Source organism: Ochotona princeps, chromosome 12 (genome assembly GCF_030435755.1).
Source record: "Ochotona princeps isolate mOchPri1 chromosome 12, mOchPri1.hap1, whole genome shotgun sequence".
Lineage (NCBI taxonomy): Eukaryota > Metazoa > Chordata > Mammalia > Lagomorpha > Ochotonidae > Ochotona > Ochotona princeps.
Window position 1 is genome coordinate 59,450,224 of NC_080843.1, and position 269,454 is coordinate 59,719,677.

At 44.2% G+C, this 269,454-nt stretch overlaps 1 protein-coding gene across 1 annotated transcript; it reads right to left on the reverse strand.

Annotated features, from left to right (window-relative positions):
* Positions 1-106,570: 106,570 nt before the first annotated feature.
* B3GLCT (beta 3-glucosyltransferase) lies at positions 106,571-223,533 on the reverse strand. The gene is made up of 15 exons (XM_058670898.1): positions 223,339-223,533; positions 208,148-208,197; positions 192,854-192,893; positions 187,525-187,634; positions 168,656-168,732; positions 168,055-168,166; positions 160,092-160,228; positions 152,499-152,562; positions 149,100-149,219; positions 147,952-148,021; positions 135,867-135,980; positions 134,089-134,188; positions 124,073-124,192; positions 116,175-116,319; positions 106,571-107,275 (listed from the first exon to the last, which is right to left on the reverse strand). Exons 1-15 carry the CDS (start codon positions 223,409-223,411, stop codon positions 107,108-107,110), a joined length of 1,500 nt encoding a protein of 499 aa, XP_058526881.1. The 5' UTR covers positions 223,412-223,533; the 3' UTR covers positions 106,571-107,107.
* Positions 223,534-269,454: the final 45,921 nt, after the last annotated feature.

Consider the following 269,454-nt stretch of genomic DNA (forward strand, 5'->3'; position numbering starts at 1 on the left):
GGAGTTGCTGTAGATTGAATCAAGGGCAGCAGAGGGACCCGAGAGCTTACAGATATGGCGACCTAAGGATTCTGAGCTTCCCTGAGCGCTGGCTTACGTACCTAGAGAACAAATAAGGTAGAGAAATCATCCACTGACTCTAAAGAATGAGTCAATGTAGAAATAATATAATATGTTTGTAAACTGCCGATAAGGAATATTTTCTCAGCCGCAGTTATTGTCAGATAAATGCAAATCAAAATTCTGAAATATCTCACCTCTGTGAAGTATGTTATTATCTAAAAGTCAAAAGAAGTATTGGCAAGGATATGGGAAAAAGGATTCCTGGAGTGTAAATTAGCACAACCATTCTAGAAAACAAATAGGCTTCAAACAGTTAAAAACAGAGCTGCAATAAGATCCAGCAATTCCACTACTAGGTACCTAACCGAAGGAAATAAAAGCACCATCTCAGAGAGATGCCTGTACTCCCGTGTTCATTGCAGCATTATTCATTGTAGCCAAAATTTGGAAGCAAACTAGATGCCCGGGATATAGACTAACCCAAAAATGTTGACCAGCCTGAAACACAACAGCAATCCGTGGTAGAAAAAGAAACTGCAAACATTTCTGCCATCTTAATTTCATAATATTAGAAACAGACCTTTGATATTAAAAGTACGTTGAAATTGATGGCCATGAATTATTAGCTAACAGAAAATGCAAACGAAACTCAACCCTTTGTCTCTCAAAACAAGAAAGCAGATAGAATAGTGTTGTTTCACAAGGTGGCTTATTTTCAAAGTCTCTCCCAATTCACTTGTTAAAGGAGGAAAGCTAAAAGCTTTCTATTCATCACTCTTCCTGCACCTCTCTTGAATGTGGTCTCCACTCCCAGTTTTTCCGCAGACTCCTTTTACAACAGCTGCCCAGTGATCCATTAGGATGACAAGCAAAGAACAGGCAGGAGTCACTGACTGGAAAGATGACAAAAAGTTTTCCTCCAGTCAGTTGCAAATCTGCATCTGCACCTGGAAACACAGGGAGTCTAGGACAAGCCTAGAGCAAACTATGAAACTCCACGACTGGAAATGCAATTCTCAAGTAATGTCGTTGCCAGATGAAACAAAGTGATGTTACATTGGTTTTCAAAGAACAAGAACACAAAGTTTGTAAGAAAATGTGTGGCAAGATTCTTCCAATCCTTATCTCCTTTCAACAGACTGCTAAGCTATTAACTGTGCTTTAAACAGCACATTTTTTTTTTCTAATTTATAATATCTTTTGAAAGGCAGATACAGAAGCAAATATCCCCCATTCTCTGGTTCACTCCCCTAGGTCCCACAACAGCCAAAAGTGAACTAGGGCTAAAGCCAGGATCCAGGAATTCAACCCACATCTCTCCCGTGGTGGGAGAGCTTAGTTATCTGACACCCCTCAGAATGCACACTCATGAGAAGCTAGAATCAGAAGTGGAGCTGCTCCTTGAATCTGGCCACTCAGGGCTACAGGCCTGCCAAGCAGTATCTTAACTGTCACACCAAACACTGGCTTTATACTTGCTTGTGAAGCGTTTTTTTTAAATCATTGGGTGGAAACCATTTGGAAATCACTATTTATCCCTGTCTTTTTGATTATAATGAAACCAAAGTATTTGCACCAATTTAGACTGCAGTCAGCTTTCTTGGAACTTTTTGGTAGCCTACAACCACTGCTAGAGAGCAAAGTTTGAGAAAGACAAACTTTTCTTCCTTGACATAAGCCTTTTAAGGGGTTCTACCTGTAGTCTGTGTGAGCTGCAGTGAAACAGATCTAGAGGTAAGTGCTACATACAGCACTGGGGCGCACTGGGTTGCGCCCCTGCTTGCAACGCCGTCATCTCATATCAAAGGGCAGATCCCATCCCAGCCGCTCAGCTTCTAATCCAGCTTCTTGCTAATGCATCTGGGAAGGCAGTCTCTTTCAAATAAGTAAATCTTTTTTGCTGCTAAAGCTTTGAATATTTCACTAAAAAAAAACAACTATGAAAATAAAAGTAGGAACCAATATATCTACATTTTTAACTTTACTGTGAAATAACTTCAGGGGCAATGAGGAACCTCACATGTGGAACTCCCAACCATGTGCCATTTGCTCCTTGCTAACTGTGGAGTTTTCGGCTTTTGTGGTTTCTGCTTTGTTTGCTTGGCTGAAGGGCTGTGTGAGCTCCAGGCCTGATAGCTTATGTGACATTTGGCAGGTTGCATAGGCAGAACGTTCCTCAAGTTGGAGGCCCCTGATGTGCTTGTTAGAGAAGACTGACTTGATCAGTACCCCACAGCCCACTAGTTTGTACTATTGTAAAGTTGCTCGCTTTGAACCCACCAACAGAAGACTGCCAACTTGCGCTTTTTAAAGTTAACAGTTAAACTGACCAATCATGACTGTGGAATTATGTGGAATTGGCCTGCAGTATATAAAAACCCTGTGCTGTCCAACCTTGCGGCTGCCCAGCTCCAGTCCCACTGCCCTGGGAACAGCTGGGAGCCCAGGCAAGCCTGAATGAACTGCCCTTATGTGTTTGCATTGACTTCAGACTGCTGATGATTGCAGAGGATCTCAAAATCTAGGTAAAAAAGCACAATAAAAATAAAGCAGTGATGACACAAAAAAGAAATAACATGTCCATATGTATTTTTTAAAATATTTATTTATTTTTATTGGAAAGTCAGATATAGAGAGAGGAGGAGAGACAGAGAGGAAGATCTTCCATCCACTGATTCACTCCAAAAGTGGCTGCAATTGCTGGAGCTGAGCTGATCTGAAGTCAGGAGTCTGGAGCTCTTCCGGGTCTCCCATGTGGGTCCCAAGGCTTTGGGCAGTCCTTAACTGCTTTCCCAGGCCAAAAGCAGGGAGCTGGATAGGAAGTGGGGCAGCTGGAATTAGAACTGGTGCTCACATGGGACCCCTATGCATGCAAGGCGAGGACTTTAGCTGCTAGGCTACCAAGCCAGACCCATCCATATGTATTTTTAACTTTCAGAGTTACTTCTCCAATGTTTTTATCTTCCCTAATGTAGTCAGGAGTGTACATTACTGTTTATCTTTAAAATAGACCTGTGTCCCTCTGGAGGATAATTTTTGAAAATTAGATTCTTATAATTTAAAGTTTGAACTCTGATTGATGAAGTCCTTTTATTAAAAGAACTTCGCAAAGGCAAAATAATGTTCCTATGTGCTCCAGCTGTCCTGATGTTCCAGTTTAAATTGGTATTTATAAATCTGTATTTCTAGGGCTGTTGCAGTGGCATAGCCAGCTAATTCTCCAGCTACAATTCTAGCATCACATACAGGTGCCAGTTCAAGTCCGGGCTGATCCACTTCTAACCCAGTTTCCTGCTTATGGCCTGGGAATGTAGAGGACAATGACCCAGGACCTTGAGCCTCTACACCCAGATGGGAGACCATGAAGAAGTTCCTGGTGCCCAGTTTTGGATCAGCTCAACTCTGACCATTGTGACCATTTGGAAAATAATTCAGCCTGTGGAAGATCTAGCTTTCTGTCTCTCTCTTTGCATGACTTTCAATTAAAATAAATAAATCTTCTTTTTAAATTTGCATTTCTTCCAAATATGCCGTTTGTTCAATTCAGAAAAAAAAAACAAAAACATGAAAACTCAATTGGAAAAATTGGAGAGCCCAATAGTTTTGAAAAGTCTAGGTATCACAGCCACAGTAATGTCAAATTTACTGCTCAGATGTCAATTTTCAACCAATTGAGTACTGATATTTCATAGAATAAACTCTAATATATAGCTAGAATAATCTTCTTTTCAAATTTTTGGCGGAACTTGCCTATGAAGCCACATAAGTTACATACACAATGAGTTCAGGTAAAAACTAGTGGGAACTGAGTAAAATCTGCAATCAGGTTTCCAGCATTGTGCCACATCAATTGCCTGGTTTTGATATTGCACTAGTTAGAGAAATTGTCACTAATGGGGAACGATGAGTTCGATGGTTTCACAGAATCATATGTGCTCTAGAATTATTTGACTTGAAAAGAAGAATCTGTTTTGAACAAAATTGTCATAAAGGGGCCAATATTGCAGCACAGTGGGTTAACCCATTACTTGTGTCAGAGTGACAATTTGAATTTTAGCTGTTCTGCTCCTCATCCAGCTTTCTGTTAATATACCTGGGGCTACTAGAGGATGAATCAAATACTTGTAACCCCACTTCCATGTGGGAGAAACCAACTGAGCCAAGAGCTTGTTGTAACCATTTGGAAAAGGAGCCATCAGATCTAAAATTATACCTGTAAATTGTATCTTATTGCACTTCCTACATGCAATAAGATCTTGTGATATAACCTATCCATCAATAATTCATGAGAGATTGATTGCATATGATCACCTGAGATTGTTAATATCTCTCATCACTGTTAGTACCATTATTAATGGGTAACAATAATCTAGTCCGTACTGTACTTCCATTTGAACCACATGGGTCATATGTTAGCATTAATTTCTGCAGAAGATATTGGACACACTTTTGCACAACCCTAGCAACACAGTGATGCCCCTGCTATGAGTTCGACAATACCATGGAGATGAAGACTCACTATTTCATTTTATTTAAATTTTTTTCTTTCTTTTTTCCTTCTCAACCTGTGGTGGACTGTACCTAAGGGGTGGTATAATGGAAGAGCAGTGGAAATAAGTATGTCCTTAGGCAGAAACAGAGAGAAGTATATCCCCATACTTGCAGTACAAGGATGGTTTCATAGCACAACAACATTGTTGGGAGACACCTCAATGGCAGTGTGATGGACTTCTACAAGTACTCAAAAGACACCTAGTCAAAGACTGGAAAGGAGAACAATGGGGGGAGGGGAAACCCCAATGCCTATTAAAAACTGTCATGAAATAAAGAGTTTAAACAAATAAATAAGTCTTTAAAAAATACATGGTGATAAGAACTGAAAAGACAAGCCAGAAAAAGCAAAAAGATATTTATAGCACACATGACTGATAGTTACTATGAAGAATTTTATACAAAAATCTTAAACTCCCTTGAAAATGAATAACAAAGATAAGTAGCCCAAAGGCAGGGGAAGGATGAGCCAAAGATTTGGACAAGTATTCATTTCACTAAAGAGAAAAATACTAATGGGCATTATTACATGCTCAGCTTCATGAGTAATTCCAGAAATCCAACTGAAGATCACAATTATCATTTTCTACCTGCTAAATGCCTAAAAAAATAAGACATCTGACAATTACTGTCATAGGGTGTCTATTATTGGGAACTTGATACCCTGCTGGTAGGTGTAAGTTGGTTTAAGCCCTCTGAAACACAATTGCATAGTCTTGCAAAGCTGAACTTGTGGAAACATTGCAAGATAAGGCAATACCTGGCTGCCAACTCAGTCCCCTAGGGGGCCCTACACTTACTCTTCCTTTTGGAAACAGAACATCCTCAGTTACCTAGGTGGGCACATGGCACCCCAGCTGTGGAGATTTCCTAGTTTCTCCAGACATGTGGGGATAGATTAATAAGTTCTAGCAAGATCTGGTGAGAGCAAGTGATGTGGGCAATTTCTGGGTCATCCCTTTAAAGACACTGGCTACAGATACTGAGTCCCCCTTCCCGGAAGCTGGATTAGAGTGTGATGAAATTATGGAATGAGTTGTGTTGCTCTGAGTGATAGAAGGCCTGCGTTGATGACATCATCTTCATGCCCCAAACAGGGGATGGATGAAACCCAGGAAGAGCCTGCACAACTACAATCTAGTTATGGTTTTACCATTGTTCTTTGTTCATTTGTCTATTATTCTTCATCACAGATAGTGTTTTGTACATTTGTAACATTCTATAGTGCAGAATTAAGGAGAAAATAAAGGAGAGGCATTGTCCTTTGCGTCAACATATCTGCATTCTGCAGATGACAGGGGTCTGCACAGAGAATGCTGACCCTGACACCTGAGGCTCTAGCCTCAGCTAGACTACAGGTTACACTTGAGGAGGAAGCCATTTCTTCACATGGTTAATAAATAAAGAATAGTTGTTTGGCCTAGCAATTAAGGCGCCACTTGGAACACTTGTTTTTCATACCAGACAGGTTTGCTATACTTCTCCCTGTCTCTCAGTGTCCCTCTCTCTGCTAACTAAATAGCAATAAAATTTTTTTTATTAAACAAAAAGATACTACACAGGTACTTAAAAAGTTTGAAGGAAATATGAAGTTAAAAGTTTATTTTGATGCCAAAAAATGTTTGAAATTCATGTACACTTTTTCCATTAAGTATATTCTGTGAGGTTTTGAGGACACATCATATTTGATAATAGTACTGTTAGTTACTGCATTTATTTTGAGTATGGTTCACATTTCTATTTCTCTCTCTCTCACACACACACACGTACACACACACCTGCTTCTACCTTCACCTCAGAGATACAGCAAAAGGATTTCAGGTCTAAGTGCCCATCTTGGACTATTAAGTCCTCTCATTTTTGGGCAATTCCTACTCCTATTTTTTTTTTTCATTTGAAAGGCAGTGTAAGAGAGAGAGAGAATCTATATGATGCCTACTCTCCCAAATTCTTAGAACAACCAAAGCTGGGCCAACTCAAAAAACCCCAACTGGGTCTCACAAGTGGATGCTACGGGCCCGGGTAGTTGGGTCATCATCTTCTAATGCTTTCTCAGGTGCTTCAGCAAGACTCTGAGTAAGAAGCATTTGCAACCTGAACTGGCACTCCAATGTGGGATGCCAGCATTACAGGTGGCAGCTTAACTCACCACATCACAACATGGACTCATCGTCCCATTTTGGCAACCCTTGGCTATCAGACAATCAGCTCCATCTTTATGCCTCCTTCTCAATTTTTCCCCAACCTTCTCTGAGCTCTTTCTCTTCTAGAAACTGATTCCTCTTCCTGTTTTATTAATCTACTTCCCTACTTACTTTCTCCATGATGCCCTTCCCAAGTAACTAGAAGAAAACTTAGGGGGACAGACCAGACTAAGCAGGGCTACAACACCTGTGCGCTGCATGTGGACTAGATCAGGGAAAAGCCAGGCTGAGCGGATTATTCCTACTGGTGCAAGCATAAATTAGAGTGCGTGAGGGTTGTTTGGGCTTAGCCACAGCATCAGCTGGCAGAAGCTGGCACTGGCATCTAATTCTGTCAAGTCAAACTACAGAACCACCCAAAGAGTGCATAAACCGGGATTGAGAGAGACCTGGGAGGGAAATAGTGGACTCCTCCCTCTTGGGTTACGACTCCCGCGGGAGGGCATGAAAACTAGGACGGGGGCTGGGGTGGCTAGACACAGAGGCACATAACAACATCTGTGTGGGCTGCATAGTTCAGCTGGTTAGATGGAACTAAGCTACAATACCCATTGACATGTACGAGAGCCAAATGGGATGTGGGACAGACTGGTCTACTGCTACACATACTGGCAAACCAGGGTAGGGGGCTGGCCTGGTGGGGGTTATTGTGGGTCACTCTGACTAGGCTGCAGCTCCCACTGGTTTATGTGAGGGCCGAGCATGTGCTGGGCAGAACCAGGCTGGACTGCAATACCCATTGGTTCCAGTGGAAGTCAGGACTGAAAACAGAACCAACCCAGCAATTGCAACCACCAGCTGATCAGGGTGATGGACTATGCCAGGCCCTGTGCTTGCTAGGACATACAAGAATCTGGTCTTGGAATACCTCAAAGTTTCTTTGGGGATCTCCCCAAACTGCTGGACTCAGAACCCTAGCCAATAAAAGACAGAAGAAAGAACAAGTCAATCATTCATCTCAGCTGTATGTTGGCAGCGAAATACTGGGCAAATGGAGACTCTATGATGGACTATGTCAATCAGTGGATTCTTTAACAACCTCATTGTGCTTGGAGTGGTGAGACTGGCAGCAATTCATAACTGGTGAACTATCAAAACCACGTGAGCAAGTATCTCAGAGCATGTCCCACATCCGGGACTTGGGGTGGGTGGGAAAATGGGTTGGGTTTCTCCTTCAATAACCCCCTTTACCTCAGATACATGAAGGAAACAATATGGAAATAATAATCTTACCCACTTCCCTATAGCACTTGAACCTTTTTACCATAATTAGCTATGTAAAGATTGTCAAAAATATAATAATAAAAAATATTTTAAAAAAAAGAAAATTTAAGTTCCCATTGCCTTAGTTTCTAATCAACTCAAGAATATATTAAGGAAAAAATTGCCAGTCTTCACAATGCCAGCATTTGGCTGAGCAGTTAAGCCACCAGTTAAGATGACAAGGTCCATGTCCCTGTCAGTGTCTGGGTTTGAGTCTTGGCTGAAGCTCTGACAAATTTCCTCCTAATGCAGGCTCTCGGAGCGAGCCCATGATCGTGTATATGCCTGACAACCTGCCGCCCAGCTAAGAAACCTGGATCGAGTTCCTAGCTCCCAACCTTGGCCTGGTCCAGACCCCGCCACTGCAGGCACTCTGAGAGTGAACCAACAGATAGGACCTGTCCCACCCCTTCTCTCCTCTCAAATGAAGAAAAAAAAAATCTATAGATATAGACATATAGATATATAGATATATATGTATATAAGTGTGTGTGTGTGTATACACACATTAGTTTTCAATTTAAACAAAACTCTTGTAAGATGCAAGTCACAAAGTATTATCAGACTACTCTGAATAAAAGATAATAGATTTTAAATTAGGTTTCCACTTTAATGCCTTCAGTAGTAGGTTCTGGAATTCAACCAAGCCTCTTCATTCTCTCCACCTGCCCCTAATCCAGGAGTGATAGGGCCATGTTCCATCCCAAAGGAAAGGAATTCCACAGAAGCTCAGAGCTCCTGAAGCCACTCCAGTGAGCCCTTCCCTTAATTCATACCTCCTTCCACCTCCACTGCCACACACAAACCATCCCTCTTCCCCAACCCACTCACCTGACTCTAGCTTGTTGACTATCCTGCTTTAGTAACACATGGTATTCACTTTGCTGGCTTCAATCTGACATACCTTAACAAATGACTCATTGCCTCTCTTCTCAGGATTTCTGTTGATGGTGGCTTCTGGGAGCACCCCTCCCCCGCCAGACTCTGCTTCCCTCTCAATCTCCCCTTCAGACTGATCCATCTGACAGCTTGGGACCTGGCACAGGCACAGGGCTAACAGCTACAGGCGGTGCATTAAAAGTACCTTTTTTTTTCTGACACATTGCTCTTCTGTTGCTTTCTAGTTATCACATGAACTCACTTGTGAACTTGGAAAGATAGTCCCAAAATCTGAACCAAAATTCAACCTTGTACAGTTAGAATATTCAGTAATCCCTCATGATACACAGTATGTGTGTGTGTTTGTTTTTTTTTCCTCAGAATCTCTCTGAGAAGAGCAAAATCCATGGCCCAAGGCCATTAAATAAAATGTATTGGTATTTGTATAGAACCTAGCACATTCTCCAAGAATATATTATCTGTAGATTAACTGCAATGCCTAGCATAGTGTAAGTGCCATATAAATAATTGCTGGACTGTGTCATTCAAGGAATAATGACAAAAATGTCACAAGTGTTTACCTGTTTGGCACAGATGCAATTATTTCCAGAATACTTTCCACTCACTATCGGAGGAGTCCTGGGATGTTGACTTGACAGATGTAACAGACCAGCTACAATACCAGATGTCTGAAGAAAACATTGGGACCCATCAATTACTACAGTCCTAAGTAGCGAGCACTTCCCCAATCTAATAACAACAGCCAATGTTTCGTGGGCATAGGTTAGGTATTTGACACTGCTTTTAAGACGTTTTGCAGGTACCACCTCTTAAAAATTATACCATATAAGGGGGAAGACAGCAGCATTTTCTCTAGATGAAAACACTGAGTTTTAAGAGATTGGCTTGTCAATCACTGGTGGAACATGGACTCCTGGCTGACGGCAGGCGCCACCAAATCCTAACCTAAATATACAAAAAGTTGTGAGCTGCATGGTCTTTGGGAGGTTCCCAGCAAGGACAAATCATTCAGTGAAAACCATCTGTCCATTAACAAATGCTACCAAAGACTGGTCTCTGCCAATGAAAGATATTGATCATATTTTTTAAAAGATTTATTTGGAAGGCAGGGTAACTGACAGGGAGGGAGGGAGGGAGGGAGAGAGAGAGAGAGAGAAATCGATCTTCCATCCAATGGTTCATTGCCCAAATGGCTACAATGGCCAGGGCTGGGTCAGATCAAAGCCTAGAGCCAGAACTCCATCTGGGTTTTCCACACACACCGCAGGACCCAAGTACTTGGGCCATCTTCTGCTACCTTCCCAGCTGCATTAGCAGAGAGCTTGGACAGGAATTGGAGTGGCCAGGATTACACCTGGCTATTGCACTCCCATATGAAATGCCAACATGCAGGCTGTGGCTTAACCCACTATACCATAATGCTGGCTCCTATAGAACACATTTTATACATCTTAGAAAACAGCCAGGGGGAGCAATGTTGCAGCCTAGTGGTTAAAGTCCTCCCATTGAACGCGCCAGGATCCCATATGGGCACTAGTTCTAATCATGGCTGCCCCACTTCCCATCCAGCTCCCTGCTTGTGGCTTGGGAAAGCAACTGAGGACTGCCCAAAGCCTTGGGACACTGCACCTGTATGGGAGACCCAAAAGAGGCTCCTAGCTTCAGATTAGCTCATCTCCAGCCATTGCGGCTACTTGGGAAGTGAAACAGTGTACAGAAGGTCTTCCTGTCTCTCCTCTTCTCTGTATATCTGACTTTAAAATGAAAATAAAATATCTTTTTTTTAAAAAAAGGAAACTGCCTTTATTCTTTTGAAGACTGTCAAATAAGTTTTTTTATTTTAAAACCCACTGAATTTTGAAAAAGAACGTGCATGGTATCTTTAGATTAACGTTTTCTACATATATACGCACAAACACAAGGTCATGTCACACCAGGGCACTTCAAAAACTACATGGAACAATAGAATAAAAGATAATTTTGGCACACAAAACTTTTAATACTGGCAGATTTTTTTCATAATACATACTTCCTATGACCATTTTGAGGATTTCTTATATGTACAATTTTCTAAATATTCTTTAGAAAAATTTATTTTTACTGAAAACAAGTAGGTTTACAGAAAGAATGAGAGACAGAGAGGTCTTCCATCCACTGGTTCACTCCCCGAATGACCACAAAGGCCAGAACTGAGCTGATCCAAAGCTAGAAGCCAGGATCTTATTCCAGATCTATCATATGTGTGCAGGTGCCTGGAGACTTGGGCCATCCTCCACTGCTTTCCCAGACCATGAGCAGAGAGACAGATAGGAAAAGCAGCAGCCTGGACACGAACCAGCGCCCATATGGGAGACAATGGTGCTCGCAGAGGATTAGCCTGTTTGAGTCACTGAATCAGCCTTCCAAATACTCTTTACAAAATGAAATTATCCCCTAATATCACTTTCTACACATTTTTTGCAGGTCTCTCATGATCAGTGCCTTGCTCCACACTCCATCCCCAGAGCCAGAAGTTTTCTTTTATCATTCTCACTGCAGAAAAACAATTACACTGACTGACCTTACTTGAAATTTATCCTCCTAAAAGTCAAGGGGTCCTTACAATTGCCCAACAATTTTATTTCACTTCCTTACTCTATTCACACTCTTATTTCCCAGTCAAGTTCAGTTGATCTTTTTATACTTCTTACAGCTGTTGGGTTTCCTAATCATGGATTCTGAATCAATATTAGACTACTGGGAGCTTCATCAATTAAAAGTGTATAACCTTGTTTCATATGCATTATTGTTTAAAACATTTATTAGAGTTAATTCTTAACCGCTGAGCTCGCAGACAATAGTGCTTTAATTCACTCCTGGATGACACTTTAGTAACACATTTTATTCTCTTCATAATGGCTACCACAACCTTTTCACAGTATCCTAAAGAGCCCTTTGGGAGTATACATGTGAGGGGTGGTGACTGGGAGGATGGCATGTTTCAAATATATAATCACCAAACAAATAGAAAAATGCCTCAAGTGTAGCATTAAAGAATCTACAAAAATGATTTAATAGTATGAAACAAGACAGAACATGGCTTGCTCAGCCTTAGCTAGGAACATAACACAATGGATGACTCAAAATAGTTGGCAGCCCATGTCAGCAAATGACCTTGAAATCATCATGAGGATGGGTTTCAGGGCTGTATATTAACTGTAGCAAGGAGGTAAATTTGCAAATAAGGAATTCACAACTAATGAGATTCAGTTCTATCTTCTCCTTTCATGTCAAAATCTCCAACATCTCCACTCTCACTCTCAACTCATGACCTTGTCCTCTGCTTCACGGAGACAACTGAAGCAATCCCAAGGGACCCCCGGACTGCTACTGCCACTCTACCAGCCTTCTGGCATCTTCTCCTGGCTGTCTTCCTGCTCACTGCTGGAGATGAATTCTCCTTATTGCTATTTCATGAACCTCTTTGTGCCCTAAGACACCAATGTTCCCCCTCTCAGGGACACAGATCTCAAACCCTGGCCCTCTCTATTGGTATCAATTGTCTTCTTGCCTCTGTCAGTCATTTCCTCATTTCCATCAGTGCAAAAATACAGTTCTTTCTCCTTTCTTAACTTTTCTGGAAGCTACTCTACAGTATAAAGAAAATCATTTTTGAGATATTGGCTACATTTCTCAAAAGACTCCTGCTTTTTCTTATACTAACAAAATAATCAGAAATATGCACTTAAGTAGTATCTGCAGTATTATTAATGGCAAACTGATAAAAGTTAATAATTGAATCTAAATAAGAGTTGATTAAATACACACAATAATGCCTTGCAATCATTATAATCCACATATTGATACTTGCTAATATACAAATACATTTTTGTAAATTGAATGGGAAATGCAGAGTGCTAAACAAATTTTAAAAATTTAATCCTATTTTTAAAAGAAAACAATGGTCTTGCCTCCATGGGGTTTGCACAGAGAAGTAATCAGAAAGACATATGTTAGGATATTTCAAATAGTTCATAGAAAATGGAATGGAGGGCCCAGCGCAATAGCGTAGTGGTTAAAGTCCTTGCCTTGCACGCACCGGGATCCCATATGGTTCTAATCCTGGCAGCCCTGCTTCCCATCCAGCTCCCTGCTTGTGGCCTGGGAAGGCAGTCAAGGACGGCCCAAAGCCTTGGGACCCTGCACCCATATGGGAGACCCAGAAGAGCTCCTGGCTCTTGGATTCAGATTGGCTCAGCTCCAGCCATTGAGCTCACTTGGGGAGTGAACCATCGGATGGAAGATCTTCCTCTCTGTCACTCCTCCTCTCTGTATATCCGCCTTTCCAATAAAAATTAAATAAGTCTTTAAAAAAAAAAAGAAAATGGAATGCAAAGATTTTGCTACAAAAATAAGAAACCCATGCATAGGTTTTTTTTTCATAATATGATTCATCCATGAGCTTTTTAAGTCCCTGTGTGAATATACTATATGCCAATATTTAGCCTTGGTTTGTCTCACTCGAAAACCCAGGATTACTTAGCCATTGTGTCAAAGCAGGTGTGACTGCTAGACTGAACTGGAAAGCCATGGAAGCTGCCTTCAATCTTTAGTCCAATAAGACTCAACGATCTACAAATTGTACCCATTGGAACCTGGAGTGTAAACAAGCTGGAGTTGTAAGGTCTCTTATTCCTTTATAGATACACCCAGTTAATTGTGAAGTTGGGAGCAGAAAAAGGGCTGTGTTAGATGAAAATAAACAACTGAAATGCCTTCTATTCAGTGTCAAGCAGAGACCCCAGACACCAAGCCCCTTATTTCCTGTTGGAATAAAAAAACAACAACAACAAAAACCCTTTTAAAGCAAAAAGACACACAGCTGAGTACTGTCTCTTGTTCTGTGCTTAAGAATAATAATAATAAAAAGAACAAATAAAAAAAGAAACTCCAACACCAAAGATAAAGTGAAGGGGCTAGCTCTGTGGTGTAGTGGGTTGAGTTACTTCTTTTGATCTGGCAAATCATGTGCCAGATCCCATATGCCTCTGTTGGAGTTCCAGCCACCTTACTTCCAATTCAGTTCCTTGCTACTGCACCTGGCAAAGCAGCATCCAGCCCTTGCACTCATGAGGGAGACCTGGATGGATTTCCAGGCTCGTGGCTTTGGCCCTGTGTCAGCTCCATCTGTTGCAATCATTTGAGGAGTAAACCAGTGGATGAAAGATCTCCATCTCTCTGTCATTCTTTCAAATAAATGAGATCTTTTAAAAAGAACCAAGTGGGAAGCCAGAGGCAAGTTTGCTCAAAGCCAGACATCCCTCTGGACACCTGCTGTTTCACATGTGATTGCACAGCTACTTGCCAGCTAATCCCCACCAGATATGTTCAGATTGTCAAACTTTCACAAACCTAGCCCAGTTGCCCAAGGCAGTCAATATTTCTCATCAGATTCCCAAAGTCACCTTCCCATCTACTCAGTAATAGGACCTGTCAAAATGAGAAAATAAAACTGAACAGCAAAGTTTTTAATCGTTTAAAGAGCTGGGAGGCATTGACTTCTCACCTTCACAACTCTGTGGAATAGGAATGGGGAGCCTGATTGGGCCATTTGACAGATGAAGACAACAAGGCCCGGGGCAATGGAGTGCCTCACGCAGTCACTGCGCCAAGAGGACAAGACCAGACTTTCAGACCTGCTGTTCTGGGTGCACGGCTGTAAGCATTGCTGCTACACCATTGCTGGCAGGCACATGTCTGTTCAAGTTGTGTGTTCCTCAAAGCAATCACACTGCAGCTTCTCCCTATTCTGCTTACCCCAGCCCCATGCCACTGCGCACTTCCCCATTCTAGCAACACTTCTCCACTATCTGCCTTGTAAGCTTCATCTGGTCCAGGACTAGACTCTGCCTTTACAGAAAGCACAGTTCAGGCCCAGCGGCGTGGCCTAGCGGCTAAAGTCCTCGCCTTGAACGCACCAGGATCCCATATGGGCGCCGGTTCTGATCCCAGCAGCTCCACTTCCCATCCAGCTCCCTGCTTGTGGCCTGGGAGAGCAGTCGAGGATGGCCCAAAGCTTTGGGACCCTGCACCCATATGGGAGACCTGGAAGAGGTTCCAGGTTCCCGGCTTCGGATCAGCGCAGCACCGGCCCGTTGCGGCTCACTTGGGGAGTGAAACATCGGATGGAAGATTTTCCTCTCTGTCTCTCCTCCTCTCTGTATATCCGGCTTTCCAATAATAATAAATCTTCAAAAAAAAAAAAAGAAAAAAAAAGAAAACATAGTCACATGCATATTTGCTCACTACTCATTCCTGTACAGGTAGCATTATGCATTCTTCTGTAGTATGTCTCCAAAAATCAAGGTAAAAACAAAGCAAACATCCTATGAACAGGACAACAGCTAACTTTTAAGGTCATACATATTAGCCACATTTTATATTTGTGGCAGGTGTTGTTGGAGTATTGATTCCTCTGTGACTCCAGTTCATCGCCTGTGCTCTGGGTCCCACTCCAGTCACCTGCGCTCCTTGTTTGTGGACTCTTCCACCTGGCCCCATGCAGAAATGGGTTTCATCCATCCCAGTTTCACTCCTAAATTCTGGGAACCTTGACTTGAGCCCCTCCAAATCAAATATTCACATCAAAAAGTCTTCCAGCGAGGGCTTTATATGAAAGTAACAGAAAGGACTTATGGAAAGGGATTGGAAATGTTGCCTCATTTGTCATGTGAAATAAAGGAAGAGCCTGGGTGTTTTTTGGAAAGATTGCTTCTTTACTTCAAGAAGGCATTCCTTGTCACTACTAGGTATCCAATTAACTATACAATTGGTTCCTCTTTTCTCTAAAGGGCCCCCAAGACCCCACCAAAGGAGAGTATATTTACAGCCAAAAAGCTGCATGGTGTGCCCCTAGCAGCCCTCAGAGAAAACTCACCTAAAGGGGAAGTGTGGAGGAGGGGAAAGAGACTTGGAAAGACTGGCATCACAGCAGCCCAGACTGTGCCAAGTTGCCACAGTCAGCTGGGCTACCCTAAGGCCAGAGAAACACAGTTTCAAAATAATACAAAGGTTGCAAAAGCTTCGTGCATCAGCTATTCAAAATTTCTGCAGCACTGCTTGGTATTTTTAAAAGCAGCAGCTCCAGGTCCAGAAAAGGATGATGGGTTTCTGTGACTATATCATTGAAAAAAAAAAAAACAGAATTATATTCTTTCAAGAGAGGCAGGAAAGTAATGAAGTGGTCACCTCACTCTCAAAGAAACATGATAAAAAAAAATAGTCTCAGAAGTCTCACCAAGCTAATTTGGTCACTTTTTATGAAAAATAAAAAAACCTTTAAACTGTAGACCTAGACAACCTTGGTGCTTTGTGCATGTGGTGGCTAACTGCTCCTTAGATTCACCATTCTGCTTTGGAAAGGAGGTTGCCCATAATGGAGACTTTACCCAAGATCCTTAGGACTGCTCACCTCTGACCCAGGCGGATCTGAGTCTCAACCGTCACAGAACACAGACAAGATTCTAAACTGTCATCAACAGCAGGCCCAGCCAGAGCGCTTGATGAGCCTGATGAAGCAGGAGCTCCACAAGAGCACTTTAAAGCAATACTGATGGGGAATACCTACTCTATGGAGAGTCTCCCAAAGAAAGCTGAAGGAGCAGGGTTGGGGCGGGGAGGGAGGAGAGAAGAGAGCTTAGATGTTCCCCCTGTAAAAGCCAAAGTTGAGCCCATTGCCTACCATGAAGTAGCAATCCTACCCGCCAGACAGCAGGCCTATAAGGCCTGATGGAAACCTGCCTTGAACTTGGCTCCGGAGTTCTCCCCAGCTGTCCTCCCCAGCCCCAAAGGTGGAATGTGCCTCTGAGCAGAGGGTGTCAAGGGGCAGCCTGAGTCAGGGGCTCTTGCACACGAGCGGAGCACTGATCCAGAGATGAGCAACAGTGCAGGGAGTGAGCTCTAGACAAGGACGGCCCTGGAGAGTTGGATGGAGGACTTTGTGAAATTACATGAACCAGATCAACTGCCACCCTTCAGGTGCTTCTGGAAGCAAAGTGACTTATCAGTAATGGATATTCAGATTACAAAGGAGAAAACCCTTAGAAATGGGAGGAGGGGGGTGGTTGGAAGAGGAATCAGAGCACAAAATGGAATTTTTGCTGGGATGAGTCAGAGGGAAGAGGATTATAGCGTTGTTGTAAATGTGCAATGTATGAGCTCCTTGGCAAACGAAACTGACCCCCAACTACAAGGGACAAAAGGAAATAGCAGAGTGCTAGAATTCTTTTAACATTAAATGCTGGAAAGGGATTGCTCGGCAGCCAGTGTAGCAAAGTAAGACAACGTCTTCTGAACAGGGTACTCTGCATGTCCCAAGTGTCCATGTCCATATTCAATCTCTGTTGAGATGCTCCTCTTGCTATGGCGACCTAATTTCTGAGGTCCGGATATTGCTTGGGCAGTTGGTGGAACAGCAGTCTCTAAGTGCTAAGTCTTTCTCATTTACTTGATGGGAACCTCCACTTTCCTCTGCTATACTCGGCGAGGGCCTCTGTGGCCACAAAGACCACTCCTTTCTCATCACCCTCCCCCTGCTGTGCCTTTTCCTTGTGTTCCTTGGCAACTGTATGGTCTCTATAAGACAGACATCAGCCGGTTTCATCTCCTGATTTTAAACTCAAAGGAGCTTAGAATTTTATCAAGGAACTACATGAAATTTGCCCTGTTTCCATTAAGAAAAAAAAATATGAAATCACGAGCTCCATCTCAGCAGCTGAATATCTGCTCAACATTGGACTCCCAAAAATGTCTTATTGGATAAAAATTAGGGATGGATTTGAACTTTCGGCATACAAACCCAGTTCCTGTTTGAAATGCTGGTTTAAAAGTTTTGCCCTTTAGTCTAAAATATGGACAGAAATCCATTCCTCAGGCAACAATAGGCAATGACCTTTTTTTTTGCCCTGACTCCTATGCCTGCTGTGACAGCTAATGACAAATATGCCAGCTCTGTGCCTGTGGCTCACAGGGCAGGCCCTCAGAGCAGCTCTGAGACTTTGCTGTCTTCTGATCATTTGGCTTCTTTGTTTCTTGCCACACAGCATTATCTGTTGTTGCTAGTCCTTCAGTAGGTCGGCTTCCTGCCGCCCCTCCCCACTCACTGTTCTCTCTGGCAGGACTCCTATAACAAAAGATATTTAGGTTTCATAGAATGAAACATTTAGAAGATATAGTCAGGGCATCAGAATCCAAAGGTTGGGTAAAGATGGAAGGGAAAAGGAGATATCATGAGTCGCCAGAGTTTGGAAGTTCAAGTTTTCTGAAAAGCCTGGCAAGGTGGTCTCATACCTTTGGTGGCAAAGGTCCCATGACAGCAAGGGCAGCTCACCGCTTCCAGTTGTTAATCTGATCTGCTGGATGCACTTGGGCAGGCTCCTGTCATTCTAACTTCAATTCTTACTGTCCAGATCTTGAGCTCAGGAAACCGCGCAGACGGTGATTTCTGGGGCTTCTGGTCATTGGCAGAGCTAGAGGGAGGTGTGTGAGCCCATGATGGAGGCCCCAAGAGGGCTTCAGACAAAGGATGCGAATTTTGTTCTCTGTGCTCAATGATAGCTGCCAGGACTGGGTAGCCCATGGAAGCCCTTGACTGGACCCTTTTTCATGTCTTTTGATTTCTGCAGCTCCTTAGGCTGCTTGCTCCAACGCACTCGGGGCCCTGCAACAAAAGTGCAGTGAAGGACACTTCTCCACATGCGTTTTCTTTGCCATTCTGTCTCCTACCATGATGCAGATGCAGTGATGAGGAAATTTGCCTCTAGGGAGGTAAATGGGGGGAGGAGACTGACTCACATCTGCAGCCTCATTTGGTCACCTTTTCCTTGCTTTGAAGATTTGATTAAATGACTTGCATTCCCCTCACTTGATAGCCTTCAATGGTGGCCCTATTGCCAACACCTTGGCTAGCAATTTGGGATTCTTCATATCCAGCTCAAAGCTTCCTTTCCAATGTTGTCTCTTGTGCTTCCACTCCATTTATTACTCTAAAAGTCCAAGGGCTCGTCGAGAGAGCCTTAGTGCTAAACACTCCCATGGATGTGTTTTCTCTTGCGTTGTTCTTCCTCATCTCTCTTCTGGAGGACATCTCTGCCTCTCGAGCGGGCCTCTACCTTTGATTCATCATATGGTTGGTTCTGGGAATGGTGCCTGCTACCTGCTTCCTGCTACCTGCTATGGCTCGCTCACTTCAAGTCTCACTGCATTCTCCCACAAAGTACTTTATCCTCATTTTGCTAGGCGGCCTTTCATGAATGACTTTTCCTAGGTGTCTTGCTTTCCTAAATGTGGTAAAGCATTAGCATGGAAAGCATAGTTTGTGTTTTCCTACTCCCCATATTACCTGATACAGTATACACCCTACAGCTGTGCAACAAATGTTGAACTCAAATCTGGAACTAGACAGCACACATCCAAACCCTTTGAATGGCTACCCACCTTAAGCTCCGTTTCTATAGCTGCCTCATCTTCACACATCCTCCCTGCCACAGGGTTACATCAGCTGATCGGTGTTAATGTTACCTCACTTTCAACTCTTAGGCAAGAGGCAGATGAAGGTGAAAATCTTCCGGACATTGCTTTCAGGGCACACGAATCTGTCACCTTGAGGTGGAATGAAATGAGTGGTCTACCTAAAAATTTCTCTATAGAAATAGGGAAATCAAGACTTAGAATCTTTCTGGCTAACCTTATCTAGATACTTTTTTTTCGAACCTTAAAACAGGGTTTTTGAGAAAACTAACAAAATAGATGGCTTGAGGCAGCTTTTACATTCCTGGACCTTATTTGTGCTACCCTATGTCCTAAAAGTCTTACTTCATTCACTTTCTCGAAAAAATGCGAATGCACTTCCTCTCCAGTGATGTTTCTCAGGAATTAGTAACGGGCAAGAGTGATTATGGGTAACTGGAGAACCGAGAGCCGAATGACATTTAAAGAAAGGACGCCAGTGATGACATTTTAGAACCTCTTTATCCACTATTGCCACAACATATAGTATCAATGTTAACAGAAAATAAGTAGCAGTGAGCTGCAGAACATGAGCCTACATGTACATACTCTCAGAATGTCCTTAAGTTAACAACGATATAAAGATAGCTTTGAATTCTGCATTCTTTCTGGCTAAAGAAAGCCTTCACTTTAAATTACAAAATTCTAAAAATTGTAGCTTGGTGAATTTTCCTTACATTCCCTTCTGAAGTTTTTTCATCTTTCCTAACAAAAAAGTCGAAGGGATTTTCTAGTTAGAGATAAGTTCATCTTGAAGAGTGTTAAGCATTTTTGGAAAAAAAAAAAAAACAAAACATAAATTCAGCCACCAGTTCAGACCCAGATCCTGAAGATTCCTGGCTCTCAGGCTACTACTAGTTTGCTGGAAATAATCAAACACATCCATGTCCGTTATCCATAAGCTGACTGAAGCTTGTTTGTCTAAGGCGTTGACAATCATGTACTTGGCAAGCCCCTCTTCAGGACCTCTGACCTGCAAAGACGCTACAGAAAGGGTCTGGGACACAAGATTTTCAATCCTGAAGTCAGTATCCAGTTGAGAGGAGTTAAATCAGCAAGAGCACTTCCAGTGTATAACTTCCACCTGATTTTTCATCTCACTAGAAACTCATTTTGAGAAAAGCACGCAATGATGGATAACATATATATGTATTCTCTTTTTGCATTTTATAACCGGTAAGGTTTCCGTAACTGCTCTCCCCATACTCCCTGTCATGGGTTGCTCTCCAATGTCAAATGCACATCTTATCATAACACTTTCTATTGAATTTTCCCAAAGATCCTCCATTGCTCTTAGGATGAAGTCCAAATTCCTTATTTTGGCTTTAGAGACCCTGCGGGATGCAGTCCCAGCTGACTCACCTCTCAGTTTTTTCATTTTTCCCACTTAAACCACCACACATTTTCTTTGCTTTCCAGTTGTTTTGAAAATCACTGAATCCTAAGTGCTCCCTTGTCTGCACATCTCCCTTCCTCTTCTGCTTCCACAAATCCTTTTTAGACTTGACTTTGCACAAACAACATGCACATGTATGCACAAGCACATGGAAGAATGAGTGCCTTGGATGGGGCTATGACTCACAGTTGCACAGTTCAAACTTTGTGAAGATATTGCACGCCAATACATGAATTTTATTTCTAAATACAATTCGATTTTTGTCTCGATTACAAAGCAAATTGTGTCCAAATAAAAGCAACTATCCTACATAATACTATGGTCAATTCACTGGATTCTTTAATTATACTTGTAAGATAAGTTGTGACTGTCCCAAATATCTGCTTTCTCTCTGGGTTTAGACCTGCCAGCAGGCCCCAGGGTCACCCAGGGTGAGGCACACAAGAACCACCAGAGACAAGCTGGTGAGGAATGTCCGCTTTATTATGCAGAGGTTACAGGTTTTAAAGGGTAAGGAAGGGGAAGGCAGGAGGGAGCCTTCCGGCAGACCCCACACCCACCAAACATACTGTAATTGGCTATATAACACGTTTATCTCCCTAGATCTTCCGGTCAGGTCAAGTCAGAGGTCATGTTCAGGTATACTCCCCTTGACCTGGTAGCCATGTTAGAAGTCACACTCTATGAGTAGGCCTGAAGGCTGTGCCTCAGGCCATGGGGAAGTCACGCCCTTCAGGCAGGTGGGCAGGGCCTAAGATAATCGCCCACAGCAATCCATCTGGCTCAAGTAGGTTTCTAAACCTACATAAACTTCTAAACCCTTTTCACCCTACTAGGTGAGACAGTCCACTTGCAGGTCAATCAACACTATCTCCATCACAATGGGAAACAAATGGGTTGATGAAATTGTCCCCTGTGCAGTTCTCCAGAGGGTTGTATGTTTGGATGAGAGACAGCCATCCCTGATCCTGGTCTTCTCCTTAGCTTCCCTGGCTACAAGGGCCGAGACTCCCAGGCTATAACTCAGCCTCATGCTATTCTTGATGGCTTCAACACTCCACCACTACACACATAAACCAGGATACAATAGTGAGTCCCAGCAAGTGAGTTCTGGGTTGCTCAATGATCTTTCAAGTTTTTTCTTGATTGTACTACAATTTGCCCATAGTAAAGAAACTCCCACCTTGTCCCATAAAACTATTTATGGCCACTTTTGATACCTAGGAGTTTCTCAAGAAGCACTGAGTCAAATGGGCCCTAAATGTACAGCCTTAACAATTTATTCAATGTTTTCATGCTGGATTCTGGGGACTAACAAATAACCTTCATCCCTGCTTTTCAGGGGCATCTAGACTTGTGAGGGGGCTGGGAATGCAATCATAATGTTGTGACAAACGCAATGGTGTGATGAGAAAGGTACATGACCTAGCATCTGGAAGATGAGACATGCCTCCTGAAGGTTGCCTGGACTGTAGAATGACGAATGAGAGGCTGGAGGCAGAATAGGCAAGGATGTCCTCAACACATCATGTACTAAGCCCACCAAACACCTAGGGGAATGCCCAGAAAGAATGAAGCTGGGGTAGGGCTGATGGACTGCAGCATCAGAGCAGCAAGCCCAGGTAGGTGGCACAGGTCTTCATTGAAAGTATGTCAATGGAACTTGGGTTTCATCCAGTGAGCCAGGAGGAACTGTCGAAAGGAGTGGAGTCATAAAATTAAAGAAAAACTTTGGGAAACAGAACCCTGATTTTGGCTTGTCTATAAGGGCATGGGCCGGGAAGACGCCTGCTACTAAGGGGAACCAGCCCGTTATCTCACTGGGAATGCCACAGCTCTTGTTCCACCATTCCTAAGAAAGTAAGGTACTTGGCTCTTTTAGAACAGATTAGGCTTTTGTTGCCTAGACTTGGAGTTAAGATAACTGTCACTGGCAACCATGGGAAGAAGATGAGGGGAAGGAGGAAGTGAACTAAGTGGATGTTTTCCAAGGCTGAAGAGGGGGTGGCCAGTGGAAAGAGTAGGGAAGAAGTGGAGGCTACAGATCTCCAACTGGCAGGGATGGCGATGATGGTGGATATGTGGGATAATACAAAATAAGAACCTAACTTAGGTGACTATTCTTGATACATGTACGCTTCTGTCACAATGTCCTAAATAGCCTGTATGACTAATTGAAGCACTTGATCATCTCACATCTCATTAAAACATAAGAACACTGCTTTACACAAATAGTTAATGACTTAGAAGTAATTTTTTCTCATACGCAATTCTGAACACGTTTACATCAAAAAAGAATCCCTTTAATTATTATCACAAACTGTCAAAATTATTTTGCTTTTATAACTGCATTTAGATTGCTTACCTATACTTACGTTTGAAACACAGATTATTCCACTTATAACACAAAGAAATAGAAACAGCCAGCTTTATTTATTTAAAAATTAAAAGCAAAATCAACTTTTGAAAGTTGTTAAATCAACTAAAAAATCTTTTCAACCCCAAAATAGCTTGATGGTTTCCTCAGGAGGTGAGGTTGTGTTCCTACCTGAGCAACAGAGAAGGGCCATAGTTTTGTATGCAGCAGTCTTAAACAGAAGCAAAATTGTGCAGTCAGAAGAGGGTCTTGCAACTTCGGATATTTTTTCATCAACCACATGGGGACACATGGTTCCCAGTACTTTGCTTGGCCTAGACTTGCACCCAATGAATCTTTGATGACTCAATGAAAGGAATAAGCCAAATAAATAAAAAAGTAAACAAGCAACACTACGCTCTTATATCTACTGCTCGGTAGTAGAAACAGAATTAAATAGAAAACAGAACAAGGGAAGAGAAAAATCCACATATAGAAGGAAAGTGCTTTGTCACAAGTAAGTGGAATAGATAAGGGCCTATGAAAGTACTGCCCTGATTTTTTTTTTCTGGTGGAGACAGGCAGGCAAACAGAACTTCCATCTACTGACTCATTTCCCAAGTACCCACAGTAGTCAAGGTTGAGCAGGGCTGAAATCAGGATCTAGAAACTCCTTCCAGATCTCCCATGGGAGAGGAAAAACCCAACCACTTTAACCTAAACTTGCTGCCACACACTATGCAAAGTAGCAGGAAGCTGGCATCTGGAAAGGAGACTGAACTTGAACCCAAGCTCTCCCACTATGGGATGCATGCAGCTCAACCCAGTGTGCTAATTGCTAGAACAAATACCTGCTCTTCATTCACTGCTTTTAAAACTTCTGCATATTCTTCTCTACATACTACTTGCACTCTCATTCATTCAACAAGTATTTATTTGGTACCTCCAATACACCCACCTGCAATGAGCAAAATTCTCTAGTTTCTCCCTATAAGCTTACAGTCTAATAGCGAGAGATGAAAAACACACAGTTTTGAATGGGTTAGGATCATCTCTGAGCAAATAAGTGTTACTAGTCCCATAGCACAGAATATGACAGGGATGGGAGCTGGAAGACAACTTCAGATAGAACGGTCAAGGAAGGGTTCTCTGATGAAGTGACATTGGCATTGGGCCTACTGCCACAATGGAAATGGACCTTTCCCCAGTTAGTAACATCCAAGGGAATGAATTTCCACCTGGAAAATCTCAGCAGAAAGACATCCAGCACTGAAAGCAATAAAATGATGCCTAGCAGCTAATTACTTTAAAACTGTGCCTGGCAGCTAACTGCTTTAAAACTCCTGCTCAGAAGACTTAAACCCCTGAGACACTTTAAGAGACACAACCCTGAAAACAGTTTATGAGGAATTATGGAGAACAAGTGGGAAGCCAAAGGAAAATAGTCTGAATGTTCACCATAAGAGAGGGAAATGAATATTTTAGTCTTGGTTGTTTAATGCCTAGATTAACTCTGAAACAGCTGGGGCCTCTGTCCTCAGCTGTCCAGTGCATCCTCACATTGACCTTGAACCTGCATATCCCAAAAGCCTCTTGTCAGGGACCCCTACTGGGGATTGGGAGCACCTGATACAATGCCTTTGTTGAAATCAACATTCACATTCATTACACTCCTACTCACACATTGTTTCCTTGAATTCACTCCCACGTTGTCATCCACCACTCCTCAAGCAGTTGAGATGTTAATGTTCTACTGTTGTAGCATGCATTGCTATACCCATCAGCATCAAAGTTACAGCTGAAATTTCGATTCTTGGGTGGCTGACTGGCTGGCTATGCGTGTCGATCCTCTCCTTATCCTATCTGTAACTCGGCTTCCTAGTCTGTGAAACAGAGATAACAGCACAGGCTTGGTACTAAAGCAGGTGCAGAAAACAGAAAGGAAGGCCAATGGGAAGTGGGGTGTGAGAGGAATCAGATGAGACACTGCTAAGTATGGCTTCTGATCACCTATACATCACTTGAAATGGCTTACCCTGAGTGAGGAAATGAAGCCACCATTAAGATAATGGTTAACACTTATTGAGTGCTTATAATGTGCCAGGTACTGTCCTAAGCTTTTCACATTTAGACTCAGCTGAATTTGTTGTTCCTACCATTAATGGGACTCGATAGATGAGAGTTCTAAGGCATGGAAAGTTTTAGTAACTTTCTCCAGCTCACATAAGGAGTGGGTGGATAGCAGAAACTGGATCAGAGATACAAAGGTTGATACCAATCTCTACATTCTGCTGCCTATCCCAAGTGTGACACACACAGTGACAGTCATGGAGATACACTATTATGGGGGACTTGTTGCCCAGGAAAAAAGCCATGATGAGGAAAAGAGGCTCCAGTGTTTGGGAATGCAGGATATTCTTGAGTAAGAAAACAAAGGGTAGCAGAAGAGAGGGTGAGGCAATCCAGGAGGCACAGATCAGCCCACCAGCAGTGCTGAAGCTAGAGCAGCTGGTACTGTCATGTGGTGTCACACCATGCTGGGCTTGGACTTTATCCTGTCAGCACTGGGAAGTCACAGCGAAGCAGCCTGATCAGAACCAGCCTTTTGGAGACTTTTCTGGGGAAGACAAGGAGAGCAAAGGAGCTTGGTCAACATGCTGACCTCTGATTCCTACCTGGGTGCTCCCAGGACCTTGGCCAATCATGGGGACAGATTCGCAACATACCAGAAAGACAACTGGAAGGAAGAGGTGCTTGTTGAAATGGAAGGAGAAAGAAAGGGACAAAGAAGTGTCCCCAGATGTGTGACCTACAAGCCTAGAGAACAGTGAATCACTGGGCAGCCGATATAGAAATAAACATTGGCAGGAAGGTGGCAGGGCAAGAACTTCCTGTGTCACACAGACAGCTCCTGTCCCCTTTTAAAAATACTTGCTTCCACAATGGAAAACTTGGTTTGTTATAGCTGCCTCATACACATATAGTTATCAAAGTCATATTTTCTTTTTATTGTCAAATCATTTTGCATAAGCTACAAAGTTCATTTCATTGATGCTTAACCCTTCAGCACATATCACTGAAAAGTCATACTAAGTAAACACCCACAATACCTCAACAAAAATTAATAACCCAAGAAGTAGAATTTGCCAAACAGTCCCCAGAACTTTTTTTACAGTTCTTTTTTCAAAACAGGATTCTGGCCAGGACTGCACCTGCTTTGATCTAGAGTTGTACTCCCCACATTTTCCATTGGTATCGAACTGTTAGGCAAAGCCAACCAGGTGTCTGATAGAATACCTCTGAGCCTGAATCTGCTTGTTCAATCCCTGGGTCATTTAGCTTGTTCCTTTGTCCCTGGTATGGCCAGCACACCAGAAGTTAGCTCTGAAAGCTTGTCTGGATTCCAACATGACGTTTTCATAATAGATGAGTGGCGGGCAGTGGTGGGGGAAGGGCAGGGGTGCTGGTATGGGCGGACCATGTCACACACAACACATCCTATCAGTGCCAAGAGTTAGGTTTGAAAAAAACACCATCGGACTATTTCACTGCTGCTTAGACCTGAGTAACTCTAGATTTGGGATAGGGAATGAAGTAGATGAGTCTTACTCTGTACAGTACAGAAGTGTCTTGGTGCAAATGAGTCGTGCCAGGGGGACACAATAGCCAGCTGGGTATTGTTATATTTAGGATACTCTTTTTTGAGTATCAAAAATAATGATTAGCTTAGACTAAAACATAGTGAATAGATTAAAAATTATAGTAACAATCAAAAAAGGAAAAAATACTGTCACTTTGAGAAGTATGAGTAGCAGGTATTGTCAAAGCTGTTTGTTGTGACTAGTGCTTCGATTTAACCCGTTGTTCTCGGTCTTAAATCTAGATACTCCAGTCTTAGATCTGCTTCAGAAACACAATATCCTTCATGTGTACTTGGAACAATCAGTGAACAATAAATAAAACTAGATTTCCCTCTCCAAAACACATTGTTTTATTTAAAAAGAAAAAACACAGAAGCACTTCTAGAACTTCCTTCCCATTGCCTAATCACTGCAGCCAAAGAGCAAAAACAAAGAGAAAGTCCTGTTTCAGCTCCCAGTTGACAAAAGCACAATGCTAATGAAATTCCTCCATGTGGTTAGATCTCCCAAGATTTATCTAGGATCTGTATCTGTATCATTTCCAGAATAACTAGTTCTTTCTTCAAGTTTGTGATAAGTGTACTTACTCACTTTCTTCACATTACTAGGAACTTTTAAATGCCAAGTGAAGTTCGACACCAAAACTTGAACCACATATTAATCGTTAAGTTTCACCTGCCATTGAGAATTCTATCACTTATCTGCACAGGAAGTAAGCCAAGGTCTACCTTCAGAAGGCATACTCAGTGAAACAAGCTAGTAACACAACACAGGATGGAGAGAGCAGCCCTTGGTGCAAAGATAGATGAAAAGATACCAGAGTTCAGAAAGGGACAGGACATCTGCATTTTCTTGCAGAAAACAAGCACCATGCCAGAAAAAGATCCCTGAAAACTGTGCCTTGCAACCTGTCTCCATTGACAGCTTGGGAGCCTTGTTCTGGGGCTTCTCTTTCCTCTACATTGCATCCTCCTCATTCTGCAGACCCTGCCCAACAGCTCCTCTAGATTCCATAGGTGCAGTACCATATGGTTTCATTCAACACACAGCTTTAGCCACGTTCAGAAAGCTACCACCACACCTGCCTCTCCAACTCTGATACTAGAATAAATTCTTGAGCTCTGAAAGTCACTTCGAAAGTTGGCACCACTGCACAACGATCTTGAGCCTGGATACCTGAGAACTGTTTATTACTACAAGACACTTGTGATGTTAGAGGTGGCAGCTTAAACTTTAGTAGTTCTGTTAGCAGATTGGGTGATTGAATCAAGGCCTTGGGTTTGTCTTCAGGTCTCAAAAGCATCCTATACAAAACTGTTGGTGCCTGCTTCATAATTGCAGCGCCCTTTCTGGTTGTACTAGGAATATGGCCTGAAATGTTGCCATTTGGAGGTTGGTTATTGTCCAAACACCTTCTCGTTGATGAAGTGTATGAAACATACTACTGCTGGATTTAACAGAGTCTGGAATTATAACATTTTCTTTGGTCATCTTAGCACTTTGGAAATGATCATCGCCATTGCATGAATATGAATTCTTCTCCATAATTCTGTGTATAAAAAATGTGTTGGTTCTTCAGAATTCACTACTTCTCTTTAACTTGGGGATTCTGTTCCTGAAACGAATAATCTGTGGTGGTAGAAGATTTCAAAGTAGCCATGTTAGCTACAGAAATCCTTTCTCTTTAGTTTACTCTCTTCTGTAGATAAAATGGATCTGTGTCACCAGCCTTTCCCTAAAGATTCCACAATCTGTGTTGGTTACTGATAACTGCCAGAAAGTAGGTAAATGCTCCTAATTCAACTTTAAGTTTAATGCCCCCAAATAAAGGCACAGCTTTACATAATCCAACTTTCAACCAGTACTTCTTTTTAACTAAACACATACTATATTTCAAGGTCTTGTTCTTGAAAAAACCCTTCATAACCATCTCTGTAAGTTTATGCCCAGGACATCCTGGAATCCACAGTCAGACACTGAACTTGACTCCAACACTCCCCCAACTCATTCCCCTGAGGTGACAATAAAGTTGAACTTCAAGTCTCCTAATGCTTTGGACAGGGCTAGCACCACTTCCTGGTGCCTAGCCCTTGAAGACTATATTTTTTTTTTAAAGATTTATTCATTTTATTACAGCCAGATATACACAGAGGAGGAGAGACAGAGAGGAAGATCCTCCGTCCAATAATTCACTCCCCAAGTGAGCCGCAACGGCCGGTGCTGTGCCGATCCGAAGCCGGGAACCAGGAACCTCTTCCGGGTCTCCCACGCGGGTGCAGGGTCCCAATGCATTGGGCCGTCCTCAACTGCTTTCCCAGGCCACAAGCAGAGAGCTGGATGGGAAGTGGAGCTCCAGGATTAGAACTGGCACCCATATGGGATCCCGGGGCTTTCAAGGTGAGGACTTTAGCCGCTAGGCCATGCCACCGGGCCCAAGACTATATGTTTTTTGACACAACTGATGTAGAAATACTTTCCTGGACGGAAAGAAATACTTTCCAACAAAGAGATTTGTGATGTTTAAGATTTCAGGATCACTGCTTACAGAGGTTCCTAAGTCAAGGCTGGAAAGCTAAGGTTCCTAAGCATCCAGAATGACAGCAACCTGTTTGAAGCCCAAGGGCTCCTGGAGTCAACCGCCACCAGATTGTGTTGAAAGTGGATTACTGGAGGCAGTGCCCTGGTTGGAGGGCTGCAATGCCTAGACAGATCACTCCCTGTCCCATCTGGAAAATCTTATTCCAAATCGCAAATGTGGGCCTATTAACCAATCCCATTGTCACTCCCCATCCCACAGTACTCAGAGAGGCCCTCAGGGAATATTAGAGTGAAGTGGGAAACATCTCCAAATAGATAAGTTTAACCTGAATCAGGCCAACCCTTTGAAAAAAAAAATCTGAAGAACAAAGACTAAACATGATTAAACCAAACTGTAGAACAGGAGTGTTGTGAATGAAGTTTTTATCAACCACAACATCTAAAACCTCCAGCTGTCCAACAAGAGGCAAGTTACCAGCATCCCACTGCAAGGCTGCAGCTGGGATGGGGATGGGGGAGGGGCAGCGGAAGCCAGGGAGGTTGGTTTCTGAATGGATTAGGAAAGTAGGAAAGATCACTGGGAGTTGCAGAAAAAGGAGGTGGGTGTGGCTTAGGGCAGTTGCCTGTGTGAGGCAGAGAGGTGGGTTGGCACCTTTGTAGAGTCTCCTCTCCCCACCCCAACCCTATCCACAAGCACTCGGGACAGTGCACTGGGTGGGGAGTTGCCCACTGCGAGAGAAGATTGCTGCTTTCAAAGAGCCACACCAATGATGGTTCAGAAGTTGCACGAGGGAGGCAACCTCTGCTCTCAGAGGAGGGGCTCCAGTTGGCTGGGTGTCACCCAGCAGCAATGACACAAGGGCCAGCTTTATACGTATTTATTAAACTGCATAAAGGTATGCACTTTTCTGCATGCTGTTTTTATTTGACGACATGAGAAAAAAATAATTTTCAAAGTACAAGAACACAGAAACAAGCCCCTTCCTTGCATCTTAGTAGCTGTAAAACTTTAGACAGTAAAAAGGAAAAGAAGAGCTGCTGAATGCTAACCGGGTCTCAGGCCAAAACTTGTGCTGTGTCACACACACTCCAGCAAACAAGATAACTGCTTTGCTTATTCCACAGGTCACACACATACACACACACCAAAGCCCTAGAAAATGATGGGTCCCATACTACAGCACAGGCAGCCTTCAGTGGCAGGGCCACAGCTGGTCCGGAGTCCTCAAAGGTCTCCCCAAGGGCCTGTCTGCCTGTAGCCACATGGAACATGATCTCTAAGGTCAGCTCACTGGCAGCAGAGCCCGCTGCTCAGGCACACAACCACGCTTCCCCACCATCCTTGGCGATCCATAGAAAGTCTATTTCATGACATGTAATTGCAAGAATGGTCTTAAAGGTATGCCTTGGCAAAATCTGGCCAATTAAATGTGACATCTGTAATTGCTTGTAAGGGTTTATTTTGATGTGCGGCTCTAGGACAAGCACTATTCATGTGTCAAAGATGGCACCCAGCAGAAGAGCTCTGGGCGTGGATCGGGCAGAACACTAACTTGTTTTGAAAAGAGACTAACTGTCTGAGGTCATTTCCGTGCTGGTGAACACCTCATGTTCACCTCCTCTCTCCCTATGAGAATTGCTTCCGCTGGTTATGTACATGCATGCTTGGCCCCTTGCTCTTCCCTCTCAGAAATCTCCCAGCTAGGATTTCCTTACTACCCCCTATGAAAGAGCATGCTATTTCTCAATAAAGTGGAACTGTGTGGACGGAACCCCTGCCACGTCTGATCATCTTTTGCTCTCTGGGGGACTGGGTTGGCGGGCAGTTGGCTCACAGCTCCCAGGGTCTCTGCTACCAATAGGAGCGGGAACTAGGACTGCACTTACTTTCCGCAGAGACCCCTGCAATTTTGAGTTGCAAAAATAAATAACACATATTTCTGTCTTATTAAAGGAAAATGTCTGTTCGGGTTGCTGCCTGAAAAATGAGTGGAAGAGCTGAAAGTGCTTTCATAGATTTTTATTTTTGCATCAAAAATGAGGTGACAAGACTGACTGACTCTGCAACCATTGATAATGGCCTCTGGCTCTAAGTGTCATGCATCCATCAATGCCTGAAGTCCCTGAGGAGCGGTAACTTGGACAGTCCCGGGAACCTGGTGACACTGAAAAGCCACAGCAGATGGAACTCGGTTTCTTCCATCTGGTAACACAACCCAACACATTGGAATGGAAGGCTATCTGAAATGTTACTCTAGTAGCTGTCTCCTGCCTCACAGGCAAGACAATCCAGCCACACTTGGGGTCAAGGTTTAGGAGGTTGGGGTTGTGGGTGACTGCACATGGCTCTGTGTTCTGAAGCCAAGCCACGGGTCCTGTTCTCCACACTGCCCCCAGCTCATTCCCCAAACCCCTATGTTCATAGCCCAGATGCTATACTGCCATTCCCACACTTCCCCAAACAGAGAGGTGTTTAGGCCTGGCCTAAGTGGCAGAAGGAGGGTCAGACTTCCTTATGCCACTGGATAAAATGTGGATATTGTTCTCAAAGCATTCAGTTAAATACTTACATAAAACCATGAGACGGTTCCAAGGATGCAACTCCAAGGGAGCCAGCTCTGGATGTCAGTTCTGGATGGGTCAATTGTTAGGTTATATTGACCTAAGGGAAATTGACCTACGGTAATATGGACCTCGGGGAGATGAGAAGAATGTTCACACTCTCATGTTTCATGTGTGTTGTGGTGGCCCCTGGTTGTTGACTGCCACACTGCGTATTGCCAAAAGAAGCCCCCCTCCCCAAGCACATCCCCACAGTTTCTAAGGCCCAGGCTGAGCCTGTGTTACTCTGGCCCTTTGATAGAGCCTGGAAGCTCAGATCTCCACCTGTCAGTAGATTATGTAGCTATCTCTCTGGACTACCCTACCTACGTTGCCCAAATATTTTTATTCTGTATAGAATCTGATAATGTCTATGTCCAGTCACTTAAACAGGCCCTACTATTGGTGTTTGTCAACATGACAGGAATAAAACAACAGACATGAGTGTACTACATAGTCACTTAAACTTGGCTGTATTTTTAAGGCAAGATTTCTAAAACAGAATCAATGGTTTGGGGAAGCTTTGGCTGGGGCAGTGCTGGGATGCAATGACTGCTAGCAGGGATGTGGGCATCAAGTACGTTCATTCTTCTCTGCCCTTAGTAATACTTGAGTGACAAAGCTCTAAGCCCAGATTCCCCATATCAACTTCAGAAATGACAGTTACCTATCAAGAGCTGACCAACTCAGGGGGCAATCTCTCTGGCTTAAATACCCTGGGAAGGTATGACCATAGAGTTCAGATTGGGAATTACTGCGTTGATGTCCTCAACTCTGCCTCCTACTGCATCATCTCAGGAAAATCACATCGTGGTCTATCATTGGACTCATCTGAAAAAAAAATAGAAGCAGTAACGGTGTCTGCCTCACAGAGCTGTTGTGAAGACTAAATGGCTTCACCTGTGTGAGGCCATCAGAAAGTACCTGGCAACCTGGCATGTCCTCAGTAAATGTTAGCCAAACTCAGCAGCAGCGGCAGCAGCAACAGGGATGGAGCTGAGAACAGGAGCAGACTCAGAGGGAGGCAGTAGAGGCTCACCGAGCTCACAGACACTTCCTGATTCCTCAAGGACAGCCTGCTCTTCCCTTGTCAGTTCTCCTCTCTAATCTGCGCCCTCTTGGCTCTCCATGTTTTCACATCCACTGACAACTGCAGGGACCAGCTTTCCTGGGGATGCTACAACCACTATTTTTTCCTCTTCCTTTTTGAGGGCACCAGAGTTCTGCAATGCCCTTTCCCGGATGAACAAAGGCTGCATGGTTCTGGCTTCTGGCTTGCTGTCAAGGTCATGTTTCCTTCCATCTATGTCTGCATCTTAGATGCTTGGTAATACAAAGCAGGCCAAACAGCAAATCCAGCTGTCATCCCTAGATCATGAAATGGCTGCCTTGAATGCAAGGTGGGCCCCCACAGTTGTGGTTCTATGATGTGACTGGCCATTCAAAGTCAAGAGTGGGAATGTGCATTCCCACCTACCCCAAGATACCAGGGTCATATATGCCAAGCAAAGCATGCAAACGTAGAGCCAAACATAACACACTGCTGCCTCAATGGAACATATGCACTGGTGTTGATGTCTAAAAGGGAGAAGGGGCACTGGTGTTGTGCAGCATGGGCTCTGGCTTCCCAGAAGTGGCCTTTGAAGTTTCCCACAACTGCGTCAGTCAGGCAAGCCTCTTGGGCAGTATGACTCAGGGTGACTCTAAGCACAGGGCAAAGAGAAGTGCCATCAAAATAGGAGAGAGCATCTTTCCTGCCTTTTGAGTTTCAAAAGCCTAGACCTTTATGGGAGTAGGAAAGCCTCTGGCTAAAAGGTTGGGGAGGTCAACCTAGCGAATAGTAGTTAAGATGCCCACATGGCCACCACTCTCTATAGAAGATTCCTCCTGCCAGTGGGGAAAAAGGGAGGGATCTAAGGGCTGTCCCCTCTGAAAGAGGACACACAGGGACAAGCCCTGGGAGGGCTCTGAGGGCCAAGAAGAGGGCAGCCAGACCCCAATCAACAAGGAAAACTGTAACAATGGGGGACTCCAAATGACATATGGCTAAATGCAATACCCACAAACACGGAACCCTAAATGACCTCAAAAAAAAAAAAAAGCCTTCTTCAAGGTAGCTCAGATTCGCTATAAAGCAGAAGTGGATAGCAGGAAGTGGATTCCTGTGGGTCATGGTGCATCAATGAAAGTGAAAGAGTCCGGAAACCCCCAGGCAGTACACAAACTGTGGGCCCAGTGCAACAATGGACATCAAGTAGACACTGGACAGACAGGTGACACAGAGGCCCATGGTCCCTCGCAGCCCTTCTGCAAAACCAAAACCTGGTTTGTTCATTTGTTTGTCTTAAATGGAGGTCCCTCATCAGATGGATAGCTCAAACAGTAGGCAAAACCTTGCATTGGAAGTTGTCTATCTGAAATCCCACAAGTTCCTCGACCTTGGTAAATCCCTGAGCTCAGGTTACCCCTGCTGAAGACATCACTCTCAACAGCAAACTGGTCAGCCTAAAGTTTTATCATTTCTGCTGAGGGCTAACTGCTCACATGTCTGCCACGGCACTGCCCATGCCTCAACAGAATAGGGGTGCAGCCCAACCAAGAACACGATGAAGGTTGTGGGGAAAATCAGTGCTACATGAGGCATGGCTGTTAAATAGTTAAGAACTTCCTCTCCAGGTTCAGCTCCAGGTTAGACTGACCCTGGGAAAAACCGGGACAAGGAAGGTTGTTTTAATTTGAGATGTGGACATCTGCTGTACACACTCCATTTAGGCTTCTGGGCAGGGTCAAAGAGGCTGTGGGTTTGCAAGGTTGTTTGATGAAAAACACACAGTTTTGAATGGGTTAGGATCATCTCTGAGCAAATAAATGTTACTAGTCTCATAGCACAGAATATGACAGGGATGGGAGCTGGAAGACAACTTCAGATAGAACGGTCAAGGAAGGGTTCTCTGATGAAGTGACATTGGCATTGGGCCTACTGCCACAATGGAAATGGACCTTTCCCCAGTTAGTAACATCCAAGGGAATGAATTTCCACCTGGAAAATCTCAGCAGAAAGACATCCAGCACTGAAAGCCATAAAATGGTGCCTAGCAGCTAATTACTTTAAAACTGTGCCTGGCAGCTAACTGCTTTAAAGCTACTCAGAAGACCTAAACCCATGGGCCCTGGTAGTGTGTGTTTGGAGTGACAGGCCATTGCTCTGTGCATAGGACCTCATATTTATTTTCTTTTCTGTTCTTTTTCTTCATGCATGAGAACTGTTTATTACTACAAAATACTTGTGATGTTAGAGGTGGCAGCTTAAACTTTAGTTAGCAGATGGTTTGACTGAATCAAAGCCTTGGGTTTGTCTTTAGGTCTCAAAAGCATCCTATGCAAAACTGTTGGTGCCTGCTTCATAATTGCAGCGCCCTTTCTGGTTGTACTAGGAATACGGTCTGAAATGTTGTCATTTGGAGGTTGGTTATTGTCCAAACACCTTCTCGTTGATGAAGTGTATGAAACATACTACTGCTGGATTTAACAGAGTCTGGAATTGTAACATTTTCTTTGGTCATTTTAGCACCTGTCCTTTGTAGGGGAGTCTTCAGTAATACTCATCGTGACTTTGTTTCTTCTTTTGCTCTTAAGTTATTGGAATTCTGGTTAGCAGGTTTTTCTCCTTAGGGCTGGTTTCTAAGCTCTGTTACCCACTGGTCTACAGGTCAATTTTATTTATGGGGTTTGGTACCCCATTCATTTATAGTTATTTGTGCCACTCTATCAAGTTTCAGGCCTGGGCTCTTGTTTTAGGCCTCCACCACAGACTCCCATCGTAGCCCAACCTCTGGCTAACCACCCTCCACCTCTGTGGCCACTCTGTTATCTAAACAGCCTTTCTTCCACTTCCGTTTCAAGTAATGCCCTGGATTAGGGAAACAGCAGCTGTCCTAACTGGGCTGTCGGTGGTGCTGATCTTGCTGACAGCTGCTGGCTGTTAGGTCTGGGGGGGACCACCCAGACCTGTTTGGGTGAAACCTGTAGAATGCTGAGTCAGAATTATGTTCTCTGGAGAAGCAGTGCAATGCACTGGAAGTTATTTTCCTCCTAGTTTAGCACTTGCACAGCTCGCTGTTGTCCCTCCAGTCCCACAGCCTTTGGTCTCGTAAAAATGGCACCTGACCTCTCCTGTTTAATGCATGCACAGATTACTGCTGCTCCTCCCGTAACCCAGCCAATACCCCACTGCCCAAAATGCACCTGACATGGCACATCCGGAGATCTGGGGATGCTGGCAGTTAAGTCTGAGGGCACAGAGTCCCATGGTGTGTGGAACTGCAGGATGCGAAGTTGGCACTGCTTTCCCTGTGGGTTCAGTGCAGTGTTTTGAGTCAGAAACGATCCTGCTCCCAGAGATCCACAATCTTTACCCCAACACACAGAATGGCACCTGATGCAGTACTAGTTGGGTCTGGGCTGTGAGATCAGCCCTGTTCCTGCAGCAGCCCTGAGGGTATGCTGCTCTGTCTCTGCTCATGGCCTGGTCAAACAAAGTAGTAGGGTGGGCAGTGCTTTGCTTCTGTTCACCTCCTGAGCTTCCAGTGAATTCACTTTGTCACCCAGCTGCCACTGAAGTTCAGATCAGAGCAGCAATTACTAAATGCTGCTACGTTATCTGGTCCCCGCAACAGCACTCTGCTGTCGCCACTGCTTCCCTGTGTCCAGTGGGCTCCAGGTTCCCCTCTGCCTTTGGCCAGACCTCCATCTCTTCCTGGAATCTGCCCTTTGTGCTTCACTCTGACTAATGATTCTCCCTCAGTTTCAGACCTTATATTTCTTAACAGCAGGACAAAGCCCCCAAGTTCTTCCTGTCTTCTTGGTAACCATCATAGATAGTGGCTATGCCAGAAGCCATGGCCAGCAGCCAGCATACCAGTGGAGTAAGGACAGTTTCCCTCCTCCAGGCGTTTCCTTCCTCCTGAAGAGAACCTTCCCCATGGGCTGTGAGGGTTCAGATGTCATGAATGCAAGGTCATCGTCAAGCAGAACTGCTGCACTTGCTGTGGCAGATGCTAATATTTGGCATTATTGTTTTTAGAAAGTCTGTCTGAAGACTGCATCTCTTCGAAGACAGTTTCTCAGCAAGAAACTGAACTCAAGAAACTGACTACCAAGAAGATTCCCACCCTAGATCCCAGGCAACCACTAAATCACTCCCATTTTCATAAAATAACCAAGTCCCCACAATCCCACTGGTAGGCTCATGGTTCTTCCAAGCCTCAGAATCATGATTCCTATTAGCTTGGAAACTAGTTTCCTGAGTTCTATCTTCTCTGTGTAAACAGCTCTCTTTAAATTGCTAATACGGCTTTCTGCATTGTTAAGGTGGTAGCAGCAGCCTGTTGGGCCACCTGGCATCTGTGGAGCCCTTGGCCCTAGGTGATGGCTCCAGCTTATCCAAAAGAAGCTGAAAGGAGAGGCCCTCAAGCTTCACAAAGAGCAGCTCTCAGACTCAATCATTTTCCTCGGAAAGACTTCGTGAAATTCTCTCTCCAAGTCTTCTGACAAAAATAGGAATATTAAGATTCCTATCAGCTTCAACTTCTTCATCAGTCACTCTATCTCCAACTCCCTGTGCCTTCTGTAGGGCCTGATCCATTGCTTCACAGAGAAGCTTTACCCTACAAGCTGCAGAGACTCCACCAGGATGTGGGTTTGTCTTATGATCCCTCCATTCCAGGATCTATTAAATATATTGCCATTAAAATACAGCAATAATAATTTTAAAAAAAGAACCCAGGAATGAGCTCTACTTCACTCAGGCTTTGCTTTCCTATTGGACCATCTTCATCATTCACATCTTTCTCTATTGCTCTTTCCTCATTAAACTCCTCCAGCCTCCAAATCCAACTGGGGGAAGCTCGGGCACTCAACCACAAGGGCATCTTGGCTGATCTGCTTTGAGAGGACACTCAGGCAAATGTGGAAGACCCAAGTGGAGACTCCACCCATCATTGGCCATTCCTTGAGTTACTGTCACAGCAACTGTGCAGCCTTCCCCCGAAACACATACAATTCTTTGTTTAATCTCTACTGCCTATGCTACCCCAGCATGTAGAGTTTTTTCTTCATTGGAAAAGAAGAGCAGACATGCAGAACTGAACCTGTACAACAGAATGTCAATCTTAACCCTGCATCTTCCAAAACACACAGGTGTCTGGGGTAGCTAACATATCAAATTCTTGCTGCATTGTCAGCAACTATGGTGACATGGTAGCTGGCTACTACCATCAATGCGCCAGAACTTTGAGATTCGATGAGAAGATGGTGTAAGGCAACTCTTCTTCATTTACCTTTATTTATTTTTTATTATTTTTATTTTTTTATTTAGCTTCATTTAGCTTAAGAACCACAGGGGGAAAAAGGCTTCATTAAACATATATTTCTTGAACCCTATGCTAGAAACTTTTGGTTTGGGACATACAGATTTTTGACAACAAATTATCTGGCTTTTGGGACCACTAATTAAGGAGAATACCTCTTCTGTCAATAGCCTCAGTTCTATGCCTACTGTGGTAGGCTTGTTACTGAAGGGTTTGGGTTCATTTCCATTTCTTTTCTTCCACTCTGAAAACATTGGCCTGCCTCATGGTAAATTTCTGCAAGGGCTGAAAAATGTAGATTGAAATCAACCCTTCCCCTCTTCCTTTTCTTGCTTTGTGGTTGTCTCTACTTGCCATGGAAGTGGCATTAGACATCCCAGAGGAAAGACAGAGCACAGGGAAGCAGCAGGGTTTCTCTCAGACTGTAAAAGAGACAGAAGTCACAGGTGTGGCCATCAGCAGCTCTGGGGTTAATCAAAGGTAGACAATGCCGCGAGGATTGCAGCCTTCTCAATGGCTCATGGACCCAGAGGGCAGAGTATAAAAGCATGCAAGTCAGGATTCGCTCAGAGAAGGAGAAACAGAGACAGGCACATAAGGGTTTATGAAAAGAGAACTGACTTGAGCTGTCTGGCATCAGATATAGAGAAAGCTTTGCACAGAGTCAAAAAGGCATAGTCTGTGCCGGGGACCAGAGAACTGCCAAACAACAGGAGTGACTCCATTTTGTTATTTCCTCATTTTGTAATGGCTTTGGAATGCAAGATCCAGTTATCCTTCACCTAGTTTCCTGGTAACCTTTCACCTGTAATTGTTCACCCAAGATAAGGGTTGTCATGGTGACCTCTGCCCTACCTGGCCCCACATCCTGCTATAAAACTTCCTCCCAACCCCCTAACCCTTGCCTGCTGCTTAAATACTGCCTGAGAAACTAAAGTTTTTGGAGCTTGATCAGACCTCCTGTCTTGCTCCCATTCATCGTGTCTCCTGTCCCGCCCCCAGGTCTCCGTTGAAGACCCTGCAGGCTGGGGCAAGTCTGGAACCCAGGAATGTAGTACACAAACAGGCCAGAATGCCACAAGGTGAGCCTGATCCATGTCAGTTCTCATATCTTCAGACAAGGATACACTGCAAATAAGCAACAGTGTGTGCTCGCTCACATGCACACACACACACACACACACACACACACACACACACACAAACCCTCTGACCCCCAAAGCCAGAAAAAACAGAAAAAGATGGACACAAAACGGAAAGTAATTGCAGGCCAAGTTGAGGCTTCAAGTCAAAAGTCAACAAGGTAAATCAATAGACCTGCAAATGAGCACACCACAAAGTGATCACTGTCTCCTTTTCTCTCTTTGTGCACTTGAGAGAGACTGTCCACCCCATATACTAGCAGAAAAAAAAAAGGGAGAAGAGAGAGAGTCTGGAGAATGCAATTCTAGAGACTAGTGGGCACATGGGAAATCCATCATTGGCAGCAAAGAGGCTCTGGGAGAACCCTGGCAAGATCCTGAGGGGAATCACAATAATGATGGACTCCAGCCAGGGATGCTGCACAGATTCCTAGGCAGGCAGCCAATTATGCAAAACTTTTTTGCAAAACAAGCTGTTTTACAGCTACTCAATCTGGGCAGGTGCTTTGGTTTCTAGGACACTTGCTCCTCCATCCTTGGTCTATTTCGCCTCAATTTCTGCACAGCAATTAGGACTGTTGTCTTCCTGCCCCAGATGAGCCATGGCATGGCAACCAAGGGACTCTATAAATGGGGTTCAACCCAAAGGTCAATGTTCAGAGGGTTCTGGGGCCAAATAAGCTTTGTGAGATGCTAGGAACTTTGTTCCCAGTGCAGTTTCCCAAAGCCCTTAGTAGACTGCCATGCTCTGAGAATGTCCACCAGAGTGACTCAGAATCATTTAACGCTGGACATCTCCTTTTGAGAAGTATCTCAAAGGCTAGACTCTGTGGGTCGTACCTTGGAAAATCCATTCTAAAGGAAAAGAGAGGAAGGGAAGTATCACTATATTTGGATTAAATCTTTGCACTACCTGGAATCTACTCTCTTTGTATTAATAAAAAACACATCAACATGAGGATTGATCAGAATCATGCTGTAGCCATTATCACGCATCTGCTATGATACTGAGAATATATTCCTTTCTTAAAAAAAATGTTTTAATGAGTAAGAAGCCAACTGGAATACTTCTGTTTGGGGCTGTACTGGGGAGAGATGGCCTCAAGGATAATGAGTGAGAATCCATAAATTTCACATATACAAAGGTCTTGGAAGTTAGAGACCAGTTCCCACCCCTCCAACAAATCTCGCCAGGTCATGAAAATGCAGGGTGGATTAGTCACCTTGTTCTAGTGAACAGAACACAACACAATTATGGCCTCCAAGGGCTCCCCTGTGTGGTCCAGTTTCTAACAAATGTGAGGACGAAGGTTCGGTCAATCTATTATGTGCGATCGGTTACTTGGATAACCTGCAAGGGAAAAGGGATGGAAGAGGCCAGTGGGACATAAAGCTTGGTAGGACATAACGACCTGATCTAAGTTTGCCAGGCAATAAAGGAGACATGCAATGTGGAAACAAAATGCCAAGACAATAACATTTGAAAGAAAGAACAAGCAGTTAAGCAGAGAGGAAAGAGCCCAACATTTTACCTAGGAGAAGTCAGTGAAGCAAAACGTGAAGACACTGCTCTTTTCACAACAGCACTAATTAGCACTGAGTGAGTTCCAGCACTACTACATACTCCACATGTCTTTCCTCCATGTTCCCAAAAGGCCCCAAGTGAGCTCAGAGCGAGGCTCAGGCATTGCTCACAGGCCCACAGCCGGTACGGTGAAGATATGAACCAGTTGATCTCCAGAGCTGTGTGTAGAGAAAATGCAAGTAGGCAGGGAACAGCTTCAGGAGGAAAAGTATGATCAAGGCCACCAATCAAACACTGCAGGAACACAAGTACAACAAGGACTAGAAAGTCATTTGGAGTTGGCAGTTAAAACATTTAGAACATGCCTCAGAAACCAAATCCAAAACAGAAAATAGGTCACTCTTAGTGAGGCAGTGATTGAATATAAATTAGATGGGTGGGTAGCATTTAATTGAGAACCGTGACCTTAAAGGAAGCTGAACTTTCTGGATCAAACTGCATGCCTTAATCTGTGTACTCATGGAAGCCTGCATACTAGATTGGAAACACTAACTGTACTAACAGCCCCCAATTCTCAATAATTAGAAACCATAAATGTATGTTTCTTGCAGTCTTTAGAATCCAGAGGGTTATGGAGGAGGGCCAGTTGTACCATGCAGTCACTCAAGAAGCTAGGTTGCCCCTAACATGTGGCCCACCCATCTTCCAAGATGCCAGAAGTCTCTACTGAATCAAGGACTCTAGGCAAGACGGTGACCTGAAAACAGAGACAAATGAAAGAACCAAGGGCCACTGACTACAACATACTAAGATGAGCCTGCTCCAACCCGAGGGCTTGTCTAGTTTTAGTGCGCGCCCAGGAAGAAAAGTAACCCAAGTTTATTGCCTTACTCTCTCTTGAGCTCCTCTGCCACAATGCTTTGCTCTGCCTCTGCTCATGGGGTTGATGGCAAAAGGCAGGGGTTCAGATACTTAGGGGTCAGAGCTTCTGTTTCACTTTCATCCCAAAGAAGATGTGCTGTTTTGGCATAGCCTGTAATACTCTGGGGTTTCATGGCCCTTAACTGGCTCAGTTTTGGTCTCTGTGTACCTGCAGTATCAAACTCATCCTTTATAAAAACATGTGTCCCTTTATGAAAAACCTGTTATGGCATCATTAATCCATTCATGAAGGCTCATTTCTCATGACTCAATTGCCCCTAACAGCTACCACCTCTTAATACTGTTGCCTTGAGGAGTAAGTTTCTGGCACATCAACTTGTGGGAACACAATCCACTCAAAATACTCTTGGAAGACTTTGTAGTAATAAGGAATGTGGGTGAAAGGGACAAGGGAGTGTTGATCTGTTCTTGCCACTTTTCAGTAGGTATAACTTCCTGTAATCTGTGTAACACTTCAACTAAGTCCCTGTGAGTTCAGAAAATATTCACACTTTAAAGAGTACATGCAGCTGTAGATGTTTTTCCATAAATACATCACATCTATGATACCGAAGATGCATCATTCTGAGTTTTTAAAGAAGATCTATTTCATTTATTTGAGATCTAGAGAAGCAGAGAGTGAGGGGAGACACAGAAAGATATCTTTCATCTGCTGGCTCACTCCCCAGATGGCCCCAAGAGTCAGGGCTGGGCCAGTTCAAAGTCAGGAGCCTGGAACTCCATCCAAGTCTCTCCCCCAGGTGCTTTGGCTGCCTTTTACTGCTTTTCCACATTCAATAGCAGGAAGCTGGGTTGGCCACTGAGTAGCTGGGACTAAAACTGGCACTCTGACAGGGGATACTGGCATCTCAGGCAGAAGCTTAACGCACTGCACCACAAAGCCAGCCCTACCACTTTGACTCTTCTCCCTCTTCAAATCTAAGTTGATGAACTTCCTCAGGTATGAGACAGAATCTCCCAAAATGAATATGAAAATAAATAAATAAATACCTAGAAACAACTTTATTATTAATGTGAATGTGTATATACATATGTGGGTTTTCAGCCACCTCCACTGAAGGCCCTGGGAGCAGCAGGCACACCAAAAGCCCAAGATTACTTTTCAAATATCTTACTGAAAGGTGGGTTTACTTAGTTGTTAGGAGCCAGAGATTTATGGGCCTTAGACTTGGCCTACCTGACAGCCTGTTGCATTGCAAAGCCTGCTTGGGCAAGCAGGGCCACAGCAGGCAGGATATTAGGCCAAAATATCCTCTGTAGAGCAAGCAGAATAGAACCTCCACCCTTGTTCCTGTTCAAATAATTAGTTCCTCCCCTGTTTCAATATAGATGATTAGTTCCTTCCCTGCTTCAATGAAGATAATTACTCCCAGGAAACCCCTCCCCTTCTCCTCCTCCCCTAGAGAAGAAGGTATATATATGTGGGGTAAAATAAAGAGAGGAGGCACTCTTTTCCACCAAGTACATGAGTACGTGTGTCCGTGTGTTTCTTGGGCCAGCAGCCCGGGGGCCAGCAGCCCAGCATTCCCAGTCCACCCTCAGGGTTTGAGCACGTCCTGCAGGTCAGGACACTTAGTCTTGACTTTCATAATGCCCTTAAGCTGTCAGACAGACCGGTTACTGGTCCCATTTCCCAGATGTAGTCCTGAAGCCATGAGGCACTACAAGGAAGGTGCTCTTATGTAGGGGAAAATTATAGATAGCTTATTCAATCACACATGTTTGTCTCTGAGAGTTGCTTTCTTAAAATACTGAACCCAGAGAGAAACTTTTGAAAGTGAATGGAACAGCCTCATAGCTCTTTTTTTCTAGGATGTACCCTAAGTTTAATGGTGACCTTCAAGGCAATTGCTTTGACATGGGTTATTTCTGGAGTCAGTTTTTCACTGCTCATGTTGATCAACAGAAGCATTTCACCGCTTATAACAGTTGAAATGGATAGACTCTGTAATTAGTTCCCCATGTTGAAATAGACACACAACCTGAGATTACCATCCATTAAAACTAAACTGTGTCCGCATGAAAATTCCTTTATCCAGTGAGACAAGAATTGAGATTGCTGCCATATTCTGGGTCGAAAATCCTACAGCATTAATGGCATTAATTAGGGACAACCACACTGGCAGATGCTTCTGATTCCCCCCATCCCACCACGACTTGGTCATGCCTCAAGGGTCATACCTTTCAACATTGTTGCATTGGGGATTAAGTTTGCAACACATCAACTTTGGGAGACACTTTCCAATCAAAGTACTCTCGGGAATATTATAGGATAATGGAATATTTGAGTAAAAGAAAGAGAGAGCTCTTTTTTCTTGTAATGTTTCAGTAGGTTTGGAGTTATTAAAAGGAAAAAGGCTGGAAGAAAATGAACCCACATGCAGAGCATAGTTGCCCTCTGAGGGCTGGAGATGTGCATGGACTTTTCGACACTATGTCTGTACTGTACTGTACTTTACTGAGAGCCTTTGTTAGCAAGTGTTTTCTACCGGAGGTATAAGGAGTTATTCGAATATTCCACCCTGGACCCCGCGCCATTCCTTCTTCCTCACAGCTCACGAAATTCGCGCCGGCCTAGCCATCCACCAATCAGATGTAACCTGGCATTCCACCTGAGAATTCCAGCCCTTTCCCCAACCGCGCCCACTCACCAATCATCCCTAGGCATTCACCTGCAGTTGCCAATCCCCCGGGGCCTGCCCTCAAACCCTCCCAATCCCCACCCCCCACACCTGGCAAACAAAAAGACCCCCAGGTGCGGCTCTCTCTCTCTTCCTCTCTTTGCTCTCCCCTCTTCCTCCGGCCTCCCTTCCCCACTCCCCTTCCTCTCCACCCTGTTCCTGCCCGGCTGCAATAAACCTCCTAAGACACCTCATTGCATCTGGTATTTTCAGCTCACAGTAAAGAACCAGGTTGCAGGAATTAGCTGCGCGTAATAATATCGTAGTATATATGAACTAGAACTCTAAACTATTAAATAACTAACAGGCGGGACATTGTAATATAGAGCACATAAAGCATACAAGTTGATTTCTAATTTGTGGGTAGACACTGATCAGGAGGACACTGAGCAATGCTGGCACCTGAGAAGGGTCTCTTTAAGTGGTTTCTCACTCTATATTGCATCACTGGAAATTTCCATTATTCCAACTTCTAATCAATTCGTTCTACATATTCTTGAATTTCATGTAAATGGCATTCAGACTGAGTAGCAGGCAGTTAGGGTATTCTGGGTCCCCAAGTCATCGATTTTTTCTCAAACATAAAAGAGTATTTTCTCCAAGAACACACTTCCCCAAGAGGCAAGGGTGCATTAACATAAGTTCCCCACCTAAAGTGCCAGCTCAATTCTGGCTCTGGCCAAGTGCCGTTCCTCACAGTGTGGCGGCTGTGGGGAGTGCCCCTGTCGGGTCGGACCCAATGCTGGGGGCTCACGCCCAAGACACTGCTGCAAGGCAGTGAACGATTCCTCGGCCTCACAGTGCACCATGTGGTGCCAGGCTTTGCCTGCTGGCCACCCGGCGGCCTGCTCTGGGGTTTTTTAAGATATGTTTGCTGCCTGGGGACACCCATGACTAAGTCCAATTTTAGTGTAGGTGGTAGTGAATCTTGGGTGATTCCCAGTGACAGGGTCATGGAAGTTTTAGGCATGCGTGGAGACTGAGACCTGGTGGTTTGTTGGGAAGTACCCAGGAGACAATTACGGTTAGTCAGATACACCAACCCAATTCGGAATAGAAAAATGGCCTGCTTGCGTAGAACATCACTGATCGTCACACACCAGCCCACACCAATACTATGGATGGGGGCCTCTTTGGCAGTGATGGGCACCATTACCCAACTGTTTGCTGGAGTGGTGGAGTGGCCATATTTGGCAGGGTCAAGACTGTATCCAGCACGTGAGAGAACTTGGTCTGGGGGTAGATTCTATGGGGTTGTGTGGGCCCAACCCTGTGGAAATACAAGTTCCCCTAGTTGGACACCCTAATAGGGTTGAGGTTCCCACCAAGGGGCACTTGTGCTGGAATGGGGTTGCGTTCTATCTAGGAAACAGTTGCAGTCACCCAAGGCACTAGTGTGGGCTGGGATTGGATGCACCAGGCCAGTTCAGACCCCAACACCATCTGGTGTCATGGAGAACCAGGGTAGATGTGGGACTGACTAGGCTGGGTCTCAACCCCCTACTGAGCCATGTGTGAGCTGTATGTAGGTATGGACGAGCCATGGCTGGGCTGAAACATCCAACAACAAGAACCAGAATGAGGTGAAAGCCAGTCAGGAAAAGCCACTGTTCCTGCTAGGACAGGAGGTGAACTGAGTAGGGTTGGCTCAAGGACCCCCTGGTATGCGCAAAATCTGGCATTGGGAGGGGTTCTGATGGAGGAGCCTGGGCAACTCCTCTGGCAGGACACAGTCCCTGCAGGTTAGCGCAAGAGGCATGATAGGAAACAGCCCAGAATAGGCTATGGAAAGTTTCCCACTGGCACACATTCAGCATGGGTCAGGGGCAGAACAGGCTGAATCAGTTCATGTCATCCACTGGCAAATCCAATCACCAGAACAGAGTGTGGGTTGAGCTGGGTTTGGTTGCGACAAAACCAGTATACATTATGGAATGCCACGGTGAGGTTGCCTGTACTGGATTTGACTGCAGCACCCAATCAGCACACGTGAGATCCAGGAAGGGAAGGACAGAGCTGGCAGGGGGATTAAGGGGCTGGTCCCCTCGCCGGACAGCTACTCCCACTGGAGAGCGTGGGCTGGGATGAGGACAGACCAGACTAAGCAAGGCTGCAACACCTGTGCGCTGCATGTGGACTAGATCAGGGAAAAGCCAGGCTGGGCTGATTATTCCTGTGGGTGCAAGCATAAATTAGAGTGGGTGAGGGATGTTTGGGCTTGGCCGCAGCATCAGCTGGCAGAAGCTGGCACTGGGGACTAATTCTGTCAAGTCAAATCACAGAACCACCTAAAGAGTGCATAAACCGGGACTGAGAAAGACCTGGGAGGGAAAATGTAGGTTCCCCCTTCCTGGGTTACTAGTCCCATGGGAGGGCATGAAAACTAGGATGGGGGCTGGGGTGGTTAGACAGAGAGGCACTCAACAACATCCGTGAGGGCTGGATGGTTGAGTTGGTTAGATGGAACTAAGACTTAATACCCAGTGACACGTACAAGAGCCAAATGGGATGTGGGACAGACTGGTCTATTGCTACACATACTGGCAAACCAGGGTAGGGGTGGGCCTGATGGGGGTTATCGTGGGTCGCCCCGACTAGGCTGCAGCTCCCACTGGTTTCTGTGAGGGCCAAGTATGTGCTGGGCAGAACCAGACTGGACTGCAACACCCATTGGTTCCAGTGCAACTTGGGACTGAAAACAGAACCAACCCAGCAATTGTAACCACCAGCTGATCGTGGTGATGGACTGTGCCGGGCCCTGTGCTTGCTAGGACATACAAGAATCTGGTCTGGGAATACCTCAAGGTTTCCTTGGAGATCTCCCCAATCGAACTGCTGGACTCAGAACCCTAACCAAGAAAAGACAGAAGACAGAACAGGTCAATCATTCATCTCAGCTATATGTTGGCAGCGAAATATGGGGCAAACGGAGACTTTATGATGGACCATATCATTCAGTGGATGACCTCATCGAGCGAAACTGGCAGCGATTCATAACTGGAGAACTATTAATACCACTTGAGCACATATCTCAGAGCATGCCCCACATCCGGGACTTGGGGTGGGCGCGAAACCGGGTGGGGCTTCTCCCTCAATATCCCCCTTTACCTCAGATACATGATGGAAACAATATGGACATAATAGTATTAGCCACTTCCCTATACCCCCTGAACCTTTTTTTTTTTAACCGCAATTAACTATGTAAAGATTGTCAACAACAATACAATAAAATTAAAAACAAAAAGACACTATCTCCACCATTAATTTGGGATTTTTCTCTTTCCCCTGCCACTATGGCAGAGGTCTACAGCCTTTTCTCTCTTCCTCCTGCCACAATGGCAGGAGGTACAGGTTCTTTTCTCTCTTGAAGCCCCTTCCCGTCACTAGGACAGGAGTCTCTCTTCTCAGGTTTTCTAATAAATCTTGCTTTAAAACTAAACTGTGTCAAGAAAAAAAAAAAAAAAAAAAGGAAAGAAAGAAAAACATAACAAAAAAATAAATAAAACTAAACTGTGTTCACATGAAAATTCTTTCCCTCAAGACAAGAATTGAGGTTGCTGTCATATTCTGGATCAATAACCCTACAACAGGATCACATAATTCATTCACTTTTGTGTCTGCCATCTTTCGCTCAACACACCTTGATCTCATTGCATCTATCAACAGTTAGTCCCTTCTCATTACTGTGAAGTATACCATCCTTAGGTTTGGGATGCATCAAAATTTATCCATTAGATTTTGTATTCGGTTTGGGCTGTTACAATAAAACTTCCAAGAGCACCCATGAACATTGTATTTTGTGGAACTATGGACAGAAGGGAGGAATTACTGAGATGCAGGGCAGACCAGGGATCAGCAAACTCTTTCTGTAAAAGGCCAGATAGTAAAGACTTCAGGCTTTGCAAGCCATCCACTCTGTCAAAAAGAGTCAACTCTACCATAGGCAATATGCAAACAAATGGGCATGGATGTGTGATATTCTGTTTACAAAAGCAAGCAGTGGACTGATTTATGCCCATGGGATATCATTTTCTGACATTTGATGTATGTTCCATTACATTTTGGTGGTCACCCAAAATGACTAACCTAATGCTGTGAGCAATTCTTTACAGGAATTCAACTATTGCTTCCTATCTTGCTTAGAATTGTTCATTTTTCTACCTAATGATACAGATGTATAGTACATCTCATTGAGTTCTAAATCTACTCTAGCTGTTAAATCTTTCTTCTTCACCTATTTCTATATCATGGAAATTTTTTCTGCTATTAAAACAGGCAATGGACCTGCATTAACTAGTAAAAATTTCAAAACATTCGCTCTGGAGTGGTCCATCCTACATATTACAAGTGTTCTTTATAACCCTCAAGGACAACCCATCACACTCTAAAAAAAGTCTATTGTTTAATAAATAAATAAAATTAAAAGGGGGGATATCCTCAAGAGACACTTTACATTTTTCTACATCTACATTCCATAATATGGTCTTAGAAATCCCTGTTTGGGTGAGACAACTGAACAACTACTATCTTGGTATACTATTAGTACTTGACAGAGGTTATGCTCTTATCTCCACAGAATTTCCTGTGGAGATCCTCTGAAAAACGATAGGTTTCTCTACATCAGGTTTCAGAAGTGCAGCAGTGTTATGGGGTGCAGCCAGTGATAGCCAGCACCCAGTGGGCAAATGAAATGTGGCTGTGTCCCCCACCCTCTGTCCTGAAGGTGGGTCCTAACAGCAATGAAATGCTAATTCCATCCTCAGCCACTCCCTCACCCCTCCCCCACCTAGGTATTTGCTGCTGCCCACCTGTGACTCACCTATCAACTGAGAGGGGACAGTATTGCATTGCTGTGTAACCACTCCCCTCACAAGCCCCTTTAAAAGGCCCAGGAAGCAAGGGTTTGTTCTCTTTCCAGTCAGGTGCTTCCTTTGCTCTGGCACCCCGATTCTTGGTTGACCCAGGACAGGTAATCCCTGAGCATGGTCCCTGTGTTCTGCTTAGATGGGACAATGGATATAGTAACGTTGTTTCTGCTTTGTGTACTATCAGGAGTTCCAGGAGAGGTGAGGCCTAGCAGTGATGGAATGTGGGCAGAGAAGCCAGGGAAAGGTGAATGTCTGCAGCTTTGTAAGTGTGCCCAGGTTATTTGTTGCATGTCTCTTAGGATAACTTATATTGTTGGGGAAGCTGGGACATAGGTCTTCAGCTTAATGGATGGACTTAAGGGTAATGACCATTTGTTCCCCTTTGGATTATGTTTGGTTAGATTATGACTGGCTGGATTGCCATATGGACTTGTGATTTGCTATTTCTAGTATGCTCTATCATCACCAAGCTTGGTTAATAAAGACTCCTTAATAAACCTTAAACATGTCTGGTGTGATCTTGCTTGCACCCCGTAACAAAGGAAAGGGGACCTTCGGGACCCTGCTGGAGGACATAGCTCCATAAGTACAGGCCATGTGGAGATATTACCTACAGAGGAGCCAGGTGGGAAGGCTGCCTGCCTACAGAAGGGTTATTTAAGCCCTGACACAGACCTAATGAGACACTTAGCAAATACTGGCTATCAAAACCCAGAATCTGAGCCCTCAGGAATTGAGATGATTTTCTGCAATGAGAGAGCTTTTAGGGGTGTCTGGCAGAGAAAGAGAGGACTTGTCAGGGTCTGGGGCAGAGGGATTCACTAAGGCACACAGCACAGGGCTCATGGCTCACTGCAAACTTCGCCCAATCTTACTGACAAATTGATCTTTGTCAAAGGAAGGGTAGATTGCAGATTTCAGCCCAACACCCTGATGGGCTATCGAAATCTGGGGTCCAGTCAAGGAACCTTCTGAAATATATCAAGGCATAGCCCTGACCGGAATTCCTGAAGTACTCCAAGACCTTCCCTCAGTCTTTAAGACAGGCCCAGTCCACAAAAGGAAACAGAGTTTGAACAGGAACAATGTTCCTGGAGCTGGGATGAGCTCAGCTCCAGGGGACTGATCCAGCCTACTCGGCAAGCCTGGCTCCTGAGTGTTAAGAATGGCAGCTGCACTAATCACATTTAACTGGCTGACAGAAATCCAGTGTTTCTAAGAGTTACTAATGGTGGAGAACAAAGGTCTGCAAAAAAACAAGTCAAAGAGAACAGTCCGCTTGTTCACTCTCCACGGAGATGATAGGATGATGGCTGAAGTCGAACTTGAGTGGTGGGGTTCCAGTGGTGTTGGAGTTGGTCCAAGTCACACAGGAGCTTAACCAAGTCATGTTGAGATTTATCCGAGTCAAGGCACCAAAACTATTGTGGGGAATTTGACCAGAGAAAAGAAAGCAATCTCACTTCTTGTCACACATGAAAGAATTTTCATGTGGACAATTTCAGAATACAAAGCAGGATTTTTTTAAGGAAGTGAGAGAGAAAGGTCTCCTGCCATAGCAATGGAAGGGGGCTCCATCTGAGGGGAGGAGAGGGGGACAAAGGGTAGAGATGAAAAAAGGGGGAACTCATTCCCTTTATCAATAATGTCTGGCACTTTGCTCAGGACTGGTGTCTTCCTCCTCCCATTCTGGTGATAAGCTGAATTCTCAGGCACCATCTCCCTGACAATAACTCCCAAATGGGGGTTATTTTAGGCTATGTCTCATTGCTTCTGTCAGGACAACAAACCTAAGTGGTGGGATTGATATGCTGATTCTATCCCTTTGTTCTCCTTTCAAGGGACCTTGGGGATGAAGCTAAGGAGAAAGTGCTCTCAAAGCTAAGAATTGGGAGAAGCAAGATTTTATATTTTATAAAGGTAACTTCACCAGGGACCAGAGACCCTAACTGCCTATTATCCTGTCCAACTCCTCACATTAGCAAACCTTCCCTCTTGCTGTTGACATGTGAATCATTAACTGCTTCAAACCCTCCTCCTTTTTGCCTGTGTAGTCCTCAGTCTTTAAAAGTCTTTTGCTGTTAATAAACTGGTTTTGACCACCAGCCAGTAGTCCAATTGTACAATTACTGGATCCACACACCAAATCCCTCATTGTCAGACAGTGAACAAGATCACACGACTTTTGTGAATGTGGTGAATTACTTGAATTTTTATAGTTACACCAACTTTACATCCCTAGGATACATCTGCTTAGCCATGACTTACTTTTTAAGTGCATCCTTTCTACATATTGTTGAATTTGTGACCGAGTAAAAAATTATAGACTGAGTGTATCCAACGGTCATCAGTCAGGTTAGATTGACCCTCCTTCCCTAAGGAGAAGCCAGGTCCTGGTAGCTTATTCCCGTGAAAAATGGAACCAATTTCCAAGAAGTTAAACTGTAACTATAACTACAGCATTGCTCATCTTGGCTCTAACCTGCTTGTATCTTCTGTGTCTTTGCTTGCTTGTTGGTTTGGGAAGAACCTAGATGTTTTCTGCTTTTGTGAATTCTGCCTTACTTGCTTGGCTGGGGACTGTGTGAACCTCATGCCTGACAGACTATGTGATGGCCTGGCAGGACACCTGGCAGGTCACGTAGGCAGAACACTCCTTAGGAAGGAAGTACCTGGTGCTAGAGAGACCCACTAACCTATAGCTCATCAATTTGTACTTTTTGAAAGTTGCTTGCTTCAAACCCACCAATAGAAGCCTGTTAAATCATGACTATATAATTAATAGCCTGAAATGTATAATAACCCTGTGCTGTTCAACCTCGGGGCTCTCTCCTCTTTTTCCCGCCCTGCTGATCCTGCTTCAGCCTCATCCTGCTGAGCTGGGGGAGGTGGCTGGGAGACCTAGGCTAACCAGAATAAACCACCTTTATGCCTTAGCACCGACTTCAGACTTGATGATTTTCTGGGGATCTAAAAATCTGGCACAACACTTGCCTGCCCGCATAAAGGTCACCAGGATGTGGGTATTTTTTCCTTTAAAAGCTCTCTGCCCTCGGACCAACATAGTAGCCTAGTGGCTAAAGTCCTCACGTTGCATGTGCTGGGATTCCATATAAGTCCCAGTTCATATCCTGGCTGCTCCACTTCCTTTCCAACTCCCTCTTTGTGGCCTGGAAAAGCAGTGGAAGAAGGCCCAAAGCCTTGGCACCCTACACCCACATGGAAGACCTGGAAGAAACTCCTGGCTCCTGGCTCCTGGCTTCAGATTAACTCAGCACTAGCCATCGCAGCCAGTTTGGGAGTGAGCCATCAAATGGAAGATATTTTTCTCTGTCGTTCCTTCTCTCTGTAAATCTAACTTTCCAATAAAAATCAATAAGTCTTAAAAAAAAAATGAAGATTTAAAAGCTCACTTCCCCAACAGCTTGGGGCTGTCTCCCTCAGACCTGTTGTGAGTGGGAGTAGTTGCCAGCTGACTAATAAAGACTCCCTAAATTCTAATTTGACTTTAGTGGTCTTTTACATAGTGTGCCTCCATAACAATTTCATCTTGTTTCAGATTATTGTCATTACATTCACGAAAGACATTACTCTGTAATTTCATTTATCAGGTTTTGGTACTAGGGAAATTCTGACCTCATATATCAAATTGGGAAATATCTCCTTTTCCAGTATGCTCTGAGTTTATGTAACATCAGCTTCTATATAAGATTGTATTATTAAATGCCTGAAGAGAAATCACTGTGACCTGCAGTTGTATTACTATTTGTGGAATATTATGATTAGTGGTAAATTAAGCTTGTGAATATAGACTGGATTTAAATTTTGTCTTTACAAAAACTAATGTAAAGAGGGTAAGGAGGAATATTAAAGGGGACAAGAGATTGAAAGAGAAAGATGTGGTCATCTTCTTGGAACTGTACCTGTAAAATCAATGCACAAAAATCTGTTCTCTTTATATTACTACTTTTTTAAGAAGAGAGAAGTCTTTTGATTATGTAGTCAACTTATTTAGCCTCTGGGTCTGTTTCGGTCTATATTGGCTAACATTTCACATGCACTTGACAAGCATGTGTATTGTGATGTTGCTGGGAATGGTGTCCTAAGATCTAAGTTTTGTAAAAGTTTTATTAACTTACATCTTTTATTTTCTAGTGAAATTGGTGTTAAAACCGCCAGCCATGACCATGTATTTGTTTTTCCTTTAACTCTGCTATCCTCACTTTTAGAAGTTATCATTATTAGTTACTTTGAAGTTATTAGTATTAGATGCATTAGAATTATGTCTTCCTGTAACATTGCCCAAAATCACAAAATATTCCCCTTTAGTGATATTTGTGCCTTAAAATTTGTTTTTCTGTTATCATATAGCAAACAAGTTTTTTATGGCATATTTTCCCCATTCTTTTCATCTCAACTTATTCTGGGTTCCTACATCTAAAATATATTTCTTTTTTTATTAAATTTATTCATTAATTACATTGTGTTGTAATTTCATAGGAACTGGGATTCTCCCCCCACTTCCCCACACCCTTCCCCCAATATATTTCTTTCAAACAATATAACACTGGGGGCTTCTTTATCTTAAATAATACTATTTTTTTTTTTTGAAAAGCAGAGTTATACAGAATTTCATCTGCTTTTTCACTTCACAATAGTCGCCATGGTCAAAGCAGTGCTGATTCAAAGCTGGGAATCCAAGGTTCTTCCAGGTCTCTCATATGGATTCAGCAGCCCAAGGACTTTAGCTATCTTCTACTGCTTTCCCAGACACATTAACAGGGAAGTGGCGCAGCCAGGACTGGAACTGATACCCCTATTGAATGCCTGGCAACCGTGGCATCAGCCTTAACATGTCTTTTAATGGATGTGGTTTAGTAACTTGGCATTTAAACTAATTACTGATGCAGCTGGGTTTAGGCTTTCTTATTTAGTTTCTATTTGTCACATCTGATCTTTGTTCACATGCTTTCTGATCTCTTTTGAGTTAATAACATATCTCAATATTCTACTTTATTTTCTCTATTAACTTTTTATTTTTAGTTTTTCTTTTGACGGATTAGCAATTATAATATGTATTCTAATTTATTTACAACTACCATAAATTAGTACCTTACTGCTTCATGAATAATGCAAAAATCTTACTTTATAGCTCCATTTACTGCCTCTGCTCTGTGGTTGTCATATATCTTATTTCTATGTAGGTTGTAACCCACCAGAGTCACTGTTATGTTTATTGATACATTTTTAAATAAAGATTTATCTACCTGAAAGATGGCATTACTGAGAAACAGAGATGTACACATAGTAAGAAAAAATATATTCCACCTGTGGTTCCCTTCACAAATAGGTGCACCAGGCAGGGTTGGCCAGACCAAAGTCAGGAGCCTGGATCTCATTCTGAGTCTTCCACGTGGGTGGCAAGGACCAAGCCCTGGGGCTGTCTCCTGCTTCTTTCCTCGGTCCATCAGCAAGGAGCTGGATAGCAGGTGGCGCTGCCAGACTTGAGTAAGTGCCCATGTGGGATGCTGCTATCACAGACAATAGCTTACCCTCTTGATCATAACTATGGCCAACAGCACGTTCTATTCACTCACATGTTTACCCTTTTACTGTCTACTTTGCCTTCATTTAAAATGAATATTTTCTTCACTGTGTTGGGAATTTCAGATTGGTAGAGGTTGTGTGTTTCCTCTCTTCTTTTTTCCCCCATAGCACTTTTAAGATATTCCATTTTTAGCTGGATTACAGAATTTCCCTGAGAAGTCCACTCTCAGTCTCTCCACTGTTTCTTGATGATAACGTATCCCTGTACTTCTCTGGCACTTGTAAAGATTTTTTTCCCTTATGTAATCTTTAGTGTTTTGGACTGTGATGTACTTAGCTTTGACATCTTACATGTATCCTTATTAGAGTGAATTGACATTCTTAAATCTATAGATTGCCATCTTTTGCACAATTTTATTTTCCTCTAGGACTTGAAATACATACAAGAGCCCATTTTACATTGTTTTTTGCATTTCTTTTTTAATTTGAGAAGCAAGGAGACAGATAGAGTTCCCATCTCCTCACTGACTCCTCAGATAACTGCAATGGCTCAGGCCAAGCTGGAGTTCCGTGAAGAACAGCACTGAGAACTTGGAACCTAATCCAAATCTCCTCCCATGAGAGTGGCAGGAATCCACCGAAGTCATCGCTGCTGCCTCTCAGGGCTCATCCTGGCAAGGAGCTGGAGTCAGAGGTCACAGCCAGGGATTAAACACAGATATTCCAACATCAGCTGCAGGCACGTTAGCCACTAAACTAAATGCCTGCTCACATGATTTTCACATTTCTTACACATGATTTTTCCTTTCATTTAGTCCAATTATGGGATATCCATTTAAGGTAAAGAGTAAAGACACCATATCTAACCCAGCTGTAGGCAACAGCCTAGGTTGAACTGTACCTAGGCAAGTGTTACACTGCTGGAAGAAAAGCAGCTAATAGCTGGCAGGCATCCTGGGCCTGGTTAACGACAAATTTGCATTAACTGTACCAGTGTGCCAGCACAGTCACCTATTCTGTTCTTTTCTAAAGCTATGTGGGGGGGAAGATGTTACAATGGCAGGGTACAAAATAAATGAATGCAAATCAATGGCCCTTATGCATACAGACAACCCCAGGACTGAAAAAGAACTAGTCAGTATGGTCCCTTCCAAAATAACACAGAAGACACTTAAATATATCGGAATAAACTTAGCTAAAGATGTGGAAATCTCTATGAGGAAAATTACAAAACATTGAAAAAAGAAATAGAAGACCTAAAAAAAAATTGAGAAATATGCCATGTTCCTGGATAGGAAGAGTCAACATGATCAAAAGGTCCATATTACCAAAAGTAATACAAAGATTCATCACAATTTCAATCAAAACCCCAACAGCATTATTCTATGGAGCTGGGAAAAAATGATACAAAATCTCATTTGAGAATGCAAAAGACCACAAATAGCCAAAACGATTTTGAGGAATAAGAATCTAGCTGGATGGATCATAATTCCAGACCTTAGGACATATTATAAAGTAGTAGTAATCAAAACAACCTGGTAGAGAAACAGAGAGTAAGATCAATGTAGCAGAATAGAAACACCAGAAGAAAGCCTGCACATATATAACCACATAATCTTTGACAAGAGAACAGAAACAACCCAGGGGAAAAATATGGTCTTATCAAAAAATGCTGTTGAGACAGGTAGATAGCAGCCTGCAGGAGAGACAAGACCCTCACCTTTCACCATACACAAAGATCTAATCTAAATGGATAAAGGATCTAAACCTACACCCAGAAACCACCAAAACCACCAAACATTAAAAGGAAAATGTAGAAAATAGTCCACAAGATATAAATGTAGAAAAAGAAGAATTAAAAGCACACTCAGTCAAAACCAAAATAAACAAATGGGACTACATCAAATAAAGAAGCCTCTGCATAGCAAAGGAAACAATCAACAAAGTAAAAAAAGCAACCCACAGAGTGCGAAAAAAATCTTTGCACACTACACAACACATAGAGGGCTAATGTCTAGGACAAAGAACTCCAGAAGCACAGTAACAACAAAGCAAACCAGTTAAGAAATGGGCAAAGGAAATGGGCAGACATTTTTCAAAGGAGACAGACATAAGAGAAAATGCTCAAGCTCCCTAGCACTAAGGGAAATTCAAATAAAAACCACACTGAGCTTCCATTTAACCCCAGTGAGCATCACAAACATATGGAAAACTACCAATAACACCTACTGGCAAAGATGTGGGGGAAAAAGGTACCCCACTCCACTGCTGGTGGGACAGTAGACTGGTGCAGCCACTTTAGATATCAGTATGGAGAATACTCAGGCAACAGAAAAGTCACCTGTCATATGATCCAGCAAACTCACTCCTGAAATATCCAAAGAACTGATACATACACACAAGAAAGCAACCTGACACCTCTACATTCATTGCAGCACAATTAACAACTGCAAAAACACGGAGACAACCCAGATGCCCATTGAAGGAGAACTGGGTAAAGAAACTGGTATATCTACTCCATGGAATACTACTCAGTTATTAAAAAGAATGAAATTTTACCGTTTGCAACAAAATGGTCCCAATTGGAGACCATTATGCTCAGTGAAATGAGCCAATCCCAAAAGGACAAATATCATATGTTTGCTCTAATATAAGGCAACCTCCATCAAAAATGCAAAACAAAAACTAAGGTGAACAAACATATACTTGTAATATCACAAACAAAGGATGTAATAGAGACCAGAGTACCAGGAAAAAAAGAACATTGACCGAATACATCTCTACAACTGAATAAAAGTAGACCCCCATGAAACTTCTAAATATATCTAGACAACAGAATGTTAAACTTTCTACCAAAGCCTATAATGGCCCATGTTAAGATCAGAAAGTTGGAGTCAAGACTACACCTGATAGACTATTCTACTATAAAAAACATGGGACAATGGAGGGGAGATACTACAAATGTTCTTTTTAATCCTGTTTTTTTGCTATAGAATCTGGGATATGGTATTTTTTATTCTATTTCTTCAAAAAAGTGTTTCCTTACTAATTTCTTCAGTGACACATAGGTCATACAGTAGCATTGCTTTCCTCAGGAAAGTTTTTAATTTTCATTTCTTCAACAACATATTGGTCATTCAGTAGCCTGTTATTTAACTTCATGTTGTAAACTTTGTTACTGTTTCTGTTGTTGATTTTCGTTCATGGCTTTTCATTTAAGGGGAAGTATAGTAACTGTATTAGAAACTATAACAACCAGTTGTGAAGATGCAATGCAGTATGCATCTCTACTTCCAGACCAAAGATAAACTCTCAAAGAAGCTGTTAAATATGTCTTGACCATAAGATGCTGGTCTCTGTGCCATTGTCCATACCTACAATGTAAGGTTACACTTACATAGCAGAATGATGGACATGTGACTGTCTAAGAGGGACTATATTACTATAATAATAGGGAAGAAATCAGGGGAAGCTCCATACCCTACGTCACCACATTATAAAATAATAATAATAATTTAAAAATTTTTAAATGTATGTGTTGGACAGACACACCAGCACACCAACAGACTAGATCTGGGGACCTGATTGTGAATGTGTGTGGACCCTGGGTAGGAAGGCAGGGCCCAGGTTGGCATGGCACACCACCAGAGGAGCAGGCACAAGGCACTGTGGATTGCTCAGGGAAATGGGTCTAGAGATGTGTGGGAGGGAGGACTGCTGAGGGAGATCATGACAGGTGAGGAATGGCTTCTGGGAAACTTCCACGAACTTGGCTACTGCATTTGCAGGTAAACAAGGGGGCTGAGACTGTGTAGTTTAGAGGAAAGAACCAGAAGACCTTTTAGGGCCAAACCAACATACCCACCCACATGTGGAGACCTGAGCTGGGGTTGTTGGAATCAACCGCTGCCTACTAGCACACACAAATACCATGGCTGGTGGGTCTGCCTGGCAGGACTCATGCCGGGGACCAGAGAACTGCCAAACAACAGGAGTGACTCCATTTTGTTATTTCCTCATTTTGTAAAGGCTTTGGAATGCAAGATCCAGTTATCCTTCACCTAGTGTCCTGGTAACCTTTCACCTGTAATTGTTCACCCAAGATAAGGGTTGTCAAGGTGACCTCCACCCTACCTGGCCCCACATCCTGTTGTAAAACTCCCCCCCCACCCCCAACCCTTGCCTGCTGCTTAAATACTGCCTGAGAAACTAAAGTTTTAGGAGTTTGATCAGACCTCCTGTCTTGCTCCCATTCTTCGTGTCTCCTGTCCCCTCCAATTGTCGGTTCTCTCCCCAGGTCTCCGTTGAAGACCCCACAGGCCGGGGCAGACTCAACCACAATACCACCCAGTGAACTTGGGGGCAGGCAGTGGACCGTATTAGGCTGGGCCATGTCATTAACCAGCATGTAAGAAAACCAGGTCTGGGAGCAGATTCTGTGTGGAAATCCTTGTGGGACTGCCATGTCAGCTGGCTTGCTTGAAAACTGGGGATGGTGACAGACTGAGCTAGGTATAACCATGGAATTCAACAGCACTCATGGGTACTGGGGTTGGAAACAAGACGGACTGATAAAGATTGTAGCACCCACAGGCACAGCCAAGAATTGGGTGTGAGGCAGGCCAGGCTGCAACATCAAGCAGTACACACAGAGGCTGAAATTGGGGGGCAGACTGGTAAAGCCCTACCAGCTGCTGGCATGCATGAGATCCAGGTCTGGGAGTGGGTCTGGTGAGGGAACTTGAGGAACTCCCCTGGTAAGCCATTGCTCCCACTGGTGGGAAGGGTTGCTTCACTTGTTGAAAGATGTGTGGGTTGGCTCTATAGAGGCAGACCAGGCAGGGCCAGACCAAACCATTGGACACTGGCATGTGCAGGAGCCAGGATGGGGTGTGGGCCATGCCAGGTTAGGTTAGACTAGGTTATCACCCCTACCAGGTTACATGAAAGCCAGGAATAGAGGCAAACTGGTCAGGGCTAGGCTGCAGCATCGGCCAGCAATAGTTGGGGCTTGGGGAGGGCCAGGCCAGGCCAAGATGCAGCATTAGATAGCAAAGGCCAAGCTGGGTGACAGGTTATGCCGGACTGGGTCAGAGCAACCACTGGCATGCACAAGATCTGTGGCTAGGATCAAGCTTGCTTAGGGAGCTAATGAGGATGCCCCTGCTGGGCTGCAGTTCCCACTAGTGAGTGTGACAGGTGAAATAGGAGTGGCAAACTGGGCTGGACATGGCTGCAGCATCCTTTGGCATGGGTGTGGACTGCATCTGGGGTTTGCCAGCCTGGGCTAGGCTTCCGCATCTGCTAGTGTTCACAAGAGCCAGGTGTAAGGTGCGCTGAGCTAGGTCTGCACCCATAGAACCATTCAAGAGCTGAACTATGGGTGGGCCAGGTGTGGCTGGGCTAAGATTCCACTGACATGCACAAGATCTACTACTGAGAGGTCACCTGACAGAGGAGCTTGGGGAACTCCTCTGTCAGGACGCAGTACCTGTAGGTGAGTGCAAGAACTAAGACTGGGATCAGCCCAGACCAAGCCAGGTTACAGTACCAGCTGGGACACTTGTGGGTCAGGTCTGGGGGCAGGCCAGGGTGGGCCAGTTCATAGAACCCACTGGCAGATGTGAGAACCAGGATGGGGTACAGGATAGGTCAGGATAGGCCACAATACTTGCCAGTTCACATTAGGGCTGGGACTGGGGCTGGCTGGGCTTGGCTAGACTGTAGTGCCCACCAGCATGAGCCAGAACTTGAGGCAGGCTGGGCTGAGCCAGGCTACAGCACTCACTGGGGAGACAAGGGGAGGCATGCCAGTCTGGACTGCAGCTCCCACAAGCACACATACGACCCGGGATGGGGGACAAGTCCACACAGCTCCCCTGCTGTTCCTGCTGGTGAACTTAAGAGCTGGCTGGGTAGGGCTACAACAACATCAGTCTGCATGTGAACTGGGTTTGGGGAGAGTCAGGCTGGACTAAGTGACCATATCCACAGGTGCATGCATGAGCCAGAGTAAGTACAGACTGGTTGGGCTTTGCCACATTATCAGCTAGCAAGTACTGGAACTGGGGGGCAAGTTCTGCCAGACTAGACTGTAGAAACACTTGGAAAGTACAAGATCCAGGGCTGGGAGTGGGCCCAGTAGGGAAACTATGAGCACCTCTCTGGCAGGCTGCAACTCCCAGCAGTGAGCATGAGAACCAGGGCAGGGGGCGGGCCTGGCTAGACAGGTGATGGCACCCGCCAGCCTGAGTGTGGGCTGGATAGTGGGGTTGGCTGGGTTGAGCTAGGCCCCAATGCCCATTGATGTGTGCAAGAACTGAATGGGATGTGCAACAGACTGAACCATTCTGCGGCACATAGAGTACGCATAGGAACCAGGACTGGGAGGTTGCTTCAACTAGGCTGCAGTTTCTCCTAGTGTATATAATGGCATAATGTATGGTGGTCAGGGTTAGGCTGGGCCGCAGCATCCATTGGTTTGCATATGAAATGGGACTGAGGACAGAACTGAGCAGGTGACTGCATAACCAGTATGTGTGTAGGTGATAGACTGAGCCAGATCCCACACTGTCAGGTCAGGGCCACCTCTGGCGATGTTACTTTTAGGACCTCCCCTCAACTAGATCACTGGACTTAGAACTCCAACCATGGTGAAAATCACAGGATATGATATCTAACCATGGAGTACATATGTCAGAACTGGGCCTCTCAGTTGCTGAGGCCTGTGTGGTGGACGGCATGCCCAGATGCTCCTGGGGGACATGACAACCAGTTCATTGAGGCTTGCAGGGAGTATCTAGTGCCATGGAGAGCAGAACAAATTGGATAGCTCTCCCAGACAAGTACTGGACAAATTAAGACTCTAAGGTGGACTGTGTCAATGGACTTTGGAAGGATTTCCTAAACCTTGGAGCAAAGAAATCAAAAGCATCTCAGAACTATGAAAACCACTTAAACAGTACGTTTGCAACATATTCCACATCAAGGACCCTGGGGTGACATTGGGAGGCTATCCCCGCATCCCTGGCTACTGATGCAGCTGGTTGCTGGGAGTGGTCCTCTTCCCTTCTCTCTCTACTTTCCCCAGATATCAGAAGAAAAAAAGAGATTGGAGGCAGTTGTCTCATCCACTTTCTCCCATTCCTCGTCCCTCCCCACCCTGATTGGTGGTCCACATGGGCATGTATCCCTCTTAACTACGTAAACATCATCAAAAATAAAATTAATTTATCATTTAAAATATATCATTACTATTTCTCTGCTGAAATTCTCCATTTTGTCACTGCTTTTTCACCTTTTCTCAATATTAACACTTGTGTCATATTTTAGAGCGTAGTTTGCTAAATAAAATACTCTGGGTTATCTGTTTATCTGCCTCTCTACATCATTTTTATCTTTTATCATCATTTATTTTATAGTCACATTTAGCTGCCTTATTTTCTTGTATTATTGTGAAGTAGATGACATTTCCTCCAGAGAGAGTTTATACCTGCCTTCACACATAAGCAAGGCAAGTATAGATGCTTAATCATCAAGATCCAAGCAACAAGTGAGCTGAATCGAGGCTTCAGATATCACTAGATTCACCCCTGGTTTCTAATGTCTCAAAGATGAGATGGGTAGGCTCCTGTCTGTAGAATAAATTCGCATGAGACTGCAATAAGCTTTATTCTGCCTTCCAAGCCTATTTCACATTCCCTCACCACCCAAACATTCCTGAATATTCCCATAAGGAGAAAATCACAGAGAAAATCTTATTTGTGTTTGGGAATTCCTCAGATCTAGATTTTTCACATTACTACTCATAAGTTTTACTGTTTCTTTAAAAATATATGTATGTATTTGAAAGGCAGAGTCAGGGATCCAGACAGAGCAAAAGACCTGCAGATTCATTCCCCAAATGGTCAAGTGGTCAAAACAGGGCTGGATGCAAGAACTCTCTCCAGGTTTTGTGTGTGGGTAGCAGGGGCCCACATACTTGGACCATTTTCTGCCGCTTTCCCAGGATCATCAGCAGGGAGTTGGATCAGGAGTGGAACACTCATGCTTTGAATCAGTGCCAATGTGAGCTACAGGTGGCACATTAACCTGATGCACCACAAAGCTGATCTTCGACTGTTTCTCTTGCTCTAACACAGCCCTTCAGCAAATAGCAAATCCAGCTCTCAGCTCATGCCTCATGGAGGAAAAAAAAAGCTTTCACACCAATGCGCACCTAAACATTTTTACTGGATTCTTCTACATTCGTCTTTATCCACCATATCCAATATCGACACAAACACTTTGCAATTCGTGCCACCCTTTAATGCAGTGGTAGGAACAACCTGCTCTTCTGTAACTTTCTGTATCTATACCAAATGTGTTGCCGACAAAATTAAGTCATCCTCAATCAAAATTACCTCACAGAAAACTTGTGAAACATATCATTACAAAAAATCATTATAAACGTTAGAGCATTAAATGTTAAATTTGAGAACATCATTATGTCTAAACATTAACTTAATCCCTCAGTGGTGGCTGTTCATTCAACACCTGTGTATAATTGCCTCCTCACTTCTATTAGGTCAAAGCTTCTCTGTGTTTCCTGTAGAAACAAGTATCTACCGCCTGCACATTACAAGCCAAAGGACTACACAGACTGAAAAATTGGTGACATCCTCCAGGCACAGGGGGCCTGGAGGACCACTGAAGGGACCCAGGTGAGCCTTTCGAGTGCATTCAAAACTTGTGGCTAGAATCACTCTGTAGAATTAAGGAGTTGTCCCAACGTGACCTTGGCTAAAGACAATCATTGTAGAATGTGTAACATTAAAACCATCCCTGTAGGCCTTTGTAGTGGGTCCTACCCAGAAGCAAGGCTCTGAAGTCCAACAGGACAAAGAGAACTTGGAGGAGACTTGCAACGAGATGTTAAGAATGCAATTTGCAGGAGAGAAGCTCATTCCCAGGTGTATGAATTAGCTCCAGCTGCCGTAAGAAAATACAACAGATTGCACAGCTCTAACAACAGAAATGTATTTACTTACAGTTGTGGAGGCAAGAAGTTCATGATGAAGGTATCAACGAATTCTAATTCTTGTGAGGGCTCGCTTCGTGGCTCTTTGTTGGCTGCCCTCTTACAGCAACCACACATGGCAGAGAGAGATCTCTGTTGTCTCCTCTTACAAGGAAACCACACCTATCAGGTCAGGGTCTTGCCCACATGCTCTCATTTAACCTGATTGCTTCCCTGCAGGCCTTCTCTTAAGCCTCCACCAAAGGAAATTGGGGCAGGGGTGCAAGTAGGGAGAGGCAGGAACTGCATAACAGCAGAAAATGGAATGTACTACATGTCAAGAAGGGGTAACAATCACAATGAACCTGCTGAAAAGTAGAAGAAAAAGAGCATTCCTCACAATGAAAAAAGAACATTTAGAAAGTAAATGAAAAATAAAGCATCAAGAGGAAAACCTACTTAGAAGCAAGAAGACATGAAAGAACAGGCACTGACTCAAGGACTAGGGTTCTGAGCCAGGCGGTACTACCAACTTTCTGTGCGATGGCCTGGCTTCACTGCACTGCACATCTTCAATGAAATTTTTAAAAACTCAGCAGATAGTTGCTTTGGATCAAGATTTAAGGAAGCAGATGGAGAAAAAGGTTATAGCCGCTCTGAAATCAGGGAGGCAGTCTGGAATGAACGCCTTCCACTCAGAGTAATCCTGCCCGGAGCTCTGGATCTGCTGTGGCCAATCACACTTGGCTTGGGTGTCTGGCACTCAGACATGCCTCTTTGGGCCTGGGCTTCACTGAATCTCTTGGGAGCACTTGCCCAGCCTTTTACTTCATATGTGCAGGGGACCAAAACCCAAATCATGGTTGGAAGCCACATGGATGGAGTCATCTTAGGACCCCATAAAGGGAATCAGTTCCAGGAGAATGGGCTGATTACTGGGAGCTCAGGTTGTATTGCAAGATTAATAAATGTGTGCAGGGGTGGGGAGAGAATCACGATGGTGGAATAGGGTGAAGACACATTTGAACAGATGGAGAAACATTAGCCAGCATAAAGCAGAGAGGGCACATTCCAGGAAATAGGAGAGGACAGACAGATGGCAGAGGGGCACCTGGAGACTGATGGACACAGGAAAGTAACAAAGACAACGTTTTGGAGTTGCAGTGACCAGATAATTCAGTAGCATTCAGCAAGTGGCGATATGAACTCCACTGCTGGCCAAACCTCCACCCACAACCAAGTGGGAACAGGAGTTTATCGGGAACTCTGTAGGTAAACCCAGGCAAAGAACTACCCATCCTGCTTGTTTGTTCGATTTGACCAGGAGCAGAGACAGAGTAGCAGATCTCAAACTGGTGGTCTGGGAACAAGGTGGATTTCACAACCCAAAACCCCAGCAGAGCCAATCAGGCTCCATCTTGTGTAGGAAGGCAAAGACTATGGGACAGGACTGCACATGCACTAAGCTGGGAGTGAACTCATTTCTGGCTCAGTGACCTGCAACAGCATGGCATCCTTCAGGTTCCACCCAAGATAGGTCCGAGCAGGTTCCACCCAAGATAGCCAGCAGATCAAGATCTCTATGAGTGGCATATCAGGCACCATTTTGTACAAGGTGGCAAAAGCTTTGAGACTACAGTGACAACAGTGAGCTGCACATTCGCTGAGCTGGAAGCAAACTCACTGAGCTCGATGCATTGCACCGATCCCACATTAAAAATAAAACCAACTTTGGCATCTTACAACTCAAAATAGGTCCCTGTGGCCCTCAGACCTAACAGTCAGCAGGTTCCAGCAAAATCAACACCAGCAACAACCTAGCTATTTAGATACTTTGTGTCTCCCTAATCCTGGGAACTGCATGAACCGGGAGTAGCAGAAACATTGCAACAACAACATGGGATAACAGGAGGTAGAGTGCTGATCCAGGAGCTGGGGCTATGGAGAACACGGTGGAAGTCTAACAGAAGAGTCCAGATCTGAAATTCGCTGGAAGGAGTGGCACAAGTGACTGTAAACAAAGAGCTTATTGCAGTGTTACAAACTGCAATAAGCAAAATTGAACTGTACTCCTGTGGGTGACACAGCTTAGAAACCTGCCCCAAGGAGAAGAATCTGATAACCAGAAGTACAATGACCAAGAGCAAAAGAAGAGACAAAGGCACAATGAATATTATTAAAGACTCCACTGCCTTTGCCAACCTCAGACTTAACTGAGGAAGACATCGAGAAAATGGGGGATATAGAATTCGAAACACTTGTTACAAAGCTTCTTTCTGCACAAGCAGAAATTTAAGCAGTATGTCACACAGGAAAGCACAACACTGAAACAAAATCAAGCCAAATTATTGGGAAGAAAGCACACAATTGAGAAAATTAAAAATTCAGTGGAAAGTCTCAAAAATAGAATGAAGGAGGCAGAAGAAAAAATCTCAGTATTGAAAGATATTTCTTGTCACAATGGGGAAACAATCAGAAAATTGGAAGCAGATTTGGATCAAGCTAAAAAATTATTTAAGAATTAAGAGACACTATTAGAAGGCCAAATATAAGACTTATGTGAGTTTTAGAAAGTGCAGAAAGAGAAGCTGGGTTTTAAAATGTATTTAATGAAATAATAAAAGAAAACCTCCCTAATCTGAGGAAAAAAATGGAAAACAACATCCAAGAGGGGCACAGAACTCCCAACAGGGTTGACCAAAAGTGATCTTTATCACTACACATAATTAAGTTCTTGTCAATGAAACATAAGGAAAAGATCGTTAAATGCGCACATGAAAAAAATCAATTGACATATAAAGGAATGGCAATCGTATTCACAGTTGAGACTTCTCACAGGAAACTCTACAGGCAAGAAGAGAATGCAGCAGCATATTCCAGATTCTGAAAGAAAAAAATTGTCAGCCCAAAACAACGTACCCAGCAAAGCTTTCCTTTATCTTTGAAAATGAAATAAAATTCTTTCACAGTAAAGAAAAGTTAAAAGAATATGCCTCTTCCAAACCTGCCCTACAAATGATACTTAAATATGTTCTCTTGACAGAGAAAAGGAATAGCACCCACCAATCCAAAGGCAAATATGAACAACATCACAATAAAGTAACAACTGAAGTAAAATGAACAACAAATTGTAAAAATGACAGGAACAAATTGCCACCCAATCAATATTAACCTTGAATGTAAGTGGCTTAAGTTCATCAATCAAACATCATAGATAGTAGACTGGATTGAAAATAGAAAACCCATTTATCTGCTGCCTAGAGGAGATACATTTCACCAACAAATATCAGAGGAAACTATATTTCATTGATTTATATTTTTGTTTTTAGTTTTATTTCTTCAAAGCACTTTTCTCATTAAGCTCTTCAATGACTCATAGATCATGCAGTAGCACAATTGTCTTCAAGAAGGTTCTTGATTTCCTTTTTCATTTCTCCAGCGACACGTTAGTCATTCAGTAGCATGTTATTTAACTTCATAGTGCTGTAAGTTTCTATTTTTCCTTGCTTTTGTTGATTTTGGTTTTGTGGCTTTTCATTTAAGGGGATGTATAGCAACTGTGTAATGGAGACTATCATATCCAGTGGCATGTTGTTTAACTTCATGGAATTGTTAATTTCTATTTTTCTTCCTGTTGGTGATTTTGTTTTATGGCTTTTCACTTGGGGGGATTTATAGTGACTGTGTAGTGGAGATTGTTATGTCCAGATGTGAGGATCCAGTACAGTGGACATCTCTACTTTTGGATCGAGGATGGAATCCTAGTGAAACTGTTGGATGTGTCTTGATAATGGGATTTGGACTCTGCCATTGTCTATGCCCACAATGATGGACTTATGACTGTTTCTGAGGAAATATGCTGCTGTAATTATATGGGAGAACTCAGAGGGAGCAGATTAGAGGAGGGAGTAGGAGAAATCCCAGGGCCTATGGAACTGTATCATAAAATGAAAATAATAATAAAAATGAAAAAAGATGAACAAATGTGTAAGTGCCTCTTCTCTGCCAGTCTATATCTTTATCAATAGATCACAACTCAACATTAGCCCATAATTTTTATAATGCTTTTAAAATTTTTAATTTGAAAAGTAGAATTACACGGGGAGTGAAAGAGAGAAAAAGATCTTCCATCCTCTTATTCATTCCCCAAATGGTTACAACAGTCAGGGCTGGACCAAGCCAAATTTAGGAGCCTGAAACTCCTCCCAGGTTTCCCACACACACGTTAAGAGCCTCAGGACTTGGGGTATTTTCTATACTTTAGCAGGATGACAGAGAAAAAAATGGAGCAGCCAGAACTCAAAATAACATCCATATGGGAATACAGAGTCTCAGGCAGCAGCTTAACTCATTGTGCCACTGGCCACGCCCAGGTAATGCATGTTTTTTTTTTTTTTTTAATCAAAATGTGTATTTGGACTGGGCCCCTGCTAAATGATTTTTTTCAGAGCTCCAAGCATCCTAGGAGCAACCACAGAAAGAGATAAACCTATTTTGTATTTTGTCTGCAGCCAAACCTAGCTAGGAGATTAGAGGAAGCAAAGCAGATATGAATTCATAATGGGCAGGTTGCCAGAAGTGAAAATCCTAGTAGCCTGAGTATTTCTCAATCTTAGGAAAGCAGACAAGAGATTCTAGCCTTGATCTGTTTCTTTTAGGGAAGCATCTAACAATAATTCACATGGAAATCTCGAAGCCTGATACTGAAGGACAAATTCTGCTACTGACCCCCTTGGCACTGGTCCCACCTCCAGCTACCCCAGTGCTTGCATCCTCCGTGCTCTGTACACAGGCCCCAGACATTGGCCTTGACAGCTGGACTTAAGAGTTTGTGGTTTAGGTGTAGTTTCTGTTACAACAAAGCAAGCCAATCAACAACTGCCGAGGAACACGTACAGGCTATCACTGGACCCATACAACTCATGTTCCTGCTCTTTGGCTGCAGTGCCAGGTAGCAACGGCTGATCTTTCTAACCCACACCTACTCTGCATTACCTGCTCTGCCACATGAGAACTAGGCCACTTGCAGTGAGCATGGTGATAATCTGTCAGGACAAGGGTCCAGAGGAACATTCCAGAAGGAAAGACTCTTATTCCTAGCTGTGATACAGCCATCTCATTAGACAACTGCGTGGGCATGATCTGTGTTGCTGCGCCAATGGGCAATCTTGCCCTAGCACTCACTCCCACCAGCTGTGCTGCAGAATGCCTTTTGCAGGCCATCTTAACACCATTCCCCCCACCTTACTGCATAACATCACACCCCGAGTCGGCTTCCCAATCAAATGTTAGCAAAAACTCATTTTGTCATGCCAGACTCACATCACACTATCGTGTAACACCTTCTTACAATGATTAAGAATTTGAATATAGGTTGACTTCAGGGAGCACCTACACTTCTCAATATGCTTGCATCATTCTTACGTCCCCAAAGAAAAAGACTGAAAGGAACGGGGTAAGGTAGCATACGATTGCCCATGATGCCTGTTCCCAAGCATATCATGAAAAACTGCTTATGAATCTAGTTGCTAGCTTACGTGAAGCATCTAGTATTAATCTAGATTTTGGGGTAACCGAAAGCACTCCTATGTAGTGGGCCCTGTTGTAAAGACTTTACTGTGAAGACCTGCCCCAAAATCAATGACTTCTTTAATCATCACAACCAGGCACAGAAGGCAGATCCCATTTAGCCCTGCTCTATAAATGGCAGCTAAGAAACCTGGCAGAGATCTGAGTGTGGTAGAGCTTCGTTTTCATTGTTCCAACTTCAAAATGTATACTATTATCACAATGCCAAGTCAGGTTCTTGGTGCCTAATGGAGAGGGTCTTTGAAAAATCTCCCAGATAGACCATCAAAACACTCCCAGGAATTCAGCCACTTCACTCTCCATTGCGCCGGCATAGCCTCATTCTGCCTTTGACTCAGAGGGCTACCTGCTCCACACGCTTGGCCTCCTAAACATTAAAAGTTGCTGATGAAGTCACAGAGCCAAATGAACTATGCAGAGTTTAAATTTATGATCCTAATCTTCAAAGGACCTGCCAGTGCCACCGTTTCCCATCGTTCTGAGGAGCTTGACCCTTCTCTTCGCAGATCTACCACATCTTACGTTAGATCCCCGACTTCCACCTCTAATTTACCCAAAAGTTGAATGACAAAATAGAGGTCATCCACCAAACCCACAGGTCTCTGGCTCAGGTAAACATCCCTCTCCTCTGCTGAAACAGGATCAAGGCCTTCCTTCATCCAGCCATGGCTAGTCCTTCCACCATGTCACATCACTTCTGTCTTACTCTACTTTCCCACTGCTATAACGAGATAGATGCCTGATGTGGGATAATTGTTCAAAAGAGAGATTTGTTTTATTCACAGGCTTGGAGGCTGAAATTCCAAAGAGCATGGTGCTAGCTCTGGTTAGAGCCCTCCCAAATGGCAGCTGGCAAAGTGCTGAGCACATGTGAGAAGCAAAAGTCACATGACAAGAAGTCAGAGTGGGACAGAATCAGGTTTGCTCTTTTACAAAAACTCACTCTGGAGGGAACTAACCAAGTTGCCAAAGAACTTCCTTAATCACTTCTCAGGGCAGCAATCCCACCTCTTCAAAATCTCACCACCTCTCTCATTGGCACAACAGGAGTAAACCTTCCCCACAAGAACTCTGGGGACCTCCAGGTTGAAACCACAGCAAGTACCTTCCACTCTTTCCTCCTTCAATCCCTCATTTCTAGTCTCTCATTCTCAGTCGCTGCTCGGTTCCATCAGCATGCTCATGCACTGTGATATTTCCCATCAAATCTCTCTTGAGCTCCACTGACCATTCCAACCATGGTCTCATTTCTCTGTTCTTGTCAGCAAATCTTCTTGAAATGCTTATATCCTCATCACCACTCATTTATTCACACACAACTCTCTGAAAAAAATTGCCTTTACTAAGCTTCTTGCAACTTCCATCATGGCAAATCCTGTGACAGTTTCTCTAAAGCCTACCTTACTCAGGCAATTTAGTGGCCTTTGACATTGACTTCTTTTTCAAATGCTTTTTTAACAGCTCTGAGAATACATTTTATTGATTTTTTTTTCTTCTTATTAGGGAGGACTGCCTAGACAAAGCACAAATTGCTGAATGTTTTCTAAGTACCAAATGGTTGATGTTTTAGGCTCTACCAGCCACACAGATCTCTGTCCTTGGCTCTTCTATTTTTTTATTGGAAAGGCAGATATACAGAGAGGAGGAGAGACAGAGAGAAATATTCTCCATCCACTGATTCACTTCCCAAGAGGCTGTAACAGCCAGAGCTAAGCCGATCTACAGCCAGGAGCCAGGACCTTCCTCCAGGTCTTTCATGCAGGCGCAGTGTCCCAAGGCTTTGGGTCATTCTCTACTGCTTTCCCAGGCCATAAGCATGGAGCTGGATGGGAAGTGGAGCAGCTAGGACATGAACCTGAGCCCATATGAGATCCCAACTCTTGCAAAGAGAGGACTTTAGCCACTAGGCTACCACACTGGGCTCCTTCTTCTATTTTTAACATTTTTAAACCATAACATATTCATGGACCACTCAAGAATAAACCGCAGGCCAGGACTGCAGTTTGTCAGTCATGGGTTAAACTACCAGATTAATTCTTGCTTAGAATCACATTAGAATCATGTGTCACTCAAGATTTTTGTCCCATGTAGTGAGTTAGGATCCAGGCTGCCTAGACAACCATATTCCTAACATGACAGTTATTGCACCAAAGAGAAAGGAGGACGTGGCTTGTTCCACAAGAGTAATGGCTGCTCATCACTCACTGGACAGAAATGGTCACGTGTTTCAGCCACCCACATGGGAGCCAGATGCACAGCCACACTGCAGAGAAATACTAATCACAATCATATTATTGGGAGACAATCCTCCATGGCTGTCCTCCGATTCTGCATGTCTTTCAAGAAAAGTCAATTACAGCTTTTGTGCTAAATCCTCTCTCCTAGAACACCTGCTTTGCAAAGCCCCTCGGAAGGTAGACATTTTGCCACCTTCTGGAGCTTGAGGCAATTTTTTTCCTGTGTCTTATAACTGAGCTCTCTCTGAAGTAGTAGTCACCAGTTTTGCTGTGGCCCATCAAAAATATGAGGGTGCCCCAGGTGTGTGACACAAGCATGAAGCTCATGTCATTTTCTGCACTGGGAGAACTAGGGTCCTTTGACTCTGTGCTTTCTGCCAATATCCAGGAAACCATAACAGGCTAAGTAAGAAGACAAGGAAGCCTCCACACTCTTAAGACTGAGAGAACACAGAAGCCATGTTCATTCTCCTTATCTCATGGCAAAGGTCTTTCTGACCTACTTCTTAACAGGTTATTTGGTACCCTCTCATTTGATCCATTCCTACGAACACACACACACACACACACACACACGCACACTAACCATATATGAAGGAGGAAATGAGGTATATATATTTCATTTCCGCTTCCTTTTTTGTGGACCCCAGCTCCTTGAGAGCTGGCATCACTGTCTTCAGTACCAAGGACAATAACCGGACACACAGTGGACACTTCAGACATCTATGTTTAAGGGAGGGATAGAGAAAACAGAGGTAGTGTGAGTCTCAGTCCCTCCCCCAGCTCCACATCCAAACAGGCTTCTGAGACTTTAGGGAAGAGGAGCCAGGGCATCAACTGGGGCCTTGAGATGATGCTACTATCAGCAAAGAGGGAAGGTTGGACCTATTTCCACCATGAGCTGCATCTTCACATTTTTTTCCCCAAAACTGATACATGTGTACAGACAGCCATTGACTGGCGCTGAGATGAATTTGCTGGCACTGATGATGCTCCAAGTCAACCCCTGATGGTCCCAGAATGGGCCTAGTCTCCAAGAGTGCCTCAGATAAGGACTTCACTTTGCATCTCTCTCCTGGCACAAACTTCATACGCTGCTGTCAGCCTGAACTTTCTGTGGATCAGAAATTCTGCACCTACCTTCCTTTGCCATGTCCAATTTGGAAAGGAGACACAGAGAATGACATTTATGTAAAAAAAAAAAAAAAGAAAAAGAAAAGATTTCTTCAAGCTACTACCCCTTTCTAAAATGCTATATCTCCTATTCAGTTTTGTTCTCTCCTGTTGTCTTAACCTTCTTCCTACCCTCATCTTCTACTCAACATTGTCAGCTTCGGAGGGAATTTAACCTGCAATCTATGGCATTTCTCTCATATGAGAAAAGCTCTTCAAAAAGTTGATTGAAACGCATATTATGAAAACTGTGCATGGGTGACAAAAACAAGTCACCAACGTATACTTTACCACTTTTTGTAAACTTCTCTCTGGAATTCCCAGATCAGTTTTTGAATTCCTAGTTATTCTGCTATCAGAAGAAAGTTGTGAGACACACTATTCCCAATGACAAAACACAGGTCAGTGTCCCCTTATGGTTGAAATCATGGAGTGTTTCAGTCTTACAGAGCCACCAAGCCACACATTTTGTATTTGTCAAAATCCATTTGCTAATCTAATCAACCCAAAGTGACTCCCAAGTGCGCCGAGAAATCTGAAATCCTATAGTAAACTCACACACATCGTCTCGTCCATAAGTTTTCTTGCCTGGTTTTTTTTTGCTGATCAAACTCACAAAATCAGAATGACTTTTTTTAAAAATGAATTTGCTTTAAAACATTTGCTCCTGCTTGGGAAAATTTGGCTAACGTATTGCCCAATGAACTTCTACATAGGGTTCTTTGTACATAGCTGTGCATAGTGTGGATTTTGGTTTTAGTGTTACTACACTTACCAGTTTATGCATGTGTATGTGTGCGTGCTTTAGATCTAAGCTAACCTCAGGTCAACAACTTAATTTAAAGCAATACCTCTCCAGGTTCCTTTCAGATGAAAACAGGTAAGTAAAGCACCATGAAATAATGAAGGCAGCACCATTCATCAAACTATACATCTGCAGTAACGAGGCTGGATGCCAAGTATGGGCCGAGTACTAAAACCATCTAATAAAATATCCGACACATTGAAACCATGTACCCAAGTGTCTATGGTATAGATCATCAGGCAGGAGACTTCATGCCTCTACTGAGAGGCTGCACTCAATATTTACAACCCACAGGTGAACCAAAAGTTCACTTTCATTTTTTATTTTCCTGCCTTTCCAATCTTGGTGGCCTGGAGAAGGCACAGCAATAATTGGTTCCTTCAGAGATGTTATCATTCTTTTCATGTCTTGGTGCAATTGGAACACTTTAATTCCACCTGTTTTCTCGTACAAATGTCTCAGTAAGTTGCTTGATTAATCTTTTACTGATAAAGGTTGGGGGATTTCCATGTCTAGATAGTTGTACTTGCTACTATTTTTCAAATGTCTGTTGTTCTTAAAGCTATGTATAATAAATAGGGGTATAACTTGCCTGTGTTGACATCTTAAATGCACACATGCACACACACAACCATCATACAAACCATCACATTGTGAAGGAATTCTTTCCCCCTAAAGCCAGGAAAGAAAACAAGGGAATCCACTATTACTTATCTAAATTGTAATGGAGGGAGTAGATAGTACATTAAGACATGAGAAACTGTAAGAATTGGGAAAAAAAGTATTTAAAGTGACATCATATTGGTAATACATTTTTAAAAGAATTAAAACAAGTTTAGAATTAATATGTGATTTTATCAATTCATTTAGATAAAAGATCTACAGTGACTGAGCACAGACACATGTGCAGAATATATAACTTCTACAATAAGAAAATATATAGGTCCTGGAACACTGGCTCAGTATCTAAAGTCCGCGCCTTTCATGTGTTGGGATCCCATATGAATGCCAGTTTGTGTCCCAGCTGCTCCACTTCTCATCCTGCTCCCTGCCTGTGGCCTAGGAAAGCAATGGAATATGGCCAAAGTCTTGGGACCCTGCACCCATGTGGGCAATCCTGGAGAAGCTCCTGGCTCCTGGCTTTGGATTGGCTCAGCTCTAGCCATCGCAACCATTTGGAGGGTGAACCAGTAGACGGAAGATCTTTATCTCTGTATCTCCTTCTCTCTGTTAAATCTGCCTTTCCAATAAAAATAAATATTTTCCTTTAAAAAGAAACGTAAGTTTAAACTGAGATAATCTTACATACATTCTGAATGGCTAAAATAAAAAAAATGAAAATGTAAGGATGCAGAGAAAAGGAAATCAGTCAAAAATGGGAACACAAAAGGGCAAATATCGTATGTTTTCTCTGATATGCGACAACTAACATAGAATGCACACACACAACCAAATCATAAACTCTACAAGGGAGATTGTTATACTAGGAAATAATGGATACCTACAGCATGCATCTTTACCCTCAAATAATAGTAGTATTCCCATTACTACTTTAAATTATACATTTGTCATATCATGAATGTATCACAGAGTTAAGCCTGATGTTGAGAAGAACGACTGTGCCATTATAATAATTTGGGGATGAACAGTAAGAGAGGAATATAGGGAAAGGAGAGAGGTTGAGAGGAGAAGAATGAGCTCCTATGCGTGTAAATCTGTATCGTGAGGAAAAAAACAAATCTTTATAATGAAAAATTGGGGATACAGAAGTGGACATTTTAGCACAGCAAATCAAGTTGCCACCTGCAAAGCCAGTATTTTATACTGGTGGAGTGCCTCGACATCCAAGTTTTAGCTGTTTTGCTTCAAATCCAGTTCCCTGATGATGCTTTGGGGAAAGCACAAGAAAATGGCCGAAGTCCTTGGGCCCCTACCACCCACATGGCAGACCCAGAAGGGGTTCCAAGCTCCTGGCTTTGGCCTGATGGAGCCATGCCATTGTGGCCTTTTGGGGAGTGAAAGAACAGATGGAAGATTCTCTCTCTCCCTTTCCCCAACCCTTTCCATAACTCTGCCTCAAAAAAATAGGGATAAAAGGGACTAGATAACTGGTAGAATTAATAAGCCAATAATTAAATCAAGTGGAGAGAAAAACAGATAGAAAAATAGGTAATCACTATTATATTAGGAAAAGTAAGGCCTTTCCAAGAATCAAGCAAAAAAAAAAAAAAAACCAAGCAAAAATAAAGAAGATACAGGAAAAATATAAATCCAGCTATATACAAATTATAACTCCCTTTTTGGCAAAATAAAATCAAACAAGTCCATAAAAAAAAATTACTGACCACCAAACTACTAAAAAAAAAAAAAATCCCACAATGTACATAATAACAAATTCAGCTCTATAACACAAAGAATTATTATTAATTGCCTATTCATAATAACTTACACTTCAATACAAAAATTACAAAAGTACTAGTGGGCAATTGGCAAAAGAATAGTAAATATGCAAATCACTAACAACCCCAGTTAAAGGCTGTGGGATGGCAAATGGCCTTAAGCAACAGCTGTTGTGATAACTTCTCAAATCTGAGGCTCTGGGAGTCAATGATGGTACTATATGGCCTTCTGTGGAGAAAGGCAGTTGCTAGCCAGTTTTCTAGACTGGTTTTACATTCTTGAGGTCTGTGGAATTCTCCTGTAATTGGCGTTGCTAGGCTGTCATGATGGTAGGGGCCATGGAAACCCCTGCTTACTTGTTCCTAGCAAGATGGTGTCCCCTGAGCCAGGAATCTGGGGATAAGAGATGAAGTGTAGATTATGCCTTCTACCCACTGGCACTTTGAGTCTCTGAACTTTTAGACTTCCTATTACTCCTTTACTGCAGTTTTCCTCCAGTCAATCTAGAAATGTGGTCTTTCCTTTGTCTGATTCTTTGTTGTAGGGGAAGTGAAAGCCATTTGTTCAACCACATTGACTGTGTGTAATGTAGCAGGTAAGACACCCTCTGAATACTGCAGCTCAGGGGTTGGGACTACCACAGCTGAATTTCACAAGCACCTAAGTTCTCTCTGGGACCTGGGGAGGACCTCTCTAGGGCTCAGTGCTCCAGACCCATGCTTGCCAGCATATAAGCTCGAGAATAAATGACATGTGAAACAGTGCAACCTAGATAAGGTCTCCAATGCATCCAGCAGTTTGGGGACTCCAAATGTTGCTCCATGAGGTTAGCAAACTCCTATGCTTGCCCCATGAGACCTGGGGAAGACTCTCTCCTCACTGTACTGTTGCAGGGACATAGTGACCATTACCAACCTTCAGCATAACCTACCCTTCTTTTGTGTGACCTGGACAAAATATCTGTGCCCTTCAGCTCCAAGACTGCAATGCTTCATTCTCATTCTTCACAGTCCCTAGACTCCACCCCTCAGGGGCAAGGGTAGATCCAACCTGCATGTCACTATTCCAAACCCACACCTACAAGTGCACAAAGATCCTTAGCCTCAGCTGTACTGACCCCATGGGACCAGGGCAAGGTCCTGTTCATACAACCCAGGACTGAGGTTAGGGCTTTCAGTGCTATAAATCCTATCAGATACCCTTTTGTCACTCACCCAACAAGTCCTAGAGAACGCTGCATTCATACCCCACAGTCCCAAGACCACAAGTCCTGTGGCATCTAGTGGTGTCACAAGTCCCAGAATTACTTGTGGGGAAAAGAAGACATGTCTACTTGGTGTCTCACAGAATTAGGAACGTGGCTACTGCCACAACAAGCCTTCTTATGATTTGCACCGAAATCAATGGGAACTGAAGACACTTCTAGACATGTCTACTTCAAATTCATACTACTACGCCCACGAATTGCTGCAGACTAGACAACTCTGGCACTCACAGACAAGACGACATTGACTGCAGCTTAAGAAGCAACTCAAGGATTACATTTCTGGGGTCTAATAGAACCAAAGCCAAACTAACTACCCAACTGATATCCCATAGTCTATCTAAACAAAAAATATTCTCCAATAAGATCCACTCCATAAAGAGAAAGGAATTGTTAACACCTGATGTACAGACATCAATTTAGGGATACAGGAGATATGAAGAAACAAGAAATCATGAAACTCCAGAAATAAATCCAGATTTGGGGGGAAAAAAACTATGAAATACCTGAAAAATAAGTCGAAGTAATTATCCTAAGGAAACTTGACAAGATACAAAAGAATATCAACAATTCAACAAAATGAAGAAAACACTGCAGAAGATTCAACAAAGAAATAGAAGTCATTTTTAAATGTCTATCCGAAATTTTGGAATTGAAAATTGCAATCAATGGATGAAGCATACAACTGACAACTTTAACAACAGGAAAGATCAAACGAAATAATTTCTCATCTTGAGGGCAAGCCTTTTAAAATAGACTAGTTAAGAGAAAAGAATCTAAAATAAAGAAGAAAAACTACAAAGAAACAAGCAAATATTCATTTTTTAGGGTTATCTGATGGAGAAAAGAAGGACAAAAGCATTGAGAAACTACTGAATGAGGTAATAGTTGAAACCTTCCCAAATCAAAAAGATATGGACATCTAAATCCAGGAAGCAAAAGCAGCCCAACAGGATTCAATTAAAAATGACTCTGTCCAAGACAGTCTTGTAGTTGAATTGTCACAAGTTAAGGACAAGGAAAGACCAACACACATAGAAAAGTTATCAAGTTACAGATAAAGGAAAATGCTTTAAACTTACAACAGCTTTTTCAGCAGAAGTATTTACAAGTGGAGGAGAAATAAAGTTTTTCCAAGACAAGAAAAATCAGAATTTATCACCACCACAGAAGCCCTGAAAGAAATCCTGAAGGGAATTCTAAGTTAGAAAACACATATCATGCAGATACAGCAGCTCAGTTCACTAACACAGCAAATGCACAAAACAGAAAGACAAGAAAATCCAGCTTAAAATGGTAGAAAGCTACCAAAATCAAGAAGATAGAGAGGCAGAAATAAACAGAGACTATATGAAACGACCAGTACGCAATCAACAAAACCACAGGAGTTATCCTTCTGTATCAATATTGAAGAGAAATGAATTAAATGCTCCTATCAAAAGATGTAGCGTGGACAAATGGATCCGAAAACACAACTCATCTGTGTGCTGCCTCTCAGAAACTCTGCTAAAGATGCACATAAACGGAAAGCCAAGGGTTGGAGAAAGACATACCATGCAAATGAGCTGCAGTGGTTATACCAAACAAAACTATTTTACATCAAAATATTAAAAAAAAAGACAAAGAAACACATTATCTAGTGAGAAGAGGACCATTCAGCAGAAAAACACAACATTAATGCATAGGTACCAAATACAGGGCCACCCAAATATGTAAACAAATATTATTAGAGCTTAAAGGAGACAATACCCAACATCCAAGAATATCACAGTGAGGGACTTGACCCCACTGTCATCAAGGAACGGATATCCAGACAGAAAATTAACAAAGATGTTTCAGAGAACAGCCCTATTCTAGGGCAAAAGGAGCTAAGTGACATTTATAGAACTGGTCACCTAACAGCTACTGAATATGTGCTCTTCCTTTAACATATTGAACATTTTCTAGCATGGACCATAAACCAAGCCACAAACCAAGTCTTGGCAAACTTTTATTATTATTATTATTATTATTATTATTATTATTAATTATTTTGCATTATGTGACAGTTTCATAGGCTCTGGGAATCCCCCACCCCTCCCCACACCCCTCCCCCCTGGTGGATTCCTCCACCTTGATGCAGTATTACAGTTCAAATTCGATCAAGATTCTTTCCTTGCAAACGTATACCAAGCATAGAGTCCAGCTACCCATCATCCAGATGGGTTGAACAGTTTCTTGGGGAGACCATTTCTGGTCCGAAGTTAGAGCTGGTAGAATATCATCCCAGTCAATTAAGAGTCCCAATATAACATCAACAGCTGTTTGCAACACATTATGGAATTGACATGGTTGTGAGTAACCAGTATGTTAAAAAAAAAAAAAAAGCAAGTTCTTAACCACAACCTATGATTAGCTCACTGACATTTCAATTTTAGTTTATATACAGGACCGACTGCTATATACCTTAAAATGGCTATAAGGTACCATTCAGCTGTCTCGTGTCTATTTCATTTTAGTATTTAGCCATTTGTTGTGTTGAAGTATAATTTTGCTGATCTTGGCAGATTTTAGGGTAATCTAGACTGGCTTGTAACTCTAACAAGACATTTGTCGACAATTAAGATGCTGAACATTTTTTTTTTTTTTTGTGAGGGGGGTTGTGCAGGGAAATCCCCAACACCATGGTGAGGAGTGACTAATCTTTGTGTCCCACCCAGCGAGGCATGAGTCGATCCACGCCAGTTCTTTCCTGTCAGATTCCAAGCTCTACTTTTTGTTTGTCTATTTATTTTAGGTTTTTTTAGTTTGTATGATTGTTTGTTTGCTATGAGGGGTTTTCGGAGCGATCCTGATGGTCATTGTGAGGGAGGGCGGGGGTCCAGAGTTGGAGCCAGGCTCGGACCAGAGAAAGCTCTCCTCCCTGGTCCCGAAGGACGTTTATCGTTCTTCTGTTTCTGCGAACCGCTCAGGGCTTCTAGTTGTCTTTCCGATGACGTTGGTTTCTGCACGGTAGTGTTTGGACTTCCTCCATCCCCTGCGGAAGCTCCGGATGGGGGTGGGTGACCTCAGAGTACTCGGCCTTCAAGGGCATCCAATTCCCTGTGGCCTCCTAGGCAGTTGGGATGTAGTCCTTGTTTGGCAAACTTTTTTAAAGAAAATAATCATGCCATCTACCCTTTCAGACAACAGAAGAGTAAAATCAGAAATCAAAAAGATGAATAATAACCCAGAGAAATTGAAAAACATGCTCCTAAATGACCAATGGATAATTGTAGAAATTTTTAAAATGAGGTTTTGAAATGTGAAAAGGAAAGTGCCACATACCGAGATCTATGAGATACAGCAAAATAGTATTAAGTGGAAAGTCTATAGCAATTATTTGCATACATTTAAAAGCTGAAAGAGCTCAAGTATACCATCTAAAGCTAACATCTCAAGGATTTGTCTGTCATACTGCAGCCATAAATGCATTCTTTTGGTCACAATGTCTGAGGTGGGCTGGATTACTTGAAACTTCAGCTAGCTTTCTGCAACCATCTATGATCTTTAGGAAATGGAAAAAGTAACAGTCACTATAGAGGCTCAAAAAACTTGCTCTCAAGGAAAAACTACTTTCATGGGGATTAAAAGATGAGTCATACAAAAATCCAAACCCTTTGTCATTAATAGCCATGATCACTTTAGCATGAAATAATTCATTGCATGCTGAAGCAACATTGTTTAAACAGTTTCTGGGACCAGCATGGTGGTATAGCAGAAAATGTTGCCAACTGCAATGGTGCTGGCATCTCATGTGGGCATGGTTAGTGTCCAGGCTGCTCTGCTTCCAACCCAGCTTCCGCTAATGGCCTGGGAAAGCAATGAAGATGGACCCAAGAGCTTGGGCTTCTGCATCAGTTTGTAAGATGCGTATGAAGATCCTGGATCCAGGCTACAGCCTGGCCTAGCCCTGATTAATGCAGCCAGCTGAGGAGTGAACCAGCATATGAAAGACCTCTTCTCTCTCTCTCTCTCTCTCTCTCTCTCTCTCTCTCTCTCTCTCGCCATACAAATTTTCAATTTTCAAATAAATAAGTAAATCTTCTTTAAAAAGCAACCAACCAACCAACCAACCAATTTCTGGCATAGTGCTATTTGTCATAACTTTTGTTTTCTCTGACAGACTGCAGAAAACAACACCTTGTGAATAGCATTTAACTTGCATTTAGGTACAGTTTTAGTCAGTGTGACTATAGTTAAAGGTATCAGCAAACAACCCCTGGGGCTTAATAAACATTTCTAAGAGTAAGTACCAGGCCTCCCCTCTATCTGCACGATCTGAAATCATTCTGTTCATTTTGTGGATATCACTTAATTTAATTGCATGATTTATCTGAATTCAGTTTGTTGTCCCTTTCCAATCTCACGCCTGTGCTGTTCTTGGTTACCCTCAGTGCCTGGTGAGTTGTTTTGACCAGAACTGCTTTTCCCTTGCCTGTAACATGATGCTATTGCAAAAGAACACTGCAGTGTTTTCATAATAAACTTGTGAAGTAGGAAAAAGCATCAAGACAAGTTGAATGACAGTGTAAGATCTAAACTATAAAATGGCTAGCAGAAAACCTGGGAAACACTACAGGGCATTTGTGTAAGCAGCAATATTTGGATAAGACCCCAAAAGCACAGGTAACCACAGAGAACTAGATAAACGGGATGATATCAACCTCAGAAGCCTCTACACAGAGAAGGAAAAGAATTGACCCAGTGAGGAGACATCTGACAGAACAGCAGAGAATATCTGCATGTTACTCATGTGACAAAGGGTTAACTACCAAGTGTATCAGGAATTCGAAAAACTGAACCACCACCACCACTCCAGTTGAGAAATGCTTGGAAGACACAGATAGTTCCCAAAGCAAGAAACACAAATGGCCAACAAATGTATACAAAAATGCTCAGTATCACAGTCATCAGGGAACTGCAAACAAAAACCCTATGAAATATCACCTCATCCCTGTCAGATGGCTATTATGAAAAATAGAGAGGAACAAATAAATGCTGGCAAGATTGTGGACAAAAGGGAATTCTCACATACTGTTGATAAAAATGTAGCTTAGTGGGCCTGGCGCCCTTGCCTTGCACGCACCAAGATCCCATATGGACATCAGTTCTAATCCCGGCGATCCTGCTTCCCACCTAGAGCTCCCTGCTTGTGGCCTGGGAAAGCAGTTGAGGACAGCCCAAAGCCTTGGCACCCTGCACCTGTGTGGGAGATCCAGAAGAGGTTCCTGGCTTCAGATTGGCACAGTTTCATCCATTGCGGCTGTTTGAGGAGTGAATCACCAGATGGAAGATCGTTCTCTCTGTCTTTCCTCCTCTCTTTATATCTGATTTTTCCAATAATAATAAAATAAATCTTTAAAAAAACCCAGAAATATAGATTAGTACAGCCACTGTGAAAAGCCGTATGGAACTTTTCTTAAAAATCTAGAGATGAAACTGTCATGTGATCCAGCAATTCAACTACCTGATAGATATTCAAAAGAAATGAAATCATTGTATCAAAGAGATAATGTGCTCTGTCGCGCGTACTGCAGCACTATTCACAATAGCCAGAATACAGAAGTATCCAAAGCGGCCATCATCAGATGAGTGGATAAAAATTAATGTGGTAAATACAGACAATGGGTATTATTCAACATAAAAAGGATGAATTCTGTCATTTTCAACAAAACGGATGGAACAGGAGGACATCATGTCAAGTGAAATAAGCCAAACACGGAAAGACAAACATTGTCTTCCTCAGCTGTGGAAACCATGCGAATAACAACAACAAATTCAACCTGAAAACAGAATGCTGATTATTACAAAGAGAAGAGAGGTGGAAGAAATACAGGGAGTTTAGATTAAAAAAAAAATTAAGGGAGGGGCCAGTGCAATGGCCTAGCATATAAATCCTCTATCTGCAGGGCCAACATCCCATATAGGCACCGGTTCTAGTCCTGACTGCTCCACTTCCAACCCATCTCTCTACATATGGCCTGGGAAAGCAGTGGGAAAAGATCGAAGCACCCTCTGGGAGACTCCAAAGTAGCTCTGGATCCCGGCTTCAGACCAACACAACTCTGGTCCTTACAACCATTTGTGGAGTGAACCAGGGCATAGAAGATTCTCTCTCTCTCTCTCTCTCCCTCCCACCCTCCCTCTCTCTGTAACTCTTTCAATTAAAATAAATAAATCCTTAAAATTTTAAGGGGAAGATGGATGATTCATTAATTGTAACAAAAACATTAATATAAGATGCTAATGATACGGGAAGCTAGATATGGAGGATCTAGGAATTCCTTGGACTTCAAAATTTCTGTTTTGTACATTGAAATACTACTCTGAAATTAAGTTTACTTTGAAAAATGATTGTTCTTACAATGACATTTGCGAACATCCCCCAATAACAAGGGGGTACATAATCTCTTTGTGGAGAGAATCTCTGACACACTGGCCAGACTTCATGCTCAACTTATATTGTAGACTCTCCAGGGATGGAGTTCGGGCATCTGTCATGTTCAAAACTCCAACAGGAAATCATTACAATCAACCAGAGCTGGGGTTCAACAGTCTGTGTTGAAGAAGCATAGAAAAAGAAATCAGTTAACTAACTAAAGATCTTCCTGGAGGCAAAATCGCATCTCTGTTAGCTGCTTCTGCTCTCTGCTCCCGCTGCCTCTTCTCTCTGTGTCAGTCATCTCATTCTGAGTCATCTCATTCTAAACGCCAAATGAACCAAAAGGAATCACCTCCTTCCCTCCCACTCTCCCTGAAAAAATAAGCTCCAAAATTATTTGAGAAAAAGAAAAAGTTTCCCTTTCATCACTTGAAACCTTCTTTTCAACATGGCCTGTGAATATTCAATGCATCTGGAAAAATGTTTCTGGGTGAGCAGTTGCTCTTTCTAACTCTTCATCCTTTGTCACAGAGCAATGCATTTGCTGAAGTGGCAGAATAAAGTTTGGTTGTGATGTGTCACCTCCCTTTGTAGCCTCATGCGTAAGTGGTGAAAGAACCATGAGAACAACCACACCTCCTGTCTCCAAACCCACTGCTCCGTCTACTGAGAGCTAAGCAACTGATCTCTCTCCGGCCTTGAAATCAAGGGAAGCAAATGTAGGCTATGGTTTCCAGCCATGATATGTACTCCTCACCCCTGTCTCAGGGCAAAGACCATACCAAGCCCTTACACCCTCACTGCTACACCAACAGGTGACTTAGGAATTGCTGCCATAAAGACCCTCAGCTCATATCTGTTGGTCTGAGTATATTGATCACTAATCCTTCATAAACAAGGGTGCCATTTGTATCTGATAAATCCATGCTAGGAAAGCCTATTCAAAAAACTTCATAAAATGAGCAAACAGCTAAACCCCGGAATCTACAGGTGACTTATTAACAAGATACTAAGAGGAGTAGTCTACAGGCTAACACAGTGTATCTTCTATGAAAATTCAGAGGCGCTTTATGTGGTTTTTTTAATAGGGATTTGCTTTTTCCTCAGTTCATTCAATTAGCCCTGACTTCTCAGCAAAGTTACAGAATCACATGATTTGGAATGGTCTGTGAGAAGAGAATGCAAAAGTCCATTTCTATTTTTGAAGAAAAAATTACAAACTGACCACTTTCTGGGATTTATGTATAAACTCAAAAGCTTTCTGGAAGAGGAAGAATGAGCAAAAAGGAAAAAACACATTTTTCTGCTTCTGTGTTGTCTGAACTGCCTATCCAGCAAATGCTGGATCTCGGATTAGACTATTCAAACGTGGATGTATTCCACTAACTTGCTTTGCTTGAGTGCTTCTTTTCCTATCATCGGGTAGATGACACATGGGCATTGCTGCAAGTGAACCCCAGACAAGTGAGTTGGTGTAGTTTCTCCATTGAGATATCAAAACAAAACATCACCAATGACTTCTGATGGCAAGGGATGGTTTTTTTTTTCTTCCCTAAAGTATTTTTACCTCAAAAACTTAAGATTGATTTTTAATTTCTAAAAATTTTTTTGGCCAGATACCTATGCGTACCCAGATTGAATACTAGTTTTTCATTATCTGCAGGGAACACATTCCAAGGCCTCCAGTGGTTAACAATGGCTGCCAAGCCCCATACATACTTGTGTTTGTTCTGCAAACCATAATAAAGCGTAATTCATAAATTAAGTAGCCAAAGAGATGGACTTGCTGTAGATGTGAACAACTTCAGTATATGACTGTTTTGTTATTAAGCCAAGAGTTCATCTTTTTACTTGAAAGAAGCACTTTATTGCTTCCCTTCGGCCCATTTAAATTGCCAGCATCACTATTCTTGTGGGTTAGGGTCACTAAGCAAAATAAGGGTTGCTGGACCACAAGCACTTCCATATCAATTGGTTTGATCATCAAAACAACTGATAAGTGGCTAAAGAGAGGGTAGTGTATACAGTGTGGATATGCTAGACAAAGGGATGATTCACGCCCATGAAGATGGACCATGAAGATGGACCATGAAGATCGCACCACATTACTCAGAATGATACACAGCTTAAAACTTCTGAATGTTTACATATATATGTATGCTTACACATATGCAAACATACATATATATGCTTACACATATGCTTACATATATATGTAAACATACATATATGTAAACACATATCTATTTCATTTATTTTAAAGGCAGAGTTACAGAGAAGGAGAGAGAAATAGAGGCAGAGGCAGGGTGAGAGAGAGGTGGAGGGGGAGGTTGAAACAGAGAGAAAGAAAGAGATCTATGCTCTGGTTCACTCCCCAAATGGCCTCATCAGCCAGGGTTGGGTCAGGCTGAAGCCTGGAGCCAGGAGCTTCTTTCAGTCTCCCATGTGATTTCAGGAGCCCAAACACTTGGGCCATCTTCCACTGCTTTCTCAGGTGCAATAGCAGGCTGCTGGATTGCAAATGGAGTAATCAGACCTTGACTCATTGTGCACACAAGATGCTGGAACTGCAAGTGGCAGCTTGACCCACTGCGTCACAGCACTAGCCTCTCACTTAACATTTTCTAACTGAAATTAGCCCATAGGTAACCAAAACTAAAAGAGTCAGCAAAGTCATAGGTAAGAGGGACTACTCTATTCATTTTGTAAATTACATTGGCAGGCATACCTTAGTTAAGTACACAGCTAATGTGATGGGCCAGTGCACCTGTACTGGGAAGTCACTGAAATCCACTGGATGATCTTTCCAGATCCATACTTGCAGACAATATTTTACAACTTCATGCTGTAGGCAGAGGAGCTTCTGCCTTATTTTTCTTCTCACAATATAAGAAAAAGCCCATTTTTCTCCACCTCTAATCTCTATGACTTATTACTCTGAGGTGAACAAACCTATGATGAAAAACAAAAGGATCCACCCAAAGTCTTGATGTCAGTGACTGGGAAGTAAACAGCTAAGGTAAAAGTCCTAAGTCAGCTGCTTGCTGATTGTTTGCTCTCAAAAAAAACTGAAGCATGACATACAAGAATTGTTAGATGATATATTGATAAAAATCATTTTGGATAAAAATTGAAGCCATCGTATAAATACTTTGGTTTTATCTTTTAGAATAATTATTTTTATCTGTTTATATCTCTTAAGATCTTTGAATTAAGAAAACGAATGTCTGTCACCAAAAAAAAAAGAGATAGTAGATTGTAGAAACCTTACAACTACTAATAACAAACAGGATAAAATATTCTGTAAATGTCCTTGAACACAAAGTTGAGCTGGGATGGGAATCCAAAGATGAGAATCCTAAGAGTCAATGGTGTGGGAAAGGCTGCATGGCAGTGAGGGTTCCTATCTGAATCAGACACACCTGAAGCTGGCGCCATACATTCGTGGTGACGGTCACAGGAGACAAATCCCAGGGCAGGTTGAGAAATCCAGTGAGTTACCTACTTCAATTACTGTTGGACCACAACAGGCTACCCTCTTGTTGTAAAGGTAAAGCAGAAATTCCTCTAGCAAGAAAATTGTCTACACCTTTGCATAAGGTAAACATAGAAAACATTTAACCTGATTCCAGTGAAAACACTGAGATTTTTAACTCCCCAGTCAACGGTGTTTTATTCCACCAGATCTGAGAGCTGTTCCTAGCACTTCCTCAGTTGGTGTGAAAGTTCTCTTTAACATGTGATTTGTTAGTGTTCTGTCAGGACCAGTAATCCTTCCTTCCACACTATCACTTCAAGAGGTCAGCCCTCCCGTTCTGAAAGAATTCCTTGGGGAATGGTTCTGAGATGCATAGAACCTGACTTTATTATCCCCTCTACCTGGACACTGTCAGGGAGCATAACTTCCTCCCTCTCCATAGGCTTCGTGGATCTGAGTTTGGATACCACATGGCCCACATATGCTCGTCAGCATCATCAAAAATTCATTTGGTTCTCTGGTCCGTTAACACACAAATAATAAAATTTAACACAGGATCATCTGAAAACATTTCCGTTGTTTTCCTCTTGGGAACCCTCAGCTTCTCCTCCCAGGATAGAACAGTTCTCTATGGTCATGAAGGAATGCTTCACCCATAGCACATTACATAAAGTAGAACTGGAGTAGCTCACACTTTGTTGTACATTCCTGGTCACATCACAATGTTGTACATTCCACATCACATCAGTTTGCATTCTCCAGGGGCTGAGTTTCTGTTCTGTACACCACTTAAGCATTCCCTTTGAAAGCATCAACAAACTTAGCTTTTGCAAGGGCTTCTAAAATTGTTAGAATTGTATATAAATATGGTGATGATATCTTAATTTTTTATCTTTATTTTTGGTGATGTTTACATTGTTGATCAGGGTGGGAAGGATCAAGCGTTAGGGAAAATTGGGTGTAATCATTGTTTCCAAATTTTCTATTTGGAAAATAGAAAATGCTGGGAGCAGCATTACCCAGTACCCGGGTATGGGGAACAGCCTCCCAATATCAACCCAGGGTCCCAATGTGGCACACACTCCAAGGGTTCTGCCCAAGTGATTTCAGTCATTCTGAAATGCTATCATTCTTGCCAATCGAGGGATAAAGAAATCCTACTAATGTCCATTGGCTGACACCGTTGACTTTAGAGTCTCCATTCACCGAGATTTTTGCTGTCATCGTTTGGCTGGGGTAGCTGTCCAATTTGCTCTGTTCTTCCTCTGCTACGTAGCAGATGTCCTCTGCAGGCTCCAATGCACTGTCATATCCTCCTGGGTCCTGCTGTTCACTGCTCCATCTTTTCCACTGAGGAGGATGACCCAGGCCAGGTGACCTGGGCCCTGCTGGATCCCCAAGCCTGGGGCTCACGGACCCAGCACCCACTATGCAGGCAGATACAAGACCCTGGGCCAGGTGACCCAGATCTTGCCAGACCCACCGGTCCTGAGGCTCATGGACCCAGAACCCACTGTGCTTACACTGGTATAACTTGCCTTACCTCGACACCCACCAGTGGGTGCTTCAACCTGGGTCTGCCTAGCTGCTGCCAATTCCAGCTCTAATGGGAACTAGCTAGCTGATGTTGCTGCTCGACCTGGCCTGTCCTGCACCCGGCCCTGATTCTCACATCTGTCAGCAGATGCTATGAACTCGCACAGCCTGGCCCACCCTCAGACATAACTCATATGAATGCCAATTGGTACTGTAACCTGGCCTGGTCTGGGCTGCTCCTTGCCTTGGTTTTTGTGCTTACCTACAGGGACTGCATCCTGACAAGGGAGTTCCCCAAATTCCTCTATCAGATTTGCTCCAAGTGGCAGATCCCATGTGCACCGGTGGGTCATTGGCCCAGGTTAACTTTGTCTACCTCTTGTCCTGGCAGGAATAGTATCCTTGCCCAACTGGTCCACACCATTCCAGTTGGTGTTGGGTGTTACAGCCTAGCCACATCTGGTCCATGCCCAAACACAGTTCTCATGTGGTTTAATGGGAGCTGAGACCTGACCCGGCCCATTCTCCACCCACCCTGGCTCTTTGAATACCAGTGGATGCTGCAGCCTAGCTCAATCTGGAGCTCTCCAGACTCTGTCAACATCCATGCCGAGGGAGATCACAGCCATGTCAAGCCCAGGCCACTGCCCCAGTGGAGAGAACCCCAACCCAGCTAGGGCATCCCCTTAGCTCCCCAAGCAGGCTTATTCTCAGCCACAGATCTTACACATGTCAGAGGGGACTGCAGTTTCACAGCAGAGAGCCCACCTGCTCCCACTCCCAGATTCTGGCCTCAGACCAGACTCTGTCAAGTGCTGATTACTGTCAATGCCCACCCTAACATTACCCGCCCCCTGTTTCAACTCTCACTGGTGAGTGCTGTGACCTAGCCCTGCCAGGTAGGCCCCCAGCCCTAGCTTTAATGTGTGCCAGTTAGTGGTATTCAGTGATGTTCACTGCTAACTATTCCAGCTCAGGTCTCCCGTATGTGCTGGTGCCTCAGTCTGACCCTTAAAGGTCGTCCCTTTACTACCCTCCAAACCGGTTAGTCTCAGCACTCTTGCTTATCTGCAAGTATAGTATAAAGGTCCCTCAGTAGTCATTCCTTGCCTGGACATGAACCCCTAACTCCAGCTCACCTTCACTTGTGTCGCACCCCAGACCCCCTGTAAGCCCCACACCCTCAGGTCCCCAGAGCATGCTACTGGGCAGCCCAAGGAATTTACCTGGCACCATTAGTCCCCAGGGCTGCCCAATCTGAGGGTGCCCCTGCTGATGATTTCTTAACAAAGTTATCTTCCCTTGCATTTGGCATCTGAGGAGCCATGATGAGAATTATCTAAATTAGCACATGTGGAACATCTTACATGAAAATCCAGAGATCTCATCATTGGAAAAGCACCAGATGGGAGGGGCCAGCTTATACTTCCACCCAGTCACGGCCCAGCATTTCTCTGACTGAGGAGCTATGCCCTTCCATGACGGACTATGGGAACGCAGGCAAGTGATGACCATGTGTCAACAGACATTCTGATGAGTGGCTACAGATATGTTAGTGGTCTCAGAGGGTAGGTTCTGTAGGTCTCAGCTGTCACTAAATTGCACAGTTGTCACTAAAAGGCTTTAAGACAAGTCTAGCTAGTGTTGTAAAACTAGGAAAACACTGACTTGGCAGAGTAAGTTCTGGTTTGCACTCACAGAATTCAAAAAGTTCGTAAAGAGGGGAACTAAAAGATTAATTTGACACCAATTTTTCAAATTTATACTTTTTTTCAGAATATACTTTTATAGGTGAACTTTGTGATATGCCCTTGTATTGCTCATTCATATGTCCAGAACACAGCAACATCAACAGAAATAAAATCAGGTAAATGTGACTTTCAAGCAGGTTAATCAGAGCCTGGCATAGTATGGCAGGCACAAAAATGGACCCAGAGGTACTCATGTTCTAAACCCCAGAATACAAGTTACCTTATACGGTGAAAGAAATTACACAGATGTGTCTGCTGCTGTAGGATAACATCTAAGCCAAGTCTAAGTCAAGGCTAAGGCTAAAGTCCTCACCTTGAACATGCCAGGATCCCATATGGATGCCAGTTCGTGTCCTGGGGGCCCCATTTCCCATCCAGCTCCCTCTTTGTGGCCTGGGAAAGCAGTAGAGGATGACCCAAAGCCTTGGGACCCTGCACCCATGTGGAAGACCTCATCAGCAGGAAGATTATCCTGGAGCTTTTTAATGTGTTCAGTGTAATCAGAGAGCCTTCTACATAAGGAGACCAGAAGGATCAGAACTAGAGATTTCATGACTGCTCCTTTTAGGATGCAGGAAGGGGCCATGAGCCAGGTATACAGCTAGCCTCCAGAAGCTAGGGAAGACAACACAATAGATTCTCCCCAGGGAGGGTCCAGAAGCAGCCCAGCCCTGCTGCCTTGAATTGTCATCCTTCCAACCTCCAGAAGGCAACAAATGGGTGTTCTCCTAAGCTCCTTGTGTTAACTTGGCATAGTAGCCACAAGAAACAGATGGCATCTTGGATCCTTGGCTCAAGGAAGGGTTTCCATATTCTAACTATATTCTTCCAAGCTGGGATTTGAAACTTCAGGGTTATGAGGGTACCTAAGAATGTTTGTGGAGGGGCAGACATGGCACAAAATTGTAAGCCTCGCCACCATCACCAACATGGGAGCCCCAATGGAGCTCTGAGCTCTTGGCTTCAGCCTGACACAGTCTCAGGTTTTATAGGCCCTTGGTGAGTGAGCCAGAAGATGGCTTATGCAGTCTCTCTCTCTCTGCCTTTCAAATAAATAAAAACAAACAAATGCTTTTTAAGTTTGTGGAAAGTAAGATTAAAAGGTAAGTTTATTTTTGGTATAAAAATTTGAAATGCATGGATACGAGAGATCTTCAAAAAGTTCGTGGAAAATCTATATTCCAAAAAAAAAAACAAATAAACAACCCCCAAAAAAACCTATGCATAGATCTTAAAACTTTTTCAACAAAATAAACTGATTTTCTAATTTCAGTTTCCATGAAATTCTTAAGTCCTCTTTTGTTTTATCCATTTCACAAGGGAAAAAAATATGGAAGGAAAAGGGGTTAGTTAATTGTCCAGTGCCCCACAGTAAATTGTAGAGCCCAGATTAAAATCCTCGCTTCACGCTTGTCAAATCTGAATGATATCAGGCCCTTTCCTAGGTAATGTTACTGATGGAATGTGACCATCAGCTTAAATTATTTTCATTATAATGTTACTTATGCATGTATAAACAGAAGCCCGAGTGTATATTTTGTGTGTTATAGCTCTTATATAGCTACAAAAGCAAAACTAATTTACAAAAATAAATGCAAACAACATTCCCAAGCCATTATAATTAATTACAACAGTAATTTCATGTAGTGGCATTTTTTTTCGGTTCCAAAATGAAATGGTTAGTACTAGATTTAAGGATAGAAAAATAGAACTTCAGCATCTTGGGATTTTGTTTTTTTTTTTTTTTTTACTCTTTCTGCATTCTGACTTCAGCAATGCTATTACCGTGTTCACCCAGATCTACAGTACAACATGCTGTTAATAATCTTGACATTGCAAAAAAATCAGCAACTGTGCTGGCTGGGACTCTTGGGAAGGAGGTCAGCAGAATCACAGGTCCTTCTTGTTCCCTTAGCAGCCCGTGGAGACAGGTGCCTGGGCTGGACACAGCACCATGCCTTCTCAGGGTGAGGCTGTGCTGTGAGACAGGGAAGCTGCCCTTCTCCCTGTAATCAGTCTCTCTCCATTTCTGGCAAGCTACCTTGCAAACAGGGAACTGGGCTTTGGTGCCAGTCACTCACAGAGGTTACCCCCTAGCAGAACAGCATGCAGGGAATTTTATGGAGGGTGAAGTACACACCCAGCCTCCTGCTGAGGGGAGAGTGGGTGGTTAGTACAACCAAACACCCAAGACAAGCTAACCATGAAGAACAGTTTTATTGGGCTCCTGGTCCTGGAGACTGGAGATTCACTGGCTTGGTCTCTGGCACATGTAGAATAATCCCATGGCAAGCAACGGGGAAGAGAGTATCTGGGCCCAGCTTAACGTATACAAAAGCCCTCTTGTTACAGAACTGCCTTCTCAGGGCATATGCCCAGAGGACTTCCCACTTAGCCCACCACCCTCAAGATCCTAATTGGATTACATTTTCACTCTCTTAGGACCAGCAGTTTATGACTTTAGGGATTAAACATCTGCATTGTTTTGAACTCAAAATCATGTTCCAACCATGGCAGGAAGGCACGTGCTGGACCAGTTACCTCACCGCTCCACTTCCCAACCAGCTGCCTGCATGGCCTAGAAAGGCCATGGAGGATGGTCCAAAACACCAGGACCCTGCACCCAGAAGAAGCTCCTGGCTTCTGATCAGCTCACCCCTGGTCACTGCGACCATTTGGGAAGTGAACCAGCACATGGAAGATTCTTTCTCTCTGTATTTGAATCTCTCCATAAACCTGATTTATTTTTCCAATAAAAATAAAGTAAGTATTTGAAAAAATAAAAAAGTTTTACTCTAAACCAAAATGTTTTTAAAGGAATTATGTCTTTCCTCTCTGTAACTCACCCATTCCAATTAAAAAACCTTTACTATATATATTTTAAATATATGCTATAAAATATATATTTTATAATAAATATATATTTAAGCTATATAATATATATTCAAATTCATATATATGAATTCATATATTTTCTTGGAAGGCAGAGTTACAGAGATATCTTTGATTTTCCAACTCACTCTTTTTTTTAAAAAAAGATTTTATTTTATTACAAAGTCAGATATACAGAGAGGAGGAGAGACAGAAAGGAAGATCCTCTGTCCGATGATTCACTCCCCAATTGAGCTGCAACGGCCGGTGCTGTGCCGATCCGATGCCGGGAACCAGGAACCTCTTCTGGGTCTCCCATGCGGGTGCAGGGTCCCAGTGCATTGGGCCATCCTCGACTGCTTTCCCAGGCCACAAGCAGGGAGCTGGATGGGAAGTGGAGCTGCTGGGATCAGAACCGGCGCCCATATGGGATCCCGGGGCGTTCAAGGCGAGGACTTTAGCCGCTAGGCCACGCCGCCAGGCCCCCAACTCACTCTTCAAATGGCCACAATGGCTGAGGCTGCGTCAGGCCAAAACCCAGGAACTTGGAACTCGATCAGAGTCTTCCACATGGGTGACAGGGGCCCAAGCACACGGGCCATCTCCTGCTGCTTTCACAGGATCATTAGCAGGAAAGCCAGTGAAATAGCTGGACTCAAACTGGTGCATGAATGAGATGCTGACGTCATAGGTGGTGGTCACAACACTGGCCCCTACAAGCAGGAATTTAACCTAAAGAAGTCATCTTTATCATGTACCAAGATTTAAGTAGTATAATGCACATGGCAGCGCTATTTACAAAATTATATATATAATATATATGTATACATACATTAACATAGTCATGTGCAGCATATGAGTGCTTCAGTCAATAAGAGATCACATATGATAGTAGTTCTGTAGGAAGATGTCATCTAGTGACATCATAGCTCTTAGTTAAGAACACTTTGTCATGTTTCACAATGACAAAATCACCTAATGATACATTCTTCTGAATTTACTGTGTTATTAAGTGGTCCAGCAATATGTGTTTGAGAGGAGAGAGGGAATTAGAGAGAAATGGGAAATGGATTAATTTCTAAGAGTTGGATTACAGGTGGCTTTTAATTTTTCTTTCACTTTCTTCAAAGTAACATTTTTAGGAAGCTCCATAGCCCACCCGCCTGCTACAAACAATATAATCGATCTAATTCAAAACATTCCCTTAATGTCTAATCTCAGGGGAGCCACTTGTCCTCTCTTGTTTCATTCTAATCTTTGATAGAAATTAATTAAAATAATGTAAATGGCAAATAAACAAAGTAACCAAAATAAAGAACATATAAATTATGGTATAAGCATATGATGAAATATTCTGTGAGCATTTTGTTACAGAATACTTGACCACATCGAAGATTCCATAATATGTTGAATGAAGAGAGCAAGTCCAAAGGAGCTATGAAGAGTCGCACAGGGAGACATGATCCTCCACCACAGGGCCTTTGCATGTGCTGTTTCTGCTTCCTGGCACGCTCTCCCCTGACTTCCTCTCTTAACAAACCACTTTTTCTGTTTTCAGATCTCAAATCAAAGTTCAACTTTCTTTTAATGATTATAATAAAAGTTTATTACCTAATAGTTTTGATAATAATGTGTTTTATTAGTACCAGTTGTAGTTTCCAATTAGAATCTCTGGTTTAGATTATAAATCCTACAAAAAGAAATAAACTGCCTGCTTTTACTCCCTATCACATCTCCAGAATCTGGAACAAAACAGAGGCTTAATAACTATTTATTGTATGAGTCAAAGTCAACTTTTGCACCCACAAAAAGTTATCTCAAAAATATCATTACCATTTCTCTGGGTTTATGAGTTCATATAGGAATTTCAAATATACTTCAGACTGATCAAACTCTACATGACAATATTTTCCTACTTGATAGAGCAGATAATTCATTATGAATAGAGAATCCTGAAATCTTGAAATCTAGGTATTTTCATAATATAGCACAGATGTGAAAATAGCTTCTAAAAGGAATATTTACTAATGCACTACAGATCTTACAGTTAGACTGCATAACATTTTAAATCTCAAACTGCTTTATTTGATTATACAACTGAAGCCCAGAGACACAAAATGAATTGCCTGGGATTGCACAGCCAAGCTAGCACTAAGAACTTTTGACCAGTATTCATTCCACCTCGGGATAAAGAAGCTGAATAAATATTCATCCAAGTGTTGAATTAGTAAGAAAACCACAAGAGGAATAAGATAGAAAGCAAATTCTAATGTTACGCATATCTGGAAGTGACCTGTAGATGCACGCACAAAGAAAGCCAAATGTCACCAGAAGGATATTTGCCTTAACTTTTCTGTCTAAAAATGAGTTTTCAAAATACATAAAGGCCCAGGAAATTCTGAGTTTTGTTGTTGTTTTATTGATGTGGGATGGTTGAGGTCTCACCACTGACACCCAGGATCCTGCCCAGTGTCTAAAACAGCAGATTTCACCAAGGACACTAGTCAAATAAAGGAATAAATGAATGCATGGACATGACATGTTAGACTCCTCCATTTCATCCACCTGCTTGCCAACACCCAAAAACAGTTCATCAAGGAGAAAAACACAGTAGGCTGAAAACATCTGATCTGACCTCAAACCATTTGCATCTTAGTCCTTTACAATGGTGAGACTAAAAATAATAATCAATAAAAAATAAATTTAAAAAACTTAATAATTACGTGGCAACAACAATCCAAAAAAATCGTGGAAATGATATGTAAAGGATTTACAGAGGTCAGTTCTATGGTGCAGCCAGTGAAGCTACAGCTTGCTATACCAACATCCAATATCTGAACATAATGTTGAGTTTCAACTGCTCTGCTTCCAATTCAACTTCCTGCTACTGCACCTAGAAGACAGTGGATGCTGTTGCAAGTGCTGGGGCCCTGAACCAGCAAATCAAAGAGGATTTCTCTCTGTGAGTGTCTCCTCCCCTCCTTCCATTTGTCATGCTGTCTTTCAAATACATAAATCTTCAAACGAAAGGGAAAGGAAACGATTTGGAGATGAAGGAGTAAGACAGTGGGATACAACTGCAATCACACACAGCCATAGGAGAGTGAGTGGGATTTGACACAATGAGAGCAACAGTAGTAAGTGTGACAGCAGAGGCAAAACCAGCAATGTGGGCACAAACCAACGCAGTCACCAGAAGCTGGAAGAAATAAACAACTGCTTCTCCCCAGATTGCTGGCTCCCGGAACTCTGGCAAAAGAAAACTGTCGTTATTAAGCAACCAAGTCTGTGGCAATGTTACAGGGGCCATGAATACCAAAGTTGGTACTAGACAGTGAGGTAGTGCTGTAACGAATGCCCACAAACGAGTGGCCTTGGAACAGGGTGATGGACAGCAGCTAGAGGAATAGTAAGTTGAACGACAGATATAGCCTATGGCACTGCAGGGATCTGACTTCACACTTCCATAGCCATTTGTTGGCGAGATTTCAAGTCCTAGGAATAAACAAAGAAAGGTGTCTGGATAACCACTGGCACAGTGGCTGTTCAGCACAGTGGGAAGCATACTACTTGGAACACCCATATTCCCCATCCGAATGCCCGGGTTCAAGTTCCCAATTCCGCTTCCAATCCCAGCTTCCTGCTAATGCACTTTCTGGGATGCAGCAAGAGATGATAGCACAACCAACTGTGTCCCTACCAGCCACATGGGAGATGCAGATGGAGTTCCCAGCTCCTGGTGGCAGCCTAGGCAAGTCCTGGCTACTGCAGGCATGCACAAAGTGAATAGCAGGTAGATTTTCTCTCTCTGCCATTCAAGTAAACTAATCTGCTCCTGTTACTGATGCTCTTCTCTAGCAGTTTGAATGTCTCTTAGGAATGTTAGCATTTCTTGAGAACTTTCAGGCCAACTAGGCATAGGCCACTTTGTCTACAAAACCCTTTCTCTTCTGCCTCAGACACCAAGATCCACATGCCTGACGGGTGCCTGAGACCACATTTCTGTCCCTAAGTCACACCAATAAATTACACTCTGTAATCTTGGATATTTGCTGTCTCTTTGCTTTCTGCCATCAGCATTGGTTCTCAAAATCACCAAGGCAACAGCTTTAAGTAGCCTGTGGGTAGAAAAGGACACCAGTGGTACAGCTGCTGAGGTGCTGAGGGTATAGAAAGAAGATCCATGGGATGAAAAACCTGTACTCATCTGGTCGTGAACAGAATATTGGAGGAAACTTAAGGGCTCTGATTACGACAGCTTGAATGAAACTAAAGAAAATGTTTTAGGAAGCCAGAGGAAAGGTAAGCCCAGTGCGAGAAAGTGTAGCTCAATTGTGCCCTGTGTACAAAAAACAGAACTTACAAGTAATGAACTTGGAGTCAGTCACCTTCATCAAAGTACTGAAGGTACAACTCAGTTTATTCACACAGTTCAAAGTGAAATTTGGAAGAAAAGAGATAAATTGAGAGAACTTGGACTTCATAATTTGCGAACTTCTCAGTCAATCCAGATTTTGAAAGACATGAAAATGGAGAGATTCTGTATTCAGAAAAAGCTGAGTGCCTAGGAGGACAGGCATTGGCTTTGGCCTAGTCATGGATCCAAAGGTCAGAGCATTCCTCCACACAAAGGGTAGCATGAAGAGATTGAGCATAACATTCAAGGATTTCCTCTGGCCAGGAATGGAGACAATGCCACAGACATCCATGGTAACTCCAGAAACCTGTCAGCTGAGATGTTACTCACATCATGAAGATGCCCCATGGCTGGTTCCCAGGCAATGGGATCTCTCAAGAAATCTCAGTTCGGGGTGAGGAAACCTCTGCACCTTAAGCAGTGAGCTTATATGTCTTGGGGCCATTGCACAAAGAGTGATGACTGACCCCACTATTTGCCTCTCCCTGTATACAGAGAGCATCCAGTGTGGCATTGAGTGTGGGAGCACAGTGCACCTCCTTGATCAATAACCAAGTCTTTGCTATTACCTAGTGTTCTCCGGTTTTCAATGAGGTATTTGATTTTCTACCTGATTGGAACTACACATTCACCTGTATCATTTACATCCGACTCAGTGAGTGGACTCGCCCTATAAGGCATGGACAAAGCCAAACTTGGGCTTACGCAACAGCCAATTCAGGCAACTGACTAGTTGTCTTCCATTTGACTAGCTTAAATTCTCCACTTGACTAGCTGAATAAACTTCAACTTTTATTTCTCACTAGAGTGTTGTGATTAAAAACATTACCAGAAAGATCTCTGAAGCAAACTCTTGTCTAACAAGATGAGTCGCTTTGACCAATACAGGAGATTACAAAAGTTTGTGTTTTTTGTTTTTTTTTTTAAAGATTTTTTATTATTATTGGAAAGCCGGATATACAGAGAGGAGGAGAGACAGAGAGGAAGATCTTCCATCTGATGTTTCACTCCCCAAGTGATCCGCAACGGGGCGGTGCTGCGCCGATCTGATGCTGGGAACCAGGAACCTCTTCCGGGTCTCCCACGCGGGTGCAGGGTCCCAAAGCTTTGGGCCATCCTCGACTGCTTTCCCAGGCCACAGGCAGGGAGCTGGATGGGAAGTGGAGCTGCTGCGATTAGAACCGGCGCCCATATGGGATCCCGGGGCTTTCAAGGCGAGGACTTTAGCCGCTAGGCCATGCCGCCGGGCCACGAGATTACAAAAGTTTTGAGGCTGACAAACCAGCAGAAACATTGCCAGCTTGGATCAGAAGAATGGGAGAGGACAAATTGAAATAAGGCTGATAAATTCCCAGCATTGTGTAGGCAAGAAACAATGATAATTTTACCAAATTGATGATAAATTATTACAACAGGCTACAGGAAATTAAACTATATATTAAATTAAAAATATTAAGGCACAGGCCCAGCATGGTAGCCTAGTGGCTGAAGTACTTGCCTTGCACATGCCAGGATCCCATATAGGCACCAGTTCTAATCCAAGAGGCCCCACTTTCCACACAGCTTCATGCTTGTGGCCTGGGAAAAAGTCAAGCATGGCCCAAAGCCTTGGGACCCTGCATCCATGTGCGAGACCTGGAAGAGGTTCCTGGCTCCTGGCTTCGCATCAACGCAGCTCTAGCTGTTGCAGCTGCTTGGGGAGTGAAACAACAGATGGAAGATCTTCTTTTCTGTCTCTCCTCCTCTATCTATATCTGACTTTACAATAAAATAAAATAAACCTTTAAAAAAATATTAAGGCACAATTGGTATTAATTACATTAAGGTTAAATTTTGAGCAATTTTAAATATTCACAACATTCACATAAGAAATTAAGAGAACTTATAAAGCAAACACCCACATTGTTAACTTGCTTACAAAATAGGAATGACCATGACTGTTGAATCTACCTTATGCTTCTCTCAGTATTTATTCCTTTCTCCCCTAGAGGTAACTAATATGTTTATTAGTCATCCACTTACTTTTTCATCTGTCTTTTTTCTAGGTTATGTGTACACCTCTCCTTGTTTATATTTTTATGGTTTAAATAATACAACAAAAATGCTACTGCAAGTTTTGTTCAGTGACTTTATTGACTTAACATTGAGATGATTTATGCAGATATACCTCATTCATACTAAATGGTACATCATAAAGACATATACATGTATGATATAAAGATATCATAGCACTATATCACAATTTCCAATTCTTCAAGCAAGCACTAGTGAAGTAGGCATGCTGCTGTGAGCATCTTTGTGCAGTATTCCTGGTCATGGATGTGTTCACCTGCTGAAGTAGGCATGCTGCTGTGAGCATCTTTGTGCAGTATTCCTGGTCACGGATGTGTTCACCTGCGCAAACTCCTCAGTTTACTCTTGGATGCCTGAGTAAAACTCCCAGATCCAATGATATAAGAATATTCATCTTTGCTAAATGTATTCTCTTTCAATGAAGTGATTCACATGTTTGAAATTTAATCTTGGGGCTGGCAATGTGACATACTATGTTAAGCTGCCACCTGCAATATTGGCATTCACAAAGGTGTTGGCTAAAGTTCTGGTTGTTACAGTTCCAATCCAGGTCCCTGCTAATGTGCCTTGGAAATCAACAGAAGACAGCCTGTCTACACCCATGTAGGAGACTCAGATGAAATTCCTGGATTCAGTCTGGCCAGTCCCAGCAGTTTCATCTGTTCAAACTCTGCCTTTCAAATAAGTAAGTCTTTAAAACACACACACACACACACACACACACACACACACACACACACACACACACAATTTGGGGCCAGTGCAATGGCTCAATGGCTAAATTCTCACCTTGTAAGCACCAAGACACCATATGGGCACCAGTTCATGTCCCGGCTGCTCCACTTCCCATCCAGCTCCCCATCTAAGACCTGGGAAAGCAGTAGAGGATGGCCCAACGCCTCAGAATCTTGCACCCATGTGGGAGACCCAGAAAAAGCTCCTGGCTCCTGGCTTCAGATTGCCTCAACACCAGCTATTGCAGCCACTTGAGGAGTGAACCAGCAGATGGAGGATCTTTCTGTCTTCAGCAAATATGATTTGCCTTTCCAATAGAAATAAATAAATCTGTTTTTTTTAAATCAACCTCAAGTATCTAGTGTCTTCCATCATCAGTCTCCTAGTACTTGCTCCTATAATTTATTTGATAATTATTTGGTTTGTAATCTCTCTTCTACAAAGTTGCTGCATGTTTCTCTTTGATTCTTAACCATCTCTACACATGCTCGTGTTTTGAAACAAATACACATTCAACTGGTGAGACCCTACATGTCATTGGGGAAAATGCAGAGAGGGATTAAATGCCTTAACTTTGGAGCTAAAGTGATCTGGGTTCTGAATCTAGCTTTGTCAACTGCTGGGCAGAGAACTTTGAGTTGATAGGTCAATCTTTGTGTATCTCAGTAACTTCCAGTATAAAAATGGTGGGAAACAGTAATACTTACTTTCAAGAGTTCTTGTGAGAATTGAGTAAGCTCATGAGTGAAATACTTAGCATGATGCCCAGCAGGTACAGCACTAAGTAAGTGGCTGTCAATATCATAATCATAATGCTTTTCTTCACACGAGTACATGTAAAAAAAAAAGTGAGATGCTTAAGGCAGACAACATGGTCTCATACAGAATAGAAAAGACAGATGCAAACTCTCACATATCCTTGACAGCAATTCCAAAAGCCTTCTGCGTGCCTACACTCTTACTGTCCATTCAACACTCTGGTCGAAGTAGGTATATGTAGTGCGCTCACTTCACTGAGACTGCCAGTGACTCATCCATCCTCTCTCTTTGACCATTGTCATCATGGTCAGACACGGCGCAGGATTTTCCTGATTCACAACATGCATCCTAGCCCCATGTTTGCCCTCAAACTGTCTTCCCTTGTCTTTAACTCATAAAAAGAATTAAATACAGCTCCCCATTCCCAAGATGCCATTTATTATTTCTGTCCCCAATCTCAACTCCCATTTTCCCCTGTCATCCAAAGAGGCTGCAAGGATCTGTTAAGCAAAAAGCCATTTATTTGGGGGAGGGGTCAGAATTGCAATTTGGAGAGCATAGATGCTGGTAGAAACCGGGAGGTCTCCTCTCAGGGAGTTATTTAGACGGTTCTTTCAAGTGTAAAAAAAAGGAGGAAGTCTGAGTCACATGGGTCTATGTTGAGAATCACGACTGGAGGTACCTTTACATCCACAGCTCACTGGCCCAGCACAGAATAGCTTAGACTATACTACTGTATAAGAAAAGAACCCAGTTTATGTAATCCTTAGCACAGGCTGCTCTTCTCAGGAACTTAGCTGTCCTTTGGTGGGTCAGCAAACGCAGAGTGGTCACCACAGCACAACTTGGAGTCTGACCCCTGCTATCAACATTCTTCTCTCCCTGGGGGCAGGGAGGACAAGATTCAAAGTCACCAGGGAGCTCCATGCTGCCACACAGTCACTTCTCTGTACTCTTCAGGGACTGCTACACAACATGGTTGGTTGCCCCTCCCCAACATGCTCTCCTTGCCTCTCCTTGCACTGTTCCTCCTGGGGTCCCTCCCATCTCACTTTCTTGTCCTCCTACACAAGATGACCTTCCTTCCATTTCTCCATTCTCTCTCCAGCTAATCTTGCCCAGATGGACCATTTTCAAGTTTTGTAAACTAAAATGTGGATGGCTTCCAAAGTCTTAATTCCAGCCTTGATGTCACGGAGTTCCTAACTCCCACAACCCACTGCTTGTTCTACAGCAGTTGGGTACCTAACAACAAGGATGCCTACGCAAAAATCACACAGGTTGCCTCTCTTCTCAGACAATCAAGCTTGCTCCCATGCGGAGACTTCACATTCACTGTGCCCAGAACACAATGCCATAGACCTCTGTTCCTGACTCTTCTGGGCTCTCATGCCTTTACTCCAACACAACCTACATGGATAGGCCCTTTTTGACCACTCTATGCAAAGTAATTCTTTACTCCCACTGTCCTGGAGCCTTTAGTGCATTATCATTATTAATAAGCATCTTGTTCATTAATACGTTTCCTGGTTTATCTTATACCCTTTCTTCTTGCATCTATTCTTACCCTAAGAATATCACTGCCTTTAAAGCAAAAACATGGGCTCAATGAATATAAGAAACAAAGCCTTCTCTAAACATGCAAAAGGAAGGGAATAACTCATTTCACATTTGGCAGGTGACAAATCTATAGAATGCTGCAGAACATAAAACCAATAGCAGGCCCGGCACAAAGCTCAATGGCTAAATTCTTACCTAGCAAACACCAGAATCCCATATGGGTACCGGTTCATGTTCTGGCTGCTCCATGCTTATGGCCTATTGGAAATCAGAGAAGGATGGCCCAGGTCCTTGGGAGCCCACACCCATGTGGGAGACCTGGAACAATCTCCTGATTCCTGATCAGCATAGTTCCGGCCCTTGCGGCCATTTGGGGAGCAAGCCAGTGGAAGGAAGATCTTTCCCTCTGTCTCTGCTTCTCTCTGTAAAACTGACCTGCCTTTCCAATAAATAAAAAGAGAGCCAGAAGAAGAAAAAAAATGAAAATAAAACCAGGAACACCTGCCTGTACTGGGTAAAGATAGCAGGGATTCAGGAGTAGACGGATGAGGCAGACAAGGAGCAACTGGATGGTAAATTAGCAGTTGTTGAATAAACCTATTCATTGATTGCCTTTGTTTCATAGATATTACATCTGATTATGAATGGAACACATTAGAAATACTTTTAAATGTCTATTGTGTTCATTTTTGAGGGAATACCCATACATGAACAACTGAAGTAGATAGTGATGAGAAAGTCCTAAAGACTTAACAAATCAGGGCCCGGCGGCGTGGCCTAGCGGCTAAAGTCCTCGCCTTGAACGCCCTGGGAGCCCATACGGGCACCGGTTCTAATCCCGGCAGCTCCACTTCCCATCCAGCTCCCTGCCTGTGGCCTGGGAAAGCTTTCGAGGACGGCCCAATGCACTGGGACCCTGCACCCGCATGGGAGACCCAGAAGAGGATCCAGGTTCCCGACTTCGGATTGGCGCGCATCCCGGCCCCGTTGCGGCTCACTTGGGGAGTGAATCATCGGATGGAAGATCTTCCTCTCTGTCTCTCCTCCTCTCTGTATATCTGACTTTGTAATAAAAAAAAAAAAAAGATTTAAAAAAAAAGATTAACAAATCAGGCAATGCACATGGCAGTGATATGTACATGATCACATACAGCAGCATTAATAGGTAACCTGTCTTTGCTTTACGTTTCCAGGCATTTTTTACTTTTTTTTTTTAAGATTTATTTATTTTTATTGGAAAGGCAGATATACATAGAGGAGGAGAGACAGAGAGGAAGATCTTCCATCCGTTGATTCACTCCCCAAGTGAGCCGCAACGGGCCGGTGCTGTGCCGATCCAAAGCCAGGAACCTGGAACCTCCTCCGGGTCTCCCACGCAGGTGCAGAAACCCAAGGCTCTTTTGGGCCGTCCTTGACTGCTTTCCCAGGCTACAAGCAGAGAGCTGGATGGGAAGTGGAGCTGCCAGGATTAGAACTGGCGCCCATATGGGATCCCGGTGCGTTCAGGGCGAGGACTCTAGCCGTTATGCCATGCTGCCGGGCTTGGCATTTTTTACTTTAAATGTTATTTTTTTTACTTAGCTGCAAAACATGAAATTATGACATAGTCAAACATCTTTTTTGTGCTCTATCATCAGAAATGGCTTAAAAGCAAAAACAACATTTGAATTATTCCACACAAAAGTCCTTAATATTAACATCCCTAGGATAAAAAATAGACATTTGGAAAGAAATCTATTTAAAAGGCAGAGGAAAGGTAAAGAGGACACCTATCTTTTCTGAAAAGTTCAGAATCAAAAACTGTGTTCTTGGATATGAACTGTAGGGAACCAGTTGCAGTACAGTTTCTGGTCTGTTGCATAACAAAATCCAATGCTTCACTGACTATGCATTTTCAACTTGATGAGTTTCTATAAAAAGGGTTGCCTCTTACATATTTTCCTCTTTAATTTTATTTACTGAGTTGCCCACTTCTGTCCTTACCTTCACTAATCCCTTTCCCTGACCTTCCCTGCCCTACCTGTCCCACCGCCACCAACTCAGATCTGGACTAACAAACACAATATTTGAGCAATCAGAAACTTAGGCAAAGATTTTTTTATTTGTGGTGGTTAGGCTTACATAATTCCCCCCCCCCCCAAAAAAAACAATTAAAACATCTAAAAGTAGCAGAGGAGGTGCTCCGGTGTCCATAGAAGGCACTGATTCTCACCCAGAAGACATCTTGGCATAGCTCTTCACCCACAGGCGTGCAGGCGTATCCTGCTCTCTGCATGGCAGTGATTAGCAGGCAGGAGCAGAAGAAATGAAAGCTGCTTCCAGAACTCTCCAGCAGCATTATCACGGATGACAGGAAGGCAATGTGATGACAGTGGCAGCATGACAGCCATCCCACATGACCACCAGCAACAGCAGCCCAGCAGGAACTACAAAGCCCCATGGTGTCTCTCACCCAGTTCATCCTCCCAGATCCATTCCTAAGACAGGTCAAGAATCCATTCTGACAAAAGAGAATCCAATCCACCGCATTACTCTAATCCTGGTATTTGTTAATTTGGAAACATGATCTACACTATTTTATTTTAGAAATGAGTCAATTCTGGGCTCTGAGAATAATGCACTGTTTTAAAAAAAATACGTAGGTACTCTGGGTATTATGATTCAAAACCTTGTGCTTGGCTATGAAAAGTATTACAAAGTCCATAAATTCCTGTTTTCAGTTACAAGGAGAAAGAAAAGAAAGCATTTTAATATGCCAAAATTAGTTCAAAACATAGGGAAAAAAATCAAGTTTTATGCAAATATCTTTACAAAACTAAATTACATAATCAAAACCATCAGAGTACATTTTGTATGTTAATACTGCACTGTTAAATCATATACATATATATTAACTAGGTGATTTGCAAATCAGATACAGCTGCTTGAAAATACTATGTTCAAACTTCACTCTGACAGAAACCACAAAACTGCCAAATCATCCTGTTAGCTCCCAGTGCTCCGGGCTGTGTGTGTGGGGGCGGAGGGAGGGCTCGACTGAGCCAGCAGAGAGTCATTAAGTAAGATTCAAAGAAAAACAACAATGAAATATCAGGGCATGATTTAATTCACTTCCTGAGAGTCACCAAGAGGGTGCTGACTGGAGTGAAACATAGCAATCTTGTCTTTCAACACGGAGGACGTTGTTTGCTGGCAGCGTCCAGTACACTTCTCACAAATGTCCATCAAGATGACCCTTCAGGGAGAAACGGCACACAGACCAACTTCCCCAGGAATAAAAAGCTCTCGCAGAGGACCTCTTATCGCCTTGTTATGAGGCACAAACAGCAAGAGAACAAATCAAACATAACCACCACGATTATATGGAGTGCAAGGGATTTCATATTTGCGCTTTTGTGACATTTTATGAATGATCCTTTATAGAGCATTATTCCCATTGGTTTCCCAGGAAACAATGTTCATGATCAATAACACAGTTTTCAAGTTCATTCCATTGGCCATATCCGTGTCAAAGACTTCCCACTCTTCTCTATGGATCCAGAAGCACAGACAGGCGTGTCCATCTCAGTCTCATGCCCCACACTGAGACTCGTTATAATGAAGACAAAGAACAGTAAAGGGACTTCCGGGACTATTTATTTTCTGTGACAGTAATTATAATGCTGCTGCATCACAGTCTGAAAATTACACCGTAATCACTGTGTTCAATAGCCATTAAAGTCAAAAGCAAGTGATTTTTCCCAGGAAAAAAAAATTTCCCCTTGACTTTCTCTACTCCCTCATCAAAAATAACCACATCCATTATTTCCGCCTCAAGTCAGGAAGCATCCTGTACCACAGGGCCCCTTGAAGCAGCACGGCCCAGTGGGGTGATGCTGTGCTCCCCACTTCTGGGGCCCACCAGGCTGTGCTCATGGCCAACACACTTCATAACTCTTCTCTGATACCCTCTGGTGCCTCCTTTCCCGCTCTGTCTTCCTCCTTGGGTGCCAACCACGTGAAATACACCTTCACTGGATCGATGTTCCAGTGTTTGTGGAATGAAACAGGAATTTGATGCGACAGATAGTCCTTAGGGTAATCGACTGGCCGAGCCTGTGGGAGGAAGAACAGAGAATGCCGCTCTCTTTGTTTAATGTCTGAAAATAATTTTGCTCCCGCATAGCATGTGACTTTATAAAACAACTGCCTTGCTTCAATAGGTGATGCTGATAGTGGAAATCTAAGCGCAAGAAGGAAGGTCCTTCCTAACACTCTTCCCTCTAACTCCAGGCTTTGTTGCTCTTGTATTTCCAATTGCTTTTGTATTCCAAATGCATTGCCTTTTGCTTTTCAGTTCCACAGTCTCGCCTCCAGGAGTGTCTTCAAGTATTGCAATAAATACAAAAAGCTTTCCTTGGCAAGTCACTTAGGCTGCTATTATGATTCTGCAGAAAAGGTAGGATTGTAGTTTTTCAGATTTCTTTGAAAAAAACTGGCCACATGTGGACTGCGCAGGGGACAGAGGCAAGGGGAGCTCAGGGTTCCTCTGGCCTGTCTGCTGTGCTAACCTGCAATTAGTGATGCCTTTAGAATGAATGCAACATAGAGCTCACCAGGGAGAAGAGTATCAGTGCTCATGGTCTCTGCCTTCCCAAATATGCAATTCCAGAGGTGTGAATGGAAATTCTGAATTAACTCAAGACCTAAAAGGTATTACCATCATTTCAAAATTCTCTCAAGCTTAGAAAATGACACTCCAGCAGAATTTGATAGAGCTGGGAAAGATGAGATTGAAGAAGTAATCTATAGGGTTAGAAAGAAATTGAAACCCGGTATGATTGGGTTTGCACTGAGCTAGGCATCCACTCCTCCTGCTGCTCATCTTAGTTTCTGTCTTAATTTATTTGGCTCCTCTCTTTATATACAGGAAGCTAGTGTACAACGTTTATGGAAAAGTAATTAAAATAGGTTCTTTTTGGTACTCAAAAAAAATCTGGAAAGTCACGCATGCAAATCTAGCAACTCACTGGATTATCAACAATACAACTGCTATTAAAACTAGATATGTCTTAAAAACTAATATTTAGTCCAGATATGAATGTAAGTACTTAAATTGTCTTAATGATTCTTAAAAATTCCTTTGTACAAAGCCATTTAATCATTTAAATAACTTTGAAAGATGCATAACATATTACTGTTCATTTTCAGTGTATGAACAGAGGAGGAAATGTACAGATTCCTCAATGTACAAACGAGAAAACACAAGTGACATGACCAGCAAAGATTGACTAGAGGCAGGAGGGAGGTGTCTCTCTCCTGCCCACTGTTGTACTGGGACACCTGCTGCCTGTGCTCAGGCTGGCCCAGCAAGGGCTCAGCACACACAGCAATGCCTCCTCCACTGGTTCCCTCCAGAGGCTTTACCCACTGACAGCACAAATACATCTCTCCGGTGAGCACTCACACAGCATCTATACATAAGGAAAAGTCAAAACAACACAGGGAGAAATTTCACAACTGCCTTATAGAAATCCTAAGAGCTCATAAAGCTAAAAGTCTAAGAAGGGAGTTTTAAACGAAAAAAAGTACACAAAATATATACTGGAATATAACTGAGTTGGATACCTTTTGAACATTGGTTGAAAGAATTCATGGGTTAAAAACTGCATCATATATATGAGTTCATATGTTCAGAAAGGCTGTCTGTTTTCTGGTAGGGAAGAAAATCAAGGAGAATCATACCCTCAAATAATTCTACAATAATCGCAGAAGAAAACAAAAGAATGGAAACAAATCCTTGCTTGTCTTTCATGTGTAAAAATGAACTTTGTGGGGGGGTGGGGGGGTGGGGGACTGCTAAGTAGTAGGCTGAGTCTCTACCTGTAGCACCAGATAGGTCCCAGCTGCTCTACTTCCAATCCAGCTCCATGTTTACGACTTGGGAAAGCAGCAGAGGATGGCTCAAGTCCTTGGACCCCTACACCCACACAAGAGCCCAGAAGAAACTCCCGGCTCTCAGCTTCTGATTGGCTCAGCTCAGAATGCTGTGGCCATTTGCGGAGTGAACCAGAGGATGGAAGATTTCTCTATCTTTCCTTTCTGTAAATCTGCCTTTCAAATAAAAACAAATAAATCTTAAACAAAAAACAGTTGAAGATACAAATGTTTCTACAGGGATAAATAAATGCTTCATATCTTTCCCTTTGTTAAAAAAAATTCTAGTTTATCAGCTACTTTGCAGGAAGCCCAGGGATACATGGGAAGCGGTAGCTCAATAAGCATTACAATGTGCAGGCCATTTTCAGTAAATGAAATCATGGGGACAAAACAACCAGAAAGGTGAAACATGCTCAGAGAAATCTGCACCATAGCTTCTGACAATCACATTTCTGTCCCAAATACCAACAAGAAATCCCAAACGGGGAGGGTCAGGGTTGAGAAGACCTTAACGGACAGGTGTGGCACGTGGTTGGCACATAGATGCAAGACAAGAGAGACAGAATCAATCACACAAGGCCATAAATAGGACATAATTAAAATCTATTCTCTAAACATTAGAGCACAATGAACAGGGCAACTAATGGAGACTGTTTCCTTTTGCACACTCTTTTTACAACTGTACTGTGATATAATGTATGTGCCATGCAGCACACCCACAGAAATGGTGGTCTAAACCCTTTCAGTACCATCCCCAAAAGTGCATTGACAGGCAACCTCAATTCCACTTTCAAGATACCACAATCATCCTTCCCAAACGCCCCTTGCATACATTTGTAGTCAATCCCTGCCTTTCCTGGCATCCCTAGAAATGCGCTGATTTGCCTCATCTCCAGAGTGTTATCTTTTCTAAAAATGTCTTGAGTGGAATCATGTATGGATAGTTTATGCCTTGCTTCCCAGCTCTTGGCACTGTTGGCAGGCATCACGAGTTGGCTCCTTTTTCCAGCTGAGTAATGCTGTGTTGTAAGAATATGCCACATTCATTTTCCTAATCATCAGGTGACAACACCTGGACTGAATACTATTTGGAATTAGGGTGAATTAGACTATGAATATTTACTTACAAATTTCTTTGAAGACAAACACATGCACGAGTACTTCAAGAAGTTGTGAAAAATGAAATTCAAAAATGCTTTGTGGCAAAAAAAATTAAATCATGTATTTTTTTCAGACTACTAGCTATTGCATGAATTTTCTGAAGATTCTTCATTGGTAAGGATTCGGTAATTTTCTGCACCAAAATTATCTTTCAATTTTACTGTTTCACAAGTTTTACAGATTACCTAAGAGGCTTGTACACATGCATATTTTCATTGCAGTGGTAGATACCTAGAAGTGGAATTCTGGGGTACCAGTTACTGATGATGTACTGACTGCTACAAAACTTACTACTGTAAGACATATCTCCTTGACATACATTGATTACTGTGCACCTTTTGTGGGTCTAGAGTCTGGACACAACTTCGTGGGGTCTCTTGTTTCTGTCTCTCCAAGGGCACAATCAAGATGCCAGCCCAGGGTCTGCAGACTCCTTGAAAGGCTCATCTGGAAACAGATCCACTCCCAGGCTCCCTCAGTGGCCTCTGGGAGCACTCATTTCCCTGAAGGCCACTGACTGAGGGCTGCACTTCCTTGGTGGTTCCTGGCTGCACACCACACTCAGTTTCTTGCCGTGGGCCCTTTGTGAGTGGCAGCCTCCCTCACCAAAACATGCGCCAAGAGGGAGTACTGGATCACAATCTTATACAGTCTACATATGGAGATCACATCCCATCAGCACCCATTAGCTTTCTCCTATCCTATTGGTTGGAAACAAACCATTGGGCTCCACCTGCGCTCAAAGAGAGGTGATTGGGCAAGGAGGCAAATATTACCAGTGTGAAGGCAGTTAAGCAGACATTAGTCTATGAGTCACCAAGGGGCCAAAGAAAATGGATAAAGAATGGGAATTTTAGAAAGAAAATTAATCTTTGTATGATGGAGCAAGGAAAGAAGTCATGAAAGCAGACCAGCAATTACATCTACAATAAGTGTTCTTGTCCACAGCCCGGTCAGATGGGGTTCAGCCATCTCCCTCAACCTGCACCAAGGGGGGCGTTAGGTGTGATAACACTGTGCTACCAAGGGCCTGAGAACTCCGTATCCAGGAAGGAGGAAGGAGAGTAATGGGGGCATTCAGACCCACATCCATAAAAACCCCATGTTGGATACAGACTGGGCTCTCAGTTCTCCCCTGAGCTGCCTGCCAGGTGCATCAGGTGCTTCCTCTGCATGAAACTTGGCTGGCATGCTCACCACTACTCTCCGTGCCACATCTGAATTCTTCCTCACATGAAGAGAGGAACCTATCAGCTAAATCCAGCTAATGCCAACAGGTGGGGATCACGGGCCTCCATCTCAGAAATAATCTACCACATGTATGTTTAAGAAACTGCAAAAATGTTTCCAAAGTGTCTGTCTTCGACATTGACCGTCAGCAGTGCAAGAGCAATCCTGCTTCCACATCCTCACCAAGCATCTGCAGGCCCTGCCTGTGCTTCTCACCATTCACATGACTGCAGGTTACAGCAGCTCCCAAATGACTAACAACCCTGAGCATCCTTCCAAGTGCTTATCGCTCATTCCTGCAGCCTCCTGGGCAAAATGTCTATCAAATCTCCTGCCTACTTTAAACGGAGCAGTTTCTCTTATTATTATGTGGTTATAAAAGGCTTCAGACAAGAAGGCCTCAGACTCCATTTTTCTTAGGCAAAACCATAGCCCTTTTTAAGGAACAAATGACTGTTACTTTCCCACACCCCAAAATGGTAATTTTGGCAATTTTGACCAATTTAAAGCCTATATTTGTGCAGAGCCTTCAGTAGCCATTACGCATACCATCAGGAAACTACAAGCTCTACATATTTTGCTTTATAAAATTTTTTTTGTAACATTCATTTTATTTACTTGAAAGGCTAAGAAACAGACACATAGACCTTCCATATATTACTTCAATTTCCCAATTTGCCCACAGAAGCCAAGGCTAAACCCAGGAGCCTGTGACTCAATCCAGTTTTTCCCATGCAGGTGGCAAGCACCACAGCACTCAAAGCCATCACCTGCTGCCTCCTATGGTGCATATTATAGGAAGCTGGAGCCAAAAGCAGATCCAGATTCAAACCATGGCATTCTCCAACATGAGACATCCCAACCATCATCTTAACCAGTACTTGGCTTTCACTAAAGCGCTACACTGCCCATTCCCCAGAATCTCCTTTTAAAGCTGTGATCTCACAATGATCTCCCTAGATTTAAAACAGAGGGAATGTAGCACAGGTAACTGCATTGAGACCGTTTCCCAATACCCACACTCTCAGGAATATTAACTTTTACCTCTGTCAACAGAAACATCTTGACGTGACTTAAATCTCTAATAGGCTGTTTTTAAACTATTTTAAGTCACTGAAGTATGTGTGTTCGAGTTCACTAACCAAACAAGGTACTCATGCTTTATTCTCATTGCTCTCTCGAATTCACAATATAGTTTAATTGTAAACCTGTGCTTTTTTCTCGAATTTACGGTAGACATCACACCTTTGGGTAAATGACTTCTAAAACTGTTATTTGATAGTCTTCACTGTTCCTGAGAGCAAATCGACCTGGTGACTCAGATGGATTCCTTCATTTCTCCTCTACTCTCTCTCTCTAAGACTCCAAAGGACTCTCAGGGTATACAGTTTGATCCTCAGACCTTATAAAGGTGAAGGCTAATGTTTTTCCGTAATAATGCCTGGTCACATATAAAAGATAATGGAATCTAATTATCTCCTTATGGGCATTACTTTATCTCACAGTAACAAAATGTCAGGATGTTCCTGTGACTACAGACTTCTAGCTTGATCCATTAAAGATTTAGGGATAGATCTGGGCATCCCCTTGGCTGGCATCCTACAGGCTGCCTCTGTTGGTCCAGTTAACCAGAGACCAAGAGAAAGAAGAGTGAGCTGGGCAGCAGGAGGCCCATTAATGTGTTTTATACAGTGATTCACTCTCAAGGAGACCTGGAAAAAGTCAGTCCACCCTTAAATCACACCTGCTTGCTATTTAACATGGGAAGTTATTTAATGCCATTTATGTGGGAAGCCAGGAAATTGGGCAAACATCATGACAGAAGCGGTCTCAAACAACCCTGTCAGCTCTGCCAAGAGCCAAGCCACTGAGGGTCGAAGGGCTGCTGAGTTGGAACCACAGTAAGCCACAAGCTAAAACACCCTTCACTCTGCCCAGCTTCCAAAACAATCATTGCTATGGAGAGATGGCCCAGGGTCAGGTAAAGCTATATATTTCCATCTAGAAACACTGCCTTTTCTGTACTAGCCTCCTATTCAGGCCAGCTCTCCTGTCAGTCCAGCCAGGTAATGGGAGTCGATGGGGTGTCCCCCCTGAAGTTTCACACCCCCCTTAAGATGTCTCTTCCAGAACCCCACATGAACAGATAGGCCTGGGCTACACATACCCCTGGCCTGTCTTACCACCCACCTAATTACGAAACCCCTCCTGTTAACTTCTATTCACCTCTCAATGGGGAAAATTTCTGGACTTGGGTAGCAGTAGAGCTTTCCTTGGTCCTGCTAGCTGGCACTGTGGCCCTCTTGAGGCCACCTTCTGCTGTGGCCTTGGCTTGACCACAGGCCCCATACTTTGGTGTCATTCAGCTCAAAAAAGCCAGCACGGTTACTTAGGTACTGACAACAGCCAGAGTTTCCAGAAGCAGGGGGAGTGAATGAGGGAGCCCAGAATTAGAAGCAGGGCAGATGAACTCTACCCATAGCTCCTTGCCAGCGCATGCACACTAAAATCAGGCGCGTTTTTCTTTAGTACAACCACGCATGTCATTGTTGCTTCTTTTCACACCCTGTTTGCATCACAAGGCCTCACCAGTCAAAATTTTAACCTAAGCCTCTGCTCACTAATGTTCTGGCCTAATCCTCCCCACAACACCCCCTTTTTATATCCAAACAGTGCCCACCAATGCCATAAAACAAAAGTCTGAAATGTTAGGCTGGGCAGGGCAGAAGTGACTCCACCACCCTATAGAAGTCAAGCAGATAATTCCAAATAACGAGCGTCTGGAATGCCAAATCATCCTGACCTTGTCTCTGCACAGAAGCTCAGCATCCACCATGATGAGAAGCCACACTACACGTCACAGGCATGCGCAAACTGAGTAGCTGCTGCCTTCTCCCATCCCCCATGCCTAAGACCTATACAACGGCTGTGTGCCCTGGGCGTCCATTTCCCTCATGTGGTCACCCCGCCATAGGGAAGTGGTCCCGGACCATCTCCTGCCTGGGAGCAGCCTGTCAGATTCTCTCCTCTAATAAAACAGTTTGTCTGAAAAAAAGAAACATTTCCCTAAAAAAACCCTTTGTCTGAAAAAGAAACATATTTGCCATCTTGAACAAACACATCGGTTGTGTGCAAATAGTGCAAGTGAGAAGTACTGTCCAACTCCTATCTCTCTGAAGAGGCTTAGGGCTGGAAAACACAGCACTCTCTGTTGGGGAGGACAGGCTTTAAATCTATTTTATGATGCTGGAAAGGTTCAACATTTATAACAATTAAAGAAATCAAGTATCTTGAAGTGTAGCAAACAGCAAATGTTCTTTTACATTTGAATGATCTTCAAAGGACTTCTGCTCAAAGATCAGATTCTTTGCCGTCTTTCTTTTCTCCTTATCATTTTATTGACTCATGGACTCTTCCCTAAGTGAAAAGGGCTGCAATAAAAATCTAAAACTTGTCCCCGTAACTTTGATAAATCATTGCCCTTCTACAGCAACAATTTTAATTGCCTTTCCTTTTCCCAGGAGTGAAACATCACAAGATAAAGCAAGAGAGGGAAGGACAGAGAATAGCTGCTTTTTCTAGGCCATCAAAAAAACGCTTAAATAGGCACGACCTTTCACAATATTCCAGGATGGGTAAGAACCTTGGACTAGTACCAGGAAGGAGGTTTCTCACACCTCTTTTTATTAAAGATCTATTTTTATCCTCTCTCACAAAGATATAGAAACTGAGTGTGCCTTTCCTAGTAAAGCAAACGCTTTCTTTGCCTTGTTCAAGTTGTTTACTACAGTGTTATGTCTATCAAGATCAATTTTCTATGTTGCTATGACAGCATTTGCTACCGGTTACCAACACCGTGAACACTCTGTTTTCAATATAAAGCAGGGCACTTACAAGATGCGTGCCATTTACGCATTCCAGATTTGAAGAAGCTTTTAAGTTCTTAAAGAATTTACATTAGATGAGTGAGAATCTATGGTTTATTTTTAGCTTACATATGAATAGTTCTGCTATTATTCTTGGAATGGAACAAAATGCAATGACCTGATTGTTAAAAACTTAATAAAAATAATATAGGAAAATTCTCTTCTCCAACATCAAATGCAATACAGGAAACCTATAAGCAGTAACCATCCCTTGTAAATATTATCTCATCTCTCTTTGCTAATACAGGAGATATCTCCTTGTTCTTGAGTTATTATATTAAAATTCAATAAATTTTAGTAACTAAGTTTATAAGCAACTTCAAAAGAGAAAACTCTGGAAAAATATGGTGAACAGACAATGTGAAAACTGACGATACTGTAGAATTTCATAGACTTAGTGGTTAGTAGAACAGTATTTGGTCAATCCTATAATTCTAGAGAGCAACTCATAATTTTCAAACACCTTCAATTTAATTAACTGCAAATGAAACCGAGCTGTTTTTCCCTGGTTCTACAATCAACAATGCTGGTCAAACTCCATTTGACTTCCTGGAAGCTTTGGTATCTCACCTTCTGGGTATACATGGTTTAGCACAAACATCAAAGAGCATAAAATGTCTGTTAGGAATGCCCCCTTGGAGCTTGTCAACAGGGTTCCTAAGATTGTTTCTGGAACATGATGCTCAGAGAAACAAGTCAAATCCTTCCATGAGAAAGATATTTGCCCAGTCTACGTTAGGTAAAACCCATTTTCTCACCTGATGGAAGAGGGGGCTGTGGGTCACGGGCACACCCAGGCCACTGAAGCACATTCCTAGGACCATGTCGTCCGGGGCATCGTTGCTGTAGCACCGACACTTACTGGCGAGAAGTCTCCTGACAGCTTCTCTACTGAAGACCATTCTGGGGGAGCCAGAGCAGACAGACACAGGTCAGGGCAGCTCTGCAGAGACCCTCCGTCAGACCAAAGAACTACAGCCCAGATGCCACGAGGCTGACTAAGATGCAGACCTCGGACCTCGGCAGACTTTTGTGTTTACCAAACACTCTAGAAAAAAACATTGTTTCTATGAAACCAAAGTTACTTTGGAGAGATATTTACCTACCTTCCAGGCGATTTTTATACACAGATAGCTCCTGACTTAATGATTTCTCACCTTCGCAATGGTATGAAGGTGACATTCACTGAGTCGTGGAATTCTGAACTTGGATCTTCCATGAGCTAACCCAGGACACCCAGGAACAGCACTGGCACTTTCTTCAGTTGCTCTAACCTTGCGGGCACAGCAGCTTCCTGGGGTTAGTCCGCTATTCCCCTTGGCCACTTGCTTTCAAGCCTATGGCCCTTCCCAACACTTCGGGATAAGCTACTGCAATGAATTCTCTGCTTTGGCAAATACAGATGGGTAACCACTCTGGTTCTATTGTAGTCATGAGTCTTTCCAGATCATGAATAGCCCAAAAACTGACAGCACAGAAGGCAATATAAGTTCACAAGCTCATTCTCAATCAATGAAGGTTTTCTCTAAGGCTAAGCTATGGAAAATTCATCCATATACTCCCATTCCAAATAGGGGGCCTGGCACACAGTGAGCACTCAAGAGAAGTTCAATGCATCCAACAACTGAGAAGGGAGCTATCATCACAACATCTTCTTCCTGAGCGTTGAAGTGTCCTGGGTTAGTCATGCAGGAAAGAAAATAAAAATGACAGAGAACTTGAATGCAATTCCAGGTGCAGCAGGTTCAGTTCAGAGAGGTGTACCCAAGACGAGCAATCAAACGCTAAGGCTGGGACAACACAGATGGCTCACTCCCTACCCTTGCTACGACATGGAATGACAAGTTTAAACACAACCAGACAGAAGAAAAACTCTTAAACCAAGATGACACAGGAAAAAAATGACTGTGCAAAAAGGAAAACTGAATGTTTTCCTGTCTGAAAATCTGCCATAAATTGCCTTTCTCTGAGAAAGCTTCCTGCCCTCCAGTGAAGGAGCCCCGGATCTCTTATTTTGGTATCTGGGTCAGCCACATTTGGTTCAAACAACAGTACAGAATGAAGATTTTTCCTCCTTTCTTTTATTTATTTAATTTGTGTCTTCTGCCAGCAACCAGGAAATGAAGAAGGAAGAAGGAAAGGTTTTTATTTCGGTTCACTCTACAAAACTACCTGTTAATTGGGACTGGCACCATGGCGTAGTACATCAAACCTCCACATGTAGGGCCAGCATCCAGTGTGGGTGCTGGTCAGAGTCCCAGCAACTTCATTTCTGAATTAACTCCCTACAAATGTGCCTGCACAAGGCAGCACAAGATGGTTTAAGTCCCTGGACCCCTGCACCCAAGTGGGAGACTCGAAAGAGATTCCACACCCCTGGCTTCAGACTGTCCCAGCTCCAGCCATTGCTGCCATTTGGAGAGAGAACCAGAAGACAGAAGATATTCTCTCTCTCCTCTCTCCTTTTCTATCTGTAAATCTGCCTTTCCAAAACACCCTACTGTACACATGGTAAAATGTGATTTAGTTTTCATTGGTAATCACCTTATACTTTTGCCTGGTAAGGAAAGTTTTACATCAATGCTCCACATACACTAACCGCACAAGGGGCGCAGCTAATGTTTGCTCTTAGTGTACTCATGAACTCTTTCCAAATGGAAAAGCAGCAGCACATCCTGCAGCTAGGAACACTCAGCTGTTCTGTCTACCAACTCACGAGTGTTGAAAAGACATCGAAGGCTGCAAGGTTAATACTTCTATTTGCTGTAATACATAAAGTTTTAAAAACGGGAAGTTGGAATCCAATCAAGGGCGCACATCAAGAAGACCATCACATGCATGAAATGTTCTTGCCCTGTTGTCCTGGCAAGCAGCAGATAAGCAGTTCGTGATGAGATGGATGCAGACGCTAGAAACCATCAGGCCCTGGTCTCTCATGGCCTCCTGGCCTCCCTCCCTGAAATTCATGTTTCCTTGTCCTGCTTTTCCTGAAACCAATTCACTAACCCAAGGGAATCTTGTGTGCAGCTGACACTACAGGATTACTGAATACAAGACTCAGGAGACATGTATCTCTCCCATAGAGAAATAACACCTTGATGTTAGGTCCTATTTCCAGGAATCTCCAGCCTCGACAAAAACAATCTACCACCTACACATAGTCCTCAGACTGACTGGTGCCCACTTCATCATTAATATTCTCCAAAGGAAACAATATCGATGGCCAGTGCGAGGAGGGCTGGGGCACTAGAGGTAAGCCAAGAACCTGAGCACATGCTGAATACTTACTTCTCAGCCTCGACTTTAATCTAGAAGAAAGTCAGTTCCTGACCATTGGAGGAGCCCAGGCATTATAAGAGAAGCTGCCTGGCCCCTGGTTCTGCACTTTGCAGTAAACACCTACTCTCTTTTCACCATCCTGGTGTTCATGATTGCTTGCTCTATGCATTAGATAAGCACATCCAGTTTTGAGGGTTCTAGAGTAATTCCTCTAATCAGTTTTGGGAGTGTTCTAGAACAATGTCTGTTTGGGCACCACAGCATTCTTGCATTGTAGTGACGGCACTTTCCCTAAGGCTATCAAGGAGGTTGGTAACACTCCCAAGCACAGCTTCCTACTCAGATCAACATACAGAAATAAGTACTTCCAAACCAGTAAACTCACTCTCTCCTAATTTTCCCCAAATACTCAAACTTACACAGAGAAAACAGGCACCTGGATTCAAATAGCAGAGTTCTCACTTTCCAATCAAGACAGAACAGTGAACATAAACCACTGTATCCATTCTTCTGACTTGGCTCTGGGAGGGGGTGCTAAGAAGGGTGGTTGAAGGCAATGATTTCAGAAGCTTATCTGACTGTACCACAAGAAACGCATTTCACACTGAAACCATTTATATATGTGTTTTGTGTGTAGGCATATGGTATCGTGTGTAAAACTGAAACAAACATTTCAAAAAACAACACCTAACTTTATGAAATGTGACATACTCTATCAATACCTTATTATTTTATTTTACTTTAGTTTATTGATTTGAAAGACAAAGAGAAGGAAAAACAGACAGAGATTTCATATCCACTGGTTCCCTCCCAAAACACCTACAACACCCAGGACCAGAGCAGATCAAAGCCAGGTCAACCAGGGTCTCCCACAGAGGTGACAAGGCCCTAGTGACTGCAGCCATTACACTGCCTCTCAAGGGTGTGTATTTGCAGGAAGACAAAATCAAAGTAGAGCCAGGATTAGAACCTAGACACTGACATGGGAAATATGCATTGCAAGTGGCATTTTACCTGTTATGTCAAATGCTTCCAATATTCCATCATTTAAAATTCTGGTTACACTTTCCCCTAATGCTCAACCCCTCCCATCCTAATCAGTGCCCACATGGGCATGCATTCTTCTCAATGCTATAAATATCATCAAAAATAAATAAAATAAAATTTCTGGTTTATATTCTATTAATTGGTTTTATAGGTCACTGATCCTGGATCGCTACTTAAAACAAAACACTGGCACTCAAGCTAGATCATTAGAAGTTTACTACTGTAGTAAAGAATCTATTTAACATCATGCCTGTAGCTTTTCTTTTTAAATACTTATTCTTATTTTAATTTGAAAGTGAGATTTACAGAGAGAAGGAGAGACAGAGAGAGGATAAGATCTTCCATCTACTAGTTCATGCACCATATGGCCTCAATGGCTAGTGCTGAATCATTCTGAAGCCAGCTGCCTAAGATCTTCCTCTTGGTTTCCCACATGGATGCAGGGTTGCATAGACTTGAGCCAGCCTCTGATGTTTTCCCAGATGATATGCAGGGAGCTAGATGGGAAGCAGAGCAGAAAGGATACCAACCTGCACCCATATAGGATGCTGGAGTAACAGGTGAAGTTTTAGCCTACCATACCTCTAAGCCAGCCCCTCTGTAGCTTTTAACATAGATCTGCATGAGACAATCACATGAAAAAGGTTTCTACAACTTCATAAAAGTGTTATCAAAAAGAGCATCATACTGGCTAATGTTGTTTATTCAAAAGTCAATGGGCAGTGTTCACAGATTTGTTTATTCACTTATCCACTGTACCTTGAGAAAAGTGAGTCCGTATGCTTAGAATGGGCGCATAATGAGAAACAAGACATAGGTGCTACCTACAAGTAGTTTATAATTTACTTTAGAAAAAAGTTCATAGTTTATTTAGAAAATATGAAAGTAAACAGGTAATTACATGATAATGATTTGCATAATATGCTATGAAAGTATACTACAAAGGCATTAAATCCAGATTTGAAGGGCTACACTAGGCTGTAAGCTCAGTGAAGTAAATATATGATTGCTATATTGAGTCCAAAAGAACAAGAAGAAACTAGTCATGCAGAGATTGGAGTGCAGAAACAATGCTATGTAAAGACCAGCAGATGCCATATCTTGGGGGTGGGGGGAATATCACCTCTGTACTATTCCTGAAGTTCTGTGCAAATCCCTTAAGAGGAGCATACAGGCCGATGAAGCTAGAAAGGCAACACTGCACCTGCCAAGATCACAAAGGTCTTGGTAGTCTAGATAAGGAAGGAGAGGAGATTTTCTCAAACACAATAAGCGCAGAACTACTTCCAACTGGGACATCAAACAAGGTAGGAGACTTTCATTCATCAGTCGGGGAAAAATCTGGATAAAATAAAAATCATAGTTATATACAGAACTGTTAGAGGAGGGTGCCAGGAGGCCTCGCTGAATGAATTTCTGGGGAGAGGAAGTCTTCTTAGATAAGCAACAACAAACCTAGGGACAAACTGGGGCTCTAGCAGGAAGCTGGGGGATAACCTGCTAGGGCCCTAGCCTCAAGGCAGAGGCCTGGGCAGCCCAGGTAGGCTGTGGGCAAGGTGCAGAAGGAAAGATGAAAGCCCAGGTCATCTCGACTCTGGAGGAATCTAATATGTAAAAGAAAGGGTTTACACTTGGGGGAAAGCATTTCAGATAGACTCTAAGCCAGGGAAAAGAGGATCATCGACTCCTGGAAAGATCCTCTGACTACAGCCTGGAGAACAGCTGTGAGTGGAATGAGTCAAGAAGCCGGGACAGCAACCAAAGGCAGAAGAGGTACACACAAGAGGTAAAATCAGCAGGCCTTTGCAATTCAGTGGATTGCAAGTGAGTGGGAGGAAAAGAGAAAAAACAGGGAGATGTGAGTGGGCTCACAGAGTCTGGGGTAGCAACCTGACCATCCTTATGCCTTCCCAGGGACAGGGATGCAGCAGGAACTCAAGTTACAGGTGACAAGTTGAGGATGGAAGGCGCAGAGTATGACATGTCTGAGCATCACCCAAGCAGAGGTGTTCTCTGGCACGGGATTCTGGCCTGGACGCAGAGATGTGTCAGCATCAAGCGTGGGTAAAATCACCCACAGAAATTATTGAGTGAGAAGATTAGACAGAGTGGGAACAATGCTTGGCCTTTAAGGGATAAGTAAAATGAATTACAAAGCACGATCGGAAAGACAAGGTACAATGGTCAGATGGCGCTCCAGAAACTTAAAAGTTTTAAGTTAACAGGCAACCTTACCAGAGGCTTCCCAGATATGAGCTGACACAAGACCGGAAAAGATCCACTGAACTTGGCCCCAGCGGGGTTACCAGAGACACCAAATGAGTGCGGGGGTGAGGAAATGAAGATATTGTGAGTACGGGTACTGTTGAGATGTTATGAAGAGGAGGAGGGAGATAGCATGGCACAGGCAAGAGTCTTAACATGGGAAACTAGAGATGGGGGAAAATGCCCAGAGGTGAGCTAGAGGAAGAAGAGAGGGGAGGTTAAGGTGCCTCCTTGTGGATCCAGCAGGGCCTGCACAGGCATGAGAAGCAAGAGTAGGGATAATGACAAGAGTGGTGTTTACAACTCTGATCTCAGTCGGTGGGGCTTTGATCTATACATTCCTAGTGCCAGGCACCCAACAGGCTAGCCAAGTCAATCAGCGACCTTCTGCAAAACAAAAGATGATGCTGGACAGTTGAGCTTCTAACATGAGATCTTAGAGGGCCTCAAAGCCCATCTCAGACCTAACAGTTGAACCCAACAGGCAAGAAAGAGAACCAAATAATTTTTCGGAGAAATCACATAAAAAGGTATGTGTACATTAAAAGTATATGATAAGAACACTGCTCTGCTTCAAGATTTTTAAACCCACATACCAATGCCAGACTCTTTCCCAAAGAGAAATGTGATTGAATAAATGCCATTCCTTCACCCTTAACTGGCTCTGACAGCTCATCCAGAAATGAAAATGCATTACCAGAAGGCTGCAACCAGTCTGAGCTTTATTTCAATGAAGATGTCAGCACTCCCCAGTCCTGTTCTGGTGGGATTTTCCAGAGCCTCCCTAGACCCCCACTGCTGTTGTTAATGACCTTAGAGTGATACATGTCCCACTCTATAAAGGTGAGCACCTCTGCTTGGCCTTAAGTCATCACCAAAGAAGAGCTACTGCATAAACAGACACACATACACACACCCAATCCAGACCCCCCGCAATGTGACAGCTGGAACCTTGTACTAAGAGCTTTCCTAATCTAGAGGACTATGATGAGCAAAAGCCTGTACCTAGAACATCACCCAGCACCCAGTGGGCATTCAGCAAGCTTCGAGAAGCTCATGAAAATACATACTGGGAAATTTAAATATGTTGGGTCTTCAAAAACTTTTGCACCAAAATAAACTTATCTTTAAATTTCATTTTCTTCCACAAGCTTTTCCAAGTAACTTCATGTAACTGACAAGCTAAGATTCTCCCTAAACACATCAATAGTAAAGACTCCAGAAACAATAGAAAGACCAAATGCTCCACTGATTTGCTTGTATAAATCAAATTAAAATCTTTCCCCATAAGGGATCAGGCAGATTCTTCATTTAAAAACATTGATTTTAAACTGTTATTTAAAACCCATAAATCCTACACAAATATTAGTTAATTGCCTAAGCCCGAGCTTCAATATCATTCTTTTCCCAAATCTGATTTATTAAGCACTGGATAATTCAAAATAAGCCTAATAGCTTATTCTATGAAATTAAAATCTATATCTAATTTTTCCCATGTAAACAGAGAATCAACACCAGTCGGCTTCCCAGAAGCAATCATTGTGCTGAGGACATTCTGATCAAACAGGCTGGCATACATTTTCATATTACTCCTTCAAGGGGTAGAATGTTTTTTCCCAGGAGTTCTCATGTTACACAAACACAATGTCTGTTTTCCTATTACATTCATAGTCGCCCTGTACCGAGCATTCACATTTCAGTATAGATTCAAGGCCAACGACTTACTTCTGCCTCACAAAGAGGAAAGTTTCATATTCCAAGTACAGTCAGCCTTCTGTAACCATGGGTTATATATCCACAGATTCAACATACCACAGATTGGAAATAGTGGGGGGAAAAATGTATCTGAACAGTTACAGACCTTTTATCCTTGACATTATACCCTAAACAGTACAGGATGGCTAACTAGGCAGCTTGCATGGGAAATGGTAAGTCATCTAGAGGTGAATGAAAACATACAGAAAGACACAAGCAGACTATATGCAAATTCCACACCAGGCTCCATAAAGGATTTCAGCACCTGCAGATGGTGGTGTGCCCCATGGGGTTCTGAGCGCATACCTACCCTCCTCCTCCTGTGACGTAGCTGTAGCCGCCAGTGCCCAGGCCATAGCCATAGCGTTCTCCCAGGACCACGGGTTCGCTGGGGTCGTAGCAGCTAAGCAAGTGCTGGAGCCTGGAGATACTGAGATGCCAAAAGGAACAAAAGGAAGTTATTTAGTTCAAATTCAGTTTCAGAATCAATAAGCCATGACCTTATACACCACTCTTTATATCATATAGTGTTATACTGTAATTGTTGAGAGGAAATATGACATAGATACATATACACACACACGTAGATAGGTAGATAGATATAGATACACACAGAGAGAAAAGATCATCCTCTAAAAAAGAAAGAGAATGCATGAACACTACTTTGAAAAAGCCCTATTTGTCTAATCGGCTAGGCAGGGAGGCAGGTGAAGGAAGTGAAGCTTGTCAGTGCTGCAAATCTCACGGCCCTCCATGAGACCTATTTATCACGTACCGCATCACTTCCCAAATGGCCACAAGAGCCACGTCTTGATAGGACTTGATAGTCTTGACAGACTGAAGCAGGAACCAGGAACTCCTACCTAGTCTCTCAAATGGATGCTAGGGGCCCAAATGCTCAGGGCAGAATCTGTTACTTTCCCAGGTGCGTTAGCTGGGAGTTGGTCCTAAGGTAGAATAGACAAGATTGGAGCCAGCACTCATTTAGGATGCCAACAACATAGGCAGTGGCTTAACTCACTGTGCCACTATGCAGTTTATTTAAAATTTAAATGCTGTCACAGACATTCCACTCCTCGGTGTTTGCTCAGGGAACTGAAAGCAGTCTATACAAAGACTTGCACCCAAAAATGTCCAGTAGCCTGAATTATAATAAGCCCAAACTGGAAAAACAAACTGGAAACCTTTTTTATGTAGGCTAACTGCTATCTTCTGGTTTAATGAGTTCACTCACTAAAGTTCTTAATGGCATTTTGTGCTCTAGCACAGGATGAAGCCCAGGAAAGCTGACTGCATTTCTCACGTTAGCCTCCTTACTTCTAGAACATTTCCTTGGCTTCTTGTCTTTCCAGAAACTGACATTTTTTTTTTAATACTGTAAGCCCCTTAAGTTGTTTAGCCGACTGGCCCTCATAATGGATTTGTCCCAGTATCACACAAGCAATGCACAGTGCTCTCCTGTGTCACGTGGCTACAAGACAGTGACTCTATGCTCTCTACTACTGCAAACAGTTCCTGAATAGAGATTTTTTTTTTCCAAAGATTTTTAAAATTTTTATTTGGAAGTCAGATCTACAGAAAGGAGGAGAGGCAGAGAGGAGGATCTTCCATCCAACGATTCACTCTCCAAGTAGCCGCAACGGCTGGGGCTGAGCCATTCTGAAGCCAGGAGCCTCTTCCGGGTCTCCATGTGGGTGCAGTGTCCCAAGGCTTTGGCCCATCCTCAACTGCTTTCCCAGGCCACAAACAGTGAGCTGGAAGGGAGGCAGGACTGCCAGAATTAGAACCAGCGCCCATATGGGATCTTGGTGCATGCAAGGAGAGGACTTCAGCTGCTAGGCTACCGTGTTGGGCCCTGAACAGAAATTTTAAACATTCCAACATCCTGCTCAGCATCCCAGTGGACCACTACTTAGCAGACACTGCTGATTCCTGCCTGGAAGGGTACAGAGTTGGTTACAGTGCTGATTCTTCAAACTCCATCACTTCGGCACCTTCATCAGCCAGAACTCATCACTACTCTGCAAGCAGGAGGTCCCTTCTCCCCCACTTATTTACCTACCTATCTATTAATGGCAAGCATGTACTCTGGTTACGAATTTCTTCCATAATTCACTGTTATTGCCACCACTTATCATGTCCAAATTTGGCCAATGGGAACCTGTTTACTTCTTTATCCTGTTGACATGCACTTACCCACTTTTTTTGTTCTCTCTTTTGGTCTACCTTGTTATTTTCTGGTATATATATTAAAAAAAAAATTACTCTTGGGGCCAGTGCTGTGGCATAATTGATTAAGCCTTCAGCTGCAGGGCCGGCATTCCATACAGATTCCAGTTCAACTCCCCGCTGTTCTACTTGCCATCCAGGACCCTGCTATTACACCTTGGAAAGCAGTGCAAGATGGCCCAAGACTCTGGGCCTCTGCACCCACGGGGGAGACCTGGAAGAAGCTCCATGCTCCTGGCTTCAGACCAGACAGGCTCTGGCCACTGTAGCCATCTGGGTACTGAAACAGCAGACGGAAGATTTCTCTCTCTCTCTCTTTCTGTCTCTCTCCCACCTTCCCTCCTTCCCTCCCCTCTCTGTAAATCTGTGTTTGAATAAATAAGTAAATAAAATCTCCAAAAAGGGGAAGTTTGTTTAAAAAAAGGGGAAGGAAAGAAGCAAGCAAGGGAGGAAGGAAGCAAGGGAAAGGGAAGGGAAGGGAAGACAAGACAAGACAAGACAAGAGAAGAGAAGAGCTGAAAAGCTCTCATGCCTTGCACCTTCTCTGTCCTGGCATCGTCCGTATGTCAGAGGAGCCCTGGCTTCTTAGAGCGGGGAAAGAAGCCTTACAGTGTGCAGTGCTACCGGGACAGCTTTGCTTGTAGCCTCTTCCAGGAAAATGTGGGTGAATGAATACACATGCACACTTTAGAATCATGAGTTACAGATCCTTGAATCTGCATCCATTGCCACGGGTTTCTTCTTTGACCCACTCCATTCTATACCTGCCCATTCTTTCACAGCAAGAACTTGGGCTACCCAAAATGTTAACATTCTTCCAAACCTGTATATTTCATATAATTTCAGAACAGCTTCGCCCACAACACTTCATAACCAGACTCACTGAAAATTCAGGAATTGTGTAGAAGCTCCTCCCCTTTTCACACCTGCCTGAAGATACACATTTAAATGTCTTCAAAAGTCACTTGCAGAATCCAGGTTTCCTTCATTGGAAATGTGTTGCCAGTTGAAATACAGCTGGGTTCATTTATGCTTTTTTTTTCCATTCTTGTTGAATTTTTTTCCTGGTCTTGCTGATCTATTTTCATTTTTATATGTAACATATTAGCATAGTTTCCCCAAATCAAAATTACATTACCAGGGCGGGCACTGTAGTGCTATCCCATAGGGGCACACACCCGAGTACCAGTTGCTTTATTTCTGATCCAGCTCCCTACTAACGGCCTGGGAAAGCAGTGCAAGGTGTCCACATGGGACACAAGTGCTGGAGGTGGAGGCGCAGCCTACCACGCCAACAACACTGACCTCAAGCTCAGGCAGCATACGCTCACATGGAAAGAACTCAAGTGATGACCAACACTCAGACTTTAAAAAGGGGGAAACCCTGTATTATCCTACAATATGGATGGATTTTACAGGAAGTATTGTGAATGAAATAAGTAAGTTACAAAAAAACACGACTCCATGATTCTGCTTAAATGGAACACAGAGAGCTGGCAGAGTTTCAAAAACAGGAAGTATAACAATGGTTGTCAGGGGCCGTGAGAAGGGAGAAAGGAAAGGTTATGTCCAATATGTAAACAATGCCAGTTTCACCAGATCAAAGCTTTTTTATAAGAGTTTTTTTTACAAGTTTTAAATTTTACAAGAGTGACAGACATGGTTGCACAACATTATGAATACATTTAATATGCTGATAGTAAGGTTTACAATAAGTATATTTTAGCAGAGGAAAAAAAGGAAAAAAACATGTAAAGAGACAGTGTGGTTGGAGCAGAAAATGATGAAATAAACCATGTCACATGAATTTCAGTGTTTTTCACCATTCCTATTTTTTTTAAAGATTTGTTTTATTTTATTGGAAAGTCACATATACAGAAAGGAAGAAAGACAGAGAGGAAGATCTTCTGCCTGTTGATTCACTTCCCAAGTGGCTGCAATGGCTGGAGCTGAGCCAATCCGAAGCCAGGAGCCAGGAGCCTCTTCCAGATCTCCCATGTGGGTGCAAGATCCCAAGGCTTTGGGCCGTCCTCAACTGCTTTCCCAGGCCACAAATAGGGAGCTGGGTGGCAAGCGGGGCTGCTGGAATTAGAACCAACACCCATATGGGATCCTAGCACGTGCAAGGCGAGGACTTTACCTTCTAGGCTACCGTGCTGGGCCCCACCATTTTTATTTTAAAATGATTGTTCTTGTACTTAGTAATGTGCAGTCTACATGAACAGAGGGTTAGGAGCTGTTATGAGTTGCTGTGGAAACGCTTCCCAACAGTGGAGACATGGACAGTCAGCGAGTCCATCATCCTACTGTTAGGATAGTTTCAATTCTTTCACTGGGAGTCCATCTCTGGTCTGTATGCACAGAGACATACAGCACTTTGTCTCCATATCTGAACATATCGTCTCTGCTACACTTCCATTATATATCCCCTAAAATATAGAACCAGTGAGCACAGTCCACATTGGTGAAAACAGTAAGTTTTCAATAATGTGAAGTAAACAAACATGCCACAAAAATAAAAATGTATCACAAGAGTGGTGAAGACAGGAATGAAAAATCTTTTTGAAGGAAGAGATGCCAGTGTGTGACTCTTGCGGTGCTAGAGGAATTATAATGAATAACTAGAACTTCATTATTTATGATATGTAGCAAGACAGTGTTGAAGAGGACATTTACAATCTCAAGTGTTTACAAGCAATCCATCTCTTATGGATGATCAATCCATGAACCTCAAGAACTTATTGGGAGAGATACAGATAACTAGCAAGTGCAAAAAGATAAGATTCACTGCAAAAATAATTCGATTTGACTCTACAAAACTGTATATGAAAATAAACAAAAGCCAAAAGGAGATGAGCAAAACAACCCCTAGACATACCAGCATGGAGATTTTCGATGGAAGTTATCTTATATTAGAGCAAATATTTTTTTTAAACAAAAAAATCTAATCACCAATAAGATGGAATTTAGACATGGGGACCCTGGCAGGTAACTGTTATGAGGGTGGAGCTTCATGAACAAGATTGCTGCCCTCCCGAGAAAAGGCTGAAGAGCTTACTGGCACTCTGTTGTTTAAGGACAGAGCACAAATCAGCAGCCCGACACACGGGCTTAGGCCCTTTCCCAAATCTGACCATGTGGGCACTCTCAGGTCCCTGTCAACCTCAGCGCACAAAGAAAGAAACTGCTCTTTTAAAACAAAACAGAAGCATTCCCCTGAGAGACAAACTCAGACCAGTGCCAGGCAGTCTGCCCCTGCTATTCCATTTGCAGTATTCCCTCACCAACCACTTTTAGTGAACTTCCAAGTGTTGTGCTTTATTTGTTCTTACACGTATTTTGCAAGGATAAGCGAGCATGGGTACATTTTATTTCACCTTCTTTCTTAAAGGAATAAATGTATTCTTTTGCACTTGCCTACTGCATTTCATATTTCTTGGCTATCACCAAATAAAACTAATCTAAGCAGCCGGCACAAGTTCCAAATAGAGAAACTGGAATGGATGGATGGCAAAAACAACAGGACTCCCAGTGCCGCAGACGCTTCAGGAGATGTGAATCCTTCTTGCCTCTTGGAGGTAGATGGATTCTGTCTCTGCCGTCACCACTGAGCTCAGGAGTCACTGAGCTTCAGAATTTTTAAGTCTACAGTCTTAATCAAATTGGAAAAATAAATCTTTTTTTTAAGATTTATTTATTTTTGGAGAATTAACATGGCAGGATAGGGTAAGGACATGTTTAAATAGACAGAGAAACATTAGCCAATGTGAAACAGAGACGTCACATTCCAGCAAAGGAGGGAGGACACAATAACAGCAGAGGGGTACCTGGAGACTGACAGACACAGGAAGGAAGCAAAAACAATGGTGTAGTGCTTCAGTGACCAATACCCCAGTGGGATTCAGCGAGCAGCAGCTGCAACTCCACCAGCAACAAGGTGGGAGTGGGTGTTAACGGGGAACTCAGGTTAACCCAAAGAACTACTTGTCCTGCTGGTCTGTTTGAGTTGACCAGGAGCAGAGACAGAGCAGCAGCTCCCAGATGGCCGGTGCGGGAACAGGGGTAGATTTCACAGCCCAGTCTGCCCCCTAGAGCTAAATTGGGCACCATTTTGTGTAGGGAGACTAAGACTGTGGGACAGGACTGCACATGCACTGAGTTGGCAGTGAACTCATTTCTGACTTAGTGAGCTGCAACAGCATGGCATCCTACGGGTTCTACCCAAGATAGGTCCAGGTAGCCCTCAGACCTGAAGGCCAGCAGATCAAAAACTCTAGTAGTGGCACATCAGGTACTATTTTATACAGTGTGGAAAAACTTTAAGACTGCAGAAACAACAGTGAGCTGCACATTTGCTGAGCTGGGAGTGAACTCACAGAGCTCAGTGCATTGTACTCGTCCCACATCAAAACTAATACCAACTTTGGCATCATATGGATCAAAATAAGTCAATTTGGCCCTCAGACCTAATGGCAAACAGGTTCCAGCAAGACTACCACCACCAACAACCTAGCTATATAGGACAGCTGGTGTCACCCTAATCCTGGCACCTGCTTGAACCAAAAGTGAGAGAAAGGTTTTACAGACAATGGTCCAGTCTCAACATGGAATCATAGGAGGTGGAGAGTGATGAGCCAGGAGCTGGGGCTATAGAGACCATGGTAGAAGTCAAACATTAGAACCCAGACCTGGCACTCGCTGGAGGGAGTGACACAAGTGACTATAAACGAAGAGCCATGAGCTAACTGCAATAAGTAAAGTCAAATTGTAGACCTGTGGGTGACACAGCTTAGAAACCTGCCCCAAGCTAAAGAATCTGGTAACTAGACGTACCATGACCAAAAGCAAAAGAAGAGACAAAGGCACAGTGAATATTACTGAAGACTCCCCTGCAAAGGAACAAAACCCTTTGTCAACTTCAGAGTTCACTGAAGAAGACATTGAGAAAATGAGGGCCATAGAATTCAAAACACTGTTCCAAAGCTTCTTATCAACAACGTAAAGCAGGCATTCATGGAATTCAAGGAATCTGTCACAATGGAAATGAATTAAATGAAAACCGATATATCAGAAATAAAGAATACTATGGAGCAAATGAAAAGTGCAGTGGAGAGTCTCCAAAACAGAGTGAAATTCTTGTATGTTCTAGTAAGCACAGGGCCAGGCACAGTCCATTGCCACGATCAGCTGGTGGTTGCAATTGCTGGGTTGGTTCTGCTCTCAGTCCCAACTTGCACTGGAACCAATGGGTGTTGCAGTCCAGCCTGGTTCTGCCCAGCACGTACTCGACCCTTTCATCAACCAGGGGGGGCTGCAGCCCAGTTGGGGCGACCCACAATAACCCCCACCAGGCCCGCCCCCTACCCTGGCCTGCCAGCATGCATAGCACACTAGTCCAGTCTGTCCCGCTTCCCATTTGGCTCCTGTACCTGTCAATGGGCATTGAAGCTTAGTTCCCTGCTGGACTCAGAACCCTAGCCAAGAAAAGATAGAGGACAGAACAAATCAGTCAACCACCTCAGCTATATGTTGGGCAGCGAAATACTGGGCAAATGAAGACTCTATGATGGACTGTGACAATCAGTGGATTCTTCAATGACCTCATCGAGCTGGGAGTGGTGAGACTGGCAGTGATCCATAACTGGAGAACTATTAAAACCACTTGAGCAAGTATCTCAGAGCATGCCCCACATCCGGGACTTTGGGAGGGTGGGAAACTGGGTGGGGCTTCTCTCTCAATATCCCCCTTTACCTCAGATACAAGAAGGAAACAATATGGACATAAAAGTCTTACCCACTTCCCTGTAGCCCCTGAACCTTTATACCGTAATTAACTATGTAAAGATTGTCAACAATAAAAATAAATAAATAAAAAAAACATAATGAAAGAAGCAGAAGAAAGAATCTCAAAATTAGAAGATATTTCCTGTCACCAGGGGTAAACAAACAAAAAGCTGGAAGCAGAGCTGGATCAAGCTTAAAAAAAAGTACTCAAGAACTGAAAAACACTCTTAAAAGGCCAAATAGGAGTTATGGGAATCCCAGAAGGTGTAGAAAGATAAGCTGGGTTTAAAAATGTGTTTAATGAAATAATAAGGGAAATTTTCCCTAATCTAGAGAAAGAACTGGGAAACAATATGCAGAAGGGGCACAGAATTCCCAGCAGGCTTGACCAAAAGCGATCTACACCAAGACACATGATAATCAAGCTCTCTTCTACTGAACTTAAGGAAAAGGTCCTTAAATGTGCACGTGAAAAAAATCAACTGACATATAAAGGAACACCAATTAAACTCACAAGAGACCTCTCACAGGAAATTCCACAGGCCAGAAGAGAATGGAGTGACATATTCCAGATTCTAAAAACAAAAAGTTGTCAACCCAGAATAATGTTCACAGCAAAGTTTTCCTTTGTCTTTGAATGAAATAAAATTTCTCCACAGTAAAGTTAAAAGAATATGTGTCTTTAAAACCTGCCCTACAAATGATTCTTAAAGATGTTCTCTTGACAGAGAAGAGGAATATCACCCACCAAAATCAAAGGCAAATGTAAAGAACATCCCAGTAAAATGACAACAGAAGACTAAATCAATCATTGAACAAACCATTGCTAAATGACAGGACCAAATTATCACCTGTTTATATTACCCTGAACGTAAATGGCTTAAACTCAATCAAACGTCATAGATACTTGACTGAACTAAAAAAACAAAATCCATCTATTTGTTGCCTACAGAAGATACATCTCACCAGCAAAGATAAGTGGAAACTGTATCTCGTGGATTTTGATATAATTTCAATTTAGTTTCATCTCTTCAAACACAATTTCTCATTAAATTCTTCAACGACTCATACATCATTTTCTTCAAGAAGGTTCTTGATATTTTTTTTTCATTTTTTCAGCTCCATGTTGGGCCCAGAAAAAGAAATCTTTAAACACTTCTATGTCCCTTCTCCAATGGCATATTTACCAGGCTGCCTCTAGTTGTCCCAAAGTGCAATCATGCTCGGCTTACTTTCTAAAATTGTTTTATCTCTGTGTTGTACTTCATTGATATTTTCTTTTGTAATGTTTAATTTCCTGTTAATACCATCCAGTAGGTTTTTCACTGTAGGTAAGATAGTTTTCATCTCTGCAAGTATGATTCCAGACTGATTTATACCTCCCATGTCTCATTTCTGAACATACGGAATATAGCTATCGTAACTGTTTAATGGTAATAGCTTCCTAATTGCTAATTCTAACACCGCATAAATTCTGGGACAAGTGCAATCAACTTATTTCTATTCTCGTTATTTTCCTCCTGCTTTGCATGTCTGGTAATTTTGACTGGAAAGCAGACTGTGAACTTTATTAATGATTTGCTGGATCTTTTTCTCTTGCTATAAATCTGAGTTTTGTTCTCATTAATACAGGCTAGTTACTTGGAAACACTTTGGTCTCGGGTGGTCTTGCTTGCTAGCATCTGTTTGGCAGAATTTGAGCACAACTGATTCCAGGGTTAGCAATTCCCACACCACAGAGGCAACACTCTTGTGTATACCCACCCCAGATGTATGAACCACGGGCTTACCAGGCCAGCTGGCAGGAAGAGGCACTACACCAAGTTTGGTATGTGTCAGACAGCAGGCTTTGCCATTATCTTCCCAGGCTCCTCTCCCAGCCTTGAGTAGTTTCCACATAACATATGTGCTCACCACTCCACTGGAGGTTTACTGGGGGACCCACAGAGAGCTCCAGGTTTATCCTGTACAGCACGCACTCTGTCCCACAAACTAAGGCCTTGATGGCCCATGACTCTCAGCTCCATCTTTTCAATTAAAGGAGTCCCTCAGGCTGTACCAAGAGTCCCCCCAACCCCAACCAAGTGGGGTTTGGCACTCCGTTTTGGCATTCCGGTAAGGCAGCCACAGGCCCCACCACCTTGCTTCCTGTGTCTCATGGATAACTGCCCTTTGTTGCAAACATCCAGTGTCTCCATCTATTGTCCTCTAGGGGGTTCATGTCAGATGCTAGGTTAAGGCCTATCCCTGAATCCCAGCTAAAACCAGAAGCATCCATCAAAGAAAGCCACAGAGAAGATAATGACTGCTTACCTGATTAATGTGTCATCATCTACAATGACCAACCATGCTATTTTGTCATTGCTATGATTTAAAAATCTTTCCAAAATGGCAAACGTCTTTCCACAATGACCTAATAAAGAAGAAAATATAAAATGCACTATTTTCTCTGTAACACGTAGACTTCACTGTGTTCATTTACTGCAGTTTTCAGATGTTATAAGAACATGGATATTACACATGCCTTAATAAGTTCAAACTTTAAAAACCAGCTTTCTCTAATGCTCACAGATGGGGTCAACCAGCAGGAACTCGGAGACCATCAAGTCTAAGCCATTCACTTCACACGTGAGGAAACAGAGAGGTGAGAGGACTTGCACAAGGATACCCAGAATCACTTGATCTACAAGAACCAAGATAAATTTCTCCACAGAATGAGATAAACAGCTTGCCACTTTTATTGCTTTACTTAAAAAAAGAAATACAGAACCACAGAACAAAAGAAAATGCAGCAAGAACACTGGGTAAGAATTAAGATGGACAGAAGCCTCTGAAAATGAGGTGTTCAAGTTTCCACTTGTACTTCTTGAGATTTAAAATAAAACAAAACAAACAAACGAAACTCTTCACACAAAAACCTGAAGAGAAAAGCAGATGTATTTCCAACTACCTATTCATTAACACATTAACACACATGATAATGTATTCTGCACGTTAACTCAATTAGAAACTGGTTAAGTGCTACTTAGAGGTACAAATAAAGTGAACTAAACTAAGACCTGTGAGGACAGCAGCTTTGTGTGGGGAAGAAAGGCAACCAATTTTGCACATTTCATTATGGCCATGATGAATGACGAAGGGATGAAAATGCTCCTGGGTCTGATGCCATGACTCAATTGGTTAAGCCTGCCCTTTCAAGTGCTGGGATCCCATCTGGGTACTGGTTCCCATCCCAGCAGCTCCACTTCCCATCCAGCTCCCTGCTTGTGGCCTGGGAAAGCATTAAAGCATAGCCTAAAGCCTTGGCACCTGCACCCACATGGGAGACCTGGAGAAAGCTCCTGGATCCTGACCTCAAATCACCTCAGCTATGGATGCTACAGTCACTTAGAGAGTGAACCAGCAGATGGAAGATCTTCCTAACTGTCTCTCTTCTCTATGTGAATCTGCCTTTCCAACATACATAAATACACATATACATATTTTTAAAAAAAAGAAAAAGAAACCCTCCTATCCAGCTCTACCATAACGTCACATGCTCAGTACTAGCAATGTATATTCCCACAAATGCACAACTCCTTGTTTGCACCACAATGCTCTTATTGTGCTACAACCAGCCTGTATCGGTGGGAAAAGATGTTAAAAGTGTAAAGCAGGAAAAAGAAAATTTACATAAGCTGAAAATTATACCAATGAGATACTTTGGTTTTGTCCTAATTTAGTATGTTTACATAAAGAGCATTTTTGTTAGTATTTATTTGCTTGTTTGAGAAGCAAAAGGAAAACAGAAAGAGAATTCCCATCCACAGATTCACTTCCCAAATACCAGCAGCGGTCCCTGGCTGGGGCCAACACTGTGAGCCAGGAACTCCATCCTGATCTCCCCTTGGGGTGGCAGGAACCCAGGATCTGGGGTCATCGTCACCACTGCTGCCCAGGGCATGCACTGATGGGAAGCTGTTCTCAGGAATGGAGCAGTGCATTAGCTAAGACTTTCCCATACAGAAGGGGGATGGCTGAATGACTAAGCCAAACAGCTGTTTCAGGATGGGCATTTTTAATAAGTGGAGTTGTAAGAACTGAGGACTCACCTCTCTCCGTATTAGGAATCCCCAAATCCACAGTGGGAATGGAAGTTTCTGCATAGTCACTATAGTATTCAATGAAACTTGCCTCTCTCTCCCAGGTCTGCTTTACAATAGGTACTGAAAGAAAAATCACAGGTGACAATCAGTGGCACAGTTCTATAGGGAAACCTTGAAACAACACAGCAGCTTTGCTTCAATCCTGAGAAATGCCAACATTACTTGCTGGTGACAGCTCAGGGCTAAAACACTCTTCATGAAGCATTTTTAAAATATATTTATTTATTTGAAAGAGTTTGAGAGAAAACAGCAGAGACAGAGAGCTTTCATCCACTGGTTCACTCTCCTAAGTGCCACAACAGCCAGGAAGGGCCAGCCTTCAAGCCAGGAGGTTGAAACTCCACCCGGGTCGTTCATGTGAGTGCAGGGGTCCAAGTACTTTGGCCATCCTCTGCTGCTTTCTCATCCATTACCAAGGAGCTGGTGGAGCAACCAGGACCTGAACTGGTACCCATATGGGATGCTGGCATTGCAGGTGGCAGTCTAACCCACTGCCCCACAATGCTAGCTTCATTTTTAGAGGCACTGTTTCAGTATTCCTGGAGTCAAGAATTTACTATTCTTGGTGATAAATAACTTTCTCAAAACGAAAAATTCTCTAATTATACTGTTGTTTAAAAAAAAGATTTATTTTTATTGGAAAGGCAGATTTACAGAGAGAAGGAGAGACAGAAAGAAAGATCTCTGTCCACAGACTGATTCCCCAACTGGCCGCAACGGCCAGAGCTGAGCCAATCCAATGCCAGGAGCCTCTTCCGGGTCTCCCACATGGGTGTAGGGTCAAGGCTTTGGGCCATCCTCCATTGCCTTCCCAAGCCACAGGCAGGAGCTGAATGGGAACTGGAGGAGCCAGGACACCAACCAGCACCCATGTGGGATCCCAGCACATGCAAGGTGAAGATTTAGTTGCTAGGCTATTGAGCCAGGCTCTGTACCGCTGTGTTTAAATTATTTTTTCTCCTTCTCCAATTGGTTATTTCATCTAACCCAGCTTCAACATTTGGACAAGTATAGATTACTTCTAAGCACTGGAGTATTTCACATGGTTCCTGGCTGAGATACAAGCTCATCCCTCTGATGGCAGAGGTGGAAGACCTCTTCAAATAAAGCATGTCCTTACTTGAAGGACTTAACAGGACTACCTGATCCCATGAACGACCAGATCTTGTCACTGAATCACTATATGACTGCTATTTGGGCCAGAGCCACTAGCTAAGCTTCTGCCTCTGGTGCCAGCATCCCATATGGGTGTTTCTTAATGCCCCAGCTGCTCCACTTCCAATCGAGTTCCCTGCTTATGGCCTGGGGAAGTAGAGGAGGATGACTGAAGTCCTTGGGACACTGCAGCCACATGGAAGATCCAGAGGAGGCTCCTGGCTCCTGGCTTCAAATTGGCTCTGCTCCAGGCGATGCAGGGATTTGGGGAGTGAACCAGTAGCTGAAAGATATCTCTGTCTAGTTCGCATTCTCTATGTAGTTACGCTTTTTAAATGAAAATAAGTCTTTTAAAATACGACTACTATTGTGTTGTATTTTTGAAAAATGTGGAAGAAACAAAAGTGAGAAATGTTGCAGACTTTAAAACTCTATAATTAACAGATATATCAATTCAAACAACATAACTTCCTGAGTTTTTAAAGTTTAGAAGCTCAAAAGTAGTTCTGTCTGCATGCCTGACAAACAGATCATTATTGAATAATAACTCACCTACCCAAATATCCAAGTAATTACTTTGTTCTGTGTTTTTAAAAATTACTGCCTGCATATCTGAATTTTAAAATGAGGTTTCTGTTTTTGCCCTATAAAAATTATCATGTTTAGAGTTCATACTGTGTTAAGAATCGTAACTCTGGGGCTGCCACGTTGGTGTCAGCAGGCTCATTCTCTGCCTGTGGTGCTGGGCATCCCACATGGGCTGCTCCACTTCTGATACAACTTCCTGCTAATGATCTGTGAAGCAGTGCAGGATGATCCAAATCGTTGGGGCCTGCATCACCCATTTGGGAGACCCAGAAGAAACTCTTGGGTTCCAGCTCTGGACTGGCCCACCTCTGACTGAAGCAACCATTTGGTGAGTAAATCAACAGTTGAAAGATATCACTCTCTCTGTAATGAACTTTCAAGTAAAATTAAGACAGCTTTTGAAAAAAAAAGAATTTCAACTCTGATGAATCAAATCTTAACTTTTTGAAATCTTATTAGATACAGTCTTTTCCAAAAATAAGTTCTATGCAACACTGTTGCTATAATGCAAAACTTAAGCAATTAGCTATAAAGCCAGCAAAGTTAGAATGCATCTCACAAAACCTGTACATACAAAATAAAATGTGAACCATTTCGTAGCACATTGTTCATCAGATATTAAGAATGAAGAACAGCTATGAATTCTGGACATTTGCTAAAATTATCACCAAATTGCCCATTAAATATTATTGCTATCTATATAATGTCATTTTTTCTGAAATCATAGATAAATGGATAATTACAGAGGTTTTTCCTTGTCAAAGTGGTCCGAGATACTTTAAATTAAAAGCTAATGTCTGGGGCTCAGCAGTGTGGCCTAGTGGCTAAGGTCCTCGCCTTGATCCCATATGGCCGCTGGTTCTAATCCCGGCAGCTCCACTTCCTCTCTATCTCTCCTCCTCTCAGTATATCTGACTTTGTAATAAAAATAAAATAAATCTTTAAAAGAAAAAGCAAAAAAAAAAAATCAGTTTTAGGAACCTCATTGTTCTACTTTCTAATTTCAGCACAAAGAAAATCTACACTCTGGCACGGCTGTGGCAATTAGCTTTGCATGTCATCAGCAAGGGGATGTTTCCCAGAAAGAGTTCCCAGCTATCCACAGCCCCCAAAACCTCAGTCACAGGCATAAAGATCAAGAACATAACTCAGGCTGCAACACAGGACCTGCAGGCTGTGCAAGTTACGCTTCAATTTCCTCTCTTTAACTAATTTTTTCCCCTAAAAGTTTTATTAAACAGCACTGATGATTCTTCTCAAGTCACTGATTTAAATGACACTAAAGTCAAAATCGAGTGTGAGCTTGGCTCTGACTGTTCTACCGACCGGCCTTTAAACACTGGAAATAGAAATTTTACAAACGGTGATAAATACAGTATGTTCTCACGTGATTTGTTCCCCAGCAACAGGCATAGTGTATAAGAAGAAAGTGGTCAATAACAAGCAAAATGGGAGCTCTCGGAGTTCCAATAAACAGCCTAGGACTATTTCTCAGACATCAGCTTAAAGGACAGTTGAATTCATAATGTCAATTGTTCCTATGGTATAAGACCGGTACTATCAATACCAATCTTCATAACCAGGCCATTTGCAGATACTAAGGCATTGGGATGCTGCAACATCTAAGGCATTCAATAGTTTGTATTGTTTCTCCCTTCATCATAAAAAAGAATAAAAAACTAAGGAAAAGTCTTCCATACCAACAGTTTAATCTATGTCTTCAAATAAGGGTTAATTCTGGATTAACTAAACTTTAAACATATTTACCTTTTTTCATTAACATTGTTTTAATTCTAAACTAAATTCATTCTAATATTTGTAAAGCATATTACATTATACTGAAGTCTTGTGTTCCTAAAGATATTAAACATTAACAAAACACAAGGGTACTTTTGAAGGTTAGTGGGGAACGGAATTAAAATATAAATTGATTTTGGTCCAAATAATTTGCAAAGCCACAGTTTTTCTCATAACATGCATTTTCCATGTTTTTGAGGACTCCCTTCATATTTCAATGAGGTAACATGATAAATTATCTTGCTGTCAATCAAGAAAGACCTAATTTCTACCACATGATTAAAAATGAGAGTAGGGCCTGGCACGATACCATAGTGGTTAAAGTCCTCACCTTGCACGCGCCGGGATCCCAAATGGGCGCCAGTTCTAATCCCGGCGGCCCTGCTTCCCATCCAACTCCCTGCTTGTGGCCTGGGAAGGTAGTCGAGGATGGCCCAAAGCCTTGGGACCCTGCACCCATGTGGGAGACCTGGAAGAGCTTCTGGCTCCTGGCTTCGTATCGGTTCAGCTCCAGCCGCTGTGGTCACTTGGGGAGTGAACCATCAGACGGAAGATCTTTCTCTCTGTCTCTCCTCCTCTGTATATCTGCCTTTCCAATAAAAATAAATAAATCTTTAAAAAAAAGAGTAAACGTTTACTTTAGGAAAACTTGTCATAGGATAACTTCACATTGGAACAAAGTAAAAATTTTACTACAAAATTTCTAACTGTGTGGATGGCATAAACATTTCTTAGAATTTCGTAGACTCAAAACCAAAATGTCTCAGTACAAGGTATAGAAACATGCACTTTTACCCCTGGTAAATAGGGTAAAGTTGTCTCAAATTACACAGGAAAAATGAATTCAACACCAGAACATTTTATAAATGTTCAATCAACCAAACCTGAATGTACTACACAATTGTTTTGATTGTTTTGCTATTTGGGGCTGGCAAGCCAATCTTTTGTCTCAGTGAGTAAGTCAGTAACTCCAAAATAAAAGTCTGACTGTACCTCTCAACTTTTTTTCAAAGATTTATTTTATTTACTTGAAAGGCACAGTTAGAGAGAGAAAGGTAGAGACACAGGGGGATTTTCCATCCTCTGGGTAACTTCCCAAATGGTCTCACAGTCTGGACAGTGCCAAGCCAAAGTCAGAGGTAAGGACCTTGCTCCAAGTCTCCCACATGGAACAGGGGCCTAAGCACCTGGGCCATCCTCTGTTCTTTCCCAGGTACATCAGCAGGGAGTTAGGAAGTGAAGCATACAGAACTCAAACTGGCACCCATATGGGATGCTGGCACTACAGTCAGCAGCTTCACCTGGGGTACCTCAGAGGCCAGCCCCTGCTCCACTCCTGCAGCAGTTAGACACACAATTACAATAGACTGATGCCTCAGTTTAAAACTGGGTGGCGTGGGCATCTGGCCTCACAGTTCAGATGCTTAGAGCTTGCATCTCAGTGCCTGGCTCTAATATTAGCTCAGGCTCTTGGGAAGAGCAGACCCTAGGAAGCAGAGAAATGGCTCAGGATAATTGATCCCTGCCACCCACAAGGGAGACTGATTGAGATCCTGCCTCCAAGCTTCAGCCACCAACCCAGGGCCTCTATGGGCATCCCTGGAGGGAACCAGCACATGGGAGCTTTCTTTCTCTGACTCTCAAATCAATCAAATTTTATAGGAACAAGATTGAGCTGCACCTAAGATTGAAAAGCATCCCTTCTAGGTGCTCTCAGCCAACAGTGGAAGGCGATCTGTTAACACTGAAGCTACTCAACAGCCAGGGAAAGAGAAATGAGGCAGCACTTGACACCTGTCTCTCATCAATCATTCACGTGATCACCTCGCCTGCTTCCAGTGTGCGGCCATCCATCTGGCTGCACTTCCACGCAAGCCCTGCCTTTTCAACAAGCAGAGTGTATCGTGGTACCTGAGCTTCTTTTATCAGAGTCCACTACCAAACGCTCCTCTTCATGTGTTCAGATCCACATCTTGCAGACAAATCACAGCAGTACAAACAGGTTTTTTCTTTTTTTTTTTTTTTAAGCAGGAATAAGGTGCTTATTCGTAAGATATCAAGAAGCTGCGAGAAGGGACTACAGGCTGAGCAAATAGCAATTTAAGCTCTTCAATTAGAGGGAGAGCATCTCGCAAGCCACAGTGTGACGGACAGCAACAGATGCTGTGTGCAGTGAGACTGGCCCAGGAGCGGGCTGCATGGTGAAAGGCTGCTGAGGAAAAGCTGAAGGCTTCCTGACAGCTGCACTTCCACAGAGAAAAACCTCAGCCCTCAGGGAAAGTAATCAAGCTTGACATTCTTTTCACACCATGATCATATACGCTGTGCCCAATGTGCCAACTTATAAGAGGGCACTTACAAGAGTTCATGGGAAATGGAATTAAATGCTATATTTGGGTGCAAGAAAATTTTGAAATCTGTGGATGCCTACTTTTAATACTTCAAACATGAAGACAGTTCCTCATGTGTTAAAAAAAAATATGTATATATATTTAGTTAATTATTTGGAAGACCACAAAGACAGATTGATACAATCAAAGAAAGAGATCTTCCACCTGCTGGCTCATCCCCTCAGTTGACTCAACTGGGGCTGTTCAGGTTGAATTCAGGAGTCTGGAACTCCACTCGGACATCCTAAGTGGAAGGGAGGCAGAGGCAGGTGCCCAAGTCCACGGGCCAGCTGCTTTCCTAGGTGCATCAGCAGGGAGCTGGATTAGAAGTAGGATGGCTGGCATCGCAAGCAGTGGCTTAACTTGCTTCACTTCAGCCCTACGTTGCTTTTTTTTAATCACTGTCATTTGCCCTTTGTTCCCATAATCATTCCTACCAGAGTGCACAAGGAAAAGAGAATAAGACAAGACACAAAGTGCATGTAGTCTGCTGGACTGCAACTCTGAGGGCTTGCACAGGAGTGGAAATGGGAATTCCAGCCCTGTATGTATAGGATATCAAGAGTTTCGAAAGCCCCTTGCTGCTGAAAATGAAAAGCCACTGGCCAACTCTTCACTGACCCTGAGGTGATCAATACAAAAATCAAAGATGATTTGTCAAGTTTTAGGTCTGAAATACATTCAAGGACATGTTAGCTGAGACAGAAAAAGCAAGAGATGTAGCAGCCAGAAAACCCAAGTGAGTCTTGCCTTCTCTACTGGATTTGGGCCAGCTGTGCATCAGCATTCTATACTCTGCTTCCTCTATAATACTAAGTGAGCAATAATAATGTCATAGCACAAGAATTTGCTGGCAAGGTGAACCTACATGATCAAATGTATGCATGCATGTTCAAAGATGATACCAGAAAATGTTCATTAAAAAACAACCCTGTAACAAAATAGGCAAAGGAAATGAACAGACATTTTTCAAAAGAACAGATTCAAATGGCTAACAGACATGAAAAGATGCTCAGGCTCCCTAGCCATCAGAGACATACAAATGAAAACCACCTTGAGGTACCACCCAACTCCAGTAAGACTGGCCTACATTCAGAATTCAGCTAATAACACCTGCTGGCGTGGATGTAGGTAGCAAGGCACCCTCCTTCACAGCTGGTGAGAGTGTAGGTTAGTACAACCACTGTGGAAATCAGTATGGAGAGTGCTTGGAAAATTGAAAATAAACCTGCCATATGACCCAGCTACCCGCTCCTAGAAATATACTCAACAGAAATGAAATCTGCATATGAGAAGGGGATCTGTAATCCTATATTTGCAGCAGCACAATCTACAACAGCAAAGATATGGAAACAATCCAGATGTGCATCCAAAGAAGAGTGGTTAAAGAAACTGTGGTTAAATCTACTCCATGGAATATTATTCAGCTATTACGAAGAATGAAATTATACCATTTACAACAGGCAGTCCCAACTAGAGACCATTATGCACAGTGAAATGAGTCAATCACAAAAGAACAAATACCATATGTTCTCACTTATAAAAGGAAACCAACATGGAAAGTGTAACTTCAATAATCCAATCCATACTGTTTTTTGGTTGGTTGCTTGCTTTTTTGGCTATATTCCATGTGTTTTGACGTTTTTTTATTTCAGTTTTGTTTATTCCAAATAATTCCTTTTCTCTTGTCGAATTCATCACTGGTTCATGAATTACACAGTGGCATCATTTTTCCCAAGAGACTTTTGTGTTTCCTTTTTGTCACCCATGTGTCAGTTACTCAGTGGCACATTTTTTTCATGGTGCTGTAATTTGTCGTGGATGCTGTTGTGGTGGTGGTGGTTGTTCTAACTCATACCAGTTGTTGGCCTGGCTTCATGGCTTCTCAATTATGGAAATGTATAGTGATGGAGTACTGGGGTCTATCATATACAGATGTGGGGGACTAATGCAACATGCATCCCTGCTTTCAGACAAAACAGATTCCCAATAAAACTGTTGGACATGTGTGGACAATGGGATGCTGGACTGCCTGACACTGTCCGTACCAACAATGTCAGGGTACACTTACTAACAGAATTATGATTCCTTATAAAGGACTACACTGTTGTAATAAAATGGGAAAATCTGATGGGGGATGGGGGTTTGGGGGGAAGCCCAGCCTATATGAAATTATACCACATAATTCAGAATTCAAAATAAAATACATTTTTTTAAAAAAAAGCACAATGGCATCAGCATGGTAACTGATATGTGGATCATCCATTCTCTGGGCCAACTGGTGACTGAACGCTCTCCTAAGCCTGTGACTTCACTCCCCCAGCCTTAACTATGACAGTTGCAACAAGGTCACTAAATTTCTACTGCCTCCTTGGCCTTGCTTTTCAAACGTACATATCCAAGTTGAAAGACACTGAAATGCAACAGAGAGCCTCATACTGTTCTTGAGTCTCACATTTCAATGAGCACACAGCCAAATAAACAGGAGCTGATCGAAGCATTCGGATTTGGAACAAGTGTTCTATATTGCTCAGGGGGACCAGCATTGTGGCCCAGAGAGCAAAGCCACTGCTTGCAATGTCAGCATTCTCTTGTGGGTACTGGCTCCTGTCCCTACTGCTCCACTTCAGTTCCAAGTCCCTGCCGATGACCTGGGAAAAGCAGTAGAAAACAGCTGAAATGTGTAGGTCCCTGCCACCCCCGTGGGAGACCTGGATGAAGCTCCTGGCTCGTGGCTCCTGGCTTCAGCCTGGCCCAGCCCTGGCTGATGCGACCATCTGGAGAGTAAACCAAGAGACTACAGCTCGCACTCTCTCCCTCCCTCCCACGTTCTCTGTAGCTCTTTCAAATAAACAAACAAATCTTCTCTTTCTGTAACTCATATAAACCAATTAATTTTTTTGGAAAAATGCTAACAGGCTTTATGATTTCGTCATTTTTAAAGATCTTTGACTCCAATTCAAAAAGAAAGCATTTCACAGATACAGAAAAGACTACCTCAACCTTATACAATATAGGAAAGCAAAAAGCTAGATTATTCAATGTTACAATAACACACTTCGTTTTAGTCTGAAGTGTATGAAGCACATCACTGGGGAGGGCTCCTAATTTTCCTGTGTCCTTGTCATTTGTTTCAGGGGAGAAGATGTCACCACTACCACCAGTGCTAACACCAGGATTATGAACATAATCACCACTCTGAGTGCAGCTTCACAATCAATTAAATCAATGCAAACACATCTGCTTGCTGTAAACTAAACCAAAGAAAAAGCTGCCTTCTCCCCCAAGAGCTCTTCTATAAAATTTTTGTTGGGCCCGGCACTGTGTCCTAGTGGCTAAAGTCCTCACCTTGAATGCACCAGGATCCCATATGGGTGCCAGTTCTAATTCCGGCAGCTCCACTTCCCATCCAGCTCCCTGCTTGTGGCCTGGGAGGGCGGTCAGGCACGGCCCAAAGCCTTGGGACCCTGCACCCGTGTGGGAGACCTGGAGGAGGTTCCTGGCTCCTGGCTTCGGATTGGCACAGCACCGGCCGTTGAGGAGTGATTCATCAGACAGAAGATCCTCCTTTCTATCTCTCCTCCTCTCTGTATATCTGACTTTGCAACAAAAATAAATAAATCTTTTTAAAAAGTGATTTTTGTCAAAACATCCCACAAATATCTTCTAGATTATAAAAATAGCTAAAAGAATATTGAATATTGACTAAACTTAAAACACACAAAAATTGTATTCTAAACATTGTATTCTAAACATTGACTCCTTTCGGTTTTTTAAAGATTTACTTACTCTTATTGGAAAGGCAGATTTAGAGAGAAAGTTATTCCAAATGGCCACAGTGGCCAGAGCTAAGCCAATCTGAAGCCAGAAGACAGGAGCTCCTGTGGGTCTCCCATGTGGGTGCAGGGTCCCAAGGCTTTGGGCCATTCTCTACTGCTTTCCTAAGCTACAAGCAGGGAGCTGGATTGGAAGTGGAGTAGTTGGGACACAAACTGGTGCCCATATAAGATCCCAGCATGTACAAGGCAAGGATTTTAGCCACTAGGCAATCACACCAGATCCCCTATATTGATTCTTTTGTTTGTTTGTTTAATTGTTATTTTGAATTTTTAAATTTTATGGTACAATTTCGTGGAGACCAGGATTTCCACCCCCACGCTCCCACCCCACCAACAGATTTTCCCCATGTTGCTACAATAGTATAGTCCTTCATAAGGAGTCATGATTCCATCAGTGTGTTATTTAAGTGTGTCCCGACACTGCTGGTACAGTCAACGTCAGTACAGCATCCCACTGTCTACACATGCCCAACAGTTTCACTGGGAGTCCATCTTTGATTTGCAAGCAGGTATGCATATTGCATTGTATCCCCACTTCTATACTAATTCTTTTTTTTATTGTTATTTGTATTACAAAGTCAGATGTACAGAGAGGAGGAGAGACAGAGAGGAAGATCCTCCGTCTGATGACCCACTCCCCAAGTGACCACAACGACCGGTGCTGTGCCGATCTGAAGCCGGGAACCAGCAACTTCCTCCAGGTCTCCCACACGGGTGCAGGGTCCCAAAACCCTGGGCCGTCCTCAACCGCCTTCCCAGTCAACAAGCAGGGAGGTGGATGGGAAGTGGAGCTGCTGAGACCAGAACCGGCACCCACATGGGATCCCAGGGCGTTCAAGGCAAGGACTTTAGCCGCTAGGCCACGGTGCTGGGCCCTATACTAATTCTTAATAGTGTATCAGGAATCCTTGCCTAAGGAACATACATTTATTTAAGCTAATTTCATAGTATGTGGAACTCAAATTTACTGTTTCAGGCAAATATGAAAGTTTATAGTCAATGGGCTTTTTCCATCAGACGTCAGGGTGGGCATCTGGCCTAATGTTAAGATGCCAGGTGGAACACCCATCCATGTCTCACTCCAGAATATCCATGTTCAATGGCTGGATCTGCAGCTCCTCATGCCAGCTTTATGTTCAAGTGTACCCTTTGACAGCGTTAATGGCTCAACGAATGGCCATTCACACGGGAGCTGTGGACGGAGTGCCCAGCTCCTGGCTTCCATACTAGCCCAGACTTTACCTCTACGGACATCAGGGGAGACAACCAATACATACTTTTCCTCTCTCTCTTCCCGCACCCCCAACTTCAAAAACATAGAATATCACTGAAGCTTAATTTTTGTTGAGTCTCATAATATTCTTTTATTTGGAATGTATCTTCCCCTTCAGAATGCAATCTGTATGTATGGTGTTATTACATAAAATACACAAAGGAAGTTCCCCCCATAGCTCCAGCGCATGAAAATGACAGCTGCTTGAGAAATCTCTTCTACAGAAATAGCATACCCTTGGTAAAATCAACAGTCTTTTCATGGAAAGAAAAAAATTAAAATATGTGCTAAAATTAGAAAATGCAAAAGACTGCCTAATTTTCAATTTCAGAAGTGTTGCTTGAAATAAGGTGAGAAAAGAAATCGTGTCTATTTATACATAGAATGAACTTTAAAAAAAAAAAAACAAAAACATTATCACCCTCAGTGAGCACAATTCTGTAATGACACCCAAAAACCTGGAAACAACATCCATGGGCACGGCAGGGTTCTTCTCCAAGAAGCCAACAGTTTCCAAGGCAGCTTTTCCCTCTCTCCAATACACCGATGGGTGAGCAAATGTGTATCTTTAGCAAAACATAGGAACAGACTTCAAAAGAGCACTCTGCTGCCTCCTGTTACCTTGAAATCCCCTGGAATACTGTTCAGAGGGTTCAGCAACCACGCACGCTGTAATGGGACACTGTTTCACCAAATGGATAGCTACTCACTCCTCTCCCAGACTGCTAAGGTGGAGCTCTTCTACTTCCAATTGAAAACACAGCTGTAAACAGTATTCATGTCCCAGTACAAAATGGTCCTTCCTAATTCATCTTGGTAACCGAAGTGGTATCATGAGTAGAACTACTTTAAAAAAAAAAGCCAGTTTTCACTTTGACATTGTATGGTCATTCTTCCCTGTCTTGAATGTATCTATCGATTGTACTTTCTCTCAAAAGTTAGCACGCATTTTTCAAAGGTTCAATAAAAACAAATAACCCAAAACATACTTCTGTCGCTGTGAAACTTCTTGCATGTTTTCACTGCCACAAAAATATCCTCCTTCTTCACTGGCTTTCCCTTTATAAAAAGGAACAAATGAACAAATATTAATCAGCATAATCTTCATACCCACAAGACACCTCACATGCTTGAGAGTTCCGATCAACCGATTTCAGGGACTTCAGTCCTATATCTAGTGTGGATAAAGTAAAAGAACTGCAGTTCTGTGGCTATCACAGCTGCTTAGGGCAGCCAGCCCCAGATCTGCCTCCCAGCTCTGCCCTTTACAGACTTTTTGTCATCTTGACAAGTGTCTAAAACTCTTTGAACCTTACTCCACTCATTTAGCAAGCAGCAGTCACCCCCGGAATGCCGCTGTTGTGACTACAATTCAGTCAGCATACAGTAAGTGACCAGTCAATGTTACGGGCCTCTCTTCCCAGCTGCTGAAGATTGTGACAGAGAACAGGAAGCTGGGGTGGGCGGAGATGTTTTAGTGCAGAATAAGAAATGACTCCCTTTTCTGGGCCTGGACGTTGAGCATGAAAGTATTTTTAGGACTCCCTCTGGAACCCCTCCTCTCTGGACTAAGTATAGTTCGTCTTCTGCCAAAGAAGGAACAACTTCAAACACCCTGGGCAGGGAGAACTCAGGAGCCCATGGTGACCAGGCAGATGAACAGGATGCAGGGAGGGACTTGTCACCCACCCAAGCCCAGGAGAAGGGGCTGTCCCAAGCCCTCTATCATCCATCACAGGCCTATAATGACAGTCCAGCTCTGACATCACTGGGGCTGGCTGTAGGGCCAGCAGGGGAAAGTCTAGAAACACGAGCCTCCCCAGCAAATTGCACAATCCTGACAGATTCTTGCCCAAGGTTTGCATCATGCTGTATTGTGACAATTCTTCTTTTATAATGGCACAGAGAATTTTGTGTAGCTGATGAGAAAAAAGCCAGCTTACAGGATGGGGAATGCACTTTTCGCCTACAAGAGGGGGGGACTGTGAATAATTTAGTGAGTTCTGGGTCATCAAACCCATTTTGAGGACTGGATCAAGGCCTTTCTGTGAGCTCTGTGTAGGCAACTGTAAAATATTATGCAAAATAATGCACATTTTTCTTTGATCTCCAAGGAAGGTTTTCTTCTTTTACTTACACAAAGTGGTAGAAAAGAATGGAATGTGGTAGCACAATTGGAGTTCACACCATCTGTACAAAACTCAGGCACTCGGGTAAGGGCTGGTCCACCTCCTTTGTCCCAAATGTAGAGAGCAATCTGCCATGAGAGAGGAGACAGCAATGAAGAAAGAACTTGGTCAAGGGAAGCACGAGAGGAAGCAGCACATATCCCCTAGATACTAGACTGAAACATGTTGGCTTGTCCATAAAAAAAAAAAAAGGTTATTCTATTTAGGTCAAGTCTGTTACTGATAGTAAACAGTCAACCATGAATCAACATTTTGACTTCAACGCATTCCAAAGTCACTGATAAGCAATTTCAGGGGAGAACACACTATAAAATGTCAGAGGAAAAGACAAGGAAGGAAAAATTATCATGACTCTGATGTCTCCACAATGTGGTAACTAAATACGCTGAATCGCTGACCCGCTGCAAACACCGAAAGGTGCTGCATAAAGTATCTTCAAAATCATTAGACAGGCATCACGATGTCTTATATTTACACCAATCGACAATAGCAAAGACATGGAAACAACCAAAATGCCCATTGAAAGCAGAGTAGATAAAGAAACTGTGGTATATCTACTCCATGAAATACTACTCAGCCACTAAGAAGAATGAAATTCTACCATTTGCAACCAAATGGTCCCAACTAGAGACCATTATGCTCAGTGAAATAAGCCAATCTCAAAAGGACAAATGTCATATGTTCTCTCTGATATAAGGCAACCTTCATGTAAAGTCAAGATATATACATACAAGTCAACACGTATGTACATACATTCATGTAGAGAAACTGAAGACTAGCATGCCGAGACATGAAGATACATTTCAGTACACATATCTACTTCCAAATCAAAGATGGACTCCTAATGAAACTGTTAAACCTATCTTGACACTAGTATGCTGGACTTTTTATCACTGTCTATGCCTACAATGTCAGGACACACTTAAATAGCAGAATGTTTGACTAGCAACTGTTTTTGAAGGACTATACTACTGTAATAAGACAGTGGAAATTAGCAGGAGGAGGACTAATGGGGAAGAAGCAGGGGAAATCCCTGAGCCTATGAAACTCTATCACAAAAAAATAATTATTTTTGGGCCCGGCGGCGTGGTCTAGCAGCTAAAGTCCTCGCCTTGAAAGCCCCGGGATCCCATATGGGCGCCGGTTCTAATCCCGGCAGCTCCACTTCCCATCCAGCTCCCTGCTTGTGGCCTGGGAAAGCAGCCGAGGACGGCCCAATGCTTTGGGACACTGCACTCGCGTGGGAGACCCGGAAGAGGTTCCTGGTTCCCGGCATCGGATCGGCGCGCATCGGCCCGTTGCGGCTCACTTGGGGAGTGAATCATCGGACGGAAGATCTTCCTCTCTGTCTCTCCTCCTCTGTGTATATCTGGCTGTAATAAAATGAATAAATCTTTAAAAAAAATAATAATAATTATTTTAAAAAGCAGAAATCTACTAACCGAATGAATAAGTAAGTGAGGCAAGGCCAAAGAGAGGACTTCTTAACAGAAAGCAAGTTAAGCACAGCTACATGCATCAACACAGAGGTGTCTGAGATTAGATTATATTCATTGGATGATTCTGCTTACAGAAAGTCAAAAGAAGTAAACTACATAGCATGCTAAGGAGGCACTCATTAGTTAGAAGGTCTGAAGAAAAGTAAAGAAAGAAAACTCAAGAATGTGTTCACTCCAGGAAGTTGGAAGGCGACCCCTGCCCAGTAGCAACGTACAGGTGATGCGGAACATACTCTGACCTTAAAGCTAGGTGGGCTATCTAGGTTCTGTTAACTGAGCTCTGTACCTTGCACATACACAGATATTCTTCTGTATGTATCACATGCCCAAGAGACCCTACACCAGAGCTTTTCTCTCTCTCTTTTTAAAAATATTTATTTACTTACTTATTTGAAAGGTATATAGAGAAAGAGATCTTCCACCATCCTTGGCTCATTCATCAAATGGCTACCATGGTTAGAGCTAGGACAGGATGAAGCCTGATACCAGAAGCTTTTTCTAGGTCTCCCACATGGGTGCAGGAGCCCAAGTGCTTGGACCATCCTCTGCTGCTTCTCCCAGGCACATAAGCAGGGAGCTGGATCAGAAGTGGAGCAGCCAGGACTCAAACAGGTATGTAGGCTGCTGGTGTCATTGGCAGCAGCTTTACCTGCTTTGCCACAACCCTGGTTGCCAGAGCTAACTTTTCATTTAATCTATCTAGGTAAACTCTGGTCTCCAACTGGCCAAATTTTTCCATTTTGTAGAATATTATAATGACTTTTTTTTAGACAAGTATATTTATCTCCGAGCAAGTTATTTCATCACTTAAAGACATGGCAGAAGTTAAAACTCTGATGTGTGTGTGTCTGTGTGTGCATGCTGTCCAGTCCTGGAAGGCTTCCAGCACCACTAGACTACATTCAATGTTAAGGTTTCCTTTGGTGTCCTATGACCCAGATTCCTACAGAAAGGAGACAATTTTAGGCATCAGACATGCCTCATGAATGAAATGCAAAAAGAAGACTTCTCAAGAATGACTTGGCACCAGTTAACGATGTAACACCAGCCACCAGTCAGGGTAACTGGCAACAGATGTCCACCAAATGCCAACAGAACCAGGGTGCTGCGGGCCGAGCTGTCCTGCCATGGCAGCCTGCTCACAACCAACTGGCTCATTTTGCTTTGCAGGGCCAAGCAGAGACAAAAGATAAAGGCATGTGTCCCAGTTCATCGAGGCTGCCACAACAAAATAAGCAACAGGACTTTCTCTCCCACAGTCGCAGAGACTGCAAGCCCATGTTCCAGTGCCAACTGACGCCAGGTTCGCTGAGCAACTGCTTCCTGGTTCATGAGCAGTACCTTCCTGCTCTAGAGCTCTTTGATAAGGATACTAACCCCCTTTAGCAGGACTCCACTCTCATGACCTGATCACCTCCCAGAGGCCCCACCTCCAAAAATTGCCACATGGGGGATGCAGGAAGCTGGGGAAGACACAAACCTTCAATCTAGACTCATCCCACAGCACCTGTGCAACAAAAACACCAGACAAGACCAGAAGTGCTGCCCCTGACACTTTTGCGCATGTTTATTTTTGTAAATTCACCTCTGGATCCATCCATCTAGCTCAAAAAGAAGGAATTAAGAATCATAAGATGCAATTTCTTCCAATACTCCTTCTCCACCAACATAACATAAACTGAGCCTAAAATAGAAGGACCTACTTCCCTGAAGGGCTGAGAAATCTCCCCAGGGCACAGAGGATGGATGTGGCTGGGAACAAATGCACTGTAAGGGAACACAGGACACTGTTTATAACAAAAGACATGATTTCTAGAGGAATAAGCTTTTAATCAAAGCATGACATACCTCATGTTTTAAATCAATAGTGAAGTCAGACTTTAGAGCTTCACTCTTTAACCTCTTGGCGAGCCTAGAAAATAGAGAAAATCATTTTTTAAGCAAAAATAGTGTCAAATAGGAGCAACATATTTTGAGATTTTCTAACACTGAAAACAGACAAAAATGTAACTATCAAAGTGAAAATAAGAGTATCACTTCCTTGAAGGCATGAATTATAAAAATGCAATGGTTACTGGACCAGCCAGTGAATGCAAGCCCTGCTGCTGTCAACACAGCATGTATTATGTCAACATCTGCCAGATAATGTGAAACGCAGTATAAAACCATACAACACCACAAGGCACCTTAGGAAAAAAAAGACCAGGATATCTGTTTATTCCTGACAATCCTGGCACTAAATGCAGAGAGGAAAAAAAAAAAAGAGGAAAGAAAAGGTATGCATGGCAAAGACACAACATTGCTACGTCTCATCTCCTGCTTTGAATAACCCTGACAGTGACATTCTGAGAAGGAAAACCATGTAATCTGGGAGAGTACAGCTCTATTTCCAATCATATTTTCCTACTTTAAAAATGGGCATCCTTCCTTTGTAACTAAAGGCGCCCATCCTGAACATGCCTAGAGGGCCTTGCCATTTCTCCTAACACCCACTGCCATGTTAGCACCCACTTGCACACCCTCACACCCTCCTATGCTCTATGTTGACCTAGCAAGCCTGTACTCAATCTTGGCTTAACAGACTTCTTCATGGCCAAAGTCAAAGGACCATCCTCTGTGAAACTACTCCAGATCTGCTCACTGAAAGACATGCAGACTCCTTTGCTTCCAGCTCTGTCATGTGCACATCCCTCTCTGGTTGCACTTCCTTTCCATCACCATCATCATTCCTGGCCAAAATGAGCACTCAGTGAGTTCCCCAAAGGGATGAGGGCAAGTTCCACTGCAATTCCAAGATGACTGCAGTGGAATTCCGTACTAATCCTCATCAGTGAAATAGACATGGTCTGTATTTACTGAGCCAGAGACTGGAACAGTCATTGCAATTCCAAACCTCCTAACATACATTTTAAGTATGAAGAAATATTAGCGATTATAAGAATTTTAAAAACCTCTGAGTTTGTAATTATATTTTAGTCTTATTCAGCTGTAAAAACAATTCTTTAAAAATTCACTTCTTAGTGTATGGCAGTGGTGTGGTTAACAAGGCTTTGAAATCAAAAGGTAAATAGAGAGGTTAACAGATTAAAAAATACAATTAGATAGGAGGATTTAGTCCTAGAGTTCTATAGCACAGTCTTATATGTACAATAATTTACTGGATATTTCAGAATAGTTTGAAAGAGATTTTCAATGTTCTCAACACAGAAAAACAATAAATGAGGTAATGGATATGCACATAACCCTGATATGATCACTACACACTGGATACATACATCAAAATAGCACACTGTACCCACAAATGTATACAATTACTATATGTCAAATTCTCTTCTGATTCAAGAGAAAAAGACAGATGTGATTACAATTTATGTTTACTTATAAAGCAGTTGTCTCATGGTAGACACTAATGGCGGCACAAATAGAAGTCCCATGTGGTACTGTAGTAATTAATAAACAGTTGGCAGGAACCCAATAACTACTTGAGCCATCATCACTGCCTCCCAGGGTCAGCATTCACAGGAAGCGGGAGTCGGAGCCAGAGCTGGGATTTGAACCCAGGCACGTCAGAGGTCTGGGGTCTCTTGACTGCTAGACTGAATGTATGTACACTATCCTAATCCTTAGAGGATAGTAAGTCATGCCCATAACAGCCCAGCTCTGACACAAATAACTAGACTAAAAAGGCCAAAGACTTGGGACCCCTTTGATTCTGGGAGCACTTTCTGTCTTTTCTAGCCACACTTGCAAACCAGTCAACAGAACAAGATATTGAAAGAAATCTAGATAAAGCTTGCTAATGGAAAAAGAAAGAAAAAACCCACTATGACTTCCCTGGAATAATGCACTTAAAGAAATCACTTCTTTGGTAATTAATGAAAGCTCCTCTAAAAACCAAGAACTGTTGTGGGAGTATTAATTCTAAACTGAGTGATCTGGGATTGCTAGGCCAAATAATTTTTTTGGTGGGAAATAGCCTACATAAATGTCTATCACAAAACGTCTTAAAAATAACCAGTTGCTCTGGTAACTTGGGCAGAAGAAATAATACTAAAGGAGTTGTAAGTTGCCGGCCTACCTATGAAGAAGGCCAGAAGTCCAGGAAAGGAGACAAAGGGAATCAACATTCCCAGAATGCAATATTGGGATGGCATGGCAGCCTACATGTAACAGCCCCTCTTTCTTTCTTTCTAAATGAACATTAACTTTAACAACTATTCAGCCCAATACCGGAAGCCAGTTGGGATTTCCAGGCCCCCCAGTGGAGTGCCTGGGTTGAACTTCTGGCTCTGGCTCCTATCTCCAGCTAATAAAAATTGTTGGAAATAGCAGTGAAGGCCCAAGTACTCAGGTTCCTGTCATCCACGGGGTGGAACCAGATTAAGTTCTGGATTCCCGGTTTACGTCATGCCCAGATGTCGCCATCATGAGAACTTTCTCCATTCCAGGCAGAGCTCTAGGGAGAGCTTTCTCTGTCTCTAAAATAAAGATAAGGAAGTCAATGAACAAACAATTAAAAAGAAAATAAATTGGGTCCAGAATCAGAACCTGATTATTAATACAGGGCAACCAAGGCACTGAAATTCCCAGCTAACTGTTAATGCTCTAGAATCGATGAAGACCTGAAGGAGGCCCAATCAGACCAAGGACAAGCACTCACCATCCAGTGTTGGGGGACAGATGCTCCACTATCAGGAAATCAGTATCCCTTAGTGCCTTGGAACCACAAAAGTAACCAGATGTAGGATAAAAAGATACTATACACAGCAGGCAGGACAGACAGAGAGAACCTGGGTCCTCAAGAATATTGCTGAACCCCTCCCATCAGCCAATCACTTTCCTTTACAGCAACTGTAGTCCCTTAACCCACTCGGAGTTGTCTACTGTTAGTTGCATGCAAAAGTTGCTGACAGATTTTCCAACATTAGCAAGCGACAAGTCAGCACATAATCTTCAGAACCAGGGGAAACCAATGAGGAAAGAGGCAATTTAGCAGTTGATGCTGCTAGTGGATACTTTATGCTTTCTTTTGTTCTAAGCATCAAACCAATTTCTCAACCCATACATGAAAATCTCCTATTGGAAAAGCATTTTAAAATACATCTTGAACACAACACAGCTGCTATGCCAGATGGGTTATTCCATTTTATTTGTTTGATTACTTATCTGCCTTGGGAAAAAAAGAAAATATGTTCTAAGATAACTAGAATTTCAGATTTGTACTATATTAGAGTCTACACTTTCATCTTGTTTTGTTTTGGCTCACAGCACTAAGGGAGGCGAGAAGAGGATACTAACGAACTCCAACACACTGCAGTTGCTGGTGACTGTGAGCGCTGTGAAGAGCAGCAGACATGGACTGCACAACGTCATCTGACACCTCCCCTTCCTCCTCTCATGCACAAGTAATGCAAGCATTGCCGGGAGTCTTCCAACCGATGTGCTAAAGATGAGTTAGATGAGCTTCTCGGCCCTAATGCTCCTAGCAATTGCTCCCTACTGCTGCGGTATGAATATATGTGTTCCCCAAAAATTCCTAAGTTAAAATCTAATCCCCCAGTGATAGCACTGGAAATGGGGCATTTGGGAAGTGAAGAGGTATGAGGCACACAGCCTTTTTATAAATGGGATTAATGCTCTTACAAAGAGTCCCATGGAGCTTGTGTGTCTCTTCCATCATGTGGGGACACAGTGAGAAGGTACTGTCCATGAGTCAAGAAATGTGCCCTTACCAGATACTATATGTGCCAACACCATGATCTTACATTTCCCAGCTCACAGAGCAGTGAGACATACTCTTCTGCTATTAATATGCCAGTATTTTACTACAGCAGTCTGAAAGAACTGAGATACCTACATACTATAATGATGAATCCTACATCAGTTTACATTATACATATATGTATAATATATATTAATATAATACATATTAAAGGTAGAAATTATATATTATACATCTACATGTATACATATATTTTAAATATATATTTATATATTATATATACATTATACATACATTTTAAACCATATATGCATTTTTATATGTGTGTGTGTATATATATGTGTGTATGGAGAGAGAGAGAGAAGGTAAGACTTGATAAGAAGAGAGATGTGTAACCCCTGGGGGAAGCCAGACACTTGGCTTCATTCCCTTGTCAATGGAATGCTCAATAATTTTGCAAACATAATCGGGGAGCCAGGGGGCCAAAGGTTCCTGCAGACTACCTCTACTGAATGTCACATATGCCATAACATCAAGCATCCCTTCAGAAGGCCAATACCTCGGCTGGATTGCTGGGCTAGTGGGCCACCTCTAGCAGGGTCCACAAAGCCTCCAACAGCAAGTCACGCAGCACGAGGATCACTAGCCAGAGCCAATGGAACCTGCCAGTAGGACAGAAGGCTCGAGTTCACAAGTCCACGAGGGTTTGCAGGACAAACTATACTTTAATGTCAGCAAGTCAAATAACAAGAATGGAGCTGAACTGTTCCACAAGAAAATAGCAGGAGTCAAAGATGTGTTTAAAAAACAGCACATCCATCTACGTGGTTAAAAAAAGACAAGTCCAGGGCTGGCACCACAGCATAGTATGCTGAGCTTTGGTCTGGGGCACCAGTATCTCATATAGCAGGCAGTTTGAGTCCTGGCTGCTCCACTTTCCATCCAGTTCCCTACTTATGGCCTAGAAAAACAGTGGAGAATGACCCAAGTCCTCAGGGCCCTGCGAGACCCAGAGGAAAATCCTAGTTCCTGGTTCTGGATTAGCTCAGCTTCAGCCATTGGGGCTGTTTGGGCAGTGGAACAGTAAATGGAAAATTCTCATTCTCTCTCTTTCCTACTTTCTGCAACTCTACTTTTCCAATAAAATAAAAATAAATTGTGAAAAAATATTTTAAAATACAAATAATAATATGCCTTTGACACTTAACATGAATTGGATTCGATCTCCAGAGGTCTCCAGAAAGGTCTTCCAAAGAGGAAGATGACGCTGTTATGGGACTAAGGGGAAACTCTAGACTACCAGGGTTGGCCTTCAGGATGAGACCTCTAGCTCAGAGCAGGGATGGAGACTAGAGGACCACTGGCTTCAGAGTAATGGTTACATCTCCAGGCTTGCCCCTGGGGTCTCCTCTTTAGTTCTGGAGGAAGCTGCACTTCCTGAGCTCATGCCCTTATACACCTTCACAAGTAACACCAAAGGACTCAACTGGACTACAGGGCATGGGAGAGAAGCAGGCTTACGAAGAGTTTAGAAGACCCAGGTTGGAGAAATCACAGCAGCAAGGCTTGTCCCAGGAAGCAGGTAGATCACATCACTCCACACTATGAACCAAAGAGAGAGTGGAAGTTCTAGAGCAGGCTCCTGTGGCCAAAGGGTGGAAAGAATCCTAAAGTGACAAGGACCAAAGCCTCAACCTAGGACACACAGCTCGTAGTTTCTCTGTTCCAAGAGTCCAAGTGAAGCACAGCTAACCTCACATACAAGCATGCTGGACACAGAGGAAAGAACATCCTGACATCTTCTAGTTTTCAGCTGTAGCAAATGAAGGTTTACTTACACATTAATGTTTTTTTTTTTTTTAAAGATTTATTCATTTTATTACAGCCAGATATACACAGAGGAGGAGAGACAGAGAGGAAGATCTTCCGTCCGATGATTCACTCCCCAAGTGAGCCGCAACGGACCGATGCGCGCCAATCCGATGCCGGGAACCAGGAACCTCTTCCGGGTCTCCCACGCGGGTGCAGTGTCCCAATGCATTGGGCTGTCCTCAACTGCTTTCCCAGGCCACAAGCAGGGAGCTGGATGGGAAGTGGAGCTGCCGGGATTAGAACCGGCGCCCATATGGGATCCCGGGGCTTTCAAGGCGAGGACCCTAGCCGCTAGGCCACGCCGCCGGGCCCTTTACACATTAATGTTTAAAGATTTATCTTATGTACTTGATAGGCAGAGTAACACAGGAATTGGGGAAGAGAGAGAGCATCCACGTACAGGTTCACTCCCCCAAATGGCTCCAACAGCTGCAGCTGAGCCAGGCTAATGCCAAGAGCCTGGAATTCCATCCAGGTCCCCGACATGAGTGGCAGGGACCCAAGCACTTGTGGCCATCTTGCACTGCTTTCCCAGGCACAGTAGCAGGGAGCTGGATCAGGAGCAAAGGAGCCGGGTCTTGAAGTAGCACTTGTAAGGGAATGCTGGCATCACAGGTGATAGCTTAACCTGTATAGCACAATGCCGGCCCCTCAAAGTTGATTTACTTTTGGAATAAATATAACCTTGGACTCCTAGGGACAGAACCCACTCCCCTCTCCCACAGAAAGAGCGAAGTCAGGCAAGGCAGCAGAGCAGGTGAGAAGGGAAGAATAGATCGGCTTTTGTATCTGCTCTCCTTGTCCTCTCAAATCTTTCAAAGAATGGAGGGGAAACTGTAGATCCTCTTCCACTCTTGGTATGACCTGTATTCCTAGCAAACAACTGGGAACATGGGTCAAGGGTCTTAGGTGGAGACAAAGGAATGCTTGGCTAGTTTAATCATAAAGTGCATTTATTCAGACGTTCGTACAGCTCACAGGATTTCTAGAAAGTCTGAGAAGTTAAGAGGTAGGGGATATGGAAGGTATTACACTGTAGAGAATTTCAAATGGGAAGGGAGTAGGCTAGAAATGTTGGCAGCTGTAAGTGTCAAATATTTACTGCCCTGTATAGCTGTTTTTCAAGCCCCTCATGTCTAGGAATAAGACATGTAATGTGAGAAATGACAGAAACCCTCTTTGAAGATACAAAGACCACAAGCTCTATAACAACATTCCATGCCCTAAACAAACAAACAAACAAAAACAGAATAATTCATGTGAAGTGTTCAGACCAACAAAGGGCCTATCAACAACTCCATTTTTCACAAATTGCAATTTAATCATCCCCGCTCCACATCTGAACAAAGCATCATGGAGGCTTCACACCCCCGTACACCAAGGCACGCACGCCTCTAGAACCTTCGCTGTCAATGTGTCCTGCCTGGCGTACATCAGTCCACACGTCAGCCTGCCACACACACACACACACACACACACACACTGCTCCACTGGTGATCACAGTTAACATCTGAAGCTGGTGAGGTGCCTCACAGCAGCAGCCATGCTTGCCAACGCAGTTATCGGGGCACTCACATGTTCTTGGTCTCAAATGTGATGATTTGTTTTACTTTTGCAGGTGACTGCGGGGGAGTATGGAAAGGCTGAGTGACTGGCCAGAGGAAACCAGTAAGTGACTGAGCCAAAGCAACATGCTCAGTTTTTGGCTCCTTGTCCCTGCTCCACTCTGCCTCTGGCTAATGAGCTCACCTGACATTCTGAGAACCATCAGTTACACTACTGAGCAAAGTAAGTTGATACAGACACACACACACACACACACACAAATATGTCTCATAAAATCTTACTTGTTTACAAGTGGAACACTGAGGGCCCAGCCAGCGGCAAAGTCTGGATATTTAAAAACTGTAGGATCTTCAGAAAAGGCGTAGTGGTGAATTATTGTAGATTCTTCATCATACAATGCTTTTCCTAAAAACCATTCCTGTTAAATAAAGATGTAAAATGTTATTTAACACAAACATAAAAGCCATGTCGAGGCTTTTTAGACTAAAATGAAAGTCACACTAAGCGCTTTAATGAAATATTTTAAATAGTACAGATCATATATTTGCACAGTATTTGAACCAAAATACAATTAATATTCATGTCAAACAGAACATATGATAATCTATAAGAAAACAACTTCAGAGCAGATCACCAGGACGACCAGAAAGTTAGCCAGCACTGCACCATAAATATATAAAACTGGCACTTCACGCACTGTCTCATATACAAACACTACTAAGGCAAAAACAAAACCTGACCCTTTCTGCCCCACTGATGTTTTCAAAGAAGGACTTAATAAATTCCTTCTAGAATCAAGAGCCTAGTTTGCACTTTCATTTATTCATTCTTTCTCGCACTTGGTATTTATTTATGCGGACTCAACCACACACCAGGTAAAAACAGAATTTACACTACAGTGGGGAGACTGCAACTAAGAAAGTCAACACAGTAACTTCGGATCCTGACTGAAACGTGCCCTGACGGAAGTAAAACAGAGTAAGTGGGGCTACCCTGAAAAGGGAAGGCAACCTTACCCTGACCTAGCAAAGGAAGAGGAGCAAGCACAGGAGTTGGCCATGCAGAAGGCCGAGCAAGAACAGCCACAGGGACAGTGCAAAGCCCTTGAGCTGTCTGACATAAAGAAAGCCAGGGTGGTCTGTGAGGAACACGGTATGAGAGGAGACAAATGGGAGGCAGACCAGAATGTATTTTAGTGTCAGAGGAAAGAATCCCAGCCTTGAGTCTCACAGCAATCAAAGCTCTCCATTTCTGGTCACAAGAGAACAGCCAGGATCAGACCTACCTTCCCACCAAGCGCAGACTACAGAACACAGATGACATGAAGGACTCGGCCTAGGACAGAGGAATCAGGCTTCGCTCCCTGGAAGCCAGGACTAGCTTCGTCTTTCCCTCAGGGAACCTGCTGGTCCTGAGCTTCGATGAGTCAACAGAAACAAGCAGCAGCCCAGAGGTACGCAGCCTCACCAGACTTAGAGGACGCAGGCTGGAGCTGTAGACTGCCAAGGTCGCAGCAAATCAGGGTGATCCCAAGAAAATGCGCCCAAAATTCTGCATGCAATCTTCCCTCAACTGTCTCACAGTGGCAAAAAATAAAACACAAGAACCATGGGTTTCCACCCGTGCTGCCAGAATCCCATAGGAGTACCATTTGAGTCCTGATTGTCCTACTTCTGTTCTTCCTTCCTACCAATAAACCTGAGAGAAAGCAGGGAGGATGGTCCAAAGGCTTGGGCTCTGGACCCATGCGGGAGCCCTGGAAGACGCTCCACTGTGGCCATCTGGGAGGAGTGTGAATCAGGGGGTAGAACTGCTCTCTCTCTCTTTTTAATTTATTTTTATTACAAAGTCAAATATACAGAGAGAGGATGAGAGACAGAGAAGAAGATCTTCCACCCAATGATTCACTTCCCAAGTGACCACAATGGCTGGAGCTGCGCCAATCTGAAGCCAGGAGCCAGGAGTTTCTTCTGGGTCTCCCACGCGGGTGCAGGGTCCCAAGGCTTTGGGCCATCCTCGACTGCTTTCCCAGGGCACAAGCATGGAGCTGGATGGGAAGCGGGACTGCAGGATTAGAACTGGCACTCCTAAGTGAGGACTTAAGCCATTAGGCCACTGCGCCATCCTTCTCTTTCTTCCTCTCTCCCCTCCTCCTATGACTCTTTCAAATAAACAAAAAATAAATCTTAAAAACACACACATACAAAAAGCAAGAAGAAAGTAGCAGAGTAGAGACCAAAAGGCTGGGCCAACTCTTCAGCAGTTTACAGTGCTGGAGAGAACAAGACTACAGTTCAGGGCATTCCAGCAACGCAAGGACTCCAGGTAAAAATCCCCACCCAGGGCCCGGCATGATAGCCTAGTGGCTAACATGCTTGCCTTGCACATGCCAGCATCCCACAAGGGTGCCAGTTCATATCCTGGCTACTCTACTTCCCTTCCAGCTCCCTGAATGTGGCCTGGGAAAGCAGAAGAAGGATGCCCTAAAGTCTTGGGATTCTGCACCCGCATGGGAGACACGGAAGAAGCTTCTGGCTCCTGGCTTCAAATCGCCTCAGCTCTGGCTGTTGTGGCCATGTGGGGAGTGAACCAGTGGATGGAAGATCTTTGTCTCTCCTTCTCTCTATATATCTGACTTTCCAATAAAAAAATAAATATTTTTTAAATATCTCCACCCAACAGGGTTTACAACCAAGAAGAATAGTAAATCCTCCGTAGACACCTGCTATCATCCATAGCCTCCTTAATTTTTCACATAAAACACCTGACATTGACTCAAAAACTACAGTGCCAGGTAAGAAACAAGACTAAATCAAAGGTAAACAGGAAAAGTAGGGAGAAATGCACAAATAAATAAAATTTTTTGTACTACCAAGTGAGTTTTCTCCATACAGTGATAATATATTTAAGATTATAGATTAAAATCTGGAAAATTATATCAAAGAACTAAAATTTATCATCAAGAGTCACATAGAAATTCTTAATTGAACAGCACAAGGAGAAAAACAGGAACTCAAAAGGATATTAAACACAGAAAAGGAGCAGCTTAGTGATCTGATAAGGCAGTAAAAATATATCCAGGCCAGACCCAGCACACTGGCTCAATTAGCTAATCCTCCCCCCTTCAAGTGCCTGGATACCATATGGGCACCAGTTCGTGCCTCAGCTGCTCCACTTCCAACCCAACTCCCTGTTGGTAGCCTGGGAAAGCAGAGGAGGGTGCCCCAAAGCCTTGGGACACTACACCCAAGTGGGAGACCTGGAGGAGGCTACTGAATTCTGGCCTCAGGCTGGCTCAACTCCAGCCACTGTGGCCACTTGGGGAGTGAACCAGAGGATGGAAGATCTTTCTCTCTATCTCTGCTTCTCCCCGTAAATCTTTCTTTCAAATAAAAATAAATACATCTTTAAATATATTATATCCACACTGATGAACAGAAAGAAAAACCCTATGGAGAATGACACAGAAAGTACCTTGGTGAAAAGGTCTAAAATGCATGAAGTTACTAACCAAAAATAGGAGAGAGGCTTGGGAGTTTTCTAAAACTAACAAAAGCCATCAAATACAGATTCAAGGAATTCCACAAATTCAAATCAGAAAAATTAAAAGCTACATCCAAGCACACAATGGTAAAACTTAATAAAATCAAGAACAGAAACTCCTTTAAAAAAAAAAAACCTTTTATTTACTTATTTATTATTTGAAAAGCAAAGGGACAGAAAAAGGAAAAGACAGAGAGACACAAAGAGATCTTCCATTGCTGATTCATTGCCCAAAAGGCACCAATGGCCAGAGCTGGCAGACCATGTCCACAGCATTCCCAGGCACATCAGCAGAGAACAAGATGGACGCACAGCAGCTGGGACTCAGAACTGGAGTTCCCATAGGGTTGCCAGGGTTTCAAGAAGTACATTAAACCACTGGACCACAACAACAGCCCCAAGAAAAATTAAAAGCAGCCAGGGAAATTTTGGACTGGGAAGGGAGGATAAACACATTTTCAAAGAAAAAAAAAAAAAAAACAGATGACTTTCCAACAAAAGTATTGGAAGGGGAAAGAAAATGGTACAACATCTTTCTACTGACGGAAGAAAATTACTGTTGATCTTGAATGCCACACCTAGCAAAAACATTTTAGGTGGAATGGGAAACCCACTGCAAGTTTCTGAGCAGGCAAGTGCTATGATCAGAACTACACAGAAGTTAGATTAATAGCATGGCAAGAATATAAGCCAGGAGACGAGTCAATGCGACAGGTAAATGTAGCTTATATTTAACTTTCAGGTAGTTTCATACATGCAACGGGAGTATTACATGAGGAGAAACACCCTGGAGGCAGACGTGCTGAATTTGCTAACACAGAGCTAACAGAGAAAAAGGAATCAACCACAAGTCCCACTATACAGACAGCTGCTGAGAGAACTGCAGATTGCAGAGGTGCAGAAGGGTACTAAGAGATCAGCTTTGAACACGAGGAGTCTGAGAGTCCTATTAGATAGGCAGTGGTCCAAAGCAGGCAGCACGTTAGAGGCGGGGAAGACCTGGCTCACTCCCTCCCTGCGTGCCATCCCATCATCCTGCTCAAACATGTCCTCATCAGCGAAGTCTTCTTCAAACACTCCAGATTGCAAGCTCACCCTCAGCCATCCCTTGCCCTCTGGTCTGCTTGATTCTTCTCATTACACTTAGCCACCATCTGAAACATGCGACCTTTATTTGTATTGATACATGCTGCTTAGTTCCCCTGAAAACAAGAATAGCACCTGCTTGTGGGCAGAAATGCTGTTTTTTGGGCTGCCATATGCCCCAGTACATCTGACAGGTAGTGGTGCCCAATTCCTCTCTGTTAACTGAATACATCAGCCCAGGAAACATTTAAAAGGCTCCCTGACACTGAAAACAACTCTCCAACACAGTTCAAATCAAGCACCCTAAATTCCAAAAGCTGTTTTTCTTACATTTCCATTTTTATTGATAAGGCATAATTTTTTCATATCACTTATGAACAGAAACAACAGATACAAACTATGATTTTCTTGTATAAATTGGAGCTTTGTGACAGAATGCTGAATATATTTTTCTCTCCTATCCAACCAATGACACCTCACTCTGTCTGGTCTTTGGTCAGAATATCCTGTAGGAGCAGTACAGTACTAAAATGCTCTTAAGCATTTCTTGAGAATCTCATTCTACTGATATCAGTACAACCGAAACAGCCCCCAGAAATCTAACTTTGGTCAGTTCAGGAACAGAGCATAACTGAATACGTGTTCATCAGTGTAACTGTGTGCTTGGATTCACAGGTCCACCTGATGTCTTCTGGATCTTTCCTTCACCTACAGATACCCTAAGTCATCACTGGGCAAAAAGTATGTCCAGTGGTGGCCAAGGCAAATGTCCCCAGCTAGGCAAATGTTCCCAGCTTGAGATAGCAAGTTCAACATCACTTAGAGAAATCAACCTTACTAGCTTTTCATCACACTACCAGACCTTAATCAGTACAAATATGGTTTGTATAAAGAAACACTTCAGTATATTTTGGTATATTTCTTACAAACCTCTCACTACTAAAATCTACTGATCCAAACAGAATTTTACATACAACATGTAGCCATATTTTACTTTCTAACTACAGTGTTCAGCTATTATATAGAATACTTCAAAAACTTTGTAGAAAAGTATTTTTAAAGGATAAAAGCATAGACTTCAAAACTCTTTGTGCCCCAATAAGCTTAATCTTTTAATTCCATTTTCCAAACTTTTGGAGCTACCCATGCATTTTAGTGCAAAAAGTATTTTAAATGCATGCATTTTTTTCATAATACACATCTCCCATGAACTTTCTGAAGACCACTCATAGTAGATAAGATTTTTTTTTGATATTTTTGCAATTATACTATAGCCTATCTAAATGGAGGAAGCCAGGAGTTCTTCTGGGTCTCTCACGCGGGGGCAGGATCCCAAAGATTTGGGCCATCCTCGACTGCTTTCCCAGGCCACAAAGAGGGAGCTGGATGGGAAGCAGGGCTGCTGGGACTAGAACCGGTGCCCATATGGGATCCGGGCGTGCAAGGCAAGAGCTTTAACCACTACACTATCACGCCAGGCCCCTCAGATTACTTTTCAATAGTACTTGTATTTCACCTCCATAAAATATGTCACAAAGTCAACATACTTTATAAAAGATATACTTTATACACTTAAAATTTACATAGAGAAAGAGAGAGAGAGAGAAAGCATATTGTCAGTGGATGGTAAAAGAAGACTTCCAACAAGAAATGGAAATTATAGAAATCACCTAGCATGGCAATTTAACAAAAATCAACTACTTTAACAAAAGATTTCATGTTTGAAATATTGCAAAACAGTACACAGTTGCAAAAGTAATCATGAATATAAGAAAAACTATCAGAATCAAATATCTGATACCCTAACACATTAAGCAATTATTATTTTAAGATAGTATTGTGTCAATATCAAAGCCACATTTGCTCAAATCTTTTTCCTAAGATTTCAAGTAGGAGGAGAAAAAAAAGATCATACTGGCTTGAGCTAACTTCAACATTATATAATCTTTACAGCCAGTTTCAAAAGAAATAAAACACCCTAGAGTTTTTGTCCACATGGAGAGTTCAGAAAAGAGAATCTATCTCATTGTAGCTGTTCTATGTTTGCTTTTCATGAACTTGCTTTGAACTTCCACATTTATCATTCCAATTTTCATTAAAAAGCTCGATGAGTCACCAACTTCTGCACAGAATTAGAACTGTGGATAACGGAAAAATAATCTCCAGGTAGAATGAATATGAAGAGTCTTAAACTCCTACACCCTAGAAAAGACTTGGGAGTCTTTCTCAAGTCAAATGGAAACATAAAAACCTAACGAATGGTTTACATAAAATACGGCAAAATGTACACACACGCTGGGGAGCCCCAGACAGGCTCATAACTCTTTCCTCTGAAGAAATCACTTGTTTTAACCTAATAACCTTTTCATCCAATTATATCTGTACTGTTCCAGAAATCAAGGGCATGAAAACAATAAAATAACCGATCCTTCCAGCATTCAAACAGCATCAAAACCACTGGGTTTAGCTACAGTAACAGACAACCCAGTATCTTACAAACCAACCTAATGATCACTGCCACCTGATGTGGTACATCCACATTGACAAACAAAGCAGGCTCCTGGACACTTGCCTTCCCAGCCTACATCCTAATTAAACCAGAAGGGCGGAGTGGGTTTCTAGTAGGACCAGACTGGACTTGACTCTGCTTATCGCAAGTTCAGAGAATCCCACCAAGTCATCAGGTTGCAACTGGGCTTCTCTAGAAAAACTGAATGAGCCTGGGTTGTCCTTGACACATCTCCAGGGCAACTCTCCCAACATGGGAGAGCTGACGTCATAGAGCTCATGAGACTTTCAAAAATACTCACAATCTAGTAAGTGTAAAAATTCTGCTTGGGGCTAGAGATTTAGAGGTAACCAGGATACAGTTGTCATTAACAAATCTGTACAAAACGTAGATCTGAAGACATGAAAGCAGTGGTGAACTTCACTGAACCCCTCTAATGCAAACCGCATCCCATCCCCATTGCCTTTCTTCTCAAATAGCACTTCCTCTGCTGGTACACCTCTGCTAGTACATCCCCTCCTCTCCTGGGAGCCCCCTACTCATCCTACAGGACCCACATTAAATGTCACTTCTGGACAAAGCCCTCTCCCATCAGCTTCAATGCCCATACTGCATGCTTCCAGCTTCCCTGATTCTAGAACCTTTGCTCCCATCTATAATCATGTTGCTTCAGTTCCTTCCTGCTTGTCATTCTACACCATCCAGGCAGCCAGGAGCCTTCCGTACTTTGTTCTAGCCTGTGTTATTCACATCAGCCAATTCACAGTTGTTGGTCAAAAAAAAAAATCCATTTAGGAGAGTATATGGTCAACGTCTGATAAGCAGAAACAAGCAATTTAAGTTTACTTCTTGGGCAAACTGTTTCTGAGCTCTCAGAAATCACCAACACATATAAACAGATTTTTTTCCCCTCTAAAACGGCTCATTATAAGTTCCATCCCCACTTCAAAGAGAATTTTTTAACATAGCTTCCAGATATTTAACTATTCATTTCTTTTAACTTTAAATTAACTGCTTTTATTAGATTCAAAAACCTCTTAATCAAAATTAAATCATCTTTGAAGCCTTGTCCCAAAAGATAAGTGCTGAAGCAAAACTGTACTCACCTTCGATGGGTCGTATCTTCTGAGTGTTTCTAAGAGTTTCGGGATCTGTATTCTTGTCTCTTCTTCACAGAAGAAAATCCATGATGAATTTCTGCTATATGTTACAGAAAAGCTGACAAGAGGAAACAGATTACGGTAATCACTTCTACAAAATGAGTTTATAATAAGCTTTAAAACTGATATGCAGGAGATGGATGGAGGGCATCAGAATAGCAAGACTAAAAGAAATTGATTTCTTTCCCTTTATTTTCCTGCAACATAGAGAGTTTTAGCTTATAGAAAAGCCGCATTGATTCTAATGGGTTTTTAAGTCAGGCACAACTCCCAAGGTTAATTCTCCGTATAACACCAATTCAGAGAATGAAAAACGTTCTATTATCATTGGAAGCATTTATTTTTTTAAAAGAAGCATATTAAGCAATTAAATCCATGCAAGAACCAATCATCAAGAAGTTGGTTTAACAGAGTAACCTACCCCCCCCAAAAATATACCATTCCAATCCACTTTCCTTATAGACTCTACAGGAAACACACAGATTTAATAAGAAAACTGGGGTGGACAACAGGTGGCGGCAACGGACACATCTGGAGTTGAACCTACTGCGGTAAGAGTGGCAGGATGGTCCAGGCGCCCTCCTGCTGAGGTAGTTGGTGCAGGAGGAGGACTCTGGGGAGTTCCTGCAAAATCAATAACCAAGAAATTCAATCAGAGCATGACCCACCACTCAAAGGAAAACAAGACTGGCTGTAAAACACAATTGTTTCTGGAGACCTGACTGGTTACTGTTCACAGCACATTCTTTTTCTGAGGTCTCTTCCAGAACTGCCACCACTGAAGGCAATCAGCTGATTCCATCCACCTCATCACCTCCTGGACACCCAGCCATGCACAGGACCCACAGCAAGCGAGGGGGCACAGCCACCTGGGGCTACCTGACAGGGAAGATTTAAGAAGGTGACAAGGAGGGAAGCAGCTGGGACATGGGGACGCTCAGGGGCGATCCTGACACCCTAAGACAGCTCTGCACTATTTTTTTTAAAGATTTATTTATTTTTACTGGAAAGGCATACCAGGTTGGTAAGATTTACAGAGAAGAGAAAGAAGAAGACCTTTCATCCACTGGTTCATTCCCAAAATGGCCACTATGGTCAGAGCTAAGCCGCTCCAAAGACAAGAGCTAGGAACCTCTTTCAGGTCTCCCACATGGGTGCAGGGTCCCAAAGCTTTGGACCCCAGAAACAGGGAGCCAGATGGTAAGTGGAGCAGCCGGGAACTGCCGGGACGTGAACTAGCACCCTTATAGGATCCCAACGCTTGCAAGGTGGGGATGTAGCCATTAAGCCATCACGCCAGACTCCAATTCCTTTTTTAAAGATCTATTTATTTTAATTGGAAAGTCAGATATACAGAGAGGAGGAGAGACAGAGAGGAAGATTTTGCATCTACTGATTCATTCCCCAGGTGGCCACAGCAGCTGGAACTGAGCCAATCTGAAGCCAGGAGCCAGAAACCTCCTCCACGTCTGCCATGCAGCTGTATGGTCCCAAGGCTTTGAGCTGCTCTAGTTTGCTTTCCCAGGCCACAAGCAGGGAGCTGGATGGGAAGTGGGGCCTCCAGGATTAGAACTGCTAACCATATGGGATTCTGGTGTGCGCAAGGCAAGGACCTTAGCCACTAGGCTACTGCGCTGAACCCAGGCCCCAATTCTGTACTTGATACACAACACATGGGACACAGGATAAAGAAATCCCTTTGGCTAATCAGGAGGATTCCGTATGTAATTACTTCAAAAAATTCATGCAAAATAGAATTAAAAGATGTCTGTTGTGCAAAAAAAAATCTGAAATTCACACATGAGATCTTCAAAACACCAATGGAAATGTACATTATGAAAAAAGTGATGCATGAATTTCAAAAAAATCGTCACAAAATAAATTTATCTTATAATTTCAGTTTTCCATAAACTTTACAGTATCCTCATATCCAATCTGTTTCATGTAAAAAAAGAATCTTAAAGTATTCTAAAAAACTCCATGGTAATGAAAAGATAGCTGAAATATTAGAAACATAAAACTTGATTGTTCAGGCAGTAATAGGAAAAGCATGTCAGATTTTATAAAGGCATAAATAAAGACAGAACAACAATTCAGAAATAAGGCACAACTGTGGCTACATAAGTATACAACCATTCGTAGATATGGGGATTAATATTTTCAAATTATGAATTTAAGCTTTAAAATAAAGCATTATTTGTTATACCTCAAGTTGTTATAAAAAGCCAAGCCAGAAATTTCCTATTTAGAATGCCTGGACTTTTTCTCCCAACAAACTTTATTATAACCTGTGTTTTACACCAGCTATAAAATTATATTCCTGGTAACAGTTAAGGACAAAAACTTCAGAATAAATACTTCTGCACTGGTATTTTCCACACCAATAAAATTCATATATGTAAGAATCTATTATTTAAGAAGAAAATAGGTCTGGCACCAAGCGTATGAGGCTAAGTCTCTGCATGAGGCACCAGTCTCCATGCCTTTAAGCCTGCAAAAGCAGCATGGATTTACTGAAGTCCTTCGGCCACTACACCCATGCTGAGACCCAGAAGAAGCTCCTGGCTCCTGGCTTAACACTGGTTCACTTCTGGCCATTGCGGCCATTTGGGAAGTGAATCAGTGGATGAAAGATCTCTGTCGAAATCTTACATCACCCTAGAAGGTGTGAGCAGTCCGGGAAATATAATTTATCAGGATCATAACTGGTAACTCATAGACAACAGACTCGAATTAGCATTAGACAATAGCAAAACTACAAAGGCATATGGGGGAATCAGGAGCAAGCAACCTCTTAACAGGAGGTCATACGCATAGAGCAGCGGGGGACCCCAGAGTGGAGCAGGTGGACAGGAGGAGGCTTTTATCCCAACCCTGAAGACTCCCAGACCCTCACCAAGGACTTTCAGTACGAGCACCGAGGACTACATCCCTACTGCCAAGGAGACCACGGGGAAATGGAGTGCCTTCGGAGACCAAGAACTCTGAGGTCACCCACCCCCATGTGGATCTACCACATGGGATGGAAGAAGCCCAAGTACTGCCTTGCAGGATCCAAGGTCATTGGAACAACAACCAGGAGCACTGAGCAGTCCGCAGAAACAGAAGAACAGTAAACTGCCTTCAGGACTAGGGAGAGGAGCTTTCTCTGGTCCTTGCCTGGTTCCGACTTTGGGTCCCTACCCTCTCTTGCAATGACCATCAGCATCGCTCCAGAAACCCCTCAAAACAAACAAACAAACAAGCAAACAAACAAACAAACAAATTAGAATGGATAGACAGAGAACAACAAGGAAAGCTTAGAATCAGACAGGAAACAGTCAGCGGGGATGCACTTATACCTCACTGGGTGGGACACAAAGATTAGTTACTCCTCACTGGGGTATGGAAGATTTCTCTGCACACCCCTCCTAAACATGCTCACCTAAACTGTTGACATATGTCTTGTTAGAATTATAGAGTTAGACCACCTGAAAAACATCCAGGCTCAGCGAAAACATGCTTCAATGCTATAAACTGCTAAATACTAAAATTAAAATAGGCATGAGACAGCTAAATAGCAATCTAAGCCATTTTAAGGTGTATAGAACACGGTTGAATATAAACCAAAATTGAAATGTCTATGAAGAAGTCACAGGTGTGGTTGAGAACCTGCGTTTTCCCATTAACATATTGGTTAATCAATACCATGTCAATTAATGCCACAATGTTGTAAATGGTTGGAAATATTATGTTGGGGCTTTTAACTGATTGGGATGATACTCTGCCGGCTCTACTTTCAGACCAGAGATGGCCTCACCAAGAAACTATTGAACTTACCAGAACAATAAGATGCTGGACTTTATGCTTGGTAAATACCTCCAATGAAAGAATGTCAACTGAATTTGAACTATGGAAATGCAACAAGGTGGAGCAATCCACTGTGAGGGGAGGGTGTGGGGAGGGGCGGGGGGAATCCCAGTACATTAAAAAATGTATCACATAATGCCATGTAATTAATTTTTAAAAAAAGGAAATGCAATAAAAATATATATTTAAAAAGAAAAAAATAAAAAAGAAAAAAGAAAGATCTCTGTCACTCTCCCTCTTTGTCTCTAACTCTGCCTTTCAAATAAACAAAATGATTAAAAAAAATAACAACATAAAATAAACATGAAAAGCCAAGAGCAGTTCCCAAAGCTGCATAAATACTCAAAAATACAGTGTTCTCTCTTGACACCCAGAAACTTGGTCTTAATTAATTCCTGGTTAAGCCAAAGCTAACTTAACTATTAACTTTAATTTTAGCCTAAATTTTAATTCCCCCCAAAAAGGCTCAGGAGCATGACTAAATATATATAACATAACTCAGGATAGTTTGTGGAAATGTAATTAAAGATTTATTTTGGTGCTTACTTCAGCAGCACATACACTAAAACTGAAATGATACAAAAAGTAGCATAGCCCTGAGAAAGATTTGTTTTGATCCACACAGAAACTTCGAAGACTACTTTAAAAAAAAAGATTTATTTGTTTCTATTGGAAAGGCAGATAGATAGGCAGAGAGGAGGAGATAAAGCAAGCGGTTGCAACAGCTGAGACAATCCAAAGCCAGAAGCCAGGAGCTTCCTCCAGGTCTGCCATGTGAGTGCAGGGTCCCAAGGCTTTGGGCCTTCCTCGACTGCTTTCCCAGGCCACAGGCAGGGAGCCAGGTGGGAAACAGAATATCCGGGACAAAAACCAGCGCCCATACGGGGTCCTTGTGTATGAAAGGCAAGGACTTTAATTCTTTTTTTAAAGATTTTTTTATTATTTTTATTGGAAAGGCGGATATATATAGAGGAGGAGAGACAGAGAGGAAGATCTTCCATCAGATGATTCACTCCCCAAGTGAGCGCAACAGCTGGTGCTGCGCCGATTTGAAGCCAAGAACCTGAAACCTCTTCCAGGTCTCCCACGCGGGTGCAGGAATCCAAGGCTTTGGGCCGTCCTCAACTGCTTTCCCAGGCCACAAGCAGGGAGCTGGATGGGAAGTGGAGCCGCCGGGATTAGAACCGGCGCCCATATGGGATCCCAGCGCGTTCAGGGTGAGGACTTTAGCCGCTAGGCCACACCGCCAGGCCCAAAAGGCAAGGACTTTAGCCACTAAGCTAATGCACTGGGCCCTGAAGATCACTTTTATAAACAAACTCAAACACACAAATACTCAAATGCCTTCATAGCTCTAAGGTAAATTATCAAAAAGTCACAATATCATTTTCTCTAACATGATCTTAGCTCAGCTCATACTATTTAGAAACATGATAAAGTGTTTTCTATTATCACCGCAAACCTTAGAACAAAGGGTGCTTTGTTACTAGCACTTCCAAGATGCAAAATCAGGTTAAAAATGATTAGAGTATAATTTTTTAAAGATGTTTTTGCTTCATTAGTTATAAGGAACACAGAAAGAGAGAAAGATCTTCTAACCACTGGTTCACTCCCCAGATGGCCCAACATCCAAGAACCAGGAACTCCAACCTGGCCTACTAAGTGGATTGCAGGGGCCCAAGTGAATGGGTTACCATATCACCCAGGCATATTAGCAAGGGGTCATAACAGAAGTAGAACAGCCAAGACAAACAAACATTCCCACACAGGATGCCGTCATCACAAACACCACATCGCCAGTCCCGTGGGTGGAGCATGAAGAAAAACATATCAAATGACAAATGTCAAGGAGAAAGTAAGAAAATATGAACATTTCCAAAAGCTATTTGGAACAAAAGACAGCGTAAAGGCAGGCCCACAGCCAGCCACTCCCTGTTGTCCACCTGACTGATGCCTAACCACCAGGCCACACTACTATTTCAAACCAAAAAGGAACCCAAATTCTGTCCATGATGAGATGACACTATTACAGGAGCAAGTATGACAAAGCTAAAACTGCAAATGAACAAAAACAAATGAGTGACCAAAAAAAAAAAAACAAAAAAAAAACGGAAAGACAATGAATGGTTAACCACAGTAACTTAAACTACTAGTTCAAGTCTGTGTCTTGGAGTTCAAGTCTACCTTTATTCCTATCTCCAGCAGCTACTGGTATTCTAACCACCAGGAAGGCTTGAGAAAGCCTGCAGGACTTGCAGTATTTCCTCCCAATATATTTGCTAGCAAGAAAAATTCATATTTCAAGTCGCTACAATCAGTGAAAACAAATCAATTTAAAACCAATGCTGTATTCATTTGTGGGCTTTCATACATATTCATCATTTTCATTTGGGAAAAGAGTCTGACTCCAATGTCATAGCTGAAGATTCCTGAAATATTCTGAGAATGAACAAAGCCCATAGTTTTTTATATAATATAAAAATATATCTCCAAAAACATTAATATCATAAATGAAAAAGCTAACATTTGAATGTGAATTAAAACGGATGAATATTTCAAAATCACAACTCAATTTAATTATTTGGCACATTTTCTTGTAAAGATTTATCTATTGATTTGAAAGGCAGAGTTACAGAGATAGAAGCAAAAACAGAAAGAGGTGTGCAGCCTGCTGGATCACTCCCCAGATGGCCATAACATCCAGGACTGGGACAGGCTGCAGCCCAGAGGCAGGAGCTCTCTCCAGGTCACCAAGTAGGTGGTAGGTTCCCAAGCACTTGGGCCATCTTCCATTGCTTTCTCAGCTACACCTGCAGGGAGCTGGATCACAAGTAGAACAGCCAAGACTCCAACTGGCGCTCATGTAAGCATGCTTGGATTGTCGCCAACAACCCAACCTTGTGTGCCACGATGCTGCTCCCTGGCAGGTTTGATTTGGAACCATTTGTATCTTTCAGCCTCTATCCAGAAAGAATTCAGCAATTCACTCCAAACTTCCATTGTCTCCCTTGTCAATAGACTACTTCCCAGCATCTATAACCTGTGCTTCCCTTCGGTTTACCTGTCAACCTTCGAACTTTGGTTATGGTCCAGTTGTCTCATTATTCAGACCAAGTGCTAAATCGGGAAGCAAAAGCAGGCACATTTGTTCAGTATTAGGCAAAGATTCTAAAAGACTTAATTCTGTTTAAACACTAATTTCAGGCCAACTGTATTTCTAAATTCCAGGTATCATAGTTCTTAAAGCATTGAACTGAGATTTCAGACCAGCAAAAAGCTTATGATGAAAAATTAACATGTGTTTATAATTTCTTATGTGAGAGGCAAGCATGCGTTGTGACGACAATGGAGATGTGTGACCCGGCATCTGGACCACATTCTCAGACAGATTTACAAGCCTTTCTGGGCTCATCGCAGACCAGCTGATTAGACGACATTATCGTAACACGCCTTCCAGGAAGCTGAGTTTACATTGAGAGACAGAAGACATTTTCTCCAGATATGTATCTTTATCATTAACTGCCTTTTCCTAATAAGAAACAATACTGCCTTTTTATAATTTTTATCTTCACAAACTATTCACATGGAAATGCACTACTAAGTACATTTTCATAGCTCGCATGAATCTATTTTAACTAACCCTTCACTGCCTCACAAAGGGCAGTAAGGTTGAGTAAGTAAGGATTTCACTCCTGGGGCCAGAGTTCCTACATATGAATCCCGGCTCTACTTCTGAGCAAGCGCCTTGGGCTCTGCCATCCTATTCTCCAATATGGACACCCCAGTCTTGGGAACAAGAGAGTTCATCCACGCCAAGTTCTCAGCATGGAGTGAGCCGGAGCTGCCCATGAACGTCACTAATAATTTTACAGAATTTGTTCAGTAACTACAACCAGCCCATGCCAGGCACTCTTCTGGAGCAACAGGAAAACAGCTTTAACAAGACAGGGCCCCTCCCCCCGACCCTGCCTCTGTCCTCTTGGCTCTCACATTCTAGTGAGGGACACAGGCAAGAGGCACACAGACACATCTGTGAAGAAGGTCAGGGAGAACAGCTGTCAGCACAGAGATCCAGGTAAGCCCAAATACCCACAGCCACCGTTGGCTCACGGGTGGTTGACTGACAGGGGATCACCTCCACTCACTTGCGGCCCTGGTCTCCACCCACATGATGACTGCCCTATCTGTGCAGGCAGGAAGAGGGAGAACAAGCCATGGGGCCTGCTGGAAGGACACGGGGGCCTTGGGCGGCACTGCTACCTGGTAGAGATGTGAGCATGGGCAAGTCACTTAGCCGCTCTAAAATAGTAACAGTCACTAATCCATCAAGTTCAGCAAGTTCAGAGTGATTAGATTATCAACATGAGCTTGAGATGGTGCCAAGCAGCACTCAATGAAACCCAGCTATGGTCACTATTTTCATCTGCAACTCTGTGCTTCAAACTCTGGCTCCAAAATCTCAATATCCCATTCCTTCCTCCAATCCCACTTGTCCAAACATGAACCTGGTGTCTTCGCTTCCACAGTAGCTTACCTTCCTATCCTTTATCTACTCGCTCATATTCCACAAGACCAATGATTAACCACTTCTATCGAGGACAGTCCTCCAGGTAGCCCAAGGCAGGAGTTGGGCAAAGCTATGCTAGCATGTGCTAGGGCTTAGTTCTAATGCCACAGCAAACCTTCCACTGGCACTTGAAGGCAGGATTGGAGGTGCCCTCATTTGTGTTCTCACAGCACTGTGAGTGCAGTGCGCCTGCAGTAATTCAACTGCCCCATGGGGCTCTTCCTTCAGCTACAGTAGTCTCCTAAAGAGGTCACGCCCAACACTGGGCACAGCAGCCGAGCCCGTGGAGCCTGGGATCCCAGCATCTGAGCCCGTGGAGCCTGGGACCCCAGCAGCCGAGCCCGTGGAGCCTGGGAACCCAGCATCTGAGCCCATGGAGCCTGAGACCCCAGCAGCCGAGCCCGTGGAGCCTGGGACCTCAGCAGCCGAGCCCGTGGAGCCTGGGATCCCAGCATCTGAGCCCGTGGAGCCTGGGACCCCAGCAGCCGAGCCCATGGAGCCTGGGACCCCAGCAGCCGAGCCCGTGGAGCCTGGGAACCCAGCATCTGAGCCCATGGAGCCTGAGACCCCAGCAGCCGAGCCCGTGGAGCCTGGGACCTCAGCAGCCAAGCCCGTGGAGCCTGGGACCCCAGCATCTGAGCCTGTGGAGCCTGGGATCCCAGCAGCCACGTCCGTGGATGGAGCCTGGGGTTCTTGAGATGAGCCTGCTGCATGGGGCCAGCCTCAGACACGGACAGCAGCCCTGGCATTTGCAGCCAAAAGCTGGCCCTCTGCCAGACTGACTCGGGGCAGCCCAAGAACAACGGGGTCCCCAGGCAAGGTTGCTTGAGGTTTTATTTTTTCTTGAAGCTTGAATGGGATTCTCATGAATAAAAATTATAGCTGTACACACACACAAAATAAAAAATAAAAGATGTCTCCTACAATGCCATGTGTATGTGAAAACAGTACTTTCTCCTTAGGCATCTTGCACAAATATTCAATAGCTATCTAGTCAAGGACAGATAAATTCTCATTCAACAGCAACGTAACATTTCCAGTTAAATAAACATGGCAGCTAATACCAATTCATTTCTACCCCAAAAAGTGAACTTTTATTCTTTAATTAAGCATTCAGTTGCTTTCATCTCAAAAGAAAAACTTAGCTGACAGCATCTAAAATCTGAGGCAATAAGTCACACTCAAGCTCACCCAGCCTTTAATGAAGTAGCTCACACTCCCTCCCCAACTAAGAAAAAAAACCAGTTCTAAAAATAGAAGCTGCAAGGCCACCTTCCCCAGGTTTGGCTGCAGATCCACACCAGGAAAGGCTCTGTTAGCTTTCCTGACTTAGCTTATGGAAATGAGGGTTTTTAAACTAATGAGCTCTAAGAAAAATAGTAGGTTCTAAAAAAGCTGCAAACAAGCAAGGAGAATAATTTGCTTGTGAGGTTGAGTTTCTGCCAGGCTTCAAATAAAGTATCCAGTCTGACTACAAAAGGAGAAGACGAAACTACAAGTATCTGTTCTTCTCTAAGCTATATGGGTGCTTCAAAAAGTTCAAAGAAAACAGAAAGAGGTGAGTTGACTGCAAAAAACAAAAAGGAAAGAAAAAAGAAATCCATGCATTTTTTTCCTGTACATGTGCCTTCCATGACCTTTTTGAAAACCCCTTGTACGCACAGTGTGCACCCAATCCTAGCTGCCTACTGATGCAAACCTCAGGGGCAGTGGTGACAGCTCGGGGAGAGCGGTTCCTGTCACTCACATGGGAGACCCGGACCGAGTCCGCAGCTCCTGACCACCACCTGACCCAGCTTGGGCCAGCGTGGACATGTGGAGAGCAAGCCAGCAGCTGGGAAATCTGCACCATTCATTCTCTCTCACTGCCTTTCAAACAGGTGGAGATAGGTAATTTGCCACTTTTCTCAGCTCCTGTTCTTTCTAAAGCCTGTCCTTTCATCAACGTTTATGTATTTTCCTCTTTTTGAAAGGAACAGTGGCTCACACTCACACACGTTCATACACACACAATTTCACACACACACAATTTTACACACATACTCACATACACTCACACACTCATACACACATGCACACACACACACACACACACTCCTCTCCCTTGCCTGCAGTGTCCTCTATGCTAGTTTACCTCCATCCAAGGTGGTTCTCTGGCCAGAAGGGACCCTTGTGTGGGTTACAGTTAAGCTTTACACAATAGAGTCTTGAAATGGCACAAACCCTTATTTTACCTACTAAAAAGAATGCACTGAAGCTGTATCTTCTCTGTTGGGGAAATCCTTTGGAAAACAACAGCTTCCTGCATCAGCAGGTGTCCCTAACTGCAGCAGCTACAGCAGATGATCTCAACATGTGATGTGTTTGGCAACTGCACCCCAGGTTCCAGAGACAGAAGAAAGAGAAGGCCTCTTAGATGACAGCTTTCTTCCCATCCCAGCAGAGAGTCCTGAGACCGAGCTGTCCCTCTCCTGTCTCACAAACATAACAGAAGAACTTTCACACAAGGAGTTAAGTTCAAAAACTAGATGTCCCAATCACAACCCACACAGAGGCGCTGTGCTCACAACAGGCCTTTAAAACCAGACAAATCAGAGTGCCGAAGGCTTAGGACAACGCGCCTCTGCTCCCACTTGGCTTTACTGTGAGTACCTCTTTAAATGTCACATTCCCTAACTTCACAGTACCAGTCCATCTGTAACGTAGGGAGAATGGGGGAAAAAAGAGAGCACTTCTTCAAAACACTGTATTCTTTTATTTATAGAGCTGGGCTTAGGAACCCTCTACTCAGCAGCCACCGCCCCTTCCCTACCCAGCCTTCCTCACCATCTGCTGCACTCTAAACCCTGGCCCTCCATTGCCAGCACCTGCTTTCCTCAGCCCACAGACCTGCCTGGACAAATTCCAGTTCGGCTTGAGCATCCCCAAAGCATCCTGACAACTTACGATGTCCTCTTCCAGAACTGCACTATAAGCTACATCCACGTTTCCTGATCTCACAGAACTCTTCCTCTTTATCTTCGACATCTATAAGCATTCATCATCTCGACACTTTGCTCCTTAAACAACTTTCAGTGGGTGCCACAATTCTCAAGAGCCCCCATGCACTGCCTCCAGGTGTTCTTTCTTAAGTGCCTCCTATAATGGTCATTGAATAAACACTTTAATAACTGTGTCTTGTGCTTCTAGTTTCTGTTTAGCAACACAGTCACTTAAATTATGACAGACAGGTTAAGTATTGCATAGCAGAAATGCTTGGGACCAATTCGCATTCTCGTTTTAGGAGTTTTTTCAAATTTTGGGTTATTTGCATAGCACTGGTTAAACCTACTTAACAGAAAAATCGAAAGCTCTCTAAAATACAAAACCTTCTGAGCATCATGTCAGCTCTTTAAAACTTTCAAATTTTAGAGCATTTTGGATTCCTAGATTAGGGATGCTCAATTTGTAGTTATTATCAGCCTCTGAGAAGTAATTCAAAGAACTAGAAGATCTTGTGTTTAATTCCTCCCTGACTCTATCATCGCAGCAATCTACAATCATTCTCCACACAGTACAGCACTCGGTAAAGGCTGTTGACTTGCTACTACATGAGCGCAACTCTAAATTTCAAAATCATTCTACACTGCACGCTAAGCTTCAAAATGGAATTCAGTGACAATCTATAACGACCCCAACTTTTTTTCCGCAAACAAGGGGAACACCTGCACCCCATAAGATGCTCAAGGGTGGCACTCAACATAAGCTTAGGCTCCCGATTTTCTAGTTACATTATCATGATGAAAAATGCTGGCGTTTTAATAACACTACATTTTAGCACCTTGAGGCAAAACAGACATAGGTAATGACTTGCTGGAACGAAGAGAATAGTTTCGAAGCAGATGCAAAACTCAGAGCAACCATTATATCTTTGCACCTTGATTTTTTGGCAGGTTTGCAGTCAAGTAAAACCAGCCAGGAGTGATGAATACATAAACAGCAGCTCTAGACATCTGCTATTGTGGGAGGAAGAAATATTTTGTGCTATCAGATAAATATTCAAATGATAAAACTTCTTGTGGATTCCTCCTCTCACCAACCAACTTTTATGAATGCTCAAGGTGGGCAAATCGAGAGAGAAGCCCAAACGGTGAACTAAAGCTTTCCTCGTGCAGCTCCCAGGTGGTGACACGAGGGCCGACACCTTGTCCAGGAGAGGGACAGCACATGCTGCCACCCCTGCCACTCCTGGGTGGCGCCAGCTTGCTCCCTCCACCGCGCAGGGGATGTCCTGACAGCTCCAGCCTCCTCCGTTCTCTCTGCCAGCCTCTGCAACTGTCAAGCTTTTCTCAAACGTATGCCAAATTGTAAAATCAAGTTCCAGTCAAGTGTTGATTTAGGAGCCCTCCTGCCTCACGTTTTCTTGCATTCCAGCGCTTAATTCTCCGAAGTGGATCTTTCTCTTTTCTTCACATAGTTCCAGGCAGAGGTTCTTGCTGTCATCTGGCAAGGCTTGCCTCTAGACCCTAGTTTTAGCTGCAAACAGTCTTCATATCTCCAAGATGCCATTTATGAAATAAACTTGACTTTTCACCAAGCATGTGATATTGAAAAAAAATCAAGACAGAGAGGCTGGCATGATGGCTCAACAGGCTAATCCTCTGCGTGCAAGTTTACTATTCCATATGGGTGCTGGTTCATGTCCCAGCTGCTTCACTTCCTATCCAACTCCCTGCATGTGGCCTGGAAAAACAGTAGAGGATTAACCCAAGCATTGGGACCCTGCACCCTAGTGGGAGACCCAGAAGAAGCTCCTGGCTCCTGGCGCCTGGGTTTGGATCAACTCAGTTACAGCCATTTGGGGAGTAACCCAGTGGGTAAAAGACCTTTCTCTATCTCTCCTTTCTGTAAATTTGCCTTTCCAATAAAAAATATTTGTCTTAAATCTAGAAAGAGAAAAAATGATCAATTTATATAGTTACAAACCTTAAAATCTCTCTGGTCATCCCAATTGCTAAAAGGTTTGGAAATGTGGACAGGAAGTCACCTAAATTATAAAAACATACTATAGCTCTTGAGTGCAAATTACATCCACATAATACAGCTGAATATCCCAAGGAGAATTTCAGAGTAATGGTAGCAGATTTCTTTAAAATTAAAGGGACATCTCAGCACTTTCATCCAAACCCTAGTCAGTGTCACAGAAATTAAATGCTGGGGAGCAGCCAGGTTATTTAATGACATTGCTTTGCTACAAGTATGAAAATATAAAACCAAGACTGCCACCTAGCGGTAGTCTATGTCCGCCCCCACCAACAGGTTGTCTCAACTGCAAGTTGCAAATGTAACAGACAGCAAAACTTCAACATAAGCACAATAGAAGCACAGAATAAAATAACCAGAAATGCTAAATACAGCAGAAATGGAGCTATTCCCGAAGCTTTAAGAAATAAGACTAACTTCATGTGTTTGCCATCCTGTAGGGTCTCCCAAGGGAGACAGAAAGAAGTAGGGACAAGCACCCTGCCTCCCCCTGGAGTCCAAGGCACGATACAAGCATGAAGGGTCAAGGGGCACCCCAGGGCTGCCCAGGAGAACTGCTCACTGAGCATCCCAGTTACAGGTGCTTGCAGGTGACAACGTCCACTGTGGTGGACAGTGTCAGCAAGAACATGGAGACCTACGGCAAGAACCCTGATGCTAAAAAAAAGACGACGATGAGTCTACAGCACAGATGAACCCTGAAAACAGGAGGAAGCAGAATGAGCCACTCAGGAAAGGACGACCCCACTCACTAGAGGTACCCAGAGCAGTTACGTCCACTGAGACAGGAATGAAGGAGGGGTGCTTACCAGGCACCAGGCGAGGAGAAATGGACAACGTTTCAAGGGTGCAAAGGGTATTTTGGAAGACAGGAAAGTTCTAGAGATTTTCCAATGTGGGTGCACTTACCTGCACATTGAAGATGTATATTCTCTTATGTGTTTTATTACAATCCAAACTTTAACATAGAAATAACCAAGCCCAGCACTTTGGCGCAGCATGTAAAGCTACCACCTGAGGCACAGGCATCCCAACCAGGCATTGGTTCGAATCCCAGTCGCTCCCCTTCACATCCAGCTGTCTGTTAATAAATGGTCTGGCACAAAGCAGCAGAGGATGGCCCCAGTACTAAGGCTCTTGCTCCCACATGGGACAACAGGAAAAGCTCCTGGCTCGGGACTGGCCAAGCCTCGGCCACTGTGGCCACTTGGGGAGTGAATTAGCACATGGCAGACTGATCTCACTCTCGCTCTCCCTCTCCCTCTCGTTTGTTCACACTCTCTTGTTCTCTCTCTCTCTCTGCAACTCTGCTTTTCAAAACAAAAACAAATAGGGGCTGGTACTGTGACATAACTCCACTTTCAATCAAGCTTTGTTCAGGGAAAGCAGCAGAGGGTGGCCAAGTCCTTCATTCTCTGCACCCATACAAGAGACCCAGAGAAAACTCCTGGTTCCTGCCTCCGGTCTGGCTCAGCTCCAGCCATTGCAGCCATGTGTGGAGTGAACCAGCGGGGGAAGGGCTCTCTCTCTTTCTCTGTAAGTCTGCCTTTTAAACTAACTAACTAAATAAATTTAAAAAAAATAGAAATAAAGAAATCTTTTTAAAGAAGATACGCAGAAGTTCATAAAATGAAAAGAGAGAGAGAGAGAAAAGGAGGAAAGATCACTCAGATGTGATCTACGAAACTGGAAGTCAACTTCACCCCCAAATCCATGAACCCACAGTGAAGTCCTAGCTGGGGCCGTCCCTACCTTCTCCTTCCACCCGTGTCTAATCTCCCCCCACTCTGGTACCCACACAGCCCTTCAGTCATGCCAACCAGGCCCAAGGTCATTGCCCAACAGGGAGGGCCCAACACATGCCCTCAATGGGTCAGTGGCGCCATCTCACTTGTCCTGAAACTGTCCTGCACAGCCAACTGAGCTACGGCAGGAAATACAAGTCGGCCAGGTCTCTCCCAAAGCAGCTCTCCCCGACAGTCATTTCCACCTGCCACCGTGACCGGGCTATGCCTGTCTGTACTGCCAAGAGCCAGAGATGACAACCGTCTCCCACAACAGTGCCAGTGGTATTCCCCTGGGGAGCCCTGAAAAAGGCCTGGCTCCCCGGAACACAAACCAGCTCTGTGGTGCCCATGTTCACCGCCTTCCCAGATGGCTGACATGGCTGCCTCCTGCCCGAGACTCTTCCCCAGACAGTATGCAGTGCCTGCCCACCACGCTCCTGCCTCCCACCTGGCCTCCTATACACCTGCTCGCTGTTCGGGAAGACCTCACTCCATCCTGTCCTCACTCCAGCTACGTCAGGTCAGTACTGGGTTCTTTCAGAAACCCCTCCCTGAGCGCCAGATCCCCTCCTCAGCTTCCCCTCCTCCTCACCTCACCCCAGTCAGTCCCTTCTTCGTTCTGCCAAGCACACCATCCTATCACTACTTCACGCTTCATTCGAATCACTTCTCTACAGGCCAGGCTCCTCTCATGAGCCTCAGGATCTCTGAGCACAAAAAGTCTTGTTGATCACTGCATCCCCAAAACTCTGCCCCACAGTAGGTCTGTACATATCAAGTGAATGAGAGGTTCATTCACAAGCACTTGCTGGATTCACAGAACCCTGGCATTAGCAGAGACATCTATTTGCTTCCCCCAACCCCCCAAATCAGGATCTATTCTATCTCCTTACATTAGTGGTTAGGACCCAAGGCACCTAGCCAGACCCATATTTGAGCACAGGTGTGCCCACATGATGGTATCCTGAGGCATATTCAACTGTAAGATCACACCCTTCAATGGAAGCTGCGCATCCTCCACACGCTGGAATGAAGTGTCAACCACACAGCCAAGGACGAGACACTATCCCAGGAGCAAAGCTGCCTAACCCCAGCCCGCACAGCCAAAGCTCTGCTCCCAGGGAGAAGCACATCTCTCTGCCTTGAGGATGGTATTGTGGCACAGCAGGTAAGTTGCCGCCTGCACCACCAGTATGCCACTGGGGTACTGCTCTGCTTCCCAGCCAGCTCACTGCTAACACGCCTAGGAAAGCAGCAGAAGGTAGGCCAGGAAAAGAACTAAACTGAATTCCAGGCTCAGAGCTGGGCCTGACTCAGCTTTAGCTGTCACAGCCATTTCGGGAATTAACTGGTGGATGAAAGATTTTTCTCTATTTTTCTTTTTTTTAAGAAGTATTTATTTAGTATTAGAAAGGAAGATTTACAGAGAGAAGGAGAGACAGATCTTCCACCCACTGCATCACTCCCCTAGTGGCTATAACAGCCAGAGTGGAGCCCACCTGAAGCCAAGAACTCCTTCTGGGTCTCCCATACGGTGCAAGGCCCCAAGGCTTTGGGTCATCCTCTCCTGCTTTTCCAGGCCACAAGCAGGGAACTGAACAGGAAGTAGAGCAGCCGGGGCACAAACCAGCACCCATATGAGATCCCAGCACATGCAAGGCAAAGATTTAGCCACTGAGGCATCCCGCAGGGCCCTAACTCTGCCTTTCAAATAAATAAACTCTAACAGAAATAAGGAGAGATTTCTACTGTAACTGAAAAGAGAGCAACTCTGAGCAAGCAGAGATAATGCATTTCAGGGATGCAGCTCCAGTAACATCCACTGGGGAAATGGACTCGACACAGGGACAGACTCAACTCATGTGAAACAACACAGCCAAGTGATACTAATCCCCCAGAGGTCTGAAAACAACCAGCTCATAAAGCACATGGAGGTGAGTGGTGGGAGTCGAAGCTACGATCCAGAGACAGGCACCTTCAGCTTACCAGCTTGTCTTGGCAAAAGAGAACAAGTCATGTGGATTCCCACTCTTCTCTGAGCCCTCTGCAAGGCCAAGTAGGATCCCTGGAAAGCTCCAACAGACAGGAGTCCCATACAATGCCAAGTCTGGCTTCCATGGGAACCTCTGATCATCCGGCCCTGGAGGCTACAGTCCATTCTGTACATCCAGTGGGCCTGCCTGGGTCCTGTCCTTTAAAGAGGCACAGGGCCTCCAGGGGAGGCAGACACTCCCAGTCTCAAGCACTAGCTCCTGAGGGAGCTACTAAGGGAAGGGGGGGAAAAAAAGAAACATCTGATAATTTCTATGGCCTCCTGCCAAAAGCTAGCACATGCTTTATCCTTATTGTACAAAGATCCCAGGAAAAGGGATCGGAGGTCCCATAGAAACTGCTCCTCCCAGAAGAGGGAAGGGGAGGGACAGGTATGGAGAGGCACAAGCATGGTGGAGGACATATGGTGCTGTAGCCCAGCAACTGGACTTGGTGAGCAGCGCATGTCACTATTCACATTAGTAGCATGGATTAAACAGTGAAGACCCACAGACTAAACACATGAAACGCCTCTGCAAGACGGAAGGTGCTTCTGGGAGCAGGTGCACGAGCAGGGACCAAGGAAAATGTGTGCTCCTAATGCATACGTCAGTAAGTGATGCCAACCATCATTACCTCTGATGTTCTCACTGATTCTACAATTTGGAGTAATGGTCAAGGCTTGGTGGAGCTAAATCAGATCACCTGAGGGATTCTTTCACCTATTGCTTCGCCCTTCTCCTGGCCAGCCCACCAATGCCGCCAGCCCTGCAGCTGGAAGAGGACAGCCAGGCAAGGACGTGGTATGTCTGCCTCTCTCTCAATAAATCCTCACAGGCTGGATGGAAGGCTTCTGAAAGTTTGGTTTCCACTCATCGAGTTGCTGCTATGCCCTGCTGGCTAACAGCACTGCTGTCTATAGTGTACAAGTCTTTCCTGTCCCTTGACAGTGAGATGCTGCAAGCAAAGAAATCCAGTGAACCTGTCTGCACAAACGAAGGGAAGTTCCATGAAGTTTACATGGAAATCCTTTAAACATAAGGCAGTTTTCTTCTCCTTGCCTTGAATCCCATTAAGGTTGCCTATGCTTCTACTGCGTTTTCTGACCTATCAGTTTTCAGCACCCCCCAACAGAGAGCAATCCATCACACACATCCATTTTTTGTCACAGAGTTCTTTTGCGAGAGAACCAGGAGCTGACACTTCTCTGAAGACACTCCAAGGCCACCGCAACCTGGGGCAAAGGCCTTGGGGGAATCTGTTTTATAACTCAGCCAGAAAGGGAGGCACCTGCAGGCAGTACCAGGCGGCAGCTCCTCTTTCACCCTCAGCCTCCAGTGCTGCTCAAAACAGCTTCAGGCCTGCTGGACACCTATTTTACATGCTGCTAGAATGCACCTGTATGCAAGATGTTTTTCTCTCCATTAGCCTTTTGGGATATTACGTTATAAATCAAAAGTTCAATTAATGGCATCCAGTTTAAACAAAAAAACAGATTTAGAGACTTATGAAGCAAGCACTGCACTAAACTAATGAATATGTTATTTCAACATGAAGATTGCCTTAGAGCATGCTACTAAAATTTTGATCATTATCTATTAAGTTAAGCCCTGCCTTTCAAAACTTATTTGTCCCATTTCTTTTTATCGAACTTCCTGACAAAGCTACATAAGTCATGCACCATATATGCAACTGTCTTTAAAATTAAATATAAAGAGAGGACAACTTAGAATAGAATGTTTTGAGCATCTGGCATTGACCAAAGCATTTTCAACAACAAATAATAGCACATAAGCAAAAGGAACAGTCATTATCATCTAAATAAAACTGATTCTCAGGAATCAGTGCAATAGCTCAAGCAGCTGATCCTCCACCTGCAAGTGCCGGCATCCCATACGGGCACCAGTTCATATCCCAGCTGCTCCACTTCCACACAGTTCCCTGCCTGTAACCTGGGAAAGTAGTGGAGAATGACCTAAAGTCTTGAGAACCCAAACCCATGTGGAAGATCCGGAGGAGGCACCTGGCTCCTGGCTTTGGATCAGCTCAGCTCTGGCCACTGCAGCCATTTGGAGAGCAAACCAGTGGATAGAAGTACCTTAAAACATGGAAGTACCAAGAAATACAAACTTAGCAGACATTGAAGCCATATTCACATACCTGTGTGAGGTCTGCAGCCTGCTTCAAGATGCTTTTTTTAAATTGCTCTGCTCTTCTTGCATGAAACGAATTACTCTGACTCTGGATGACAAATACGATGCTTTTCAAGTCTAGAACCAAAAAAAAAAATAAATAAATGTCCGGGTATTTCTTTTAACAATGATTGAAATAAACTTGAAAACAAGTGAAAACAAACTCCAGCTCCCAGGCAAGGCTTCAGGCAATAAGGGAAAGGAAATCCATTTTTATGTAATTCTACTGATAAAATCTTTACTCTTTTGAGCCAATTTCTAAAACTTCCTTCCTAGAAATCAATAAGTAAAAAGAGCTCACTGTACCAGCAAACTGTGAGTGCTCCTGCATCTGTTTAGGAGAATGACTGGGACTGTGAGAAAGCACAGAACCGTCTAGAAGGCGGGCTTCCCTGACTGCCAACAAGCCAGTGCTTACCCTACAACCAGACAGCAATTCCCACTCAACCCCACAGGGGTAGTCAAGACCACACGGAACTAGGTCCACCCCAAATTCATAGCCCAAAGTCCCATTCTGCAGCCCCTAGGGAATCAGAAGGTGTCTCTGTTTGGATTGGAGTTTTTACAAAGGTCATCTGTTGAAGGTGAGGTCATCCTAATCCTTATTCAAAAAGAGAAAAATGATAGGGAGGGGAATTTCTACAGAGAAGACATGCACAGAGAGAAAAGGACGTGAGAGATGAGGGAACGATGTGTCTACACGCCAAGGAGAGCCTGGAATGGATTCTCCCGGGTGGCCCTCAGAAGGACCAATGCTGTCCACACTCTGACCTCATTCTTCTGGCCCCCAGAACATGAACACATTTCTCTTGCATATACTGTCATAGGTGGTCCTCTGGCATGCAGCCCTACACGTTCCGGACGATTCTTGAAGATAACATTCAACAGTTGACTGTCCACCACAGGAGTTCACAAGGGTTAGCGAATAAAGAACCGCCCTGCCCTACCCTGGCTCACAGGACACCCCGCCAGGAGTAAGAGTTACCTGCAGGAACTCGTGCCTACAATGCCACCACAGCTGGGCAGTAGCAGTCAGTACTGCATAGACACCGCCCGCACAGCCACACCAGCAGGAACCCGGTCTTCCAAAAGCTCACAGTGCACAGAACTACCTCTTAATTCCCCTTTGCATGAACCTTCTGAAGCGCTACTGCACTGGCTAGCCCAGGAAAGGCTGAGCCTGCCCTGCCCCAGGCGGCTAGCTTTCCACACTGACAAGCAGGGAGGACACCATGTCACACTCAAAGCTGCTTGGCTGGCCACCGGAGGGGGTAGCCCAGGATACACATCACACTGGAGTAGCACTCTGAGTCACCTCACACTCTGAGTTGATAATACAGAAACAGTCACTGTGCCAATGCCCCGTCACCAGACATAGGTGCTGGCAAAAGGCAGATGTCACGTGAATCGTGACCTCCAGCCAGGCTAACGGGAAATCGATACAAACCTGACCTCTCCCAGAAGCCCTTCTCTTTAACATCTCAGCTCAGGACCACCAATTTGGTTTTAATTTTATTCTATTAAACTTTATTGACCTTATATTCAGTTCTACAGTTCCATTCACTTATTCACTCATTCAAATATTCCTACAGCAGATAGCTCCAGAGTGAGCCACTGAGATCCTAAAAATAAGCCAAAATGCTCTTCAGTTAAAACTCAATAAAAATGTCAAAAGATGCTGAATAACTTACAGAATATAACCTGATTCCTCCTCTTTGGGAGTTGATAGAAATGTGAACACTGCAGATGCCCAAGTCTATTTTAAACTGGCTTCTTGGCTCTACACCGGAACACATGGATCTGTCTTGAGCCAATGTCTAGGGCTTCAGCTGAAGAGTTAAGCTCACCTACTACACCTGAAACAGCAACCTAAATTGACATATTAAATGTGGAATAAAAAAGATGTGTTTGTCCTAAGAATGGGGAAGGTAAGACTCAGGGATAATTTTTTTAAATTTTTGCAAACTTCACCAGCTGAAGATGCACAATGCCACAGCCCTAGGAATCCCGTTCCTACTAGTCACCTGGAGACCCTCCAAGGCATGCCAGGTGTCCGCTGGCACTGTGTGACAGAGAAAAAACTGGAAGCAATCCAAATATCCTCCCCTATGACGTGCGGATTAGAATATCAAACTGTAATAAAAATCGGCACTGATACAGATTATAAATCCTGATAGAGATTATAAATCAATCCCACACTTGCAGATGCTATGCCCTAGGGACAGGCCAAAAACAAGGCAGGGAGGGAGGCATGCAAAGACCTTCCTCATAGAGGGAGCAGGGAAGGTTTGGAAGATAGTGTTAAGTTAAGGGCCCTGAACATATTTACAGGTAGGCGAGGGTAAGCAGTCGATGGGACAGGGAGTGGTGGGAGGATTACAGCAGACAAGGGTAAGGACACCGCATGCCCACAGGCCTGAGAATAAAGACAGATCATTCAGGCAGTCAGCCTCACCTGCTTCCAAAGAGAGAACCAGGTTATCACAGGATGCTGCTGAAAATAGCTTCGATGCTGAAATTCCTGCTGCTCCCTGCATTAGCACTAAGAAGCAGCCTCTGACATTGACCTAAGCCCTGCGCCAGTAGGATCACATGCTGGCTGAGTCCAGATTCCAGGGCTTATCTCAGCAGTCAGTGCCATCCCATCCTACTGCCTGGGTGACCAGGCTAAAGATGCCGCTGCTGCCACCACCCTACTATTTCCTTTTCTAAACTCTCGCACTTGGTGTTCAGGAGACACTGCCACAACTCAAGACAGATCACCACTGCTTCTCCTTCAGGAACGTGCAATAAACGGGTGGCCCACTAAGTGCCTGGCAATAACAATGAGCCTGACAGGATAGAGGGGGAAGATAAAGCCATTAGTCAAGGCTACGGGAAGGAGCACTGTGGTGCGCAAGCCGACGGGGAGCTGCAGGGCACATGGAGGCAAAGTGGTGCAACTGGTTCAGACAGGATGTCCAGCAAGAGAAACCCCCCTCCGCTCTGGAGGGCACAGAAAGCAAAGGCTCCCACTCCTTCCACTGCAGAGCCACACACTCACTCAGTGCTCATGTTCCCGGTAAGAAATTACCTACAGGAACAGACCTCATCACACTGCTGCTTTCCTCATGAGAAATCAATACTACGATGTTCTTCTGATCAAAGGTGACTATCGAGTAACCTGACATAAAGCTGCCAGATAAACACGCATATTTACACACATGTGAAGAGCCACTCCAGTGAGGTCCTACGTGCCCAGAATAATCGTGCACCGATATTGCCCAGACGGTGAGCTGTAATCTAACGTATTGATTAGTCCCTTGCATGGCGCATAGCAGCTGTGACCTGGGCCTGCAGACTGAGCCCAGGCGGTGCTCAGACTCCACAGTGCTGCTGGGACTATGCAGGCTCCCCAAGACTAACAAGACAACTGTGACTAGAAGGCCCCTGGCTCCTCTCTGGATATGGGGTGAGGTTTCACTGGATTTGTCACCTGCAGCTGCAAGTATGAAAATTTCCTTGCTTGGGGTCATTTTTCCCAGGGTAGTTTCAAACCCATGTTCCAGGGTGAGGTCATTTAGCCATTTAATAATCATTTATTATGAGGAGCCCCGATCAGTTCTCATAAACACATAAACAGATCCCTGAAGCCGCCAGGGATAGCAGCACTCCTCAGAGAAGAGGGACCAAACCTTGTAGGGTATTGTACTATGGACAGGAAAAATGAACTATGATGGCCCATTAAATACAGCTGCTCTTGGTGTCTGCAGATCCTAATCTCTGCTCCCCCTGGACAATGGTCACCCTCACTTCTACTGGGGCCCTGTGGGCCAAGCACCCTCTCCTGCCCCTTGAACAGCTTCCCAGAATCCAGGCCCAAGGGAAGGGCATCTGACCCAGGCATCTCAACCTCCAGGTTGGGATGACAAGAATCCATATTAGGGAGCGTAGGTCCAAGTCACAACCCCACTTCTGATTCCAGCTTCCTGCCAGTGTGTACCCTAGAAGTCAAAAGATGGCTCCCGCAGTTGCCTCCTGGCATGTGGGAAGCCCAGCTTGCACTCTAGGCTCCTGGCTTGAGTCTGGTCCAACCCTACCTATTGCAGGCATTTGGGGAGTGATCCAGCAGATGAAAGATCAACCTGTTAATCTCCTGGGCTCTCGAAGTAATTGACTCTTAATTGATTAATTAAAAAAAAAAGGCTAGGAAACAAAGCATTCCCTTTCCTTCCCCTCTTATCCAAAGATCTCCTTCCAGGTCTCCCTGCCTATTCTGGGATCAGAACAGGCACTTCCTACAGCGACCCAGCCTCACGCTCCACCCACACCTTGAAACTTGCTTCCACATGGGGACTAGAGCCATGGCATTGCCATTTCAGCCTCCATCTGCAGTGTCTGCAACCCATACATGCACAGGTTCAAAAACCAGCTGTTCCACTTCCAGTCCAGCTCCCTGCTAAAGCAGCCGAGAAATGGCTCAAGTCCTTGGGCCCTTACACCCAAGCAAAAGACCCAGAAGATGCTCCTAGGTCCTGGCTTCAGCCTGACCCAGCTCCAGTTGCTGCAGCCATCTGGGGAATCAATCAGCAGGTGAAGGCTTCTCTGTCTCTCCTCTCTCTGTACTCTACCTTTCAAAGGAAAATAAATAAATTGCAAAAAAAGAGACAGAAAGAAAGTAAAGGAGGTGGGGAAGGAAAAAAAGAAAGAAGAAAAGACCAGGACTTTCTCGCATGCATGATGTGCTTACAGGATCCTGGAGAGCAAAATGGGTTTGAAAAGCAAGGCAAACAAGGCGGGGTGGGCTGGAACAGAAGCAGGAAGGAGGCATTGCAAAGTAGGCAAGGGTCAGATTCCACGCAGGGTCCTCACGATGGGTGTGATCGGGGTGTGTGGTGGGTCGACTCCTGAAGGGCCATGAGCATTCAGAGGTCAACAAGCAGGGAGCCCAACCCAGTGGAGAGTATGGTGTAAGCACGGGCCACGCCTTGTCCTTCTCCCACGAGACATAGGCCCCCATGTCCCAGACTGGCCTCGGTCATATCTGTGTCGCCACAGTGCCTGCCTAGGACAACACTCTGCCATCACTGAAGCATGAGTGATGGGCGGCTGAGGAATTAAACCCAACAGACAAGCTGTGAAGCTCAATATGCCTCTCAGACCAACACGCCACACAGAGCTGTGCTCTCTTCCCACACAGAGCCAATCTTCCTTATCCCATAAATAAAACTGGAAAGAAGGATGCACTTCACCGAAACATCAGTTATGACAAATACAACCAAGAACACATTCTCAGGTCACACAAAGTCATTTCTTACCTATGTTGTTTTTTCTGGATCTGCCACTTTTCTCCAAATCCTGCATGTGAGAGAGAAAAAAAAAATCAATCTCATCTTATCCCCCAGGGAGTAATACTCCAAAACAACATGCATGGCACACACAAATTAACACTAGGGTGGGTAGGAGGGAAGGGATTTGAAGACAGGAGCTTAGAGATGTTTCCCCAACCAAATGAGATCGGAGCTTAGAGGGGAGTAGCAGCCACGATGACAGAGCCTCCTAGGTGGGTCTGTGCCTTTCTGATGAGCTGGTAGGCAAGTTGTTTACTGGTGTGGGGCTCCGTACCCCTGAGCAAGGCAGACATGTCACAGCAGTCCTGGGTCGGGGCATGGCCACAAGTCTCAGTGACTATGTAGCATCACACATGCATGTGCGTGCGCACACACACGTACACACACACAGCAGGTGCTCTGCAGCCTAGCAGGCTATTCCTCGTGACAGTGCTCTCTACTCACCTTCCACTACATCACCTTTCTTGTCATCAGAGTGTGGTCAGCATGTGGGCTGTGGAGGCGCTCACCTAGGGAGGTTGCTATGGTTACAGCCCTGTCCTCCAAAATGAAAGTGTGGGAACCTTAATACCCAGAGCAGCAGCGCTGACAGGGGAGACCCTGCTCAGTGTCCTTCTTGTGGCGATGCACTGGTTATCAAAAGAGTAGGCTTATTACAAAAGCAGGGGCCAGCACAGTGGCACAGCAAGCTTATCCTCCACCCTGTGGGGCCAACATCCTGTACTGGTTTCAGCTGGTATCATGGGTGTTCTGCTTCTAATCCAGCAGAAAGCTCATGGCCTGGGAAAACAGCAGAGGACGGCCCAAGTCCTTGGGCCTCTGCACTCACATGCAAGACCTGGAAGAAGCTCATGGCTCCTAGCTTCCAATCAGTTCAGTTCTCACTGTTACAACCATCTGGGGAGTGAACCAGTAGATGGAAGACCTTCTCTCTATGTCTCTCCTTCTCTCTCTCTCTCTCTCTCTCTCTCTCTCTCTCTCTCTCTCTCTGTAAAGTCTACCTTTTGAATAAAAATCAGTCAATCTTCTAAGAAAAAATTAAAATTAAGTACATAAAAGTACACTCATTTGCTCTCTCACACAGCCTGTTTGGCCCTTTGAGTCTTCTGCCATGGGAAGCCACAGCAAGAAGGCCAGGAAGACCAGGAAAGCCCGTGTACCTTGCACTTCCTGGTCTCCAGACCTGGAGGAGTCTCTGTTGTCTGTAAGTCACCCAGTCTCAGCTACTCTGCTACAGAGGCGAAGGTGGGGGGTCACTGGAACTTGGTAGCACAGGAGAAAACTCGCAGCAACAGGGGGGAACTCACAGTGACAGGAGGGAAATCTCAGTGACAGGAGGGAAATCTCAGCGACAGGAGGGAGCTTGCAGCAATCACTCCACACACACAAGTCTGGAGCTAGCCACAGGAATGCCCAAGGCTGGCGGGGATTTTCTGGTCAAATGCAAAGCCTTAGCAACTGACACTTCCATCCTCACTGCCTCTTTCCGCAGACTGAGAAAGAATTTTCTCCTTCGTTTTCCCTTCCTGCTTCCCACAGTCATGCATTATATAATTAGCACGACTGAACAGTGGCAAATATCCTTTCATTTTCTACACAGATAGCTACAAGGAATGTGGCAGTAAAGGGGCTAGCACTGTGGCACAGCACATGAAGTCACTGCTGGCATCCCATAACAGAGCACCAATTAAGTGCCAGTTGCTGCACTTCCAATCCATCTCCCTGATAATGGCCTGGGAAAGGCAGAGAAGATGGTTCATGTACTCAAGCTCCTGACACCCATCCTGGGGACCAGGAAGGGGAACCTGGCTCCTGGCTTTAGTCTGGCCAAGACCTGACTGCTGCGGTCATCTGGAAAATGAACCAGTGGATGGAAGATCTCCATGCGTGTGCATGTGTGTTTCCCTCTCTGTAACTATGCCTTTCAAATAAATAAGTCTTTTAAAATGTGGCAGTGAGCTTTACCAAGATAATTGGTGCAGCTTAAACACCACAATAAAGACATGGAGACATGCCTTTGAAGAATGTTAAAGGGACAATAACAGACAGGTGCAAAGGGAGCTAAACACCAGAGAGTGGCTACCATGGGTGGCCGCTATGGATTGGACATGGATGGACTGTGTCCCCCAGGTACTCATTTGTTGAAAGTTGATTCATATTGTGAGCTGTTACAAGGGTAGAAATAACATCTCACTCTGGGGTTGAGAGGCAGGATCCTGGGAAGATTGATCAAGATTAGATATGTCACCAAAGTCGAACTCCCTGACTGAAATGCAGTGGCTTTACCACAAGAGACTAGAGAACATCTGATGCCCTGCACTGACTTTGTCACTGGCAGATGCGGTCCCTCAACTCTGGACCAGAATCCTGAGCCAAAATGAACTCTCGTAGTGACTGATCCAGTCTGTGGCAGTGTGTTACTAGTCACAAAATGGACACAGACAGTGGCACTGCATGAGGCTGTCTCGACTCAGAAATGCCACTGAGGAGAGAGGAGCCCGCACTCACATCCGGTGTGCTGGGTTACAGAATGAACCACTACTTCACTTAGTCCTGAGACGATGCGTGGCCCTGGAAAGAACCCTGGGCTGAAGCGCACAAAGCCCAACCCACTCCGCACAAGGGGCTGAACCAAGGCCATGTGTGTGAACTTCCTGTGCAGACCCTAAAGCTCCTGGTGGCCAGAAGAGCAACCTACTCGGGATGAGCAGAAGGAGGGAGCTCTGTGTCGCATGCCCTCCTGTCACTCCATCCCCACCACTAATCACTGCTTGTCTTTGACCAAGCTGCCTGATCCTTGGGAGGCCCAACTTTGGCTGCCGGATGAAGCTCAGGGAAAAATAAAATGTTTTCATCTAAAATTAGCACTGGAGATGATTCAATCCTGCACTGCTTTTTCAAATGACACAGCAGAGGGTCGGGAAAGATAAAGGATTGTCCTGCAGTCCAGCAGGTCTTCCAGCCAGGGAACTGGGATGGAAACCCAAATCTTCAGACTCCTTTGCTACATTCCTTCTCTACATCTTGTGAAAATACATGTCCACTCCTCCTCCAGAGGCATTTTTCACAAAAAGACAAGTCATTTCAGACATAAACATATATATACATTTTAAAAATTGAAATGCAGAGCTACAGAGAGATGAGAGACAGAGATCTTCCATCCACTAGTTTACTCCCCAAGTGATCTCAATGGCCAGAGCTGAATCACTCCAGCAACACTCACATGGGTGCAGGGGCCCTTCAGCATGTGAGCCATCCTCTGCTGCTTTCCCAAGCCACCAGCAGAGAGCTGTCTCAGAGCTGAAGCAGCCAGGACACAAACCAATGCCAGTGAGGCACACAGGCAACGGTTTAGCCTACCACATCACAGCACCAATCCCTAAACATGAACATACTTTGAGAGTAAGCTAAAAGTAACACTAGGGTACTTCCAAAGTTCATGGGAAGCACAACTAAACTTTCTTTAAGTATAAACATTATGAAACTCCTATATATAAGGGCCTTAAAGATGTCTAGAAATCCAAGTTAAGTTGCCACCTGAAACGCTGCCTAGATTTAAGTTCCCATTACATTCTGATCCAGATTCCTGTCACTGCAACTAGGCAGGTCAAGCACTTGTGCCCCTGCCACCCGCGCAGGAGCCACAGGTTGAGTTCCAGGCTCCTGGCTTCACCCTGGCTCAGCCCTGGCTACTGTCGGCACTTGGGGAGTGAACCACTAGATGGAGGATCTCTCTTGGTCTGTCTTTCAATACAACAACAACAGACAATTTTTTAAATGTTCAGAGACACTTATGAAAAAAATATCTTGCCTGGATTTCAAACTTATCATGTTTTAAATAATGGTTCTACAAACATTTTCAGGTACCATTGTATGTACAACAAAAAACACCTTTATCAGCAAGTTTAAATATGAAAACTACAGGGCTAGCACTGCAGTACAAAGGGCTAAGCCAATACTTGTGACTCTGTCACCCCACATCAGAATGCTGGTTAGGGTCCCAAATACCCCACATTTTTTGAAAGATTTGGTTTTTTATTGCAAGGTCAATTATACAGAGAGGAGGAGAAACAGAGAGGAAGATCTGTCCATTAATTCACTCCCCAAGCAGCCACAATAGCCAGAGCTGAGTCAAGCCGAAGCCAGGAGCCAGGAGCTTCTTCTGGGTCTCCCATATGGGTGCGGGATCCCAATGCTTTGGGCTGTCCTCAACTGCCCTCCCAGGCCACAAGCAGGGAGCTAGATGGGAAGCGGGGCTGCTGGGATTAGAACTGGTGCCCATATGCGATCCTGGAGAGTTCAAGGTGAGGACTTTAGCTGCTGGGCTACCACGTTGGGCCCCATACTGCATTTCTGTTGTTGCTGTTGTTGTTGTTATTGTTAAGAATTATTTATTTTTATTTGAAGGGCACAGTCACACAGAGAGACCTTCCATTTTCTGGTTCACTTTTTAAGTGGTCACAAGGGCCAGATCTGAGTCAGTCTGAAGCTTGGAGCCAGGAGCCTTCTCAAGGTCTCCCATATGGGTGCAGGGGACAAGGTCAGCCCCTGCTGCTTTCCCAGACCACAAGCAGAGAGCTGGATTGGAAGTAGAGCAGCTGGGATTCAAACAAGCACCCCACACGGGATATAGGAGCCACAAGCAGAGGACCAACCATGACACTCCACCATGCTAGCCCCCAAGATATTCTGCTTTTAATCCAGAACCCTGCTAGAGTAGTTGAGAAGGCAGTGGAAGATGGCCCATGTTCCTGGGTCCCGGTCATCAACCTGGGAAATCAGGGTGGCATTGGTGGCCCCTGGCTTTGGTGTGACCAGTCCAAGCTGTTTCAGTCATTTGAGGAGCAGACCAACAGTAAGAACACCGCTCTCTAGCTCTTGCTGTCACTCTCATGTTTGTTCTTTTTGTGTCTTTCACAGGAATAATATTTTTTCCAATGTGAAAGGCAGTTATGGGTGAGGGAGTTATCTTCAATTTACTAGCTCATTATTACCAACAGCTCCAACAGTCAGGGCTGGGCCAGGCCAACGCCAGAAACGCCATCCAGGTATCCCTCATGGGTGGAACGGGCCCAAGCACTTGGGTCATTTGCTGCTTTCCCAGACATACCAATAGGGAGCCGGATCAGGAACAGAATAGTAGGAATTCAAATCAGAGCTCACGTGGGATGCTGGCACTGTAGAGGCAGAGGCTCAATGCCTGCCCCCAATAAAATAAATCTTAAGAAAGTAAACGATAAATACCCAGAACTCACTAGTTCTGCTCTACATTATCTACATAAACTGGAACACCAACTAGACTTTCTACCAGCCATCTCTGGGAAGTCCAGGAAAAGCAACCAAAATTCCACATTAGTTACTTAGTGCTGTAAATCAGGCCGATACCGGAGCTAGAAAATGATTAGCTCTTTCAAATGGCTCAATTTGTAAACTGTAAAAATAAAACATCCAAGCAACTGTTGAATTAGGTGAATTGAAATGGAACCAAAACGTTTGTGAGTAATTTCCCCTTTGAGGAAGAAAATTAGCCTAAATGAACAAACTGACAGAACATTTAAAATCCTGTCTCCGGCTTCCCTTGTGAAAAGCCTTAGTTCTTCCTAAGAAAGAAACACATGGTTTGTTTTATTATCTCTGCTGCCACAGGCTTCTTACACCAGCCATCAATATTTATCAAAACATGTTCACTGTCAAGGTTCTACAATTCAGGGGAATGGCTATTCAGACAGAGGAGAGCTCTGTGACTAACACACCTGCCCCAGCCAGTGAAGACCAACTCACGCCACCCTTACACACACGCTCTATTTTTTTACACCACAATGGATGTGAACACTTTCTATCCAAATAGAGAATGCTTAGTTGCTAAGGCCTTCATAAGAAGAATAAGCAACATACTCAAAAGGCTCGGATGAGAAATATGCTATAAAGGAGGAAACACCATTTTCACCCAATCACAGCTCCATACTTGTGGCCTGGGAAAGCAGTTGAGGATGGCCCAAAGCCTTGGGACTCACACCTGCATGGGAGACCTAGAAGAGGTTCCTGGTTCCTGGCTTTGGATCGGTGCAGCACCAGCCCATTGCAGTCACTTAGAGAGTGAATCATCTGATGGAAGATCTTCCTCTCTGTCTCTGTTCCTCTCTGTATATCATATATCGGACTTTCCAATCAAAATAAAATAAATCTTGGGCCCAGCATAGTAGCTTAGCAACTAAGGTCCTTGCCTTGAATGCGCCAGGTTCCATATGGGTGCTGGTTCTGGTCCTGCTCTCCCCCTCCCTCATCCCCAGCTTCCCATGCAGCTCCCTGCCTGTGGCCTGGAAAAGCAGTTAGAGATGGCCCAGGGCTTTGTGATCCTGCACCTGTGTGGGGGACCTGGAGGAAGTTCCTGGCTCCTGGCTTCAGATTGGCTTAGCTTTGGCCATTGCGGTCACTTGGGGAATGAATTATTAGATGGAAGATCTGTCTCTCCTCCTCTCTGTACATCTGACTTTGCAATAAAAATTAAAAATCTTTTTTAAAATAAATTTTAAAAAATCAAAAATCCAGAAGATTTGATTTCTATCTTCACCTTTTTAATGATCATGTGCTGTTGGCAAATCACTTTACTTTTAAGGGACTACGTGTCCTCAGCTGTAACTGGGCCTTCTGGCTTTGCCTGGCAATAGCAGGATCCTCAAGAAGACCCAATGAAATAAAAGTACTCTGAATCATAAACAGTCTCCATATCACAAGAAATTATTATTATTACTTCCCCTGAGGCAGAATCCTACAGTATAAGTAAAGATACATTCACTGTTGATAAAAGAAACAGTCTCTTCAAAAATGCATTATCAGTCATAAGATGACTCAACAGCCTTCACTAATATGGAAAACAATAACTATTTAAGATATTATTTCTGTCTCATGCTAAATATATCCAGTGCAGAGCCCACATAGTAAAAATGTAGATGAGGCTCTTAAGCACATCCAGGGATCGAACAGAAGTGTCTCTGACACGTGGATCAGCTCTGCCCCCGCTCTGCCGTTCCCAAAAGTCAAAACTCCTCTCTCGCCTGCAGGCAGTCCAGCGGCACAGCCACCCGCAGGGTCTCCTGCCCGGCCCTAGCACCACTGCCACACAGCACTGCCTGCCAAGCAATGGTCATCAAATTCTTGCAACTTCCATGACAATAAATTCTTTCACAAGAACAAATAATGATAGTAATAATAATAAAGCTCAGTATTAATAAATGATAAGAAAGTAGAAAACTCAGATAACCAAACAAAACTTCTAAAATACCTTTTGCAGTGTCAAAATATCCTCTTTTTTTACAATTACTAAAACATCTAGTGGCTCTGTTTTAACTATTAAAGGATTTTTGCAAAAAAGAAAAAGGGCAAAGGGTACAGACATGTTTGAGATGACAGAGAATCATTACGGTAAATAACAGACAGCAGATTACAGAAAAAGACAGGGGTCAGGAAGTCAACAGGGAGGTACCTGGAGAACCCCTGGACACAGGGAAGAGGCAACTATGGCAGAGTGGTGTTACAGGGAACAGAAAACCCACCAGCCACTGGTGAGCTGTGATATCAGCCCTTGCTAATCCCACCAGCCAGGCGGGAGCTTGGGTTCACGGGGAGCTCGGGAGGTGAAGGCAGGATGGGACTGGCCAAATACAATCCTGCCAAATACTTTGGCCCAGCAACAAACAGAAAGGGAGCTGCGTACTCCATGCGGCGGACTGGTGGTGGGTCGGAGCTAACAGCACAGGGATCAAACGCCAGAGTGGGTGTGTTTCCAGCTAGTCACACCTGGCTGATACCACGGGGAGGAAAGTGCCAGCTTCGGGTCCTGCAGGATCTGTGTGGTCCCCGGATCAGAAAGCCAACAGCCCCCGCTCTCCAGCAGTGCCCTGCCGGGCGTCATCGTATGTTTAGACAAGGTCAGCACCACCAATAAACCAGTTATCTGGGACAGTTGGCGTCTTCCTAACCCAGGACACAGAACATAAAAACTGACTTGTAGAGCTGTATGTAATACATCTTAGAAATATGCACGAAATTGCTATTGATGTTATATTGGGACTCTTAATTGACTGGGATGATATTCTACCAGCTCTACCTTCGGACCAGAAATGGTCTTCCCAAGAAACTGTTCAACCCATCTGGACAATAAGTAGCTGGACTCTATGCTTGGTATACGTTTGCAAGGAAAGAATCTTGATTGAATTTGAACTGTAATACTGCATCAAAGTGGAGGAATCCACCAGGGAGGAGGGGCGTGGGGAGGGGTGGGGGGATTCCCACAGCCTGTGAAACTGTCACATAATGCAAAATAATTAATAAAAAAAAAGAAATATGCACGAAAGAGAAGAATCCGCCAAACAGGATTGCAATGTCAAAAGTTAAAAGAGACAAAGGCACAAGGAATGTTACCGAAGACTCCCAGTAAAGGAACAAAAGCCTCTAACAGAGTTAACTGAGAAAGACATTGAAAAAATGCAGGACACAGAAGTCAGAAAACTTATTACAAAGCTTCTGACCAACAATGAGAAGCATATAATACAAGAGTTCAGGGCCCGGCACGATAGCGTAGTGTCTGCAGTTCTCACCTTGAACGTGCAGGGATCCCATATGGCTACCGGTTCTAATCCTGGCAGCCCTGCTTCCCATCCAGCTCCCTGCTTGTGGCCTGGGAAAGCAGTCGAGGACGGCCCAAGGACTTGGGACCCTGCACCCGTGTGGGAGACCTGGAAGAAGCTCCTGGCTCCTGGCTTCGGATTAGCTCAGCTCCAGCCGGCTGCTTGGGGAGTGAATTAATGGATGGAAGATCTTCCTCTCTGTCTCTCCTTCTCTCTGTATATCTGCCTTTCCAATAAAAATAAATAAATCTTTTCTAAAAAGTCCAAAAAATTTAAAGAATTTATTACAGTGGAAATGAATGAAATGAAAGCTTACATTTCAAAAGTTAAGAATACAGTGAAGCAAATTAAAAATACAGTGGAGAGTTCAAAATAGAATGAATTAAGCAGAAGAAAGAATATCAGAATTGGAAGATATTTCGTGTCGTGAGGGGGAAACAAACAAATAGTGGGAGAACCCAAGTATCTATGTAACTGTGTCACATAATACAATGTAATTAATAAAGTTAAATAATAAATAATTAAAAAAAAAAAAGAAACAAACAAATAGCTGGAAGCAGAGCTAGGCCAACCTAAAACAAGTATCCACGAATTAAAAGACACAATTAAAAGGCCCAACATAAGAATTATGAGAATTCCAGAAGGCGCAGTAACAGTAACTGGGATTAAAGGAGTATTCAATGAAATAATACACAAAAACTTCCATAATCTAGAGAAAGAATTAGAAAACAACATCCAGGAGGGGGACAGACTCCCCACAGGGCTGACAAAAAGCACCCTTCACCAAGACACATGATAATCAAGCTCTCCTCAGTTGAACATAAGGAAAAAATCCTTAAATGTGCATGAGAGAAAAATCAAGTGACCTCTAGAAGAACCCCAATCAAACTCACAGCTGACCTCTCATAGGAAACACTACAGGCCAGGAGAGAATGGAGTGACATATTCCAGACTCTAAAAGGGAAAACAATTTTCAGTCCAGAATAACATAACCTGCAAAGTTCTCCTTGGTCTTTGAAAATGAAATAAAATTCTTCCACTATGAAGAAAAACTCTAAGAATTCATTTCCTCCAAACCTGCCCTACAACTAGCACTCAAAGATGTTCTCGTGAAAGAGAAAAGGAATAGCAGCTACCAAAGCCAAAGACATATGTGGAGAACATCCCACTAAAAGGCTAACAGAAGACTCAACCAAAGAACAACACATTACTAAAATAACAGAACCAAACTGCCACCTATCCATATTAACATTGAATGTAAATGGCTTAAATTCATCAACAAATGCCATATTATGAGGACTGGACCAAAAATCAAAATCCATCTATCTGTTGCTTACAAGAGACACATCTCACCAACAAAGATCAGAGGAAATTGAAAGTGAAAGGATGGAAAAAGATATTCTAAGGAAAAACATGCAGGGATAGTCAATCTTGTATCAGATGATACAGACATCGATGTGAAAAACATTGAGATGAAGAAGGATACCGTATAATGATCAAGGGATCCATTCAGCAAGAAGAGATCACCATAATAAATATATATGCAACAAATGCCAAGGCATCTAGCTACATGAAACAAACATTAATGGACTTAAAGGGAGAAACAGACTCCAATACAACCACAGTGGAGGACCTTAATACCCCATTAACATCAAAACATCAATGGACAGGGCCGGGCACCATAGTGTAGTAGTTAAGGTCCTTGCCTTGAACGCACCAGGATCCCATATGAGCGCCGGTTCTAATCCCGGCCGCTCCACTTCCCATCAGGCTCTCTGCTTGTGGCCTAGGAGAGCAGTCAAGGACGGCCCAGGGCACTGGGACCCTGCACCCATGTAGGAGACCCAGAAAGAAGTTCCTGGCTCCCCACTTCAGATCGGCACAGCACCAGCTGTTGCAGCCACTTGGGAAGTGGATCATTGGACGGAAGATCTTCCTCTCTGTCTCTCCTCCTCTTTGTACACCTGCCTTTACAATAAAAATTTTAAAAAAATCAATGGACAAAGTAAGAAAAAAAAAAAAAACAGAAACTCAGCAAAGAAACAACAGAACTCACCAAAACTCTAGAGCACATGGACTTAGTTGATATCTACCAAACCTTACATCCTACAAATAGAGAATACACTTTTTTTTTATCAGTGCATGGAACCTTCTCCAGAATTGACCATGTTATAGGCCACAAAACAAGTCTCAGCAAATTTTTAAAATTTTTAAAAATCAAAATCATACCATGAGAAAGGAAACATATCAACAGATACCAACAGATACCTCAGACATACACAGAAGACATAGAAGAGATGGATAGATTTTTGGACACATACAATCCACCAAAATTGAATCATGAAGCAATTAATAACCATTAGTAACCATTGAATTCTACAAAACATTTCAGGAGGAACCTACCCCTCATCTTATACAAGCTTTTCCAAGCAAGAGAAACAGAGGCAATTCTTCCAAACTCGTTCTATGAAGCCAATATCACCTTTATACCAAAGCCAGATAGAGAAACAACAGAAAAAGAGAACTAAAGACCGATATTCTTTTTTTTTTAAACATATTTTTATTGCATTTCATTTTTTTAAATTAATTACATGGCATTATGTGATACATTTTTTATGCACTGGGATTCCCCCCGCCCCTCCCCAAACCCTCCCCCCACGGCGGATTACTCCACCTTGTTGCATTTCCATAGTTCAAATTCAGTTGACATTCTTTCATTGGAGGTTTTACCAAGCATAAAGTCCAGCATCTTATTGTCCTGGTAAGTTCAATGGTTTCTTAGTGAGACCATCTCTGGTCTGAAGGTAGAGCCGGCAGAGTATCATCCCAATCAGTTAAAAGCCCCAACATAATATTTCCAACCATTTACAACATTGTGGCATTAATTGACATGGTATTGATTAGCCAATATGTTAATAGGAAAATGCAGGTTCTCAACCACACCTGTGACTTCTTCATAGACATTTCAATTTTGGTTTACATTCCAACCGTGTTCTATACACCTTAAAATGGCTTAGATTGCTATTCAGCTGTCTCATGCCTATTTTAATGTTAGTATTTAGCAGTTTATAGCATTGAAGCATGTTTTCGCTGAGCCTGGATGTTTTTCAGGTGGTCTAACTCTATAATTCTAACAGGATATATGTCAACAGTTTAGGTGAGCATGTTTAGGAGGGCTGTGCAGAGAAATCTTCCATACCCCAGTGAGGAGTAACTAATCTTTGTGTCCCACCCAGTGAGGTATAAGTGCATCCCCGCTGACCGTTTCCTGTCTGGTTCTAAGCTTTCCTTGTTGTTCTATCTATTCTAGTTTTGTTTGTTTGTTTGTTTTGAGGAGTTTCTGGAGTGCTCCTGATGGTTATTACGAGAGGGGGTGGGGACCCAAAATTGGAATCAGGCAAGGACCAGAGAAAGCTCCTCTCCCTAGTCCTGAAGGAAGTTTACTGTTCTTCTGTTTCTGCGGACCGCTCAGGGATCCTGGTTGTTGTTCCAATGACCTTGGATCCTGCAAGGCAGGATTTGGGCTTCTTCCATCCCATGTGGTACATCCAAATGGGGGTGGGTGACCTCAAAGTTCTTGGTCTCCGAAGGCACTTCATTTCCCCGTGAAGACCAATATTCTTAATGAACATAGACGCAAAGACCCTCAATAAAATACTAGCGAACAGGATCCAACAGTACATCAGGCAGATCATTCACCCAGACCAGGTGGGATTCATCCTAGGCAGGCAGGGATGGTTCAACATTCGCAAATCAGTAGATGTGATACATCACATTAATAAAATTAAAAATAAAAACCATATGATCATCTCAATGGATGCAGAGAAAGCATTTGATAAAAGCCAACACCACTTCATGCTGAAAACCCTAAGCAAGATAGGCATGGCATAGAAGGAACATTCTACAACACAATCAAAGCAATTGACTAAAGACCTAATGCCAGAATCATTCTTTTTTTTTATATATTATTTTTTTATATATATTTTTAATTATTTATTATTTAACTTCATTAATTACATTGTATTATGTGACACAGTTACATAGATACTTGGGTTCTCCCACCCCTCCCCAAACCCTCCCACCATGGTGGATTCCTCCACCTTGTTGCATAACCACAGCTCAAGTTCAGTTGAGATTCCCCCATTGCAAGCGTATACCAAACACAGAGTCCAGCATCTTATTGTCCAGTCAAGTTCAACGGCTTCTTAGGTATACCCTCTCTGGTCTGAAGACAGAGCTAGCAGAGTATCATTCTTAATGGTAAAAGACTGGAAGCCTTTCCACTAAAATCTGGAACTAGACAACGATGTCCACTATCATCATTACTCTTCAATACAATATTGGAAGTCCTTGCCAGTGGTATTAGGCAAGAAAAAGGAATTAAAGCAATTCAAATTGGAATCAGGCAATTGAAATTATCTCTATTTGCAGATGACATGATTCTCTACATAGGAGAACCAAAAAACTCAGTCAAGACACTACTAGAGCTCATAAGAGACTTTGATAGGGTAGCAGGACACAAAATTAATGAACACAGATCGATGCCACTAGTGTACAGAAATAATTCCATGGCTGCGAAAGAAATTGTAAGTACAGTCCCTTTTAAAATAGTGGAGAAGAATTTAAATACCTAGGAATTAAGCTAACTAAATATGTAAAAGACCTCTATGATGAAAATTATAAAATATTTAAAAAGACAATAGAAGATATTGAAGAATGGAGAAACTTACCATGTTCCTGGATTGGGCAGGATCAACATCAACAAAAAGGCCATATTATCGAAAATAATACCCAGGTTCAATGCAATCCCAATCAAAACTCCAACAACATTCCTCTCAGAAATAGAAAAGATGATACAAAAAATCACCTGGAAACACAAGAGATCACGAATAGCCAAAGCTATCCTGAAAAATAAAAATCAAGCTAGAAAAATCACAATTCCAGACCTCAAGATATACCACAAAGCAGTGGTCATCAAAACAGTCTGGTACTGGTACAGAAACAGAGAATAAGATCAATGAAACAGAACTGAAACACCAGAACGAAGCCCACACATACAAGACAACTAATCTTTGGAAAAAAAAAAAAAAACCTGAAAATAATTCAGAGAAAAATCCTGGTCTATTCAACAAATGCTGTTGGGACAGCTAGGCAGCAGCTTGCAGAATTAAGCAGCAAGATCCACACCTGTCACATTATACAAAAATCAGCTCTAAATGGATCACACACCTAAATCTATACCCAGGACTCATCAAACTATTAAAGGAAAACATTGGAAGCACTGTCCAAGGAATAGGAACGGGAAATGACTTCTTAGAAAAGATGCCAAAAGCATAGGCAGTCAAAGCCAAAATGAACAAATCTGACTACATCAAACTAAAAAGGCTCTGTACAGCAAAGGAAAAATCAACACAGTGAAAAAGCAACCAACAGAATGGGAGAAAATTGTTGCACCCTACATAAGTGATAGGGGACTAATATCCAGGATTTACAAAGAGCTTCAGAAACCCAGGCAAAGTAAAACAAACAACCCTGTAAAGAAAAGTGGACAACGGAAATGAACAGACATTTCTCAAAAGAACAGATCCAAATGGCTAACAGACATATGAAAAGAGATGTTCTGGCTCCCTAGCCTTTAGGGAGATACAAATGATAACCACATTGAGGTACCACCTAACTCCAATGAGACTATCCTCTATTCAGAACTCAAATAACAACACCTGCTGGCATGGATGTGGGGAGAAAGGTACCCTACTTCAATGCTGGTGGGAGTGCAGACTAGTAAAACCACTATGGAAATCAGTATGGAGAGTGCATAGAGAATTACAAATAAACCTACCATACAATTCAGCTATCCTACTCCTAGGAATATATCCCAAAGAAATTAAAACTGCATGTGAAAAGGGGATCCGTAATCCTATATTTGCAGCAGCACAATCTACAACAACAAAGACATAGAAGCAACCCAGATGTCCATCCAAAGAGGAGTGGCTAAAGAAATTGTGGTACATCTACTCCACAGAATACTATTCAGCCATTAAAAAGAATGAAATTCTACAATTTGCAACTAGATGGTCCCAACTAGGGACCATTATGTTCAGTGAAATAAGTCAATCCCAAAGAGAAATACCATATGTTTTCTCTAATATAAGGAACCCATTATGCAAATTGGAATGTATAGTGGTAGAGTAATGAAGACTACCATATCCAGAAGCCAAGACACAATGCAACATGCATCTCTGCTTCCAAACAAAAGACGGACTCCCACCAAAGTGTTGGACATATCTAGACAATGGGATAATGGACTGACCATTGTCTGTACCACTATTGTCGGGGCACACTGATAGAACTGTAACTCCTTATGAAGAGTGTGACAGCGTGGGAAAAATCAACAGGGGGCGGAATCCCAGACTATACAGAATTATATGATAAATTTCAAAAATAAAATTGAAAAAGAAAGAAAGAAATTAATCTACCTAAACGCTGCTAGTATAGCTTCAATTCTATGTCGAGCAATGTGACTCCACACAAGAAATATGCTACCTACTGCACGATAAAATTGTTACAGAGCCCATTAATGAAAACACATAGAATCTCAGAGAAGAACAGTAAATCAGATTGTCAGAGTCAATACCTGAGTCGGCTGGACTTCTTTCCTTGTATCATCAGAAACCAAACAGAAAGCTGGAAGGAAAAAGAAAGGAACAATTGTTTATGAAAACCAGCAATTTAGTTCAGTCTCACAAAGCAGGAGAAAACAGCAATACTTCCACAAGATTCTGTACTTAGGTTCCAACACAGCTGCAAGCAGGTGTTGCTGGCTTTTCTTCAGTTCTGGCCTAAAACCATTTCCCGATGTGAGGCATGCATGCTTGGGCTTCCAAGCAAAAAAAAAAAAAATTAAAACTTCTGTTTAAAACTGATTCTGGTCCTTTGGGGGACTCCACAGGGAGAAGCATGAATCCCATTCTCAGGGGTCAAGGCCAGAGCTTTCACCGCAGGCCAGCAGGGTTCCTGGTGAGGTGTAGGTCAGGCTCCTGGTGAGGTGTAGGTCAGGCTCCTGGTGAGGTGTAGGTCAGGTTTCGAGTGAGGTGTAGGTCAGGCTCCTGGTGAGGTGTAGGTTAGGTTCCTAGTGAGGTGTAGGTTGGGTTCCTAGTGAGGTGTAGGTCTGCTACAGGGGACTGCAGAGTTAGCAGAGCTCCCACCAGGGCAACGGAGGTGGGACAGCACAGCACAGTAGGGGCAAAAGAGCTGAAGAGACAGCCAGGACAAATGCCCCATTCACGACTTCATGTCTGCAGCCTGTAAACAGACAGTTAGCCCTAGAGACACATGCAGGCTCTACATTAACTCAAATAATAGTAACATCACAGCAGTCAGACTTTGCAAATGTGAAGTGAAACAGTGAGAAAGGTTTAGGGAACAAAACCTAGCAACCTAGTATATTTCTCCAGCAGGGCTTAGGGGAAGGCACTGCAGGGCATTGATTTTCTCCAGTTAGCATTCTGGCGAGAAAGGGATCATGCCATACAGGAAGCGGGCATCAAAAGGTGCAGGCGGCACCACAGGGCAGTACCGCATCACCATGCAAGGGGTGTCCTTGCCAGGCCCACCGGAGCTTCAGCGCAGACCCTGCTCAGAAGCAGGGGTAACTGCACCCACTGGAACTGTTCTGTCCTTCCCACGCTTCCAACCCAAGCCAGTCTCTGCCTCATATTCCCCATGACCCCTAGCTGGCTCAAATGAAATCATCCAACACACACACACTAAGAAGCAAATGACTAACACGGCTTAATCGGTTCCATTTCCAGAATGACATTTCAAAAGGCAAGGTGAAATTGAAATGTAAGTCAAATAAACCACTGTGTGTGGAACTGAGATAACCACAGATATCCTAAAACCTCCCTGGACCACCTCCTAGGAAAGAGGAAACGCTCACCTCCACACCCGCCTCACCCTGCTTTCCTGGGCATTCATCTCCAATGACCAAATTCTATGTTTGCTTGTTCATTATTTACCTGATATTTTCACTTAAGTTCCATAAGGCAAGAATATACAGCTTTATGTACTGTTCACTCCACACCAAGGACAGTTAGCATAGCCCAGGGTCCTTCAAAAGGTTTATGCAAAACACATTGAAAACATTCTGCACCCACGTGCAGATCCAAGAACCAGGAAGAGGGCAGGACAAGCTGGGTTGGGCCACAACAACAGCCAGTTTACTTGAGGGTTGGGACTGGGTGCTGGCTGGGCTAGGCTAGGCTAGGCTACAGCACCCACCAGCATGAGAGGCAACTGGGGACAGGCTGGGGCGGGCCAGGCTACAGCACAGAGGTGAGGCAGGCTATGCCAGACTGGGCCACAGCACCCACCAGCACCCATGAGATCTGGGGGTTGTGTACGGGGGGTATGAGCACAGTAGAGGAGTGCAGGGGGTTCCCCTGCTGGGCCACTGCTCCCACTGGCTAGTGTGAGAATTGGGATTGTGGCAGGTGAGGCAGGGCAGACTAGGCCGGGTAGGGTTTCAACATCCTCTGGCCTGCGCGTGAGCCAGCTGGGCTAAATGACTGTACCCACTGGTGCATGCATAAGCCAAAGTGCAGGCTGGGGGGGAAATCCTGTCAAGCCAGACTGAAGAACTATCTAAAGAATATAAGATCCAGGACTGGGAGTGGGTCCAGTAGAGAAATCGTGGGCATCTCTCTGATGGATTGAAACTCCCACTGGTAAGGATGAGAACCAAGGCTGGGAGCGGGCCTGGCTAGCCAGGTGGTGGCACCTGCCATAATGAATGTGGGGTGGATAGTGGGTTTGGTTGGACTGAGCTAGGTTTTAACACCCATCAATGTGTACCAGAGCTGAATGGGAGGTGGGACAGATGGAACCAGTCTGCTGCACATGCTGGCAAGCACAGAAACCAGGGCTTGGAATGGGTCTAGCGGGAGTTATTGGGGGCTACTCTGACTAGGCTGCAGATCCTGTGGCTGTATGTGAGAGCTGAGTGTGTGGTGAGCAGGGTTGGGCTGGGCCACAGCACCCACTGGTTTACTAAGAGACAGTAAGGAGCCAGAACTGACCCAGCAATTGTAACTACTAGTGTGTGCCATGGGTGTGTGTGTTGACTAGTGTGTTGACTTGGGTGACTGACAGAGCCAGACCCTGTACTGGCAAGCATACTCAAGAGTCAGGTCTGGGATCATTTCATACAAGGTCTTTGGGGATCCACCCAACTAAACCACTGGACTCAGAACTCCAGCCATGCGGAGAATCGCAGGAGCTGTGGTTTGAATGTGCAGTGCAAGTTTCAGAGCTGGGCCTCCTCAGTGGCTTAGACGGAGCAGTGGACAGCACACCCAGATGCACATGGAAGGTATAGCAGTCCTCTGGAGTCTGCAGAGGCCATCTGGTTTCATGGCAGAGGAAGAAGGAAGCAGAGCAGAACAAATTGGTCAACTGCCCCAGCCAAGCATTGGCAGCAAATATCTGGGTGAGCAGAAACTCTAAGGTAGAATATGTCAGCCAATGGACCTTGGAAGGATTTCCTCATCCTTGGGTCAGCGAGACTGACAGCATTTCAGAGCTATCAAACTATCAAAACCACCTGAGCAGAACCCTCAGAGCATGCTCCACCCCAGGGACACTGGGATGACATGGGGTGGCTGTCCCCCATCCCCAGTACTGCGGTGATTGGGAGGCTGGGTGCAGCTTCTCCCTTTATCTACCCCCTAGATACAGGGAAAGGAAAAAAGAAAATGTGGAAACAATGGTCTCACCCACTTTCCCCTAACTCTTGACCCTTCCTACCTTAATCAACTATGTAATTAAACATCGTCAAAAAAATAAAACAAAATAAATATTCTACACAAATTCCAATATTCCTTTGCACCAAAATACTTGCCTTTCAATTCCATTTTGTCAAGAATGCTCTGAAGTTCTCTCATAGAACAAGAGCTCAACCAATACTTAATGAATGACTGCAAGCCTTTACTACAGCCTACAGTCACTCAAGGGCCTTCTAGTCATCTCACTGGGCACACCAAGCCAGCTGCAGGCAGGAGTTTAGTGTCTTCTAGTCCAGCACAGACCCTGGTGTACACACACACATACACACACACGGGAAAGCAAAGCCCAGTTGCTCATCAAACTCTAAGAAAGGGGACATTTGAGCCTGGTGTGGTAGCCTAGCAGTTAAAGTCCCCACCTTGCATGTGCCAGGATCCCATATGGGTGGTGATTCTAATCCTGGCAGCCCCACTTCCCATCCGGTTCCCTGTTTGTGGTCTGGGAAAGCAGTTGAGGACAGCCCAAAGCTGTGGGACCCTGCACCCGCGTGGGAGACTTGGAAGAGACTCCTGACTCCTGGCTTCAGATCAACTCAGCTCCAGCCATTGCAGTCACTTGGGGAGTGAATCATCGGACGGAAGATCTTCCTCTCTGTCTCTCCTGCTCTCTGTATATTTAACTTCCCAACAAAAATAAATCTTTCTTTAAAAAAAAAACAGGGGAGAGGAACATTTAATCTCAGATGTCATTTAAATACCAATCCTGTGTCCTGTCTCAGTTTTGACTTACCTTCCAGCTACTGTGTACATTTAAAGTTCGACCAAATAGAATTATTTAATAAACATCAAACAAGGAGGACACAGTGTGTTAACATCACTTAGCACCACAGATGTGCATACTCAACATACTGAGAACTTGTGGGATTGAAAATTGTAGCCAAGTTCATACAAGACCTTGATTTAGAAGCCCATCTTCCTTTGGGGCTGGTGCAGTGGTACAGTGCCTAAGACCACAATCTGACACCGGCATCCCACATGAATGCCAGCTTGAGTTTCAGCTGCTCCATTTGTTTTTGGGTTTTTTTTAAGATTTATTTATTTTATTGGAAAGGCAGATGTACAGAGAGGAGGAGAGACAGAAAGGAAGGACGGCTTTGGGCTGTCCTTGCTGGGAGCTGAATGGGAAGTGGAGTTGCCAGGATTAGAACCAGTGCCCATATGGGATCCCGGGGCGTTCAAGGTGAGGACCTTAACCATTATGCTATCGTGCCAGGCCCCCAGCTGCTCCACTTGTGATCATCTTCCTGCTAACGTGCCTAGGAAAGTAGCAAAAGGCTTGGGCTCCCACTACCCTCACTGGAGACCTGGACAGAGCGCGTGCCTCCTGACTTTCTCTTGGCCCAGCTCTGGCCATTGCTGCCATCTGGGGAGTGGACCAAAAGATGAAAGCTCTCTCTCCCCTTCTCTGTCTATCCTTGTCTCTGTGTAACTCTGTCTTTCAAATGAATAAACAATTTTAAAATCCATCTTTCTGAAGCTGGGCCCAGGACCAGTGCCCATTTGTTGGACCCCATTTCACAGTTCACTGCCTGCACCTACGAGGTGGGCTAGCTGTGCAAAGCCAGACTCTAGAGTTGCCAAGGCGAAGGCAGAGAGAGAGCGAGAAGCAACTCTTAAAAAGCCCAAGCCGTTTCCCTAAGCCAGCCCCATCAGAGACTCCACTGTCCTACCTCCCCAGCGGCCTTCCTACCGCTTTGCCGCACATGAGGATTCTGTTGTGTGTGTGCTTGTTCCCTGCCTTTATCTCTATACTAAGCTGGGGGAAGAACCCACCAACACTTCCTGCCCCAATTGCTCTCTATCCCTAACGCACACAAGGATCTCCAGCTTAGAACTGCCTCTTCCAGGAAGCACCGTGATTTTTCTCTTTTTAATGGTTTCAGAGACAACACCTAGTAACCAGGGTAGACTTTCACCTCACTCTTCTGTATGGCCACTGTCTACACGTCAACCCGACAGGCCCCTGGCCCTGAGCCTGTAGACCACAGGGAAGGAAAGGTGTCTTTATTTGGTACTGATTCTCAAAATGACAAACTTGTCACCTCTATCAAAGTAAGCAGCAAATTGTATTTGACAATGCAACGGTTTCAAGTAGGAATCACAGAAAAGGAAGACATCACCAACAAGCACATGAATTTCCCAAATCCTGCTTGTCATCATCAAGACATCATTCTTTATTCAGACAAGATTTAAACTACATCCCAGTTCTGTCCAAAAATACACAGATCTAGAGTTAAAATATCCCTTACAAAAAAAAGCCCTCATTTTCTCGCCATCACTCTGCTATGAAATTAAAAATTTCTTTCTCCCATGATAGATTTCAATTATGTAATATCTAAGAAATGCACCAGCTACTCTCAGTCACAAGAGATCTCCATCAGATGCATATTTTTAAGTGTCAGTTGGTTTCATCTTTAGTTTTCCATAATTTAAATCAAACAAAGGAAATCATTAAAGAATCAAATGTGTTTTCAAGGCATAGAATATTCTACACGACTAATAAATCCAATCTTAAAATAATAATTCATTTGCAGGATTCCTACAGGCAAAATCCAAGCTTTATGGAAATGAAGGTGAAACGGTGCAAACAAATGAGGAGAGCAAGAACACTGAGAAGGTGAAATAACAAGCTGATGGCTATCTCCAACAACCACAACCAGGTGCCCAACACAGCCAGGCCTGAGGGTCGGCAGTTCAGAAAACCCTCCAAGAGCAGGCATTACATACGGCACAGTGCGTTAGACCACCGCCTGGGATGCCAACGTCACACACTGCAGTGCCTGAGTTCCAGCTTCATAGCCAACTCCAGCTTCCTACTAACTCATACCCTGGGAGGTGGCAATACATGTTTCAAGTACTTAGGTCCCTGCCACTCAAGTGGGATACTTGGAGTTCCTGGGTCCTGGCTATTGCAGGCAGGGACAGCCAGCCTTTCTGTGAAGGTAAATCCACCATCCGCACACTTGCAGACAGGGGTGGGGGGATGGGGGGGTGGAGGGGTGGGAAGCAGTTTCAGTAGCCCTGGGGCACTCTGGCTAAACTAGGAAGTGGAGCACCTGTCACTCCACTCCTGGCTGATGACAGGAGCAGCCTGTGTGGTGACTAAGAATTAAAAGGCTTACTATGTGAGATGCTCTGATCACAGGATCTAGGGCAGACCGTGTGTTCCAAGAGGTCAGCAGCTACTGTCACGATGACAATTAATCCCGATGTTTTTTCCACAGCAAGAGACAGTCGGTATGTGCCAAGTACTACGCCAGAGGCCAGGAAACTGAACATAACCAGGCAGCTCCCACACGGCTCAGGGGCTCACCGCAGACAGGCCAGAGTGCACAAGCTGTGGTCAGATGGGAGTCCCAGGGGGTCTGGAAGGTGGGGACATCCTGCAGGGGTTGGGAAAGGCTGCCAGGAAGGGAAGTCTGAAGTGAGCCCTGCGAATTACCAGGAAGGGCCAGCAGCAGGGACAGTGTTGTATAATCAAAGGCCTTCTGACATTCCTGGCTGGCCAGGGCAGGGCCACCTGCGGGGAGAGGGTGGAGTGATGAGGCAGGCTCCCTGGGGGGAGGAGGCATGATGGGACTCAACAGGAGGCTTTAAGTGATGGGCACTACCAAAGGAAGGGGACTGGTGCTGGAGGAGGCTGCTTTTTTGCGACAGCTAAAAACACTTTTCTGGCTGATTTCTGAGGTTGAGTGTGGAGTGGCTACGGGGGGGGGGGGGGGGCGCGGGGAGGGACAAAAAGGAGTGAGGCAAGAGGACCGGGGGCCGCCCCTGCAGAGCAGTGGTGGCACGGCAGGATGTGGGGTGGCAGGGACTGACTGCAAGCTTTAAGTCACATCCCACAGGTGAGGGGGAGCCCAGGGGGTGGGTGTCAGGGGCTGGTTCCTGCTGGGAGCTGAGTGATGAAGGGTCTAAGCAGGGTCAGTGAGAGGTGTGAGAACCAAGGAGAGGAGCGGAGGCATGGGAACGTGCCACTGGGCTCCAGACACCCTGAGCCATACAAGCAGGAACATCAAAGGCAGCCGACTCCCTGAGGAGCCCTGCTGGGGGAAGTAAGAACAGACTGCACACGCCCACCCAGAGACAGAGCCTGAAGCCAAGGACCAGGGCAGCAGAACCCCAACATTGCAAGGACAAAAATGCAAAGCAGAGGAACACTTCAGTGTCACCTTTTGCAAGGCATGGTTCCGCTGAGCAGCACAGCGCAGCATAGCACAGCAAGCTGTACCATCCAGGCACCCTGCTGCATGGCCAGGGGGTGGCATAGCACACGCTTAGGCACAGCCTGGACTCAGACCACCTGGGCTCCTGACCTCAGTGGTTAACCTCAGACAGCTGCCCCCAGCCCTCAGAGCCTCTGCTCTTCTCCCTAAATGAGGCGAGAAATACAGTTGGAGTTATATACACTCAAAAGCAGCACTCATCGGTAGGTACATGTTCCAGGAAGCATGTCAACAGGCAATTCCACAGTTAAGCACACATCACGGGGGTTACCAGGATGTCCACAAACCAAGACAGCCCCTGTATCACTAGGTGACATTATCCACAGCACCCATCACATACGCAATCTGCTATGGATTGAATGGTCATTACACACCAACTGACAGTAAGTACAAGTACGTTCAGGTTAAGAGCAGTTTTGGCCCAGGCTAGGAGCTTATGTGCCAAAATCTTAGGAGAAGACATCTGCTATGCCCAAGAAGAAGCTGGTGCAACCATCTACCAAAGCAAAATTGGGCAATATCAGGGACCAGCACTGTGGCACAGCACATTAATCCGCCACCTGCAACATCAGTATTCTATAACAATCATCAGTTCGAGTCCCAGCTGCTCCACTTCCAATTCAGTTCCCCGCTAATGCCCCTGAGAAAGCAGAAGTTAACAGCCCAAGGGCTTGAGCCCCTCCCGTCCATATAGAAGATCCAGATGGAGTTTCAGGCTCTTGTCTTCAAAATGGCCTATCCCCAACTGCTGCACTCCCATTTGGGAAGTGAACCAGCAGACAAAAGATCTGTCTGTCCCTCTCTCTCTCTCTAACTCTGCCTTTCAAATAAATTGTTCAAAAATTTGGCAAATGAGGCCAAGGTCCCCCGTTTTCACAGTTCCATGGTTGTATACGAACAAAGTGATTCAGGTGCCCCTCACGATGACTCAATGGCTAAATTCTCATCTTGCAAATGCTGGCATCCAATATGTGTGTTGGTTTATGTCCTGGCTGCTGCACTTCCCATCCAGCTCCCTGCTTGTGGCCTGGAAAAGCAGCAGAGGATGGCCCAAAGCTTTCGGACCCTGCACCTGCAAGGGAGACCCAGAAGAAGCTCCTGGCTTCTTTGTGGCTTCGAATGGGCTCAGCTCCAGCTGTTGTGGCTATCTGGGGAGGGAACCAGCGGATAGAAGCGTTTTCTCTCTGTCTCTCCTTTCTATAGATCTGTCTTTCCAAGAAAAGCAAATTTTTTTAAGTGATTCAGTCACTGAGAGAAGTACACAGGAGGGCATCCAGGCCTCCTGGATGCACGACAGCAGTGAGCGCAGAGACCTGTTCCTCCTTGGGCCAACTTCCCACCTGAACTTGATCTTGCTCCATCTACACACACTTCCTGTTCTGTCAATGACATCAATGGGAAAGTGGGGTTGGCATATAGCTTGTTCTTTACTTAGTAATCAATTTGCTAGGACCCTCTAAGGGCTAGAAGGTAAAAATAGTCACAGGCAGGGTATTAAATGGCGAGTAAAAATCACATATATGTAGGAGGGAAAAAAGATCATTTGTACTTTAACTCATGTCTCATTTACCCAAGTCACTCAAGGACGTAAAAACCAGAAAGACCCAACTCAGAGTTTTGGGGGAGAGATTCAAAACCCCATAGCCTGAGTCATAGAAAAGCTCAGAGAAGTCCCCAAATCATGCAGCCTGGCCCAGCACACACTGCACAGGAACACAGGGCAAGCATGCATGTGTGAGAAACGAACACACATTATATAATTCCTTTAAATTGCAAGTGTAGCAGTGACCAGTTACTTATCAGGCTGACTTCATGAAAGTGTAACTGATGGCAGCCATGCTGAGGCATAGTGGATGAGGCCACCACCTTTCGTGCCAGTTCCAGCCCTAGCTGCTCCACTTCCTATCCAGCTCCCTGCTAATGTGCCTGACAGAATAACAGAAGACGGTCCAAGTACTTGTGCTACTGCACCAACATGGGACATCAAGGTGGAGTTTCTGATTCCTGGCTTTGACCTGGCCCAACAGCCCCAGTCATTACGCTCATTTGGGAAGTGAGCCAGTACATAGAAGGTCGGTCTCTCTCTCCCTCTCCACCACGTGGCTCTCTGTAACTCTGTTTTTCAAGTAAACAAACAAACAAACTGCAATTGATGACTAGCTTCTGGGTATTTCACAGATTATAAAAATGTTTAGTGGTACCCATCCTTGCCACTCAGCCCCTGGCATACACAATGTGAGCCATTCTGAGCCTTTATAATTTCCTTGTGTGCCATCCAAAAACTTTCGCTCTAATAACCGTCTGCTCTGGTGTTTAAAACACACGCTCCACAGATTATGGTCCCTCCTGCAGCATTTGACAACCTGCCAAATGAGGCAGGTACCAGAAAAACGCTTCGAGCTTGAGTTGTGAGGTTTCCATGGTCCCTTTCCAAGCAGACAAAACACCTGACTAATGAACGCTGGGCCTCAGTTCCAAGCCCTGCTCTCTCCACAACAACTCCTCGTGGCCTTGTAAAGACAGAGCAACCATCAGTCACCTCTGCATTCTACAGATGTTCATCATAACCACCCAATCACAGCACTTGTTCATACCAGGCCTCCCGTGGCCAGGTGGGGCTCCCACCCCTGACAGCACGGCCAGTGCACCACCTAGAAGCCTTGCTAAGATTACAAACCCACAGGCCTCATTTCACATGCTCTGCCCAGAACAATCCAGAGCTGGAACCTGGGCATAAGCATTCTAACAGAGGCTCCTTTAACACCCTACACTGACCCTACGCACACACACTGCGACAGCCAGCCAGACAGGATCCACCTCCAGGGAACAGAACAGGACTATTCTTACAACAGGTACCACCACGGACACTCCTTCACTTCATCCACTCCACACCGATCCCCAAGGATCTGAAGAAGCTAAATTCACCCTGATGTGTACAGGACCTCGAGCTTCCTGCGGGAATCAATGATGTAAACTAAAACACATCACCTCACCATCATAAAATATTTTCTTAGGTATGAAAATAAGTCATATCCCCAGGAGGACATGGCATTGCTCTAGCTGAGATACATTCAAATCTTACTTGACAATACTTGCATTCGGTTTTGTCTGTTCAAACCCTGCAGCTTTGCATTATACTGATAAACGCTGCTCGCTTTTATAAAACCTCCTGTACACAGAGAGGTTGAGAAAAAGGTCAAATGAAATAATTCTGTCAATTATAGTTCCCTTATTTAAGGGGAAAGAAAACACAAGACAGGTCCCAACACAGTGGCTCTATGGCTAAATCCTCACCTTGAACACGCCGGGATCCCATAAGGGCACCAGTTCACATCCCAACTGCTCCACTTCCCATCCAGCTCCCTGATTGTGGCCTGGGAAAGCAGTCAAGGATGGCCCAAAGCCTTGGGACCCTGCACCCACATGGGAGACCTGGAGGAAGATTCTGACTTCGATTAGGATCAGCTCAGCTCTGGCCATTGCGAGCATTTGGGGGGTAAAACAGGAGATGGAAGATCTTTCTGTCTCTCCTTCTTTCCGTAAATATCATCTGCCTTTCTAATAAAAATACATCTTAAAACAAACAAACAAAAAAACCCTATGCAAACTGTGTCCTAGTATAATCACCCCCGAAACCCACTCCACTAAATGGGACCTCTCCTCCAAGCTCTGAGACCCGAACACCTAACCTCACCTCTGCCACGATCCCTGAAGGTCAGCCATGCTCCACACTCCACATATTCCAAACTGAACTGCTCTTCGTCTCCCACCGGATGAGGGTCATAAGTTGGCATGACATCAGGGGCTGTCCATCAGGGTGTTTTCCACTTATGACCCTCACCTGGTCATCCTGAACAGCAGGGGTCAGAAGAGACCAGTGCAGACTTGGGGGACCACAAGAAGGACTGCCAGAGTGACCCCGGTGGGAGATGATTAGAACTCCACAATCCAGTGACTGGCTGGGAACAATGGGCTGAAAGAAAGGGTGGGTGCAGATGAGAGATGCGCTGTGTGCTGTTGACACACAGGCACTGGTAGAGAAGTGCCAGATCCCAGAAAAGACTTCTTTAAAGATTCATTTGTTTCCTCTGGGTGTGGCTTAGCGACCAGCACCTGGAACTTGGGGTGGGAAGGGCGATCCTCAATCACTACCAGGTCTGATAAAGCTCCAACAGGCTCCAACACCCTTCCCTTTTCACAACCAGGGTGGGGTGAACTGGAGACACTCCTGCCTACGGTTCCTCACCAAGATTCTGCAGAAGGTCAGAGAAAGATCATACACAGAGCCGCCAAAGCACAGAACACGCAGATGCCCTGAGCAGGACTGCAACCCTGGGAAGTCTGCTTGCTGACTTGCTCTACAACTCATCCACCAACAGCCCACCCCCAACCCTTTCCGCTCCAAATGAAAGCAACCATTAGGACACGCTCAAATACTGGGTCAAGAATGTCTCCAAGGAAGTGACGCAAAGGGTGAGAACATCTTTCTACACCTCCCCACATCCCTGACCATGACTGGTGGACACAGTCAAACTCCGGACCAAGGCCATGATCATGAGCCCAATTCAAGGGTTCTGCACTCCCCAGCTGACAAAGAACCTGTCCTAAAGATTAAAATCTCAGGCCCAGCATGGTAGCCTAGCAGCTGAAGTCCTCGCCTTGAACGCGCCAGGATCCCATATGGGCGCCGGTTCTAACCAAGGCAGCCCCACTTCGCATCCAGCTCCCTGTTTTTGACCTGGAAAAGCAGTCGAGGACAGCCCAAAGCCTCTGGGACGCTGCACCCATATGGGAGACCCAGAAGAGCTCTTGGCTCCTGGCTCCGGATTGGCTCAGCACTGGCCATAGTAGTCACTTGGGCAGTGAATCATCAGATGGAAGAACTTCCTCTCTGTCTCTCCTCCTCTCTGTATATCTGACTTCGCAATTAAAAAAAATTTTTTTTAAAGATTAACATCTCTGCTGGTAACATTTGCACACTGCTTAAGAAATAGAGAAGGTTTCAAAAATCAAACATTAAAAAAAAAATACCACCTCAGAATTAAGTCTGACGGTCTTAAAATTTCTGACTCATTGCAATGAAAAAAATCTGAGCAAACCTTGGCTCAGAATGAAAAATCATCCATGATTCTGGCAGGTGCCGAGACATGCAATTTTGGCTCACACACAGAGGAGACAGGGATGTGAAAGATAAAAGCTAATACCTATTATTTTGCCATCGGTTCAGATCAGCTTCTTCGCAGGTGTTCAATGAGGAGGAAGTTCAGCTGTTTTGAGGCTCACGCAACACAATTGTGGAAACAGGTGGCCCAGGGCTGGCACTGTGCTCCTCCTGGCACACAGGCTGCTTCTGTCTTCCCAATCTACCATCCTCACAACTGACCCCATCTTCAAGGTCACCTCACCATCACAAGATGGCCACAGAGCTCCAGTCATTGCACATAATGAAGCCAAAAGACCTGCACTCCAACTGCATGAGCACGTGTGAGTAGCCTTCCCACGAGGTCCTCACAAACCATCGGGCAGATAACCCACCGCCTTCCCGACACCACTGAGCAATGGTGCCACACCATTCCCCCACCCTTCCCCGGGGAGCCCATTACACAAGCTCTCAGACAAAAAGAAAACGGACAGGGACAAGGCTATGGGGTAGGGACAGGCTGTTAGCAGCCTCTGCGATGACACAGCCAGTGCCTTAAAAACTGTACAAGATGGCAATGCCTTCGGTTTTATATGCACAAGGTGGAGGCCAGCCCTTGAGCCAGAGCTAAGGAAGCGGAGACCAATCTTTAGAACTCAGGCTGCTGTGGATTTTGTCCCATACATGCATTTGGGTTTCAAATAAATTTCCTATATTGACTTTTTTCTCAAAACTGAAATCAATGTTATCATTCATGAGGAGACTCTAGGCCGTCAGCCCAGGCTGACGGGCAAACACGGCAGGTATTTTTAAACCTTCAGGACTAGCCGCACGCCTGTCGGTCTTTTTCCCAGGAAGGCCATAAAGGCTGGAAGAGGGGCTGCGTCTCTGAGGCCCCCTTCCCTAACACCACAGCAAGCAAAACTCAGTAAAAAGCACTCCTGATTCACTTCTGATCCTGCGCGGATAACAGCCAGCTGTCGTTTCCCACCCACGAAGGCCGGATCACAAAGCCCGAATGCCTCCCAGGACAATTAAATGCATTTTGCGCCTTATTTATTATGCTTATCTGACAACTTCACCAGGCTAATAAGCATCTCTAAAAACGTGTTGACATCGTAGTTCCACTAATGTCCTTCCGTGCAGTACCAAATGTGAGTAGCACAAATATTTCCTTCCCAGGAGCGAGACAGATCCCACAGCAGTAGTGATGTGCATTTGCTCCTCCTATATATTGCACATGACATACAAATATTATATGCCCAGTGCGGCACTGTGAAGATGCAAGCAGAAAGCCAGTTTCAGCTACCACCCACCCATTCAGTTATCTGCAAACCTTCCAGGCAACCAGCCAGCTGACACAGGCAGGGTCAACTTCCCAAAACCCCAGGCTCCAGGTCTTTGCCCAGAGTGGCCACGTAGCCATGCCTCTTTCCCCACAAAGCCACTGCTCCCCAGGAACCACGACAGCCTTCCCTGCCCAAGCTACCCCCATAATCTTAAATTACATTATTCACTAGACATGTGCACAATTCATTAATCGCCCTCAATTTCCCCTCCCGGACTGAGCGTCCAGGGAAATGCCAGGGGGTAGGCACAAAAGGCACAGACTGCACCCCCCTCCCCCCCCCTTCTTCACAGAGCTGAGGTCCAAACAAAAACGGACCGTCCGGGCTGAGGCGGCGCACGACGCCACATCTCTTCTCAAACGGCACCACTCTGCCATTTCTAAAACGTCTGGAATCACCGCCTTTCCCCAACCGGGGCTGGAGACACAAGGAAGTAGAAGAGAGGACTAACTCCTCACGGTCGGAAAAGGAAAGGGTTTCTCGCCCAAGCCTTCAAACTTGAACAAACCTCATCCAGAGAGCCAACCACAAGGCTCCGGCTTGGGTGTCTTTGTAACTTTGACCGCGTTTCGCGAGGTAGTGGGGAGATGCCCTTGTGAGGAGAACGGAAGGGAGAAGGAGCGAGCTTCGTTTGTCAGCGGGAGAGCTGGCAGGCGCCGTTTTCGGACCTGCCAGTTTGGCAGGGAGGACACCGGAGCGCTCCCCACCGCGTCCCCCCAACAGCCACGTCTGCTGGCGGGGGGCCGCGCCGGGCACCGCGGTCCTCCCTCGCCGGAGCAATGCGAGCCGGGGCCGGTGCCAAGCGGGCAGCGAGCGGGGAGGACGCGAGCGGGCCGGGGGTCCCTGCGCCCGGGGAGGCGGAGAGGGGCGACCCGGGCGAGCGCGGAGCGCGCGGGCGCAGCGCGGGCGGAAGGCGGGACCGCCGCACGGCCCCTTTCAAAGTTTCTCTCAGTTGCACAGTTCCTCCCGCTTCCTGTGGGGGCTGGCCGCTGCGCCCTCGCCGCCCAGCCGCCCGCTGCCGGCGGAAGGAGGCGGAGAGGCGCTAGTCCCGGGCAGCGCGCGGGCCGAAGGGGCCGGCCGGGGACGCCTCGGGGGTCCCACCTGGGCGCCGCGAGAGGGCGCTGCCGCCGGCACGGCGCGGCAAGGACCGGAACCGGACGGCGGGACCGCGAGAGCCGGGCCGTCCCGCGCCTCCCCGCGCCCCGGGGACTGAGCCCGCGAAGCCCACGCCGCGCCCGTGCGCGCCCCGGGGGGAGCCGCCCGCTACTTACCCACGGAGCAGGTGAGGAGCGCCAGCAGCGCAGGAAGCGCAAGGCGGCGGGCGCGGCGGGCGGGCGGCTGCATGCCGCCGGCGGGGGGCTGCGCACCCTAGCGGGGCGCGGGCACGGACACGCGCCGGGAGCCGAGCTGCGCCGCCGCCCTGCCGCCGCGCCTGACCCTGCTCCGCCGGCTCCCCTCCTCCCCGCGCCGGCTGCGCCGCGCCACGCCGCGCCCTCTGGCGGCCGGGAGCGGGAGCGGGAGCGCACGCCGGGCTCGGGGCTGCGGCCGGGGTCCGGCCCGACGGGCGGCGGCTCCGCCGGGACGTGGGCATCCTGGCCGGCGTCCGTCCTCCGCTTCCCCCGGCCGGTGGTCTCCACGCCCTGCTGTCCGCTCCTGAGGGTCTCCCTTCATGCGCTCCCAGCTTACTCCCGCTGCGCCCCTGGCCGCAGGGGGTCCCCTATCCCCAGAGTAAAGGGGGGGGAACCATTTTTGCTTCGCTGCTGCTGCTGTACCATCCACTAGTTTGAAAAAATTTTAAAAAGAGCAGTAATTCCTCTATTGTTGGCAGTAATTCCTCTATCATTTGACGTTGATGAAGGTGTTTTTAATCAGCTTCACTAATTTACCTCTTTAAATGGAATGTGGCCAATCACTTCAGCCTAGAATTTTCCTTGGAATAGATGTTTGTGGAAAGGTAATTGGGTATCTGTGTAATTTTAAGCCGTTGCCATCATGAGAGACGGAAAGCATAATTTTATTCAAAACGTAGGATAAGAAGTACTCAAGTGGGAGGGTGGGGCAGTGGAGTGATGTGGGAGGCCCCGTGGGAGACCCTGCAGTCCCCACCGGCCTGTGTAGCCTGGTGGTGCTGGGAGCGGGCTGGCCCCGGTGTGTTGAGTCGCGGAAGGAGCAAAAAGCAATCACAGACAAACTTGTTGAACCTCTGTAAGGGTTCAGGGCCAGTGGCGGGTTCCTGGCTAGTTTTTTGAATCTCAGTGGCATGCAGCTGTGGGATGCCTCAGACAGCTCCTCCAGTACCAGTGTCTGACAACCTTCACGTGGTTATCCGTTGCATGTGGACTCATGCCAGCTGCCAGGTGTACAAGTAGGGTGTTGGGGAGAGAGAAGTGGGTGCTGAGTCAGTGTATGCCAGCCTGAGCCTTATAACCCTCCATGCCTTCGGGAGACACTGTCTCCCTCTGCTTTGTACTGGCTTCTTGGAATCCGGAGCTAAGTTATTTTGTGTCAGGAGAGAGCAGGCAGCCCCATGATGACACACCTCAGGCTCCCGGATCCTCCTCCGTTTCCAGCTATGGTCCAGCTTTCTTCTGGTCGAGCCCCTGGGAGGTGGAAGGTTCAGCTCTTGTGATCGGGTCCCCGTCACACAGGGGACAGGCATGGCAGGCATTTGAGATCTGTCTCTGGGTCTTAAATAGAATGTTAAACAGTCCTTTCGGGTCATCCATTTCATGCGAATGCACCGTTTTCTTCCACTCAGCCAAAGCTGCAACTCCAAGTCATGCCACTTTGATAGGAGGGAAAGGAAATGTAGACATCTTTTTACTTCCTTTTTTAAAAATATGTACGTGTTTATTTTGAAGGCAGAATTAGAGAGATCTTCCATCTGCTGGTTCACTTCCCAAGTGGTTGCAACAGCCCGGTCATGGCCAAGCCAAAGCCAGGGTCGGGAACTCCATCTGGTTCACCTGTATGGGTGGCAGGGGCCCAGGGCCTGCGGTCAGCTCCACTGCCTTCTCAGGGGCAGCAGCATAAAGCTGTATGAGAAGCGGAGCGGCCACCACTCTGCTGTGGGAAGCCAGTGTCAAAAGCAACGCATAAACCCACTGTGACAGCACCTTCAGGTCATTCCTGAGTGAAGATTTTTTAAGGTGTGCTTGACAGCGTTGATCTCTTTGACACTTGTTGGAAAACTCCTAAAACATACCTGCCAATTGAAAGTTACAGATTGCTTCCAATTTCAGAACTGCTGAGCTTTTCTTTGAAGAAAATGTTTCTTTGTGGGACTGGCGCAATTGGCTAATCCTCCACCCCAACCATGGCATTCCATATGGGTACAGGATCGTATCCCAGCTTCTGATCCAGCTCCTAATTTGTGACCTGAAAACATACTGGGGGATGGCCTTGGGAACCTGCACCCATGTGGGAGACCCAGAGGAATCTCCTGGCTTCAGGTTGGCTCAGTTCTAGCCATTGTGGCAGTTTAGGGAGTAAACCAGCAGATGGAAGATCTCTCTCTCCCTCCTCTCTCTATAAACATGCCTTTCCAATAAAAATAAATAAATATTTTTTAAAAGATTTATTTATTTTTATTACAAAGTCAGACATACAGAGAGGAGGAGAGACAGAGAGGAAGATCATCCGTCCGATGATTCACTCCCCAAGTGACCGCAACAGCCGGTGCTGCGCCGATCCGAAGCCGGGAACCAGGAACCACCCTCCCCCCGGGGTCTCCCACGTGGGTGCAGGGTCCCAAAGCATCGGGCTGTCCTCAACTGCTTTCCCAGGCCACAAGCAGGGAGCTGGATGGGAAGTGGAGCTGCCAGGATTAGAACCGGCGCCCATATGGGATCCTCGCACGTTCAAAGGGGAGAACTTCAGCCGCTAGGCCACGGCGCCGGGCCCAAAAATAAATAAATCTTTTTAAAAAGAGAGAGAGAGAGGGAGGGAGGGAGGGAGGGAGAGAGAGAGAAAGAAAGAAAGAAAGAAAGAAAGAAAGAAAGAAAGAAAGAAAGAAAGAAAACATTCTTTTGACTTGCTTCTGACATAACACATGAAGCCCCTGCCTGTGATGCCAGCATTCCAAATGAGCACCTGTTCATGTCCTATCTATTCCACCTCCAATCTGACTGCCTGAAAATGGCCTGAGAAAACAGGAGAAGATGGCTTAAGTTTGGGGCCCTGGGCCCGGCACTATAGCCTAATAGTTAAAGACCTTACCTTACAACCATCGGGATCCCGTATAGGTGCCAGTTCATGTCCCTGTGACCCACTTCCTATCCAACTCCCTGCTTGTGGCCTGGGAAAGCAATCAAGGATGGCCCAAAGCCTTGAGACCCCAAAGAAGCTCCTGGCTCCTGGCTTTGAATCAGCTCTGCTCCAGCCATTGTGGCCACCTGGGGAGTGAATCAGTGGATGGAAGATCTTCCTCTCTGTCTCTACTCCTTTCGGATTATCTGACTTTCCAATCAAAATAAATGAAATCTTAAATAAAAGCAAAAGAGTTTGGGGCCCTGCCACCCAGGGAGACCTGGGTGAAGCCCCTGGCTCTGACCCTAGCCATTGCTGGCTCCTCTGAAGAGTCAGCCAGTGGTTGGAAGCCCCACATCTGCCCCTCTGTCTCTCACTCTCTCTCACTCTGCCTCTAAATCTGTTTTTCAAGTTTCTGTCTGCATACATCCAGTGAGAGTGCTGTTGTGTTCGCTGTGGAGAGGGGAAGTGGAGCCCTGAGCATGATGGAGAGTGCACTGTAATAAACTCGGCCTGGCACTCTTCCTTTGCACCGTAGACATAGATAAATGGCACGGTGCAAAGCTGCGTAACTCAACGTTTTAAAAAAGATTGCCTTTCGCTTATTCTTGTCATGTGATAAATGGAGTTGCTAGGAGTTGCTTCCGCATCCGCAGGTGAGAGCGGTTCCCACAGCACACATCCTCATGAGGACGCCAGCGCATGCCCAGTGAGGCACACTGTCCCTGCAGCCGAGCCCCCTCAGCCACCAGCAGCATCAGCTTTCAGCAGTAAAGAACGGACCTCGTGGGCGCTGATGGGGATACGTGGGAGCCAGCTGTGTTTGTATCTTCCTGGGGTTCTTTTACCCCAGATTCCAGCTCCCACCTTCAGGCTGACTCTGAAAATAGGCCATATCCTTAACACAAAACAAGGAGCCACCTCTCTTTGGGGGAAACCTTGTTGCAACACATTAAAATAGATTGATGAAGTTTTAAATAATTTTCCAGATAGCATAGAAAACAGATTCTTTGGGGAGCCAAGTAGTCTAATGAATAAGTTCCAAATGAATGGCTTCTGATCTTTGAACAACTCTAAAACACAAGACTCCATTCTTTCAGTCAGTCAGTCAACCAATAGTAAATACTTTCTGCTTGGGGCTAAAGGGTAGATACTGAGAAGCATGAACTGTGGCACTGGACCCAAAAACTCAGTTCTGTTGGGGAGACAGAAGTGTTCATAAGTAATTGTATGACCACCTAATAAATAGCTGCAATGCAGACAAATGTGAACTCTGTGGGACACACCGACAAGGTGGATCTGGAAAGGCCATTGAAAACCATCAGAAAAGCTGAGACCTTAGCATAAGATCTTTTTAAAATGGATTGACTGATTTGAAAGGCAGAAAAAGATTTTCATCTACTGGTTCACTTCCCCAAATGGCTAGGACCACCAGGACTATGCCAGACCAAAGCCTGGAGACAATCCATCCAGTGTTGCACATGGTGGCAGGTACCACAGTACTTGGTCATATTCCACTGACTTCTTCTCAGGACGTGGAGGCAGCTCATCGGAAGCAGGGCAGCCAGACTTGAGCTGGCATTCCGGTATGAGATGCTAACACATGAGTGGCTGCTTAACCTGCTGTGTGCAATACCAACCCCAAGCACAGACTGTTAAAAGAGCATTTTTATTTTTAGATTTATTTATTTTGACTAGAAAGTTAGAGAGGAAGATTCTTGTCCACTGATTCACTCCCGAAGTGGCCACAACAACCAGAGCTGCACCGATCCAAAACCAGGAGCCAGGAGCCCTTTCAGGTCTCCCATGTGGGTGCACGGTCCCAAGGCCTTGGGCCATCCTTGACAGTTTTCCCAGGCTACAAACAGGGAGCTAGATGGGAAGTGGGGCTGCTGGAACACAAACTGGTGCCGATGTGGGATCCCAGCACATGCAAGGCGAGGACTTTAGCCGCTAGGCTACCACATCCAGCCCCCAAGCACAGATGCTTAAAGGAGAAATGGCAAGTTCTAAGATAGAAATTGAGGGCAGGCAGAGACACTGCATGAAGAAATCAGCTGAAAGCAGCATGGTGGATTGGGAGGTGGTGATAACGAGGCCCAGGCTTCTTGGAAGGAACCTTGAGGGCATCCTCTTCCAGTTCCTCCCATCTTCCCTGGGCCCCTCACTGGATTTCAGCGCTAGAGCAGATTGGCAGTTGGCATATTTCAGAGGGGCCCTTCTCTTCCCATGTAGGGAAATGGCTTTGTGATTTATGAGTACTGTTAGGAATTATGTTCAAAACCTAAACAAGGGACCAGCGCTGTGGCAGAGCAAGTAAGGCCACCAGATGTGCTGCTGACATCCCACGTGGGCACTGGTTCTGGTCCCAGCAGCTCCACTTCCAGTTCAGCTCCTACTAATGCACCTTGCAAAGCAGTGGAACAGGCTGAAGAGGTTGGGGCCCTACACCCACATGGGAGATCCAGAAGAAGCTCCTGGCTCCTGGTTCCAGAGCGGCCCAGCTCTAGCCATTGTGGTCATTTAGCGAGTGAACTAGTGGATGGAAGACTCTGTGTGTGTGTGTGTGTGTGTGTGTGTGTGTGTATGAGTGTGTGCAGCTATGCCATTTTTCAAAAGATTGTTTCATTTTTTAATGTTGGAAGGCAGATATACAGAGAGAAGGAGACACAGAGCCAGGAGCCAGGAGCTTCTTCCAGGTCTCCTGTGTGGGTACAGCGTACCAAGGTCTTGGGCCATTCTCTACTGCTTTCCCTAGCTGTTCTACTTCTCTTCCACCTCCCTGCTTGTGGCCTGGGAAAGCAGTTGAGGATGGCCCAAAGCCTTGGGATCCTGCACCTATGTAGGAGACCAGTGGGAAGTTCTGGTTCCTGGCTTCGGATCAGCTCACCTCTGGCCATTGCAGCCACTTGGGAAGTGAACCAGCGTACGGAAGATCTTTGTCACTTCTTCTCTCTGTAAAAATCTGCCTTTCCAAAAAACAAAACAAACAAAAAAGAGTAAATCTTTAAAATAAAATCTAACTAACTAAGGCCTATTATCTGATGGTGAAATAGAATGCCTAGAACTCAGTGTCCGGGTCTTATATTACTTGTATCAGACCCATGATGCAATGTTGTATGCTAACCCCTACGTCCTAGTACCCCCAGAATCTGCCTGCTGGATAAAGGTGGGCAACTGATGCTTTAGCATTTGGGGAAGCAAGAGAACTTTTATCCTCCCCAGGAGACAAGTGAAACAGGATCAGAAGAGAGTGAAACCCTTCATCACTGAGCAGAGACCCACAGCCAGAGCTCAGCTCTCCCCCCTTACCCGCCACCATGAGTACTCAGGCAGCACACGCACTTCCAATGCTATACAGAACAGGTGAAGCTCATGCTGTTGACCTGATTTTCCACTGAGATTTGACCCCAAAGACTCACCTGAGGACATCTCCCAGCCTAACATTTCTCCACTGCGATCCAGGAACTGTACTCCAGGTTCCTGTCTGTGCAGGCCCCCAAGTGAAGCCTGGAGATCTAACGCCATGGACATTTTCTGTTCCTTGGAAGCCCCCATGTGGTGTAAAAGCTGCTCTGCAGAAGTGGTCTGTGGTCCTGTGATGTGAGGTTGGGAGGGAGACGTGCTTCTGCGCCAGAGCAAAGTCTGATCAGAAGGATCAAGACTTGCCTTGCAGGCAGAAGCCGGTGTGGAACACAGAAGCCCCGAAAAGCCTATGTACAAATGTGGAAGGGCAGGGGAGCACCTCCGGCAGAAGTGGGAGGACAGCTGTGGCCCCAGGCTGTGGACAGATGGAGAAGGGGGGAGTGGCATGTCGTGCTGGTACAAAATTTGAAATCTGAACATGATTTTCCAATAACACGTTCTTTCCACAAACTTTTGGAAGACTCATCATTACTATTTCATTGAACCATCACCAAAAAAAATTTTTTTTATTTTTAAGTGAAAAGACTATTACAAATTAATAAGCTAGGTCTCGGGCAGGTCAGATGCCATCAGCCAGAGCTGCTTGTAATGAAAAATCATGATCTTTACCAGTAGCTGGTGCTGCGGTATAGTGGGTTAATACTCTGCCTGCATCAATGGCATCCCATAGAGGTGCCACTTTGTGTCCCAGCTGCTCTGCTTCCCATCCAGCTCCCTGCTTAATAACCTGGGAAAAGCAGAGGATGGCCCAGAGCCTTTGGGGCCCTACACCCACATGGGAGACCCAGAAGCAGCTCATGGCTCCTGCCTTCAGCCCGGCCCTGGCTGTTGCAGCCGTCTGGGGAGTGAGCCAACAAATGGATGCTCTCTCTGTGTCTCTCACTCTCCCTAATTTTCAAGTAAAATTTTTAAAAATAATACATCTAGGGCCTGGCGGTGTGGCCTAGCGGCTAAAGTCCTCGCCTTGAAAGCCCCGGGATCCCATATGGGTGCCGGTTTTAATCCCGGCAGCTCCACTTCCCATCCAGCTCCCTGCTTGTGGCCTGGGGAAGCAGTTGAGGACGGCCCAATGCATTGGGACCCTGTACCCGTGTGGGAGACCCGGAAGAGGTTCCTGGTTCCCGGCATCGGATTGGCGCGCATCGGCCCGTTGCGGCTCACTTGGGGAATGAAACATCGGATGGAAGATCTTCCTCTCTGTCTCTCCTCCTCTCTGTATATCTGGTTGTAATAAAATGAATAAGTCTTTAAAAAAAAATAATACACCTAGTCACAGCAGAAGGAGAAGGAATTTACGAAGGCATCACAGGAGTCAGATAAATTGTACCATTCATTCAGTCAGCAATGACTGGCGCAAACGGAGCTTTGGACAGATGAGGGAATTAACTGAAGTAGAAAATTGACAGAGGAATGAGACTGTGGACAACAAAGGAAGATTATGATCAAGTAACTACTATAGTACATTTGCAGCATCAACCCACACAGCAATAGCTGACAGGTACTGTCCACCAGGTGCCGTACTGAGTGATGTTACTTGCATTATTTTGTGTTAAGCAATGTCTTACTTAATTCTCCAGACAGCTTTGCCGCCATCTTTGCAATTTCACGAAGTCGAGCAACTCAAAATTGTCTCCAAGGCCCCTGAGACTTTCAGGATTTCCAGGTTTTCAAAGTCAAAATTGTTTTTATAGCAATATGGAAATAATACTTTTTTTTTCCCCCCCTCTCGCTGAGGGATTTCCTCTGACAATGCAAAAACAACAACGCTTAAGGGTACCATCTGCTAATCAAGGCATTATGGCACTTTAATCATGGCACTGATGCCAAAATGTACCTATTGTGGGAGAACCACTAAATGTACTGAAGTGGATCCTTGATGGAGCAGTAGAAAATATAGTACCTGCTAGACTACACATATTTTTTTAATGCAAGGGAACCTTAAAAAGTTTATAAAAGAAATGAAATTAAAAGTTAATTGTAGGGGCAGGCATTTGGCCCAGGGATAAGATGATTGCATGCCACGCTGTAGCACCTGGATTTGATTGGTGGCTCCACTTCTAACTCAGCCTTCCTGCCAATGCGTCAGGGAAGCTCGGGTGATGTTTCAAGAAGCTAGGCTCATGCCATCCACATGGGAGTTCCTGGCACCTGGCCCTGGCCGTTGTAGGCATTTGGGGAAAGAACCAATGGATGACATCTCTCTTTCTCCCTCTCAGATTTTTTTTAAGAGCTACAGTCCATCATAAACCTTTAGCCCTTATTTTTTTATTTCTTTATTTTTGAGGATTTTTAAGTTTTGATTGGAAAGTCAGATACAGAGAGAAGAGTCAGAGAGGAAGATCTTCTGTCCAATGATTCACTCCAAGCGGCTGCAATGGTTGGAGCTGAGCCAATCTGAAGCCAGGAACCAGGAGCTTCTTCCAGGTCTCCCACGCAGGTGCAGAATCCCAAGGCTTTGGGCCATTCCTGACTGCTTTCCCAGGCCACCAGCAGGGAGTTGGATAGGAAGCAGGGTTGCCAGGATTAGAACCGGTGCCCATATGGGATCCTGATGCGTACAAGGCGAGGACTTTAGCTGCTAGGTTACTGCACCAGGCCCTATCTCTTTTTAAAAAATATTTGGGAAATCAGTTGAGGATGGCCCAAAGCCTTGGGATTCTACACCCGCGTGGGAGAGCCAGAAGAGGCTCCTGGCTCCTGGATTTGGATCTGCTCACTCTCAGCTGTTGTGGCCGCTTGGGGAGTAAATCAACAGATGGAAGATCTTCCTCTCTGTCTCTCCTCCTATCTGTATATCTGACTTTCCAATCAAAATAAAATAAATCTTAAAAATATATTTATTTTATTTTTATTGGAAACACAGATCCTCAGGGAAGGAAAGGCAGAAAAGATCTTTCATCCACTGGTTCACTCACCAAATGGCTGCAACAGCTGGAGCTGTGCCATTCTGAAGCCAGGAGCATCTTCCAGGTCTCCCACGTGGGTGAAGATTCCAAGGCATTGAGCCATCCTCCACTGCTTTCCCAGGCCACAAGCAGGAGCTGGATGGGAAGTGGAACTGCTGGGACATGAACTGATGCCCATATGGGATGCCAGAGCATGCAAGGGAAAGATTAATCAATTGAGCCATCATGCTCAGCCATCCCTCTCAGATATAATATAGATATGATGTCATATCTGTATAGAAATGGGCTGGTGTGGCATGGTGGGTTAAGCCAGTACCTGTGATGCTAACATCCCATATGGACACTGGATCGAGTCTCAGCTGCTCTTCTTTCCACCCAGCTCCTTGCTAATGCTCCTGGAAAGAGTAGCACTTGATGTGTCAAGTGCTTGGGCCCCTGCACCTGTGTGAGGGACCTGGATGAAGCTCCTGACTCCTGGCTTTGTGGCCATTCAGGAAGTGAATGAAAGATAAATGGATAGAACTTTTAATTTTCTACATAGTTTTTTATGATATTTATCTAAACTTTCGACGTGCCCTTGCGTTTTTGTCCAAATTGAGGGACAACATAAGGTTCCTCTGCCACTCAAGATTTGATGTTTCAAGAGGAAGCACTTGAGAGCTGCCTTGAGTTGGTTACTGTACTAGCTGATTTTTTTCAGGTAAGAACGCTGACAAACTCCAGCTTCGCTGACAAACGCCAGCTATGTGGGAGCTGAGCAAATGCTTCCTCAAAGGGTATCTGTCACTTTCAGGAAAACAACTGAAATCATTTGTTGCCATTGACAGACAACACTGAAGTTTCACGTGAAATTACAGGTCTGCTTCACAGTTTCCTAATTCTTGGAGACTTTTGGATAAAATCAATGATCATGTTAACAAGTATGATTTTTATCTTTTGAGATGATAGAATAAAATGCAACAACATGTGGAATATCTTTGTACTTTGGCAGAATAACATTTTCTAGTTAGCGGATGGATGATGCACAACCATGCATGAATAAAATTTCCATACAAAGTTCAAGGTCGACCCATGAATTTTAATGTTACTATCTGAAATCTGTTGTGGTTTTAGATTCGCTGCTGCAGCTGATCCTTGAGAGACTGTCACAAGTTTGGATTATATGGGTGTTATGGGGTGCAGCCAGTGATAGCCAGCACCCATGGACAGTGGGCAAATGAAATGTGGCTGTGTCCCCCACCTTCTGTCCTGAAGGTGGGTCCTAACAGCAATGAAATGTTAATTCCATCCTCAGCCACCACCCCCCCCACACCACCTAGGTATTCGCTCCTGCCCAACTGTGACTCACCTATCAACTGAGAGGGGACAGTATTGCATTGCTGTGTAACCACTCCCCTCACAAGCCCCTTTAAAAGGCCCAGGAAGCAGGGGCTTGCTCTCTTTCTGGTCAGGTTCTTCCTTTGCTCTGGCACCCCGATTCTTGGTTGACCCAGGACAGGTAATCTCCTGAGCATGGTCCCTGTGTTCTGCTTAGATGGGACAATGGATATAGTAATGTTGTTTCTGCTTTGTGTACTGTCAGGAGTTCCAGGAGAGGTGAGGCCTAGCAGTGATGGAATGTGGGCAGAGAAGCCAGGGAAAGGTGAATGTCTGCAGCTTTGTAAGTGTGTCCAGGTTATTCATTGCGTGTCTCTTAGGATAACATATTGTTGGGGAAGCTAGGACATAGGTCTTCAGCTTAACAGATGGACTTGAGGGAAATGACCATTTGTTCCTCTTGGGGTTATGTTTGGTTGGATTATGATTGCTTGGATTGCCATATGGACTTGTGATTTGCTATTTCTAGTATGCTGTATTATCACCAAACTTGGTTAATAAAGACTCCTTAATAAACCTTAGACATGTCTGGTGTGATCTCGCTCGCACCCCATAACATTGGTAGTTGGCTAATTATGTTCAGCTACCCTTTTCAACAGCATATCTGTGTGGGGCTGAATTTTCTTCATTTACTTTGTCCAAAACAAGTTATTCCAACAGAGAAAACAAAGAAGCAGATCGTGATCTTGTCTCCTGTTAAACCAAACTTTAAAGTGGTTTAAAAAGTATAAAGCAATGATACTGATTTTTTTCATTTAGACTATGATTTTCATTAATATAGAGTACATTAAAATAGAGTATATCAACATTGGCTGGGTTATTAAAAAGAATAGATATATTTTAATGTCTTAGTTTTATTTCTTTTTTTAAAAAAGATGCATTTATTTATTTGAAATAGTTACAGGGAAGGAGAGAAGGCTTCTGTCCACTGGTTCACACCTCAAATGGCACAACAGCTGAAGCTGGCCCAGGCCAAAGGCAGGAGTCTGGAACTCCATCAGGTCTCCCATGGGGGTAGCAGGGTCCCAAGACCTGGGGCCATCCTCTGCTGCTTTCCCAGGCCATTGACACGGAGGAGGACGGCGAGTAGAGCAGCCAGGATAGGAACTGACAACCATCTGCCAAGTGTGAGAGGTGGCAGCTTCACCCACTACTCAATGCCACCCCCTCAGTTTCACTTCTAATACTGTAAATATTCATAAATATAAAACTCACAAAAGCCAAACCTCTTTATGGAATTTTTCAGAGCATGAGGGCACTCTGAAAACATGAGGCTGAAAGCACGTTACTGGGCCCGGCGTGATGGTGAGAGGCTAACCCTCGCCTTGCACATGCCAGGATATGGACACCAGTTCATGTCCCAGCTGCTCCACTTCCATCCAGCTCCCTGCTTGTGGCCTGGGAAAGCAGCGGAGGATGGCCCAAGGCCTTGGGACCCTGCACTCACATGGAAGACCTGGAAAAATCTCCTGGCTCCTGGCTTCAGATCATCCCAGCTCCAGTCAATGCGGCCACTTGGTGAGTGAACCAGTGGATGGAAGATCTTTGTCTCTGATTCTCTCTGTATGTATCTGCCTTTGCAGTAAAAATAAATAAATCTTAAAGAAAAGATAAGAAGGAAAGCACATTATTTAGAAACTGTGGCAGCAGCAACTACTAAATCCTTGACCAACCTGACAAGGCCCTTTCTCTCACCCACTGTGCTGGGCTCCTTCCTGTTCGGCTTCAGATATGTTGCATTTGGATTGTAAGATTTCCAAGAAGCTCCAGTTGGGCTCCCAGTCAGCCCATTAAGCCCTCAATTATTAAGGATTTAAAATAATAAGTATCAGTTCTTGGGACAAGGTTCTGCCTTAGCAACAAACAACCCCAGAATGTCAGCAGCTTAACATAACAAAGGCAGTCTTAGTCATGCCAAGTCAGCTGCCTGCTGAGACCCTCTGGGCCAGCTGCTCCCCACTGTCAGAGAGCTAGGCTGGCTGCCACCAGAATTCAGGCCCTTGCAATAAAAGTATCACACTTCACTTCTGCCCACCTCCCACTGAAAGTGGGAAGGTATCACCTCCAGCCCAGAACAGGACAGACCTGGGGGTTGGTGAACACTCCTGTCAGTGAACTTGACCTTCTTCCTTCACAAGGGATTTCAGAAAGTTCATGGAAAATAAAACTTGAAAATACTAGTCTGCTTTACATATAGGCACACATATTTGGGCCTGGTGGGCATTACTTAGTGTTGCCTCGACTTGGCTGCAGCTCCTGCTGGTGGTGTTCACAGGGCAAGTCTGGCATACTGAGTTGAGCTGGGCCATAGCACCTGTTTGTTTGGGGCATGGGTGTTGGGACAGAACTGACCGGGCAACTACAATCAGCAGTGTGTGCATAGGCTGGTGGAGGTGATGGACTGAACTGGATCCTGTCGTGGCTGTCAAAGAACCAGGTCTGGAATCACCCCAGGTTTCTTAGAGGACCCCCCTAAAGCTGGACTACTAGAATCAGAACTCCAGCCACAGGGGGAAAAATGATAGGATTTCTCGTCTGACCTAGGAATACATGTATTGGGACTGGGTTGCCTGGATTGCTAATAACTATATAGTTGATGGCATGCCCAAGTGCTTATGGGGGGCATGATGGCCAGCTCATTTGGGCCTAAAAAGGGCTTTGAGGGCCATCTAAGAAGATGGAGAGGGCCTGGCGCTGTGGCCTAGCAGCTAAAGTCCTTGCCTTGAACGTGCCAGGATCCCATATGGGCGCTGGTTCTAATAACGGCAGTTCCACTTCCCTTCCAGCTCCCTGCTTGTGGCCTGGGAAAGCAGTCAAGACGGCCCAAAGATTTGGGACCCTGCACCCATGTGGGAGACCCGGAAGAGGTTCCAGGTTCCCGCAGCTCTGGCCGTTGCAGTCACTTGGGGAGTGAATCATCGGATGAAAGATCTTCCTTTCTTTCTCTCCTCCTCTATGTATATCTGACTTTGTAATAAAAATAAATAAATCTTAAAAAAAGAAGAAGAAGATGGAGAGCAGAATGGGTTTGACAACTCTCCAGGCCAAGCTTTGGCAGTGTTGTGCCCAGATTTTGAGATCCCCAGAAATTACCAGGAATCTGAAGTTGATACAAGTGCACAAGGATGGTTTATTCAAGCTCAGCACATGTGAGCCCGGGTTCTTGGTTGAGAGCAGGCAGCTGATTGGCCGACCAGCTGTGATTGACACCCCATACTGGAGTGTGACCCCCGAACAGCACATTCATAGAGTTTTTACAGGGGCAGTCCACAATAGCTTGAAAAGGGGCAATTCACAATGGCCTGCAAGGTGAGGGGAAATATCACACATTCCCTACCTATCTAGGCTGGACAGCCTATGTCTCCAGCAACTAAGAGAAGCATCCACTTAATTACTTGGAGCCACCTATGAGATAACCAGACTTAGGTGGGCCTTGATTCATAAGAATTGGGGCCCATCAGTGCTAAAGGTCACTTAGGCCATTTAGCCTGGAAGCTCATACAGTTTCTTAGTAGCCATGAGCCAGGAGCAAATGGTTGGGATTTTGATACTGAGGTTCTTCAGCAGCAAGTGTCTGGGTGAGTGGATGCACTGGATGGACTCTGTCAGCCAATGGACACTGGAAGGATGCTTTCAACCAACAGCATCTCGGAACTATTGAAACCACTCAATAATACCCTCAGAACATTCTTCTCCGCGTCTAGGTTTCTAAGATGACATCAAGAAGTGGGCATAGTTTGGCAGCTGGGAGCAGTCCCCTACCCCCTCCTCACTCCCTCCTTTCTCTAGATGCAGGAGAAAAGGGAAGAAAAGGAAAATTGGAAGCATTTGTCCCACCCACATTCCCCCATGCATCAACTCTCCCCACTTTAAACATGGTAAATAAAAGAAAACCTAAGGAGATGCATATTTTAGTGCATAAATTTGTGAAATCCAGGGACTTCATGTTGGTGTAGCATGGTAACCCTCAGCCTGCATTGCCAGCATGGCATATGGGTACTGGTCCATGTCCCAGCTGCTCCACTTGTGATCCAATACCCTGCCTGTGGCCTGGGAAAGCAGCTAAGGATGGCTCAAATCCTTGGGACCCTGCACCTAGATGAAAAATTCAGAAGAAGCTCCTGGCTCTTGGCTTCAAATCAGCTCAACTCTGGCTGTTGAAGCCATCTGGGGAGTAAACCAGTGGCTGGAAGGTTTTCTCTATGTAAGTCTGCCTTCCAAATGCAAATAAATAAATCTTTTTAAAATATTTGTGAAATCCACGAGTAGTTTGTTTACAGTATCCATTTTTTGGTAAATGTGTGTGTTTCCAATCTAGGATACCCCATCTTCTGCTCCTGAAAGATGATGTGCTGGATACCATGGCATGAAACAAGGTTGAGACTTTATCCTTTTGAAACTCACAGGGTATTTGAAAAGGTACAGCTAAGAGCATATTGCCTTACTTTGCTGCAATTCCTACAGAGTAACTGCACAAATCATGGCTGAACAAGACAGTTGAACACATCCAAGCAAATGAAATGGTTAGAGATATTTTTGAGAGGAAAAAAAAAAAAGCTGGTTTGGACGGTTCCAGGAAGGAGAGATTTGAGTTGAAACCATGAAATAACGTTAACTAGAGAAAATACATAGTGAAGTCAGACAAGGATTTGCAGCATGATGGGCATGTTGCTATGGCTACATTTTTTTAAATGACTTATTTATTTGAAAGGGTGACACGGAGAGAGATGAAGATACCTTCCATCCACTGGTTCGTTCATTCCTCAGATGGCTGTAGTGGCTGGGGCAGGGCCTATCCAGGAACTCGGAGTACAAGCACCTTGGCTGCCCTCTGCAGCCTCCCCAGGTGCATCAGCAGGGAGCTGGGTCACAAGCGAACAGCAAGGACTCAAATCCGGGCCAGCATCATGAGCAACAGTTTAACCCACAGGGACACAGTGCTGGCCCTGGTGTGGCTGAAGTTTGTAACAGCCAGAGAAGGATTGGTGGCCTTGGGTGGCATCAAGCTGCCGGAGGGGAACTAGCTAACACACCTGTGGGCATGACCCAGGGCCCAGTCAGAAAGGACAAGGCCTGGAGCAAAGGCCCTTATCAACAGGGAAATGCTTGCTTCAGAAATACAGGCATTTGAGTTGAAGAAGCTAGAGCCAAAACATGCCTTATGTCTTTTCTTTTTCCCCAAAAAATGTGTTTTCATAATTTCCCTGCTTCAATCGCAATACAATAGCTATAGCATAATTGTGTCATTGAAAATGTTAATTTTCAGAAATAGCACTAAGTCGTTAGATGTTGGACGTATCCTGCTTAAGCTAAATTGTCATATTTGGGGGGTTTTGATTTGTTTGTGGACTCTGAAGTGAGAGCAAGCAAGTCTTGTTTAGGTAATTCCCTGCTGAGTGTGTCTGGCGTCTACTTGTAGAAGGCCATAAACTACAAGGAAGAAGGAAAGCTGGAGAAGCCTGTGCTGTGTCTGCCAAGAGACGCTGGCATGATTCATTGCAGGTCCCTGGGGGTCAGCTGAACACAGAAACTAAAATAGATCAGGGAATAGCAGATACTCCAAGGAGAAACAGTGAAGATCAGAATTGAAAGCAATTACCTTCTTTGTCTTACCCCCACCAAAATGTTTGTTTACATAGGCGGGGTAAAGCTTAGGCTGAGCTATGCTCGAGAAGGAAGAAAGCTGAGGCACGCCTGGTGACGCCTTGAGTAGCAGGTTTACAAAGCTGTACCTTCGCCATCAAAAGGGGCCAGGGTTGCAGTGCAGCAAGTTAAGCCAACGTTCGCTATGCTGGCATCCCATATCAGAATGAATCTTGTCATGGCTGCTCTGCTCCTGACTCAACCACCTGCTGATATGTCTTGGAGGTCAGCAAAAGTTCTTCCAGATGCTTGGGCTTCTGTTATCCACAAGGGAGACTTGGATGGAGTTCCTGGCTCCTGGCTTAAGCTTGGCCCAGTCCTGATTGCTACAGGCATTTGGGTAGCTAACATTAGGTGCAAAGTTTCTCTAAAATTCTCTTGCTCTGACACTGCCTTTTAAGTAATACATAGAATAAATAAAATAAATAAAATAAAATAAAATAAAAGGATTGCTGTGTTGTGGTGAGGCTGTATTATTGAATACACCAGGGAAACTGGTCAAGACCTTCACAGAGCATGAGTCACAGAAATCGCTGCAGATTTAGGAAAACGGGTCATACAAGTGTTAACCTGAGAATATATTAGAAATGTATCCTGAAGGAACTAAAAATGATGCTGAAATTAGAAATTTGAGTCTCTGCCTTGGTCCAGTTTGTCTTTGCAACAAAGTTTCCTTTAAAGAGATTTATTTGGTTCACGATTCTGGTAGCTGCGAGATCCCTCCAGCATAATACCAGTGCCTGGTGAGGGGCCCCTGGCTGCATCACAGCATGGCAAAGACGCAGAAGAGGAAGCCAGCCTTGTGGCACACTGTGTGACTACCACCTGCATCCAACATGCCATGTAAGTGCCAGTTCAAGTGCTGGCTGCTCCGCTTCTGTTCCAACTCCCTGCTAATGTGGTTGGAAACACAGTGGAGGCTGACACAAGTGCTTGGGTGGCACAAATGCTGCCACCCATGTAGAAGACCTGGATGCAGTCCTAAGCTCTTGGCTTTTGCCTGGCCCAGCCTCAGCCTTTGTGGCCACTTGGGGAATGACCCAATGAATGCAAGCTCTGTGTGTGTGTGTGTGTGTGTGTGTGTGTGTGTGTGTGTGTGTTTAACTCTGCTTTTAAATGAACTTTAGGAAGGAAAGCAGAAAGGGAAATAATAAAGGGGAAGAAAAGAAACCGAGAGCCAGAGACTCTAGAGCAGACTAGAGACTGCTAGAGACTTTAGAGCAACCACACTCATCTTTTTTCTTTAGAGAGACAAAGAGAAAGACAAGGAGGGTGGGGGGAGTGAACTTCTATCTACTGATCACTCTCCAGATACCTCCAGCAAGCAAGCCTGGGCCAGGTCAAAGCCAGTAACTCAACATTCAAAATGAAAGCCTGCATGAATGACAGGAGCCCAGATATGTGAGCCATCACTTGCTGCTTTGATGCACAGGGAGTGCAGTGAGGGGCTGGCCTGGTGGGGGTTTTGTAGGTCGCTCAAACCAGGCTGCAGCTCCCACTGGCTTATGTGAGGCCCGAGTATGTGCTGAGCAGAATCAGGCTGGACTGCAACACCCATTGGTTCCAGTAGAAGACAGGGCTGGAAACAGAACCGACCCAACAATTGCAAATACCAGCTGATTGGGGCGATGGACTGTACCGGGCCCTGTACTTGCCAAGTACACACAAGAATCTGGTCTGGGATCACCTCAGACAAAGTTTCTTTTGGGATTTCCCCAACTGAACTGCCGGACTCAGAGCCCTAACCATGAGAAGACAGAGGACAGAACAAGTTAATCAACCACCTCAGCCATATGTTGGCAGTGAAGAACTGGGCAAATGGAGACTCTTAGATGGACTATGTCATTAAGCGTATTCTTCAGTGACCTCATCATGCTTGGAATGGCGAGATTGGCAGCAATTCATAACTGTTGAACTATCAGAACCACTTGAGCAAGACCCTCAGAGCCCCACATCAGGGACCTGGGATGGGTGGGAGACTGGGTGGGGCTTCTCCCTTTACCTCCCCCTTTACCCCAGATACAGGAAAAAAATATGTAAATAATAGTGTTACCCACTTTCCTGTAGCCCTTGAAACTTTGTGCCCTAATTAACTATGTAAAGATTGTCAAAAATATAATAAAAAATAAAAAATATTAGAGGCTCAGATGCTTGTCTCTTTGTAAAACATCATTTATTAATCTGAAAAGCAGAGAGATAGAAGACGCACAAAAATGAAAGATCATTTTCTAACTACCGGTTTATTCCACAAAAGCCTACAGCAGCCAGGCCTGGCCTGGGCTAAAGCCAGGAGATAGGAGCTAAATCGCAATCCAGGTCCTCCACATTCATGACAGGGGCCCAAACACCTGAGCCATAACTTGTGGAGTGCACGTTGGGAAGCTGGACTCTACAGCTGACCCAGAGCTCATACCATACAGGGTAGAGCAGTATATCAAGAGGCATTCCAAACACTGCCAGATGCCTGCCCTTCCCTATATTATAATGCAGACTCTCTCAGCTAGGAAGCAGGGCATTAACCTAGATTTTGCCAATCAACACCCATGGCCCAGGCTCCAAATAAGAAGCTAAGAATGCCGTGGGATCAAATGGATTCTTCAACCTAGTAGCCCAGGTTCTGGTTTGCGTCCTCCACCATTGACGTTCGCCTCCTGCCCCTTCCACGCTCTCCCCCATCACCCAATTACGGAAAATCTTACTCTCTGTCTCTCCTCCTCTCTGTATGTCTGACTTTCCACTCAAAACAAAATAAATCTTTTTTTAAAAATCGCATAACTGACTTGGCTACTGAGTGACTAGCTGGCTGAGAATGTATACAGTGTGCATACAACTGGATTCCGTGCATGATAACAAAGGATGTGAGAGGTTTCATCTTGCTACTCAAAATGTCACACAGCTTAAAAATACGAATTGTTTGTTTCTGAAATCTTTTATGTACTGTTTTCAGACCACGTTTGACCACAGGCTACTTAAAACTGTGGGAAGAAGAACTGTGAATCTCCTGTGTTTCTGCTTTGACTGTCCATCCCCTGTGCTCACTACACAAGTGGTTATGATGTGGGCTTAGGCAACCAGTTCAGGGTCAAGAGTTTGAAAGCCGCACATAACCCACCTAGGTCAAATGACCCTTACCCATCATTCCATGGTACTTCAGTGGGATGGTGTCATGTGATCACACCCCTTAAAACCCCACTCTGAGAAGGGGCTTACTCTGTTTTCATTCACTGAAGACCGATTCAGAGCATGAAAGAGCAACCTTTCCCTTCTTGCCCCACTCTCCCTAAACCTGCAACACATATGTTTATAATTTTCTTCACCTTCTGAATAAACCTTACTAATTTCTCTTTTTTTTCCCAAAGATTTATTTATTTTTATTAGAAATGCAGATCAGGTTCACGGAGAAAAATAGACATAAAGATCTTTCATCCGCTGATTCACTCCCCAAATGGCCATAACAGACAAATTGAGTTGATCCAAAGCCCAGAGCAGATGCATCTTCTGGGTCTCCCACTTGGGTGCAAGGTACCAGGGACTTGGACCATCCTCCGTTGCTTTGCCAGGTCATAATCCGGGAGCTGGATGGGAAGTAAAGCAGCCAGGACATGAACTGGCACCCATGTGGGATGCTGCTCTTGGGGGTGGAGGATTAGCCAGTTGAGCCCTTGAACCATCCCCGATCTTACCACTTTGCTAAGCCATATGGGTGCATGTGTCTAAAATACCTTTTTTCTAAAAAATATATTTATTTTTATGGGAAAGACAGATCAGATTCACAGAGAGAAAGCTCTCCAATTCACCGGTTTACTCCTCAAATGGCCACAACAGCCGGAGTTGAACCAACCCAAACCAGGAGCCAGGAGCTTCCTCTGGGTCTCCCATGTAGGTGCAGGGTCCCAAGGCTGTGGGCCAGCCTTCACTGCTTATCCAGGCCACAAGCATAGATCTGGCTGGAAAGTGGAGCAGCCAGGATAGGAACAGGCATCCATATGGGATCCCAATGCCGCCAGGTGAATATTTAAGATTTAAGATCGAGCCATCGTGCTGGGCCCCTAAAATACTTTTTAAGTAAGGGACAAGATCCTAGGAAATAAATATTAGGCCCAAACCTAGACCACAACAATTATGTGCCTTATCTGCCCATATATATAGCTATAAATCATATACATGCCCCCATACTAATTATATATGTCTAAAAACGCACCAAGATCCAAGGTAAAATTGAAGTGGGAAGGGAGCTGGCACTTATTATCCTAGCAGTACACATGTCTCTATCCTACATTAGAGTAATTGGGGTCAGTTCCCAGTCCCTATGCCTGATGCTAGCTAGCTTCTTATTAGCACCTATTTTGTGAGGCAGTGGAGACAGCTCAAGTGATTGGGTTACTACCACTTAGTGTCACGAGGCATTCCAGATAAAAGACAAAGGCAGCTTGGGTTCTTGACTCACACAAAAAGAATTTCATGCAGACAATTTCAGTAGCAAAGCAAGATTAATTAAAGATAGAAGTCCCTGGGTCTGTTGCAATGGCTTAATTGACTAATCCTCCCTCTTCAACTGCCAGTATCTCATTTTTTTAAACTATATTTATTTCATTTTATGACACAGTTTCATAGGCTCTGGGATTCTCCAAACCCTTTCCCAAGCCCTCCCCCCCCCATATTGAATTCCTTCATATTGTTACAGTAGCACAGATCATAAACAGTCATGATTCCTTCATTGCAGGCATGGACCATGCTGAGAGTCCAGCATCTTATTGTCCAGATAAATTCAACAGTTTCATTGGGAAACCATCCCTGGTCTGAAAGTAGAGCCTGCAGAATATTATCCCCTCCAATGAAAAGCCACTACACAACTTCAACACAATTTACAACATCATGAAGTTAATTGACATGGTACTGAGTGACCAGTATGTTAGAAAGTGCAAGTTTTTAACCACATCCTGTAACTACTTCATTGACATCTCAATTATAGTTTATACACAACCAGCTGCTATACACCTTAAAATAGTTATAGGGTACTATTCAGCTGTCTCGTGTCTATTTTCATTTATATATTTAGCAGCTTAAAGTATTCAAGTGTGATTTCTACTGAACTACACAAAATTTAGGATAGTCAAACAGGCTTATACCTCAAACAAGCCATATGTTAACAATTGAGGAACAGAACAGTCATAGGAGGGGTGTGCAGAGAAATCTTGGTAATACCTTAATGAGGAGTAACTAATCTTTGTGTCCTCCTAGTTAGATATATGGAAGTCCAAGCTGTTTCCTGTCTGGTTTTTTTTTTTTTTTTTAAGATTTGTTTTTTTTGAAAGTCAGATATACAGAGAAGAGGAAAGAGGAAGATCTTCCGTCCATTGATTCACTCCCCAAGCGGCTACAATGGTTGGAGCTGAGCTGATTTGAAACCAGGAGCCAGGAGCTTCTTCCAGGTCTCCCACATGGGTGCAGGGTCCCAGGCTTTGGGCTGTCCTTGAATGCTTTCCCAGGCCACAAGCAGGTAGCTGGATGGGAAGTGGAGCTGCCAGGATTAAAACCAGCGACTATGGGATCCCAGTGCATTCAAGGCAAGGAGTTTAACCGCTAGGCCACGGCGCCCGGCCCTCCTGTCTTTTTTAAGCTTTCCTTATTGGTCTCTGTCTATCTAATCTAAATTTTTTGTGGGGGGGATGCCAGTATCTCATTTGGATGCCAGTTTGTGTTCCAGCTGCTCTAGTTCCCAACCAAATAAATAACAAAAAGATAGAAAACTCGTGGCAGGGTCAGGCTAAAGCTGAGAGCTGGGAGCTTCATCTGGGTCGCCCACATGGATGCAGAGGCCCAAGCACCTGGGTCATCTCCCACTGCTTTCCCAGACACATCAGCAGAGAATCAGAAGCACAGCAGCCAGAGCTAGAGCTGGCACCTCTGGGGCTGGTGATATGGCTCAACAGGCTAATCTTTCACCCTGTGGTGCTAGTATTCTATGAGGGTGCTGGTTTGTGTCCCGGATACTCCACTTTCGACCCCGTTCTCTGCCTATGGCCTGCGAAGACAGTGCAGGATGGCTCAAGTCCTTGGGACCCTGCAAACGTGGGAGACACAGCGGAGGTTCCTGGCTCCCAGATTCAAAACAGCTCGATTCTGGCCAGTATGGCCATTTGGGGAGTGAACCAGCAGATGGAAGGAAGACCTTCTCTCTGTCTCTCATCTCTCTGTAGAACCTGCCTTTCAAATAAAAGTAAATCTTGAGGGAAAAAGAAGAAGAAAGAAAAAGAACTAGAACCCATATAGAATGTTGGTGTCATCAGTGGTGATGTGGTCCTAAGCAGCTAGTTCAGGGTTAGGAGCTTGGAAGCCACTCCATCACCACCTGTGTGGTCCTTTCTGCCCACCTGTGATGTTCACCTGTTGTCACCTGGAACCTGAGACGGGGTGGCATTGCATTGTTGCATAACCATTCCCCTCACTAACCTCCATAAAGACCCACAATAGGGAGGGGCTCGCTCTCTTGGTCATGTGCTTCTATTGCTCTGGCACCCTGACTCTTGGCCTCCCCAATACCTGCTTGTTCTATGGCTTCTAATGAACAAACTCTGAGAACAAATGGTCCCTGAGCATGGCCCGTATAGGTCTGTACTCCACACCCTCTGTTCACTGCATGGGCGAGTCAGTGAAGATGTTAATGCTAAGATGCTTTGTAATTCTAATTTGTGAACTTTTAAGAGTTCCAGGAGAGGTGAGGCAGATGGACTTCAGAGTAATGACCTTTCAGGTTTCAATTCAGACTGGATTGCCAAATGAACTTGTCATTTGGTAATTTGTAGTGGGTCCTGTTATCACTAAGCTTGACTAAGAAAGACTCCTTACTACATCCTAGACTTATCTGGCATGATTTCTCTTGTGCCCCCACAACAGTTGGACTAAACCTGATATACCATAATGCCAGTCTCATTTTTTTTTATTTAAACATAAAATGGGAAACTATATAAAGGCAAATTGTAATATTCCCTCTATATATCAATAGCTCACCCTTTCCCCACCCTCATCCCAAAGAGCAGACATTTTCTGCCCAGTTCTTTTATGTTGATCGCATCACATTCTTCTGTCACTTTGCTTCAACACCCTAATTTGCCATTGTGATCTGCACAGTGACAGTCACAAAATACCTTTTGAATGAACAACATTAGAGATCATTTTTTCAGGGGCCAGCATGATGGCTCAGTGGCTAAAACCTCGCCCTGAGTGTGCCTGGTCCTGCTCTGGCCATTGGGACCGTTTTAGAGAGGAATCAGCAGAAGGAAGGTGTTTCTCCCTGGAACTATGCCTGTCAAATAAATTAATAAACCTTTTTGAAAAAAATAATAGTTTCAAGTTCCTTTACTTCTCCCAGTAATGACAGATTACAGATGTTGGTATTTTAACTGAATAACTGCAATTTAAGAGTCTAGGAAAGGACTTTAATTTAAACTGCCCCTACAGTCATGCTCATAGAGATTTTCATCTCAGATTGATGCCTTTGGGCACAAAAGAAATGACAATCCAATCCGCACGCTGAAGCTATTTTTAGAAATCCAGAACTGGGTTTGTTTTGTAAATGAAGTATTTGAGCCTCACCATGTCACCTAAAACTGGGTCCTTAATTTGCAAACATGAAGATTGTTTTCCCATAAAGTCAAAAGCATGATTGGAATCAGAGAGATAGAAAGAAAAAAAAGAAGAATGTATTTTAAAAAGTCACTATTTCCATTTCTGAAAATTCTATTCCGTTTGGGCATTCAAGGCTCAGTGCTTCTCCTTATGAGAATTATCGGACTGTGAAACACTTATGGGAAACAGAATCTCTAGAAAACGCAGTTAGATTGTCGTCCTCTCGGATGTTCCCCGTGGATGTTGGAGTTGCACAGCTGATGGTAGGCGACAATGCACGAATGCCTGCTGATTCATTGTGTGAGCTGGGAAGCCACGCTGTCCTCTGCTCACAGGGAGGCCAGCATCCTGCAGAGCTATCAGAGGATGTGCTGATGCTGTGTGGGCCTCCATGGTTCCATTTCCCAGCCTGATTCCAATCGATCCTCCCCCACAAACGTCATCTTCTGTTAATTCAATAAAAAGCTTGATTTGAAATAGTTCTGTAAAGCATCTTATCTGATCCTGTGTTCTTTATTTTATTTTCTGTTTACTTCTCCCCAAAGACAACATTAAAATTCTACGAAGAGCTGTTTGGTGACAGTAATTTGTATGAATATGTTACATGGGTCTTTGGAAAGGCTGCTTTTGTGCGGAAATTTATATGTGGATTGGTGATGGAAGCGAACAAGAAGCTCTGTGAAAAGGTTAATATCAGGGTTATTTAGGAGCAGAACATGAATGACAGAAGCCTTGGGATACTAACACAAGAAAGTTCATAAAGTGAACTTTGTGAAGTGTTCCAAAATGAAACAATTCTAGGACCCGACACAATAGCCTAAATCTAAAGTCTTCGCCTTGCAAGCGCAGGATTCCCTGTGGGCGCCAGTTCTGATCCCAGTGGCCCCACTTCCCATCCAGCTCCCTGCTTGTGGCCTGGGAAAGCAGTTGAGGATGACCCAAAGCCTTGGGACCCTGCACCCATGTGGGAGACTTGGAACATGCTCTGGGCTCCTGGCTTTGGCTTGGCTCAACTCTGGCCATTGTGGCTGCTTAGGGAGTTAATTATCATATGGAAGATCTTCCTCTCTGTCTCTCCTCCTGTCTGTATATCTAACTTGCCAATGAAAATAAATCTTTTATTTATTTATTTATTTATTTATTTATTTATTTATTTATTACAAAATGAAGCAATTCTGGTTGTTGTGGGCCAGCACAATGGCTCAACAGGCAAGTGCCAGTGTCTCATGGGCCCTGGCTCATATCCCAATGACTCCACTTCCAACCCAATTCTCTGCTATGGATTGAGAAAACCGTGGACTGGTGGACTGTGGGCCAAGTCTTTGGGACTCTGCACTGGCATGAAAGACCCAGAGGACATTCTTGGCTTCGAATCATCTCAGTGCCAGCCATTGCAGCCATTTGGGGAGTAAATCAACAGATGGAAGATCTTTCCGTCTCCCCAACTCTGTAATTGTCTTTCCAATTAAAAAAATAATTCTTTTTTTGTTTTAAGTCAGATTTTTTGGTAAGAGAGACAACTTGCACACGAGATGAAAATGACTATTTTTAAAAGTTTAGTTGGCTAGAAACACCTTTAGAAATGCTTTTAGAAGTAGGTTATACTGAAAAGGAGGCTCCTTAATAAAAAAGAGAAAACTGAAATTAAAAAAGAAAAAGGAAGAAAAAAAAAGAAAGGAGGCCCCTGATTAATTTCAGAAGGACAGTTCTGGGAATTGATAGATGATAGATAGATAACAAAGAATTATTCAGGTTTGTTCCAGATAGCTAAGATGAAGCAAATATTATATGCTTACCACCCAAGTCACATTGACTTGGCATGTAAGATCCATGGCTTTGCCTGGGCATCAGGCAAATAAGTCTCACTCTTGCCAAACAACACCCCAAATTACCCGAGAATGTTGTCAAAGAACCCACAAACCAGGTCCACTCACCCAATGCACAGAAAAGCCAACTCTCTGACCCTGAAATAGTAAAAGAAAGTAGGCATTTATTGCAAATCACAGAGCAAGGAGCTGCACAGCTATGGCTTAATTTTGAAGATACCCAAGGAGTTAAGGATGGAGATTCTTAATTTATTAAACTGGGGCCGAGAGGGGTGGGATTTATAGCATGTCCAAGTTCCTGGTTGCTCAGTGGCCTTCGTGACAATCCTTTGGTTGGTTACTGATGCCATGCTCTTCATGGAATTTATGATGACCTTAGATTCCAATTGGTCTGGGACTTATATGACTGTGGCATCTTCAGCCCTGAATTCCGCAGAAGCAGCCCATCAAGGTCCTAATCTACTGTGGAAGCAGAAGACTCCCTCAGTCCTGGGAGTAGAATCTTATGTCAGTTGTACCTTTCCCTCAATTCAAGGAATTCCTTTAGAAAGAACACACAAGGTGGGCCCGGCGGTGTGGCCTAGCAGCTAAAGTCTTCGCCTTGAACGCGCCCAGAATCCCATATGGGCTCCGGTTCTAATCCTGGCAGCTCCACTTCCCGTCCAGCTCCCTGCTTGTGGCCTGGGAAAGCAGTCGAGGACGGCCCAATGCTTTGGGCCCCTGCACCCGTGTGGGAGACCCGGAAGAGGTTCCTGGTTCCTGGCTTCGGATAGCGCAGCACTGGCCGTTGCGGTCACCTGGGGAGTGAATCATCGGATGGAAGATCTTCCTCTCTGTCTCTCCTCCTCTCTGTATATCTGACTTTGTAATAAAAATAAACAAATCTTAAAAAAAATTAGTTTGTGAGGAAAAAATTAGTCTGTGACCAACCTCAGGGCACTGCAAGTTAGGCAGCTTGTTGTAGTGTCAGCATCCCACATAGGCACTGGTTTAGTGCCCAGTTACTATACTTCCCATTCTGCTTCTTGCTGTTGTACATGGAAAAGCAGAAGACGATGGCCCAGTGGTTGGCCTGCTGCATACATCTGGGAGACCCAGTAAAAGAAAAAAAGGAGGAGGGAAGGAGGGAAGAAAGGAAGGGAAGGAGGGAAAAAACGAGGGAGGGAAGAAGAAATGAAGGAAAGAAGGAAAAGAAAAGCAATGGAAAGGAGGCCTTAGTGGGAAATTCTTTATGTACTATCCCAAGGGCATAAAGGCCAAACGTGTTTTTGCTCCCTCCAATATTTTTTCATAACTGTGTAGCGCTTTATTATAACTCCACCTCCTTTCTGGCTAATCCAAAATGTGTACTTCCCCATGGTACACCTGTGCCCTCCTCTCTGTGGGGACAAGAGACTGAAATAAAGATTAAGACAACTAGTCCACCTGCCTAAGTAACTGAAGAGACAGGGAAAGATAAATCGGCTTGGGGCAAGGCCCTGCAGAGGCAGGAAGTAAAAGGACATGTCTGCTATCCATCCTGACCTTTAAGACAGCATGGAGCAGAGTGTCCTGCTGGCCCGAGACAGACCAATACTGTGATCAAAATAAACTTTCCTGTTTTTTTCAAGTATTATTTGATAATGAAGCAAGCAACAATTCAGGGAAGGTCAGGAACCTAATCAATCTAACCAGCAAGTCCTTAGCCTCTGAAAGCCCACAGAAAATGGAGTGTGCACAAAGAGAAAGAGGCGTTCACATACTGTGCCCACTACAGGGAGGAAGGCCTAAGATGGAGACCATCGGAAAAGCCCTCTTTACCAGGATTGGTGATATTCAGTTATGTAACTGATTTGGGTCTTCCAAGTGCTGTGGGTTTGATGTTGTGCATCTGTAATGTTAAATTATGCTCTACTAAAGCAACACAAGACTCCAAACTGTCAGAGGCGTACATAATAAGGATTTCTTTCTCTCTTACACCCCATGACTCTCCAGGGCCACATGTAGCTTTACTGGTGTCATCCTGAGAGTGACACAGCAGCCTCTTCCTGGAGCATCAGCAGCTGCTTTGACACAGGGTGAAAATAGGCACAGCAAAGAGCATTGTATTTGCACACCTCTTATTTCCCAAAGTAAGCTGTGTGGCTACTTGCAATAGGGAGGATGCCTTAGTTCATGTTCTCTTGCTATAACTGACTTCGAAAGAATGGATTATTTGTAAAGATTCGAACTGGATTTAGCACCTGAATTCTGGAGGCTGAAAAGTTCAGGAGCGTGCAGACAACATCTAGTGAAGGTCTTCTTGCTGGATCTACATGATGGAGGGCTTCGAGGACAGAAAAACAAGAAACACATAGCTCTGTTCTCTCTTCCTCTTCTTATGAGCCAGGAATGCCTTCATAAGGCCTCCACCCTTACAATGACCTCATCTCATTCTAATTACCTTCCAAACATCATTAACATATGATCTTGGGTAAAAAAGTTTCTAAAACAACTTCTCCACAACAGAAGAAATGTTAGATCCTTCCACCTAAAAGGCCACTGCAAGTAGGATGCTGAACAAAGAGAAAGACTGTTTTAATCTAAAGAATGCTGTCACGTTCATACTTTCTTATGTTTATGTTAACACCCTGAGAATTTTCAAAAAGCAAAAAACAGGGCCCGGCGTGATGGCCTAGCAGCTAAAGTTCTAGTCTTGAACGTGCTAGGATCCCATATGGGCGCTGGTTCTAATCCCGGCAGCTCCACTTCCCATCCAGCTCCCTGCTTGTGGCCTGGGAAAGCAGTCGAGGATGGCCCAAAGCCTTGGAACCCTGCACCCGCGTGGGAGACTTGGAGGAGGTTTCTGGCTCCTGGCTTCGGATCGGCACAGCACTGGCCGTTGCAGTCACCTGGGGAGTGAATCATCGGACAGAAGATCTTCCTCTCTGTCTCTCCTCCTCTCTGTATATCTGACTTTGCAATAAAAATAAATAATAAATGTATTAAAAAAAAAGCAAAACACAAGAAACCCTTACACTCCAGATTCGTCCATGGCTTATAGTGCCACCATCCCACATCAAAAGTGCTGGTCTGAGTGCCAGCTGTGCTTCTCATCCAGCTCCCTGCTAATGCACCTGGGAGTGCAGTGAAAGATGGTCACGTGTCTGGGCCTCTGCCTCTCATGTGGGAGACCCGGATAGAGTTCCTGCCTCCTGTGTTCATCCTGGCACAGCTCTGTTGTGGGCATTTTGAGAGCGAACCAGAGAATAGAAGATCTTTCTCCCTTCTTCTATCGCTCTGCCCTTCAAAAAATACTTTTTAAAAAAAAAATGATTTGTAAGACAGAAAAGCAGCAGAGAAAGAATGAGAGAATCTTCTATCCACTGGTTCATTTCCCAACGGCCACAACAGCTAGGGCTGGGCTAGGCTGAAGCAGGAGCCAGGTGTTTCATCTACACCTCCCAAGTAGGTGCAAAGGCCCAAGGACTTGAGTCATCCTTTGCTGCTTTCCCAGACTCATTAGTCGGGAGCTGAATGGAAGTGGGGATGATGGGAGTTCAACAGGCACCCATATGAGATGCTGGTGCTACAGGTGATGGCTTAATTGTGTCACGATACTGATCCCAATAAATAAATCTTATAAAAAGGAATGGAGAGGGGCCCAGTGGGATGGCTCAGTGGCTAAAATCTCTCCCAGGATCACATATGGACACCAGTTCGTGTCCTGGCTATTCCACTTCCCATCCAGCTCCGTTTGTGGCGTTGGAAGGCAACAGAGGATGGTCCAAATGTTTAGGACCTTGCACCCACATGGGAGACCAAGAAGAAGTTCTGGACTCCTGGCTTCAGATCAGCTCCACTCCAACTGTTGCGGTCACTTGTGGAGTGAACCACCAGACAGAAGATCTTTTTCTCCTTCTCTCTGATATCTGTCTTTCTAATAAAAAAAATTTAAGTGATGGAGTGATCCAGAAATGGAGAAACGTGGCTATGAATGTGTTTCTGTCTAGATTAGGCTTTATTTTCAAATAATCTGTGAAAGAATGGGAAGTTTTTTTTCTGTCCTCAACATTTAGACAGCAGGAGACTCTCCAGGCTAGTCTCATGGAAACAAATCTCAACCTCCACCTTCAGCAATAAGGAAAACCCATGCCAGTTAAAGAGAACATAGTCCATTGCACACTGCCTTAAAGAGTTTCTCCAAGAGATGACGTGGCACTTCTACTCACAGTCTGTTGACCAAAGTCACAAAGTGACCACAGATCTAAAGATTTAAAGGGAAAGTGCACCTGGACAGAGAAGAAGCAAATTCACAGGTGAATCATACAACCATCATCCGAAAGGTAGTAAAGGAGTTACATCAATTGAAGTGGCAGGTGGCTCTGGCTGAACAATTGAACAGAAAAATCAGAATACGTCAGGCTCCTGAGAATGTTACAGCCAGACTCTGTAGAACAGGAGGAAACAAAAGACATTTTTTGGATGCCTTCAGCTTTAACATCCCTGTGGGAAAAATGAAAGGCTCCATACTGTGACAATGTTTCCATACTGTGACAATGTTTCCATACTGTGACAATGTAATATGCTGATACAAGGTTGAGTTTATCTCATGTTTTAGCATTGTAGTATTTGGGCTGCATTCATACCTGATCCTGCAGAGGAACCTGCCAGAAAAACTTAGTTGGGCATTAAAATAGATTTCTGAAGACTTCTCAGGTCACTGTGATCCTGGGTGTAACATTACATTTTGGGAAACTGGCACTATTCTTGGGCCCATCCATTAAGCTATCACCTGTGAAGCCAGTAACTCTTACGGGGGAACCTGTCTAAGTTGCATCTGTTACACTTCCAACTTAGGTCCATGCTCATAAGCCTGGGAAAGCAATGGACGATAGCCCAAGGGCTTGGGCCCCTGCTGTCCCTGAAGGAGACCTAGATGGCTTTTCTAGCTTCTTGCTTTGGCCTGGTACAGCCATTTAGGGGAGTGAACCAGTGCATGGATGATCTCTCTCTCTCTCTTTCTTTCTCTTCCCTCACCTTTCAAAAAGCCAAGAACAGAGATGAGGAGATGAGGTCTCCGAGGAGAGATGAGACTTCCAAACCATGGGGAAGCACATTGATGTAGACGATCAAGTTGTACCTCATCGTCTGGTAATAGGTGATGGCAGTAGACAGTGAAGATGAGGAAAGTTTTACAGCACAAAACCAGAGGGCAATCGCTGCTCTGATCCCAACAGGATCCTTCCAGCATTCCCCTGGAGAGCCAGAGCAAGAGGCAGCAAGTTCCACTATGGACCATAGAAGAAGATGGGTTTTTGTTTGGTTTGGTTTGGTTTGGTTTGGTTTGGTTTGGTTGTTGTTGTTGTTTTAAAGATTTATTTATTTTTATTGCAAAGTCAGATATACAGAGAAGAGGAGAGACAAAGGAAGATCTTCTGTCCATTGATTCACTCCCCAAGTGGCTACAATGGTTGGAGCTGAGCCGATTTGAAACCAGGAGCCAGGAGCTTCTTCCAGGTCTCCCACATGGATGCAGGGTCCCAAGGCTTTGGGCTGTCCTTGACTGCTTTCCCATGCCACAAGCAGGGAGCTGGCTGGGAAACAGGGTTGCCAGGACATGACATGGGACCCATATGGGGTGTTGGTGCCTGGAGATGGAGAATTAGCCAGTTGAGCATCACAGTAGCCCCAGAACATGTTTAGAAATTCTTAAATAGGGCAGGCATTTCATGTAGAGGATAAGATGTTGACTGAGATGCCTACATCACACAGTGCCTGGTTCAAGTCCTGGTTCCACTTAGAGTTTCCTGCTAATGTGCTCCTGGGAGGCAGCTCAAGTCAGAGGTCCCTCCCCAGACTCCATGGGAGTCTTAGATTGATTTCCCGGCTCCCAGCTTTAGCTTGACTCAGTCCTTACCATAAACGGCATCTGGGGAGAGAACCAGTAGGTAAGATATCTCTGTTTCTCTGCATTCCAAATAAATACATAAATGAGAATTCAGAAGAATTTTTGATAATATGAAAAACATAGCTAAGACATACAACCATTTGCTGCATAAAATCAATTACTAGGGTTGGTACTGTGATATGGTAGGTTAAACCTCTGCCAATGATGCTGGAATCCCATATGAGTGGCAGTTCAATTCCTAGCTGCTCTACTTTCAATCTAACTCTCTGCTTATGGTCTGGGAAAGCAGCAAAAGGGTCCAAGGCCTTGGGACCCTGCACCCACATGGGAGACCCAGAAGAAGCTCCTGACTTTGGTTTGACCATCTTTGGCGATTGAGGATGTGGGGAGTGAAGCAATAGATGGAAGATCCCTCTCTTTCTCTCCTCTTCTCTCTGTAACTCTTTCAAATAAAAATAAATAAATCTTTAAAATATATATATATACTGCAGAGTGCAGACTAGGATCTTACAATGACTGGAGTCAAGTTCTAGGTGATAACATTTTCAAGAGTGGGGCCTGTGTTCCTCTGGCCTCACCATCCAACTCCAGGTCATACAAACTCAGATGCTGCAAATGCTCCTCCACTCGAGGAAAATCAGAAGCGTAACTTTTCTTCTCACACACGCTCTGCAGAGACCTCCAGGTTTCATGGTTTATAATCAGGTCTGTAAGCAAGTCACCCCCATACCTTCCAGTTAGTTCTCTTTATCCCAATGGGCTTCTAGATTCAACTCTGAGCTGCTTCCACCTGCACATGACTTGGTGCAGCCCCTTGGCCAGACTGCATAGTGAGATCTCTGTCCAGAGGAGATGGAGAGATAGAAGCTAAAGGCCCCACACACTGGGACTGCACTCACTCACTGCCGCACAGCAGTAAGTAGCTCCTCTCAGGGATGGGTGAAGATCTCCTCTGTGTGCCATCAGACCTCTGAGGGTCCTACCCAACCTCCCGAAGCCTCACCCCATCTCATCTCCATAAATCGCTTAGCCTCTAATTCCATTCTCTGAACCTACCCATTAGGAAGTTTGTGACATCAGCTCTAGATGACGAGAGAAAAGCAGTGACCTAAAACAAGTTTGTTCTGTATTCCTGAGGCGCCTACATTCCTACCCACTACCTTTATGGCGGGCCAAGGTCAATGGCCCCTGCTCTCCTGCCCAGCTCCTTTGCCCTCCCTTCCCTTTCAGTCAAACAGGGGCTTCAGGATCTAAACTCCTGACTCCACCAGGTCCTGGTTGTCCTTGGGGGAGTGACTTAATCCTACTGAGCCTAGCTCTCCTTTGCGAAATGAGGCTGTTAACAGATGGTCCCTAGCTCCTGCGGACCTTGGAAGGCTGTCTGAAAAATTATGCAGTTGCTTGCCCACATGCCCGTCTCTTCTCTCTAGGTGTTAGGGGCCTTATACTTTGCCTGCCTGGTGTGTGTCTGTGCCCCCATCGTGCCAGTTCTGTAGCAATTTTGAGGTCCAAGCAGGTTGTCTTCCTCATCCTTGCCAATGTGAGCTGGTGACGGTGTTGCCAGAGCTGCGTGCTCACACGCGCTCACTCCTCTTCCACACTGTGAGAACCATGTTACCAGGGGATAGAATTGGTCCAGCTTTCTATTAGTGCAGCTGGGAAGGCAGCAGATGATGGCCCAAGTACCTGAGCCTCTACCGCCCCAGGTGGGAGGCTTGGATGGAGGTTCTGACTTCTGGCTTTGGCCTGGCTCGGTTCTAGGTGGTGTGACTCTGGAGAGAGAACGAGCACGTGCAAGATCTCTCTCTCTCGCTCTCTCTATTACTCTGTTTTTCAAATAAGTAAGTCTTGAAAAGATCCAATTTTAATGATATGCGTGGCCATAAAACACATACACTGAAAACTTCCAAATTACATGAATCAATACTGTTCCCTTTTCTTGCTTTTTTGCTTTATTTTGTTTCATTATTTTTTGTTATCTGCAACTACCAAAATCCAAACTTGAAATACTGCTTTTTCCTGTGCTAGCCTTTAGCTTCTAGCAGCTTTGTATAAGATTTTTGTGAATCTCTGGCTCCCCTGGGTGGCAAAGAAAATAAGTTCACATTTCTAAGACTCCTGTTCCTGGCTAAGCATACTCATATCTAGTTTATTTAACACCTCTCTCCTCTAGTCTCAGAGGGATGTGGGTTTACACTTAGCCCACAAATGCCATGCCAGAGATTTCTTGTTCATGATCCATCTGCTCTTCTGGTTCGGGTGGTTCTGGTTTGCAGCCAGCCTGGGGAAGCTCACCTGTCATCCTGTTGGGGTAGTCACTGGGTTTGAAACAGTGGTACTGTAAATGACCCAAGTCAGGGGGCCACAGAGTCCCACTCCTCCAAAAGCAGTTAGAGACACAGAACACTGTCTTGGTATTGTACCAACCAACTCCAAGAAGCAGCCCACACTCCGGCATGCTCTGCCAAGTCCTGGCCACAGGCATCGAGTCTATCCAGATTGCTCTGTACAGGAAAGAACTGACTCTTTAGGAAAACAATGACAAGCTCACAGACATTTTCATGAGTGCAGTTTATGAGAATATATTTAATAACACAAAGGCATTGCTGCAAAGTCATTCCTCTTGCCAAAGGGTCCTTGAAAGATTTACCAATGATTTAGTTCTCAATCAGGAAACAGTTCTTTGGTCTGCTGCTCTGTGCTGCCATGCTACCATTTTTACTTAACCATTGCTTGTTCCTTATGCCAACCTTTGCGTTGAGAAACACCAGCCAGCTTCTCACAGGTGCCATTCATGTCCTCAGTATTGGTACCCTCTGGCAAACACCTACACCTTCCTACCTCCACCCCACTCAGCTCTGCCATCACCCATGTTGTCATCCCGTCACAGCCCATTTTCTGTTGCTGTTGCAAAATACAAGAGGTCATGGAGCTCATGTACCACAGAGATTTCTTTGGCCCTGGAGACTGGAAAGTTCAAGATCATGCTTCCTGCAGTAGCTTGGCCTCTGGTGAGGAACAGGTGGTTAGCGGGAATGTGGTGAGGGGCATCCCACAGCAAGACACACTCCTGCAGAAACATGTTAATCCATGAATCCCTGATTAGATTGAGCCATTCATGGAGGCTAGGACCAAAACACCCAATTTCTTCCCACCTTTTGACACAGCTGCATGGAAAACCAAGTTCCCAACACAGGTAATTAAGGGAACAGATTCTTTTAAAAAAAAATTAACTAATTGATTACTTTTTTATCATAAAGTCAGATATACGGAGAGGAGGAGAGACAGAGAGGAAGATCTTCTGTCCAATGATTCACTCCTCAAGTGACCACAATGGCCAGTGCTGAGCCGATTCAAAGCCAGGAGTCAGGAACTTCCTCCAGGTCTCCCATGCAGGTGCAGGATCCCTAGGCTTTGGGCCATCTCGACTGCTTTCCCAGGCCACAAACAGGGAACTGGATGGGAAGTGAGGCCGCCGGGACACGAACTGGTGCCCATATGGGAACCTGGTGTGTGCAAGGCGAGGACTTTAGCCACTAGGCTACTGTGCTGGGTCCCCTCAGCAGAACTGGTAAAACTGAGTTGCATGCCATTGACCAATTCAAAAGAAAGCAATTCTAGCACAACTCCCACCAAAGGGCCCCTGGGTGTCCACAGCTATCCGGAGGTCTGAACACTAAGGGGTAACAATACCACGTAGAAGAGTGGGGTTAAGCTAATCCAAAGCCAGGAGCCAAGAGCTTTATCTGGGTCTCCCACACAAGTACAGGGTCCCAAAGCTTTGGGCCATCCTCCACTGCATTCCCAGGCCAAAAGCAGGGAACTGGATGAGAAATGGGCCTCCAGGACATGAACCAGTGCCCATATGGGATCCTGGTGCATGCAAGATTAGAACTTTAGCCACTAGGCTACCATGCTAGGCTCCCAGTAAAAACTTTTAAAAGACAGAAAGTATATTGCTATTTCTTTAAAGATTTATTAATTTTAGTTTGAAAGATTTACAGAGAAGGAGTAACAGAAAAATCTGTTGGTTCACTCTCCATATGGCTGCAACAGTCGGAGCTGAGCTGATCCAAAGCCAGGAGATAGGAGCTTCCTCTAAGTCTCTCATGTGGGGACAGGATCCCCAGGATTTGGACCACCCTTCATTGCCTCCCAGGCCACAAGCAGGAAGCTGGTTAGGAAATGGAGCCAGGACACAAACTAGCACGCATACAGGATGCTGGCACCTAAAGGTAGAGAATTAGTTTATTAAGCTATAGTGCCAGCCTCATATTCCTATTTTGATAGCAATCCAATTAGCAGAATGTAAATGTGCGTTAAAATAACACAAGGGGGACGGACACAGGAGCATTGCAGTAGAAATACACACAAATAGAAGAGTTAACCTCCCAGGACAGCAATAAATTTAAAATCTGTGATACTCAGAATATTGTTATAAATGTTTCACCAGAGGAAAAAAAATGCATTCTAATATCCCTATAAACCTGATTCTCCAACGGAGACTATAACACAGATCTCATTTTGTGAAATTTGTGTACTGGTCAAATAAGCAATTATCCAATATAAGCAATGCACCCCCCCCAAAATAAAAAAAAAAAAAGAGGAAGTTAAGTGGAGACTTTGGTTGCTGTTTGACCAGAAGATTGTGAGAGCAAAGAAGCTCTCTGGAGGGCTTTCGGTGGCCAAGAGATTAGCCACACAACCCGTAGCAGCCATAGCTGCTGCGCATCAGGCTTCCTTTGTGTGGCAGGCACTGTGCTCGTGCTACTTTGCTTGATTAACTGGTCCCCACAACACCACAATAAGAATTTCTTATCCACATTTTACAGGAAAGATTGCCAAGGATTTAGATCAGTTTCCCAAGAGAGGTTGCATCTGCCAGGGTTCAGATTCATTTTTTTGGAACTCCAGCCACAGAATCCAATGTGTTCTCTTGTGACAGATCCGAGAACCGTGAATGCACAGCCTTGCTGCCCAGGTCTGTTACCTTGCTGTGCTTTTAACAGCTGGCTCCTCTGTAGTTTCCTGCAGGTGAGATGACGCAGGTTGTTCACCATCACATTCCTGGTACAAAGTGAAGGCCTACCGCGTGGTACGAACTCATCAGGGGCAAACTACAGAGTCACCTTGTGCTATGGTTTGGATGAGATTTATGTCCCCCCCCCCTCAAATTTTATGTAGAGTCAGCAGGTTGGTTCCCAGTACGGTGGTAATGAGGTGTTGGCACCTTTAAGGGGTGTAGCTTATTGTGGGGTTACTGGCCGTGGGGGTTCCATCCTCTGAAGAGTATTAAGGGAGATATCTTTGAGTACATTAATTCTGAAGAGCACAAGCTGTTACAAAGTGAGACCTTGTTGTGGCATGTTGTGTTAAGCCGCTGCTATGATGCCAGCATCCTGTAAGCCTGACAGTTTGAGTTCTGGCTTCTTCACTTCTGATCCAACAGAAGCTCCTTGCTTCTGGTTTCAGCTTGGTCCAGCCAACGCTGGCCACTGCAGCTATTTGGGGAGTGGACCACTGGATGGAAGATCTCCGTCTGACTGTCCCGTCTTTCGTCATGTTGGTTTTCAAATAAGTTTTAAAAACCTAAAAAAAAAAAAAAAACCCAAGTCTCAGAGATTTTTCATATCCCGTTGTCAGTGGCAAAGAAAGGAACTGCATCATAAAGAATGCCTTTTGTTAGCTGTCTTCTCTGCAGCCTGTGAAGGGCCAACAGATAGAGTGAAACTAGTTCAAATATTTCCATTCTGGGAACACTGAGGAGCACCTGTCTTACCAGGCAGTAAAGCTAGCTTTGGAATCAGGTTTGCGTAGTGGGGATGGGGTGGAATGGGGTGAAGGACTGGCATTTACTAGCAGGACACAGTGCATCAGGCAAGTGCTTGGGCAATGGACATGGACAGATGAACCCAGAGGAAAAAGCACTGGGAGCAGGCAGGTAGCTACTGGCTCCGAGGTGTGTGCCTGGACCCAGGCGACGGGGAGTGGGGCTCCTGGGCACAGGTGTGTACGAAAGCCAAGGTAAGGAGCTCAGGACCCTCTCTGTTGTTTGATTTTGACTCATTTTTCTCCCTTCAGGGGGAAGGGCAATATTGGCTGATAGGTGGTGAGCTACTAAGAGAGTCTTTCGTAAGCAGGAAAGTTAGACCAATGAGAGTACATTGGTTTTTAGGGAGAAAAAAAGAGTAAACACCAAATTGTGAGTTACTCTTCAGAATTGAAATAGCTGACTTCAGGGTTGTTGGTTGAACATTTCTGATCAAAAATTCAGCATATTCCCAAAACTGAAATTTCTGAGCATTGATATGATACTACAACATGAAAATTATACACCATGAAACTTTGTTTCCTGCACAAATGTAAAATATTGTGTATTTTAAAAACAACCTTTAGGCTGTGCATATAAGGTATATGTGAAACAGTTTGTTGGATGGTGGAGAGAGAGACAGGAGACCCATGCCCTGGTTTACTGCCAAAGTGCCTGCAATGGGCTATTGTGTCTGAACTGATGAAGAAGCTGGGCGCTGGGCATTCAATCCAGATCTCCCACAGGGTAACAGGAACCCTGTTTTGCGCTCTTCTCTGCTGTCTTTCAGGGTCTGCACAGCAGGAAGCTGGGGTCAGTCAAAGCTGGGGATCAAATGCAGGTGCTCTGACATGAGCTGTGTGCATTTAAACCACCAGGTCAAACATGCACCCCAAGAAATAAACTCTTCATTTAAACTTGGGTTTGTAAGCTGTCTCAGTAGGTATATGCAGATGTCCAAACATTAAAAAAAAAAAAAAAAAAATCAAAGTCCAAAACACTTTAGATCTCAAATATTTTGGATGGAGGATATTTAACCTATATCAGTGTTCTGAAAAAAGAAATAAAAAAGATTATTTGAAAGAGTTGTGGAGAGTAAGAAAGTGAGAGAGATGGGCCCAGCGGCGTGGCCTAGCGGCTAAAATCCTCGCCTTGAACGCACGGGAGCCCATATGGACGCCGGTTCTAATCCTGGCAGCTCCACTTCCCATCCAGCTCCCTGCTTGTGGCCTGGGAAAGCAGTAGAGTACGGCCCAAATGCATTGGGACCCTGCACTCGCGTGGGAGACCTGGAAGAAGTTCCAGGTTCCCGGCATCGGATCAGCGCACACCGGTCGTTGTGGCTCACTTGGGGAGTGAATCATCGGACGGAAGATCTTCCTCTCTGTCTCTCCTCCTCTCTGTAGATCTGATTTTGTGATAAAATAAATAAATCTTTAAAAAAATAGATAAATAAATCTTAAAAAAAAAAAAAAGTGAGAGAGAAAGAGATCTTTCATGTGCTCCTTCACTTTCCCAAACAGCCGCAACAGCCAGGGCTGGGCTGGAACTCCATGTAGGTTTGCCATAGGGAGCCCAAGTTCTTGCACCATATTCTGCTGTCTTCCCAAGCACGTTAGTAAGGATTGGATCAGAAGAGCAACTAATGTTTCAAGCTCAGGCTTAACCCACTTTGCTACAGTGTTGGTTCACCTGTATCAATTTTCTAACAATGTGTATTTTCTAGGAAATTGAAATTACACATTGCCTGATGTTTCACTCCTTGCTCAACACTTTAAATCGCATGCATGTAGAGAGCACTGACAGGTATGTGTAATTATTTTAGAATACTTATTTAGAATGGGTCCTTTTTACTGCTTTTTCCCTTTTATGTCAGGGAATTCAGTAAAACAACCTTAACTGGCAGGGTTGTTACTTCTATCTCTACATTTTTCTTGCCGTCCACCAGGAGGCAATGAGCCACTGGGGCAGGCCCAGTCTTGCCAAGATGTGGTAACTTTGCAGTCAGGTGGTCAGCCAGTTTGAGCTGTCTGTAAGGAGGGTCTCATCTCACTTGACCCAAGTCAGTTAGAAACAAGCTGATTTGCTCAATAAAAATAGATCTCTGTTAGTTATTTTACTCTCCCCCACCTTGCGTGGCTTGTTTGAGGAGCTAGACATCCTTGGTTCTCAGACCTTAATGTGCCACCCAAGAAGGACTTCTGTCCTAAGCTAACATCTCTCCAGTTGCCAATATCCTGGTTTCAGAATCTCTGTGGCCCAAGGGAAAAACACACCAACTGTCTGGGGTTACTTCCCCTACCACAATGAAATCTTCTTTTAACCTTAAATGCAAAGACTCTGCCCCGGAGTGACTCATCCTTCGGTTTACAGACTTTTGAGTTTGTCCTGCAAGAGTTTTGAACAGAAAGGACACAGATACGAACTTTTCCTGCTTTTCCCTTTGCTCCGATGTGCTGAAGAAACAAAGAAAAATCTATTTCTGGTGTTGAATTTAGTTCTCGGCATGGAAAATCAGAATCTTATGTAGGGCAACACTGACCGAGGCTGTTCAGATACCTTCTTTTTCTTCTACAATAGCATGGTTAAGGCAGTTACCACAAATATAAGACTGACTTAATGTGTTCCAGTGACTATGCTAATTATTATTTCAAGGAAGTTAAGACAAAGGAAAGTAGTGAGATATATGTGTACTTCTAAAAGAGATTAATTTTTTAGAAGATTTTATTTGTTTTTATTATAAAGGCAGATTTTTTTTAGAGAGAGAAAAGCAAAGACAGAGAGAAGGTCTTCAGTCCCTGGGTTCACTCCCTAAGTGACCTCAGTGGCCAGAGCTGAGCTGATCTGAAGCCAGGAGCCAGGAGATTCTTCAGGATCTCCCATGTGGGTGCAGGAGCCCAGGTCCATGGGTCTTCCTCTGCTCCCTTCCCAGGCCATAAGTAGAGAGCTGGATGGGAAGTGGAGCAGCTGAAAGCCTTGGGTAGCACTTTAAGTTTGTCATAAATAGATCTCATAACTCCCCAACATGCATGTTATATTGCATAATTCTGTGTAATACAATACAGTATCAAAAGAAAATTGAGGCTCAGTGCGGTAGCCTAGCAGCTAAAGTCCTCACCTTGCACACTTCAGGATCCAATATGGGCACTGGTTCTAATTCCAACAGCCCCACTTCCCATCCTGTTCCCTGCTTGTGGCCTGGGAAAGCAGTCGAGGACGGCCCAAAGCCTTGGGATTCTGCACCTGCGTGGGAGACCTGAAGGAAGCTCCTGACTCCTGGCTTTGGATCAGCTCATCTCCGACCATTGTAACCACTTAAGGAGTGAATCATCAGATCTTCTCTGTCTCTCCTCCTCTCTGTATATCTGACTTTGCAATAAAAATAAATAAATCTTTTAAAGAAAAAAAAAAAAGTGCAGCAGCTGGGACATGAATGGACACCCATATGAGATTTTGGGTCTACCAGATGGAGAATTAGCTTGCTGTGCCATTGGGCCAGCCCCTGAAAGATAGTAATTTAAAACCCCACAAATACTTGTAAACCACAATCAACATTGTCTCCACTGAGTGTGCAATGAACATTTTCACAGTAGCAACGTGTGCTTTCCTCCAGTGAGAAACGAGTCCTTCTCCTCGTTTGGCATCTAACACAGGCTGGGCTTGCCCGACCCATTCCTAGCAAGGCCGCCTCCCGTCTCCTTGCCTTTTTGGTTCTGAAATCAAGCAGGACTCCATTTTCTTCTCCCCCTCATTCATGAGCTATTTATTAACACAATATGTTCTGTGGGAACATTTTGGTAATGAAAGTAGACAGCATCTGGACATAAGTCTTCATTTTGGGCAACTTGCTGGAATATGGTCATTATAGTTTAATAGTGATCATTTTAGTGGCTCAATTTTCAATTTGAATAGGCGTATTCCTGAGATTCAATAGAATCTTACTGATAAGTATAATTTATGATGTAAGAAAGCATAATTCTATGTCTTCCTGAATAAGTCACTTAACTATCATTCTTCCTCAAATTTTAATATATGTCTTAGAAGAATTCTATCTAGTTTATTAAACATGCCAATCATTTATTTATTTATTTATTTATTTTAAAGATTTATTTTATTTTTATTACAAAGTCAGATATACTGAGAGGAGGAGAGACAGAGAGGAAGTGGAGCTGCCGGGATTAGAACCAGCGGCCATATGGGATCAAGGAGAGGACCTTAGCCACTAGGCCACGCCGCCGAGCCCCCATGTCAATCATTTATACTACCTTGGTATAGTTCTGAGATATGCAACACATACATTATGCACATGGAAATTTTATTAGCAGTAATGGTAAAATTAACTCCTCTGTATCCACTGCCATCTGGAAAATTAAAGACTTACTTATTTTTATTAGAAATAAAACTTACAGAGATTTACCGAGAGAAGGAGAGACACTGGTTCACTCCCCAAATGGCCACAATGGCTGGAACTGAGCCAACCTGAAGCCAGGATCCAGGAGTGTCTTCTGGGTCTCCTACATGGGTGTAGGAGCCCAAGGCACTGGGCTGACCTCTACTGCCTTCCCAGGCCATAGGCAGGGAGCTAGATGGGAAATGGAGCAGCCAGGACATGAATTCACACCCATATGGGATTTGGGTATAGGAGATGCAGGATTAGCCAGTTGAGCCAATGTGCCAGCCCTCCAGCTAAACAATTAGACCCATTTTATTTAAAAAAAAAATGTGTATATATATACATATACATATATACACATACATACATATCATCAGGGCCAGCATCATGGTGCCAACATCTGGATGTTGGTTCAAGTCTCAGTTGCTCCATTTCCACATCCAGCTCCTTGCTAATGTGTTTCAGAAAGCAGCAGAAAATGACCCATATGCTTGAGCCCCTGCCAACTTCCTGAAGGAAGTTTCTGGCTCCTGGCTTCCACAGGGCCCAGCCCTGGCCATGGTAGCCATCGCATCCAAGATTTCTTGTGTCTCTGCATCTTCTCACTGTAAGTCTGCTTTACAAACAAATCGATAAATCAAAATAAATCCTGAGATATATCTTTTGCCTTCTGGATTGAAGGCCATCATTCCTAGGGGACATTTGGCACTCTCTGGAGACATTTTTGGTTGTTTCACTGGTGGCCGAGGAGAGCAGACAGTGCTACTGGCCTCTGTGGGTGGTGACCAGGGATGCACTTCAGCTCAGTTCAGGGCACAGGGCAGGCCACACAAACAAGCACACCCCACTCCAAATGCAGATGGTGCCAAGGAGAGCCGACAAATATCCTTTCCACAGTTATGTGAATGTTACTCTCTGGTTGCACCACACCAAAGATGTTAATTGAGTATTTGTGAAGTATTGTAAAGAAAAAACAAAACAGCCATTTCCCTCCTGAGCTGCAGAAGTCAGAGAGGAAGTCACACATAACACACACACATACACATTCACACTCTGTGTACAGTGTGATGTGCATGTTCTAAACAACATAAATGAAAGGCAAAAGAGAGTAACCAGATGGTGATTTAGATAAGCATGAAAGATCTTTGTGAGGAGGTTCTTTGCTTCTGGCGACAAGTAACCGAGGCCCCGCTGGAAGCTGACTTACACAGTGAGCTTATGGCCAGGGGTGGAGTGGGTCTCCGAACTGGTGTCCTCGCTCTGTGTCCGCTGTCATGTCCTTAGCTCCGTCTCTGTGTGTCAGCTTCCTTGTTGCAAGGGAAGTTCTGGAACTCACAACATCACACACCAGTGCTTGGGGGAAGAAGGTGGAGGGAGAGTTATAGAGAAATAATCCTCACCTCCAGGTATCCTTAGTCTTAGTCTTGCGTGTCACCCTGCTTGCGTAGGCCACGTGCCCATTTCTGAACTAATGACTATAGCCAAAGAGAAATGGAATGTATTGATTGGCAAAGGCCACCCAGTGACTATCCTCAGTGCTTGAGTTGGTATCCGATTAACAGATGGACAAAACCTGGGAAGGGTGATGTTCTTGCAGGGTGGGCAATCAGAAACTCCCTTGGTGGCCTAGGGGTTTTGAGATCTAACCTGAGCCTTGAAAGATGAGAAGGCACTAACCTATGTAACTTGAAGAACTTTCTAGGCAGTGGGACCAACAGAAGCACACTAACATAGGTGGAGGCCAGTGTGCCTTGCTGTTTCAGTGGACAAGTGGTTTACACTGAATCTGGAGAGGCAGATTCATGGCTACCTTCCTATCATTGAGCTTTTGTTAGCTATATTTGTGATGAAGTAAGATGATCTTTTTTAGACTAAGTCACCTTATTTTTACATGTACCTTTTAAAAAACATCTCTGTTCTCTGAACAATTTCTTCATACATTCCTATTTTTAGATGCTCGTTCTAATGTAACTTAAAATAGGAACAGAATTTTAGTAGAACCAGTTAACTTTTCAAGAATACATCTGAAGTTACTATATGAGAAAATATAACCCCTTTAATGAGCAAATATGGAAAAAGGCTCAAAGGGACATGATTTCAGCTATTTAAGCATTCTGGATGCTTGATGCACTGGCGGGATAGGGATGTCATACAAAGGATGTCTTGATTTAGAATCATCCTTGTACTACTGCTGCAGCTCCAACACGTGGCAGCCTGTTGAATACAGAGACCACCGAAACACGAGTCACACCAGAGCTGAAAGGTCAGCCCTACTTCTTTATCTCCGCATCCAGCCCTTTCGTCACTGCCTCCTTCCTATCAGAGGAGCCAGCCCCAGCTTGTTTTATCTGCTGGCTCTCTGAATGGTGTTTGAGTCTGGGACTCTCTAATATGTTGCCTCTTTGTTTTGATTGTTATTCTTCGAGGTCTTTCTTGTTCTCTGAACCAAACGGAACAGAAACCAGTGACTGTCATCCTGGTGTTGAGCAGAAAGCATCAACCCACTTAAATTCTATATTTAATCTTTGAATCCATAATTATATAATAAGGATTTCTAGGGATTTTGTTTTTCTGGTGTACATTTCATTCTCCAACTTCTGGACACTGTGACAGAAATAGTGTGTGTGATAAAAATGTAATAAATACAACATGTAATATAAATACAATAAAGTAACAAAATGACAAGAATTCTAATTAGATAATAAATATGGCACTTCTGATCTCTCACCCTTCCAGTATTCCGTTAACCAGTTAAGGAGAGCTGACTAAATAAAAAGGGGCTGCAGCTTGACTGCACATACTAGCTGCTTCCTTTATATGCAAACCTTCCAAAATCCCAGCAAAAAGGCATTATTCCCATTTCACAGTTGAGCAAGTTGAGGGCAAAAAGAAAGTTACCGAGGATTAAGTGTGCAGGGAATATTGCAGTATGCTGACGTTCAGCCACCTAGATGTGTTTTCATCATGACGTAAACCTGGCGAGTTGAAACACAGGCAGGCTGGGGCGTCATCTCAAGGGCACGGGGCTAACAGATGCCTAAGGAGGATGGGCACTACCCAAGCCCATGGAGCCTGACAGCAGGAGTGCTGGTGTTCTTACAAGCTGTAGATTACATAAAGCATCTTAGCTGGTGCCAGGATTTGAACCTGACCTAAATCTGTCTTGGCTCCACTCCTCTCAGCACAGCAGTTTCCTCATATAAAATGTGGGAAGCCAACCAAATAATCTTAAAGTTCCTTTCTCTTCAAGACTGTTAGGGGTCCAAGGACTTTGATGTAAGGTTTTGAGATGCAAAGTAAAACAGAACAGAAAATCGACGGGGCGTGGTGGGTGTGGGACAAAGTTTTGGGGAGAGCTGGTATGTGTGCTGCCAAAGCAAGCCCAATCCTGGGGGTATCTGATAGTCATGGCTGATACTATTTTTCAAACTTCCGCGGCATTAACGAACATGCTGAGGGGAAGCAAGCTCAGAGGCACGCCAGACGTGCATATAATTTATGTGCAACAGAAATCCCAGCCCCTGGCGTGCTCCGAGTTAACCTACATGTCTGACTGGACAAGGAGAAATTGCCAAACTCTTCCTGAGTCAGATATCTGACTTTCGGTGACAATCCTTTATTCAGGTACACATTTTGTTTTTTCAAGTGTGTTCAATTCTAAGTGCCTGAGGTCAGGCAAATCCACAGACCCCAGTCTGATGAAAAACATCTCACAGCATCGGCAGCACCGTTCTTTCCGTGAAAGCAACGTTTCTTAGGGAAAGAAAGAAAAAGCTGGCTCCACTAGGAAGCATAAACGGTCTCAGAGAACAGCAGGCTGGGAGGAGACCTGCTTCAAGCAATTTGGTCACGGTGAGCAAAGATGACAACACAGTCTTTCAACGCCGTCACAACTGAAACCCGCTTTCCTTAACAATAACGACAGAAACAAAACACTTGTGACATTTTGTTCCAGGAGACTGCCTCCGCCGGAGGAATACAACTCCTACCAGGAACCAAGCAGTTCAAACGGACGTTCTTTTTCCTACCACGCTGGGTGCCAGTTTTCGGGGGGGGGCGGAGTGGAGGGGAAGGGCAACCTAGGCAATCATGGAGGCGAATTCAAAGCAAAAATAAGGCCAATTGCCACAGAACGCGACCCAAAACGCTGGAGAACTTGGCCTCTCCAGGGAGTCTCCAAGACAAAGCCCGGTCCCAGCACACATTGCGGCCTGGACTGCAAATCCCAGCAGGCCAGGCGGGCACGACTCCCAGGCTGACT

What these genes read in the sequence shown, in the direction of transcription:
- B3GLCT (XM_058670898.1), bottom strand. Translation starts at nt 223,411, where the DNA reads ATGCAGCCGCCCGCCCGCCGCGCCCGCCGCCTTGCGCTTCCTGCGCTG. An exon ending in CTATTGATTTAAAACATGAG is followed by an intron (nt 149,220 to 152,498) that starts GTATGTCATGCT and finishes CTCTCATGGCAG; the next exon opens with ATTGCTCTCTACATTTGGGA. An exon ending in ACAGCCCCCTCTTCCATCAG is followed by an intron (nt 107,276 to 116,174) that starts GTGAGAAAATGG and finishes TTCCTCCCACAG; the next exon opens with GCTCGGCCAGTCGATTACCC.